Source organism: Schistocerca cancellata, chromosome 10 (assembly GCF_023864275.1).
Source record: "Schistocerca cancellata isolate TAMUIC-IGC-003103 chromosome 10, iqSchCanc2.1, whole genome shotgun sequence".
In the NCBI taxonomy this organism is placed as follows: Eukaryota; Metazoa; Arthropoda; class Insecta; order Orthoptera; family Acrididae; genus Schistocerca; species Schistocerca cancellata.
In genome coordinates, this window is record NC_064635.1 from 104,301,332 (window position 1) to 104,533,783 (window position 232,452).

A 232,452-nucleotide genomic window follows, 5' to 3' on the forward strand; every position below is an offset into this window, starting at 1 on the left:
ATACAAACGTCTCAAAAATGAGATCGACAGGAAGTGCAAAATGGCTAAGCAGGGATGGCTAGAGGACAAATGTAAGGATTAGAGGCTTGTCTCACTAGGGGTAAGATAGATACTGCCTACAGGAAAATTAAAGAGACCTTTGGAGAGAAGAGAACCACTTGTATGAATATCAAGAGCTCAGATGGCAACCCAGTTCTAAGCAAAGAAGGGAAGGCAGAAAGGTGGAAGGAGTATATAGAGGGTTTATACAAGGGCGATGTACTTGAGGACAATATTATGGAAATGGAAGAGGATGTAGATGAAGATGAAATGGGAGATACGATACTGCGTGAAGAGTTTGACAGAGCACTGAAAGACCTGAGTCGAAACAAGGCCCCGGGAGTAGACAACATTCCATTAGAACTACTGGCGGCCTTGGGAGAGCCAGTCCTGACAAAACTCTACCATCTGGTGAGCAAGATGTATGAGACAGGTGAAATACCCTCAGACTTCAAGAAGAATATAATAATTCCAATCCCAAAGAAAGCAGGTGTTGACAGATGTGAAAATTACCGAACTATCAGTTTAATAAGTCACAGCTGCAAAATACTAACGCGAATTCTTTACAGACGAATGGAAAAACTGGTAGAAGCGGACCTCGGGGAAGATCAGTTTGGATTCCGTAGAAATGTTGGAACACGTGAGGCAATACTAACCTTACGACTTATCTTAGAAGAAAGATTAAGAAAAGGCAAACCTATGTTTCTAGCATTTGTAGACTTAGAGAAAGCTTTTGACAATGTTGACTGGAATACTCTCTTTCACATTCTAAAGGTGGCAAGGGTAAAATACAGGGAGCGAAAGGCTATTTACAATTTGTACAGAAACCAGATGGCACTTATAAGAGTCGAGGGACATGAAAGGGGAGCAGTGGTTGGGAAAGGAGTGAGACAGGGGTGTAGCCTATCCCCGATGTTATTCAATCTGTATATTGAGCAAGCAGTAAAGGAAACATAAGAAAAATTCGGAGTAGGTATTAAAATTCATGGAGAAGAAGTAAAAACTTTGAGGTTCGCCGATGACATTGTAATTCTGTCAGAGACAGCAAAGGACTTGGAAGAACAGTTGAATGGAATGGACAGTGTCTTGAAAGGAGGATATAAGATGAACATCAACAAAAGTAAAACAAGGATAATGGAATGTAGTCGAATTAAGTCGGGTGATGCTGAGGGAATTAGATTAGGAAATGAGACACTTAAAGTAGTAAAGGAGTTTTGCTATTTAGGGAGTAAAATAACTGATGATGGTCGAAGTAGAGAGGATATAAAATGTAGACTGGCAATGGCAAGGAAATCGTTTCTGAAGAAGAGAAATATGTTAACATCGAGTATAGATTTAAGTGTCAGGAAGTCGTTTCTGAAAGTATTTGTATGGAGTGTAGCCATGTATGGAAGTGAAACATGGACGATAACTAGTATGGACAAGAAGAGAATAGAAGCTTTCGAAATGTGGTGCTACAGAAGAATGCTGAAGATAAGGTGGGTAGATCACGTAACTAATGAGGAGGTATTGAATAGGATTGGGGAGAAGAGAACTTTGTGGCACAACTTGACTAGAAGAAGGGATCGGTTGGTAGGACATGTTTTGAGGCATCAAGGAATCACAAATTTAGCATTGGAGGGCAGCGTGGAGGGTAAAAATCGTAGAGGGAGACCAAGAGATGAATACACTAAGCAGATTCAGAAGGATGTAGGTTGCAGTAGGTACTGGGAGATGAAGAATCTTGCACAAGATAGAGTAGCATGGAGAGCTGCATCAAACCAGTCTCAGGACTGAAGACCACAACAACAACAAGAGGACACCCTCCCCAGCTGGAGTGAAAAATATAGGAAGAGAATGTTTCAGAAAAATCAAGCAGGTGAGCAGAGACAACAAGAGTAATCAATGATGACTCACCCATATCCACAAAGAGCCAGTCAAGCCTACTTATGTTGTTGTGACAGCCGTATGTAAGAGACAGAAAAGCAAGCCATTGCTACCTAGTCGACTCGGCTCAGAGGTGAGCATGTTACCAGTTGACCAAGATAAGAATGCAACAACTGCCACATCCATTCATCATAAAGCAGCCAACAGAGTATCCATAATGACATGTGGAAATTGCGAAGTGGAAGTGGACGTGGACCTGGGCTTTGGCAAGAAGTGCAAGTGGAGATCAGCCATGGTAGAACCTGTATTAGATGCAGACTTCATAAGTCAGCAACAACTAGAGATAAATCTCAGCAAGGTGCAAATTAAAATGGATGAGGAAGTCCTAAGGGGTTCTGTAGTTTAAGGCGCCATGTAAAACACGAGAGATGAGATCAAAAAGTAAGGGGAATTTTCGCAGGATCTATACATCTTATTTTAGTTTTGCCTTGTTGGTACACATGTTCCTGATGCATGTGTGACGCCTCTGGCATAAAGTGACATATCTTTGGACTCGATCATTGTTGATTTATCTTTGTCTATGTTCTCTTGGCGCACTGTGTTTGTACCTGCCATGTTGTATTTGCTTACTTCTGTGCTAAATAAATGTGTATTAGGTGTCTTAAGTGTGTTATTACCGCACTATGACACGTAATACCCACAGTGGAGTCCCCAACATTATTGTTGTGTGTTCATGAATTATTTTGTGTTTCTTTTCATAATTAATGGACTTAGTGTGCCAGTCCACATTGTCTTCAGGACAATGGATCTACCAATGTCTTTCTGTGCTAGTACCTCACACCCTATTAACTGTGCTTGCATATTTACAAGTGTACCTAATGTGCATTTGGTTAAAAGTGAACAATTACCTTCGCCCAATCATGACAACGTCCACTTAACCTTAACTGGCACAACATGGCCACCGTCAAGTGCAACTATGCAGCAATGGCTGCTACATGGAGGGTGCACTCTGCTTAGTGACATTGTGAATGATATTCCAGTGAAGGACATTCTGGTTCATCCCTCAGCTACACAGTCTACTTCGGTTTGGTTTGATGTGCCGACTAAGTTCAAGAACTGTAATTCGGACATTCCAATGCACGGAGACTCACATTCTTATATGCCTACCATATTTACTCGAATCTAAGCCGCACTCGAATCTAAGCCGCACCTGAAAAATGAGACTCGAAATCAAGGAAAAAAAAAATTCCCGAATCTAAGCCGCGCCTGAAATTTGAGACTCGAAATTCAAGGGGAGAGAAAAGTTTTAGGCCACACCTCCAAATTGAAACAAAGTTGGTCCATTGTAATATGAGACACAATTTAGGTTGAATGAATGACAATACAGCTACAGTAGTTTGGTTCGAGTCGTAAGCTTAGCAGTTAAGCTTTACCACGTAGCCATTGCTATGCGTCAGGTGCTCCGTCCATATTTATACGGGTACCCTTCCTTTTTTACGTGCTTCGTCTGGTTTGAATCGATTGCCTATTTTGCTTTGATCTGATAAGTGCCGTTTTCTTTGTTATAGGTGTTTGCGTCACTCTTAAGCTGAAAATGCATTACTGCACTGTGTCATGCATTGTTTGTCGCATTCTGATAGTGCGTGTTTACTGCCTGTCGCGGCTCGCGGCATGGCTTGCTTTTGTGCGTGCTACCACCGCGTACAATTAAAACAAAAAAGAGAGGAATCGTCTCATTAGCAAAACAATGGCAAGAGACTGCTATTTGTTGTTACTTACACTGCTGCTTTCTTTGATAATGATCAACAAGAATCAAATAACAGACTGCGTATGATAGAACATGTTCTGAACGAGAGTTAGGCGAAAATTTTTTTCCGTTTGAAAATCTTTGCGGCCGCTTCTTTATTACATCAAATTCTGCACAGAAATTAGTCATCTTAGATTTAAAAATCTAGTCACTTGCCGTGCTTCATTTCAGACTGTATCATTATTAGGCATAAGAATAATACGAATATAAACATGACACGATACGTATATTCTTCCGCGTTTGCTGTTGTCTCACTCTAGTTTCGTAGTTTATTAGGCAGACAGGATTTAAATGAGATAGCAGCAAACACGAAAGAATACATGGCAAAATGTTTATATTCGTATTATTCTTATGGTGAAGAGAATACTGTATGTGATTCAAATTTCATCAGGTTCCTATTAGCAACCATCTCTTCTCACAGATAGGAAAAAATTTAGAACGTGGAGTTGGCCATATTGACAAACATCCCAAACAGTCTTGCCAGTCAGATTTTCGTAGTACACTGAAATTGTGCTACATTCAAAGATGAACAATACGGAATTTGTATTTACTTCGTTGGATAATGTATGAAAATGCCGTGGTCGAAACTCGCGGTGGAGAAAAAAAACTCGTCTTCCACTTTTTTTTTTTTAATTTATTCACTGACGCAGAGGATATGGCGCCAGTATTTATCTTTGTGCCTACAAAGCATGCCTGTGTCGTGCTACATATATTCGATGGCAGAAGTTAGTTGTGGCGGCACGTACCAACATTTTTCATAACTTCCGCTTGCTTTGCACTCGATTCTAAGCTGCAGGCGGTTTTTTGGATTACGAAAACCGGAAAGAAAGTGCGGCTTAGATTCGAGTAAATACGGTAACTCTGCAACACTCCACTCGAACGCCATCTCTGTGATTCCGGTTGCCTCGACTGGTTTCCATGTCCATCGCTCCATGGCCGCCAGTGGAGACTATCCACTACAATATTCATGACGAGCACCTCAACAACCTCACACATTTGCAGCTTTGGTGGCACCTTCGTGCATTAATTGATGATCAAGCACTACCAGACGCCGTGCTTTGGACTTTGTGGATGGTCAAACTGCCGTCAGACCCACAACTTCACCTGCTGTCTCACATCGCCGACCCTCTCGAGGTTCGCCTACGCGTGGCCGACCACGCGTGCGCTATCATTCATCACTGACACTGCCTGTCACGGACGACATCTCCATTGCCATCAGTTGGCATGCCTGCATCTTCGGTTCTGCGTTCTGCCGGCAGAGGCCAGAGCGCTGGCCTCAGCACCTCAGCGGCCTGTCAGGAGCTGCCACCTAGCAGCCTACAGGAGGTACTGCCTACAGCCTCCCGACAACAGCTGACCCTGCCTGAGCAGGTCCAAGCGGTCTCAAGCTCTGTGGTGCCTCTGACGTAAAGCACGGTTTCTTTGTGGACTCGATCGTCTTTGATTTATCTCTGTCTATGTTCTCTTGGCGTGCTACGTTTGTACTGCCATGTTGTATTCTGTTACTTCTGTGCTAAATAAATGTTTATTCGAAGTCTACAGTGTGTTATTACCACTCTACGACACATAATAGCCACATATATTTGCATTTTAAGCTGTTTTGAATATTTAGTTTATTTTTGAGAGTGTTGGAAAGGTTATATGTGTTTTCGACTACTCGGCGAATTTTTACTTTCGAAAAAGATGGATCAAAAAATTTACATTAAATTTTGCTTGAAAAATGGAATAAAGTACAACACTATATTCGAAGTGTTGACTGGCTTTTGGTGAAACTACTATGAGTAGGTTAACAGTTTACGAGTAGTATAACTATTTCAAACAAGTTGAGAATGAAGACCGGCCTGGACACCACAGCACGTAAATTTCTGGTGACAGTGTGGAAGAAGTGAAAATAATTGTTCTGCAAAATCGCCGAATTACCATTAGAGTGTCTGCCGATAATGTTAACAAACTCTTTAGTTAATGCCAACCAATTTTTTCATATGTTTTGGTCTTTAAATGTGTAGCAGTGAATTTGTTACGAAATAGTTGAAATACGACGAATAACGATGTCATGTATATATGTATATCACTCAGGACTTAGCTGACAACGATCCAGAACTTCTAAAGAAAGTTATAACGGGTGACAAAACATAAGCATACGCATATAATAACGAAACAGAGGCCCAACTGCAACTGCCTGAAAAGCCAAGACTGAAAAAATTCAATAAGTTCTATATTATCATTTTTTTCTTCGAGTGCAATGTGATAGTACATCATGCCTTATGATTGTACAGTCAATAACGAATACTGTCTGGAAGTTACATGTCATTTGCATGAAGCAATCGAAAGAAAATGAACAGAACTGTAGCAAACCCACCCGCGGAAGTTGTCACGATAATGCCCCTGCTCACATCACAGTGCTTATTCGTGATTTTTTTTTTGGCAAAAAAAAAAAAAAAAAGAACACGTTATGTCATCTCAGCCACTGCAACATGGCCCTCTGTGACTTTTTCTATTTCCAAGACTGAAGAGAACCACGAAAGGACGTCGTTTTGCGACCACTGATGAGATAAAAACAGAATTGCTGTAGTAGCTGAACACCATAACGAATAGTGAGTTCCAGAAGTGCTCCCAAGATGGAAAAAGCTCTCACAGAAGTGTATTATACCTGCGAGGGATTGCTTTGAAGTAGACAAAGGTGATGTTGATGAATAAATAAAGATTCTATAAGAAAAACAGAAAATCATGATACATTTTTATCATTCCTCGCACATCCATACTGCGGTTCAATTATGCAGGAGAACATACAAACAGGCAGCGAGTAAGTATGAAAAGTGTTGCATAACACAGTCCATCATATTAACATGTCACCTGCCCAGCCAGTCTTTCAGTAGCTGAGGACACTAGCACCTGATCGTTTCGATACAGCAAAATCAGAGTTTGAAGAGAAGTTGCAAGCAGGGAGTATACACAGTGCAGACAGCCAGTGGGCAACACCACTGCATCTGGTCAGGAAGAAAACTGGCACCTGGAGGTCCTGTGGAGATTGCCACACGTTAATGACACATATTATTACAGACTGCTATCCTGTACAGCATAAAAGGAATTTCACAAATTTACTGGTGGATGCCACAGTCTTTAGCGTGACAGGTTTTAAGAAAGCCTACAATCAGATACCAGCAGTGGAAGAAGACATACCCAAGATTGTGATGGTAGCTCCATTTGGTGTTTTTGAACATTTGTGTATGCCATTCAATTTTAAGAGCGCATGACAATCATTTGTAGATGAAGAATTGAGATAGCTCAATTTCTGCTTTGTGTATCTCTTTGATATTCTGGTATTTTTCAAGACAATGACACTGCATGAGGAACACCTCTGAACAGTGTTTGATAGGATAAGCAAATGCAGTACAACAGTAGAAGAACCAAAGTGTGCTCTGTGACAAAAGCTAGTGTCATTTCCCAGGCAACCAGTTTTGGCAGTAGGGATTTGTCTGTCAAAAGGCAAGATCACATCATTAAAGACATATCATGCTCAATGGATTATCAACAATTAAAAAGATTTCTGGGAGTCGTGAGCTTTTTGCTGTTGACATCTACTGTGAGCATCAGAAATTCAAGCACCACTGACAGCAACTCTGTCAAGTAACGAAGCAATGAGCCAAAGCTCTCTGCCATGGACACTGGAAATGCTATGAGCCTTCGGAATGGTAAAAACTATCCACCAAAAAACACTTTTCTTGGTCCATCAAGTTCATGATGCACTGAAAGCTTTGGTAGCCCTTGGGTATTTTCTCACATGAACTAATGGAGGATTAATCTATGTTGAGTGCATACGATAGGGAGTTATTAGTCATTTATGAAGCCATGCTACACTTTTGCCTATGCATCGAGGTTAGGCCTTTCATAATCTTTACAGACCATAAACCTATCACAGTTCCCTTTACCATAGTTCCCCATGACAGTTATCCCAGCTTGAGTTCATCCACCAGTTCGCCACAGACATAAGGCACATAAAAGGGGCAGAAATCTAGTAGCTGATTTCTTCTCACAAATCAAAGCTATCTCATGCACAGTTGATTACAAGCAATTCACCACAGCATGGGCTACTGATAGTTGCAGGAATATTAACAAAGTGTATCAACAGGGCTACAGCTGAAACAGATGCAGCTATTAGGGGCTAAAAATATGATTTGCTTTGATGTTTACAAAACCAGACTCGAGTCTCTTGTGCCAGAGAGGTTAAGCAAAGTGGTTTTTGATACTATTCATAACCTAGCCCACCCATATGCTTAGCATGTCAGCAATTTAAAGGTGGGCAGACATGTGCACAAGCTTGTGGGAGAGTTCCGGAGGTGACAAGCAGGTACAGTACATATAGATATTGTGGGTACACTGCCTTCATCAGAAGGCTGTCGCTACATCTTTTCTGCAATACACAGATACACTCAGTGGGCAGAGGCAGACCAATCAGCGACATATGGGCAGAGACAATAGCAAGAACTAACACGTATGTCATGTCATTTGTTGCACATTACTACAGATCAGGGGCGACTGTTTGAATCGACTCTATTCCTGGAGCTGTCCAAGTTATGTGTGTTCCTATGCTATCACACAACCAGCTACCACCTGGAAAATAACGGAATGATAGAGCACTGACACAGGACTCTGGAAATTATGCTTATGTACCACAAAGACTGTTGAACATCCGTTCTGCCACTGGTCTTATTGGTTCTCCACATTGCATGTAGGCTATATGTAGGGGTAGGGGTGCTGATGGTGGAAATGTGTATGGTGAGACGTTATGCCTACAACCAGAGTTGTTTTTTCAACAAGTACCGATGCTGACAGAGCTGCTATGTTTACTGCACTAATAAAGGCTCAGGTATCCAAGCTACACCCTTCACTGGCATCACGCCAATGGAGAACATAAGACTTTCTTAACCAGAGATCTGAAAACGTGCTCACATGTGGTGATAAAGATGGAAGCTGTGCACCCACCATTGCAAGCCCCATACTCAGGTCCATTCAAGTTTATAAAACGTGACAAACATGCAATACAGATACAATATAACACTGAAGCCACAAATTGTGTCACTAGAATAAATTAAGCCAGCATATCTGCTGATATTGGACACCACCATAGCTAGTGTAGAAAATGAGAAAGCCGCTACTGCGATGTCGAAGTAAAGCAGTGGACAGACTGGACAAGCAACCATGGCTCCGCATACAAAGTCAGAAGAAATGATGAAGTCACCAACAACGTATACTGGGGTGGGCTGACGGGTGTGGTACAAGTACTCGCTCATTCCGCTCTATGTGGGCTGTGTGGGAAGCACCGGCTCCAAAATAATGTGTATTTGGTTGGTATTTGGACAGCAGGCACATTAACAAATATTATTTACTCTTATAGTAGACTGAGTAGGTTTGACAGTTCCATGGTTTATCGCTGCTGAGTTGCTGTCAGTTAGTCATGCTTAACAAAACTACATTGAATTGGGAAGCGTTGCTTCACTGCTTCATCGTAGAGAGTAGCGGAAAATACTTACAAAAGCAACCCGTTCCCCCAGCGCCAGCTCTCTAAAAAATCTTTAACAAATTACCAGCCTCAGCATGGCCTATGTCTTGTAAATTATTAATTTTTTAAGGTGTAAGCTGTTGACAGAAAATCCATTTTTAATGTAGAAGAATTTTGTGAAAATATGTTAAAATTTGAAATGTATTATAAGTTTCTGGAATTGTTATGTAATTAAATGTATGACATTATGTATGGAAGATGAAGTCTATTCTGTTATATATATATATATATATATATATATATATATGATCAACGACAAATATGAACAATGTCCTCATGTGAGAACGTAAAACATAAAAATATTTAGATAGCTTAAAAATTGTTGTCTGAAGGTGCAGTGTATTTCAAGTTGAGTATTATGTATTCACATACATGCGCTCTTACAGTTTGATAGTCCAGTGACGTCACAGGACTCTTGTTTCCACAAGCAACTTCAATGGCGCCACTCAACTAGCGCCATTTTAGTTGCGTGTGTAATATACGATGTAGGAAATAGAAGTGGTATATCTTCGATTTAGTACCTGTGAGTTTGTATACAAAAACTGAATCGATTGTTTACATAGTGTTGTGTCACTTTGAAGCATTTGGTAATTGATACACATTATTGTGATGTGAAGGTTACCTTTTAATAAAGCAAGTCTGTGTTGGGACGTCGTGAAGATGGATAAGACGTCAGATAAGAAAGAAGATAGTTCTGTCAAGTTGAATTATGTCTGTAGGAACATTGTCGACTGCAAACAGGGAACGGTGAGAGCTGTGCGTTTCAATGGTAATGAAAATTCTTTATTGTATTAGTACACAACTATTGCAGTATAAGTGTGAAGTACCACTGAGTGGGATCAAGTGAAGCTACAGTTCTGTAGGAGGACTTGAATTTCTGGCTTTCAATGTCTGATGACGTTTGTGGGGCAATGGAGATATACTGACATTATGGGAAATGCCCTTTCTGTGTTGTAGTACCACTTTTCGTTCACGTAATATCTACTTCTGTAAAACTCTTATGTCTTTTCTGGGATTGGAATGTAACTTTAGTAGCTGATACAGTAGGTTCTGAAGGCATTGAATCTGAGCCTACAATATTCGAAGTCAAGACATTTACTAGAGAATCTGTTCACAAACATTAACCGTCTCTGAAGAAACAGCGACCATTGACTTCCAATCGGAATAATATGGAAGATAAAATTTATTAAAAACCTTTGATTATTTACATTTTACATTACATTTTTATTGCTCCTTTTGATCATTTGTTGTACAAGGTATACAGTATGATATTGGACAAGTCATTGTGATTTACAGTACATACTTTTAAATCATACAAGAATATTTACATTGATTTAGGGTTAACATTATCACAACTGAAGGTTCAGCTTCCATACATACATTATATTTAACCCAAGTCATTCAATGTTTTTTTTTTTTTTTTTTAGTATTTGGCAATAATTTTTTATGTTTCAAGATTTTCATCTATACTATAATAACATTTTTGCAATAAATATTTATGGACAGCAGTTTTAAATTTTGAAGTGTCTTTTATTGTTTTAATGTTTGTAGGTAGCTTATTGTATAGTCTGTTTCCTGTTTGCAGTGGTCCATTCTGTTTTAGTCTTGTGTGTGCATGTTGAACATGTATGGCCTGCTTTCTCCTTGTGTTATACAGGTGGTACTCTGGTTAGTTGACACAAGATTGTTGCTATTTTCTAAGATTATCCTTACAAATATGATTACTTGTAAAATGTACAGACATGTTAGTGGAAGGATATGTAGTTTCTTGAATAAGGGCTTGCATGAGCTTCTTGATGCAGTATTTTCTATGGCTATTACAATTCTCTTTTGGCATATAAAACAACTTTTGCCAGCAGATGCGTTTCCTCAAAAGATTATGCTGTATTGCAGTAAGGATTCTGCCTGGGCGCAGTAGGCTATACATCTTTTAGTGTCTCTTTCAGTGTGCAATCAGAAAGAATTTTGATAGTATAGCAAATGGTATTTAATTTATTTGTAATGTATTTTGTATGTTGGACCATCTTAGATCTTCTTGGATCCATATCCCAAGCGATTTTGTGTAGAGCTTACATTTTCTAGGGTTCTAGTAAACAACTCCATGTCTCATGCTAGTGTATATTTATTTTGCACTGTGTGTGTGTATGCATTGTAACTGTTTTTCTGTGTTTATTACTAAGTTGTTTCCAGAGAACCTGTCTGTAATGTGGGTGGTACAATTTTTAATCTCATGTAGTAATTTTTCTTTGGTCCTTCCTTTTATTATCACATTTGTGCGATCTGCAAATTTTATGTAATTATGGCATGGGCTAATTAGTTCCAACTCCTTTACAAAGAGTACAAACAGAACTGGTCCTAGAAAGGAGCCTTGTGGTACACCATACATGATGCTCTGCTTTTCTGAGCAGTAGGACTTTATCTTGTTCCCTTCTTGGAAAGTATGCTCAACTAATTTGTCTCTGTTTTGGAGATATGATTTTATCCATTCATAGGCTGGGCCCCTAATACCTACAGATTCAAGTTTCTGAAGCAAGAGGTTGTGATTGATAACATTGAATGCTTTAGAGAGGTCTAGAAATATGGCTGAGATATGTGCTATATTGTCTATTGCATTTAATGCTTCGTTTAGGAATGCAAAGATAGCTGTCTCAGTAGATTTATTGACTTGTCTTGGCTACGAGTGGAGCACATTTCTTCAAGATATAGTCAGGGATATTGTCAGTACCAACAGAGAATTTGGGCTTCAGTTCTTTGATTATATTAAGTATTTCCTTTTCATTGGTGGGCTATAGAAAAATAGATTTGTTATTTATAGTACATCTGGATTGATTTATAAGAGTACTCTGTAAATTTTGATTTAAGATCTGATCTCAAATGCTTGGGGATGTGCTACTAAATATGACCTTTGAGTGAGTGATAGCATACTATTTTTATTTATTGTTACTACAGATATCAGATGTTACCTAAACTGGTTACAGCTACGACCATCGTTTGTTGGAGAAAGGTTTCAGATAGGTCAAAGAGGGGCCTAACATGCATAATGTATAAACAATAAGCTAGATATCACATTTCATAAACATAATTTTTTGCTGCACGAAAAAAAAGACTGTCAAAAATGTGTACTTTGCTTGGGCTGAATTGTTATTGCGATATGGTGTAATTCTGGGGAAAGTCATCTGCCCACAAAACCTGTTTTAGGCATAATTTCCCAAAAGAAAGTAGCAGGAGCCATGGGAAGTACAACATCCATAAGCTCATGCAGAACTTCATATCCTTTGATTACTTTGCTTACACACCTTGCAAATAACAGTTATTATCAGGAAAATCTTAAAAAATAGCTGTGATCTTTTATCAACAAACCAAACAGATCATTCTTATGACACATGGAGATAACAGGAAAAATACAGCAGTGCTTGTGATGTCCCCCCCCCCCCCCCCCCACCCCTACGCGAATCAAAATGAGCCAAATGGTTAAAAGGATCAACACTGTACATTAGTGTACAGTACAAATATGCAGCCAGGTTATTATAACTGAACCACAATGTATGTGACACTGCAGGTGTATAAAAAGATACTGCTAGTGTACATGATGCAATTGTCATTTATTTTATTGTGACAAAAAATATGAACTGTTTGGAATGGCAATGATGGAATACTTTGCTGAGTTATGTGACTTTCTTCCTGTTAGATTTTGCACTGATCACAGGTTAGCAAACCAATTGCCACTTTTGTATTCAACAACAAAAAATTGTGTACGGGCTGCCTCTGCCAACTGTGTATCACTGAATGCAGAAATTAGTATGGGTACAGTAACAGCCCATGTGAATGCCTGAAGAAACGTTTTTATGACACATGGAGAAAACAGGACAGATATGTCAGATCAGTACACACACAGCCTGAGCCATTGCAATAGCAAACAAGCTTACAAAAACTACAGACCAATATCCTTGACATCTGTTTGCTGCAGAATTCTTGAACATATTGTGAGTTTCTAATATAATAAATTTCCTAAGACCGAAAAGCTCATGTCTACAAATCAGCACAGTTTTAGAAAGCATTGCTCCTGTGAAACCCAGCTTGCTCTTTTCTCACGTGATATACTGCGAACTATGGATGAAGGACAACAGGCAGAGTCCATATTTCTAGATTTTCAAAAAGCATTCAACACAGTACCCCATTGCAGACTGTTAACGAAGGTACATGCATACAAATAGGCTTCCATATACTTGACTGGCTCAAAGACACCTTAAGTAATAGAGTTAAGTATGTTGTCCTAAACGGCAACTGTTCATTGTAGGCAGGGTAATCAGGAGTGCCCCAGGAAAGTGTGATAGAACTGTTGCTATTTTCTGTATTCACAAATGATTTGGCGGACAGGGTGGGCAGCAATCTGCAGTTGTTTGTTCATGATGCTGTGGTGTACAGGAAAGTGTCAAAGATAAGTGACTCTACGTTGATAACCTAGACAAAATTTCCATTTGGTGTGATGAATGGCGAGTAGAAAAATGTAATTTGATGCATATAGGTAGGAAAATCCCCTGCTTGACACAGTCATGTTGTTTAAATACCTGGGCATAATGTTGTGAAGTGATATAAAATGGAATGAGGATGTGAAGATTGTGGTAGGGAAGCCGAATGTCGATTTCGGTTTATTGGCAGAATTTTAGGAAAGTGTAGTTCACCTGTAAAGGAAACTGCAAATAGGACACTAATGCAACCTATTCTTCAGTACTGCTCAAGTGTTTGGGACCCACACCAGGTCGGATTGAAAGAAGATGTTGAAGCAATTCAGAGGCGATCTGCTATTTTTGTTACTGGTAGGTTCAATCAGTATGCAAGTGTTACGCGTATGCTTCGGGAGCTCAAGTGGGAATCCCTGGAGGGAAGAAGACATTTTATCTTGCAGAGCACTACTGAAAAAGTTTAGAAAACCAGCCTTTGAAGCTGACTTCAGAACAATCCTACTGTCAACGACATGCATTTTGCATAGGTACTACGAAAGATATGAGAAATTAGGGCTCATACAGTCAATTTTCCCGTGCGCTATTTGCAAGTGGAACATGAAAGAAAATTACTAATTGTGGTGCAGGGCACCCTCCATCATGCACCGTACAGTGGTTTGCGGAGTATGTATGTAGATTTAGATGTACCTGACAACTTGAGAATTATGAAAGATAATTCAGAACTTAAAATAGCAATCTACAATTACTTTTTACTGTAGTATACATGAATGTTAAAAATCACTAAGATTGACGAATTGCAGTATGTATTGTTTGAGCAGTGGTTGTAGTAAACAATGCAAGCTATCAATATATTCTTCATGGTATAATGGTGTATGTTACGTAGATGGTATATACGATGTTTTGCTTGTAAATTTCATTTGTGGATGTTGTCCATGTGTGTTTACAATATATTGTTTAGTGCTTGTGGCATAGATCATGTTCCTTGCAAGACCTATTAAGGGGTATTAGAGATGTTGATCCATTGATGGGGCTGTAGTTTGGACTGTGTTATGTACTGGAACCATATAGGTCTCCTGGAGGTAGTGAGTTTACTGAAGATCACAGTACTGCCATCAGCACTGGATCAGTTTTTTATTTTCCTGCAGTCGACGTTGTTTGATCAGAATGATTTGCGGTGTAGCCAAAGGTCTTGGTTAGGTTGGAAAGTGATAGTTCGACGAGCAAGTGCTATGACAATTTTTTTCTTTTTTAATACCTTGTGTATTCCTTTGTTCATTCATGTACATGATGGAAACCTCATCTGGTAGTCTCAAGTTTTTATTATAATTGTATAATAATAATAATAATAATAACCTCATACATCTAAGCAGACATATTGTGCCAGAGCGACACAAACATCCGGCAGTAGACCCGATTATTCCAGATGTCACCATGAATCCTGCATGGCTGTTCATAAATCCATAAGAGTATGATGGGGTGGAGATCTCTTCTGAACAGCACATTGCAAGGCATCCCAGATATGCTCAATAATGTTCATGTCTGGGGAGTGTGGTGGCTAGTGAAAGTGTAAATTGAGAAGAGTGTCCCTGGAGCCACTACGTAGCAATTTCGGACTTGGGGCATTGCATTGCTCTGCTGGAATTTCCCATGCCCAACATCATTACAGAGCGCTTGAACAGTCCCCTGCTGACATGCAGGTTCCATGGATTCATGAGGTTGTCTCCATACTCATACACATCCACCCACTCAATACAATTTGAAACGAGACTCGTTCGACTAGGCAACATGTTTCCAGTCATCAACAGTCCAATGTTGATGTTAACAGGCCCAGGCAAGGCGTAAAGCTTTGTGTTGTGTAGTGATCCAGGGTACACGAGTGGGCCTTCAGCTCTGAAAGCCCATATGTTTCATTGAATGGTTCACTCGCTGACACTTGTTGATGGCCCAGCATTCAAATCTGCAGCAGTTTGTGGTAGGACTGCACTTCTGTCATGTGGGGTGATTCTCTGCAGTAGTCATTGGTCCTATTCTTTGCACAATCTTTTTCCAGGTGCAGCAAAGTCAGAGATTTGATAATTTACTGGATTCCTGATATTCACGGTACACTCGTGAAATGATCATAAAGGAAAATCCTCATTTCATTGCTACCTCAGAGATGCTCTACTCCATTGCTCATGCGCCAACTGCAACACCACATTCAAACTCATATAACTATTGATGACCTGTCATTGTAGCAGCAATAAGCAATCTAACAACTGTGGCAGGCATTTATTGTCTTATATAGGTGTTGCCAACTGCAGCGCCATATTCTGCCTGTTTACATTTCTCTATATTTGAATACGCATGCCTATACCAGTTTCTTTGGCACTTCAGTGTATATAAATAGTCTAATAGATAATGTCAAACTCTCCACGAAGCTGTTTGCTGAGAATACTTTTGTCTATTAGCAAGATTACAATGCCAGAAAACTGTAGCAAAATGCAGGCAGACCTGCAGAAGGTCAATGATTGTTGCAAGGAATGGCAATCGACCTAGAACTTAAGTTAATGTAACATACTGCACATAAATATGCGAAGTGACCCGTTACTGTTTGATTATGCTACTGATGATAAATTACTGAAAACAGTAACAACTGCAAAATACCTGGGAGTAACCTTCCAGTGTGACCTAAAGTGGAATGGCCACATACAACTGTACAAAAGAAAATGTCATGCTGAGGTTCATTGGAAATGTCTTATGGTAATGTAACTCATCCACAAAAGAAGTGGCTTACAAAACACTTATTTCACCAACACTTTAATTATTGTTCACCAATCTGTGAACCGTACCAGGTTGGATTAATAGAAGAAATAGAGAAGACCGAATGGAGAGTGGCACATTTCATCTCAGGACCATTCAGTAAGTGCAACAGCATTACAGAGGCATGTGGTGGCCCGGTGTAATGTTAAGCATTTTCGTGGACTTACTTGTTGAAGAATGCTGGTTCTGCTTTCTTGCAGCACCGATGTCTTCCGCTAGGAAGGGAAGTTTTCATGCTCTCTCTCTCTTCTTATTTGAAAAATACGCCACTCTTTGAATATTATTCAATGCACACGAACATATTTATTTTCACTTTGTACACAGAAACAACTAAACTTTATGACATAAGCCCACACATTACCGGGTGCCCAAGATCAGTTAATTACATATTTTTGAACACAATTAATACATAAGCTTTTATTGTGGCTGACTATCCATGTCCAGTCCATGTACTCTCAACAGCAGTTCAACGTCTACTAAACAGTCACTATCTCGAGTCACTCCATTTGTTTTTCAACAATACAAAGCTACATTACTCCTTGCTGCTGACCACGGAGCTTCCGGGCCGTACGTGTTTATTCTTGGCAGGTCGCGCTGAACACTTGCCAGCGCCGACGAATTTTCTCCCTTCCAGTTTCGCCTGCACAAACAATAAATGGGTGCAGTATCTCATGCTCGTCCTTACGCCCTGCTTTAAAATAACGCGTGTTCGAAATGGCTGGAACACAAGTGTCTCCAGACTTTCGTAAAATTCTGGGGGCACTACGTATCACTCCCCTTAGCTCAAACACTCGTTATTTTGCACACAACATATGTTTTAATTTTTTTTCCTTAACACTTATCTTGTTACTTTGTACTACATAAAAACATTAGGTACAAAAACTCTCTTCCATCTCCGTTATTTCATTAAGCTGTTGGTAATATCATTCATAGATATAGTAGTATGATAAACTAATAGTACAACAAGTATTAGCTATTTCCAATAGATTTATCTACTCTTGCTTCCAGGATTGAGCCAAAATAAATCCCTCCCCTTAGCCAGTTTCAAAGTTCAGATGTTATTCTGAGTCGAGTCTTTACTTTTTTTTTCTTTTTTTTTAAGTAGCTGTTGCAATGATAACCACCGGTTTTCTGGGTCTGAAAAAAATTAGTTGTACTGGGGCTTTTCTCTTTTTTCTCTCTCCTCGCACAGGACTCGTCTTTTCTATTTAAAAATTTTTAGAATTCAAATTTACCAGGAGAAACTTTCCAACCTCAGGTCACTATACCACCCTTCCCTTTGGGTTTCGATCTACGTAAGGGTTGATACTATGAAAACATCTTCCTCATCCTTGGGTAGGTACGCCCCTTCCATTTATACTAAACTATGGTACAGGTCAACCCCTTTTTGGTGCCCCTGCCCGCACGGTATAGGTCAGCCTCCTCTGGGTCTGCCTACCTGCCTCTCTTTCTCTCATTTCATCTGTATCGGGTGCGCCCTCCCTATTTTCTCTAACAATGATTCATATAGTCTTGCCTCTTTCGTACTCCTCTGCACACTATTTTATTTAAAATTTCTATCTACCTCTCCTTTCCTCCTCCTGAGCCCTTCAGCCTACCTGCTTAAATTCTTCGCTTGTTCATTGCTTACAGCTTACTTATATAGCCTTAATAACTAAATATGTTTCGTCCATGGTTGTAACTTTATTTCTTTTCTTCGGGCTATTCGGACTGCACTATCCTATTATTCATCAGAAACTTATTTGACTCGATACCTCTGGCTTAATATCTATTTCTTTTTATCTCCATTCATATTACTTTGTACTACTATAGCAACGAATACAGGTGGATATACACTTCGTCCCCCCTTGTTCCTTTAGCTTATTTGACTCGATACCTCTGGCTTGTAGTGAAGGCAGCAGAGGATAAAGTAGGTAAAAAGACGAGGGCTGTTAGAAATCCTTGGGTAACAGAAGAAATATTGAACTTAAATGACGAAAAGAGAAAATATAAAAATGCAGTAAATGAAGCAGGCGAAAAGGAATACAAACGCCTCAAAAATGAGATGGACAGGAAGTGCAAAATGACTAAGCAGGGATGACTAGAGGACAAATGTAAGGATGTAGAGGCTTGTCTCACCAGGGTTAAGATAGATACTGCCTACAGGAAAATTAGAGAGACCTTCGGAGAAAAGAGAACCACTTGTATGAATATCAAGAGCGTTGATGGAAACCACGTTATAAGCAAAGAAGGGAAAGCAGAAAGGTGGAAGGAGTATATAGAGGGTCTATACAAGGGCAATGTACTTGAGGACAATATTATGGAAATGGAAGAGCATGTAGATGAAGATGAAATGGGAGATATGATAGTGTGTGAAGAGTTTGACAGAGCACTGAAAGACCTGAGTCAAAACAAGGTCCCGGGAGTAGACAACATTCCATTAGAACTACTGACGGCCTTGGGAGAGCCAGTCCTGACAAAACTCTACCATCTGGTGAGCTAGATGTATGAGACAGGGGAAATACCCTCAGACTTCAAGAAGAATATAATAATTCCAATCCCAAAGAAAGCAGGTGTTGACAGATGTGAAAATTACCGAACTATCAGTTTAATAAGTCACGGCTGCAAAATACTAACGCAAATTCTTTATAGATGAATGGAAAAACTAGTAGAAGCTGACCTCGGGGAAGATCAGTTTGGATTCCATAGAAATATTGGAACACGTGAGGCAATACTGACCCTACAACTTATCTTAGAAACTAGGTTAAGGAAAGGCAAACCTACGTTTCTAGCATTTGTAGATTTAGAGAAAGCTTTTGACAATGTTGACTGGAATACTCTCTTTCAAATTCTGAAGGTGGCAGGGGTAAAATACAGGGAGCGAAAGGCTATGTACAATTTGTACAGAAACCAGAGGGCAGTTATAAGAGTCGAGGGGCATGAAAGGGAAGCAGTGGTTGGGAAGGGAGTGAGACAGGGTTGTAGCCTATCCCCGATGTTATTCAATCTGTATATTGAGCAAGCAGTAAAGGAAACAAAAGAAAAATTCGGAGTTGGTATTAAAATCCATGGAGAAGAGATAAAAACTTTGAGGTTCGCCGATTAGGTAATTCTGTCAGAGACAGCAAAGGACTTGGAAGAGCAGTTGAACGGAACGGATAGTGTCTTGAAAGGAGGATATAAGATGAACATCAACAAAAGCAAAACGAGGATAGTGGAATGTAATCGAATTAAGTCGGGCGATGCTGAGGGAATTAGATTAGGAAATGAGACGCTTAAAGTGGTAAAGCAGTTTTGCTATTTGGGGAGCAAAATAACTGATGATGGTCGAAGTAGAGAGGATATAAAATGTAGACTGGCAATGGCAAGGAAAGCATTTCTGAAGAAGAGAAATTTGTTAACATCGAGTATAGATTTAAGTGTCAGGAAGTCGTTTCTGAAAGTATTTGTATGGAGTGTAGCCATGTATGGAAGTGAAACATGGATGATAAATAGTTTAGACAAGAAGAGAATAGAAGCTTTTGAAATGTGGTTCTACAGAAGAATGCTGAAGATTAGATTGGTAGATCACATAACTAATGAGGAGGTATTGAATAGGATTGGGGAGAAGAGAAATTTGTGGCACAACTTGACTAGAAGAAGGGATCGGTTGGTAGGACATGTTCTGAGGCATCAAGGGATCACCAATTTAGTATTGGGGGGCAGCGTGGAGGGTAAAAATCGTAGAGGGAGACAAAGAGATGAATACACTAAGCAGATTCAGAAGGATGTAGGTTGCAGTAGTTACTGGGAGATGAAGCAGCTTGCACAGGATAGAGTAGCATGGAGAGCTGCATCAAACCAGTCTCAGGACTGAAGAGCACAACAACAATAACCTCTGGCTTAATATCTATTACTTTCAGATGTGCAACCGTCATTACTTAGCACATGTGCTCGAGCCCTTCCTGAGCACTACCTGCCCCCTTATCTGTGACAGTTGTTACATCTCCCTGTGTATTAGTTGTCTGTGTCTTTGTATTTAATTGTTTGAGTGTGGAAGTGTGATCGTGCGTCCTGATTCTTCGGTCTACTAAGGTTCTTAGTTGAAGATTTTTAGAAATCACGGAAAAGAGAAGGACTTCAGTGATAGAAGTATATGAATGTGGAGAGAGGGAAAGATAGATTGGTACTCTTAAGAGAAGTAAGAAAGGAAATAAAAGAATTGGTTGCTAAGATCGAAGAAAGAAAGAAGACAGCCCCAAAGACAGGAAACCCTTCCCATTTCCCTTCCCCAGGATCCCCACTTCGCCAGTACTTAAGTTAGAAGCCAGAGGAGGTATGATGTTCGGCGTCTCCTGCAGAACGGACATTCTCACCATCACCTGTGAAGTCCCCCGAGGAAAAGATCTTAGCAACTCCCGTGGAACAGCAAATGATGAAGAACCAGTCACACTTATTTGCGAGGGTTGTATGAAGGGCGTGGTGTGTAGGTCGTGTCTGTGCCTATGCTACCCACCCATTTCAAAATTAGATATAAACCCTCCCCAATCACATCACACTTTACAAAAAATATAAAACATTCTATAAAAATAGAAATTATATACACTATAATCAAATAGTTATTCAGGTAGTCACTTCCCTTTATATTTCATACGCATGTTCAGTTTATGTCATCTAGGTATCATTCTTCCTAAACAGTACCGTCATATTATATCTCCTGTTAGAATGTTACCCTGTTAGTTTTATCTCATGCTTAGAGGTTACTGTTTATTGTGACTCCTTAAATTAGTCATAATCGTGTAGTCATAATTGGTCTCTTTTAATACTACAAGATTTTAGGCAGGTGTACCAGTTTCTTTGGGTCTTCAGTGTAGATTTTTAACAGTAATGACCGTGAAAAATGGCCTGTATAGTTGAATGAGATAATTTCTTTTGGGGAATTTAGTTGTAGGCAAGGTTTTAATTTTTTGTTGCAGTTTTGGTAGTACAGGGCGTTTTATGCATGACTGTTATGAAATAAAAATGAATGTTATCTTAAATATTATGTATGAGGGCGGACCCAAAAATAACCAAACTTTCTGTAAAATATGTAGTTTATTTTAGGAAGCATCTTTTAAATTCATCCTCTGCATTACCTGTCAGTGCTGTTGTGACATGGCATTTTACGTTGGCAAAATACTTTCCTTGCAGGCCCCTTTTTATCACAGGGAACTGGAAGAAGTATGAGGGCATTAAATCTGGTGAATAGGGCACTTGTGTCAAGTACTTGTCTTCATTGAGAGCAAAAACTGACAAAGAGAGAGAGAGAGAGAGAGTTGTAGTTGTCTTGGTGCAGGAACCACTCACTGGAATTCCACAGACCCAGATGTTTTTGCACAAAACTTCTGACCAAGTGCTTAGAACAGCACCGCTCGCCACTAGTACATGATAGGGTTTTGACATGCATCGTACAGGAGACCCCCAGCACCCCTCCTCCTGTTTGAGTGAACGTTTGTCAGAGCGTTTGCACGATTTGCCATGTCGCACTCCCAGGTGGACAGCTGTTCAGGTCTGGTTGACGCAGCTCCCTGGTTGATCGTGCCAATAGTCATATGCTTGTCTCAAAGTTTAAGCTACACATGTCTCAGTGCAAGCTGCATTAAGGTAAAACTGTGAATGGTAATTAAATCAGTTGTGACTCTTTAGACCTACCCATGCTACTTTGATAAGTGTGGTAATTCTAGAGTTGGTACATGCAAACAGAGTCCCGACCAGAGATGGTAGGGACTCTCTTTATTCGATCAAAACCAGTCGATTGGCTTGTCCGGTCTGCTTGCCTCCGTGACTGTGAATAACTTTGGGCTGATTGCACAGTCCCTGTACCAGTAACGCATCTTTCAGATGTCTGGCTTATCAACTATCAATGGTAGGTTCAGTGCCTACCTTGGTTGTAATGGGGAATCAGGGTTCAATTCCGGAGAAGGTGCCCGAGAAGTGGCTACCACATCCAAGGAAGGCAGCAGGTGCCCAAATTACCCACTTCCGGCACAAGGAGGTGGTGATGAAAAATAGCGGTATGAGACTCATGCGAGGCCCCATAATTGAAATGAGTACACTGTGAATCCTTTGATGAGTTTCTATTGGAGGGCAAGTCAGGTGCCAGCAGCTGCATTAATTCCAGCTCTAATAGCGTGAATTCAAGTTGTTGTTGTTGTTGTGGTCTTCAGTCCTGAGACTGGTTTGATGCAGCTCTCCATGCTACTCTATCCTGTGCAAGCTTCTTCATCTCCCAGTATCTACTGCAACCTACATCCTTCTGAATCTGCTTAGTGTATTCATCTCTTGGTCTCCCTCTACGATTTTTACCCTCCACACTGCCCTCCAATGCTAAATTTGTGATCCCTTGATGCCTCAAAACATGTCCTACCAACCGATCCCTTCTTCTAGTCAAGTTGTGCCACAAACTTCTCTTCTCCCCAATCCTATTCAATACCTCCTCATTAGTTACGTGATCCACCTACCTTATCTTCAGCATTCTTCTGTAGCACCAAATTTCGAAAGCTTCTATTCTCTTCTTGTCCAAACTAGTTATCGTCCATGTTTCACTTCCATACATGGCTACACTCTATACAAATACTTTCAGAAACGGGGATTTGTGTCCCACGTTGTTGGTTCATTGCCCGTTGGTGTTTAACTAGCATGTATCGTGGGACATCCTGCCAGTGGGATGATCCAAAGGCATGCGGATGCCTTGTACGTGACCCGAGGCGGACCCCATTGAAAATCTAGCATGGTGCTCTTTATTGAGTGTTGAGATGGGCCAGCATATTTACTTTGAACAAATTAGGGTGGTTAAAGCAATGAGCCCAACTGAATACTGTGTGCATGGAATAATGAAACAGGGTCTTGGTTCTATTATACTGATTTTTGGAACCCAAAGTAATGATTTATAGGGACTGGCGGGGTCATTCGTATTGTGACGGTCAGCCTTTCCATAATCTCCAAATAAAATTGTTAGTTTACTGCTTGCCTTTGGGGTATAAATTCAGAGTGTATGATCACTTTCATGTAAGAGAGAGAGGGAGAGATATATCAGCATCAATTTACATTCAATTTCACTTGATGAGATTCTTTTGGACAAGGCAGACATGTGAGTTTCATGGACTTCCCTGTCATTTACTTCCTGTATCATGATTTTGCTGAAACAACTAGGATCACCTTCTAATGAGTCCTTCATTTCATGAAAAAGCTTAAATGCTCAAATCCCTTTGACCCCTGGTGGGAAGCTTGGACACGAACTTGGCTACCACTTTTCACATTACCAAATCAACATTCAGTATGTGCTGAATTGTGCTCCAGGATAACCCTGACAAGCCTTTAAGTTCATCGATCATTCTGCATTTATCTTCGCTGATGAGATTACAGATTTTGCTGAAGTGTTCTTCGATTCAAGCATTTGAATGAAAACTGGAAGAGTGCTGATCTCCAATGGCCATTTCCCCCTTTTTAATCAGAGAAAGCTACTTATAGACTTGAGTTTTACTAAGGGTGCTCTCTTTGTATGCTGTTCGTATCAATACAGTTTCCGCTGCGTATTTGCCGGGGGAAAAACAAAGCTTCACGATGAGACATTATTTGTGAGAGTCAATTATTTCTTCATATTGTGAATGCGCTGCAGACATACACAAAGAACTGCCACAAAAACCACACTTGCCATCGGGTGCCACCATTTGGCAGACTGACTCAGGAGAGGTCCTACAGCAGCTCCCAAGTGGTACTATGTGATACTATGAGTAGATCATGCAGATACTATGAGTAGATCATGCACAGTTTACAATTCTGGTTACTTTTGGGTCCTTCCTCATAATATTGAGCCATTGTTAACAATCATGTCTGCAGATTAAGTAGAAGTGCCGAATAGTTACTAAATATTGTGTTTTGGAACTTTTTCAGTTGATGGTTCCTACTGTTTGACATGTGGTGCAGATCGTACTTTAAAACTGTGGAACCCCCACAGGTCACTACTACTGAAGACATATTTGGGACACGGAGGGGAGGTCTATGACGCAGCTGGGTCTTGTGACAACAGGTATTGCTGTGCTGTAAATGACAGCTTAAAAATGTAGAAATAGGAATGTATGAATTGTTTGACTAACATATCTTTTAAACAGCAATGATATATCCAGGATGAAATTGTAGTACAACTGAATGTGCAGTGTCAGTGACTGAAACTTTTGATGACAAAAATTGTAGAAAAGTGCTGTGAGCTGCAACAAAATCATTGATTTACTCATTAATGTGATAAAATATGCAACAGGGTCATTCCATGGTAACTCACGTTACTAAGTGATGTTTATATTATAAGTTTTGGACAATTAACAGAAGGAAATGTTTCTATTAAATATTTTTTATACCTCAAAACATACTTTATACAGGATGCTCTATAAACCTATATCACAATAACTGTTACATTACTATATTTATAAAACCAAATCTTATAATTATTCTTGGTAACTTACGTTACATTTCTAAGAAATGGCTTTTGCATGTGATAAAGAAAATACAAAAGTCTGCTCTGGTTTATGTGAAAATTATTTGTAAGTTTTACACACAATACCAGAAGATCTTATAAGTATTTTAACAAAGTTCCAAACATTTAATCCTTAATAAAATAAATATTAAAACATAATGAACCACATAACTCACGTTACAACATATGGTAACTCACGTTACATTGTCACAGATCACAGTAAAACTTTAAAAAACCATGGGAATTTACAACACTTGGAGGGTTAACTTTCCTGACAATCTTGTCTTTAGTGTAGTATGTCTCATCTTTAATTTCAGGCCACTTCTAAAACTTCCCATCTTTCATCATAACATCAACTTTAAACTCACCATTTTCAATTTTAGTAACATTACCAGGAAAATATGAATTGTCATATTTTGCCACCACCCAGTCATCTACTTGTATATTTAGTGATTTTTCTGTTCTGTTAGTATTTTCCTCTGCAGGTGATAAAGTGGTGGGTCCTACAACTTCATTATTATAGAGTTCCAAGTGATGAATTTTAGAAATGTTCAAGAAAGGCTTGCAGTTCTTGATTAAGGCTGAGGGATGTAGTTTTTGCTTCTTTGGCTAAAGTCTTCTTCACCCATAACAACTGCTGTCACATTAGGAGAAGAATTCAACAATGCTTTTACAAAATCTGTTGCATTGTTTACAACATATTTCCTGCTTTACGCACGAGACCAAACTTGGCGTTTGACAGCCCCACCAGTTCCATGCACTGGTCCCTTCCCATGAGAAGTTGCAAAGTACTTCCATGTAATTCTTTTGGCATGACTCTTACATAGAACTTTTATAGCGTCTGCAATATATCTGTTTTGAAACTGGGAAGCAGGACCATCTGACCAGATTGAGATGATGATGTTTGGTTTGTGGGGCGCTCAACTGCGTGGTTATCAGCGCCCGTACAATTTCCCAACCTTTGCTCAGTCCAATTTCGCCACTTTCCTGGATGATGATGAAATGATGAGGACAACACAAACACCCAGTAATCTCGAGGCAGGTGAAAATCCCTGACCCCGCCGGGAATCAAACCCGGGACCCCGTGCTCGGGAAGCGAGAATGCTACCGCGAGACCACGAGCGGCGGACATCTGACCAGATTGTAACTTGCCTAATATGTTTTGGTAGTTCTTCAAGAAGTCTACCAACATAGGGAATGACAGTGCTTTTTGTGTGATCCAGATTATCAGCTACCAAAACGTAGGGGTGAGAAGTACCTGAATGCCAAATCATGGCAGTAAAAATACTAATTTGCTGCCAATGTGCACTTTGAATTTCATCTTGACTTACATATGTAAAATTTTCAGAAAAATCGATTTGCATCATGGCAGTTAGCATCGCAGAAGGCAGTGATTCTTTATCACTCTGATTGTTCTCTCTTAAAGTAGCAGTGCTCTAAAAATTTGGGTCCCATGGTAAGAATATGATCAATAAGATTCTGTAATGTACCTTCTTGCTCTACTTTCAAAATTCTGCCAACACTCTCCTGCCACACATACTTCACGCCCTCCTCTTTCACACCAGTACATAAATCAAGAAGTTTAGCTGCCAATAAATCTTTACATTTCATGCACTTTCCCAACCAACAATCGGCACATACAAAAAATTCTGGTCACTTACTGGTGTACTTAGGTATTTGAGATACTGTGCTACGAAGAGAGTTAATAGCACAGATGAGATTCATGTGATACCTGCAGAGACACACGTTGTGTGGAAGTTCATTGGCAAGCATGACATGTTTGGGGCTTAATTCTGCGAATTTACTTTTACCAATCACTTTGCCATTTTCTTCACAAAACATTGCATGGGTTTCTTTCAAAGGAAACATCAAGTGTCGTATTTGCAAATTACTCTTACATTTCTCATCTTTTACAGTCACAATGTCTTTGCTTCCAGGAACCTGTCTGCTAATGTCAACCCTTTCATAGAATTTGCTCACTGCACTTATTATTTCATCACTTATTTTTTGTTTAGAGAATCCTTCTACTTCTAAAGGTTCAACAAATGTATGATACAACCTTCTAATAACACATTTTTGTTTTTGGCTTTTCCCAATGAAGACCTATTTTTATATGGTGGAGAGGCAGAACTACTTGGTGTAGCTGAAAATGCTTCCTTTAGCCGCTTTCTGTACTTGGCAACTCTTTCTCTTTTCTCTAACATTCCGTTTCCTGTCTGCAGCAATCCTTTCTTGTTCTCTTTTACTCAAACATTTTTCCTGTTCCTGCTTCTTTTTCCTGAATTTCTTTCATAGTTTCCTTGTGTTTGATTTTATACTCTTCATATCTGCTTTCATATTTCAATTTCTGCTTTCTTCTTCGTCTTCTTCTTCTTCTTCTTCTCATTTTTTCAGCTGCACTTAAAGGCATTCTGCAAAAATTGCAGATTGTTGTAAAGTAGAAATAGCTATTCCCTGTGGGGTTTTATGTGGCATATGGAGATAAATATACGTTAAATATGTTGAAATATATTGTCAGCTGTGATGTATGTAATTCAGAACCAATCTGACTGCTCAACATTATAATTAATCCTACAAAAATTATGGTAACTCATGTTACATAAATAAAGGTAACTCACGTTATGTGAATTAAATATCCTATACCAGGAGAAGGCTTCCAGTAGGAAATTTATTTGACACCAAATTATCAGGTACACTTGTGTGAAGGATAGCATGACATATAAGTTTCTACACTTTAATGTATTTTGTGAAAATCATAAAAAAAATTGGTATTTGGTAACTCATGTTACACTTTTGGGTTAGGTTATATAAATGTTTTTGTATTTATCATGCATAAATAGTTTGCTTCTAAAAATATACCAAAAATAAGAAGAAGTTATGCATCTTAAAGTGATATATAAACCATAAAGATTTAATACAAAATTTCATGATTTTTTTCTTTCCTTGAAATTGATCAAATCTTCTACATAAACAAACTCAACAGTCTTCAAGACAATGGGTCCCACAAGTAAACAATAGGTTTTGAAGAGAAAAATCAATCTTGCCAACAAAATACAATGCCCAACCTACATATGTAACAAGGGAAAATATTCCCACAGAAAAATTAATTTTTTGAATGATTCCTCATTTACATGGAATGACCCAACAGCTCGTCAACTGGTTTAAATCCTTGTTAATTTGTTCCATTTTCTTTCCAGGGTATTTGTTATGTTTTTACTTGTATTGTAATTTATGTTCAGATTAAGGTCTTCCATTTATTGTTATTGATTTTTTTTCTGAATTGGGGCCTAACTGTACAATGCTATCAACAAAATCAAGGTGGTTGAGCTATGTTCCATTAACCCACTTTGCTTTTTTGTTTTCCCAGTTTGAGGAACTAAAATCTTCCTCTAGAGCTCCTGAGCATAGTTTTGTCTGGCTCTTCCTGTAATACTAGTGTTCCCACTATTCTGATGATGTCTAATGGAACCTGTGGCGTGGATGTTCTTCTGTATAGTAGCATAGAGGGAAACAGTGCATTGTTTTTCAAGTGCTGTCAGTAAAGATTTTCTTAAAAAGACTAAAAATTTGTGAACACCAGACAAGATGGTAATTCAAACTCATTGCTCTGCATGGACATCTAGATCTGTTTTTCGCAAGCTGCTCTGTGGTGTATGGTGGAGGGTACACCTGGTACCACAATCCGTTTTGCCCTTCTCTGTTCCATTCACAAATGGTGTCCAGAACGAAAACTGTCAATAAATTTGAGCTCTAATTTCTCTTATTTTCTTGTCATGGTCACTTTGCAAGATGTATACGAGATGAAGTAATATGTTGCCCAACTCATCTTTAATGTACGCTCTCAAAATTACAACAGCTATCTTTTCTGTGATACAATGTGCCTCACTTGTAATGACTACCACTGGAATTTGATGAGCACTGTTGTAACACACTCGAGCTTACTTATTGATTCTGTGATATAATATGCCACTACTCATTGGATCTTACCTATCTCTTCTGTTAATCCTACTTAGTAAGGGTTGAAGAATGATGATCAGTATTCAAGAATCAGTTGAACAATTGTTTTGTAAGCCACTTCTTTAGTGGACGAATTATGTATCCATAAGCTTCTTCCTAGGAATCTCTGTCAGGCACAAGATTTTCTTACAACTGGTTTTGTGTCGTCATTCCATTTAAGGTCACTCCAAAAAGTTACTACTCGTATTTTGCGGTTGTTAGTGTTTCCAGTGATTTTTCACCAATAATGTGCTCTAATAGCAATGAATGTCTTCACCTGTTTACACACAGTGTGTTACATTTATTTACATTCGTGGTCAGTTGTCAGCTGTCGAACACTGATACTCTACGGCTCTTTCTGCAACTCGCTACAATCTTCTAGCATTTCAGCCTTCCCATAAATAACAGTGTTGTTTGCAAAAATTCTTACAGTGCTTCCAACATTAACCACTAGATCATTTATGTGTATTTCAAACAGCAATGGCTCGGTAACACTCCCTTTGTCCCATTATAATCACATATTGTGTTACATCTCTTAGAAAGTTATGAATCCAGTCACAAATCTGGTCTGTTCTGTAATCAGCTGAATCATCTGGTAGTGAGCTAGAAATGTAGATCAAGGGACTTGGCTAAAGACATAAGCTTAAATTAAGCAATACATTCAGTATCTTATCAGATGCAGATAATATGGATAAAACAAATTAAGGAGTAAAGGCAACGATTCTCTTGCATATTGTAGTCAACTGGGACAATGTAACCATGTATGTGTGTGCTTGTAGCTCATATGCAAATGATTAGCATTTCAGGACAACCCTACAATGTTGGTAGATGTAACACCCACTGCACATGCACTGTCCACAGGTTCGTACTTGAAAAGACACAGAACGGGTAACAGCTGTCAGAGTGGAGGTACTGTCAGAGGTTGCACTCGATACGGACAGATGTATCTATAGAGGTATCTGAGAGGTGGCGAGCGACATTAAGGAAGCTAGCTTGATGAGTTAAGAAGGACCTGGTGAAGCGAATTTGGGCATAGCTGTTAAGATTGTAGAGGAAAGAGCAAAGTTTGTCCATGCCATGAGTCCAGATAATGAAAATGCCAACAGTGATTCTGAACCAGATGAGTGGTTTTCCGCGTAGATTGATTAGGAAAGATTCCTCCAGATGGCCTGTAAATAAATTGGCATAGTATGGTGCCATGCAAGTAATCAAGGCAGTACCACAAATTTATTTGTGGATTTGGTCTTCTTCCCCCCCCCCCTCCCCCCCCACCCCCCACCCCCACACCCAAATGCTCTCTCATATATATAATAGAGGGAAACATTCCACGTGGGAAAAATATATCTAAAAACAAAGATGATGTAACTTACCAAACGAAAGCGTTGGTATGTTGATAGAGACACTAACAAACACACACACAAAATTCAAGCTTTCGCAACCCACGGTTGCTTCATCAGGAAAGAGGGAAGGAGAGGGAGAGACACAAGCAGGCCTTTACATAAGTCTGCTTGTGTCTGTATATGTGCGGATGGATATGTGAGTGTGTGCGAGTGTATACCTGTCCCTTTTTCCCCCCTAAGGTAGGTCTTTCCGCTCCCGGGATTGGAATGACTCCTTACCCTCTCCCTTAAAACCCACATCCTTTTGTCTTTCCCTCTCCTTCCCTCTTTCTTGATGAAGCAACTGTGGGTTGCGAAAGCTTGAAATTTGTGTGTGTGTTTGTGTGTTTTTTATTGCCTCCTATCAACATACCAATACTTTCATATATGCCATATCTCATTGACCCCGTGACACTAGCACCCATGAGACTAGACCAGGGGCGGGCAGGAATCCTGCACGTGTGCGGTGCACTTGCACGCGTGCAGTTAACAGTCGTTCTGCGTGCACACAGGGGCAAGCTGGCCACCCGCTTATCTCCCCTCCCCACCATACCTTCTGACCGCTCCTTCCCCTGCAATGCGTTTTGTTTCCTAGCTTGCTTTATTGAATGAAGGAATAAGATTAGTAAGAGTGCTTGAAAGATATCATGGTTTGAAAGAGTACCTATTACCTACGATACGTTTTATTTAATTATCACAGGTGGAGTGGAACAAAATAAGGTTAGTAGGAGTGCTTGAAAGATGTCTTGTTTTGAAAGAGTACCTATTACCTATGATACGTTTTATTTAATTATCACAGGTGGAGTGGAACAAAATTTCTACATACAGGCAAACGCAAACAGTTACTTAAATTTTCATCACTGATGTTTCCTCTTAACCGACACTTACTAATTCAGCAAATGGTTTTCCAGCTCTCGCTATATTAAGTGTAATCTTATAACTTGCACGTACCGCTGGGCTATTATTGTTGTCGTCCTGAAAAATTGAAAACAGTGCTCCATAAAATGTTAAATCAGTTAGATGAGAGACATGACGAAAGGGGGTCGCAGATCTCTCGTGACCACAGCAACTATGACAGATTCATCTAGTATCGTCAGATCGCTCTTCTTAAGCTCAGTCAATTTCCCCATCCGCTCAGAATCCGACAATAAATTGTACTCGTCCTTGTGAAATTTGTTATAATGGCCTTCAATGCTAAACTTCCGCTGACCAGCGAGAATACTGCCACATATTAAACATTTCGAATTTTCACATTTTTGCACAAATAAAAAATGATTCTACCATTACTTTTTAAAAGATAGCAAATCTCCACTTCTCCGTTTCCTTGTTTCACTCTGCATTTTCCGGTTCTTGACATACAACATTCACTACGTAGTGGTCGCTACGCATCGACGTCCGCAGCTTAGCCTGGTACTACACTGCCGCAACCTGCCGGCTGTCGCCACTGCCCCATTCGACGATTGCACGCGAGCAGCACACATGCAACGCTGTGTGCTCATGAGTCGCGTGCAACGTTTGCCCGCCCCTGGACTAGACATATTGTTAGATCGGCCATGTAGGTTTGAACACCTACATCACGTACTGTGGGTGAGGAAATTGGCTTGTTAGCAGAATGACAAGTATCATCATGAACTGTGTGACAACCTCTGTTGCACTACAAATTATCAGCATGGTAACCATTGTGACTTCTCTTCTAACAACAGATGAGGCTGACATTGGTGTGGCCAACAGCACTGGCGACGGAGTGTCACCACATCATCCATGCAGACAAGTCCTGGTTCTACATTGAGCATCATGATGGACGTATCTGTGTGTGGAGGCTCCTGGGACAGAGATCAGCAAAACACAGCTTGCGAGCCACATACAGCTGTATGTTCCCGGAAGTGCGGCATCCGGACACTCGCATGCATTTCCAGTAAGATAAAGTGTCAGTGCGTATCACCGAGTCGTATCTCTGCCTCATGTACTGTAACAGAATTAAATTTTTATTCATTTAGTTTTGACATTGGTAACTTCGAAATGTCATTGCTGGATTTAAAAAGTAGAGAATTGTGGAAGCCAAGTTTGAACGTCTTTTTGCTGATATAGAAATACTGGAGAAAACCAAATGTGAACTTGGTTCACGGCACAAATGGTCTGCTTTTAAAGACCTGGAGAAGGCGGTATATTGATTTTTAATGTGACGAGTAGTATTCGCAGCTCATATAATCAGCTGGGAAAAAAAAAAAAAAAAAAAAAAAAAAAAAAAAAAAAAAAAAAAAAAAAAAAAAAAAAAAAAGAAAAAAAAAAAAAAAGTCTATATATTCATGTGAACAATCATTTTCAAGTATGAACCTCTTCAAGAGTAAATTGAGAAGTCATTTATTAGTGAGAATGTACAGTCATGCCAAAACTGAGAAGAATCATCATCATGTCCTCCTCGCCGTTTCCGGTGACAGCGACTCCGTCAATCATTTGGACCGTATTGTGGCGGGCTCGGATGCGGATTGCAAAACCAAGCTTTGCTTTGAAGATCTGGTTGCACGAAGTGCAATACAGTTGCCCAGTGGAGTTATACATATAGATGTAATTATGCTTGGGCTTTGATGTGCGGAGATTTTGTTTATTGTCCAGGTTTTTTAGGCGGATATGCTCGAATTGTTCAACACACTTGTGTACAGTTGAGCGCCACTCTCATTGGTGCAATGCACACTCCTCCAAACGTTTGCTCAGAATGCTGAGAGCTGTAAGTAGAACACCACTAGTCTTCTGTCACCCATGCGTATGATAGGGCCACTCCATCTCACTTGGTGTTTCATTAAGAGAGCTTCAATGCCAGGCAGTTTCACGCGACGCAAAATCTCCATTTTTGGAACACGGTCTTCCCATTTCATCTGGAGAACTGATCTCAGACAGCGAAGATGAAAGGTGTCTAGCCTCCTAATGTCAGCTTTATAACGGCACCAGGTTTCTGAGGTGTAGAGTAAGGTTGGTAATATTATTGCGTTGTAGACTGCAAGAATAACATACTATGAAAAGGACGGTTGCTAAGCACCATACAGTGGAGATGTTAAGTTGCAGATAGGCACAACAAAAAGACTGTCAAAGAAAGCTTTTGACCAAACAGGTCTTCATCAGAATAGACAACACACACACACACACACACACACACACACACACACACACACACACACGTAACTCATCCACTCATGACCACCCATGCCTGGGCCCGACTGCGAGCAGTAGCACATGATGGGAGAAACAAACTGGGTGGTGTGGATTTGGAGGAGGTTGGGGCTGGGAGGTGAGGGATAGCAGGGTAGGGGTGGGTGCAGTAAAGCGCTGCTTGCGGTAGCGTACAGGAACGAGGCGGGGAGAAGGTGGGCAGCTAAGTGCAGTTAGGGAGGTTAGGTGGAGGGCAAGGGAGGGGAGGGGGGGGGGGGGGTTACAGCGGAAAAGTAGAGAACAGGAAAAAGAATGCATAGGTGGAATAGAGGGGTGTGTGTAGTGCTCGAATGAAAACAGGGAAGAGGACAGGTGGATAAATGACTATGACTAATGGAGGTCGAGGCCAGGAGGGTCACAGGAATGCAGGATGTATTGTAGGGAGAGTTCCGACCTGCGCTGTTCAGAAAAACTGGTGTTGCTGGGAAAGATCCAGATGGCACAGGCTGCGAAGCAGTCATTGGAATGAAGAATGTCGTGTCGGGCACCATGCTCTATAACTGGGAGGTCCAGCTGTTTATTGGCCACAGTTTGTTGGTGGCCTTTCGTGTGGACAGAGAGCATGTTGCTTGTCATGCCCACATAGAATGCAGAATGGTGGTTGCAGTTTATCATATCATATCATATCAGATCAGATCATATGACTGGTTTCACACGTAACCTTGCCTTTGATGGGCGAGGTGATGCTTGTGACTGGACTGTAGTAGGTGGTGGTGGTGGGAGGATGTATGGGACAGATCTTGCATCTACATCTGTTATAGACATATCCAGGATGGAATGTAACAATATTATGAGAAGGAAAGTTGCTGCTCACCATATAGCGGAGATGCTGAGTCTCAGATAGACACAACAAAAAGACTCTCACAATTAAAGCTTTCGGCTTAAGGCCTTCATCAACAGTAGACCAATACAAACATACAAACACACACACACACACACACACACACACACACAAATGCAACTCACATACACAACTGCATTCTCAGGCAACTGAAACCACACTGCGAGCAGCAGCACCAGTGCACGATGGGAGTGGCGACTGGGTGGGGGTAAGGAGGCGGCTGGGACGGGGAGGAGAGGAGAGGAAATAAAAAGATTGGGTGTGCTGTTGGAATGATGGCAGTGTTGTGCTGGAATGGGAACAGAGAAGGGGCTGGTGGGTGAGTATTGAAGTTTGAGGCCAGGAGGGCTACAGAAATGTAGGATGTGTTGCAGGGAAAGTTCCCACCTGTGTAATTCAAAAAGCTGGTGTTGGTGGGAGGGATCCATATGGCACAGGCTGTGAAGCAGTCATTGAAATAAAGGATATTGTGTTTGGCAGTGTGTCCAGCAACTTGGTGGTCCACTTATTTCTTGGCCACAGTTTGTCAGTGACCATTCATGTGGACAGACAGCTTGTTGGTTGTCATGCCTACATAGAATGCAGCACAGTGGTTGTAGAACACATGACTGGTTTCACAGATAGTCCTGCCTTTGATCAGTTAGGTGATGTTAGTGACTGGACTGGAGTAGGTGGTGGTAGGAGGATGTATGGGACAAGTGTTGAAACTAGGTCTATTACAGGGGTATGAGCCATGAGGTAAGGGATTGGGAGCAGGTGTTGTGTAAGGATGGACAAGTATATTGTGTAGGATCGGTGGACAGTGGAATACCACTGTGGGAGGGGTAAGAAGAATAGTGAGCAGGACATTTCTCGTATCAGGGCATGACGAGAGGTAGTCGAAACCCTGACAGAGAATGTAATTCAGTCCTGGGTGGTACTGAGTTACAAGGGGAATGCCCCTCTGTGGCTGGACGGAGGGACTTTAGAAGGTGGTGGGAGACTGGAAAGACAAGGCACGGGAGATTTGCTTTTGTACAACCTTGGGAGGATAATTACAGTCTGTGAAGACTTCAGTGCGACCCTCAGTATATTTTGAGAGGGACTGCTCATCACTGCAGATGGCTAGGATGCGTACAGAAGGGACTTCTTGGTATGGAATGGGTGGCAGTTGTCGAAGTTGGGGTATTGCTGGTAGTTAGTAGGTTTGATACAGTTGGAGGTACTTATGTAGCCATTTCTGAAGCGGAGGTCAACATCTAGAAAGGTGGCTTTTTGGGTTGAGTAGGACCAGGTGACGCAAATGGGGAAGAAACTGTTGAGGTTGTGGAGGAATGTGGATAGGGTGTCCTCACCTTCGATCCAGATAGCAAAGATGTCCTTAATGACTCTGATGCTGATAGTGGTCCTGAAGTGCCTGAGAGGTTACATTTTTCATCATTTCCAAGACACACTCCTGTGGGTCAAACAAGCCTGTGATCGTTCATGCTGCTCTTCTATATATACATTGAGTCTTTGCTTCTCATCCCACCTGATAAGTGACCCCAACCCGTGGTTCTGGGCGACTTTCCCTAAATCTGTCCCTTTTCCTAGACCTCTGCAGTTCCTTTTCTTCACCCCTCTTCCGTCCCCTTCAACCCATCTGTCCGAAGAAGGAACCTCTGTCTCCAAAAGCTTGCCTAATTGTAACCTTCTTTTATGTGTGTGTTCTGCTGCTATTCAGTGAGTAGATTTTTTATCCATCCAATTAAATTATATATACATTCAATATCTCCCATTAGTTATTTCTTTTGAGTCCTACACACTTAAGCAATAATCAGAGATGAGCCACATGAGTGTTTTGCAGGGAGTTTCCTTTGTAGACTGACTACGTATTCCTGGTATGCTACCAATGTACTGAAGTCTGCTGTCTGATTTACGTACAAATTAGTCTGTGTAGTCATTGCATTTTATATGCCAACAGTCTTACACACTCATGTATTTGTATGAGTAAAATGATTCCAGTTGCTAGACCATTAATATACAACATGAACAGCAGGAATCTCAACTGACTTCCCTTGGACAGGATTGAAGTTACTTCTATGTCGCATTAGGCCATGGTCCAAGGCAGAATTCTCTGCCTAACAGTTTGATTTCCAATGCTGGAGACATCAGTGGAGTCTACAATGATTCAAAAAGCAGTTACAATCTCGAATAAGCCTAACAAGCTGAACTGTTTATACATATCCAACCAATGGCCTGTTCGTGATGTCATCTTAATGCTGTCTAAGATAGCAAATCTGCACCAACATGTGTCCTGGAGCCTGTAGGGGGAATAGTTGGTGCTGTTTGCATTGTTTAGCATTAAGGCCAACAACTTTTCTACTTTAAATCTTTCTTCTATTGTATTAAATCTGTTTTTTTCCTTTTGAATTTAATTGACCTATGTTCATCCTAGTATAGTAATGGTTGTATCTAATTCTTGGTAAAACAGTAGCATCAGAGAAGTGAATTTGGTGGTTCCCTGGTCCACTGCATACTTGTCTTGGGAGCTTGCATTGTGTGATTATTTCTATTTTTGTCAGTGACTCAACAATGAAGATAATTTGCTGTCCCCTTCTCTCAGTCAATCCTAAATTCAATCACATTTTTAATATCCTATATAATTATAATGATAAGTGTTGGTGTGATACTGAGTCAAATGCCATTTTCATACTGTCGAAGTAGTTATTCGGAATTCCCTCATTTTACTTGCAGTCAGCTGTGCTCTGGAGGTGGTGATCGCATCGTGGTGCTGTGGGACGTGGCAACAGGAAGGCCCCTCCGTCGTCTCCGTGGGCATGCAGGTCGCATCAACTGTATCCGCTTCAATGAGGAATCCAGTATCATCGTCTCTGGATCACAGGTAAGGAAATGTTGCAACTATGCCCTAGTGATAAGCTCCTTTTGAGAGTTACAGTGAAATTAATAGTTACCAACACACGATCTTAAAAATGTATAAGTTTCAGTAATAGTGGTTATCGTGGGTTGTAGTGGCCTTTAACTGAAGGCAGGTGCTGACAGGTGTATTACCAATGTATCAGTTGAATAACTTCGACCTACTGAATGTAGACTGGGATGTACGTGGATTCATTGCAGGTGGCACTGAAAGGCAGTCTTGTGAAGTACTTTTGAACACATTTATGAAAACAGTCTTGAGCAGCTAATTTGACAGCCTGCATGCAATGGAAATACGTTAGACTTTGTAGCTACAGGCGGGCCTGCCTTTATGATAGAGATATGGATGAGTGATCAGGATATCATCATAGTGACAATGGTTTCTAAAATTAATATATCCATCAAGAAGTCTAGGAAAGTACTTTTGCTGGAAAGGGCAGATAAACAGTTGTTAGCATTCCATTTAGATGATGAATGGACATCGTGTAGTTCCAATATGATGGATGTAGAGGAACTGTGTGAAAAGTTTGAACTGATTGTAATCATGCTGTGGAGAAATATGTGCTGAGTAAGTGGATTAATAATGGGAAAGACCCACTGTAGTTTATGTGGTGTCGCTGCCAGACACCACACTTGCTAGGTGGTAGCCTTTAAATCGGCTGCGGTTCGTTAGTATACGTTGGACCCGCGTGTCGCCATATCAGTGATTGCAGACCGAGCATCGCCACACGGCAGGTCTAGTCTAGAGAGACTCCCTAGCACTCGCCCCAGTTGTACAACCGACTTTGCTAGCGATGGTTCACTGACAAAATACGCTCTCATTTGCCGAGACGATAGTTAGCATAGCCTTCAGCTACGTCATTTGCTACGACCTAGCAAGGCGCCATTACCAGTTACTATTGAGATTATGAATAATTTACCGTCAAGAGCGATGTTCACCATTTATGGATTAATGTTAAGTATTCCACCAGCTACGTCCGTTTTTTGCTAAAGTCTAATTTCCTTGTCCTGTTCCAGACCTCACGCCAGCCTGCGTGAGCTAAAACGCGTGCCTTTCGGCTTCCTGTCATAACTGGTGTTGGCTCTCCTGCCAACCCACAACAGTTTAGTAACAAAATTTGGAGAATACTGAAGGAACAAAGATTGTTATTCTTTTGGTTCAAAAGAGGACTCCCAAATTTGTTCGTCTATAAGAAGACTGATGCGCGAGGAACAGAACAGCTAACACCATCAACCTTAGCAAAAGATCTGTCCGAGAACATGAGAAAGTTCTGGTCCTATGTAAAATTACTTAGCAGGTCAAATTCTTCTATTCTGTCACTCATTGACTAGTCTGGTGTGGCAATAAAAGACACAAAAAAGCAGAAATTCTAAAGTTCATGTTGAAAAAATCATTCAAACAGGAGAATTGCACAAACATACCATCATTTGAGAGTCACACAGACTCCCATATGTAGGACATGCTAATAGATATCCCTGGCATACAGTAGCAACTGAAGGAGTGGAAAAAAATAAGTCACCAGGAATAGTTTTTAAATCAGCTGGCAGGTTGTGTTTGTTTTATGGAGTCAAGTTGCTGGAGGGCAGCAGCTGTTTGTTTGTTGACAGTGATGTTGAGAATGATGATATCGATGACTCGTACGAGACTTTGTGCGTGAAGAACTGTACCACACTTCAAGTGACTGTTTCTCATTTGAGTTCATAAAAATGTTTGTTGAAACAAATGTTTACATTATTTGCGCAAAGAGTACATTTCAGAGGGTATAACACCAAAAACATTATAAAGTGTGAAAATAGTATGTAATAATTTATAATTATGGTTTTAGGATGCTGTTTTTCAATTATTGGAAGTAGAATAGTAGATTATTAGGACTAGCATACTTGTACACAGTTTGAAAAACCTAACATTCATTAAAAATATTAAGAGAAGAAAAATAAACATTCAAAGAAGCTGGAAATATGAAATCTAGGAGAAATAGTTTCAGTCTTTAATAAAAGGGTAGTAGTAACACAGGTAAATCTTGGCTAGTAATATTAATAAAAGATACTGAAAAACCACAAAAATAACTGGCACTCTAAGAAATAGAAATGTTTGCACAGCTGGAGTCAAAGTGTTTAACTCTGACTGTGTTTCATCCCTTTTTAACTCTGACTGTGTTTCATCCCTTTTTATCTTTCTATTCCTCTCAAGACACTTCACTTAGCATTAACACAACAGTCTGATGCAGGCTTGGTAATTTTCTTCACAGGACTGCACTGTGCGTTGCTGGGATATCCGTTGCCGACAGACACGTGATGCTGAGATGGTCTTGGCAGAATCCTCAGATGCTGTGACATCATTGTTCGTCACTGACCACGAGATAGTGACCGGATCACTGGACGGAAGGGTACGGCGGTACGATGTACGAGCTGGCGAACTCGTCACAGACTGTGTTGCCCGTGAGTTGAAGGAAAAAGTATTTAAGTGGCTCTTAATATGTTGGTATGTTGTTAACAGTGTTATACAACTCCACATTAGAAAATATGATTTCTTACATGCTTCTCTGCATCTATACTCTGCAGATGAGTGTTAACTGCATGATGGGATATTTCTCATTTTCTTTTTCTTCATGAATAAGAGTCAAATGCTTTGTGCCTGTCAAGAAATTTGCATCTACATGACTGTCTTCATCCATGGATTTCAGGATGTAAGAAAACCATAGTTTCACATGACCAATGTTTTTGGAATCCATATTGATTTGCATGGAAGTCATTCTGTTCAAGATACCTCATTACATTTCAGTCCAGGATATAAGATTCAGGAACAGATGTGTTGGATGCTTGTTTTGGCATCATTGCAGACAAATGTGACTTGTGCTTTTTTCCAAGAGCTGGACACAGTTACTTGTTTGTGGGATCTTCTATGATATATCATGTTTTAAAGAGGGGCCAGTTCAGCTTCAAATTCTGTGTAGATTCTTACAGTTATGCCATCAGAAACTGCAGATTTATTCAGTTTTACAGTGTGTTTCACTGCCCCTGACACTGTATCACTCATCTCCACAATAGTTCAAAAATTAAACTCCATGATCTCTTTTTTAAAGGAACATTTGAACAGGGTTCTGCATTCTACTTTTCTTTTTTTTACAACTTTACACCTTTCTTTTGCATCTATTACGCACTAGTCACTCTTTCTATGGAAGTTTCTTTATGGGTTTCATCCCATCATAAACTGTTCTACTAGGTACATATCTGTGAAGTGAAGTGCACAGGCAACTATTCTTTTAAACTTGAGCCACATTCCTTTTACATGCACCACTCCGGAGCTAAATGTTTCCAGTTCCTCATTCATGTATGACACTACTGCCTCTTTGCCCTGTTTACTGAATATGCAGATCTTTCAACTTGTTTAAGTTACCCTTTGTTCTTTGGTAATCATTGTTGCTACAACTGCCTCACGGTCAGCAATACCTGTTTCAGTGTGGATATCCCCCAAGAGAACAGATCCATTGTTACCATCACTAAAGAAATGACCCACCCCCCCTCCCCCAGGAAATACTATTAAAATCCCAGTGATCAGCTGCCAAAGCATTTGCAACCAAGTCCCAGCATTTGAAGCAGTGCTAGAAAGCAGTGGAGCTTACAGAATTCTGGCTAAAGCCTGAAACTGACAGCAATGAGAATTCTGGGGTGAAACAGTAAATACACTCCTGGAAATGGAAAAAAGAACACATTGACACCGGTGTGTCAGACCCACCATACTTGCTCCGGACACTGCGAGAGGGCTGTACAAGCAATGATCACACGCACGGCACAGCGGACACACCAGGAACCGCGGTGTTGGCCGTCGAATGGCGCTAGCTGCGCAGCATTTGTGCACCGCCGCCGTCAGTGTCAGCCAGTTTGCCGTGGCATATGGAGCTCCATCGCAGTCTTTAACACTGGTAGCATGCCGCGACAGCGTGGACGTGAACCGTATGTGCAGTTGACGGACTTTGAGCAAGGGCGTATAGTGGGCATGCGGGAGGCCGGGTGGACGTACCGCCAAATTGCTCAACACGTGGGGCGTGAGGTCTCCACAGTACATCGATGTTGTCGCCAATTGAAATAAGAACACCATGAATTCATTGTCCCAGGAAGGGGAAACTTTATTGACACATTCCTGGGGTCAGATACATCACATGATCACACTGACAGAACCACAGGCACATAGACACAGGCAACAGAGCATGCACAATGTCGGCACTAGTACAGTGTATATCCACCTTTCGCAGCAATGCAGGCTGCTATTCTCCCATGGAGACGATCGTAGAGATGCTGGATGTAGTCCTGTGGAACGGCTTGCCATGCCATTTCCACCTGGCGCCGCAGTTGGACCAGCGTTCGTGCTGGACGTGCAGACCGCGTGAGACGACGCTTCATCCAGTCCCAAACATGCTCAATGGGGGACAGATCCGGAGATCTTGCTGGCCAGGGTAGTTGACTTACACCTTCTAGAGCACGTTGGGTGGCACGGGATACATGCGGACGTGCATTGTCCTGTTGGAACAGCAAGTTCCCTTGCCGGTCTAGGAATGGTAGAACGATGGGTTCGATGACGGTTTGGATGTACCGTGCACTATTCAGTGTCCCCTCAACGGTCACCAGTGGTGTACGGCCAGTGTAGGAGATCGCTCCCCACACCATGATGCCGGGTGTTGGCCCTGTGTGCCTTGGTCGTATGCAGTCCTGATTGTGGTGCTCACCTGCACGGCGCCAAACACGCATACGACCATCATTGGCACCAAGGCAGAAGCGACTCTCATCGCTGAAGACGACACGTCTCCATTCGTCCCTCCATTCACGCCTGTCGCGACACCACTGGAGACGGGCTGCACGATGTTGGGGCGTGAGCAGAAGACGGCCTAACGGTGTGCGGGACCATAGCCCAGCTTCATGGAGACGGTTGCGAATGGTCCTCGCCGATACCCCAGGAGCAACAATGTCCCTAATTTGCTGGGAAGTGGTGGTGCGGTCCCCTACGGCACTGCGTAGGATCCTACGGTCTTGGCGTGCATCCGTGCAGTCCGGTCCCAGGTTGACGGGCACGTGCACCTTCCGCCGACCACTGGCGACAACATCGATGTACTGTGGAGACCTCACGCCCCACGTGTTGAGCAATTCGGCTGTACGTCCACCCGGCCTCCTGCATGCCCACTATACGCCCTCGCTCAAAGTCCGTCAACTGCACATATGGTTCACGTCCACGCTGTCGCGGCATGCTACCAGTGTTAAAGACAGCGATGGAGCTCCGTATGCCACGGCAAACTGGCTGACACTGACGGCGGCGGTGCACAAATGCTGCGCAGCTAGCGCCATTCGACGGCCAACACCACGGTGCTTGGTGTGTCCGCTGTGCCGTGCGTGTGATCATTGCTTGTACAGCCCTCTCGCAGTGTCCGGAGCAAGTACGGTGGGTCTGACACACCGGTGTCAATGTGTTCTTTTTTCCATTTCCAGCAGTGTATATAGCTAGCAATCCATTTCTTGTAATGAAACCACATGAGCGACAACTTCGTACTTGATGACTTGATGTGTGAGTGGACCACTGTGTGTCACATTTAACTGAAATTATCTTGAATTAGAAAACGCTGACACAGCTCCAGTTTGGAGCATATGAAAATATGGTGTACTCTGAAGATTTTGTTCTCATGTGTTCACCTAACCTCAACAACAGAAAGGTTTAAAAAAAGAGAGAAAGAGAGAGAGTGAGTTTTTGCAGACTGTCCATATACCATCTTAATAATTTGTTGCTGTAAATAAAACTAAGATGAAAACACAGACAGGATTTTCAGAACTCACAAAGCCAATAAGTAAGATTATGCATGTCTTATGTATGGGACACGACAATTCTGTTTCGCACCTCCATGTGCTCCTGCTCCAATATCAGTCCTAGAGTAATTTTGATCAGATTATAGAACAGATAGTTCAGAAGCCCACTCACAATGCAAACAAAAAGGGTACATCAAACTATCCTCCCTAATTCAAAGTTCAAGTAATAAAGACTGGTGGATCACAATACAGAAACTATATTAATAACACCTGATACCTATGGAGTGGGAAGTTTTATTTACATGCATTGTCATGGCAATAGGTTGACACAGCGGTATAAAAACAATGACAAGGACGGAACAGAACAACGAATACATGGAACTGACATTCAATTAGTACAAATTGTAATCTGAATCAAATTCCCAACCATGCCTTGGACATATGAAGAATGTGCTTAAGCACAGGAATCATTTTTGGTAAATGGTTATTTTCTCACCAAATTTTGTGACTCTTTGTGAAGGGGACGTACTCTATACGTTTTTAATGAGTGAGTTTGGGAGGATCAAAATATGTGACTTAAATGGCCATATATTTTGATTGCACTGATTTAGATGCTTAACATTTTTACACCACCATAGGACCACAGACCTCTGTATGTGACAAATTTCAACGTGATATGTCTACCCATTCCGGAGGAAAAAGGGTCACAATAATTGGACAGACAGACATAGAGAGTGATAGAAAGTAACAAAAAAATTTTTTTCTTCGTATGATATACTTACAAATTAATAGTTTCCAGATTTTTTCATTTGGTTGTACTGTGAAACCTTGCTTCTTGGTTGATATCATGATTCTAGGTCGATGGGAAGCGCCCTGTAGATTTGGATGAGGAAGTTTGTGAATATTGAGATGTGGGGCATAAATGGCAGAATGTTTTGCCTGTGTTGACTTATAAGCTTCACTTTTTACATCGCAAAGGGACCGTAGACCATAATATGTGATATAAATTTTAACTTAATACCTATATTTGTTCCTCAGAAAAGAGGTTCTGAACAATCAGACAGACGGGCAGACAATAAGATGGACAATAAAGTGATCCTATAAGTGATCCTTTTTTACTGGTTGTGGTACGGAACCCCAAAAACTGAGGAAGGCTACGCAGCATTCAAACTCTAGAAAATATTGATGCAGTATGGTGTTTATTTCAGCAGTTTCCTGAGAGATATGCTCAAAAAGACACAACAGCTCATCAGTTACCTGGCTGAAGTGTGCATCAAATTTTGCAACAGGGGTTGTGATTTCATCAAAACAAGATGGTTGTTGTTCCACAATTGTTTGAGCATGATTATGACAATCATGTGAGGTCATGTGCAAACATCCTAGAAAATGTACCTGTGGTCCTTTGTGGTGATTCGGCATATTTCTAAAAAATGGCTCTGAGCACTATGCGACTTAACTTCTGAGGTCATTTCTATTTATTGCGATTCATTAATCAGCAATGTTTCCGGTATTGGAATGGACGGAATGCTTCAAGAAAAACCACTACACAACGACCATGTTACTGTCTGGCACGAGCTTCCACTTACATGGATTTGTGAATAAACAGAACTGCTTTATCTGGGACAGTAAATCATTGCATGGTTGAAGAGAAGGAAATGCACCCACACTGAGTAACGGTTTGGTGTGGCTTTCAGATGGGTGGTATCATTAGCCTTTACTTTTTGAAGATGTGGCAGGACAAGCTGTGGCAGTTACTGGAAACCAATACTGTTTAATTATAACTGTTTGTGGACTCATTCCAGTGGAATACATGTTCAAGAGCTGCGGTTTCAGTAAGTTGCTGCCACTTGTCATCTGTGCAAAATTTTATATGAGATTATCTTAAATGGTTGGTGTGTGTCAGTAAACCCCAAACATCCCCAAGTTAAAAGAGAAAATTCGACATGATGTTGGCAAAATGCGAGTGGAGTGTTGGCAGGCACTCAAAGTGAATTTCATGGACAGATCTCTTGCATGCCACTGTGGAGGAGGAAGTCATATGACAAACACCATTTTCTATATCGACAGTGGGAATGTGTAATGAACATGTATATGTATTTTGTTAACATCTTTTGAAAAAAATAAATAAATAAAGTTCAGAATTTGATCTATCAAAATTGGTACAACCTTTAGAAGGACCATGTAGTAGCTTGATCTTAATCACAGTGACTAAACGAGAGGCTGAGGATAATTATGCCTTCTAGTAAAATATGAAGCTGATGCCTGGGTCATGGTTGCGACTAGAAACTGTAAAGCAGGTGACAATTTTAGTTGGAACAGACAGCACGAGGATAGGATTTCTTACTAAGCATCTCGGGATTGTAACTCTGCAGTCCCTGCACTTATACCCCTCATGGAATTTTATATGAATAATATGGAGTTACTCACAGTGAGCTGTCTCATTGAGTCAGTGAATGCAAAATGGGAAAACAATTTGTACTACTTTAACCATTGTACAGAGGGGTGCACCCTATTTTGTAAGTATCATTTTCAATAGGCTTCCAGCAGAACTGAAAAATTTAAGTGAGATGGTTCAGTGGATTTCCTTCCCTGCTCAGAGCTTCAGTGTCATTGACAGGAAGTTAAACCCCAATCTTCCTTGCGGCACAATCTTTTATTGTGCAGGAGTTCCTCACAGTAGTAAAGAATCTTGCAGTGAAGTAAGTAGTAGTATATATGTCCTTTTTCACTTCTGTGGTTGGTAGAAGTTTATTCGGTTATACAGTGTTCAAAAAAAAAAAGTAAAGTGCCCCAAAGGGGAAGAGCAAAAATAGAATATCACAGCTCGAGAAGCTGTGTGATGTTATTTCAGTTATAACAATATCGACTCAAATTTACAAAGGATCTGGGAGTATGAGCCCATTTATCATGGTGACGCAAGAGAAACTTTTGAATTGGAGTGGCACTGGACCTGTACTGCACTAAAGTAGGTATTAAGTGTGCTTATAATACGTCCTGGAACACTGTTTCATGTGCATCGATCAAAGGAATACATTGTCGTTGATTCGCAAAAGATTGCCCTATATTTACCACACGGCACTTTCAGCGATACTACTTAGGTTTGTTTAAGCAGCTGCCAGACTGCTACTTTCAAGCACTAAAAACAGGCCTTAGTGCTCATGCGCAGCTGTGATGTAAAAATCCTTGTTTGGTCGTTGCACTGCCTAAACGCTTCTCGTTCCATTTCTGGTTAGAATGCTGCACATAGTGGTGGGTAAACATCTGATTTTCTTACCTTACTATTAACAATGTAGTGTAAACGTGAAATAGCCAAACGCAGGGCTTGTCATAACTTCGAAATGACTGATAACGCGCTATGAACAAAACACAAGTCACATGAAATGTCCCCCCCCTCCCCCTTTCTAACTCAGACAGCTAGGCGCATGTGCAAATGGGGCACCTTGGCAGCACCAGAAAGATTTTTTTAGGTAGATTCTGGCTGCTTGCTCTCACTGCTTATACACCAAACAGCCACACTCCAACTAGCCAGAAGCGGACAGCGGCGCTGCTTATACGTAATTTCAGCTCTGCGCATGCACATCTAGCTGTCTGGCAGTTGCTTAAACGAACTTCTAGAAAATACTCATATATTACGACCAGACTGGCACGTCTGTCCAGCTGCAAAGCTGTTACAACAGAAATACAAAGAATTTTTTCTGCAATTATTTGCAAATCTCTCTCAGTAAAGTAGACTGATGTTCTTATACAAGGGGGCTTTTCCTTCCTCTTCGAGGAAAGCCTTATTGTTATCTCTCAAGAAAAATTAGCACCATCTCCCATAAAGAGTCTTGGCGCTGCATTTTCTTCACAATGTATTTCAATTGTGTATTTAAGGGGAGTGGCCTTTGGTTCTTTTAGATGAGTTTTCGTTCCATTTCTCTTCCAGACTAATTTGACATAACGTCTTTTCTTCCCATAATGAAATTTCATAGTTTTCCAAGAGCAGATTTATTTGTTTTTCTTCGTATGAAGAAGTTATTTTATTCATTTACATAAAGAAGTTATTTCTAAGTTCTTCGTTAAGAAGCTCATCTTCTACCACAATGAATAACTTAGAGTCTGGAAGATATCTCAGGACAGTTTCTCCTCTTGGGACTGTGTGTGTGTGTGTGTGTGTGTGTGTGTGTGTGTGTGTGTGTGTGTGTGTGTGTGTTGTCCCCATCATCATTTCATCATCAATGCACAAGTCACCGAAGTGGCTTCAAGTAAAAAGATCTCTACCAGGAAAATCCCCGCTGGTACTTCCATAAGCACTTTTCATTTGTGTTGCACCCCCCTCTACTCTGGATGTGTGCACTGATTCAGTTGGGATGACTATTACAAATCCATTGCATCCTCTCTTTAGGCAAGCTGGCCCACAGCTATTGTAACCCAAACATTCTATCGATAACAGATCTGGCAGTCTTACTGGCCACATGATTACCTCAAGATTACACAGACGGTTCACAAAGATATGTGCCATGTGTGGATGAGCATTGTCCTGTTGAAAAATGACACCACAATACTGTCTCACGAGGATGCAGGATGCCAGTGATGTACTGCTGTAGTGCCAGAGTTCCTGCGATTGCTGCCCAACATCGTACCTGGTGGCTCCCCATGCCGTGATGCCAGAAGTAGCACTGCTGCGCCTCTCTAAAAAATTAGAAAGAATGGGACCTCTGCCCGGATCAATGCCGTAATCCACAGCGACAGTCATCCGGCACGGCACAGAAATATATATTGGGAATCCGATATACTGATATTTAAAAAAATGTCATTATTGGCTCTTGATATATTGAAAAAGTATAGATATATTGGCAGAAAAAATATTGACGTACCTGCCTATAAAAGTATCGGCTGCACGTTGAAAGTATAGTGCCAGTTTTAGAGCTTGATATTTAAATACTGATTTATTATTAGATGTTCTGTAAATAAATAAACAAGCAAACAGCCCACCTATCCCCATTAGAGCAAGAATTGAAAGGAAAATGATGCACCTTCACACTTGGCGATAACCACTTTGCTAACAATGGTAACTGCATGTAAGTGGCACAGTAAAAGGTGTCTGACAGATCCATCGTTCGGTTTTGTCTCATACCAGATTTTTGTGGAACCCTTCAAGTTGACTTCCCTGTTTTTCCATTTCTGCAAACACCAATGACCTAGCAGTTGTCGTGTCAAAATTGCACGGTGGAGTTAAATGTTGCAGTTTCTGTCGGTAGCACTGAGCACAACAGCATTTACCCTCAGATGTCACCACATACTGCAACGACCAACCTTGTCATTTAGATTTTTGTTCATCATTTTCAACAACTGCTTTTGAAGAATGTCGACCTGAAGAAACAGCACAGTAGCTGCATTATACAGGGTGTTACAAACAGGTACGGCCAAACTTTCAGGAAACATTCCTCACACACAAAGAAAGAAAATATGTTATGTGGACATGTGTCCGGAAACGCTTACTTTCCATGTTAGAGTTCATTTATTACTTCTCTTCAAATCACATTAATCATGGAATGGAAACACACAGCAACAGAACGTACCAGCATGACTTCAAACACTTTGTTACAGGAAATGTTTAAAACGTCCTCCGTTAGCGAGGATACATGCATCCACCCTCCGTCGCATGGAATCCCTGATGCGCTGATGCATCCCTGGAGAATGGCGTATTGTATCACAGTCATTCACAATACGAGCACGAAGAGTCTCTACGTTTGGTACCGGAGTTGCGTAGACAAGAGCTTTCAAATGTCCCCAAAAAATGCAAGTCAAGAGGGTTGAGGTCAGGAGAGCATGGAGGCCACGGAATTGGTCCGCCTCTACCAATCCATCGGTCACCGAATCTGTTGTTGAGAAGTGTAACAACACTTCGACTGAAATGTGCAGGAGCTCCATCGTGCATAAACCACATGTTGTGTCATACTTGTAAAGACACATGTTGTAGCAGCACAGGTAGAGTATACCGTATGAAATCATGGCGGTGAATCGAGGAAGTACAGTACATACTGACGAAACTAAAATGAGCTCTAACATGGAAATTAAGCGTTTCCGGACACATGTCCACATAACATCTTTTCTTTATTTGTGTGTGAGGAATGTTTCCTGAAAGTTTGGCCGTACCTTTTTGTAAGACCCTGTATATACACTACATACAAAGTTTGCCAAGTTAATCCCATTCCTGATGTCCAGGCCGAGCTTCAGGGAATCCTCAGAACCTTAGGCCCCCTACAAAACCTTTCACCTGACTCCATCAACCTCCTGACCCCACCAACACCCCGCACCCATACCTTCTACCTACTTCCTAAAATTCACAAACCCAAACATCCCGCCCACCTCATAGTAGCTGGTTACCAAGCCCCCACAGAACGTATCTCTGCCTACATAGATCAACACCTTCAACCCATTACTTGCAGTGTCCCATCCTTCATCAAAGACACCAACCACTTACTCGAATGCCTGGAATCCTTACCCAATCTGTTACCCCCGGAAACCATCCTTGTAACCAGTGGTGCCACTTCCATATACACAAATATCGTGCACGTCCAGGGCCTCACTGCGATGGAGCACTTCCTTTCACGCCAATCACCTGCTACCCTACCTAAAACCTCTTTCCTCATTATCTTAGCCAGCTTCATCCTAACCCACAACTTCTTCACTTTTGAAGGCCAGACATACCAACAATGGTTACCAGGATGGCCCCCTCGTACGCCAAACTATTTATGGGTCGCTTAGAGTAAGCCTTCTTGGTTACCCAAGCCTGCCAACCCAAAGTTTGGTACAGATTTATTGATGACATCTTCATGATCTGGACTCACAGTGAAGAAGAACTCCAGAATTTCCTCTCCAACCTCCACTCCTTTGGTTCCATCAGATCCACCTGGTCCTACTCCAAATCCCATGCCACTTTCCTCGACGTTGACTTCCATCTGTCCAGTGGTCAGCTTCACACATCCGTCCACATCAAACCCACCAACAAACTACAGTACCTCCATTATGACAGCTGCCACCCATTCCATATCAAACGGTCCCTTCCCTACAGCTTAGGTCTTTGTGACAAACAAATCTGCTCCAGTCCCGAATCCCTGAACCATTACTCCAATAACCTAAAAGCAGCTTTCACATCCTGCAAGTACCCTCCCGACCAGGTACAGAAGCAAATAACCAGAGCCACTTCCTCATCCCCTCAAACCCAGAACCTCCCACAGAACCACCCCAAAAGTGCCCCACTTGTGACAGGATACTTTCCGGAACTGGATCAGACTCCAAATGTGCCTCTCCAGCAGGGATATGACTTCCTCAAATCCTGCCCTGAAATGAGATCCATCCTTAATGAAATCCTCCCCACTCCACCAAGGGTGTCTTTCCGCCGTCCACCTAACCTTCGTAACCTCTTGGTTCATCCCTATGAAATCCCCAAACCACTTTCCCTACCCTCTGGCTCCTACCCTTGTAACCGTCCCTGGTGTAAAACCTGCCCCATGCAACCTCCCACCACCACCTACTCCAGTCCTGTAACCAAGAAGGTGTACATGATCAAAGGCAGAGCCACGTATGAAAGCACCCACGTGATTTACCAACTGACATGCCTACACTATGAAGCCTTCTATGTGGGAATGACCAGCAACAAACTGTCCATTCGCATGAACGGACACAGGCAGACAGTGTTTGTTGGTAATGAGGATTACCCTGTGGCTAAACAGGCCATGGTGCACGGCCAGCACATTTTGGCACAGTGTTACACCATCCGGGTTATCTGAATACTTCCCACTGACACCAACCTATCATAACTCCAGAGATGGGAACTTGCCCTTCAGTATATTCTCTCTTCCCATTACCCACCAGGCCTCAACATCCACTAATTTCAAGTTGCCGTCCCTCGTACATTACCTGTCATTCAACAACATCTTTGCCTCCGTACTTCCGCCTCGACTGACATCTCTGCCCAACCTCTTTGCATTTACATATGTCTGGCTGTGTGTATATGTGTGCTGCTGGATATGTGTGTGTGTGTGTGTGTGTGTGTGTGTGTGTGTGTGTGTGTGTGTGTGTGAGTGTATACCTGTCCTTTTTTTCCCCTAAGGTAAGTCTTTCCGCACCCGGGATTGGAATGACTCCTTACCCTCTCCCTTAAAACCCACATCCTTTCGTCTTTCCCTCTCCTTCTCTCTTTCCTGATGAAGCAACCTTGGGTTGCGAAAGCTTGAAATTTGTGTGTGTGTTTGTGTGTCTATCTACCAGGGCTTTCTCGTTTGGTAAGTTACAGCGTCTTTTTTTTAAAAAAATGTGTCTGGTGTACTGTTTCTTCACATTGGAAATCTTGTTATTCCATTCACACCACCGTCCCCCAGTGCAATAAGTGTCCTTCTTTTGTGCCACTTAACTTGCTTCAGACAATCAAAGAGAAAAATTGGATATGATGAAAGCTCAGAAAGTAAAAAAGACCCCTTCACACGGTGAAAGTAAAATTATGTCCTACTACAATTTCAAAAGAACAACTTCAAATATTTTCCAAAAATTGCAAAAAAAAATAAATAATGTAAAATAAAAACATCAGTACTAGATATTGCCGTTTTGATATCGATATATCGGGGGAAAAATATCGCTGATAAAAATTGATATTTTTTTTGGAAAAAATATTGATACATCAATATTTTATCAACAGCCCTAGAACACAGTTATCATTTAGAGCACCCCTCCAAATGCAGCCATTTGTTTTGTGGTGTTTATGGCAACCTACACAAGGAACAGTAATTTCCCAGTCCAGCTGCTGCTAGTCTCCGATCAGTGATGCCAGATGGCACAGAGTGTTGCAGGGAGTGCCCTACTAGTTCTTGGATGACAGGAGCAAATGTGACGGGGTTACCATGTGCTTTGAGCACAATACAGCATTCCTCCTTTGTGGTAGTCGGATGTGTTTGACAGGAACTTTGACGACGAGTCTCACTGCCCTCACATTCCAGTGCAGCTTGGCACTGAGCCACTGTCATATCCGAATGCCCACAAATCTGGATATTGCACAGACAAATGGGAGGCCCAGAATGAGGCTCCTTTCAAAACTGTCAGGTGCTGTTAGTACTGTCTCACTCAGGATCACTCAGCATCGTATGCTTATATACCTTACCAACACTGGTAACAACACTAAATACAAACAGCATTAATGCACTCTGATGGCTGTTCTGCCTGTCATAGAGAATCACCTGCATACCCACCAATTGTGTGTATGTGTGCGAGTTATACTGATGTCTAGACATGTCTTGTGGGGGCTTCATCTTTCGGCAGGCAATGTATTTAATAGCTTCATTAAAATGAATATTCCAGAGTAAACATTTAGCAAACCATAAATTATTTGTAAGATAATATCTTTGTCTATATTCTCAATTCATTTGTCTTCTTCCTTATGGAGAAGTAGACGACAAACATAAATTTCACTTCTTGACCACCATTAGCATTCATCAGACCAAGAACCAGACCACAGACACCATTGTAATATTGAGAGAAAGGATTCATTTAATTGTGAGAGGAGACACACGAAATAAATGACACTAAGATGATCAAACAATAAAAGATAACCAGATTGGTGTAACGTGAAATTAATTGATTTGTATTTCTAAGTTTGTCCACAGTTAACCTTATCAATCTCTGTCTTGGTATTGAAGTTTTAGGATTCCCAACCTCACTAAGTGTTAAAAAAATATTTAAAGAAAAAAAAGATAAGATAAGAGGAAGTAAGAAAAAGAACTAAGGGGCATAATAACGGTATTTATTGTATATGCTGTTGTAAATCATTTTTGTGTTTTTATTTTATTTTGATGGTCTTCTTTTTGTGCTTTTTAAGTTGCTGTATCAGCTTCCTGTGAATATTGTACTGACTTTTTTGTGCCCTAGAGAACTGCTACCGGTGCATATGTGCTAGTGTCAAGTTTGAAAGCTTCTTGTGACTGAATCAAGTATTCTCATTGTTACAGAGCCGGTGACGTGTGTCAGTCAAACACGGGACGGACAGTGTGTCGTGGTGAGTGGCGCAGATTCTACGGTCAGGTTGCTGGACAGGGACACGGGGGAGCTTCTCGGAGAGTAAGTATTGTATCACAAGTGAACCGAATCAATTACAAAATGTAAGGTTTTGTGACTGGTAGTTTTTGTTTTTATGGAGAAATAGTTACTACTTGGTAAATTGGACTCGCATTCGGGAGGACGATGGTTCAATCCCGTCTCCGGCCATTCTGATTTAGGTTTTCCGTCATTTCCCTAAATTGTTTCAGGCAAATGCCGGGATGGTTCCTTTGAAAGGGCACGGTCGATTTCCTTCCCAATCCTTCCCTAACCCGAGCTTGCGCTCCGTCTCTAATGACCTCGTTGTCGACGGGACGTTAAACACTAACCGCCACCACCACCACTACTTGGTAAATGGTTGTGATCAGTTATCTTGATGAGTGATTCATTCCCATGTAACAACTTTTCAGTAACTGTTTATGGGTCATGAAGTCATTTGGGAATATTGCAAAGAGCTGATTGTTAGAAATGAGAGTAGTTTTTTGCTGTTACAAATTTCTACATTTTGGTGACCTATGGATGGGATTGATGGCATGCTTACGCTGTCTTATGACATCTGCACAACCAGGAAGAGATAGAGGCAAATCTTTTGGAAACATCGTACCAGCTTTTTGAAAGGACTAAATGGTGGTGATGACGATGACGATGACGATAATGATAATGATAATGATGAAGATGAAGATGATGACGATGACAATGACGACGACGTATCACAACACAACTTGTGGCTTAAAACTGTGATTAAGGGACTTGAAACGATAGGGAGCTTAGATCTAGGAGTGGTAAGTGCGGAAAAGAAAAAAGAAATACAAAGCTTTTAATAATATTTATTTGCCTCTACAGCATTTTAACATCAATAAAAAACAAGTCACAGGAGGTTTTATAACAGCCACTATAAAATCATAAATAATTCCAATCATGAATATGCCAACATTCACCAAATAATTTAAGCTTCTACATATGACTTTCAGGTATGATAAAGAGTAAGAGAATCAACATTAACAAGTTCACAAGTTTCAGAAAAATAAGTTACAAAAGAGCTAAATACAAATGGCTCATTGACATCAGACTGCCAACTTGAGCTAGCTCATACATCGCTTGGTCCTTTTAAATCTAATGTACATACAGAGTGTAAACATTAAAGTGGCATAACTGCAAATTACGCACCAGAAGATCTTACCAGGGTCTTACAACTTGAAATAAACCATACAAATTTGCATACCTCAGCACGGTAATCTTGAATTTAAAAACTTACCATAGCAGTTTAAGTGGAACAGATAATATGAAGCAACTGCCAATTTTAAAACATGAGCTATTACACAAAAGCACATAATGAAAAAAAAATATGCTTATAAATCGATAGACATAAGACTTACACCAAATAATCAGCATTAAAATACAATTTCTGTTTGCCTTTTTGCAGTAAGCTTAAAATAGCTTGGGATTAAAGTATTAATACTGAAAGCTGATCCAGCTAGAGGTCTACAACAACTGTTATTGTCACTGCCCACAGCTAAGCAACATTGTACATGAGATCCCCAACTGCATGTTGCTGAATGAACAAGAGATTTCAAGAATGTGAATGGCCCTTTAGTTACACGTAGCAAAAGTATTAAACTTTTCTTGGTATGTCTGTGTGTGGCTGTAAGTAAATGCCAGCAGCAAAGTGAGAAATGTGCTGACTCCGAAGATGCAAACCTGTGACCATGAAGGCAGAGGAAAACAAAAATTCTTCAACTGCATGTAAGCCCTGACACCAATGCCACGACAATAGAGGCAGCCAAAACGAGAAATGTGCTGTCTCTGAAGACGCAAGCCCACAGCGGTGAGGGTGGAGGGAGACAATAGTACTTCAAATGGCATATGTGCACTTTTTCCACAGCTATGAACAACATGATAAATCAGTCCTCTGTCCGTGGTGAGAGACCCCACTTAGTCTGTCAAGCAGCAGACAAACTTTCAGATTCTGAAGGAGCACACAAATCAGTTAAATGAACTCTGCAAGTGACTGCTCACACTGTCATGAAATACCGACCGACCCATCACTTGGAAACAGAAATCAGTCGTAACATGCACATGGCTCAGGATGGTTGAAAGAAAGATCAGTGTGGCAAGCCAAGATACGAGAATATAAGACAAGTCATCGATGATGCCAGGATGCCCTAGGTATGCTGGAATGGAGAGGATAGTTGGTAAAGAATGTATTGGAGAACTGCACCAGATCAATCTAAAGGTGGATGGCCGTAATGTCTGGAGGCTTACTCTGATGCTGTCTTGTGTAGTTTGTACTTCAGTCTTCGTAATATTGATCTTAAGACCATATGTGGAGTCCAGCTGGGGAGTGCCTTGTCTCCACAGCTGTTAATCATTGTGATGGATGTTGTTATGAGAAAGATATGAGAGAAATAGGGACCTGAATTGAAAACAATGTACTGTGTCATCCAAACAAGACACACCCAGGTCAAAAGCACTACAGAGACAATGATGCAAGCTGGTGCCAGTGCCATAGGTCCGCACCACTTGCCTAAGTGCCATGGCCGGTGCTGAGGATGAAGATATCGACTTGCCTCGGCCAATTGCCGACCGAATACAATCCCCCAATGACCTGACTATAAGAGGCAGAAGCCTACTCGGAAGATAGAAGAGCATCTTTTGCCCACTTGGTTATAGATCATTGTCCAGGGCTGACTTAGACAGGGAACGTCATATAGTGAGCTCCTAAAAGTGAACAGACAGTTTTTCTAAATTGCATTTGCTATGAACTGTGAAGTTTATGTATGATTATTTGCATTTAGCCATTGAGGATCTTTTTTGTGTAAACATGCAGTATTGCAGAGTTCATTATTCGACAAATCGCAAAGATAAGTAAAACTTTTTAACTCATTTGTGTGACTTTGTTACTAATTTGTTGGAGTGCTGTAGAACCTTCGTTCTCCTATGCTGTTACCTGACCCTGGGGCATAGCTGTGTAACAGTGGCAGAGAGAAACTGTCTTAGCAGTGTACTGCACCAGAAGCCATTTCACGAACTCACAAACTTTGCTGCTGTAACAACAGTGCCAGCTTGGCCTTCACAGCAGCAGTGACGAGGCCTTTACAAAACGGGTGACAAGGATTTGCAAAACTTTCATCTAGAGAAACCAGTTGAGTGCAATTCTCACTCTAAGAAGTTGAATAGATGTGGCAGAAATCTGTTTATTGCATAACTGAATATTCTATATAGCAAGAATGTAAGGCAGACAAGACACTTGTGTATTCCACATTTGATTTACAATCTGTCTTGCAAATACCTTCAAGTGAAATTAGTCAGATGTATAATCTGTACATACAGTTAGTCAGATGTGTAATCTGTACATACAGTTTTACTGTCTATGAATTTTCTGAGACAAATGATGCATTCTGCTATGCCTGGACTGAGCTAAGCTGAAAGAAGGATAGTTCAGAAATAGGCACTTGCATCATGAAGTATATTAAAGAGATTCAACCAGATGTAAAACATCTTTTATTCTTCTTGGCATCTGCGGGGTTCAGGACAGGAATCAAAATATAGCTGCAGTGTTCTTGTACTTGGTTATAAAGTTACAATTATCCACCGGGTTGTAAAGAAGTACATACATTTGGGAAAGGACATCCTTTAAATACAACACATATTGACTTACAAGATCTCCATCCTAAGATTCCTTCAATAATTGGAAAGAAAAAGAAGTGACTGATATAGTTGTGCAAAAAGTGAGGCAATCCTGAGGAATTTCATTCTTTGTATAAGTCTGTTCCTACTTCATCTGCGACCCATGACACAATTCTGAAACTGGTATAGAAGACAGCAGCAGCAGAAATGCAGGTGTATAAAGTACAGAGGAAAAAGTAAGTATTTAGGGGTCTTACAAAACGACAAGTTATAGTGATAGCAGCTATATGCTTTTGTAAAATATAAAACTACAAAATCAATTTTCTCAGAACTACTCCCTTTCTCAGGAAAATTCCAGGACAGGTTCTTTTATTTCTGAGTTTACAATACTAAAAAGGAATAAATGTTGTTTTTATGTTACATGGTATGTGTACACTTGTGAAATGATCCTGGTCATGTTTCTGCTGAAACTCATTGAGTGGCAGGGCTGTGCTTAGTTACACACTTTTTCAGTTCTTGGTGCATTAGTTACGTGACAATGGATGCTGATTGTGAGCAAAGAGTGAACATTAAGTACTGCATTAAGCTCAGGAAAACACCCCTAGTGAAATGTGGACAGTGATTAAACAAGCATATCCAGGTGAGGCATTTTCAAGAAGTCATGTTGTTGAGTGGTACAAAGGGTTTTGTGGAGGCAAAGATTCAGGGCAAGACGATCCCTGAGCTGATCGCCCATCTACAGCACATACCAATGCAAATGTGGAGTGTGTAAGGCAGTTATTCTAAGAATACCCTCATGTAACTGTGTGATGCAATATCAGAACAATTTAATTTGAATTGTGATGTATGTCAAGATTTTACGCAAAGATTTTGGGGTGCGGAACCTTAATGCAAAACTTGTCCATCACACACTAACAGATGAACAGAAAGAGGAAATGTGAAGAATTTCTGCTCAACTGCTGGGTAGATTCAGGTGTGATCCCACATTTCTGTCAAAGATGAGATGCTTGGGATGAAAGCTGGTGCTACCAGTATGACCCTTACAGGAATCATCAAAGTGCTAAATGGTGCAGCCCTGGATCAGCTGCCTTGAAAAAAAAGTTAAAGTGACAACCATCAAGAACAAAGACAATCTTGTCACATTCTTTGATAGTAAAGGATTAGTTCACCATGATTATGCTCCTCCAGATCGAACAGTGAACCAAACCCTTTACATCGAAGTCTTGAAACATTTGTGACAAGCAGTTCGATGTTGCTGCCCTGATTTGTGACAATCCCAATACTGTTTCTTACTGCATGACAATGTAAGATCCCATACTGCTTTATCTGTTACCGAGTATTTGGCGAGACACCCTATTATTGCCATTCCACATCTGCCGTATATGCCCGACCTCTCACCTTGCGAGTTTTTCTAGTGGAAATGCGACTGAAAGAGAAGCTAAATCCAATGGGCTGTGACAAATGAGCTTACAAGCTTCGCAGTTTAAAATTTCCCTGCTTGCTTCAAAGACCTCCAGAAACACTGGCAGCTGTGTATTGATAGTCAAGGGGACTACTTTGATAGGAGCTAGGATCACTACTTGGTAACTACAATTTTCTGTTTTTAAAAAACCTGTCCTGGAACTTTTCCTACAAAGGAAGCTTGCTTTTTTGCAGTAATCCCATGTTATGATCTTTGGAAGTACAAATGAAGTCCAAGGAAAATTGAATATTTGTGACAATCACTTTGAGATATTTGGTTTCCAATTCAATGAATCATAAACTGTGGCCACGGAAGTAAGCATACAAGAAGAAAATCCAGAATTGTAGTTGAGTGGAAGATCACTGAAGAAAGTGCAATATTTCCCATATGTGGGCAGTGTAATAGATTGCAGAAACTTAATTCAAAGGGAAGTTCTGAACTGTACATGTAAAGCTGCCCAGTTTTACTGTCAAGTAAAGTGTACACTTTAGGACCACCACATACCACACAAAGCAAAACTAACCATCTTCAGTACCTACTATCCTCTTATTGTGACCTACACACTGGAGACCTGTGATCTGACAGAGAGACACAGAATAACCAAATCCAAGCTACTGATATGTAGTTAAGAAGGATCTCGTGAAAGTGGTCTCCTTTGGGATGGGATCAATGAACAAGAGTTGTGCAGGGATAGAAAATGTTGGATGAGGCTAATCACCAGCACCTGGGAAACTGGAGCAGTGACCTGACATTGATGAATATTGTCACAGAAGAAGTTAAGTAGCACAGTCCCCGTGGTGTAGTGGTTATGATACTAGACTGTTGCATGGAGGGTTGTGAGTTCAAAACTCACCTGAACTGTAAAATTTTAATTTGTATATTCGGCTCGAGTACATTCTAGAAGTATCCACAACTGTCAAGAATCATTGTACTGGTATGTTCCGTAACTGTAGAAAGGATATAAAATGTAGACTGGCAATGGCAAGGAAAGCGTTTCTGAAGAAGAGAAATTTGTTAACATTGAGTATAGATTTAAGTGTCAGGAAGTCATTTCTGAAAGTATTTGTATGGAGTGTAGCCATGTATGGAAGTGAAACATGGACGGTAAATAGTTTGGACAAGAAGAGAATAGAAGCTTTCGAAATGTGGTGCTACAGAAGAATGCTGAAGATTAGATGGGTAGATCACAAAACTAATGAGGAAGTATTGAATAGGATTGGGGAGAAGAGAAGTTTGTGGCACAACTTGACCAGAAGAAGGGATCGGCTGGTAGGACATGTTCTGAGGCATCAAGGGATCACCAATTTAGTATTGGAGGGCAGCGTGGAGGGTAAAAATCGTAGGGGAAGACCAAGAAAAGAATACACTAAGCAGATTCAGAAGGATGTAGGTTGCAGTAGGTACTGGGAGATGAATAAGCTTGCACAGGATAGAGTAGCATGGAGAGCTGCATCAAACCAGTCTCAGGACTGAAGACCACAACAACAACAACATATATACCGTATGTGTTCCAGCTGGAAGCAGTTTGCTCCGCACCCCTGTATGTGCAAGTGCTGAATAAACCTTCGTTAAGTGAAGTTAGTGTTCATCATTCATCTAATTACACTTTCTTCTATGTGACAATATCATTAATGAAGACTAATTAATTTTGCCTCCAAAGTATTGTACATTTATGAGCAGAACAGACAAAAAAATTACTCTGCCGCAAGTGACATCACACTAATACTGTGTAACACTTCCACTTGCCTTCATAGCAGGGAATGCCACATCTGGCTGAAGCCATTATTGATGATTAGATCCCATAGAACATCCAAATTGTGCAGATGTTGATGACTACGGTTTAACCCTTTGATTGCCGTGGACGAGTGAACTTGTCATGGTGCGCTGCTCCCCTGGTGCTGAGGACATGTTTAAACATGGTCCTTAAGCACTATTGACATTTTCAGGCATCGCATTTCACCAGCCTCAATACTGCAGATGAGTTACTTCGATATATTTGAGAATAAAAAAGTTTCAAGTATTTATCATTCAAAATATGTGCCTTTTTGCATGCTACAATTTGCAAAAAATCTTATTTTGCCATTTATGAAATTGACAGTTGTTGTGACCAAATGATACCTGATGTGCAGGGACAGAAATGGGGTGTTGAGTGTGACCACCCAGCAGATATAAAAACCAATAACTCGAGAACAAAATGAGATATCATTCTGCTCTTAGTTTTGAACAAAATTTCGAATTTCACACACAGCAATGTGTGAGCTAAAATCAACCATACGCTAAGTTTACAAAATGCGTTTTTACCTCAACAAAGTCATTAAAAGTTCATGCAAAGGTTTACTTCATTTGATGCTACGAAAAGAAATTCAGTCCCTTATTGAGTGAAGATGTGCAAAAATTAAATTTTTCACTGAATAGTTTTCTTACAATTGGATGAGAAGTATTCCATAGCAGTCAAAATGCCATCTCTCGACAAAGTAGCAGAATTTAGTGAGCAGTACAGTGACAACAAAACAGCACTCAGCACAGGATACAGAGTGTGCATCTGTAGCAGTGAAAGAGTTAATCTGCTGTCCCCAAACCTTTTTTATAGGATTAGTAGGCCAGTGGAAGTGAGACAAACCTGAGTGTATGACAAACCGGGACCGAATGTATGCGGCCTGTGAACACAGCTGTAGTCGTTTTTGGAAGAGTGGAGTGTCCACAGCATAATCACGTTGACTTATAAGAAAGGACTACAATGGGTCACTGAGAATGTTGAAATAAACTTCCTGGTTCATGTCCACGGTAACATGAATGAGGTGGTCAAAATCACATTATGAGAAACAACACCAAAAGATCGCACAATCATCTCTGACCTGAGCTACACCCTCTGCACACTGCTCGCTAGAAGCATATTGAGCCATTGAGGCACTCGACACCTTGTGCGATTTGAAAAGAGGCAAAGTCACAACTCATTGCACAACTCTACATGCCACCAGTTTCTGTGTTATTATATGCATTGCAGCTTTAAGTGCCGCAAGTGTCAATTGTGAACTTGTCATGCTATACATTAGGACATTTTTACAAACTAGACATGTTAGACAGTTTGAATGGATAGTTTAACAAACCAGACAGTTTCATCGTAGTGCGGCCGTGGACACATCCGAACACGGTAGCTCTTTGATGCCATTTCATCACATCTCCATGTCAATCGCTCTTCCTGCGCTGTTTTCGTACAACCAAAAGGCACGTACACACCTCGTCACTGCCATGACTTATGTAACTGGTGGAAGGTCACTAGACTGCCAGGTACCAGTTGTACACCATCAAAGAACTTCAAAGTGACCAGTATACATTTTTAACTATTTCACTGCTACAGACCTGCTCTCTGCATTCTCTGCTGGGGGCAGCTTTTATTATGGGTGCTTGCCAAATGCTGCTACCTCTGCCAAGAGATGGTGTTCCAACTGCAGTGGAATATTTGATAATCTGATTTTAAAGAAATTATTAGGTAAAAAACATTGATTTTTGCACGTCTTATAGTCTGATATCTTTGCTTCATAAAGCACCAATTTTTTTTTCGTTATTTCTCATAGCTAATGTGCTGCATAAAATTAAGTGTACCATAACATGACTTTTTAAAAAAAATTGCTGAGGTAAAAACACATTGCGTAAACGTGGCATGTGGTTGATTTAAGCACTCACATTGCAGTGAAAGAAATGGAGATAAGATACCAAAATTTTATTTAAAGTTGAGAGCAGAACGGCATCTCAATTCATTTTCGAGTTATTAGGGTTTACATCTGACAGACAGTTGCACGTGACGCACCTAGTTCTGTCCATGTGGACTTGCTGGCTGCTCTGAAATACTTATCATCCAATTTTAAGAAAACTACTACAGGGAAAAAATTTGAATTTTGCACCTTTTACAGTTTGATATCTTTGCTCAATAGAGAACTGAATTTCTTTTCATTATATGCCGTAGTTACTGCGCTTAATCAAATCAAGTGAAATGTTATGCAACATTTTTACAGAGTTTCCAGAGGTAAAAACGTATTGCGTAAAGTTTGCAAATTGTTGATTTAGCTCGTAGATTTCAATGAATTTTTTAAAAAATTGAGAGTGGAAAGATATCTCATTTTGTTGTCAAGTTATTGGGTTTTATATCCAACCAACAGTTGCGTGTGAAACACCCATTTATGTTCTTGCGCATTGCAAATTAGTGGTCATAATAATCGTCCCACAGCTCCTGGGGAATTCTGTAGCAGGACGCATATACACGTTTACAGCAGCAAAGGGGTAAAGAAAGTGACTAATATTTCGCCCGGTTATCTTGTCTTCGACTATATTTTCACATTCACTGATCATGTGACACTATTCCACAATAAAATTGAAAAAAAAATTAATAAAGGAAGGAAAGGCAGTCACTCATCTATGAGGTGTGTCAATAAAGTAATGAGACTGATGTGAAAAAAATGTTGCTTACCGTTTTAATCAAGTGTAGTGTTGTTTCCTGCAAAGTAGTTTGGTTCTGATTGCACACACTTTTTCCAGCACTTACGCCATTGATGTTAACATTTCTGGAACTTATCTTCTTGGACATCTTGTGTTGTTTGAAAATGCTGTTCCTTGACTGCTGTTTTGACTCTTGGATGTTGTGTTGGCAGAAGAGCCAACACTGTGTTACTAGAGGAGGCCGAAATGCACGCATTTTAGCTCATGCAGGCTGGCATGAGGAGGGAAGGACTATACTGACGTGAGGTCTGGAACATGACATGGAATTAGAATTCAGAAAGTGGACATAATTAGTTCGATACTTAACTTTAATCCATTAATGATGAACGTTGCTCTTGATGGTACATGATTCACAATATTATCTGTTCAGAATACATTCATAGTAACTGAATATGGCGCCTTGCTAGGTCGTAGCAAATGACGTAGCTGAAGGGTATGCTAAACTGTCGTCTCTGCAAATGAGAGCGTATGTAGTCAGTGAACCATTGCTAGCAAAGTCGGCTGTACAACTGGGGCGAGTGCTAGGGAGTCTCTAGACTAGAGCTGCCGTGTGGCGGCGCACAGTCTGCAATCACTGATAGTGGCGACACGCGGGTCCGATGTATACTAATGGACCACAGCCGATTTAAAGGCTACCACGTAGCAAATGTGGTGTCTAGCGGTGACACCACATTGGAAATATAAAAAAGTCGCACTAAGCGATATCTGGTGAATAAGGTGGCTGTGGTTGTACTGAAATTTGTTATGAGGTTAAAAATAGCTGTACTGACAGAGCAGTATGGGATGGCGCATTATCGTGATGCAGAATCCAATTATCAGCAATGTTGGCACGGACACGATTAACTCTTTTACGAAGTCTTTCTAAAATTTCTGTGTAGTAATATTGGTTAACTGTTTGTCCAGGAGGCACCCACCTTTTATGAACAATTCCCTTGGAATCAAAGAAGCACACAAGCATGCATTTCACTTTTGACTTTGACATGCGAGCTTTTTTTGGTCTGGGTGAGCCCTTTGAGCACCATTGCGAACTTTGGCGTTTTGTCTCTGGATCGTACTGAAAAAACCGTGATATCACGGCTCAACAATTCTGGATTGATTTCCGTTTGCTCTAACAGATCTGCTGCCACATTTTTCTGTGTTTCTCGCTGTTGTGGTGTGAGATTTTTGGGGACCATTTTTGCACAAATCTTTCTCATACCAAGATCTTCATTTATTATTGGACGAACCGTTTCTCAATTGATGGTCAGTTCTTCTGCAATCATTTTCACGGATAGTCTTCAATCAGATCGTACGAGTTCATGCACCCTTGCCAAGTTGACATCCGTCTGTGAGGTTGATGGTCGTCATTGCGGTCTTCATCTTTAACATACGTTCTGCCTTTACTAAGCATTTTATGCCAACAAAAAACTTGAGCTTTTGACATAACCTCCTCTCCATAGCCTTCTGAAGCTTACCATAAGTTTTCATTGCGTTTTCACCCAATTTAACGCAAAAAGAAATGGCATACCGTTGCGCAATATTATGCGGTTCCATTTCCATAATGAGAGACACAAACACATGTTAACTTTTTACAGCACAACTCACGACTGAGCAGTTGCATTGATGTGTCACTTGGATTAGAAGCAGCTTATAGACCAAGGTCAAAGATATTGTGCCTATGCAAGCCTACAGGGTTGCCACATCAAGCAAAGAAAATCAGTCTCATTACTTTATTGTCGCACCTCGTATAACAGACCGATGTGGGGTACACCAGCACATGTAACTGAAAACAATATTTGCTAACTTTTGACTTTTAACACTGCTGTTGCTGCCACATCATGTGCTCATGACCACATTATGAATAAAGTTGCTCGATTTGTTGATGTATCAGTGTGGCTGCCGCAGCTGGGGTGATATGTATTTGTGTGTGTGTGTGTGTGTGTGTGTGTGTGTGTGTGTGTGAATGTGTCTACTTCCTACTAGAAAAAGAGCTAGAGCCTGAAAGCTAATGAACACAGTTTACTGTTATGTGTTCTTATGTGCCACACATCAGACTGCTATAGGCGAGTCATTGTGTTATCCTTATTTTACATGTATTCTATCCAGAATGTGACCTAACACTGAGGTCATAATTTTTTTTACCCGAAATTGATGTTTAGAATTTTTTAGCAGATGGGGAATTGGCGGGATACCATTGTGATAACTGTCTTTATATCTAAGGTGTGTAATGAGCCAGCCATGTATCATCACCAGTCACAGTAGAGCTCAGAAAATCCTCACCTTCCGTTTCAGGTTGCTCAAGAACTAGTGGGTCATGTTGATTTTTCTTGTGCTGCTTTGTCAGTTGTTATGGGACCCACTTTCCCCACGGTTTCCGGTATGCCATAGCTTCTCTGATAGTCTCATTTAAGAGAGTTCTGGACAGGTGTGGAAACATTGCAGCAATTTCATCCTCTGTCAATTGATAGTCTTTGGAAACAGTTTCCCCGAATTTTTGCACCAACTTATCAGTCAAAATGGAAGGTCTTCCACCCTTCTGTTCAGCATAAACATATGTTCATCCTCCACCAAATTGCTTACTTCACTTAAACACACTTATTCTGTTTATGACACCTTTGCTGTAAACCGTTTTGATTCAAGGAAAAAGTACGTGTTATTCCTTCTCCGAGGAGGGAGTGGATCATAGCAAGTGGCTCACACTTGTTGGGATTTCTTGCATCATTCACGCAATTGGACACATCAAGGTGAGTTTATGTACAACAGTGTTTCTGCAATTCTCATCCTGGTCAGGTGTTCCCCACTACCACTCAATGTTGCCGACTCTCAACAAACAAAAAATCACAGCTCATTATGGTCACGGTACACTTATGTTCTGAAAATGCCTAGTGTACTCATTTTGTTGCAGGTACCGTGGCCATGACGTGTCTGGCTTTACGACGGAAAGCTGTGTCGATAATACGGACCGCCACGTGCTGTCCGGGTCAGCCGACGGTCACGTCTACTGCTGGGACTTAGTGCGTGAGAAGCTAACGGAGACGCTGCTGCACGGAGAGGTGAAGGGCAGTGCGAGTGTCGTGTCTTCCCTGAGCCCACACCCACTGCGGTCTGGTCTGCTGTCAGCTGCCGGAGGCACGGTCAAGCTGTGGGGACAGGAAGAAAGCCCAGACGGTGCAGATGAGGCATGACCCGTTGCGAGGGTTCGTCACTTTTGGTTAAACTGGTTCCTGTTTTGAACTGATTCTGATTTATTACTACCTTGTACATAAGTGTTTAATATTTAACTGAGCACCTAGCATCAGGTTTCTCAGTGTCAAAATCAGTGGTGATGGTAGCACTGTACCTGTACAAAACCGAGTTCATTAATATTCAACTCTGAGATTACCAGTTAATAAAATAATTTCCACACATTAAAATACTAATGTTGATTTTGTGGAAATGACAAGAATATCCATTTATTGAAAGTGTGATGTACTGTGTGAGAACTATGATATGGCACATGGATTTCCCAGTTCTGTTCACTAGCAGTTGGGAGACTGTGCTTTAGCGATCTGCAGGTGTCCATTGTCAACTGTGCGGAGTACTATTAGCTGGTGTTAACTGCATTGTCTTTTTTTTGTGCTGAGCTGTGCTGCCACTGTCTGTATGTTGTTATACAATTTTTTTGTGATTTTTTGGAAAATGATTGAGTTAGTTGGTGGCCTATTGCTGGAGTTACCTCCTACTCAAGTATGGAAAAGGAAGCCATGTATCAGGAGCAGTTCTGGAAAATGGTGAAGTGCTGTGATGCTGAGAAAACTGAAAAGGAACTGTTACTTCTTACAGTCTTCCGTCAGAGAGATGACTTAAGACTTGCAAGAGTCTGCCTAGTGTTGCTATAATTTGCGAGTGTGCAGGAATCACCCAGATGTATCTGCAGGAATTCCTGGCAAGGGGCAGTTAATTTCAGTTGCAGTTCAATTAAAGAGTAATTTGAAACACCTCTGCATATGATCCTAATTACATTAAAATGCACCCTCTTGTTACTGGCACAGCACTTCTTATAGAAAGACAGATGTATGTAATGACTAGTAATACATTTTGACGTAAAAGGTAGTGCCCACTATGCATAAATTTCCTGCTGGTTCTTCGACAGAAAATGGAGTACCATCTCCCTTACCCAAGTGTTGGATTGAGAAAGGCTGAAAAAAAGATAACTTTGTTATTGGAACATTGAACACTAGCAACCCCAGTTGTTCGTGGAAATGAAAAACATTAGGAAGGCTGGCACAGAAATGTTTTATTTGGATGAATCCTAGATGAACAGTAACCCAATGTGTGGTTATTACTGTGTGGGGAAGCATCTCCAAAAGACTAATAGATGAAAGTGTGGATTCTAAAACAGGATTCATTAGACAAGCACAGCTAAAGTTTCCAAATCTACCCTGGAAGACTACCAAGGGCAGACGAATTCTGCTAATTTTGAAAAATAGTTGAACGAACTTGTGCCTCCAAATCTTCCTCCCCTGTCCATAATAATCATGAACAAAGCTCCTTATCACAACAGTCAAGCCAACAAACCACCCATGAAATATGATAGGAAACTACCGATAAGAGAAGAGAAAAATACAATATGATGAGAACACAACAAGCAAGTGCCACAAAGTAATTCATATGCTGCCATACAATTTTGTCTTAAATGCCATAGAGAACATTACAAGTGAAATGTTTTCTGCAAATCTTTTGAATCCTGCAGGTGGTTGCTTTCACGTTGTTACTGAGGAGCACTGCAAAAGTGTTGCACAAAGGCATAATAACTCAAGAAGGAGCACTGGAGGCACGGCGATGTAATGGATGTAGCCTTATTGTCAACATTGTCACTTCAGACACTAGTGACAAGTATGAGAACACATTTGTAGGCAAGAATAAAACTGTTAAGTGTACTGGAGCTTCAGAGAACTAGAGTTCTTCATTTTAGTTTTACAGGGTGTCTACGTGGACAAGAAAAATAAATTCCCGGATTTTTCCCGGATTTCCCAGTTAAAAACACAATTTCTCCCGGATGAAATTGCGTATAAAGCGGGTGAAAATACATCCGGGTTAAGTAACAGTATACTTTCCCTCGGAGCTATAAAATGTATCAGTCCTTTGAATCGTAAAGGTCTCATACCGGCGGAGGACGTCCCACCACTTTATGAAATCCTGGAAAAACAATGCGTTTGGAAAGTTGTTTGATGCGAGACAATTATTTTCGTATTGCAAAAGTATTTACACAAATTCCACAAATTACAGCACGGTAGCTTCCGAAACTCTAAAATAGAGATTGCGTTGAGCGATGCACTTTTGTCAGCCAGTCATAGCTCATGTCACGTGACCTCGCTAGCGAATGACGGCAGTTATTCGGAGCACGAGGCCTACGAGAAAGACAGGCCGCGGCGCCTACGAGAAAGACAGGCCGCGGCGCGTACGTTACGAAGTTACGCCGAGCTCGTTCAACTCAGCTAAGTGCGTTTCTACACCGGTTAACTCGTAAGCAGATGTGTATGTACGAACGAGAATTGCATCGTCTATTGACATCCACTGTTATTAGTCCTACAATGATAGGAAGTCCGTAGGCCTACTAACAGGCTCTAATTTGGCAATTAAAATTGTGCCAAAATGATCATCAGTTGTGTAGAAAAGTCGAAGTGCTCTGGCATGAAGAGACTTGTGACATTGCTCAGTAACACATTATGCACATTTTTTTGAAGGTCAATACACTTTTTGGCATCGATTGCATAATTTTTTATCTATGAAAGAACAACATTAAATATGAAAACTAACCTGAAGCTCGGTCTTTTTTTAGCGTGTGTTACATGTTAAGTCATATCAAATACAAATGTGCCAGTAAAATTTTAAATAGTGGCATAAATGACATCTTCTGGGCCCGACATTTTTCAAATAGCTGATCCTCAAAGTGTTACGTTTTGAATGAGAGTTATAAAGCCCTGTGATTTAAGAAATTCACTGCACATTCTCACACCTAACATAAATCATCTTGCATGGAAATTTACTTCGAAAGTAACGCATCTCAAGCCACTATTCGTAATATTTTCTGGTGATCTGTTAGAAATTTAAACAGTTGTGACGTCACGCACATCGAATGCACGTTAGTTGTTACGGATGTACTGCATAATCTTCGACCTAAAGCCTTTGACACTTTTCGGTGTCGGCAAACTGGTCTGAGCATTGTGTAAATAAATTACCCATTTTCTATCCAACTAAACTTTTATTTTGGTGTTATTCTCTGATTTATGTTCCATTGCTGCAGTATTATTCAGCAGTAGTGGACTAAAGTTCTTTGTCAGCGTATCTGATCTTACACGTCAAACCTACAAAACTAACTGAAATCTAAAACAATGAAAAATCCCGGAATTCTAAAAAATTCCCGGATTTGTCCCGGATGAAAAAATTCCCGGGTTTTTCCCGGATCTCCCGGATGTCCCGGGCCGTATACACCATGTTTTATTTCTTTGTTCATGTTTTAAGTTGCTAATGTTTTGTTAAAATGTGTGATATCTAGTAAATTTCAAAAAACAGTAAGTTGTTTTGATAGTTGTACTTCTATCTGTCACATTTATTTTGACAACTGATACATAATTTTCTTCAATTAATATCTTTCTTTAACATGTCAGTACAAACAATGAGCCCAGTTTCGATAACATGAAGGATTTAACTGATCATTACCTCTTGTGTATGTTGCTACTTTTGTGGCAGCTCAAAACACAAGTTTGTGCTGACATACTGCGTGCTTACGTTACATGAAGGCAGAGCTCGTTCCCCACCTGTCTCCACAGCAGACTCTGTGTGCTCTCCCTTCATCCCTGCTCACTACATGCCAAGTACAGTTCACGAGCAGTACACAGATGTAAGCCTCCACACAGAACACTACTGTAACCGCAGGAAAAAGCCATGTCTAATTACAGTCGTTCTCAGGCAGTACGATGGAAATAATACGTAAACATTAGGTGAGTTAAAATGTAAAGCTGGGCGCCGGGTGTGGCAGAGGGGTCATAAAGAAACAAGACCCAGCTGGATAGCCGAGGTGGAAGTCCCTAACTGTCGGGCAGCTGCGCATGGTAAGAAAGTAAAGTTATAAAGAGACAAAAGAAGTTCTGTGTAGGGGACCTGTGATAAGCAGTCGATTTGGAGTATCAACAGAGAGCACTTCTGGTTAGAGAGAGAAGCCTGGAAGCAGAGAGAGAAAGAAAGAGGGGTCTTGTTGTAGACAGCACTACGTCATGAGGAGCCAATGAAGGGCTCAGGACACAGTGGGTGGCCATATAGGGAGAGGCACCTCCATCCCTCCACCCAGCTTCTGAAGAAAAATAATGAAATCAATACTTAAACAATACCAAACAAGGACAAGTGCACTCGACGCTACGTCATGCCAAGCACTGGTGGGATCGAAGGGGGAAAGCTAACAAAACTTGGGAGCATGCCGCTCTGGGGCTCTCGAGGTTAGGCTCCCAGTAACGACAGTAATCAGTGTGGATTGCAGCGACTTGGGGTGAGGAACAGGCTGTAGACAGGCATCTGGAGATAGTCGCTGATGTGTGTTTAGGCAGTGGCCGCAGGACTCTGGTGTAGGGTGCTAGTGTGGGCAGCAGTGTCACTGAAGAGCTACTATCAGGCAGTCGGAATGGTAGTAGTTAGTCGCCGTCTATGTGAAAGACTTCCATTCCGTGGGTACAATCACCAACACAGTTAGGGTGATCTGTATTCTTTCTGAATAAACTAGAACTTGCGTAATCTTCAGAAGAGTTTATTTCCACCTACTTCCTAGCCTTGTACCTTCACACCAGGGATTTCAACATCTTAGCCGGATCAAAAGTCTCCCTCTCACTAAGGTCAACCGGCTAAAACCCTTTCACGAGCCGTGTTGCTCAGTTGCCAGCAAACCCCACGCTTGGGACGCAACATAAATAAAACTTTTGGTGCCAGGTGTGGGGTACCACAAAGGCACATAGACAGTTAGGAGGTACGAGTCAGTAGATTTTGCTACAGCGATTGTGGCAAACTGCAAGAAATTGTGGCAGCTTGCAACTTTCAGCATTAGTAGTTCCACTACGGTAGAGGCCAGAAATGTAGTCCTCACAGGTGCAGGGCAATGCAGGACAGTGGCAGCAAGATGCAGAGTGACGAGGCACAGGGGTGCCGAAGCAGGCAGTGGTTCGAGACCGAGGGTACGGGCCGAGCAGCGGCAGCCAAGGCGAGCGACGTGGTCAGCATAGCCCAGCAGAGCAGCGGTCGACGCATCACAGGTAGCTTTAAATTTTGAATATAGTTAAGTTGGTAAGATGCCCCAGACTAACGAAGTTCCGTCGTCCTCTAATAGCAGTAAAATGTCAGTTAAGGAAGCATTGTGTATTGTGTCGAAAGTGTTCAAAGGGAATAAAAGGGATCTCAGAGAATGTATTGAGAATGAGAATGTGGATGCGGCATTTGAGCTTGTAAAGCCGGAACAACCTGAAACATTATTGAAATTTGTTAAAGCAAAGATAACTGGTGAGACTAGATTGAGATTGCAAATGTGTGAATGCACGGGTACATGGCAGGAAGTGAAACGTGTTTTAGAAGAAAACTATGCGAGTAAGCATGCCATAGACTATTACACGTGCAAGATTTATCAAGCAAGACAGGGACAGAGAGAGCCAATTGCGATGTGGGAAAGTCGAATTGATAAGGTGCAGAGAGATTTTAGGGAGACAGTAAGCAGAGTCACGGCTAGAGATAATTTAAAAGGCACAATAGAACTTGTCGATTTGCTATGAAGAGCCCGCTTTATACAGTGTTTAAGCAGTGATAGAATCCAAACAATAGCAAGAAGTAGAGGTGATGAAATTACGCTGGCAGCAGCTGTGGAGTTAGCCCTGCCAGAGGAAAGCGCAATACTGTCCATGAAAGAGCGGGGACTAGCCCCGAGGGCAATCTTTAACCGTGGAAAGGAAACGGTGAAGAATGCAAGAGAGATTAAAGAATTGAAATGTTTCACATGCGGGTTGAGAGGTCATATTGCAAGTATGTGCAGAAAGAATAGGCCTGAGGGTAGAGTATGGGCAATGACGGGTAAAGAATTCACAAACTTTTGCTATGGGTGCAACAAGCTGTGGCGCACAGACACAGAATATTGGGTGAGGTTAAGGGAGGTTCATCCGCTAGATGTAAGAGACTTTAGAGGAAAACATAGAGAAACCAATGGAGGATTACGGGAGTGGAGATGTCCACTGATGTGTTGGCAAATGTGCCAACACCTTGTAGATAGAGGAGGCCGAAATGCACGCTATCTAACGCAGACGGGCGTGAATTCTGGAACAGGATAAGTAATTGAATGCTAATAAGAAAAGTACGTATCTAAGTTAATACTCAACTTTAATGCATCCTTGTGGTACATCGCTATTGACGATACAAATTAGACTCTCTCCAGATAGGGTTAATGGCGCCTTGCTAGGTTGTAGTCATGGACTTAACTGAAGGCTATTCTAACTGTCTCTCGGCAAATGAGAGAAAGGCTTCGTCAGTGTAGTCGCTAGCAAAGTCGTCGTACAACTGGGGCGAGTGCTAGTCCGCCTCTCTAGACCTGCCGTGTGGTGGCGTTCGGTCTGCGATTACTGACAGTGGCGACACGCGGGTCCGACATGTACTAATGGACCGCGGCCGATTTAAAGCTACCACCTAGCAAGTGTGGTGTCTGGCGGTGACACCACATCCACAATGTATTTTACCAAGGAACTGTGGAATCCCATGTACAAGGGTGAAAGACATAGCCTGCTTCAAGTGTAAGCGGCAGGGTCACTATGCTAAAGATTGTCATGAAGGGCCCTGGCATGCCTGGAGAAAAGGCAGAGTGCCAGTATGTAGTAAAACTGGCAAAGTGGTGCAGGGAAACTAAGAGGTGGCAGTTGGGCCTTGTTGCGATAGGTAAACCAACATTTAGGGTAATCGACTGTGAAACAGAGAATAATGTTTTAGTATTGTATTGCATGGAGTTAAAGAGATATTTGAAGTTATTGATAGACACAGGAGCACTGTTGTGTTTGCTCAAGAGAACAAGTATCCCAGTAAAAAGTGCACTTAGAATTAATGAAGCATAAAGCCTTCGACTAAAAGGCCAGTGAAGCCGTCAGTACAATAGGCACAGTACAGAAAAAGTAGGACAGAAATTACATGTGTATGGGAGACAACTAGATATTCCATGCGATGGATTGATAGGCAGAAATTTCTTGACAGAGCATAGAGTCAAGCTAGATTACACAGGATTCAGAAGTAGGCAGGGAAATAGGGCCCTGAGAGGAAGGAATAATGTTATTGAAGGTGGACAGAAATGTACCACGGAGAATCGAAAAAGAGATGATTATTCCAAGACAGGAGATTGCACAGGGGGTGCATGTACCTGAATCTTTAGCAAAAGTGTGAAAGTGTAAATGCATAGTGAGTGCATTGAACTTGTCAGAGGACGGAGTTCAGTTAGGAAATGTCAGGTTAGTGACGGAAGAATTAGAAAGACTCGTAAAAATATGCAAAGTAATAGGTAGCACGGCTGTTGTAGGAAAGTTGTGCTAGTGTGTTGCGAAAGCAATTAAGAGTGGATCACTTGCATGCTGAAGAGAAAGGTGCTCTAGTAGAGGTTTGCACGGAGTACAGAGATGTATTCCATCTACCAGGTGACAAATCGTCCCATACTTCCACAGTGAAATACAGAATACCAATTGCACATGAACAGATGAAGAGTTGACATAATTGTCAAAAGTAAGAGTGCCTGGAACACACTGTTACTATTGGTTCCTAAGAAGTTCAACGCCAGTGGCAAGCAGAAATGGAGAATGGTAATGGACTACAGACAATTAAATGACATCACTGTAGGCGATGCATTTTCACTACCGAATATCTTCGATATTCTGGACCAAGTAGGGCAAGCTAAGTACTTCTCAACGCTTGACCTCGCAAGCGGATACCATCAAATTTTGACGGACGAGAAGGACAGAGAGAAAACGGCATTCAGCTGAAATTATCAACATTACAAATATAGAATAATGCCAATGGGACTGAAGGGAGCCCCAGGATGTTTCCAGAGACTGATGAATACAGTCTTGGCGTGTTTGCAAGGTGTGAAATGTTTTGTGTATTTAGATGCCATATATGCTATGGGAAAAACCTACAGGAGCATAACGAAAAGCTCAGGGAAATATTTGACAAGTTGTGAGAGCACAGTTTGAAGCTGCAACCAGACAAATGTGAATTCCTGAGGAAGGAAGTAATCTTCCTAGGTCACTGTATTACTGACAAAGGAATATCACTGGATATGGCAAAGGTGGAGAAGGTGAAGTTCTTCCCACAACCGAGGACAACCAAAGAATTAAAAGGGTTTCTCAGGTTAATAGGTTATTACAGCTGTTTCATTGCAAACTTTAGCAAAATTGCAAAACCTCTCCACGAGCACTTAAAGAAAGGAGTGGATGGGGTGAATGACAGAACAATGCATTCGAGGAGCTGAAGGAGAAACTGATATACTCTCCACTACTTAAGTACCCTGATTTTACGAAACCGTTTATCATCACAACGATCGTGAGTAACGCAGCCTTGGGAGCCGTGTTATCGCAAGGAAAGAAGGTTGGTGAAGACGTGCCCATTGCATATGTGTCCAGAACTCTGAACAAGGCAGAACTAAACTATAGCACAACGGAGAAGGAATTGTTGGCTATAGTGTATGTGGTAAACCAGTTTATACCATATGTATATGGCCGAAAGTTTACTGTGATGATGGGCCATAAGCCACTAACGTGGGTATTTAGTGTCAAAAATCCGAGTTCAAGACTACTGAAGTGTAGACTGAAGCTCAAAGAATATGACTACGAGGTAATATACAAGCCAGGAAAGCTAAATAGTAATGCGGACGCACTAAGCAGAATAAGGTGTGAAGCAGAGGATGAGCTAGATGCGAAGCAGAATATGGAGACAGAGAAGATCTCTGTACCAGAAGCAAGTGGGGCACAAAAGTCCATAAACGTGCGGAAAGTGCAAGCGTCGGCTGAAATAGAACAGGAAATGGATAGCAAAGAGGAAATTAGTGCTGAGGAAAAGGAGAACATTAAGAGATGCATGATAATCCTTTGGGAGGGCATCAGGTAATGCACAGGACACTAAAAAGAATCAAGGCTTACAATCAGTGGCACGGGACGAAGCAGGATATTGAAAATTACGTTCGGAAATGTCCATCATGCAAAAGAATAAAAACACAGATGAAAACAAGGATGCCCTTAGAGATTATGAACACAGCAGAGACAGTATTTGAAAAAATGCGTGATGGATATAGTCGGTCCTCTAGATGTATCCAGTACAGGCAAAAGGTACATCTTAAAATTTCAGGACGATTTAAGTAAATTTACGTTAGCAATTCCAATTGAAAAACAAGACACCAAAACAGTAGCTGAAGCATTTGTGGAAAACATTGTATTAAGATATGGAATTCCATCAGTCTTGTTAACAGATCAGGGTTCAAATTTTCTGAGTGACGTTTTTAAAAGAGTGTGTAAATTGTTGAGGGTTAAGCATATACATAGTACAGCTTACGACCCAGAATCAAATGGTGCACTAGAAAGAAGTCATAGAACACTTGCAGAGTATCTCGGACACTTCGTAACAGGTGATCAAAATTCTTGGGACAAATGGGTGCTGTATGCAATTTTTGTGTTCAACACTACACCACAGATTACACACTATTCTAGCTATTATATGGAAGAAAGGTCAACACACCAGGAGTACTGCAGCAGGAAACACAACAGTAAGCTACTATTATGAATCGTATGTAAATAGGCTAAGAGCGAAAATGCAAGAAGCCCATAGAGTGGCTAGAAACTCGATTATGAGCAGTAAGAAAATCTGTAAAGGACAATAAGACATGAAGCAGAATCCAAAGTAATTCAAGGTAGGAGATCCCAAAGTGTTACTGCATGATGAGGCGGTGAGATGTGGTAGATCCCGGAAATTAGATTCGCAATGGAGAGGTCCATTTGAAGTATTGAAAGTGGAAGGTCCTAATGTAATAATAAAAATTAATAGAAATAAGGAAACAAAAGTACATGCCAATAGGTTGAAACCGTTCTTTTAAATTTCAGGTATGGCACTCAAGTGGAAAGTTGTGCAACTTATCATAGTGGTAGCCACATACAACATCACTGCATCAGAGTATGCAATGAACAATTTTCAAGTGACACAGTTTCCGAGCCCCTCAGGATTGTACTATGATAATGTAGGACAAGTAGAAATATATAGCACCGCATGGAGAACTGTTACGTATGTGAATCTAGATGCAATAACAGAGAGGTTTCAGAAGGCAGAAAGGTATGGTAGAACAGCGGTACAAAGGTGCCGAGGGACAGTAAAACAAATAAACATAGGATTAATAGAGTGTCGGATACTAGATCAACAAGTAACACATCACGTGGAAAAGATCACAGATCTGCAACGATTAGTACAACAGCTGACAAAACATGAAACTAGAAGGAAGAGAGGAGTATTCAACTTCATTGGACAAGTAAGAAAGATACTGTTCGGGACATTAGACAAAGCAGGTGCAGCACACTATAAAGAAAGAATAGACACTATGGAGAGAAATTCAGAAGGGTTACTGAGATTAACAAAGGAACATGTGGCAGTGGTAAGGGCCACTTTGGCAGGAGTGAACAGGACAGTGTGTACGTTAGAATCAAACGAACATGTTATAAAAAAAAAAACAGGCATGCGGTTCATGAGAGAATATGTGAAAGAAACAGACATGGGTTTTAAACGTGTAGCGTCCTTTGCCACAGTGACAGGGTATTACAATTAGCACCAGTGTTTGGCCAAATTGAGGAAGAATATGAACAAATGATAAAACACTATTGTAAATCCGCAATAGGGAATACTGCAGCCTCACATCATTAACCCAGTCCAGATTGTAAAATACTTAGTTTCCTGTTCCTCTAGCTGAATCCTCAGGTTACCTATTACTAAGAATAATTGATTTAGATGTTTTCATCTCGGGCAGCATATTAGGGTATGTAATTAACATTCCCTTGATAGATAATAATAATTTTAACCTGTCTAGAGTACTTCCATTATCTAGAGAGAGCCCAGAGATGAAAGGGAGATATGTGTACATACAGCCAGAAAAATAATTCTTACTAATAGGTGAATCCAAGCGGCAATACGCGAAATTTTCTGTGGACCAACTAAAATGCAAAGAACTAAGTAAGAATAAGTGACTGTGCAGACAGTCATTTGCCTTGCTATCAACATTTGACCACGAAGAGTGTGAAGCCAAGTTGGTGCAACTGGTGAGAGAAATTCCAGAAGATTGTGTACAAAAAGTGGTCACACTGAATCAGAGCCTTGGCTATACGTAGTTCCTAAGGAAGAAGGCCTAACAGTACTATGTGGAAAGGAACCACCAAAGGACCTAATAATGAAAGGGGTAGGCAAAATAAGTTTCTATAGTAAATGTAAGGGATATGGAACCAGTGTGTTCATACAAACAGACAGAGTAATTCACAATAATGTAACAAAGAAAGACATAATACCGCAGATTAATCTAGAGTTAGATTGTTGCATTGTAAATGAAGAAAAGCGATATGTCTCAATGTTAACATTAGATTTACCATTGGATCATGTAGTAACACAGTTGGACGATTGAAAAATTGCAGGAAAAAGATTGGATGATGTCCAGAGAATGGCAGAGATACAGGTGGAAGAATTGAAATATTCCCAGTATTTCACACAGTATTCCGTAACCACGTATGTGTCAGTAGCAATAATTATCCTTATATAATAACATGCTGTTGTAAACAATGCAGATGTTGCAAAGAGTGTTTTAGAAGCATATGGAAATATTTTGAAGATAATGATTGTTGTGGTAAAGTATGCATAAGAAACACCATTGTGAACCAGTACCCAGAAGCTAGAAGACAAAGTAATAAAGGGGCTAAAGATGTAGTAATTTATGAAAGGTGTGGAAAAGGTCAAGAAGAGGCAGTCTTGTCCAGAAATAGATGTTAAATAACAATAAATGATAAAAATATGTATACCAAAAGTGTAATTTAAAAAAAAGTTGTCTTATGAAATGTGTAATTTCACTGTATCAGTGTTTAATGTTCTTGCCCATGCTTAATGAAGTTGCATTTGGAATGTAATGTATGTATCAATGTTTAATGAAACTGTATTTTGATATAATTGTATGTATCAATGTTTAATAAAACTGTATTTTGATATAATTGTATGTATCTGTGTTTAATGAAAACTGGATGTTATCCACGTATAATGTAATTGTTTTTTACCTGAGGCTTAATGGACTTGAGTTTACCAAGTGTGTAATGAAAATATAACACGTCAAGTGCTGGTGTAACAAACGAATGTAAAATCTGTAAAGCATTTAATCAAAAGGAACATAAAAAAAGTCACAATTGACACTACTCTGAGGAGTAATGCCAATTTCCCTGGTGGGGAAGGTGTTGTAACTGCAGCAAAAAGCCAAGTCTATTACAGGCCTTCTCAGGCAGTATGACAGAAATAGTATGTAAACATTAGGTGAGTTAAAATGTAAAGCTAGACACTGGGCATGGCAGTGGGGTCACAAAGAATCACGACACAGCTGGATAGCTGAGGCAGGAGTCCAAACTAGTTGGGCAGCTGCGCGTGATAAGAAAGTAAACAGCTACCAAGTTGTAAAGAGACAAAGGAAGCTCTGTGTAGGGGCCCGTGATAAGCAGTCAATTAGTAGTATCAACAGAGAGCACTTCTGGTTACAGAGAGAAGTCTGGGAGTGGAGAGAGAAAGATAGGGGGCCCTTGGTGGGGACAGCACTATGTCATGAGGAAGGGCTCAGGACACAGTACGTGACCGTATAGGGAGGGGCACCTCTATCCCTCCACCCAGCTTCTGAAGGAAAATAATGTAATCAATACTTGAACAATACCAAACAAGGAATAGTGTACTCGATGCTACGTCATGCCAAGCACTGGTGGGGTCGAAGGGGGAAAGCTAACAAAACTCGGGACCACGCCGTTCCGGGGCTCGTCGTTAGGCTCCCGGTAACGACAGTAGTCAGTGTGGACGGCAGTGACTTGGACTGAGAAGCAGGCTGTAGGCAGGCATCCGGAGATAGTCGCCGATGAGCGTTTAGGCAGTGGCCGCAGGACTCTGGTGTAGGGTGCTAGTGAACCCACTTAGAGGGTGACAATTATTGAATGATCTAAAAAAAAAAAAAAAGTAAATTAGATACAATCTACGGTGTCCACACACTTGATTCAGCATGTAAACGTCACAGATATTCGGATTTTGGTTATGACATATTTGATATGCTTGCCATCATTTGCGATGATGCGCATACGAATAGTGAAATTCTTCATGATCCGCTGAAGTGTCGGAACATCGATGCAATCAATGACAACCTGAATAGCTGTTTTCAGCTCAGCAATGGTTTTGGGGCTATTGCTGTACACCTTGTCTTTAATATAGCCCCACAAAAGGAGTTGCATGTGTCCAGATCCGGAGAATATGACGACCAATCGAGGCGCATGCCAATGGCCTCTGGGTACCCCAGAGCTAGAATGCACTCCCCAAAGTGCTCCTCCACAACATCACACACTCTCCTGCATTGATGGGGTCAAGCTCCATCTTGCATGAACCACATCTTATCAAAACCAGGGTCACTTTGGATAATGGGGATGAAATCATCTTACAAAACTTCCACGTACCGCTCAGTAGTCACTTTGCTATCAAGGGATGTTGCACCAATTATTCTGTGACTGGACACTGCACACCACACAGTCACCCATTGAGGTTGAAGAGACTTCTCGATCATGAAATGTGGATTCTCAGTCCTCCAAATGCGCCAGTTTTGCTTATTGATGGACCCATCCAAATAAAAGTGGGCTTTATTGCTTAATCAAACCATATTCACATCAAAGTCCTGTTTGTTACTTCTGTGGCCAATACTGTTGGTGAAACACAACTGCTGTTGCATGGCCCTGGGGCTTTACGGCTGATGGGTTTGAATATTGTATGGAAAGAGATGCAGATCTTCAACAATCATTTGTCGCAGTATCTCCCGGTTGATTCCCACCTGTTGTGCAGCTCATCTGGTCAATTTCCTGGGGCTGGTTTGAAACACAGCGCCTGTCTTCTCTATGTTTCCATGCTTTTTCACCTCTTTCTGACAAATTACATTGCCAACACAGTCATCACGAACACTGCCAGTTCTCTCAAACTTGGGATCAAATTCTTGATTGTTAGCACACTTGGACAAGCTTTCTTCAGCTTGAATTTTTCTTAAGCTGCAGTTGGGCTTTTAGGTGCCTGCATAGTAGGCCTCTTGCGTGCATAGTAGGCCTCTACAAACGCTATAGGCTCATGCGTGCTGTACTGTGACATTTTAACATGCAAATGGCCGATAACAATAAGGCACATGCGCGCTAATTCCCATCATACTGTGCAGTTTGAATGTCGTAATGCAAACCGTTCAGAAGTTATGACGATTTTATTTCATATAGTTGAGTATTCGTCACCCTGTAGCAGTGTGACGTTGCACCCAGTCCTGGACGTGTGCACATATTTGGTTGGGAAAGGTGTGTTAAAGCCATTGTATCCTCTCCTGAAGTAAGGTGGCCCACAGCAGTCATAACCAGTCCTCGATATCCTGGATACTGGCACAGGGACGGAGTTGACGTCCGAGCTGATCGCCCACGTGTTCTACCAGGGTCAGATCTGAGGATCTCGCTGACCACAGGAATACCTCAGCATCACACAGGCAGTTCACAGAAGCACATTCCATATGTGAATGAGCATTGTACTGTCGCTAGATGGCACCACAAAACTGTCACATCAAAGGCAACATGTGAATTTGCAGGAAGCATGTGAGGTACCGTTGTGCCGTCAGAGCTCCCTCGATCACTACCGGGCACGACCTGATACTCGACGGCTCCCCACACCGTGATGCCAGGTGTAAAACCACCATCCCTCTCCGAAACATTGGAAGGATGGGACCCTTCCGCAGGTGTCCACTGGTCGTGGCACCTCTCCAAATGCATCCGTTTGTGTTGTGTTAGCAACAGCCTACATATAGGATAATACTTCCCTAGTCCGGCTCTTGCTAGTTTCTGACCAGTTGTGCAGGACAACACAGAATGTTGCAGGGAGTCCATTACTTTTTTTCAGATGGCAGACAGAGGTGCGAATGGTTCGCAGTGCGATCAGTGCACTATATGGCAATCATCCCTTGTGGTCAGATGTAGTTGTCTGGATCCTTGACATGGAGTACACCTGCTCTTACATTTCCATGAAGTCTGGATATTGCACGATTTGGCCAGCCAGCCAAATAGAGATCCACAGTAACAGCCCTTTCAGACTTATCTCAGGTGCTGATAATGCTGGGTCATACAAGTATACCACATCTTCACAGTAACCACTCGACATCCAATGCAGTACATGTCCCTTATATACTCTACCATGGTTCATAACAACACCAAACATGAATGACACTAAAGCGGTCAGGCGATCATTCTACTTGTTACAGGGCATTGCAGTTATTTACTGCTGATGTACATGTACAAAGTTACATAGGTGTCCGACTGTGTCTTATCAATGCATTACTTTTTTGTCAGCCAGAGTATCTGTTCTTTTAATTATCAGACTACAAATTGAATGGTTCAGAGTCTGATCCCCAGTTGGTCCAAAGAGTTTATTCTATTACTTATCACATCTTTCACCTCTAGCAATGATTTGTTAATATAAGAAATACAAAATCAAACAATGGAAACCCCAGGTAGTAATATCAACACTGTTGGAAAATACAGATTGCTACCAGCAAGAGAGAAATGTACACGATACATACACCCAAGGAAGCACACCCCATGCACACACAACCGCCAACTCTGGTCAGAATACATGTCTGAAGGAGCATTGCATCACAATCTAGAGCAGAGGCACTACAATACTATATTTATCTGCTGACACCGGGCAAGCAACTTTGAAGTAAAATGTCTCCCCTATATGCGATTATACATAGTGGATGTACAACTATAGGTTGTAGACACACCGTTGACAACATATAGATGTTTGGGTCTGGTTGTGATTCGTGCTCAGGCAGCCAAACAGTAAGGTGCACAATAAGTGGGAAATCCACGTTCGAGTCCCAGTCGGGCCCAAATTTTCATTGTCATATTTCCATTAGACACTCAATGGTAATTCATATTCGCAACTGTGAATACATTTCACATATAAAACTAAATATTCAAAACTGATGAAAATGAAAACATACATCAGGAAAAAAAAAAAAACGGACATTCAAAATTGGATGTATAAAGCCCACAAAACTAAAAAATTCCCATTACTCGTACCTCGTATAGACAGTTGTTTTTCGCTCACTTCATTTCTGAGTGGAATGGGAAAGGAAATGATGGGTGATGGTGCAAGAGAGCAACTGTCATGTACCATTCAGTGGCTTGCAGAGTATATATGTAGATGTACACAGCATGCTGCTGATGGAAGATGATATCTAATGTGCCACTACAGTCAACGATGAGTAGGTCAAGCCTCAGTGATCACCTAACCTCAAACCTCCAGATGTTTCTCTCTGGGGTCGCCTCACAAGTAAAGTGTACAGCACTGCCACTGATACAATTGAAGAACTGGAGCAACAAATTCTGCAGCCAAGTTGAGCTTTCAGAGAAGACTCGGGGGTGTTTGAATGAATTCATAACTCACTGCAGAGACAAGTGCATTGTTGCATCCAAATGTGAGGACGACACACAGAGCACATTAGCACGTACAAGTGTACAGTATATTCTAACTTGCTGAACTGGTACTATTCTTTGTGTTAAGGTTGGCCAATGATGAAATTTGAGTCTATTTAGATGGGGACATAAATGAAAAGTTTAAATTTCAAATAATTTGTACTAGACAGGACAGTGCTTCATACTGAAACCAGGAGCAGCTTGTAACCACACTTTCATAAGTATATCCCAGATGGCTTGTTTGGGGATCCACCCTTAATGGAAGGTTTCTGCTTCAATTATCCCACACTGTGACTCATTTCAGTTTTTCCTCAAATTGTGATGCACTTGGTAAATGTGGTGACTAATGTTAGCAATAGTCTTCTCAAATAAATGATGACTTTTCTCTACCATTCAATACTTAACTTTTGATAACTCTATACCATTCCCTCAAGTCTGAGGATACCATTATTCACAAACTATGCAGGCATCTGCTAAGTAACACCAATTTTTCCTAATACCTATGTAAAGTGAGAGTATCAGGAATAAAGTTTGCACAGCATGATGCAGTGCACAATAAGTTTACACCTTGTCATTTGTTCTGTTTTCAGACACGTACGTACAATTACATACTTCCAATATGCAATTTTTCCTTTTTAAAAAAGCATTCAGATTGCAAAATATGTGTTACGTGGAAACTAAGAGCTCTCCTCTTTTATTCTTATAAAGAATTATTATTGTATTTATTCTCTACATTAGATACATGGATTACCTCTTGTGCTCTCTCTGGACTTTTGCCATTTAACAAAACAGGCACAACATATTCGGGGGGGAGGTAGGGAGGGAGGGAGAGAGAGAGAGAGAGAGAGAGAGAGAGAGAGGTGTATGTTTGGCACTCCCATATAGTGGAGATGCTGAGTAACAGATAGACACAACAACAAGACTGTCACAATATAAGCTTTCAGCCAACAAGGTCATTGTTGAAAATAGAGTGGCAACTCAGTGTGGGGTAAGGAGGAGGCTGGGACGGGGAGGAAGAGGAATAGTAATGTAGGGGTGGGGAACAGGGAAGTGCTGTAGGGGAGCGCGCAAGGACTAGGTGCTGAAAGGGTAGAGACTAGGTGCAGTTCGGGGGTTAGACAGGGGAAGAGAAGAGGTGTGTGGGGAGGGGAGACTAGCGGAATAGGAGAGAAGTAAAAAGACTGGGTGCATTGGTGGGATGATTGCTGTAATCTGAACAGGGATGGGCAAGAAAAATGACTGACGAGGGTTGAGACCAGAAGGGTTACGAGGCTATATTGCAGGGAGCGTTCCCACCTGTGCAGTTCAGGAAAGCTGGTGTTGGTGGGAAGGATCCTATGGCACATACTGTGAAGCAGTCATTGAAATGAAGAATGTCATGTTGGGTAGCATGCTCAGCTACAGGGTGATCCACTTGTTTCTTGTCCACAGTTTGTCAGTGGCCATTCATGCGGGCAGACAGCTTGGTGGTTGTCATGCCCACGTAGAATACAGCACAGTGGTTGCAGCTTGTGGATCACATGACTGGTTTCATAGGTAGCCCTGCCTTAGATGGGATAGGTGCTGCTTGTGACCAGACTGGAGTAGGTGATGGTGGGAGGATGTACGGGACAGATCTTGCATCTACGTCTATTACAGGGGTATGAGCCATGAGGTAAGGGATTGGGAGCAGGGGTTGTGTAAGGATAGACGAGTATATTGTGTAGGTTCGGTAGATGGCGGAATACCACCGTGGGAGGGATAGTAGGCAGGACATTTCTCATTCAGGGGACAATGAGAGGTAGTCGAACCCCTGGCAGAGAATATAATTCAGTTACTACAGCCCTGAACAGTACTGAGTTACGAGGGGAATGCTCCTCTGTGGCTGGACGATGAGACTTTGGGAGGTTGTGAGGACTAGAAAGATAAGGAACGGGAGATTTGTTTTTGTACAAGGTTGGGAGGATCATTATGGTCTGTGAAGGCTTCAGTGAGACGATCAGTACATTTAGAGAGGAACCGTTCATCACTGCAGGGGTGACAAGCACAGGTGACTAAGCTGTATGGAAGGGAGTTTTGGTATGGTGTGGAGGTATTGCATGTGGTTAGTAGGTTTGATGCAGTCAGGGGTACTTATGTAGTCTGTGCTTGAGGTGGTGGCCAACATGTAGGAAGGTGGAGGATTCTGGGTGTTTAGGAAGGATTCCTCTAGATCGCCCAGGAATAGGTTGGTGCCTTGCGGGTGCCATAGCCGTACCCCAGATTTCTTTGTTGGTAATGCCTTTGAAGGAGAAGTAATTGTGGGTGAGGATATAGTTGGGTCATGGCAACTAGGAAGGAGGTTGTTGGTTTGGAAACCCTTGATCTTTGTGAAAGGTAGTGATCAACAGCTGTAAAGCCATAGGCATTAGGGATGTTAGTGTAAAGGGAGGTGGCATCATTAGTGACAAGCAGGGCAGTGTGTGGTAAAGTGACAGGAACTATGGGGTGGAGGAAATGGTTATCTTCTTTTATATAGGAAGGTAGGTTCCAGATAATACGCCGAAGGTGTTGGTGTACAATAGCAGAGATTCTCTCAATGGAGGCACAGAAACCGGCCACAATGGGGCATCCTGGGTGGTTTGGTTTGTGGGCTTTAGGAAGAAGGTAGAAGGTACAAATGTGGAGAGTGGTAGGGGTGAGCAGAGAGATGGACTCTGGGGAGAGGTACTAAGTTTTGACAAAATTTAAGGATACTCCATTTGATTTTGAACCACCTTTCACTGTTTTAAAATTCTTTATTAGCTGATTTTTTTTAGTAAGACGACTGATATTTTTTATTCCTAAACCTCTATCTCAAAAATGGCAAAATTTATATTTTCTGACAGTGAAAGTGGAATGTCATTTATGTATACCAGTAACAACAGACAACCCAAAAAATTGAATCCTGCAATATACTAATCTGATTGTCTCAAATTTCGAGCGCCTGTTGTTATGTGATCAATTTGGAAGTGATTTCTTTCTGGAGACTTGAAAGTGTGCGACACAAAGGGGGTGAAAAAACACCTGATCAGCTAAGTGGTGTCAAAAATGTTACATCATAGCACTCTGAGATGTAAATGAGAGCCCTCACTTATTATATCTTATACAAGGAAGGACAGTAATAAAAGAGCTGTATATTACTTTCATTGTAGCTTTATTCATCATATGAGCATATTCAGTAATCAAAAATATACCAATAAACCTGAGAGCTGTGGCACATAGAAAAATTGTATTTTGAGCAATTGTAAGCATACAGTGATGATATGTCACTGTAGCAAAAAAATATTATAGGAATCACTCATATTACAAATTTAAGCAAGAAATATAGACACTGCTCTTGAACTGATACCAGGCAGTATCAGATAACAAAATTTGTAATATATGGAGGAATGGCTCAGTACTTTGAAATGTTTTTCCTCTTTGGAGAATTATCTTTGTTTTTTAATTAACAGTACAGTGACCTGTGGCAGTTAACCACCACAATAGTAGTGCTTGTTGTATGCACTTAAAGGTAAAATCCTTTTTGCTGGCACTAAGGCACAGCAAGAGAGGGAAAGTTACTCATTCTAGAAAACAAATGCAGAGCAAGACAGGAATCTCTTCACTGGAAGTATGGTGTAGGCTGAGGTATAAGGACAGCAAAAAACACTGCAAAACACAAATTCACAAGAAGCCCAGTTTTACAATTTACAGCAGGGCATAAGCAATTAATATATAACAGGCTCGTCAAGCTTAACATTTTTATTGTTAATTGCAGAGATATACTATTCATTCCACTTCCCAGTTACATTAGATACGGTTGTACTTCTTCCAAACGAAGCGAGCCGGCAGCCCGGTAACTGTTACAGATAGTATCAACGGTGTGCTCTCAGTAGTCCTCATCCAGATCATCATCCTGTTGCTGCTGTTGCATTGTCGCCAATTGCACAGCAGCTTGGAAATGTTGCCATTGTGCCTGTTCGGCTGCTACCTGTTCTTCGCGTGCCTGTCAAAGGAAAGTTAGACTATTACTAAAGGCCAAACAGAGTTAAGCATTTTCTGCAAAAATGGTTATTGTTTGGGTTAACAGACTCTTAGAACACACACTGGGCAGCTTCAAATAGCATAAATTTATTCATTCACTCACCCACAAATTTCCGTAATTAGGGGTACTCCATTCCCAAAGGCATTTTATAATTACTGCCAGCCTCCCAGAGAGGAATCTGTGCAGTCCTCCTGATTGCACCTAAGTGACATCGTTGTTCGAAGTGTCTGCACATTATGTATCTGAGGCAGGATGTGGGAACCAGCCCAATGTTTAACGAGAATATGAAAACTGCCAAAAGCCTAATCCATACTGACCAGCACACTTGCCCCTTTCCTTAATTCTTACAAGCTGAGCACAGTTACACACTACGTGCCTGCATGCCGATGCAGCTCTCTTTCTTTGACAATACTCTTCAAACACTATTACTGAGACAACATTTACTCAGAGTATGTTGTGCGCAATTGCACATTTCACATGAACTAATGACACTACAATTTTGATGCTTTTAAAAAAAATAAATGTTTAATGTGAAACGCCTTTTTTTACACTCATCTCCTTTGAATAGGACGACTCACTTATTGTGACACTTTAAGAAAAAATTATTTATATGGAATTTAGTTTGCAGAGTCTGCTAGTGTTGAAGCCCAGTTGCATGTGACAAAAGCTGTAAAGGGTAAAAGTGCACTTCTGGTGTTCATGGCTGCTGTTGGCAACAACTCACTTGTTGAAAAATAGACAATGAATATAAAAACTTTTGAGTCAGTTGTCAGGAGACAGACAGAATGCTCAGTAATAATTTCCTATGGCTCATAAGTAAAGTTAACTGGTCTTTTGTCCTATCTAGTTAGAGTTTAACCACATTTTTGGAATTTACATCAAAATCAAAAATAATATAGAAAAACACAAATGTTCATCTCTGACTATACTACATGTCAATCTATTACAGCAATCTTATTTTTGTATTGAGATTGAGATTCATAAGCTTTGCCAACTTGCAAGCAAATTAGCACATTCAAACCTCCCCTAGGCCTTGGCTTACGCTAGAGATAAGTTTCAGCTCACCTATTCTCCTTCCATTCACATTTGTTGCCACATTCCAGTCTAATTCTCAGGCTTTGCTACTAACCATTGTGTCAGGACATCTATCTTTTATGAGTCACCAAAGAAATATGAAAATTAGTAGCCAATCTTAAAACTTATAATAACCACATCAGTGAAAGTTATTCCGGAGCTCTCCATATCAAAAATGAATATAATCAATTCCCATCTTCTTAAAAAAACTTAATTCTCACTAGGTACCATATACTATCACCAGATTGGCCATGACCAACATCAACGAATTACCAACATCAGCATGCAGTGCAAGGGTCTTTGACACAATCAGTGCACTGTAGCCACTGTGAAATTTTTACAAATTGGTATTTCTTTATACTGCTCATAACATAGCAGATACTGCTGCTCAATAACACTTTAATCTATAGTGTCAATAGGCTTTTCACTAACTACACTTTTGTTCTTTCTCTTCGTCTTCCTCCTCCTCCTCCTCCTCCTCCAGGGTGCATACTTTAATCCCACCCTGCTCACTATCATGCCACTATTGACTTATTCAAAATTAATATTTTTCTTTGGACAGTCCATCACCTTAACTGTCAGTCCTCTCTTCTCTTCACTATCTATAAATTTAATAACACTTGCAGAAAGCAGTGGTGGCTGCTGACAAAAACATCACTTTTCAAGTTCTGAATACCAGGAACTACTTTGAACTGAGAAGTGGCTGTATCTAGTCATTTTTTTTTTAAGCCCAAGACAGTATCACCTTCTTTAAGAGACTGAAAATTTACTAATGAAATGTTCAGATATTTTCTTACCTTTGCAAAAAGCTCCTGCTGTTGCCGCAACAGTTCCTCCTCCGGAATGCCGAGGTGCTCCAGGCGTGTGCTCTGACGCCGCCTCTTAGCTGCAACAGCCTTGCAGTCTTTCAGAACCTCCTCCGCTTCTGCCCTGTAGTCACCAAACCCCAGTCGATCCAGAGCTGGAAACGGTCAAAGTGCAAAACTATGAAGTCACCTATTGCAAGCTTTGTACTCACCAACTATATTGTCCAATATTTCTATAGGCGTTTTTCTTCACTATCTGGTTAACATGAGAAGTGGAAGGGTATTACAGAAGAAGATAAATTGCATATTGAAATTTGTTGATTTCGCCCTTTCTGAAGTTTAAGTCCATCAATAAATCAAACATTAACTGCAGGCATAAAGCTAGATTCCATTTTCCTTATTTCCAAAAGACGTTCAATGCTGTACTGCTTCTACATTCATGTATGGAGTGTGGGAAGAATGACTAACTGACTGCCATTGTGTGTGGAGTAATTATTCTAATCTTATCTTCACAATCCCTATGTGATCGATATGCAGGGGGTTGTACTGTATTCCTAGAATCATTATTTAAAGCTGGTTCTTGAAAGTTTCTTGGTAGACTTTCTCAGGATAGTTCACGTCTACATCTGTCTTCACAGGTCTGCAGTTTCTCCAATATCTCTGTACACTCTTCCATGGATTAAACAAATCTGTGACTATTCATGCTGCTCTTCTCTATATACGTCCAATATCCCCTGTTAGTCCTAGATCTGGAACTGCGCGCCGCAGAAGTTGAATTCCCACCAGACGTCATGGACGTCTAAGACCCCTAGAGGTATCTGCACCATCACGCCGTAAGCTGTGGCGGCGCGCGTGTCCTGGCCCGAATTTAGTGTGAGGGCGTCACAGTGGAACACGTGGTTCCAGCAGCCAATAGTGGCGCCCCTGATAGAGTATTTAAGCGCCTGCCTCTCGTTCAGCCAGCGAGTTTAATCGTTGTGTCAGTCTTCACACATCGCCTTGACAACAGACAGCGTGTTTAATGTTCTTTATTTTCATTACTAGTGGAAGTCTTGGATTCGTTTGGTTGTCTCTGTCACTCCATTGCTTCTTGCGTGTTGTTGTCGTAAGGTCTCTCTCCATTGTTGTTTCGTGTCCGTCCTTTCCGTTTGTTCACGGGCCGCTCTCCGATTGGTCCTGCAGCGTTTTCTTGGCCACCCCCGCAACTGGAATGGTTACGACACTATCTGGTACGGGTCCGCCTCACTTGAGTAGTAGTCTAGAACCGGTTGCATGAATGATTTGCAAGCAGTCCCTAGTCTTCTTTCCAAATTGATTGCATTCTACCAATAAACTGAAGTCTACCACCTGCTTTACCCACTGAATCTATGTGATCATTCCATTTCGTATCCCTACAAAGTGTCACACCCAAGTATTTGTACGAGTTGGTCAATTCCAGCAGTGATTCAGTGATATTACAGTTACAGGATACATTGTTTTTTTTTTCATTTTGTGAAGTGCACATTTTACATTTCTGAAAATCCAAAGGAAGTTGCCAATCTTCGCACCACTTTGAAATCTTATCAAGATCTGACTGAATACTTATGCAGCTTCTTTCAGTTATTACTTCATTATGAATAACTGCACCATCTGCAGAAAGCCTGATTTTATTATTAATATTGTCTGCAAGATCATTAATGTACAACATGAACAGCAAGGGTCCCAACACACTTCCCTGGGGCACACCGACTGTTACTTCTAGATGTGACAATGACTCTCCATCCAAGATAACATGCTGCATTCTCCCTGCCAAAAAGTCCTCAATCCAGTACAAATTTCAGCTGAGACTCCATATGATCATACTTTTGACAGTTAAGATGTGGTACTGAGTCAAACGCTTTTCAGAACTCAAGAAATATTCCATCTACTTGAGTGCCTTGATCCAAAGCTTTCAGTATGCGATGTGAAAAAAGTGCGTGTTGGGTTCCACATGATCGATGTTTTTGGTTGGCATTGAGCAGGTAATTCTGTTTAAGATAACTCGTTATGTTTGAGCTCAGAATATGTTCTAAGAGTCTACAACAAATTGATGTCAAGGATATTGGACGGTAATTTTGTGGATCAATTCTACTACCCTTCTTGTAGGGTGGTGTGACCTCTGCCTTTTTCTAATAACTGGGCACAGGTTTTTGTTTGAGGACTCTATGACAGATTATAGCTACAAGAGGGGCTAACTCATCCGGAAATTCTGTATAAAACCTGACAGATTCCATAGGGCCCTGGAGTTTTGTTCAATTTTAATGATTTCTGCTGTTTCTCAACACCACTGACATTAATACTTATGTTATTCATCTTTTCAGTGGTACGAGGACTAAACTGGGGCAATTCTCCTGAAGAAACACTTTAAAATGGAGTTACCAATTTCAGCTTTTGCTTTGCTACCCTCCATTCCTGTCTCATACACTTGGGACAGTGCACTAACTTTGGTGCCACTAACAGCCTTCACATACGACCAGAGTTTCTTTGGGTTCTGTGAAACATAACTTGACAATATTCTGCTATGGTAGACGTTGAAGGCATCACACATTGCTCTCTTGACAACCAAATGCTTTTCATTCAGGATTTCTCTATCTATAGCCCTACACTTTGTTTTACACCTATTAAGCAATAATCTCTGTTTCTTTAGAAGACTTTTTTTACAGTGACTGTATACCATGGAGGTTTCCTCCCATTATGAAATGTTCTACTGGATACATATCTATGCAGTGTGTGGTCAACTATTCTTTTAAATTTGAGCCAGAGTTCCCCTACGTGCTCCTGCCTAGTCCTGAAAGTTTCGAGTTCCTCACAGAGCTATGACACTACCGATTCTTTACTTAGTTTACTGAACATATGTAGCTTTCTGCTTGTTTTATTTGTCCTTTGTATTCTGGTAATCACTGAATGCTACAACAGCATCATGGTTACTGATACCAGTTTGGATGTGGACATCCCGAAAGAGATCACGTCTATTTGCTGCCATTAGATCCAATACATTTCCATCATGAGTGGCGTTCCTAAACTATCTGGGTGTCTTATCACACCCACCTCTAACTAAACTGTAATTTTCCCAGTTAATTGTTGGACAATTAAAGTCTCCACCAATGATTACAGTATCACTCATTTTGTGCTCACCCTTGATACTAAGTCTTGCCCAAACAATCTCACACAACTTCAATTTCTACCTTTCTTGTCTACTGGCACAAATACAGCATCTCCAGTTCCCATTTGGCTATCCTTTCGCTATACACTTATCTTTTCCCCAAAAATCTCACTGTTATCAATTTCAGGTTTCGACCAGGTTTCTGTACCTAGTATTATGTGAGCTTCACTGCTTTTGATGAACACTTCAAACTCTCACATTTTGTTGTGAATGCTTTGGCAATACCATTATTGTTTTAAAGTTGCATCTTTGAGAGGGATTTCTTTCAATCTTACACTGATACTTATGGGTTTGCTACAGCTATCATTATGTGGATTGGATGGAGAGTCGACTAATCTAAAAAAATGTTGTGTGTACCCCACGCACAGTCAGTGGTTGGGTTGTTTGGGGGAAGAGACCAAACAGCGAGGTCATCGATCTCATTGGATTAGGGAAGGACGGGGAAGGAAGTCGGCTGTGCCCATGCACAGTCAGCTACCTGAGTAGCAGCCTCTGATGTGTATTGCACAACTGACCCATTTAGTGGGACTCTACAGTTCTCAACCCTATGGTGCAAGTCCAGGAGGTCAAGTCTAACTTGTCACAGAACTTTTGAAGTCTCTAAGTCCGTCCACACAACTCAGAACCAAAGAGGCACAATCAGTTCTGGGGACAATGATGCAAACTGTGAACTTCATTGAAACTCCGTGTGGAAAGCTGGTATTCTCAACTTTCTCTGCTAGTTGCTGGAACGATCCAAGAATGACCTCACAGCCCAGATGATGGGCATCATTTGGGTCAATGTGTGCTACAATATGCAGTTGGTTGCATCCTGTTCCCTCAATGGCTGCTGGAATAACCTCTTGAACATGTTGAATGAGGCCCCCAAGCATACACACTGAGTGCACCTGGTGTCCTTTCCTGTCCCTTGCTGCCATTTTCCACCATTAGCCATATGTTTGAACTGCCAAATGATGAATAGACTCCTACAAGTTTGTGTTTGCCTCCTCCTGACACTGGACAAAACAGGTTAAGTGAGTTCCACTGCCTCAGTTTCAGTGAAAGACATTGTCAGCAGCTGACAGAGATTTGAAGATACAGAGTATCTTTGCAAATATGCAATTGGCTCGAGGAATATTTGAAAGAATCCAGTACATTATATTGGGTGGCGCCATTTTCCATAGACCTTTTTAAGTTCATAGTAACAGATTTGTTACTGACAGCCACTCATACCTTTGCAGACAAGCTGTATGCTGAAAAACAACATAAAAATATGCGAGAAATGTAAAGTAAACTGGGATAAAACAGTAAGCACATCTTCTTTTAAAGATTTAATTAATGATGTTGATTTTCACATTTTGGAAGAGATAAACCCTCTAAAGACAGCAGTATATAATTGAAATTAGCTTGGGGAATTAAATAAACACAAGTGCTTGCATCAAAGTTGACACACAATCCTGTATTATTTCACTCAGACAGAGTAATAAGGCCTCTAACATGCTCACTATACATAAACAATTTATCAGATAGAATCCGCAGCAGCATCCGATTCTGTGATATCACCCAACGATCGGGGTGCCACACCGTGGTCAGCAATGTGCATCAATACCTCACACATTAGTGATGAGTCACAGCAATCTGCAATAACGAAGGGTGGAGGCCACAGACAACAGGCCCCTCTCACAGCACAGCAGCACTTTCACATTGATGTTAGTAAAAAGTCAAGCATGGAAGCACTTTGCCCAATTCATGACCTCAGCTGAAGTAGTCAACATCATCAAGTAGAACTAAAGAGTTACTGAAGTCTCAGATAGACATGCACTTTTGTAAATTTTGAACTCTGTACTTCAAGAGATCAATTTGTTAACTAGTGCATCAAGCGATGCATGAATAGTCGATGACAGTTGTAAATTATCAAGCACTCCAGTGGCAAGAGATTGTATCAAGTTAAGTAATTCTTTTTATTCATTCATGTAATAAAGTGAACTAATATTGCATATGTTCAATCTCCCAGAGCAACCAAAGAACCATAGTTATGACTGGACAATTGTAGTTTCATATAATCACAAAAAGATCATTCGCTGACAGTGCAATTGTGTACAGAAAGTGTTATCATTCGATGATAAAATTTCCATTTGGTGAAAGAATGTAAAGCACTCCATACAGCTGTCTTTAAATATAGTTCTAAACTGATGTGACAAAAGTCACATATCTCCTAATATTGTGTCGGACTTCCTTTTGCCGAGTGTGGTGTAACAACTTGACATGACAAGAACTCAAGTTGTGGGAAGTCCCCTGCAGAAATATTGAGCCGTGCTGCCTTTATAGCTGACCATAATTGTGAAAGTGTTGCCAGTGCAGGAGTTTGTGCACAAACTGACTGCTTGATTCTGTCCTATAAATGTCTGATGGGTTTCATGTTGGGCAATCTGGATGGCCAAATCATTCACTCAAATTGTCCAGAATGCAAACTGTGGCTCAGTGACATGGTACGCTGTCATCCATTTGTCCATTTGTCGTCCATAAGAATTCCGTTGTTGTTTGGGAACATGAAGTACATGAATGGTGCAACTGGTCCCCGAGTAGCCGAACCTTTTCCAGTCAATGATTGTTTCAGCTGGACCAGAAGACCTAGTCCATTCCATGTAAACACAGCCCACACAATTATGGAACCACCGCCACAACCTTGCACAGTGCCTTGTTGACAATTTGGGTCTGTAGCTTCGTGGGGTCTGTGCTACATTAACCCTACCGTCAGCTCTTACCGACTGAAATTAGGGCTCATTCGACCTGGCTGTGGTTTTCCACTCATCTAGGGTACAACCAATAAGGTCACGAGACCAGGAAAGGCACTGCAGGTGACGTCATGCTGCTAGCAAAGGCACTTGCATCAGTTGTTTGCTGCTGTAGTCCATTAATGTCAAATTTCACTGTACTGTCCTAACAGATACGTTAGTTGTACCACCCACCACTACTTCACACTGTGTTGATTGTCTGTCAGCGCTGACAATCAACAAAAATGCTATTCCTCTGAATTGTTAAATAAAGGCCATTGGCCACTGCATTGTCCACAGTGAGACGTAACACCAGAAATTTGGTACCGTATTTACTTGAATCTAAGCCGCACCTGAAAAATGAGACAAAATCAAGAAAAAAAATTTTCCCGAATCTAAACCGCACCTGAAATTTGAGACTCGAAATTCAAGGGGGGAGAAAAGTTTTAGGCCACACCTCCAAATCGAAACAAAGTTGGTCCATTGTAATATGAGACACAATTTAGGTCGAATGAATGACGATACAGCTACAGTAGGTTCGAGTCGTAAGCTTAGCAGTTAAGCTTTACTAGGTAGCCATTGCTATGCGTCACGCGCTCCGTCTGTATTTATACGGGTACGTTTCCTTTTTTACGTGCTTCGTCTGGTTTGAATTGATTGCTTATTTTGCTTTGATCTGGTAAGTGCCGTTCTCTTTGTTATAGGTGTTTACGTCACTCTAAGCTGAAAATGCATTACTGTACTGTGTCATGAGTTGTTTGTCGCATTCTGATAGTGCGTGTTTATGGTCTGTCGCCGCTCGCGGCATGGCTTGCTTTTGTGTGCGCTAACACCGCTTACAATAAAAAAAAGAGAGGAATTGTCTCATTAGCAAAACAATGGCAAGAGACTGCTATTTGTTGTTACTTACACTGCTGCTTTCTTTGATAATGATTAACAGGAACCAAATAATAGACTGCTTTTGATAGAAGGCGTTCTGAACGAGAGTTTAGCGAAAATTTTTCTCCGTTTGAAAATCTTTGCAGACGCCTCTTTAGTACATTACATTCTGCACAGAAATTAGTCATCTTAGATTTAAAAACCGAGTCAATTGCCGTGCTTCATTTCTGACTGTATCACTATTAGGCATAAGAATAATACGAATATAAACATGACATGATATGTATATTCTTCCGCGTTTGCTGTTGTCTCACCCTAGTTTCATAGTTTATTAGGCAGACAGGATTTAAATGAGATAGCAGCAAACACGATAGAATACACGGCAAAATATTTATATTCGTATTATTCTTATGGCGAAGAGAATACTGTATGTGATTCACAATTCATATAAGTTCCTATAAGCAACCATCTCTTCTCACAGGTAGGAAAAAATTCAGAACGTAGGGTTGACCATATTGACAAATCATCACAGTCTTGCCAGTCGGATTTTCGTAGTACATTCAACATTGAAATGCTGCTACATTCGAAGATGAACAATACGGAATTTGTATTTACTTCGTGGATAATGTATAAAATGCAGTGATCGAAACTCGGGGCGGAGAAGAAGACTCGTCTTCCACCTTTTTTTTTTTTTTAATTTATTTACTGACGCGGAGGTTTTGGCACTAGTATTTATCTTTGTGCCGGCGAAGCATGCCTATGCAGCGCTACATATATTCGACGACGGAAATCAGTTGTGGCGGCACCTACCAACATTTTTCAGAACTTCCGCTTACTTTGCACTCGATTCTAAGCCGCAGGCGGTTTTTTGGATTACAAAAACTGGAAAAAAAGTGCGGCTTAGATTCGAGTAAATGCGGTATTCTTGGCATACTTCTGATGCTATTGATCTGAGAATATTTAAATCCCTAACAATTTCTGAAATGGAATGGCCTATGTGCTAGCTCCAACAACCATTCTGCATCCAACGTCTGTTAATTCCTGTCATGGGGCCATAATCATGATTGACACTTTTTCACATGAATCACCTGTGTACAAATGACAGCCCTGTCAATACACTGCCCTTTTATACCTCGTGTACGCGATACTACTGCCATCTGTGTACCTATCCCCTGACTTCTGTCACCTCAGGGTATGCAAGATAATGCCCAAAACAAAGAAAAAGAACCATACAGTATTAGTGGTGAAAATCTTCAGCAGGTCACATTGTATAAGTATTTAGGGGTAATGCTAAGAAGCAACGTGAAATGAGAAGACCACGTAAAATCACTATTGGGGTGGCAAATGGGAAACAAATTTTGACAAAATGGTTTTGGAAAAGGGTACTGCATCTGTAAAGGAAATGTCCTACAAGACACTAGAGCAGCTAGTTCTAGAGTTTTGATCCTGTGTTTGGGAGTCCTTATCAAGTAGGCACGACAACAGACATCAAGCAAATTCAAAGAAACAAGGACTGAACCAGACTTGCATAGTCTTTATGGAAGTTCGAGATAAATGCTCAGCAAATTTAAATGAGCAACTGTGGAAGAAAGATAAGCAACTTCCACAAAACAGTGCGAGGTAAATTTAGAGAACCAATATTTGAAGGAGACCGTGCAAGCATATGCTGCCACCACCGTGTTTCTTGTGTAGGGATGATGAGAATAAGAGAAGTTGGGGCATGTACAGAGGAATATTGACAATAATTTTCCTCTCATTCAGTTTGCAAATGCAACAAGACAGAAAAATCAGTAATACTGACATGATGTACTTTCCACCATGCGCAGTACAGTGGGTTGTGAAATATATGATCTATGTTGATGTGGCTTGCTACTGTTACTGAGGATTAATTTGCATGAAATTGAAGTAAACTATTTGGGTTTGGGCAGTAAAGATGACCCCAATCCAAAAGTTGGAGTGAGCACCAATGTATTTTGCCAGTCATGGTCCTGTTTGAGGTAGTCTTCCCCTGCCTTCATTACTTCTGCAGCAGATTACGCAGCTGGCACTTTTGCATCAAGCCTATTGGTAAATACTGCTGTTTGATACCAAAATATTATAAGGGGAAATGTAGTTTAAATCAGGATTTTGCACCAACACAGAGCACTGCCACAAATGGAAGATGTGGGAGTGTTACAAAAAAATCCTAAAATCAACCAAGGAGCAAATCCCAAACTTCTCGATTTGTATTCTGGCACTTTTGCATCAAGCCTATTGGTAAATACTGCTGTTTGATACCAAAATATTATGGTCATAGCTGCCAAAAATATGTAAGGGGATATACATAATGCAGAAAAGGGGAACTCAATATGTAAAATATAAGGTATACATCAGTTCATACAAATTGTATACACACAAAAAAATTCATTCCTTGTCTTCCAATATCTTTGAAAGAGGACCAGATAAAAATCTGAAAATTACACACTTAATAGACCTTTATGATATCGATCCAATTGGAAGTTATAAAAAAAAAATTATAAAAAATAAATTTACAAATACAAGTAAAAAACACACTTCTTTAAATCTGGAATATCTGGCCTAATGGAATAAAGTATATCAATTATAATTTAAACATGTGGAAAAACCATGAAATTAAAGTATCAAGTGCTTATTTGTTGAAACAATCCTCTGTAGAAAGTTTCAGCAGGCTAGCAGACAGCACCTGCGAGTCTGTATAGGCTCACAGACAAGCCTGTACAAGTCTTGTGTTGTCCTCCCCCTTCCACCAATCTGTTCACTCTGGCTCAGTTAACAATGAGCTCTTTAAGTGTGCAGTTTAACAACTGAGTCTCAGTGTTCTATTGGTGCTCTTATTAATCAAAATTGGCGTAAATGTGTATGGACTGTTTCCCAAAGACATTGCTTTAACTGACGATTACAGTGAAGAAAGTTTTATTTATTTTTTATTTATTTTTACCTATGAGTTCGCACAGAGAGGTTAACTCAACTTGCAAGTATCATAAAATTAAGTACTTAAAGAAAATTTATCACCTGTTTGGCCAGTCTTGCTTGGGCTCTTAAGAAACATAAGCCGCCTATGACAAAAGGTCTGAGAGGAATAACATTTCATCATTATTCTAAGATATTTGACATTAACAAAGAAAGGGATCATGATAATCCAGATAAAGAAACTATAAAAAAGTGGATTTAGCTTGTGAAATCCTATCTTTCTAGTAAAATGAGAAAACCAAGAGAAGGAAAAAAAAAAAAGACTTTTTGCACTGAATGCAAAAACTGAGAAAGTGGTAACTACTCTCACAAAGAATTTGGAAGTTTCATTTCAAAACAAAAGTTGCACTAGACCAGATTGAAGTTCTAATAATTCTCTGACCGAGTATGATGGTCTGATAGACAAGCTAAAAACTAAGTGCTGTATCTGAAACGAAGAATTTAATGTTAAGATTATCAGTTTACTACCAAATTCTTGGAGTCAAGCAAAAGTTAATGGTGAATTTAATGAGCCAGAACGTTTGGTTCAATTAACAAGGCAGTTAGTAAAAGAACAGGGAATTTTACTTGCATTACAAAAGAAAAATGCATCTAATTTCTTAGATGAAAACACAATTGAAAAAGTTATTAGGTTTTATTAAGATAACAACAACAGCTGTTTGATGTCTGCCAAAGAAGACGGTTTCTTTGAAAGAAAATGGTACTAAGGTTCAGAGACAAAAAAAGGTTAATACTGCGTAATTTAAATGAACTATTTACTGAATTCAAAAAAGAAAATCCTGGCATTAAAATTTGAACATGAAAATGTTGCGAGTTGAGACCGAAATGGTGTATTGTGGCAGGGGCGTCTGGCATCCATAATGTTTGCATTTGTTTGTATCACCAGGATGCAAAGTTGTTGATAGATGGGGCCAATCTTAGAGTTGACTATAAACACCTTTTGGAAAGTCTGGTTTTCAATACTGACAATTACAATTGTATGATTATTGGAAAATGTCAAGACAGTTTAGGCAAACAAGCTGTACTCAACATGTTGGAAGAATGAGAAGACAATGATTCAATGCCTAATGATACAAACATCGGATGACACAAGAATAATGAAAGTGGTGATAATTACAAAATCACAAGAAGAGTTTTTTTAAAGTGTTGGTAGCTAACCTCGAAAACCTGAAATTTATCATTTTATTGCCAAAGGTCATGGTAAATTTCTGAAAGATAAAAAAACGAATCTTGGCAGTTGATGAATGCTTAGGTCTTGCTGAATTTTCTGAAAAACTATTCCTTTGTTGTTCAAGATGAAGTACAAGGGCACCACTTGGTAAACAAACAGGCCACACAGTTTATCCATTTGTGATCTATTACAAAAATGATCACACATACACATCATGGTGCACAATGTGGTGATCCGATGGCAGGGTGCAGGTATGGTGAATGCCCGGTGAACATCATCTGCCAGTGTGTGTAGTGCCAACAGTAAAATATGGGGTGGTGGTATTACAGTGTAGTCATGTGTTTCATGGAGGGGGCTTGCACCCCTTGTTTTGCGTGGCACTATCACAGCACAAGCCTACATTAATGATTTAAGCACCTTCTTGCTTCCCACTGTCGAAGAGCAATTCGGAGACGGTAATTGCATCTTTCAACGTGATCGAGCACCTGTTTATAATGCACGGCCTGGGGCGGAGTGGTTACATGATAACAACATCCCTGTAATGGACTGGTCTGCACAGATTCCTGACCTGAATCCTACAGAACACCTTTGGGATGTTTCTGAACACCGACTTAATGCCAGACCTCACTGACCGACATCAATACCACTCCTCAGTGCAGCACGCATTGAAGAATGGGCTGCCATTCACCAAGGAATCTTCCAGCACCAGATTGAATGTGTGCCAGTGAGAGTGGAAGCTGTAATCAAAGCTAAGGGTGAGCCAACACCATACTGAATTCCAGCATTATCGATGGAGGGTCTCATGAACTTTTACATCATTTTCAGCCAGGTGTCCCGATACTTTTGATCACATAGTGTATGTTTAAATTTTGGAACCAATGCACTATATCGATTAGTCCACATACTGTATATATTAAGAAATGTATTTGTTATTCATATTGGTAATTTTTTTGTAACTTCCTATTGAATCTAAAAATTGAAATTTATACTGAAGTTTGAAATCAAAGGTCTATTAAGTGTGTAATTTTCAGATTTTTATCTGGTCCCCTAACGAAGATATTGCAGGCCAAAGAATAAAAAATTTAACAAATTCTTTTTTTAAAAAAAATAGGGTATCTTTTTTTTAGTGTAAGCTTCTCACCACTGATACTTTATAACTGTGTTATAACAAGTAATTATACTGTGTAGTGTAATAGCACAAAAATATTTAGGCTAAGAATTTACTCTTTATTTGTAAAAACACTGTTCAAAAACAGTTGTTTTTTAATTTGTGACCAATAACTTTTATCCATTAAAAAATATTAATGAATACATTCACTAGGTGGTAATGGTTTTCATATGTTGTTCAATGTGTACTGAACGAAATACTTCTTGTTTGAAAGGTCTGGGGCAACCATTACCAAGTAATTTAAAAAACCGCAGATACTTGTAAATGCTAAAGCACCCTAGCAGCTTAAAACAAAAAGGCTGCCGTTTCTAAATTTTTTTAAAAAAATATTTTTGTGTCTACTGAGTATGAGGAATGCACCCAGCAAATATCAATTTTTCTCAGATAGTCAAGCAACCAGTGCTGGATCACTTGGTATGGGTTGCTCCACACACATAAAAATACACAATACCATTCTAGTTTTCAAAACATGATAGGAACTTCAGTGAGTGAAGTTAGGGAAGATTAGAAAGGAAGAGCAGGCCATTATAGCCATAGAATGACAGCACAATACAGGTTTTGCACTGTATTCACAGACAGTTTAGATTAAACTTTAAATACTATATAGTTTTCGCAACCCCCCTGAATATCTCTTAAAACACTACAGCAAAATGCAGTATAACTCCACTTTTACAATCCCCTTATTAATGTTTTCCTGCCGTTTACAAGATTTTATTTATTGCTCCCAACAAATATGCTATGTCCACAATGTTAATTCGCACCCGATTTTGCATCAACAATTTATGGAAAATATTCATGGAGAAAAAACTGTTGTAAAACGATGCTCGCATGATGTTGGCCATCAAGTAGTGTTTACAAACATTGCATTGTTACGTTTCTTGGCACGAGGTGCTCTACACAGCATATTTGAACATGTAAATGGGTAAAAGTGAACAACTTGTGCCACATCTCTCGCCGCTGCCAAGCTCTACTCAGCCTGGTGGCTGATAGGAGTAATTACATTTCAACTAAAGATATCATGAGCAATCACAACTATTTCCAAACTGTCCCTACTTTGTATGCTCAGTTTTATGATTGTTTTAATAGTCATGACACCTCTGTTGAGCCATATTTAACGTATTTCATCATTTGGCCACCTCTAGCACTAGTTAACACTTTCACTCTCTTTCCATTGCTTAAATGTTTAAAGGTTTATTAGCAGTTATTTGTCATGGCTGGACAGACTGAGTCAATTTTACAATGACATAACCACATTGAAATTAATAAAAAATGGAATTTCACCTACGATACTAAAGTGTGTACTATAGAACATATTTAAGGACTAGATTACAATATACATTACAACAATAACAGAATCATGTAGTAAAGCAGCAGAATTGCAGCAGTTCTCATTGGCACCAAGTTGCAGTTCAGGTAGACACTGTTCTATCACCAGACAAGCATTTGTCTATATTGTACAAAGATTGTTCTTTTAGTGTGCACAAAATTTTACTCCTGAAGTGTTTGATTGGAAATGGCCGATTATCCTTAGGTAGAGCATTACATAATTTTAGGGACACCATTAGCAATTTGTTGGCGAAGAGTTCTCAGGCTTCCAGCCAGGTGGCGGGGTCTTCCAACTGTGACGTTTCGAAGAGTGACATACTCATCTTCTGGCGAAGTGCCGAGACTTTGCGGATGCCGGGCTCTTTATACCTGCGGTGTGCCCCCCACCACCTGGCCACGGGAGGCTGAGTCCAGAGGAGCCAGTGGGCGGGATGGAGGGGGAAGCGGGTGCGCTGTTCGTGTCTCCGTCAGAACATTCTGATCATGTCTCGTGAGCTGGACGGTTCTTGGTGCTTTCCTGGTGTATTGTGGCTAATGCTGGATTCCAGGCTGCGCTCAGTTGATAGCTTCGTCCCTGTTCACAAGATTCTTGTGGACCCGTATTTCTATTGATTCTTTAATGACGCTATCCCAATAGCTCCCGGCTCAGCACAGCCCACTGGTGTTTTCAAAATCAATTGGGATCGCGTCATTAAAGAATCAATAGAAATACGGGTCCACGAGAATCTTGTGAACAGGGACGAAAGCTATCAACTGAGCGTGGCCTGAAATCCAGCATTAGCCGCAATACGCCAGGAATGCACCAAGAAGTGTCCAGCTCATGAGACACGAACGGCGCACCCGCTTCCCCCTCCACCCCGCCCGCCGGCTCCTCTGGACCAGGTGGTGGGGGGCACACCGCAGGTATAAAGAGTCCAGCATCCGCAAAGTCTCGGCACTTCGCCAGAAGGGGATGAGTATGTCACTCGTCGAAACGTCGCAGTTTGAAGATACCGCCACCCGGCTGGAAGCCCGAGAACTCTTCGCCAGCTGTATACGCCGGGAAAGCATACTTTCACATTAGCAATTTGTTTTGCATCTTAGTTAAACATCATCTTGGTCCATCTATACTGTCTTTATAGTGAGTGCTGTGTAGATAAACTTCATTTCTATTTCTGTAGGTTTTATGATCTGTCTTTGTGTGAACAAAGCAGTTGAAAATATATTGGCTGAAAACAGCCAGAACTCCTAATGTGGAAAAAACTGATTTGCAATGGTCAGTCTTTTTGCTCGAGGTAATGATCCTCATAGCTTTTTAAAAAACCCACACTCTTATAGCCTGCAGAATGGTCCCACAGTAACAGCCTGTAGCTGATGTGACTGTGGAACATTGCATAGTATACTGTTAATAGCTACTGGCATGGTATAACACTTTTTAGTTTCCTCAAGAGGTATGGGACTTGTTAGAGTTTGGAACATATATGTTTAGTGTGCTGTTGCCAAGTTAACTTCGTATCAATGAAAAAACCCAGAAGCTTAACAGCTGCTATGTGACCCAGTGCTCGAGTAACACTTAGGATGCATATAATCCTCTGTGTTTTGTCTTCATTAATTTTCATTTTGTTCATGATGAACCTGACCTTGGCTTCACCAAATAGGACTTCTACTTGATGAACGGCTTGAAGTACATTTTCCCCTCTTGAGAACAAAGTTGTGTCATGTGAAAACTGCAAGGTGTGCCCCTTGGAGCCTACGTCATTAACGAAAATTAAGAACAGGGCCTATTACCGAACCCTATGGCACACCATGTTTTAACTTCTTTTCACCTGATTCGGCTTCTTACACTGATACAATCTGTCATCTGTTATTTAGGAAGGGAGTTTGTAGAACAGCTTCCCCAATACCATATGATTTCAGCTTCCTGAGCAGGGCCTTACTAAGGTCACAGAGCACCAATGTTATAGACCCCTTGTCTTCAAAACCCTGACATATATCTAACTAAGTCAAATACTGATGTTGTTGTTGACTCGCGCTTCCGAAAAATGTTATTTCTTTCAAAATAAACGCGCTTCCGAAAAATGTTATTTCTTTCAAAATAAGTTAACAGCTGATCTTTCATTATGGACTCCTTCACCATAGCTAGCATTGGTACTATAAATATAGGCCTGTATCTTGACACTTCATGTAGATTACCTTTTTTATTAACTAGTATTGTGTGTGCTCCTTTCAAGAAGCCTGAAAATTCCCTGGCATGTAGGCGTTTATTTATTATTACTGACAGTGGTTGAGCAATCTCGCAGACTATGGTTTTTAAAATGGTACAGGACATACCATAAGTAAGTATAGGACATACCGTAAATATCAGGGCTCCCTGAGTGTTTTTGGTCTTCTATCAATTTTATTGTGTTTTTGGATACACTCTCTTCCACATTACCATCCTGCATTTATTTTTAAATTTCACAGCAATTGCTGAATCTGCTCCGAAGTCAGGAATTTCACCTATTGTGCTTTCTTCTATGTCTATAAAATATTCATTAAATTCATCTGGACTGCATGAATTTTCCTCTTGCTCTATGTTAATTAATCAGATACCATGCTGCCTTGCAAGGATTGTGAGCTCCAATAAATCTGGCGCCAATTACGTATTTTTTCATGCTCAGCAAAATGTGTTACGAGAATTTATTTCTGTTGTCAAGTGCAGTATTTACGCAAACAAACAACATGAGTGATAGTTTCGGTGTGTGCAGTTTTCTATATAAATGAGGCAGCACAGTACCTGATAACCTCAAAATGACTACAGTGTAAGAGACACAGAACAACACATACTCCAACACCACACAGAACACTTATGTAAATATACACACTTGACAACAAGAAAAACTTCGAAATATGTCGTGCTTATAAAAACACGAAAAAATACATAAATGGGGCAGTGTCTAATTTTTTAAATAATGAATGGTAGCTGCAGGCTTTCCAAAAACAGAGATTATGGACTATGAAACTGAGTCAAACGTTTCTATTTCCCAGACAGTTATCAGTTCAGCAAGTCCCTGAGAAGTATTTTGATGCCTATTATGTACACCTATCATACACAGTGCGTGAAAAAGGGTATCCTATATGTAACTTTTATAGCTTAAAATGTTATTTTCCACATTTTACACTTTTTTAAAGTCTCTCGAGAGGTATAAAAGGGGGTTTCCACTGTAGGGGGGTTTATGGGCGCTCAACATCGAGGTCATCAGCGGTTTCCACTGTAGCTTGCTAAGCAAATGTCTTGTGATGTTAGCAATCTCACCTTGTAACACGTGCTCAGCATTGATGGTCTTCTTTTGTCGCTGATTACATATTTCGTTTGCTTCAGATGACAACAGGTGTATAAACTCACGGCAGCAATGTAAGATCAGTTCCCGGACCTCGTTTGCCACACGGACATTGGGCAGTATTTCCTTGATGATTTTATTGACGGATGCTCGAGGCAAGGTCAGCTCATCGTCCTCTGCCGAACCGAGTACTGATCCACAGGAGGCCATTTGTCACACTGAAACAGGGTTAAAGATACTTAGTCACACCTCTGTTAACAAAACAAACGGTTAGTGTTAAATAACTCATGAAATTACACAACAAAGCAGATATAAAGGGTGTTTCATAATCAATGTCATAAATGTACTCAGCCGAAAGTACACAATTCTAGAGGAAAAAAGTCTGTAAACATGAGTTCTAAAATGCATACCATCAGAACTACGAGCACCTTCTTCCAGAAGAAGAGACATGTTTCACAGTAGTGAACATGAAGACGTGTTCACAGTTATTAAGGTATGCATTTTAGAGCTCATGTTTACTATGACTCTCTTGCTTCCAGTATCTTGTGTTTTCAACTGTATGCATTTACTCCATTAATTATGATACACACTGTTTTCATACTGTAAAACTGTGAATAGAATGCTATGAGACCACAAAATCCTCTAGACAGGACATGCTGACTGCACAATGAATGTGTTCTGCACTGCAAAAACCACACGATGGGAGTATATTGTATATGGAATTAATGTGTTACTAAATGAGTGCATGATATGCAATGAAATAATTTATCTATTTCCCACCCTTTTTTTAGATTCGAGCTGTGTACCATTTAAGTAACAGACCCATATATATTTTTTCTTATTTTAGTATTACTATGTGTTTCAATTTATGTAGTATTACACATGTTACTTATCATACAAGTTTGTAGATTAGCCACTAATAATCTGCCTGATGTTATCTTTGTGATACAGGAAAGATCCTATCTTTGATGCAGTCTAATGGCAGAACCATCTTCACTGTTGCTTTTAGTAAGTGTGAGCAACAATTCTTACTTGGACGTACCGAGTCACTTTTGGCATTTTTCAAAATTGTTTATATAGTCTACACTTACTATCAAACTGTTGCACAGAACAAGATGAGTAGCACACAAAATGCAGAATGCTGAACTACCTTCTATGCACTTGCAAAGAATGTTTGTCCAGTACAAACACGCCTAAAGCACGAATGACGTTACTGTCTGGTTCTGGGAACACTCAACATCTAGGTTATTAGCTCCCATAAATCAATGACAAGTGAGGTTGGAAACTAACATAAGCCTTCATTTAAATTCATTAAAACAACACTAACAGTCATGCTACAAAATAATTTTCAACTGTGATTTTTATCCAACAACAAGATACATGTCTCAAATACTTAGGCTGGTTGACCACTAATAAAAGTAAAACTGGAGGAGCCAGCAACTGTAGAAAGTATTAAAAGCCTATAGATTCATGTTTTGTGTATCATACAAACACATACACTAACTCAGACAGCATCACCAAAAAACACAGGGTTCTTGATTAATGAAAGGTAAATATTTTAAAAGTAAAGTAAAAGTGTACTGAATGATTATAGTTTAAATAATGTTGGACTGAGAGTGTAAACATATGAGTAGTGATCAAGAATCTAAGAACTTACGATTTTCCAATGCATAGCATCAAGCATACCGAGATGAATTCTTTACAGACGAATGGAAAAACCTGTAGAAGCCAACCTTGGGCTAGGTCAGTTTGGATTTCGTAGAAATGTTGCAACATGTGAGGAAATAGTGACCCTATGACTTATCTTATGAGATAGATTAAGGAAAGACAAACCTACGTTTTGTAGACTCAGAGAAAGCTTTTGACGATGATGACAGGAATATTCTCTTTCAAATTCTAAAGGTGGCAGGGGTCAATACAGGGAATGAAAACCTATTTACAATTTGTACAGAAACCAGATGGCAGTTATAAGAGTCGAGGGCCATAAAAGGAAAGCAGTGGTTGGGAAGGGAGTGAGACAGGGTTGTAGCCTATCCCTGATGTTATTCAATCTGTATATTGAGCAAGCAGTAAAGGAAACAAAGGAAAAATTTGGAGTAGGGATTAAAATCCATGGAGAATAAATAAAAACTTTGAAGTTCGCCGATGACACTGTAATTCTGTCAGACAGCGAAAGACCTGGAAGAGCAGTTGGACAGAATGGACAGTGTCTTGAGAGGAGGATATAAGATGAATATCTCAAATGTAAAACGAGGATAATGGAATATAGTCGAATTAAATCAGGTGATGCTGAGGGAATTAGATTAGGAAATGAGTAGTAGACGAGTTTTGCTATTTAGGGAGCAAAATAACTGATGGTTGTCAAAGTAGAGAGGATATAAAATGCTGACTGGCAATTGCAAGAAAAGTGTTTCTGAAGAAGAGAAAATTTGTTAACATTGGGTATAGACGTAAGTTTCAGGAAGTCTTTTCTGAAAGTATTTGTACGGACTGTAGCCATGTATGAAAGTGAAACATGGACGATAAATAGTTTAGCTTCTGAAATTTGGTACTACAGAAGAATGCTCAAGATTGTATGGGTAAATCACATAACTAATGAGGAGGTACTGAACAGAACTGGGGAGAAGAGGAATTTGTGGCACAACTTGGACTAGAAGAGGGGATCAGTTGGTAGGACATGTTCTGAGGCATCAAGAAATCACCAAGTTAGTATTGGAGGGAAGCATGGAGGGTAAAAATCATAGAGGAAGACCAAGATTTGTTTTAGGGCACAAAAAAATGGGGTCATACGTGCCCAAGTCAAAACTAAAGAAGATGAGCACAGGTAGGAGTTAAACAACTAAACGTCAGTCCCAATGGACAGAATAGGAGACAGCTAAAAACAGGCACATGGAAAAAGGGATTAAAAAAATAAATAAATAAATAAATACAGAAATGGAGGTCCAAAACTAAAAATTAAATGGCCTTCGCCATATAGCTTCAGCAGAGCGGTGGACAGCTTGCGTGTCATTCACTAAAACAGCTGATAAATCAGATGGCAAACCCAAGCTGGAACATAAAAAAAAGAGGGGCATTGCAGCAGGAAGTGGCAGACAGTAAAAAGTTGGGTGCAATGTGTACAAAGTGGTGGGGTAGCACCACTTAGCAAATGACGATGGGTAAAAAGGCAATGCTCAATATGCAGCTGAGTGAGCAGTGTACAGCCAGGGTGTATACATGGACAAGGAAAAAAAATTCCCGGATTTTTCCCGGATTTCCCGGTTAAAAATACACTTTTTTTGCATCAATAAGTACGCTGTATATTTTCGTATCACGAAAGTATAAATTCGAATCCCACCAAACACAGCATGTTACTTTCCGAACCATGTAATCGAGATTACGATACGCTTTTGTGAGCGAGTCATTGCTCATGTCACGTGATCCCGCCAGCCGATGACAGCGGATATTCAGAGCGTAGGACACGTGATGTAGTCCGCTAATAGCAACATCACTGTTAAGTAGCGCGGATACACAAACAGGAAAAGTTAATGTTTTAAATTAATATACATAGTGTTGCTACAAGAAAAGCAAAGCTTTCACGTACAACATTGGTCTCTAAGGTTAATAAGCTGCAACAGAAGCTAAGCTTTCACATATAATGTTGATTTTTCTTGCCCATGTTACACTTTAAGATACATCACACAAATGTGCCAGTAAAATTTTTAGCCGAGTCCAGTGACTTGTTCTCAAAGTTTTCCACAAATAAATGAGCTACCGCAGAGGAGCGAGAGCTTCCCGTAGCACTACATCAATTTGCTCATAGTAACGACACGATTGTCTGATCTGGGCTCTAAATACTTCTAATCGCTCGTCATCAAACACTCTGTGATTTAAGGAATTCATCGCACATTCTCACACATAGTTCCACTTGCGAAAGAGGAAATTTGCTTTGAAAGTAACGTTTTTCAAACAGCCATTCGCAATAATTTCCCGCGACCTGTTAGAAATAGGTTCGTTTCAGCAGTCGTCAGAGAGTGCCAGGCAAGAGGCGCCACCGCGCTTTGGCAGCTACGATGACGCAGGAAGCCCGTATGTTCGTATGTGTAAAACATTAAAAGATCTTACGTTATGTCATAAAAGAAAAGAGGCCGAAATATCGTTGTCTAATGCTGCGTAAGTTGTCAATACAAATACTACCCATGACTGGTGTGGTGTCTCAAATCTGATTACGTTTATTTTGTCGCTGTCTGCTAGATAAAACAAAATAGGTCTTTCTAACACTGCAGAAATTGTAACACATACCAAATAAACGAGACTGTTTTTGCACAAATGGTCATTTTTATAACACGACAGAATATAATTCACGAAGACCAACATAAAATGCCTATTAGGCCTACTACAAGCAAATAATTTAATGTTAGAAAATAGTTTCACATTTCATTCATACGACCCAGTTTCTCGAGCATGAGATCGAAAAGTAGTAGTACGAGATTTTTACTTAAATTTGGAATCGTCATATTCTTCCCTAATTGGTGTGATGTCCCCGTTCCTCGTTCTAACAAACAATCTTGTCATGACTAACTTTGGAACTATTCCTGCCTTTGTCAAAATTTAGTCGCTGGTTAACTTCACTAACCCTGCCAGAATCACCGGTTTAGTTATCCCTGATTATTCTCTGGTTAGGCGTTGTTATGTTCGTACAAACCACTTTCCGCCCTACTTCCAGAATAGAAGTTAATCGGCTGCTAGAAGGGGGCTGTACAACTGGCCCTTACAAGTGGAGCGATCTGGCCAAAAATTTTCTGACAAAATTTCATTTTCTTGGATACACCGAGAAGATAATACGTAATCTTGAATGAGATTTTCACTCTGCAGCGGAGTGTGCGCTGATATGAAACTTCCTGGCAGATTAAAACTGTGTGCCCGACCGAGACTCGAACTCGGGACCTTTGCCTTTCGCGGGCAAGCGCTCTACCATCTGAGCTACCGAAGCGCGACTCACGCCCGGTCCTCACAGCTTTACTTCTGCCAGTATCTCGTCTCCTACCTTCCAAACTTTACAGAAGCTCTTGCAGAACTAGCACTCCTGAAAGAAAGGATATTGCGGAGACATGGCTTAGCCACAGCCTGGGGGATGTTTCCAGAATGAGATTTTCACTCTGCAGCGGAGTGTGCGCTGATATGAAACTTCCTGGCAGATTAAAACTGTGTTAATACGTAATCTTTCTTACCTGTTATTCCTGTTAGTCGTTTATTTCCACTCTGGTAGTCTGACTCTATGGATTTCGCTAGTAATTGTAGCACAGCTGATCATTCCAAGCCCAATCAACCACATAATCAGACAGCGGTTGGCGTTCACTCGTTCGGCTTTACTCTGCTCAGCTCGTATAACCCGGTCCCCTTTTGCTTGCAGGAAAGTTTATTTCTAGATGCGGCGAGGATTCCCCTGACAGACATCACGTACACTAGGCACACATTCAAAAATTAACTTATGATTCATTCAGAAATCAACTTACAGAGTGCGTTCAAAAACCAAGAGGGATGAGTTTCAAAATCATGAGTAATCGGTAGACCAACGTGCGCTGGATGCTAGGCTCTTTGTGAAACATGATTTTTTTCTTCTCAAGAATATGGATTTGGTGCCCCCTCCACCCCCGTAATTGTCATTCGGGTCAGATACATCGGATTGCCCCGCCACTCAACTGCGCATGCGCATGAGCCCACTCGTAACTCCTATAACGAATCTAGTTAAACCGTTGTGACGTCACTCTCATCGGAGACATTTTGTTGTTATAAAGCATTGCATAGTCTTCCTAACACCTTTGACACATTTTGTTGTCAGCAAACGTTTGTATGAGCACTGTGTTTTGTTGTTGTACATGGCACATTTCCTTTGCAATTTATGTTTTATTTTCATATTTTTTTCTCGTTCACGTTTTATTGTTGTAGTATTATTCTGCAGTAGCGGGATAGAGTAATATCCTTTGTTAGAGCATCGATTCTTACCAGTCAATATTGCAAAAATTGCAAACCTAAAATAATGAAAAATTGCAAACCTAAAATAATGAAAAATTCCCGGAATTCTAAAAAATTCCCGGGTTTTTCCCGGTTTTCTCCCGGATGAAAAAATTCCCGGGTTTTTCCCGGATCTCCCGATTGTCCCGGGTCGTATACACCCTGACAGCGCACATAGACTTTGGAGGGCACTGAATGAGTCTGAGCAAAGGACACAATTGGAAAGGCTGTGTCACCAGATGTATTCTGTGGAATCATCACAGGAGGCGGCATAGGATGGGTGGCCATGCATGGCAGACAAATGGCATGCATACCTGCTGTGGAGAAAGTCACAGCAGTAGGACAGTGGTAGTTCAGCAGCTTCAGCATACAGACTCTCAACCAGGCTGGTGTAAAAGGCGCCTGCGGCCGAACAGATGCCATGATGGTGCATAGTGTTGGACAGTGTAAGAGGGATGGGTGCATAGACGCATAAACAAAGCACCCATAGTCTAGTTTCGAACAGACAAGGGATCAGTACAAATGAAGGAGAGTGGTTCAATTGGCACCCCAGGAAGTAGCATTGAGGACACATAGGAGATTGAGGGATCAAAAACAGCAGGCTGTCAGGTAAGACACATGGGAGGACCAAGAGAGTTTCCTATCAAGCATGAGCCCCAGAAATTTCGTGGTTTCAACGAACGGAAGGGCAACAGACCCAAGATGTAGAGATGGTGGGAGAAACCATTTGTGCTGCCAGAAATTGATACAGATGGTTTTGTCAGGGGAAAAGCAAAAGCCATTGTCAACGCTCCAGGAGTAAAGACAATCAAGACAGCGCTGAAGATGCCACTCAGGTCTATGAGACAGGTCCGTGGAGAACTGTAATAGATGTCGAAATAAGTCTACAAAAAGAGAGCCGGAGATGCCCAGTGGGAGACAGGCAATTATAGGATTAATAGCAATAGCAAAGAGGACGATGCTCAGCACGGAACCCTGAGGCACACCATTTTCCTGGATAAATGGTGTCTGACAAGGCAGAAACTACACGCGCCGTGAAAACTCGGTCTTTTAAAACTGCCCAAAGAAAACAGGGCAGGCACCCACGGAAGCACCATGTGTAAAGAGTACAGAGGATACCAATTCTCCAGCAGGTGTCTTAGGCCGTCACCAAACCGAAAAACACGGCCCCAGTCTGGGATTTCTGCAGAAAACCATTCACGACATGGATGGACAAAATAACAAGATGGTCAACAGCAGAACGCTGCACTCTAAATCCACACTGTGCATTCATCAGTAAATTGCGAGCCTCGAGCCACCACACCAGCCGGGCATGAATCGTATGTTCAGTCACCTTGCAAATGCAGCTGGTAAGAGAGATCGAGTGGTAGCTAGAAGGAAGATTTTTGTCCTTACCGGGCTTAGGTATGGGTATGATGGAGGCTTCACACCAGTGTCCAGGAAATGTGACCACCACCCAGATGTGGTTGTACGTGTTAAGCAGAAAGTGCTTGCTCGCAAGAGAAAGGTGCTGCAACATCTGAATGAGGATGGTGTCTGGTCCTGGGGTGGAGGATCGGGATGAACTGAGAGCATGATCTAGCTCCCACATAGTAAAAAGGGCACTGTAGCACTCACGATTCGGAGAAGAGAGGGGTAACGCCCTCGCCTCCTCCACTCGTTTCGATGGAGGAAGGTAGTGCGATTGTGGGAAGAGCTCAAAACTTCCGCAAAATGGCAGCCCAAGGTGTTGGAGACAGCAATAGGGTCCATGATGACATCATCAGTGACTGTCAGGCTGGAAATTGGGGAATGGATCTTGGCTCCAGAGAGCTGTCGGAGGTTGGCAAACACGACAGAGCAAGGTGTGGAACTGTTAAACAAACTAGTGAATGAAATCCAGCTAGTTCTTTAGCTATACTGAAGAATGCGATGACACTTTGCACGCATCTGTTTATAATGAATGCGGTTTGCCAGTGTAGGGTGGTGGATAAAAACCCGGTGAGCACGTCTACGTGCGTGAATTGTGTCACAACATGCCTCAGTCCACTAAGGGACCAGGACATAATGTGGCAGAGAGGAAGTGCACGGAATGGAACATTCTGCAGCAGTAAGGTTAATGTTTTGTGAGATATTCAACCTGGTCATCACAACTGGGGAAATCTTTTTCTTCGAAGGACGCCAGGGAGCTGTCATTTTGTGTATGCGGATGGGCTAGGGGTCAGCAAACGGATAGCACACGGGAAATGGTCGCTCGAGTAGGTATCAGAAAGACTGAACCACTCAAGACGATGGGCAAGCTGGGCAGTGCAGAAGGATCGGTCCAAATGGCAAGAGGGTGCTCCAGTGTTAAGGTGGTTAAGAAGGTCAGCCAGGAGGGCACCTCTGTGACAGGTTCTGGGAGAGCCCCAAAGCAGATGATGTGCATTAAAGTCACCGAGTAGCAAAAAGGGGGAGGTAGCTGCCCAGTTAGTTGAAGGAAGTCTGCCAGGTGGGGAAGGAAAGGAAAGGTGAACTGCCACAGCTTGATGATTGATAGTCAGCGAGATGGGTTGACTATGCATGTCAATCTGTATGAGCAGCATAATGCCTCCACGAGAGGGAATGCCAACCTCAGGGGAAAGGTCAAAACGAATCAGTAAGAAAAGTGAAAGCTCAAAACGGTAATGAGGGTGCAATTTCGTTTCCTGAAGGCAGAGTACGAGGGGATGCTGTGATGTTAAAAGCAGCCATAATTCCTCTTTGTGGGACTAAAGGCCACAAACATTTCACTGGAGGAGAATCACGATGAAGAGACGTGGGGTGTCACCTTGGCGGCTGCAGGTGACAGCTGGGTAAGAGGCGCTAAAGCATCAGCTTGCTTGGGCGGTCGGTCTGTGGAGTCAAATGCCGAAAATGGTTGTTGGTGCGCAGCGGTGACACAGAGGCTGGCCGAGTAAAGGTATCACGTGCCAACACCATCGAAGAGGATCATTGAGGTGGCGAAGAAAAAGACCGTTTGCCTTTGGAGGACTTTTTCGAGCCTTTCCGGGTGTTGTTTGGCTGCGTGGACAGAGGAAGTCTTCACAGGAGTACTCCTCCTGTACTTTCCGACCAACCGGTTGTGTAGCTGGTGGTTTCACCCCTTGGGGGAGTGATCGACGGCTTGTTGCGCAGCATTGCCATGCTACCTTGACACTGGTCAGCTTCACGGCCTCAGAGCTGAATTGGAGGTTGCAAGTCTGCGTGGCTATGTCCTTCATGGATCAAGGGATAACAAGAACAGAACTGTAGGTACCAGACGTGAGAACATGGGGTTTGTGACTACCCACTAACTTGGGAGCAACTGGATAAGGCACCTTTTCCTTTACCCAGATCTGTTAAACAGCCCACACATCAAGATACACTGGACACTCCTGAGAGGAGGCGGCACGGCTGCCATTACAGTTGATACAGCGGGGAGGAGGAGAAGGACAATTGCGAGGAGGAGGACAATCGCCCTCAAGCGCATCCCTACCACAGGTGACACAAGTGGCTGGGTGTCAACAAGACGTTCTAGTGTGGTTAAAACAATTACACTGGTAGCAGCGCAGCAGGTTTGAAATGTATGGCCGGACGCTGATAATTTCATAGCCTGCTTTGAGCTTGGACACAAGCACCACTCTGTGAAATCGAAAAAGGAGAGTGCAGGTGGGCACTAAGGAGGAATCTACCTCTATCATTACACGATGAATCATTAGCCTCGTTGGGTTTACATTTTGTAGAAGTTGAGTGGGAAGATGATTGACTCATCGCAGAGGAAATCCCCAATGATTGCCAGTGTCTCCGATTGCATGCTCCTTACAACTGGAGGCCCCCTTCATAAGAGGGCGCACCCACCTTAGGTTATTTGTCACACCTCAGGTCACACATCCTGAACACCTGAAGGAGGGGCCAACCGGCAATTTGGGAAGGTTACAGCTTAGACAATCACCCCTCCCTGGGCCTGGCCTGTACCAGGGGGTATGTGCGAACCCTACCTGTCCGACATGGGGCTGGGAATTACACGTTACCCAATCAGCTGTTACGCGTCAGGCACGTGGGCCAGCCTTCAGGAGCCCACAAGGAGGAAGAAGAAAGAAAAGAGTATCCTCAAATGCTGAAGCGCAGGAACAAGAGGAGAAGGGAAACAAAGAAAGGAAAAGGGAGTGAAAAACAAAGGCGAGATTGTTCGCACATCTGCAACAGAATGCAGAACATTCCCAAGAATACCCTAGACATATTCCCCAAAGAAGGGAAAAAAAGAATAGCAAGAGGATAGACACGCAGCACAGAAGGGAAAAATTGCTGCAAAGGATGGGGCCCCATGGTAGCCAAGTACAAACCCCCCTAAGAGTGGCGAGTCAAAGGGGGAGGGGGACCAAGAGATGAATACACAAAGCAGATTCAAAAGGATGTTGTGTGCTGCAGTTACTTGGAGATGAAGAAGCTTGCACAGAACAGAGTAGCATGCAGAGCTGATCAAACCAGTCTCTGGACTGAAAACCACAACATAACAGCATCAAGCGTAAGAGGAGGAGAGAGAAGGGGGGGTGGTGATGCTAGGTTTGTGGGGCGTCAACAGTGCAGTCATCAGTGCCGTCATCAATGCCCATACAAAGTCCCAATTTTTACACAGTCCAATCCAGCCACTGTCACAAATGATGATGATGATGATAGGATGAGGACAACACAAACACCCAGCGCCTGGGCAGAGAAAATTCAAACCTGGCCGGGAACCGAACCCAGAACCCCACAATCCAGAGGCACCAATGCTAGCCACTAGACCATGAGCTGAAGGCGAGGGAAAGGTAGGGGAGGATGGGTATCAAACATCTAACAAAAACTGTTGCTCTTTTGAATCTCGCTATTAGTGTGTCATCCATACAGTAGAGAGTGACAACATACTGCCAAATTATGTAAAAGTTAACAACTCATAACCAAACTGTCATCTTCGATGGACCAAAGATCAGACAGTCGCCACAACAGAGGTTCCGGGGCGGGGGTCCAATATGTAACTTTGGCCCCAAATTACATTTTGCTTGTGTACGCAGTAAATAGTGATAAGAGATAATAATATATCAATAATGATCAAAGCAGACAATGATCTCACAAAAATATTTATTTTAATGATTGCAAAAGTTAATCCTTTTACTGTTAACAAATGTTTATAATGTAAGATAACAATTCAAACACTTATCTCTTGAGCAGAAAGTAAGTATGACTGCTGCTAATGAAAAACTAAGCACAGATTTCATGTAAAGATTTTAAAATCAAACACATTAGATGAAGGGCCTCTTTAACAAATATATCTTGGAGAAATATCTACTACAGAAAAACTTTTGAGCAAAGTAGTTAATAGCACTACCTTCAAATACAGAAACAAATTCATATCTTACAGAATGCCACTGTTAAACTGATGGATACTGACAGTTATTTCAGCAGGAGCAATACAAATAACCGAGTTACACAAAACTGAATTCAGTGTGCCTAAAGTCTGGTTTCAGGGTTCTCGGGTGTGCTTAAATGATGTTATAACAAATTTGGAAGAACTGATGGCAAAAAGAGGGAATTTATGGCGAAAATATCATTGAAATTTATAATTTGTACCAGACGGCAACCATTTCTTTCAGAATCTATGATTTAACTGATTTGGTAACATAATATCAGATAAGAAAGGAGATTTGGTTCAGCATCCTATTGACAACAAGGTAATCACAGGCTACAAATTCAGACTGAACAAAGATGGTGAAGGAAATCAACACTGTCCTTTTCTGACATCACAATTCAGTCATTTACCTTTAATAATTCAGAGAACTCACAGAAAACACAAATCTCTATGGATGATTGAAGATTTCAATGCGGCTCCATCACAATGTGAACTCAGTTCCTAACAACATTGCCAGCTCACTTTATTAAATCCTGGTATTTGAAGAGTTTTGGAAAACTGTTCATCTCTTCAAGATACACAAGAAAAAGAAAACCGATTATGAAAAAAAGCTAGTAAACAGAGTGGAATGAAGAGGTGAGAGGCATTTGAAGTTCAATTTTTTTTTCTGAATCTGATTGATGAAATACAAAAGCGATTATTCTTAATGCACACAGTACATTTGTACCTCATTTAAGAAGCGACTGTAAAAACAGTTCATCCCATCTCACTGCTGCGGTATTTCAGACTTATTCCATATAACTGCACTGTAAAACTGTTGGCGCTATGATAAGCAAACGACTCTGGATCTGATTTTTAATTGCAAAACCGTGGTTCTCTGGTAGCTGAAACAGACGGCAATAGCGCGCGTTCCCGGCCAGGTTTGGATTTTCTCTGCCCAGGCGCTGGGTGTTTGTGTTGTCCTCATCCTATCATCATCATCATCATTTGTGACAGTGGCTGGATTGGACTGTGTAAAAATTGGGACTTTGTATGGGCATTGATGACGGCACTAATGACTGCACTGTTGACGCCCCACAAACCTAGCATCACCACCCCCCCTTCTCTCTCCTCCTCTTGCGCGCGCGCACACACACACACACACACACACACTCACTCTTCTCTTAAACGCCCAGGATAATTTCCTATATGAACAGCAAATAATCTACGGGCTACTTCTGTTACAAGGTCTCGTGAAATTACTTGTACTAACTGTTTGCTAAAGAGATGGTGTAAAATATTGACTCATGTCGTAAATACCAAAACTGCCTAACTGTCAAGCAAATAAAGAAAAAAAGTACTACAACACAACATCGAGAATCACATTTAACACATGCATGTTAAAATCGCTGTGAGTGTTAAAAAACATGGGTCGTGTAACATCCACTTCTTGTAAGCACGCACAAAAAGTTGAGAACTCAAACAAAATAAATAAATCGCAGAAAGAAAAATTTTTCGGAAACCCTTTGAGCAACACTGCTGACATATGAGAGAAAGTATTATAAATGTCCAATAAAAGCTTCGTTTATATGTCTGAAACAGTAAATATTTGTAAGAAAACATTACCTGTTAATCCACTCTTCTCTAATATTACGTCACAAACACTAACACTCTTAACAGCTTGATTTGCTACAGTCTTTTATTTAAAATGTGTTAACTATCTATGATCATAGTGCTTTAATGTTGCGCATTGAGCTTCGGCCAAAGAGAATACTATGCACTGTACCAAAGATACGATGTATATAGCGTTGCGTTTATTTTCTGCTGTTTCAACACGTGCGTTTTGTTTATGGTGGTGTTGTATACGTTGTGAACGCGTTAAAAGTTATTTTTTCGTAGAGAAAATGCGACAGAATGAATCCCAGATGAAAGAGCAGAGGTAAAAGAAGCACGACAAACCTGGTAAGATTTTTGTAAGAAAAGATTTGTCAACTATTTCATTCGGTTGTCAGTAGTAAATATCATGTCTTGTCACATTTTTGCTGCAGGCGTAATGCAAATAACTTCACATGTGTAGTATATCCACCGACCTCTGTCATTCTTCGTGCATTTGCTTCGAGTACCAAAAAAACTAGAGCTCTTTTCACATTTGGACACATACATCATCCCAGATCTGAAATTTAGCGTGCTGTGTTTGTTTCTTGTACTATCGTATACAACTAACAGCTGCCAAGTATTCTTGCGATTGATATGACCAAATAAAAACCACTCCGACAGTCATGACCTCACGGTGCGCTTTTTTAATTTCTGTTACCAGCCTTGAAGTAACGAGGCAGTAATGAGTTCAGTGCCCTACTGACTTTTGTTAACTTTGCCATGCGATGGTTCCCAAGGGACTAACACACGAGATGAAATAACCATATTTTCGTAGAGAAGAGCCAAACAGAATTTCTATGAATGATAAATGTATAAATGGTTTATTTCTCCATAATAACTGTTACAGTCGTGGACATAGTTTGTTTATAAATATATGAAAATTAATAAGAGTTTAGAAATAAAGACAAATTTTACACAACAACATTAAAAATCTTTGAATGTGTATATGCATTTAGCAATTATAAGTTGCTTTAATTTTGTCTTAAATATGTTTCCGTTTAACAGTTTTCTAATATTTGGAAGTCAGTTACAAAAATGTCTTCTGGCAGAAAATGTACTACAACTGTTGCTTGTTTATTGCTAAATTTTATGTGGTAATCCTCTCTTGTTCTTGTATTATAATTATGGATTTTACAATTGATGATACTATGCTCCATATTTTCTTTTATGAGCAGTATAGTCCTGGGAACATACAGTGAATACACTGAACTAGCAGATTATATGTAATGAACTATTCTCTACAGGACTGACATTTACTAATATAGATATTATCCTAATTGATCTTTTCTGGGCTTTGAAAGTCCTATCCAAGTATACCATTGATGCCCCACCCTAAATCTCGATACCATTTAGTAGGTAGGAATGTATGATTCCAAAATAGATTTGTCTCAAGACAGGTGGTGCTATTATGCTAGAAACACGTTTTACTGGGTAGGTGTACAGGAGATGTTTTTACACATAGGCCTATAGCTGATTTGCTCCTTCCTTGTAAGATGTTCATCTACTATAATACCCAGGATTTTATCTTTATCAATTGTTTCAACTGATAGCTCTGGCTGAGTATCCACTTCTCTTGATTTAAAATTTAACAGAAACTCCATCAGAATTGTCTTGTCCTTATTTAGTTCAAATTCAAATGGCTCTGAGCACTATGGGACGTAACATCTGTGGTCATCAGTGCCCTAGATTAGAACTACTTAAACCTAACTAACCTAAGGACATCACACACATCCATGCCCGAGGCAGGATTCGAACCTGCGACCGTAGCAGTCGCACGGTTCCGGACTGAGCGCCTAGAACCGCTAGACCACCGCGGCCGGCCCTTATTTAGTGCCAGTTTGTTTTTGGTGAGATATTCTATGTTGTTGTTGTTGTTGTTGTTGTCTTCAGTTCTGAGACTGGTTTGATGCAGCTCTCCATGCTACTCTATCCTGTGCAAGCTTATTCATCTCCCAGTACCTACTGCAACCTACATCCTTCTGAATCTGCTTAGTGTATTCATCTCTTGGTCTCCCCCTACGATTTATACCCTCCACGCTGCCTTCCAATACTAAATTGGTGATCCCTTGATGCCTCAGAGCATGTCCTACCAACCGATCTTTTCTTCTGGTCAAGTTGTGCCAAAAACTTCTCTTCTCCCCAATCCTATTCAATACTTCCTCATTAGTTATGTGATCTACCCATCTGATCTTCAGCATTCTTCTGTAGCACCACATTTCGAAAGCTTCTATTCTCTTCTTGTCCAAACTATTTACCGTCCATGTTTCACTTCCATACATGGCTACACTCCATACAAATACTTTCAGAAATGACTTCCTGACATTTATATCTATACTCGATGTTAACAAATTTCTCTTCTTCAGAAACGCTTTCCTTGCCATTGCCAGTCTACATTTTATATCCTCTCTACTGCGACCATCATCAGTTATTTTGCTCCCCAAATAGCAAAACTCCTTTACTACTTTAAGTGTCTCATTTCCTAATCTAATACCCTCAGCATCACCCGACTTAATTCGACTAAATTCCATTATCCTCGTTTTGCTTTTGTTGATGTTCATCTTATAACCTCCCTTCAAAACACCATCCATTCCGTTCAACTGCTGTTCCAAGTCCTTTGCTGTCTCTGACAGAATTACAATGTCATCGGCGAACCTCAAAGTTTTTATTTCTTCTCCATGGATTTTAATACCTACTCCAAATTTTTCTTTTGTTTCCTTTACTGCTTGCTCAATATACAGATTGAATAACATTGGGGAGAGGCTACAACCCTGTCTCACTCCCTTCCCAACCGCTGCTTCCCTCTCATGCCCCTCGACTCTTATAACTGCCATCTGGTTTCTGTACAAATTGTAAATATCCTTTCGCTCCCTGTATTTTACCCCTGCCACCTTTAGAATTTGAAAGAGAGTATTCCAGTCAACATTGTCAAAAGCTTTCTCTAAGTCTACAAATGCTAGAAACGTAGGTTTGCCTTTCCTTAATCTTTCTTCTAAGATAAGTCGTAAGGTCAGTATTGCCTCACGTGTTCCAGTATTTCTACGGAATCCAAACTGATCTTCCCCGAGGTCGGCTTCTACTAGTTTTTCCATTCGTCTGTGAAGAATTCGTGTTAGTATTTTGCAGCTGTGGCTTATTAAACTGATTGTTCGGTAATTTTCACATCTGTCAACACCTGCTTTCTTTGGGATTGGAATGATTATATTCTTCTTGAAGTCTGAGGGTATTTCGCCTGTTTCATACATCTTGCTCACCAGATGGTAGAGTTTCATCAGGACTGGCTCTCCCAAGGCCGTCAGTAGTTCTACTGGAATGTTGTTTACTCCGGGGGCCTTGTTTCGACTCAGGTCTTTCAGTGCTCTGTCAAACTCTTCACGCAGTTTCGTATCTCCCATTTCATCTTCATCTACATCCTCTTCCATTTCCATAATATTGTCCTCAAGTACATCGCCCTTGTATAGACCCTCTATATACTCCTTCCACCTTTCTGCTTTCCCTTCTTTGCTTAGAACTGGGTTTCTATCTGAGCTCTTGATGTTCATACAAGTGGTTCTCTTATCTCCAAAGGTCTCTTTAATTTTCCTGTAGGCAGTATCTACCTTACCCCTAGTGAGATAAGTTTCTACATCCTTACATTTGTCCTCTAGCCATCCCTGCTTAGCCATTCTGCACTTCCTGTCAGTCTCATTTTTGAGACGTTTGTATTCCTTTTTGCCTGCTTCATTTACTGCATTTTTATATTTTCTCCTTTCATCAATTAAATTCAATATTTCTTCTGTTACCCAAGGATTTCTACTAGCCCTCGTCTTTTTACCTACTTGATCCTCTGCTGCCTTCACTACTTCATCCCTCAAAGCTACCCATTCTTCTTCTACTGTATTTCTTTCCCCCATTCCTGTCAGTTGTTCCCTTATGCTCTCCCTTGGTCATAACCAATAGATTGTGGTCAGAGTCCACATCTGCCCCTGGAAATGTCTTACAATTTAAAACCTGGTTCCTAAATCTCTGTTTTACCATTATATAATCTATCTGATACCTTTTAGTATCTCCGGGGTTCTTCCAGGTATACAACCTTCTATCATGATTCTTAAACCAAGTGTTAGCTATGATGAGGCTAATGTTCTCTGTATTATTTTGCGCTGCCAACTGATTTGTAGAGCCCCAGCTTGTGAAGGAGGTATTGTTGGCGTAATTTACAAGGTTTGAATTTTGTGTAATTGATATATCATTGATGTACTATACAATAAACAAAAAAGGACCAATGGTGCTTCCTTGAGGGACTCGACAGTTAACAATCTTATAAGATGATTTTACTGTTTGTGTATGTCCCCCATTTGTATGGTACAGCTTAACACACTGTCTCCTGTCAGCAAGGTAGATCTTAACAAATCTAATGCCACACCTCTGGCTCCATAAATTTCTAATTTATATAGAAGAATGGAATGATTGACAGAGTCAAAGGCCTTGGATAGGACTAATTAGGTGCCAATAACTTTGTTTTCATCATCAAGTTCATCCAATACCGTTTGTAAAAAATGTAGCTACAGCTGTTATTGTAGACCTGCCCTTCCTGAGAGCTTTTTAATGTACTTGCAGAAAAAATGATTCAAGTTGATCAAGGAGTAGCCTTTCCAACAACCTACTAAGTTCTGATGTTAATAAAATAGGCCCATTATTTTGTATATCTCTACTTATTCCTTTTTTATGCGCTGGTCATATTTCACAAACTTTTAACAAGTCAGGAAATGACCCCTGACGGGAAGAGCCATTTATTAAATGTTGTTGTGGCTCTATTAATTCATTACTGCAATCTCCCAGAAATTTGGCTCAGATGTCATCCCAGCCTGTCGATGTATTTGCTTTTAAGTTGCGAATGGTTTTCAGGATTGCCATTTCTCTAACATACCTCAGGAAGAATGAGTTATTTATCATTTGTGGTGGGTCATTCAAATTGTCCCTATGTGTATTACTAAATTGGTCTATGAATCTCTCACATACTTCCTTTGGGTCACTCAGAAAATTTTCATTGCCTCTTATTATGTTATTGCACACTGCAGTGTCGCTGCCCCAGCTTTCCTTGTTTATTATACTCCATGCTGTTTTGCTAACATTGCTGGATTGCCTCACTGCTCACCACTGTGGTCGAGCGGTTCTAGGTACTTCAGTCTGGAACCACGCGGCTGCTATGGTCGCAGGTTCGAATCCTGCCTCGGGCATAGACGTGTGTGATGTCCTTAGGTTAGTTAGGTTTAAGTAGTTCTAAGTCTAGGGGACTGATGACATCAGGTATTAAGTCCCATAGTGCTTAGAGCCATTTGAACCATTTTTTGCCTCTGTTCTGCATACATTTGTGCTTTTAATGTCTTAAGACCTTGTAGGTTTCTATACAGGGTTTGCATTTAAATTAGAAGTACTGCAGTTTGGTGTCTCTAAAAAGAATGTGTAGTCCTTCATATCTTCCTTTAATTTTAAAACACAGGGGCAAGTTTAAGATTCTTGAAACTGTCAGTTTTCCTTAGTTTTTTTTTTTTTACCACCGGGCACACATTATTAAGACAATGGCTTTATGTTATATAAAATTTGTCCCACTTTTCATTAATATCTTCTGTTTCATATAGGCCTACCTGATGCCAGTTTATGTAGGCCAGGGTTTCCTTTAACGTATCATAGTCTAGCTTTCTTTTATACACTGAAGCACTAAAGAAACTGGTACAGACATGTGTATTCAAATACAGAGATATGTGAACAGGCAGACTGCGGCATTGTGGTGGGCAGGTTATCAAGATTTAAGTGAGTTTGAAATTTGGTGTTATAGTCAGCGCATGAGCGATGGGACACAGCATCTCCGAGGTAGCGCCAAAGTGTGGATTTTTCCTGTCCATTTCACAAATATACCATGAATGTCAGGAATTCGGTAAAACATCAAATCTCCAACACCTCTGTGGCCGGAAAAATATTCTGCAAGATTGGGACCAATGACAACTGAAGAGAATCGTTCAGTGTGGCAGAAGTTCAACTGTTTCACAAATTGCTGCACATTTCAGTGCTGGGCCATCAACAAGTGTCAGTGTGTGAACCATTCAATGAAACATCATCGATATGGGCTTTAGGAGTCTAAGGCCCACTCGTATCTCTTTGATGACTGCACGACATAAAGCTTTATGCCTCGCCTAGCCCTTCAGCACCAACATTGGACTGTTGACGACTGGAAACATGTTGCCTTGTCAGACAAAGTTCGTTCCAATTTGTATCGAGCAGATAAACGTGTACGGGTCTGGAGACAACCATGGACCCTGCATGTCAGCAGGGGACTGTTCAAGGTTGTAGAGGCTTTGAAATGGTGTGGGGTGTGTACTGTTGGAGTGTTATGGGACCCCTGATACATCTAGATATGACTCTGTCAGGTGACACTTACGTAAGCACACTGTCTGATCACCTGCATCCATTCACGTCCATTGTGCATTCCGACAGACTTGGGCAATTCCAGCAGGACAACGTGACAACCCACACATCCAGAATTGTTATAGACTGGCTGGGTTTAAACACTTCTGCTGGCCACCAAACTCCCCAGACATGAGCATTATTGAGCATATCTAAGATGCCTTGCAACATGCTGTTCAGAAGAGATCTTCACCCCCTCATACTCTTACGAATTTATGGACGGCCCTGTAGGATTCATGGTGTCACTTCCCTCCAGCACTAGTCAAGTGCATGCCGCATCATGTTACGGCACTTCTGTGTGCTCACACGGGCCCTACACGATATTAGGCAGGTGTCCCATTTTTGTTAGCTCTTCAGTATAGGTAAATAGGTCCTATGAGATACTGTTTCTTTGTCTGTATGAAGCACTAGGACTAATGCGGAATGTGGCTCTCAACAATTCTAACTACAGGGTCTTCCTTGCTTAAGTTTGTAATAACATGGTCAATACATGTTTGATGAGAGTCACATGTTATTCTTTTTGGTGTCGAATTCACATGGGTCTAATTATAGGACTGTAACATATCACTGTATCTAAGATAATTTATACTATTAGTTGAGGAGCCAATGTTCACACCGCCTACTAGTATAGTCTATTTTTTATGAGAAGAGTTTATCAAAAAGTTTGTCTAAATGACAAAAGAATTCTTCTATATTACATATTACTGTTAGGGGATCTGTAGAGGCTAGCTATTATTAAACTGCTATTTCTGAGCTTTATTCTTATTGCAGCTATTTCAAAAACCATCTCACATCCAAATTTATCTTCCTAGTCTATTTTTTTGTGCTAGACATTATTTTTGATATAAATACCAATGCCACCACATTTATATTGTTTCCTACAATACATACTGACAGTTTTATAATTAGGCCCTACTTGAATTAATGCTACGCATTTCTTTAGTTTTGCACCCTAGTTCATTCACAAAATAATTATGAGAGCTACTACCACTTAGAAATTTGCCATTTTTTCAATTTTATTGGTAATATATTGGACATTTTGTGATATTCTTTTGAATTTACTCTCATTTATGATGATGTCAAGTACTTTGGCTTCACGTATGCATAGTGAAGAAGTTTCTGTAGAACTACTTTCACTTTTGAATGAACTGTTTTTGTATATAAGACTTTTCAGTTTGATCCTTTCTTTCATTATTTGATTTAATTTTTCACACAAATAATGTTTACAGCATAATCAAGTGCAATCCGTGGTTTGTCGCACTGGACTCGCATTCGAGAGGACGATGGTTCAATCCCTCATCCGGCCATCTGATTTAGGTTTTCCGTGATTTCCCTAAATCGCTTCAGGTAAATGCCGGGATGGTTCCCTTGAAAGGACTTGGCCGACTTCCTTCCCTAATCTGAAGAGACCAATGACCTCGCTGTTTGGTCTCCTCCACCAAATCAACCCAATCCCCAACCCCGTGGTTTGTGTGCTGACCTCCATCCGTCTTTCCTATGTCTAGAATTGAACAGTTTCCATAGTTTGAACGTAGTGCCTTAATTCCAATATGTGTTCTTCTAATTTCCTTGTTTATGCATGAGTTATAGGTCAGATTGTGCTGATGCGGGACAGTAGGGACAATCATGTTTTTCTGCTTATTTTCTTCAAGAAAATTCTTCAGAGCTTCAATACAGATATCACCTTCATTACTTCCCACATCATTCACACCACTTACGCAAACTATACAATCACTGCTATGCAGCATTTTACCTTTAAAGTCGGTATCTTGTATGATGCTTTTTGTTTTCGTTCCAGGTTTCACAACTCTGGTCACTTGTAGATGTTTGTTTGGGTTATTTAGGATTTCAGCTAGATTTCTTCTACATCTACATCCATACTTTGCAAGCCACCTGACGTGGTGTGGTGGAGGGTACCTTGAGTACCTCTATCAGTTCTCCCTTCTATTCCAGTCTCGTATTGTTCGTGGAAAGAAAGATTTTTGGTATGCCTCTGGGTGGGCTCTAATCTCTTATTTTTTCCTCATGGTCTCTTCGCAAGATATATGTACGAGACAGCAATATACTGCTTGACTCCTCGGTGAAGGCATGTTCTCGAAACTTCAACAAAAGCCCGTACCGAGCTACTGAGCGTCTCTCTTGCAGAGTCTTTCACTGTAGTTTATATATCATCTCCGCTATGCTTTCACGATTACTAAATGATCCTGTAACAAAGTGCTCTGCTCTCCTTTGGATCTTCTCTATGTCTTCTATCAACCCTATCTGGTGCAGATCCCACACCGGTGAGCAGTATTCAAGCAGTGGGTGAACAAGTGTACTGTAACCTACTTCCTTTGTTTTCGGATTGCTTTTCCTTAGGATTCTTCCAATGAATCTCAGTCTGGCATCTGGTTTACCGACGGTTAATTTTATATGGCCATTCCATTTTAAATCGCTCCTAATGCCTACTCCCAGATAATTTATGGAATTAACTGCTTCCAGTTGCTGACTTGCTATATTGTAGCTAAATGATATGGGATCTTTCTTTCTATGTATTCACAGCCCATTAAACTTGTCTACATTGAGATTCTGTTGCCATTCCCTGCACCATGTGTCAATTCGTAGCAGATCCTCCAGCATTTCAGTACAATTTTCCATTGTTACAACCTCTCGATTTATTACAGCATCATCTGCAAAAAGCCTCAGTGAACTTCTGATGTTATCCACAAGGTCATTTATATATACTGTGAATAGCAACGGTCCTACGACACTCCCCTGCGGCTCACCTGAAATCACTCTTACTTTGGAAGACTTCTCTCCATTGAGAATGACATGCTGCGTTCTGTTATCTAGGAACTCTTCAATCCAGTCACACAATTGGTCTGATAGCCCTTATGCTCTTACTTTGTTCATTAAACGTCTGTGGGGAACTGTATCAAACGCCTTGCGGAAGTCAAGAAACACGGCATCTACTTGGGAGCCCGTGTCTATGGCCCTCTGAGTCTCATGAATGAATAGCCCGAGGTGGGTTTCACATGATTGTCTTTTTCGAAAACCATGCTGATTCCTGCAGAAAAGTCATTATACCCGAACATAATATGTGTTCCAAAATTCTACAACTGATCGATGTTAGAGATATAGGTCTATAGTTCCACACATCTGTTCGATGTCCCTTCTTGAAAACGGGGATGACTTGTGCCCTTTTCCAATCTTTTGAAACGCTATGCTCTTCTAGAGATCTACAGTACACCGCTGCAAGAAGGGGGGCAAGTTCTTTCGCGTACTCTGTGTAAAATCAAACTGGTATCCCATCAGGTCCAGCGGCCTTTCCTCCTTTAAGCGATTTCAATTGTTTTTCTATCCCTCTCTCAGCTATTTCGATATCTACCATTTTGTCATCTGTGTGACAATCTAGAGAAGGAACTACAGTGCAGTCTTCCTCTGTGAAGCAGCTTTGGAAAAAGACATTTAGTATTTCGGTCTTTTGTCCATCATCCTCTGTTTCAGTCTAGTGGTCAAATAAAACCTAAAATCGACTATGACAACACGGAATGAGTTTCGAAAAAAAGAAAAAAAAGAAGGGAAAAAAATCAGTTTAGCTGCATCAGGACTTGCTTAGGAGCTATTTGTTCCATGCCAACAAATGCTATTTTAGCGGAAGTCGCAGAAATGCCCAATGCTTTCAACAAACAGCAGCAAATTCATCTTGTTTTTTTCTTTTTACTTCAAAAAAGCATTTTTCTGCAGGTTCACTTCTTTTCCCTGCTTTAGCAGGGCATGTTATTTACGTGAAAAGAACTTGAGGGGTCAGTAAATTTTTGATAGTTTACTTTTTTGTTGATTGAAATAATACAAAACTGTTTAAGTTTACACCTGAGACTGGATTTTGTGTGTACAAAAATTTTGCATGTGCTTCAGTACAACAACAACAACAACATGAAGCTCCCAGATCCATTGTGATGATAACGAAGACACTTCATAGGACGCTTCTCCGTGCTAGGTCACTTTATAAACTACGTTTTCACCTCACACCATATTTTACATATACAAGTAGGTAACTTAGAATCTCTGTAGCTCAGCAGTAGATGAAGATATCAAGAAAATTTCACAATTGTTTGACATTGGGATCGTAGAAAAACAGGGTTAGTCAAAATTGTGTTAACACTCAAATTAAAGTTTCAAGAACATACCTTCACCGAAGAGTCCAGCAGTATGTTGCTCCCTCCTACGTATATCTCGCGAAGAGACCATGAGGATAAAATCAGAGAGATTAGAGCCCACACAGAGGCATACCGACAATCCTTCTTTCCACGAACAATACGAGACTGGAATAGAAGGGAGAACCGATAGAGGTACTCAGGGTACCCTCCGCCACACACCGTCAGGTGGCTTGCGGAGTATGGATGTAGATGTAGAAATGACGGAAACAGTTTATTAACTTTACGTACTTCTATAGAGAAAATACATCGAATGTGGTAAATGATGTGCTGAAAGTGCTAAACACCTGTGAACTCAACCTGTTCGCCATCACATTCAGCACATAAAAACCAATGATTAACAGCAGCATTTAAAGCCTGTACACACATTTCACTTGGAATGGATGATATCACATCCCATGTATGGTCCTTAAGGTCATTGGTGTCATGAACTTCCGTACTGTAAGCATGCTCCATAACCAGAAATCACACGCTATTAAATCAGAGATTGTGGAGGCCAACACAGTAGTCCATTACAACCAATCTGTTGATCTAGGAATGTCGCATGAGATAGTCTCTAACAGTACCCCGCTTTGCCCTTCCAGAGGACACCGCCTAATAGTAGGCACCTTCAGTGCCAGGTGGGAGAGTTTGCATGCTTCATTGATGTCGAGAGTTGTGCCAGCAATAGTGTAGCTGTGGCAGGGTCACCCAAGCCGGATTGGTCTTGACTGAGGAGCCAGACGAAGTGTGTCCCACAACATAAGGCAGGGAGGGCTCTAGAGGCATAGTGAAGCCAGCTTCCCAAGAGGAGTAAACCTATTATAAATCCTGGTCCTCCTGACTGGGGGTTGGGCATGGACTGAATAACCTCATACTGTAGAGAGAGAGAGAGAGAGAGAGAGAGAGAGAGAGAGAGAGAATTATGGAAATTCAACAGAAGCCTCAGAAACTGGATGGAAAACATGTGTCATGACCCTGGCAAAGGAAAGGGATAAAGGATCTGGCAGTAGCATCTTGGAATGTGAGGACAATGCTTCAGCCTGGAAATATGGAAGAAATAGCCAATGCAATTTTAAAATTTAAGTATGATATCTTAGGGCTACAGGAAATAAGATGGCAAGGAAATTAGCCGATAGATAAACCTGTGTACTCATTGGTATATAGTGGACCAGAAGAAAGAACACGCCAATTCGGAAAATAGGGTTTATAATAACAAGAGAGGATTAGAATTTCAACCTGTAAATAAAAGGATGTGCAGACTCAAGCTAAGAGGTAAATTTAGGAATGTACCAACAGTAAACGCTTATGCAACAACAGAGGAAGAAGAGAATATAATAAAAGAACAGTTCTATGAAGATTTGGAAAAAGTATGCTGTGCAATACCTAAGTATGACCTAATGCTAGTATTAGGAAATTTTAATGCAAAAATAGGGAGGCATGAACATCAATATGGAGTTTCTGGAAAATATTCACTACACGAAGAAAGCGATGAGAATGGAGACTTACTATGCCACTTTGCAGCAAGGAATAATGTGATTATTAAAAGTACCTACTTCCCATATAAAAGGATCAATCTGAGTACTTGGAAGTCTGCAGTCAAATGGAGTAGTCAATCGGATTGACCATGTTAGAAATTGCACGCCACTCCATCTCAGTTACAGATGTATGGTGTGGCAGAGGACCAAACTGTGACTTAGACCACTTTGTGATAAAATTAGTCTTGCGAGAGAAATTGCCATTAACGAGTGAAAGAGGAAAAGAACAGGAGAACAGGGCAAGAATAAAGGTGCTAGAGAGAGAAACTAGAAATAATGTGGAACAGTATAAAGAATTAAGGAGAAGAGCTAACAGACTGTGCAAGAGAAAGAAAAGAAAGTGGACTGAGAAAAAATTTGACCTACAAGAGTTAAAGGAACAGAGTGAAATAAGAAAGTTCTGTAACACTGTTAGCAAAATAAAGAGCAGATCCCAGCCAGAAATAATGGCATGCTCCAGTAAAGATAGGAAAATGATAAGGGAGGAAGAATAGATACTGGGAAGATGTGCAGAGTATTTCAAAGGTACACTAAATACCAATCTAGAAGATGAAGAGACAGCTGCACAGGAGGAAAGAATGGAACTGGAAGTAGACAATGAGGCAAGAAAGCCAACACTACAAGACGTCTCCCAGGCTGTCCACAAGACAACAAACAATTGAGCTCCTGGGGAAGAGAGCATAATCCCTGAATTAATAAAAACTAGTGGAGAGGCTGTAATAAATGAGCTGCACACATCAGTATCAGATAGATGGGAGATGGAGACTAGGCCAGATAATTGTAAAACTGGAATAATAATCCCCACTTATAAAAAAGGGGATAGAACAGCATGCAAAAACTATAGAGGTATTACACTCCTAGGCATAACTTAAAAGATCTTCACAAGCATATCAAACGAAAGGAAGTGCACAGAAGACATACTGGGAGATTATCAGTGTGGTTTTCGACCAGACAGAGGAACAACTGATCAAATATTTGTGATAAGACAAATGATGGAAAAGTTCTATGAATATGATATACATCTGCATTTTCTATTCACTGACTTCAAACAGACCTTTGACAGCATAAACTATATAGAGTATTGAACGAAGTTGGCATATATGCTAAACCGAGAAAATAATCAGAATGACAATGACAGATACAAGAGCAAAAGTAAAGGTCTGTAGCAGAACAGGTGAAAGGTTTGACTTTAATAAAGGCTTGAACTGAGGTGATAATCTCTCCACTGCCATATTCAATATAGCCCTGAATAGTATAGTAAATAAAATCAACAAAAGAGGCACCATATTTATGAAAACTGTCCAGATATGTGCATTCGCTGACGACATTGCTGTAGTAGGAATAAATATCAGTGCACTCCAAGAAACAAATCGGACAGTGGAAACAGGAGCATTAAAAATTGGCCTCATAGTAAATGAAAACAAAACAAAATATATGGTAATGTCACAATATGAGGCCAGAAGAAGACCTAAACATCAGTGGGAAATTCTTCAAGGGAGTGTCCTCTCTTAGCTTCTTGGGAGCTCTATGAACAAATGATAACAGTATTGTAAAGGCTATAAGAGAAAGAATACAAGCAGGAAACAGGGCTTACTTTGCAAATGTGCAGCTTTTCAGAAATAGCCTTGTTACAAGACAAACAAAACTACTGAAGTATAACTCGCTAGTGCACACGGTTATCATGTATGGTCAGAGGTACGGACAATGACAGAACGTGATACAAATGCACTAAGAACATTCGAGCAGAAAAGGGAGGAAGAATGCTGGAGAATACACTACAGTGTCAAATTACAAGTATTAGTATGAGGTAGGCACATAGTAAAATTTGTGAAATCACAGTGAATACAATAGCTAGGACATGTGGAGAGAATGACAGAGGATAGCATTCCAAACAAAATGATGAAGGGTGCGATCCATTCAGCTAGGTAAAGAGGGAGACCTAGAAGAAGATGAATTGACAATATAATAGTGGATCTCACCATTACGGGAGTCCGAGGGTGGAAAAGAGTGACAGACAACCGAGAAATGTCGAGGAAAATCGTTGAAGGAGCCGAGGCTCACCAATGGCTGTAGTGCTACTGAAGAAGAAGAAGAAGAAAAGGACTCCCTTTTTCCCTTGGTGGAATGATGAGTGCCATGCAGTCCTTCAGGTCAGTCACACAGCTCTGCAATGGTTTAAGAGCCGACTTAACAGCGGAAAACCTCACAGCGTTTCAATTAGTGAGGGAAAAGGCTACTCGAGGCATCATCAAGGACAGCAAGAAAAGGTCATGGTAAATGTTCCTGGACTCTGTCAACCATGCCACCTGTTCTACTGCAGCATAGGAAGCCATCAGAAGGATTTACAGCAAAGGTGGTCGGTTACCTATAGCAGCATTGTTGGCTCAACTCCTGGAGACGTAGCACAGACAATGGCAGAGCGTTTTGAGCCAACTGCTGCCACTGCCAGCCAGGATCCAGCATTCCATCGTTACTGTGCCAACACGGAAAGGGGTGAGTTGGACTTCAGATATCTAACAATTCAGAGTCCCATAACTGCCCAGTCTCCATGTGGGAGCTGGATTCGGAACTGTCTGCAGCTCGTGATACTGCACTCGGGCATGACCGAATCCAAAACCGCATGCTTCGAAATTTGTCAGCATCAAAGGAAATTTTCCTGGAATGTTTTAATCTTATATGACAGATTGGCAACTTTCTCAACTCAATTTTGATACCTCTCCTCCAAACAGGAAACGACTGCACACATCCGAGTAGTCACTGGAGTGTTTTCTTAACGAGCTGTATAGGAAAGACCTTGGAGTGAATGGTTAACTGTCATGTGGGTTAGATATTAAAGACCAGGCAGCTCCTAATTTGCTCTCAGTATGGATTCAGGAGATTTTGCTCCACTGTTGACAACCTGACTTTGCTAGACACAACTATTCAGCAGGTTTTTTTATGCAAACAGCATTGTTTAGGTGTATTTTGTGATGTCAATAAGGCATGCAATACTACTTGGAGACGCCTTGTTCTAGGGCAGTCCACCAGTGGCACTTCCGTGTCCATCTCTCCATGTTTATTCAGTCCTTTTTATCAAAGCGCTTTTTTCGGTACCGAGTTGGTGACGTACTGTTGAATAGTTTTGAGTAGGAGAATCGTGTTAGTGAGAACAGAGTTTTAAATGTTACCCTCGTTGCCATAGCTGTAAAGAGTATCACATCTACTGTAAGGACTCCTGTAAGTGCTCCTTATTTGTGGACAATTTTGCAGTTTTCTGTTCTTCCTCCAGTATTGCAACAGCAACTAGTTAGTTCCAACTTACTTTGCAGAGGCTGGAGGAGTTGGCTGTGCAAGGACTGCTCTTACATTTTCTGCAGAAAAGTGTGTTTGTGTTCATTTTAACATTCTCATTGTATTTTTAGTTTACCTGACTTGAGTATGTGGAACACTGTCCTCCCTTTTAAAGACTCTGCACAGTTTTTGGGCCTCATATTTGACACCGAGCTATCGTGGTTGCCACACCTGGAGGCCTGACAGCACGGTCCCAGAAGGCATTAAACATTTTGAAGTGTCTTGGGAAGTGAGCAGTGGGGCTCATCTGCTCCAGTTTTATAGGGCATTTGTTTGATTGCACCTGGACTACGAGGGCGCAGTGTACGGATCACCGAGGCATTCGTACCTGAAAATTATGAGGTGCTTACAGGACCAGCCCCAAACTCAGTGTTTGTGCCAAGGCTGGTGAATTGCCACTTACCGTACGGTGGCAGCTCCTCATGTGGTGCGCTAGCTGTGTCTGCTCCTCACTATTCCCACTTCCCCAGCACACCAGTTGCTCGCCCAGCTACGGAATGCCTTTTTATGACTCATCCACAGGCAACGAGATCGTTTGGGATCCGTGCAAAATGTGTGTCGCGGTCCCTTTGTTGTGGGGCATGTGCAGGTTCAAAGCCATGGTTTTAACCAACTGCCATCCTGGTTACTTCAGAAGCCCAGAGTAATTTTGGATTTAGTGCAGTACAAGAGAGATTGCCCTCTTGCTTTTGTTTTTACTGTTATATTTTCTGGCATTTTAAATGAACACCACAACTATGTAGCTGTCTTCCTGGATGGGTCAAAACAGGGGTACTCCATTCGTTGCTTTATTGTTCCCCCAGACTGTTTCCTCAGGACCTGGTTGCCTCCCAAGTTCACTGTATTTGATTCCGAACTATCTGCAATCTTGAGGACTCTGGAGCAGATGAGATGTGCCACACATGATAAATTTTTCGTTGTTCTGACTCCCTCAGTGCCCTTCAGTCTCCTGTGCAATGCTTGTACCAAGTTGATAAAGTAGTTTAGGTTACCCAGGGCACCTTCCTCTGGCTACAGTGGCTGGGGAAGGAGGTGTCCTTGTGCTGGGTGCCAGGGCACACAGGTATTGCGAGGAACGAAAGGGCGGATGTAGCAGCCGAGGAGGCGTGTAGCGACCCTGAGCTATTTCAGTATGCCTTCCCTCTGCATGCAATCACCTCAGTCCTGAGGTACAGAGTCCTTTGTCAATGGAATGACAAGTGGCTGGAAGTGGCAGACAGTAAGCTCCGTCTTGTATAGCCCACAATGCAGCTGTGGCGTGCTTCCTCTCAGCTGTGTCACATGACAGGTCCTCCTTAATCGTTTCCGCGTAGGCCACTGCGCTACGATGCCTAGTTTCTTGCTCCCTCCAATGTGTAGCACAGGTACTATGCATCACATTTTATTTGACTGTGTTTTGTTTTCCGACCAGCAGACCGCAGTGCATTTTGACAGATCTGCCCTTAAATGTTCAAACGACTGTAGTTTGAGTTTTAAAGTTTTGTAAATTGTCCAGTATTTTTCCTGACAGTTTAGGGAGAGGGCTTTAATGTGTTAATAGGGTTAATGGCTCGCCCATGTTTTTGTAATTGGTCAGCCAGTTACATTTCCATGTTCCTTTCTTTTAGCTCCTTTGACATTTCACTTGTGTTTTAATCCCATATGTAGCTACTTTTACTCTTTTTCCGTTGTTTTAGTGCATGTGAGATAGTGACTGTGTGGTCAATTGGAGTGCATGAAATTTTTATCCACATACGTTTGTTTTAATGAGTGTAAGAGGACTGATAACCTCTCTGTTTAGTGCCCATAAGTTCCACCCCCCACCCCCCACCCTCCCACCACCCCCACACATTCTCTCTCTCTCTCTCTCTCTCTCTCTCTCTCTCTCTCTCTCTCTCTCTCTCTCTCTTTCTCTCAGTACAGGCGCATGCAGTGGAGCATCATCTTGTTGGAAATACCCTGCATGGCGGATTTCTAGTGGTGTTCATCGATGGTGTACTTCTGCAACATTTTTAAGTAGATGTCAGAAATTACTTTTCGTGTATCAAAAAATTGGAGTCAAATTACTCCAGCAATGGTCACAGCGCACCAAACATCCAATTTAGGAGAGTCACATTCATGCTTCCTAGTGACTCGTGGGTTTTTGGTGGCCCAGAAAATCGTGTTATATCGGTTCACAAAACTACTTGTGTGAAAAGTGGCTGCATTGCTGAATGTCATAACATTCAGAATATCTTGCTACATATTCTTCATTTTGGCTAAAACCTGATAGTACTCCACCCGCTTATGTTTCTGCACCAATGTTAAAGCTTGGGCAACTTGGATGTGGTATGGTCTCATCCCAAGGTTGTATTTCAATGTGTGTTACACTATTTCTTGAGGAATTCTTGTTTCTGAAGTGCATGCTTAACTTCATTTCGAAAGACTCTGCAACACGGCTTCCTGCGCAAGAGCAATATTTTGTTCACATGTGTGTGATCTTGGGGGTCCTGCATTGCCTCGATAGTTGTTAGCTACCGATCCGGTATCCACAAACTTCTTGTAGATGCAGTACACTGTTAAACGGCTTGGTGGCTCACATGCAAATTGCTGTCTATACTTTACACGGACAATAGTTGGCGAACCATACATTTCCATCAGGCTTGCTCCAGTGTCAGTCGTTCAGCTATTGTGTCAACTACAAACAGAAGAGATTGAAGCTATTACAATGATCAACTGTGCAACAACTAAAAATACAATACAGTACATGTTACAATACATTTCAATAAATTATTTCTGCTCTCTATATGTTATGTCCATTTCAATGTTAACATAATTTTGACTAACCCTGTACATCATCAATATTACAGCCATTTACTGTACATAGCTGTCTTTGAAGCCATGGCTTATTTTTGGTATGCAGAAACCATGTGTTTCAGCTTTTCTCAGGAATTGCCCATTAACTACCAAGGGAACCTCCCCATTGCACCCCCCTCAGATTTAGTTATAAGTTGGCACAGTGGATAGGCCTTGAAAAACTGAACACAGATCAATCGAGAAAACAAGAAGAAGTTGTGTGGAACTATGAAAAAAATTAGCAAAATATACAAACTGAGTGTCCATGCTCAAGATAGGACACATCAAGGAAGAAGGTATGAGCTCAGGAGCGCCGTGGTCCTGTGGTTAGCGTGAGCAGCTGCGGAACAAGAAGTCCTTGGTTCAACTCTTCCCTCGAGTGAAAAGTTTAAACTTTTATTTTCAGATAATTATCAAAGTTCAGGCACTTACACATAATCAACTTCGCTCTCCAAAATTCCTGGACATGTTCAGATTTGCTTGGACATATGCAGATTTGCTTGGACATATGCAGGATTTGACGGTCTACACACGAAAAAATTTGAAAACGTTAAAAACATATGTTTTGACAGAGCACAGGGAAAACTGTGTGACTGTGAAACTGTTGCATTCATTTTTTGCAGTTTATGTGACAAACTCTTATGTTTTCATCACTTTTTTGGGAGTGATCATCACATCCACAAGAAAACCTAAATCGGGCAAGGTAGAAGAATCTTTTTACCCATTTGCCAAGTGTACAAGTTAGGTGGGTCGACAACATATTCCTATCATGTGACGCACATACCGTCACCAGTATCGTATAGAATATATCAGACATGTTTTCCTGTGGAGGAATCGGTTGACCTATGAACTTGTGATCAAATGTTTTTGGTTCCCATTGGAGAGGCAAGCCCTTTCGTCTACTAATCGCACGGTTTTGCAGTGTGGTCGCAAAACACAGACACTAAACTTATTACAGTGAACAGAGACGTCAATGAACAAACGTACAGATCATAACTTTGCGAAAATAAAGAAAAAAAAACTTTTCACTTGAGGGGAGACTTGAACCAAGGACTTCTCGAAACACAACTGCTCCGCTAACCACGGGACCTTGGCGCTCCTGAGCTCAGACTCTCCATGATGTTGCCTATCATGCGCATGGACTACTCAGTTTGTATATTTTGCGTATTTTTTCATAGTTCCACACAACTTCTTCCTGTTTTCTCGATTGATCTGTGTTCAGTTTTTCAAAGCCTATCCACTATGCCAATTTATAACTAAATCTGAGAGGGGCGTGATGGGGAGGTTCCCTTGTAGGAGGTGCCTCCATAAGCCCATTAAAGCCCCTTAAAGTACACCATTGACAACAGCTAAAGCAAAAAGAACTAACAGATTTGTTCCATTTGCATTAGCTGGAGGATGCGTGACATTATAACTTTGACCCAGTAATGTGGTATAGCTACTATAAAACAATCATTTCTGTTGGGTATAAAATGCTTCCTTGCCCAAGGGCTATCCAGAACTCTTTACCCTACCTTTCTATCACCAATAGACACCGAGAGATGAGACTCGAAAAAAATCTCCTTTCTATGCACAGCATATTGGAACATGTTTTGTAGTGCATGTTGCTGCATGCTTGTACGTAAATAATAAACATAGTTGGTTACTGAAGTAATCTGGTGATACAAATCTGTGGAGATACTTGCTTTCATTTCACGTGTTTTCGTCTCTCACATATGCACACAAAAGTGCACAAACATTTTACAGTCAAACAATACTTTTCAAATTCATTTGCATATGCAGCTAGCTTATTACGTCACCAGTAATCTACATCACAAATAATATAAAACAAACAAATAATATCCAGGACTGGACTTCTCTCTCTAACTGTAATTCTCCAAACAATGGCCGTTAACTTTTCATCCATGTGTAGTGAACAAAGATGTGAACACAAAATGACACTAGAATTACTCTAAACACTCCGGAAATGGCACCACATATCAGAGGTGCCGGTAGCTTCCTGTAGAACCTGCACCTACAATCGCTCGCCCTCAAGAACAGTTAACCTTTCATTTATTAAGGTCTCTTTGATATGATATAAATTCATGGCACATGGCAATAATGGGTTAATTGTGTGCTGCCGGAGACAATAGCATAGACTAAATACCTAAGCTTAATGTGGCAAAGTGATACTAAATGGACAGAGCATGTAAGTTCTGTTAAAGGGGAGGCAAATGGTTGACTTTGGTTTGTTGGGAGAATTCTAGGACAGTACTGATCATCTATAAAGGAGACCTCATTCAGAACATTTGCGCACCCATTCTTGAATACTGCTTCAGTATTTGGGATCCCAGCCAGGACAGATTAAAGGAAGTCATCAAAGCAGTTTAGTATGTTCAGTCAACATATGAATAATGTGGAAAAGCTCCGTGAATTCAAATGGAAATCCCAGGAGGAACAGAGATGTTCTTTTTGCAAAAACACTGTTGAGAATCTTTAGAGAGCCAGTATTTGTACAGACTGTAGAACAGTCCTGCTGACTCCAACTTACATCTCATGTAAGGTCCACAAAGACAATGTAAGATCAGGAGCCGTACACAAGCACATAGGTAACTGTTTTTACCCTCGTTCCATTTGAGAATGAAGCAGGAAAGGGACTGACTAGTGGTAGTACAAGATACCCTGTGCCACATATCATATGGTCCCGCAAACTGTTGTTGTTGTTGTTGTTGTTGGTGGTGGTGGTGGTGGTGGTGGTGGTGGTGATGATGATGATGATGATGATGATGTGGAATGTGGATGTGACATATGATGTAAGACATGTGCCTGAGGTCTAGGGGAGGTGAGTGGTGACAGTTTGATTCCTAGTTGGTCGAGTGGTATCGATGCTAGTTTGTGCATCGCTAATGCGGAATTTGTTTATTTGACAGGAATTTGGCATGTGTACTCCAGCTTAAGTCTTGTCCATGTTCAGTCCAAGAATTTTGACTGTGTCAACTTCTTCCTTAGGTAGTGTTATGCTGTATAATAATACTGTATATATTTTGAGTGTTCAGTTTTGAAATGTACCACATGAGTCTTTGCAGTATTCAGCATCAATCCATTTATCACACTGTCCCAGGCTTTTACAATCACTTGAATTACAAGCAAGCAAAACTGACAGTTACATGCCACTGCAGATGCTGACTTGTGTAGTCTGTCTCAAAATCAAAGAATTCAGCCTGTGTATTATGTTTGTGCTCACAAAACTCTAAAAGAAGGTGGTTGATTGACAGGAAATTTTGACATAACACTGCATTCAAATATGTGTGTTTTTATATACCTAATTTGTCAATATGTGCAACATATAAATATATGTGTAATATATAAAGGGGAATCATCATTACCAAAACTATTGAAAAGTTCTTTACCAATTTACTCAAAATTTTTGTGTATGATAATCTAATGAGCATTCCGGAGGATGTAGGCTATATATTTTAATTCAAGTAATATATAGGGGATTGCCCTGTTGCCATTTGTTGGTTGACAGACAGTGCTATGGTTGTTGGTTCATACATACAAACATCCCTCGCCCCGTCACTGCCGCAATCCAATATGAACATGTGTCAAATAGTTCTTGCTGTTTGTCTCCACCTCACGTCGTAGGCAATCACACATTAGCTACGCTTTGGACCACACACGTCACTTGCGATTTAATCATACAGTAAGCATGGCGGCACAGTATTCGTTTGAAGAACAATGAGATATGGTTTTTGTTTATGGACTAGCATACGGTAATGCACATGGAGCAAAGCATTTGCGGTCACGCGTTGTCCAGAGCATCCAGCAACAGGGCAATCCCGTGGCCAGTCGGAGTGCGTGGCACCAAGTTTCCGTAGTTTAAAAATTGTGTATTGTCAACCTACACGACATTAGTAATTTTTGTTCCTACTGGCATCGGCTATCCAGGATTAAAATTTCATGACACAATTTTTCTCCACCCTGTATAATTAAATATTTAGTATATAAAGGGGAAATATTGTTACCAAAAATCTTGAAACGTTATTGAGAATCCTTCATTCTATGGTTATTGACAAAGTTACTTAAAATTTTGCGCCATACTCTAATGAACATTTGGATGGACATAGGCTGTATATTTTGAATGTATATAATGTGTAACTAATATTTAACAGAGAATTGTTAACAAAAATCTCAAAAAGTACTCTATCAATTAACTTCAAATTTTTTCACCATACTGTAATAAACATTTGGACACATATAGGCTACATATTTTTAATTGTGTAGTATATAAATATGTATAAAATATGTAATAGTGGAGCATTGTCAGCAAACAAGAAAGTTGTATTTATAACTTATTTGCTTATGATTAGAATACTATGATAGAATCTGAATTTGCAGTAACAGTAAATAAGGATCATGGTCAGAGAAAAGGGGGAGGAGGAAATGAATGGAGAGGTGGGGGGAAATGAACACAGAGAGGGGAAGGGATTAGATGGACAGAGAGAGGGGTCAGGAGACATAGAGAGACGGACGAGAATATGAGAGGGGGGAGGGAAAGGAGATGGTGATGGACACAGAGAGGGGAAAGGAGGAAGAGGTGGACAGTGACAGGGGAGGAGGAGATCATGATGCATATCTGCTTCCCATACATACTAGCAATTTTTCATTTACCAGACTGAGCCACAGCAATGCATAGCTGGATACAGAGTAGTTTATTATAACTTATTACAGCTTAAGTGAAAAAGTAAAGTTTATTGCGAAATTCTGAAGTTTAGACCTACAGGTTGCAATGACTTTCACGTTTCTCTCTGTAGGACCATGTTACACAGTAAAACATCATGGATCATGCTTCAGCGAAAGCTGGAAACCAGATGTTGCATCATTCGGCTGGCCACAGGCATATGAGAAAGGGTTAAATATTAAAGGATTGTATGATAACTTTGTAGGTGCATGTCGAAATGTGGTGGTCAAACATACTGTATTACAAAAAATCTGAGAGTTAGCTGGATTGTCACTAATCTTAATTCAAAGTAGTAGCTTCAAGACTTGGGAAATATGTTGCTTGCCTGACTGTTTCACTTTGGCTGCAGTCACAGTAGCACCGAAACAATTGCCAGACACCATTGCCAGGTTACACCTGATAACATTGGCTGACAGCTTTGTCACAGTGCACCTGATCTTTCGTCAGTTTTTCACTATTAAAAGAATGGCGAACATATGTGAATGAGATATATCTGGCCCTAGAACAGTGTCTACGCTCATGTCACGTAATTTGCGTAAATAACAAATTGCTAACTTACATATGCAATGATGGCGAATGATAGTGAGCTAGATGGGTCCCATAGGAGTTACATCAGGTGAATTTGGTCACTAAGACATTAACACGAATTTGCTATAATGCTCCTCAAACCATTGCAGCACAGTTCTGGCTTTAAGACACAGACATTATACTGCTGAAAGATGACATTGCCTTCAGGGAAGACATCAAGCACAAAGGGATGCCGGTGGCTCGCAGGTGTCAGCGTGTCTTCAGTTTACCATCACAGGTCCTATGCAAGTGCAATAGAATGTCTCCCATAGCATAATACTGCTCTCACCAGCCTGCGTCCATGGTGATCGGCGTGTTTTGAGCCACTGTTCACCTCAATTATGGCATTTATGGAGACGACCATCAACCTAGTGTAGCAAAAATGTTATTCGCCCAAAGAGCCAACATGTTTCCATTGATTGATGCTCGAATCTTGATTGTCCCGTGCCCATTGCAGTTTTTATTGACAATGTTAACATGTGAACATATGGGGGTAGCTTGCTGTGGGGCTCAATGTTAAACCATTTACGATGAACGGTGTGCTCTGAAACACTTGTGCGTCTGCCAGCTGTTCACTCATTCGGCAGAGCTGTCACAGATTGCCATTTATCCTACTTTACAGCACTGACAAGCCTCTGTACTCCATGTTCTGTGATGAGTCGTGGACCTCCAACCTGGTGGTAGTTTCACTGTCCCTCTATCTCTTTCCATAGATGCTCATGACAGTAGCACATGAACATTCAAACAGTTTCTCCATTTTCGAAATTCTTGTTCACAGTGTCTGCATAATAATTATCTGCCCTTTGCCAAAGTTGCTTATCTAAGTGGACTTCTCCATTTGCAATCCATATCTTCACTGCAGAGGATTAATGCATGGTGCGACAGCTGGCAGCTTTCCCTAAACGTAGATAAATGTAATATAATGCGCATACATAGGGGCAGAAATCCATTCCAGTACGATTATGCCATAGGTGGTAAATCATTGGAAGCGGTAACGACCGTAAAATACTTAGGAGTTACTATCCGGAGCGATCTGAAGTGGAATGATCACATAAAACAAATAGTGGGAAAAGCAGGCGCCAGGTTGAGATTCATAGGAAGAATTCTAAGAAAATGTGACTCATCGACGAAAGAAGTAGCTTACAAAACGCTTGTTCGTCCGATTCTTGAGTATTGCTCATCAGTATGGGACCCTTACCAGGTTGGATTAATAGAAGAGATAGACATGATCCAGCGAAAAGCAGCGCGATTCGTCATGGGGACATTTAGTCAGCGCGAGAGCGTTACGGAGATGCTGAACAAGCTCCAGTGGCGGACACTTCAAGAAAGGCGTTACGCAATATGGAGAGGTTTATTATCGAAATTACGAGAGAGCACATTCCGGGAAGAGATGGGCAACATATTACTACCGCCCACATATATCTCGCGTAATGATCACAACGAAAAGATCCGAGAAATTAGAGCAAATACGGAGACTTACAAGCAGTCGTTCTTCCCACGCACAATTCATGAATGGAACAGGGAAGGGGGGATCAGATAGTGGTACAATAAGTACCCTCCGCCACACACCGTAAGGTGGCTCGCGGAGTATAGATGTAGATGTAGATTCCCTGCCCGTTTCTGCTCTGCTTACATACACTACTGGCCATTAAAATTGCTACACCAAGAAGAAATGCAGGTGATAAACAGGTATTCATTGGACAAATATATTGTACTAGAACTGACATGTGATTACATTTTACGTAATTTGGGTGCATAGATCCTGAGAAACCAGTACCCAGAACAACCACCTCTGGCCGTAATATCGACCTTGATACACCTGGGCATTGAGTCAAACAGAGCTTGGATGGCATGTACAGGTACAGCTGCCCATGCAGCTTCAACACGACACCACAGTTCATCAAGAGTAGTGACTGGCGTATTGTGATGAGTCAGTTGCTGGGCCACCATTGACCAGACGTTTTCAGTTGGTGAGAGATCTGGAGAATGTGCTGGCCAGGGCAGCAGTCGAACATTTTCTGTGTCCAGAAAGGCCCATTCAGGACCTGCAACATGCAGTCGTGCATTATCCTCCAGAAATGTAGGGTTTCGCAGGGATCGAATGAAGGGTAGAGCCACGGGTCGTAACACATCTGAAATGTAACATCCACTGTTCAAAGTGACGTCAATGCAAATAAGAGGTGACCGAGACGTGTAACCAATGGCACCCCGTACCATCACGCTGGGTGATATGCCAGCATGGCGATGATGAATACACAATTCCAATGTGCGTTCACCGCGATGTCGCCAAACACGGATGCGACCATCACGATACTGTAAACAGAACCTGGATTCATCCGAAAAAATGACGTTTTTGCCATTTGTGCACCCAGGTTTGTCATTGGCTACATCATCGCAGGCGCTCCTGTCTGTGATGCAGAGTCAAGGGTAACCACAGCCATGGTCTCCGAGCTGATAGTCCATGCTGCTGCAAACATCATCGAACTGTTCATGCAGATGGTTGTTGTCTTGCAAACGTCCCCATCTGTTGACTCAGGGATCGAGACGTAGCTGCACCATCCGTTACAGCCGTGCGGATAAGATGCCTCTCATCTCGACTGCTAGTGATACGAGGCCGTAGGGATCCAGCATGGCATTCCGTATTACCCTTCTAAACCCACCAATTCCATATTGTACTAACAGTCATTGGATCTCGACCAACGCGAGCAGCAATGTCGCGATACGATAAACCGCAATCGCGATAGGCTACAATCCGACCTTTATCAAAGTCAGAAACGTGATGGTACGTATTTCTCCTCCTTACACAGTGCATCACAACAACGTTTCACCAGGCAACGTCGGTCAACTGCTGTTTGTGTATGAGAAATCGCTTGGAAACTTTCCTCGTGTCAGCAAGTTGTAGGTGTTGCTACTGGTGCCAACCTTGTGTGAATGCTCTGAAAAGCTGATTATTTGCATATCACAGCATCTTCTTCCTGCCGGTTAAATTTCGCGTCTGTAGCACGTCATCTTCATGGTGTAGCAATTTTGAGGGCCAGTAGTGTATTTTTGTTACTGCGTCATGTGCCTGCAGTGCCACCAGGCAGTATCCAGTTATGTGGTGGACAGTGGTCATAACATTTTGGTTTATCAGTGTGCATGTTAATTAAAATATATTTGATGTATTTTGTATTTAAATGACTTAGGTACTTGAACTGAATGAAAGAAAAATGAAAAAATAGTGACTGAAACGGGATTCAAATCATCAGTTACGTCTCAAGTGCTACTGATTCCCCACCCCTATCTTCAAGTATTTCATCCTCCATCAGCCAGGAATTGAACCCATGTCCCCTTTATGGTGAATGACAAATTTTACCTCAGTCAAGCTGCCTGTCAAAAAATAGATCTGACTTTGGGATATTAAAGATGCTCAGAAAAATTCAAAGTTGATTTTATTGAGAGTTGCATTGAACATCTTTGGAGTTTTCATATCTGGGTTCTGAACTTTACATGTCATAAACATAAAAAATTTAAAAAATCTGATACTGTGTGAGCTTCTCGTGAGATTGCTCATATGCTGGCGCACTGATTTGAAAAGATCGGTGATCTGTGGCCGCAGTCAGTCATTGGTGAAATCCACTGATGTTGGTCCCACTGTAACTGCAGCCTTAGTGACCTACATCAATAGGTGCCAGGTTATAAAAACAAATGAAAATGATTTGCAGGCAAGCTTTGTTGACAATCTGAAGAAACCAATCTCTTGGAGCATATATGTAATAATGCATAGCAACCATAGGTGAATAGATCATGTAAAAAAAACTTTTGCTGCCATATCATATATCAAAGTCCCTTAAAGAAGTGCAATTATGACTAATATTGATCCACGCTGAACTCACGTATTAGTAAGAGGTGCAGCCTTCATGGATGGCAATGTAGGCACTGAACTCTGGCATCCAGTCAATTGCACAGATAACAAGTATTGTCCTACGATATGTTATTCCACACCTGCTAGACCTGTACACATGCTTCTGTAATGATTGTTGGTAGGCGAGTCACTTTTCGTCCCATCACATCCCACATGTGCTCGATTAGAGACAATTCCAGAGATAGGGTTGGCCAGGGAATTTGCTGCACGTCTTACAGAGCACATTGAGTTTCACAGACAGTGTGTTCCTATTGGAACAGCACATCACCTTCATGTTGCAAGAATAGCAAAAGAACAGGTCTAACAAACATTTTACGTGTATTGATCACTGTTAGTGTTCCTTCCAGAAACAGCAAAGGTGAATGGGGGTTGTAGGTTATCCCACCCCAGACCTTAAGTGTCTCTTGGACGAATGCACTCTATGAGACAGTGCTCACCAAGTCTACATCGTATGTGCAAATGACTATCTCTTGCGTGCAGGCAGAATCTGCTGTCATTTCTGAAGACCACAGTGCACGATTCTGTTTTCCAAGGGATCCTCTGACAGTACCAGTCGAGCTGTGCACGTCAATGCTGTGGTGTGAGTGGAAGCCGGGCTAGAGTTATGCGTGCCCATAGTCCCACTAATAATAACCGGTTCGCAACAGTTCGTGTTGACGTGTCTGGGCTAACAAGACTTCTTATCTGTGTTATGATAGCTGTACAATCTGCCACAGCCAGGGAGGCATCTATGTTACGTGGAAGTTTAGAACCTCCTCTACAGGTGTGAGGATGTTCATGTGACCACTGATGCCAGCGTCATTGCACAACTGATGCAGCATGTCCAACTTGTGTGGCAGTTCTACAGAATGACCATCCTACTCAGAAGGCCACAGTTTGACCCCTTCAAACTCTGTTGACTGTAGGAAACACAAGTGCATCTCCATGGAATGATTGCCTGCTTGCTTCACATGTTTGCACCACACAGACTATTCTGCTCTGAGCATTCCCTGTTAAAGGGTAGACACAGATGGTGCTCTAGTTGCTATGCCGCTACACTATCTGTTGGCGGATGATGTTAAAATCATTATCTGTACATCTACTGTCTTCCTGGTGGCATATGCCATCATCGGATCAGAATTGACATCATCATTCCTGTTGTACTAATTTTTTGATGTACTAATTGTTTTCCCCGGCAGTGTATATTTTTCAAAGGTTCAAAGATATATACGGTTTCAGGTTGATGAGAGATTATTGCTGGTGCCTTAAAAATATTGCTGGTGCTTTAAAAATACTTTACAAGTGTTCAAATATAACCCTAAATTGAATTATTTGTTTTAGTTCAGAATTTCTGATCATTAATGCTCCCTAGAAAAGTATGGACAGTGTGGCTGCAGGGTTCCTTATAGTGTGGGGTCGTGTGCCACACGGATAAACCACCTCTGTGCTATACACTCTACATAATGACCCGTTTTCAGGAAATGGTATCCACTACTGCAACAGTGACACAGACGCGCAGGGCAGGCAGCCGGATCTTCGCTCCTGCCCGTGCCCTGGGGCTGGTCAGCAACCACGTGCCACACGCGCTGAGGTACATACGCTCCCGCAAGGAGCACCTGGTCGTGACGTGTATCGGGAAGGCGTTCCACACGTACGGGCTGTCCCACCTTGCCCTGCTCAGCACCAGCCCGCAGCACGCAGAGGACATATCCTGCCTTGCGGCCGACACCTACCACGTCTACACTGCGGCCGGCTCACAGGTAGGAAAACTGGATATTGGCTCCAGTTGATGTTTACGCCTTTATGGACTTATTGATTTAATATTAAAAAGCAAAACATTTCCTAATGTTCTGCAAAACTGCATGTATTTGGTCACGAACTAGCATTTGACTTCTTAGGCCATCTTAAGGTGACTAATGAATGTTGCAAACAGAAAGGGACATTGCTCATTGCTGGCCTAATTACGCTTGGCGCCACGTCCTTTGTTTGGGAAGGAAGAAGAGAAATACTCATCTACTGGTTCAAGGGTGTATGAGGATATCGTGGACTAGTTGCCAAGGAACTTTGGTTCATTGAAATAATGTGTACCGATTAATCATTTACGAAGTGTCATGTTGTTTCTTCGTGTGCTAGTGCTGTTTACTTCAATTTGTGTGTAGCTTAGTGTGAAACATGGCATTTTAACCATTGTTTTGCTAGTTGCCAATTATTGGAAGCAGAAAGGTCTTTTACTCTGTATCAGAATTGGAAAGTTTAGTGGTAATATTGGCATTTAAAAAGTTTGAATATTTTTTGTGGGGCAAAAGTACCGACGTATACTGTGACCATCAGTCACTGTAATTTCTTTTAACATGCTAACTATTGCACCGTAGATTAGCTATGTGGTGCCTATATTTACAGGAATTCAATTTCGAAATCATTTATATTAAAGGAAGTCAGAATGTTACTGCAGATGCCCTGTCTAGGCTAGGCTACCACAAGGTTCAGAGGAATTTGGTGAATTAACAGAGCAAGATGCAGAACTCAGAATGCAAGGTACAACACAACAGTCTGATTACCATAAGTTTTGTAAGCAAATGAAAATTATACAACAGCAAGATCACAGATAGAGTAAAGTCATGAAAAACCTTAAGCAAGGTGAAGGTGGAAAGGTAAGTAAATGGTATTAGGAGTACAAGGACATTTTGTTTCATAGGCAACATTAAAAATCTGATCGATATCGTGTGTGTATTCCTGAAGATTAAATCAACAAATTTATAAGACACATTCATGAAGTATGGGGACATTATGGAGTAGGCAAATATACTGAAAAAATTGCAACACTTTGTTATTTTCCAAATTTGAGAAGATGAGTCTTACAGGTATTAAGAAAGTGTGCAATATGTCAAAAATCAAAACAGTCCAATGTGTCAAAATATGCTGAGCTACAACCAATACTCACAAAAAACCCTCTAGATATTGTATCCCTGGACATAGCTGGTCCATATCCAAGAAGTAAAGGAGGAGCAAGATATGTAGTAGCACTATACGATATTTTCTCGAAACATATCAAAATGTATGCCATTAAAAATGCAACAGCCACAAATATCAGAAAGAGAATTGAGGTAGACTATTTGAGAAGAGTAGGTAAACCAAAGGGACTACTAACTGACAATGTTTCATACTTTGTTGGGCAAAAGTGGAAACAATTTATGACCTCACAGGGCATAAAGCACATGTTAGTAAGCCTTTTTCACCCAGAAGCAAGCCCCATTGAAGAAATCTTTAAAGTATTTAACCGGCTTATTAGGACGTACACCCTTGACAAACACACCTGATTGGTAGAATACGCAACTCCTTTCATGCAAGTTGTCAATAACCTTCCACATTCTTCAACAGGTTTCACACCTAATGAATTGATGTTCCGACAAATCAATGAGTGGGAGTTGCCCATACCAAAGGGACCCACTGCAGAAATGACACTATAAGACAAAATTTTGAAGGACAACGAGTACTCTTACGGATGCTAAATTGACAAAAATTGGCAAACTAAATAAAGGATACTAAATTGACAAAAATTGGAAAACAGAATGACGAAGCATGGTAACATTTATTTTTTATCACAATATAATTGTACATAGTGCACATAATTCAAAGTGTAACTTTTCTTCCGGAGTATATTTTAAGATAAAGTAATGTGTATAGGCATAAGTAATTCTTTTGATTTGTACACATAGGCATAAAATTAACAGCAATGAGAAGTAATACACTGCTTCATGCAAAGCAAAAGTATAAACAAAATTAGCTTATGGCTCAGCTGTCGCGTGCTCAACAATACTCGTTGATGGCAGGAGAGGAGACATTGACCTGTGCGCATGCGCGACAGGCTGGCAGAAAGTGCAACCAAAATAGGAATGCAATATCTACCTAACTTAAATACAAAATAATCGGAAATACTACACAAATACATCTACTGTCTAAGAACTAAGGAACCTATTGATATACGTACACAGAGATTTAATTAAATACTAAGCTATATACAACATAGCCTGAGGCTTAACTACGACCAGTTGTTGTTTTCCGGTGTCGTAGTGTGACTTAGTTCAATACCTGGAGAAATTTCAGTGAGTTGCACTGTGTGTGTACGTCGCCAATTTGTGTTCCTGTGCAGTTATTTTACTGTCCAAAGGTCAGCTGCGGTACAGCATAAGGCATGGCATTGTTGCCGCGTGTCGGCCACTGTTGCAGCTGACTGTTTCTATTCATATTCGGCATAGGGCCTTGTGATAGTGAATTTGCTTGCTTTTGGAAATTTCTTTTAAATCGTTTGTTTTTTTCCATTCCCGTTACCGTACTCATTACCTTTGGGTATGTAATTTTGCTGTCGTGCGTACCAACCTTGCTGTATATTTTAATCATGTTTTCCTGACTGATTTACATAACTATATTGCTGTTGTGCCTGATTTTCTGTTGCTCTGTGGGGTACAGATTAAGTTGATAGAATCGAGCACTGACAGAAAATGTTCAGTGTTGTGCGCAGGTGTTGTGACTAATTTTTCTGTAATGTGCGATGGTAAACGACTTTTCAAAAATTTTTACACCTCTGCCTGTGATATTGGTTTCGTCCAGTAGTGCGTCTTGGACTACCGTATTTGCCATTCAATGGTGCAGAGTTGAAAACCTCGCGTCTGAGTCTTTCTTGCATTGCTCAGACCAGTATTTGTTGAGGAAAGCTCGTTCAAATTGGATATAAGTGCTGCAACGTTCGGCCAATTCAGTTGGCCATAAAAGCACATCAGCTTGCATATATTGCACGACAAATCTGATTTTCTGTGCTTCCATCCAGTTGCGTGGAAATACATGACGAAAAGTAGTGATAAATAATATGGGATTCATTCTTTTACCTTCAGTAGTGAATGTAGGAAACTGTCGTTGTCTCAGCAAACCTTGATCTGCAAAAATAGTTGACACACTCGTGGCATTTTCAATTGTATTTATGTTGTTATTGTAGTTACCTGTAATTCTGGCTGGTAATTGTTCAGGTGTTGGGAGTTGTGGATATGTTTACATTTTGCAATCTACAACTGTCACTGGTACCTGCTGTGGGACTTGTGACAATTTGTGAATAGATACCAACAGATTGGGGTATGTTCACTGTAGCCTGTGTATTATTTACATGCATCTTTAGAGATCTGGTAATATTTTCTTCTAAAAGATTGCAGATCCTATTTTCCGCAGTTTGTAGGGTAATGTTTACCTTGTTCACGATATCTTCTTTCTCTCCTTCTTAGTGCATGCTGAGTCAACATCTAATGTTGCTACCCTTAATGTATCTCTTCTACAGCAAGAGGTACACCTTCACAGTGATTATTTAGTTTGTTAACGACAGTGGTTACCTTTTTCATGTTGAAACCAACTGGTTTTGTGTGGCTTCAATGTCTGTGTTTGTGATTTTCTTTATTTGTTGTTCTACTCAGTCGTGATGGTCATTAAAAGAATCTACCTTCTGTTTTACCTGCATAATGTTACTGTTAATCAGAAATTACTTCATGCTTTACTTGTATTTTCATATCATTCAATTTTTATCGATTTCAGTGCGAAAATTTTTGACTAAGTCATCGAATTTTTGTGAGACCGTGTCTTGCAAATCCTTGAATATTTGTTTTTGTTCTTGCTTCATTGCATTTAGATCTTGTGTAACAATGTTTTGTTGCTGTTTTACCATGTTCATATCTTGTGTGACAGTGTTGAGATTCTGTGTCAAACATTCATGGGTGGTATGTCGCTCTGGGAGGTGTGTGACATTGTCTCGTCAGTTGTAAACATTGTGTCTTCAAGGTTATTCTGATGTGGAGTGTCGCTGTCATTTTTCACTCCTGCGACACTCATCTCTGATCTGCATAAACCTTCTGCAGTAGGCATGCATGGCGCGTGAACTTCAATTGTTCGATCTTGTAATTCCTACACCATCTTGGCTGAGTGCGTTTCCGCTATCGCTATCAACGATGGGCATATATTTTTCGGCCATGTTATATGAATATGCAAAATATAGAAATTTCACAAAAATGTTAAAATTTCATATGCTAATTATTACACTTGATAATCGTATATTATAATGTGCAAACTATTGTGTCACAATTTATTATGTTTTACTGACAATGTGTATCACACTGAAAAATTCCTGTAAATTTTTCACCAATAAAATTCAAGGAAGGGAATAATAGGAAAAGTTTTTTATCTACATCAAAAGAGGCACTGCAAAGCGTAACCATGCAAGCAACTTGCATAGCCATCCTACCTTTGTTGTGCGGAACAAAACAGCGTACTTTGGAAAATTTTTACATAACCTGCGTCCAGTTCTTATACCTTCCAAAAAATTTCTCCTCAATTTTGCCTTTTTGCGTTATTTGCTCCCCGTCATGATTCATGCAAACAGAAAATACAGGCAATTGTTTTTTTTATAATTCATAATGATGACATAGAACTTTCTTACTATAACAGTAGTTAACAAACACTTCTCACGACCGATGTCCTGAAGTCCTTTCACATGGGTTGACAGTTGTAATGTGAAATAAATAAATAAATACTAAATATGATTGCATTACTAAAATGTCTGTGCTTATCTTAATTTTTCTTGGCGATTGGACTTCGCTGACAGTCTTAGAGAGGGTGTGTGTGTGTGTGTGTGTGTGTGTGTGTGTGTGTGTGTGTGTGTGTGTGTGTGTGTGTGTGTGTGTGTTTCTAGAACAAAAAACTGCACAAAAAGTCTCTTCATTTGTCTGTGCCTAACCACGCATTGATAATTAACAACTTTGCTAATGCTTCTCTTCAATAGATGTTTCATTTTGGTTTTATTCTTACATAAATATTAACTTTGTAGCATCCTGGGGGTCTTTCATCATGTATTTATACAACTTACACAGATATTATTATTACAGAAGATACAAAAATGTTACAGAGTGTTTGCAGAGGAAAATGTTGCACTTTGTCACATGCGAATAATTAAATTGGCCAAAAAGGCTAACATTCATAACGGACTGTAAGTGTTCACATTCTGCATCATGTTATGAATGTTCTTCTATTAAAAGATGATCAGCAAAGTTTCGATCTTTCTTCCACAATCTCCAGCTTCTCTCACATTCATGTAGTTATTGGTATTATAAAATGCAGGTCCGTAGTCTTGAGACTTTAATTTTTTTCCAAGGTTGTCTGAAATGTTGCCGATATATAGGATTGTGCACCAGGCTTTGTAACTACTGATAAATTTCTGTAGCCCATTGTACAAAATGGTTTACTCTTATGCACATTCTGTTTTCGTAGTACGTTGTCAATCTGGCTCAATCCAGCCATTGCAGGAAGTGATACGTTTGATGACCTGCTGTTCTGTTCGAAAGGCTGACACAGATAATGGAAAAGATATGAGGCAATGTGACATCGTGTGGGAAGTTGCCTATTTGTGGCCGTATGGTTGCTTTGGGATTACCGTATCTGTATCTATGTTTTCTTCATTAATTGATAAATAAGTGTCTTGTTGTTTTAATACCTATATGCCCAGCATTGTGTAAGAAGCAGAAAGCCAATGCATGACCAAATAAACATAGTTTTGCAGAACATTAAGAAGTTTTTTTCTGTCTTAATATAATGATCACGTTCTGCCCAGCAGCGACAGAAAATTCAGTTAACTTATGTATTTGTTTGTTTATTTATTTATTATTCACAATGACAGCGTATTATCGGAAAAGTTAACAAAGGCCATACAACTTGCATTATTGTGGATACTAAAAAAAATGTATATAGGAATTATTCTTGGTACTTTAAACATTATGAAAAAATAAAAATATTAATACTACAAAAATGCTAATATTACTACTACTTTCTACCACTATAAAATCACTATGAACCCCATAACCAATTACCCTACTAATACTGCTGTTGGTACTACAGATTTTGTTTTGCTTAGATTCATTTATTGGTGCGGTTGTTTCCACTACTTGATCCGCCCTCATACTACCATAGTCAATAGCCATATTCTGCTGGATTCCTTGGACATAAATCAGAACATCAGCAGCATTTCTGTTGTAACAAGTAATTCCACATTTCACTATAACATCTTAAGAACCATAGTTCTGTGATAATTTATACCAACACTATTGAAAGTCTAAAAACTATTTCATTCAGTAGTTGCTGACCTCAGTTACCTTCTCTCATTTTGCAAAGTATATTGTCTTGTGAGGGTGGCAGCATGCTGACATGTGGTTGGATGCCTTGTGAAGTTGTTGTTGGCCTTCCTGGATAATGCACAGTCACAAGGGAGAAACGAATGACTTCTTTCGGGAACACTGTGAGTGATTTTTTTAAAAATCTTCCAGTGTGTCAATGGAAGGCATATCCTTACTACAGCATTATTTTTATTTTGATCAGGTGCTATGTCTGAGAACAGGTGTACTTCTCTAACATTCTTCATTACATAGTTTTCAATGTAGTGGTACAGGAATTAAGAGATCTCATTTGCTTCCTTTTTTGCTTCACCATCCTGATACAAGTACGTCACGGAACGCCTGGACCTTATATCATAAATGCAGAAACAGTTAACCCACAGCTGACGTAAATAGAATGTTTCCTACACTGGGATGTTTGGCAGAGGCAAGTTTTGCATGAAGTCGAAAGCTAGTCCAACGATGTCATTCCTGCCCATACATTCTTGCTCATTTGTTCTAATGAATTGATAATATGTCCTGCTGCACCACTTGTGAATATCCAACTCAAGTTGTGCAGCTCTTTTACTACTTTCAGAGGTATGTGGACCTTTCAACTTAGCGGGAAGTTTCTTACATTTGCCACATACATCAATTTGGGTACGACCAATAGGAAAATTGTAATTTTCTCGAAAATGTTTCCTATAGAAGTCGTGTTCCGTATTTACTTCTGGATAATTCGTAAGGAACATATCGTGCATAGTTTTTGGATCCAAGGGTGCATCTAGGTATTTCATTTCCTTCCCAGCATAGTGAGTTTCTTTGAGTGGGAAAGATGTGATGTGGGTATCTATCATATTTATTACATTTTCCAAAATTTTTGTTGTGCTTGGATTTGGCCATGCATGGATTTTGCCCATGCGTGTCCTTTGGAACTTGACCTTCAATTAGCGACTGGCAAATAAGCACATTTCTGTGATATGCCATGAAGACTGAGAAAAGCACATTTGCAGACATGAATTCTTCTACCATAGACAGTGGCATGGTAAACAAAGGAATGTTGTTTCTTGATGCTGTCAATGTCACTGACAACTTTTCTTGGCCTTCTTATCAATATTTCACCTGTCACAATTAACCTTGTAGATAAATATCCTGACTATTTTTTTCCTTGTTTAAAAAGTTTGAAATTATCTTAATGTGATCATCCTCACTGATACATTGGAAACATTCCATTCGGCATCTGGAATTTATCAAACAATTGCAAAGCCTGTAGTGCATACTATGGAATTTATATTACAATAAACTTGTTGAATGGATAAATGTCAGTACTTGATTCTGTTCCTCTTATGCTCACTTTCATTTCGCTTTCATTTGGTAGATATTTTGAAAGATGCCATTCAATAACCTACAACAACAGTCACCAATAACCATGACACATCACGAAGTTGGCACCAAGTTAGTGTTCTGTTATGTTTTCTGTATCTGTGTCAGCATAACGTGCGTCTTGGTCTGTTTAATACATTTATGTAAAAAAGTGACTTAGTTCCTTTCTTAACCAACTGATTCAAATACAGATCAGTTTTGATCACAAGGATTCATTAAAAATTAATAATGAAGCATCCAAATGGTAACCGGTTTTGATTTTATCAGAAATGATTTTCAGACCACGTCCCATCAGATGGTGAAAGAGACAATGCCTAGAGCATTGGTAAGTGTTGGAGGACACCACTGGTGAAAATTTTCATTATTTTATTTTTGTTTGTTTTTATGTCATCACTTAAGACATAATTATTTGTGTTGCAGATATTTGCATGGCGGCGTGGTGCGGAACTCCAACATACCTACGGGCAGCCCGGTGGCCCAGATGTGAAGCTTTTGCTGCCATTCGGTCCACACCTGGTCGCGGTGGACAGCAGAGGAGTGCTGCGTGTGTGGGACATTAAGGCCGAGGATGTCTACACGGAGCTCAGCTTCGAATGCAGTTTGTTCGAGCCCTCTGCAATGGTGCACCCGAGCACGTACCTCAACAAGGTTTGATGGGTGTTTCCTTCTTGTGGCATGTCGATAATGTTACTATTAGTATAAAATGCTATTTTGACATGTTATCATGTCTTAGATGTTATGATATGTGTTCTTGTGAATAGCTGTGTGAGGGGACAGCTAAGCTAGCTGTGTATTTCACTCACTATGTTATCAATCTACTTCAGCTTCATCTGTTTTACAATTGGTTGCTTACTCATTCGTTTTGGTATTCTTATCGAGTCCTACATTTTATGACACGTTTTGAAAATGCTAATGAGATCTTCCTTTAGCTTTCTTTCTAGAATGTTTACAAGGAACTGGTTGTGTCTTTTTGTGTGACCTATCCACTTGTCTCATCCTTGTTGTATTCCTTAATATTCTTTCATTATCAGGTCTTCAAGAGCCTTCCTGGTTAGTTGTATCAGTCTCCTTTATACCGAACTGGCATCTACAGCACCTCAAAAGCTTCAAGAGATTTCATTTCTTTGTGAGACCTGACATAGTTTGTGGCACGTAAATCTGTAATACCTTCCAGTAAAGTGTTTGTCTTGGTCACAGTTGGATAACTGGTTTCAGTTGTGAAACAACTATCTTTAGATTGGTTTTTATTGTTCTGGTCTCCAGAGGACGACGACTTTGATGCTGTCCGTGCTAGTTATGATGTGTGAGCTCTTGATCTCTGCACAACTACCACAGCTTACATACCTCTGAACCTGCTTACTGTGTTCAAGTCTTTGTCTCCCTCTACAGTTTTGACCCCCACACTTTCCTCCGGTACCGAAATGATGATTCCTTGATGTCTCAGTGTGTGTCACAGGCCGGCTGGGGTGGCCGAGCGGTTCTAGGTGCTATAGTTTGGAACCGCACGACCGCTACGGTCGCAGGTTCGAATCCTGCCTCGGGCATGGATGTGTGTGATGACCTTAGGTTAGTTAGGTTTAAGTAGTTCTAAGTTCTAGGGGACTGATGACCTCAGTAGTTAAGTCCCATAGTGCTCAGAACCATTTGAACCATTTTGTGTCACACATCAACAAGTTCCTTCTTTTAGTTAAGTCGAGACACAAAAGTCTTTTCTTACCAATTCTAGTCAGTGCTTCTCATTGTTTACATGATCTACCTGTCTAACCCTCAGCGTTGTTCCATAGCACCACATGTCAAAAGCTTCTAATCTCTTCTTTTCTGAACTGTTTATTGTCCACATTTCACTTCCATACAAGGCTATACTACAGACAGATACCTTCAGAAAAGACAGCCTAACATTTAAGCCTATATTCGGTATTTGCAGATTTCTCTTTTTCAGGAATGCTTTTCTTGTTGTTACCAGTTTGCATTTTATATTCCTCCCTTCTTTCCCTTCTGTGCAGATAGCAAAACTCATCTACTGTGTTTAATGCCATATTACCTAGCCTAATTTCCTCAACATCACACGATTTATTTAGAGTTCTCTCCATTACCCTTGTTTTACTTTTGTTGATGTTCATCTTATAACCTCTTTTCAAGGCACTATCCATTCCGTTCTTCTGCTCTTTGAAGTCCTTTTGTGTGTCTGACAGAATTACAATGTCATCAGAAAACATACAAGGTCTTTATTTCATCTCTCTCAGCTGTGATTCCATTTACTAATTTCTCTTGGTTTCATTTACTACTAGGCCAATATACAGGTAGGATAACATCAAGGATGGGCTAGAGCCTTGTATCATTCTGAATAGTTCCCCAACTCAACAAAGTGGGGACACAGTTACAATATAAGTGCAGTAGAAGTTAAGTATAGAAAGTCTTCCATTTAAAATATACAGAAAAATTCGAATAACAAAATGCAGCATTTTTAAAATCCCAATAAAAAACACACTGTTAGAAAATTACATGAGAAGTGAGTCTTGTGCAGATGTTTATTACATAATGTAATAACTCTACTAGAAAGTGTACAGAAACAAGAATGACCCAAGTCTTGTAATAATTATTATGTGTAAATTCAAAACTGCTTCTCTGTTACCTTTGTCCTTCCTAAAGCCTCTCTCTCTCTCTCTCTCTCTCTCTCTCTCTCTCTCTCTCTCAGTGATCTAGATTGGTATGAAAATTTGCTTTAGTAGGTCATTTATTCAGATCACTGGTTTTGGGTAACTGTGTTGCCATCTTTGGATCTGGAAAAGTAGTGCATAAGATCTGAAGATGGCAACATAGTTTGCCAAAACCATGAATTTGAAGAAATGCTCTGCTAAAGTGATCTAGGCATTCTGAATATTGTTACTTCTGTTTTCACTCCCCATATGTTAATGATTATGGACGATGTAGTCTGATATGTACCTGTAGTTCTTGTGGACCTCCTTTTACACGTTATTTGATGTAATGTTATTAATATTTGTTTTGCAGATACTTCTGGGCAGCAGACAGGGACAGATGCAGCTGTGGAACATTCACAAAGGTGCACTGATACACACATTCAAAGGCTGGAGGTCCCCAGTGACTGTGCTCACCCAATCTCCAGCTGTCGACGTGGTGGCTGTCGGCTTGGAAGATGGCCGAATCGTCTTGCACAATCTGCGCTTTGATGAAAGCATTGCCACACTTGTGCAGGTAATTTGCTCTCACATGGACATATATGTGGAAGGGATATTCACAAAGTTCTTGCACTGATGAAGGAAAAATATTATTCAGGATATCAGTGTTTTAAATTATTTATTCCACAGTTCTCCTCTTTTCATAATGGCTTTCTCCAGACCATCCTATTTCAGTCCTACTGTTTCTTTTCCTTGTGCCTGAGTTTTAACATTAGCCCAGTATTTCCACATTCATTTCCTATGCTGCATGAAAGGAAAGCAGTGCTTGAGAAGGAAGTGAGACAGGATTTTAGCATATCCCCAGTACATACAAAAATTTGGCAGAGGAATTTAAGTTGAGGGAGAAGAAATAACTTTGAGATCTGATGATGACATTGTAATTCTGTCACAGACAGCAAAGGACCTAGAAGAGCAGTTGAATGGAATGGGCTGTATCTTGAGAGGTTATAAGATGAACATCAAGTAAAATAAAACAAGGATAATGGGAGTGTAGATGAATTAAATCAAGTGATGCTGAGGAAATTAGACCAGGAAATGAGACATTTGAAGTAGTAGATGAGTTTTGCTATTTGGGCGGCGAAATAACTGATGGTGGCTGAAGGAGAGGGAATATAAAATGTAGACAGACAATGGCAAGAAAAGCATTTCTGAAGAAAAGAAATTTGTTAACATTGAATATAAATTTGTTAGGAAGTCTTTTCTGAAGGTATTTGTCTGTAGTGTAGCCATATATGGAAGTGAAACATGGACAATAAATAGTTCAAACAAGAAGAGAGTAGAAGCTTGTGAAATTTGATACTGCAGAATAAGGCTAAAGATTAGATGCATAGATTGTTAACTGGTGAGGAGGTACTGAATAGCACTGGGGAGACAAGAAATTTGTGGCACAATTTGACAAAAGAAGGCGTCGGTTGATAGGACGCATTCTCAGACATCAAGGGATCATCAATTTAGTATTGGAGGGAAGTGATGGGGTGGGGTAAAAATCGAAGAGGAAGAGCAAGAGATGAACACAGTAAGCAAATTGCAGTAGTTATACTAGATGAAGGTAGAGTAACATGGAGAGCTGCATCAAACCGGTCTTTGGATTGAAGACCACAACACCACCACCACCACCACCACCACCACCACCAACACCACCACCCAACAACAACAACAACTACTACTACTACTACTACTACTACTACTACTACTATTCATTCAACACTTCAGCCAATGTTTTGCCAGTTTTTAGTGTTTGCTTTTCTTGAAAGCTGAGGTGCTGTTGGAGTTTATTCTTGAGCAAAATCCATTTATGGGTATCCTTCAGTGTCATCCCCACTTCTTGCAAGTCTTTTTCTTCCTCATTGAACTACACCTCCTATGTTTCCTTATTCACAAAGCAGAAAATCCAGCTGCTCGGTCTTTTAGAACTCATAAGGGTAATGTAGCCAAAGAAAACAATTCTCTTTGTATGACTGGATGAATGGTGTCTGTGATCTTACGTAGATGTGGATAGAGTTTGTGGTTGTATCGTCTCCCGCATTCACCTGGCTTGTTTAAAACTACACGAAAGTACTGATTTCGGTGATTACCAAGCTGAGATAAAGCAGTTCATCACGTATTTTTCAAAGGAAGTGAAATTGTTTGGCAGTCCTTCCTCAGTTTCACATGTTGATTTGCCATTGGCACTCCAGTTAGAAGTTATTGACTGGCAAAATTCAACTTGCTGAATGACTGGTTCTACAACACACTGAATTTGTCATGGTGATATCATTTAATACAGCAAAAAATATTTTTAAAGCTGCAAAAAAATGCCACACAGATCATTTGCATGTTTGGATCTGTATACTCTTGTGAGCAGCTTTTCTCTACAATGAAAAGAATAAAGACAAAGTAACAATCTTTTTTTCAGAATGCTACTCAACATTAATGCTGTAAACACTTTGATGCCTGATATATCCGTCATTGCTCTGAAAAGAAAATGTTAAATTTCGGAAGCCCTGTAAACATATTCACTTTCTTTTAAAATAGTTGTTTCTTATTTCCATAACTTCCTATTTGCCCTAGGTAGCACATTGCTACATAGTAGCAGCTAAGAATGTGAGGTTTGCAGTCGTGTAAGACTAGGGAGGCAGATTAAAAGACTCACTTTACCACCTGCTGTCCAGTGTGATTCTTCATGAGTGACAATGCTCTGTAGAGCAGGGAGTGCAACACAGAGCTCATGAGTTAAAACAGCGTGGGCTAGATAGTCAACTCCAGGATTTACAACACAGAAATCTGGGAAAATGCAGGATTTTTTTCAGCCAGGAAAAACCTGAGAATTTTTTAGAATACCAGAAATTTGTCATTGTTTTAGTTTTCAGATAAATTTTTGTAGGTCAGAACTGAAACTTTAACAAAGAATTTTACTTTGGTCCACTACTGCAGAATAATACTGCAGCGACAAAACATAAACAAGATAATAACACCAAAAGAAAGCTTTAGTTGTAAAGGAAATAAGCTGTTTACAAAAAGAAAACACAATGCACACACGAGTGTCTGCCGACAGCAAAATGTGTCAATGGCTCTAGGATGGATACTGCAATACTTTGTAACAACAAACTGCTTTCGACAAGCTTGACGTAACAACTGTTTGTATTTCTAACAAATTGTGGGTAAATATTGTGAATGGTGGTTTGAGAAATATTATTTTCAAAGTAAACTTTGTTTTATGCCCTGTTAATTTGTTATGTGTGAGAATGTGTGATGAACTTTTTCAATCGTGGAGTGTTTGACTCTAGTTCAAAACTTCGCACTTTGAGGACCAGCCTCTTTAAAAAAATTCAGGCTCAGAACACCAGCCATTTATACTATTCTTTAAAATTTATGTTTGATATATCTTAAAGGGTAACACACACTGAAAAAAAAAAAGAAATATTATACGTGGAAGCTTAGCTTTTCTTGTAGCTACACTGCATGTATACTATTTTAAACCGTTAATTTTTCCTATTTGTGGGGTTGCCCTACTCAACAGTGATGTTGCTGTTGGCTGACTACATCACGTGTCCTATGCTCTGAATGTCTGCTGTCATTTACTGGCAAAATTGCTTGACCAGACCTGTGATTGGCTGACAAAAGTGTATCACAGTTTCGATTTTTCTGCTTCAGAATCTACCATGCTGTATTTCGTGGAATTCATATTTGTACTTCCATAATATGAAAATATATTTGTACATATTGCCATGCATTAAAGATTTTTTCAAAATGTGTTGTTTTTTGCTAGGTTTCGTTTCCTGCAGTGTGGCAAAGTTCTACGTTGGTGTATGAAATCTTTACCGTTCAAAGGAGTGATAAGTTTTACAGCTCCACAAAAGTATATTGTCACTTAACAAGGAAAACAGCATTTTCATACAGGAAAAAGCATATTTTTAACCAAGAAAAATTCGGGAATTTTCATTTTTCATGTCCAATTAGTGTTTCTACATTCAAGCCTGAGTCCATTTTCAAAACCTTTGTCACCCATTCTTTTTGGCCAGTTGCGAATCACTTTCTCAAGTACATAATTGATAAGTAGAGGAGGAAGTCCCTATCCTTCCCTGGCTGTTGATGTGATTTCAAAAGCATCTGAAATCTCTCCCATTAACGTAAGTTGGAAGTGGCATTAGTAAGAACCTTCCAGTGGCTTGAGAGTTAAAACAATTTTCACACTCGGTTTGCCATGTAATCATTCTGTATTTAGTTTCATAATTGAAAAAAGCCTTTCACACATATGTGTTGATCTAAAAATGTTTTTCAGCCTCATTATGGAGATGTGGAAACTTTTCCCGAGGACATGACCAGTTTTATTATAAAAAAAACTTTTAAATGGGAATTACATTACATACCAATGAGTTCCTTCTCCACATGCACAGGGACACTTTCAACTGAAATGGCAAATTGTCTTGATAACACCTCGAAACAGATGTGTTATTGGCAGTGTCCTTGGAATTTTTAGAAAAATATCCTTGTAATTCTTTCAACGCCAGAATAAATTCTTCAAAATACTCATTTTCTTTAGTGTCAGTGAGCATAGGAAAATAGATAGTGAATTTGTCTCTTCCGCAACACAATTTTCACTTTAAATAGATCCCCATCAAATCAGAAATAAGTTGTTTCCCCTTGCAGTGTAGTACTGTTTACTTAGAATGCCAGGTTTGCAGTCTGTTCTGGATGTTTTAATTTTTGTTCCTGCTTTCCTTTTTCCTTCAGAAATTCAGCAGTAGTGGGTCTTAAATCAAAAAAATGTTCACTGATCCACCTTGACTTACGTTACGTACAATGCATCTGTAATGTCATGGTGCAGTTTTAATTGAACACAGAAAAGTGATGAAGCAAGATAGAAGTGTGAAACATGATGAAAATGAAAGAGAAACTCTCCAAGCATCCATGCCAGTTCAGTGCAATTTAATGTGGCTTCCATTTGTTGTGCTGCACACACCTAAATGATATTCTAGTCCCCCCCCACACACACACCTGTTGTAACAGTGTGAATGTGTCTCTCATTCTCTTTTAAATGATGATTAATGTGGTTGATATGTTTACTGTACACACGTTGCTTCACGTAACCCCAAAAGCAAAAGTCTAATGGTGTAAGGTCTGGGAATTCTGGTGGTCTTGACCTAAGACCTCCCAATTCTATCCACCACTGGGGAAAGTTTTATTCAAAAACTTGAGAATATCATTGATACGTGTTATGTACGAGTTCGTGGACTACAGAGTGGTTCGGCGACTGTCATCGTAGGAAAGCTGTCTGCAATCAGAAACGATTAGTGAACAAGTTAATACATTGAACAGAAGGTTTGTATAACTTATATTTTTCCAAGCGTAAGGAGACTCGTTACAGATAGTGCAGCAAGACTTAGAATCCAGCTTGTACAATAGCAACTAGGATGAGGCCCACTTTACCGAGCACAGACAAATGGTATTGTACCGATGGGGCCCCGAGTGCAAGTTGGCTGAGCAGCTGCTGCTGGCCATTCTGTATTGCTGGGCCAGAAGGTGCCCATAGTTGAGAGCCACTGGAGGTGTGGCTCAGTGGGTCCGCCATATCCCGCGTGACTGCTATTGGCATCGAATGGAAACTTGCCTTTCCGTTACTGACCCTGAAACGCTGTGAGGTGCTATCGGTACATGATGCCGCAGTGTAGTGTTGAGGAGTGCAGTTGTGTTGAAGAGTACACCTTCTGGAAATTGTGGCTCTGCATACAACATACAGTTGCAACATATTGAGGTAGTTGTTTGATGTCACAGTCTATTCTACAAAGAAAAATGAGGCTTTAACTAAATTGTGTGTCAGGGCACGTCACACATTCACCTTAGGGGTGCTGCGTTTGTACTCTATTTAGGCACGAGGATTTTCAGGAGCCCTTATTGTGACGTTATAACAGTTGACGTGACCACAGACGTGGAATGTTGCCTCGTCACTAAACACGACCTCCTTCATAAATCGTCTATCACAGTCAATCTCGATGAGCGTATCTTTAACAAACTCGGATTGTTTGGGTCTATCAATCAGTTTGATAGTGTTCAATAACTGCAATTCGTAACCCAAAAATTGGAGGTGTTCCCTTAAAACTTTATGAACTGTAGTCTGTTTTAGGCCTAATTCTCAATTGCACGCCAGTTGTTGAGGACTCCTCAGTTAGCTATCCTGTATGGCTTCTACAGCCCCACTCTTACCGAAGACCTATGAGATAGGGTTTTGTCCAACAAACTACCGGCATCCTTTAACTGCTTATCTCACCAATTGATGTTATTCCTATGTGGTGGTTGTTCATTGTACACGCACCAATTAGAATTTAGCAAGCCATAGAACACACTGCACTTTCCTTTGTACCGTCCACATCTTTTCTGAGATGCCCTGACCTGCTGTTGCCACATGATTCATTGTGTTGTGTCATCATCTATGTGTGCACACCAGTGAACATCGTACTACAGAAATTCTTTGTGATAGTGCCCTGTGTAAAGCAAGATTCAACCTTCCATTTTGTTTCTGTTAGCCACAATGAGCATTCGTAAATGCACCGTGTGGTGTGCGTACTGTAAGACCTTCGGTACACACACCATCAGATTATTTGACTTGTTGCTCTAACGAAGTAGGCGAGTATCAGCAATATGTCTCGTGGTCTTATCGTGGCATGTTTATCTTCTGCCGTTAGGTCAGACGATAGAAATGCCACTTGCACGCTTAGAGTAGCAGATTGATGGTGACCAAATTTAAACAGAACTTGATTAATTTTCACACACATTTATTAAAATAATAAAAATCATAAACCTTACTTAACTTGATTATGGATGCTATTTACAATTGACAGTCTGACGTTCCTTTGGTCTTGGTATGTTAATGTTATTCTCACATATCTCTGATACTTGACAAAGTGTCTATACCTTTCTCTTCATGGCTATGTACAGGAATATGATAATCTTATTAGGCGCAGACTGAAACTTGACTATAGACTAATGTAGACTGGTACAGACTGGTGCAGACTAATGCAGACTGGTACAGACTGACTAATCGGAGGTCTGTACACTCGTTATAATACCTCGCGCGTTCAGGTATCACTGCACGAGTGTGATCCGTGAGGAGAAAAGGTTCTACGTTAGCAGCAATCTCATTGGCTGCGTTACATATTAATATGTGGATCGGCAGAAGCAGAGTTTGATCCGTCTCTAAGACAGCACCATTTTGTAGTGCGGAGATGGACGAGCACTGCACCTGTGCTGTTGTGCTTAGCGGGCACGCTCTAGTGGGAAAGTTGTGTACCCGGAACTATGTACACAACACACCGTAAGTTTGCGGATGCACTGTATTTTGCAGAAATATGTTAAGTCTCCACATGCTCCAGTCAATGCATCGAAACCTGTTGCAGCTGACAGTATAATAATGCGTGTGACTTCAGAAAATGCACTATTTGTACTATCAGTTTCATCACATGCACCATACCATTGTCCGTGCTGCAAATTTAGCACAAAGTGCATCAAGATGCATAGAACAATGAATCTCATACAAATTGTCTGTCGATCATTGTAATTTTTGGTTCTTTCGCCATCAACTAAATCTTTATATTCTTTCTGCATGGTGTTGTAATGTTGTTCCATGGTAAATTTGCAGTAATGGTTGATTATTCAACTGCAAGATAGATATTGAGAATTCTCATCCTTCTCTTCTGTCATTCCTACTGGTTTATAAAGGTTTGATGGCCAGAATCCATGTTTTTGCGCAAACAGCTGCTGGACCTGTGAACTTCCTGTATACCACAAAAAATAGCTAGGGATAAACATTGTCGACACCACAATTTTGTCGAACTGAAGAAAGTAATGACAACTGAAAAGTGTTGCACCGCACTGCTAAACGAAATGATACACTATACCGAATATTTCTGGTAAGGACTGAGCAAAGCGAAGACCACATGGGTGCAGCACATTGTGCACATGGTGGAGTTTTGCATGCCTTGGCCAAACCTGCTGTAAAGAGAAGTAGTAATGGTTGGGCTGTGAGATAGGTGTGGATCCAAGAAAGGAGGAAGGGGAGGGGATATGAACCACCCTTCTCCCCTCCTCCAAGGAACATTTTACGTTTACTATACATGTTTATATTTTTACATAGAACAATTTCAAAGTTTCTCAGCTAATTTTTGTAAAACAAAGTAGTGTGGATGGTTACACTAAAAATGGTTGGGAATTCTAGAAATTTAGAAGCTATATTTAATACTGGATACTTTTCAGTGACTTGACAATGAGCTAGACTACATGGATGTGCTTGCAGCTCAACCGGTAACAGAAAACATTTAAATCAGGTGACCATATCTCCTGCCAACAAATAATCTGACACAGTAAGTCTACGGGAAGAACCAGCAGACCACGAAAAGTTGTGTGAAGCAAGACAGAATGGGAAAAATACTTAGTTCCCTAAATGGTTGTGGAACCAACTAGAAGAAACAGCGTTCTTATTTACACACTCAGGTAGCCATAGTCTGCAGACATTTGGTTGCAGTTGTAGAGCTAATCTAATACTGTTAATTATGAGTCCACAGTTTCATTTCCTATTACATAAATTGTGACATTATATACTGTCTGTCCAGTCACATTAATGTGACCACCTGTCAAAAGCCTGAATAACCACCTTAAGCAGTGCGAACCATTGTGAGGCACGCAGGAGGAGTGTCAGCGAGGTTCTGGAAGGCACCAACAGTGATGCGGAGTCATACTGAATCCGATGCCACGGTCGGTGGCACTAGGTTTTTCGGTTGAGGATACATGCTGCGAAGAGCCCAATCAGTTGGGTTTGAAATCAGGGAATTTGGTGGCCAGGTTGAGGATCCGTGCTGCGAACACCCCAATTGACTGGATTTAAATCCAGTGAGTTTGTTGGCCAGGGCAGTATGGTAAACTCATCCTGATGCTCTTCAAACTACACACATACATTGTGAGCTGTGTGACACTGCGTTAGCCTGGTGATAGATGCCATCGTGCTGCGCAGAAACAAACTGCGCTTAGGGGTGGACGTGGTCCCCAGGACGGGTGCATACTTGTGTTGATCTGTTGTATCTTGCAGAACAACAGTGTCACCCATTGGACAGGTATGTATGGTGTGAAATGCCCGAAAGCAAACATCCTGCAACAATCATTAGAAGAGTCCAGACTGGAGTAGGGAGTGTAATGTTCTGGGGAATGTGTTCACGGCATTCCCTGCGTAATCTTGTCGTTGTGGAAGGTACAGTGAATCAATGCGAGTATGCATCTATCCTCGAGACCATGTCCACCGATACATGCAGTTTGATTTTCATCGGCACAATGGCATCTACCAGTTGGACAATGCAACACGTCACACAGCTCACATTGCACATGCGTGGTTTGAAGAACACTGTGATGAGTTAATCCTATTCCCCTGGCCACCAAACTACCTGGATTTAAACCCAGTCAAGAGTCTGTGGGGCTGCGCTGTTTGAGGCATCGTGTAATGAACTGTGTGGCCCCTCCCGCTGGAGGATAGAGTCCTCCCACGAGCATGGGCATGGGTGTGGGTGTGTTGTTCTCAGCGTAAGTTAGTTTAAGTAGTGTGTAAGTCAAGGGACCGATTACCCAAGCAGTTTGGTCCCTTAGCGGAAAAAAAAGAAACAAGAATGAAAGAATCTGTGGGACCACCTCGATCGAGCTGTTCGTGCCGAGGATCCTCAACCGAGAAACCTAGTGCAGTTGGCCACGGCACTGGAGTTGGGATGGCTCTATGTCCCTGTTAATAGCCTCCAGAATCTCACTGAATCTCTTCCTGCATGCCTCGTGGCTTTCACGCTGCCAAAGGTCATTGTAGAGGCTTTTTATGGATGGTCGCATTAATGTGAGTGGAGAATGTATATTGTACTGTTATTATTATTAAAATCCTAGGCATTTGTTGAATGTTTAAAGTTTGAGTGCCAGAAAGTTATACTTGGAGTGAAGGGGAGAAGGTAGTTCCTACAAATGTTTAGTCTAAGTTTTCCTTTCTTGAGTAATACAGATTTCTCAAATTTAACACAGAAATACGTAAACAAGGATGGAAATTAATTTATTGTATTAAATTTTGAGAAAAGTGCCCAGAGAGATTTGTCTCGCTACAGTGACAAATTTTTTTTTTTTTTTTTTTTTTCCCTCTGCACAAAGGACTGGGGCCCCGTCACGGCAGTGGCCTTCCGCACCGACTCGAGCCCGGCGGCGCGGCCACTGATGCTGAGTGCGGCGCCCTCGGGCCACGTGGTGCTGTGGGACCTGGACAAGCGACGTGCCTGCGGTCAGCTGACGGGCGGGCACGCGGGCGCGGTGGTCGGCATGAGCTGCCTGCCGGGGGAGCCCGTGCTCGTCACAAACTCTGTGGACAACTCGCTCAAGGTGAGGCTGCGGCCGACCACAGCCCGCGAGTTCACGGGTGTGTGAGAACTCACTGTGGGTGCCTGTAAAATGGAAAGAGTCTGTAATGGGTGGCTGATCAGTTGACTATGATGTTGTGCAAGTCAGAAGGTGGCTGTGTGATGTATTCTGTACAGAGAGAGGTGGAGACATTTCGCAACATTGCCAGGGTACCCTCTGGCTCTATTTCAAGCCAAATGCTCCAGGTATCACCTGCAGTGGTAACTATCAGTGCACAGTGAGTGACACATTGTGTCAATGTTTCTGCTTCTGACACTCACCGGAAAAATTTGTAGGCTCGAAAAACTATCGCTGACACTTCTTAATGTAATACTTGTTGCGTCTTTTTATGCCACCCGTCGTCAATTCTAGACTGCCCTACCTTCAGCATATATAATTTGATATGAAAATCAACACCAAATGCTCTACGCCCGCACCAAAGCACACAATACAAACAGTTGCAGCAGAGTTGGTCGAAACATCATGTGGTATACTGTTACTTAACTGCACCTTGGTATTTCTCATCACCCCAAGGAGTCTCTGCCGTAAGTGCACACCACTGTGTTTGCTGACACCAACGCACATGCACGCACGCGTGCGCGTGCCCAATCCCAACTACAAACACATGCATTCTCTCTCTCTCTCTCTCTCTCTCTCTCTCTCTCTCTCTCACACACACACACACACACACACACACACACACACACACACACACACACACCTACTTTATCTGTTGACAATGTTGTGTAATTGCAAATCTGATGACTGTGCTGTGCTGCTACTCATTTCTAACTACCGTATTTACTCGAATCTAAGCTGCACCGGAAAAATGTGACTTGAAATGAAGGAAAAAAATATTTCCCAAATCTAAGCTGCACCTGAAATTTGAGATTCGTAATTCAAGGGGAAAGAAAAGTTTTGGACTGCACCTCCATATCGAAACAAAGTTGGTCCATTGTAACATGAGACACAATTTTGATCAAATGGATGAAGATACAGCTACAGTAGTTTGGTTCGAGTCATAAGCTTAGCAATTAAGCTTTACCAGGTAGCCATTGCTATGTGTCAGGAACTCCGTCCGTATTTCTACGGGTACCTTGCTCCTCGCCCCCAAGTGACTTTCATCTCTTTCTGGTAGGAAAATGTTTCCCCAATGATGCTAAGAAGCAGACTGAAGTGACTTCGTGGCTCCAGACATTGGTGACGGATTCCTGTGACGTGAGCATACAATTGATGATGCATCATTACAATAAATGCTGCAACAATGGTGGTGACTATGTTGAGAAGTAGCCAGTGAATCTATGTAAATATTCCAAAAAATATTTCTTAGTGATGTTTTCGTTTTCTTTATCAGTCATTGGAACTTACTTTCTGGGTGCACTTTGTAATACAATACACAAAATTCATTTTACTTTTTGGATACATCCCCTTCCTCGAGTCATGGTACATACAGCTGATTGTGCTGTGAACTCATCAGAGGCCATTCACTTCACACAGTTGATACAGAGCATCATATGATATTTCATCATTTTGAGTGGCCCAAAAGTATAATGACTTTGTCATTTTTGCTTTCCTCTACTTCCATTCAAGTAACTTTAATTGAGAGCCATTGTGGGAATGTACATATTTGTCTAACACAGTACTTTCATCTGCAAATTTTCCATTTTTTTTTTTCATTTCACAGGTGTGGCTGATGTCTGATGGTGATTCTGGAGAGCCTCCAAGATTGCTGCGGATGCGTGAGGGTCATTCGGGGACTCCAAACTGTGTTCGTTTCCACGGAACTGTTGACTCACGTAACTTGGTCACAGCAGGAAGCGATTCGACACTACGAATATTTTCTACAATCAATGAGACATTTAACAAGAGTCTCGGACGGGCATCGTATAATCGTAAGGTGAATGTTCGCTTATATTTGAGATTTGTTCTCTCGGTCATCAGTCTGAATACTGAACTCCTTTATGTCTTAAGATGTATCACCGATCCCTTGTTTAGTCAAATTATGCCATAAATTCCCTCCCTCCCCGATTCAGTTTGGTAACTGCTCATTAGTAATGTGATGTACCCATCTAATCTTCAGTATTCTTGTGCAACAAAACATTTGACTTTGGAAATTCAACTTAGTTTTGAAGCAGCTCAATGACTTCCAAGGTATAGTAAGTAAGTGGTTCACTTCATACTTATCTGATGTGAAGGAATGGGTGATACTAAGAGCAGCAGTCAAAAGAAAACCAAATACCCGCCACAATGGGCTGATGGAATGATTCCATTCAAAAGTAATCACCACATGCATTAAGACATTTGTCCCTCTAGGAGACAACAATCAGGTCCTGTTTTGTAGAATGCGGTTGGCTGCTGTCAGGTCCACAACCTCATCCCCTCTTGCAATCCCTTGTCCGACTGAAACTGATGTCCACGGGTGTCTTCCTTCAGGTCACCAAAGACGTGAAAATCAGATGGCGAAAGAGTCGGTCTGTGTGGAGGATGTTGCAGTGTATCACTATCAAATTGCATTCCTGGGTGTTCTGACTTTATGGCGCAGCACAGTTTCTGCAAAGTGTCTTTGTAGCGCTGAGCATTGATTGTGTTCCCACTCTTGAGGAACTCATTAGCAGAGGGACCATGCAGTCAAAAGAGGATGTCATCATGACCTTACCAGAACTTGCGTGAACAGATTTGGATTTCTTTGGTGGGAGAGATTTCCACTGTTGGCTTTTCCATCAGCCCTTGGGCTGTTGAAATGCTGTCAGATGGAATTCATTTGTTGCACAATAATGCGTGCCCCCATACTGCGAATCAGATAAAGGCTGCACTCCAACAATTTTGTTGGAAAACACTGCAGCCTGGATCCTTCACCATGTGGTTTTCACGCCTTTGGTGACCGAAGGAAAGATGTGCATGGATGTTAGGTTGAGTTGGATGAGGAAGTGTAAGAGAGGGTGCAGTTGTGGATCTATCAATGGCGAGCTGTGTTCTACGAAACTCATCTCCCTGTGGGATAAATATCTTAATGCATGTGGTGATTACTTTTGGATGGAACCATTCCCTGGTGCCACTGTCACATGTGTTCAGTTTTCATTTGGCTGCCTCATAAAGATAACTCTGACAACTCTCATGATTAAGCTTCTGAATGGGAACAAATTACTGCTGGGATTTTGCTGAGGCTGTTTATTGTCTCTTATATCTTGCATACTAGGTGCAATAGTTTTGTGATGGCTCAGTCTTTCTAAGATAATTCTGAGGTAATGTCATCTACTTCATGTGCCTTGTTTCGCTTTAAGGAATACCTTGAATCTGTACATTAATATTTTATAAAATGAGAGATTTACAATGATGAAAAATTGTGTGTACACTGACTGGCACAAAAAAATGCAACACTCAATAAATGATGTGTAATCATTCTGTAATTATCTATTTAATCAAAGTGAAGCACTTCAACCAATTTTCTGAGACGGAGTATGTTATTAGCATTGCTTTGCGAGCCAATAAAGAGGTGTTGATTGTTTGTTACACTAGCCTCAATTGTTGTTTCCTGCACAACATGGAAAACTCATCACTGAATGTGAGCGAATAATATTTTCTCACTCTTGTAGTGCTTATTGTTGTACCCTGAATTGTTCTCCTTTCATTCACATGTGTTTGTAGGCTCTTTCTGTGATTGTTGTAATCAGCTTTCTGAAATAATTATGCTGTATAGCTATGAACATGTTACAAAAGCTGTTGTTTTGGTGGAAAATGGCCGCACCGTGCATTACATTGGAGAAGTGTTGAGGACTGCACCTTCCATGATTTCTTGAACCATACAAAGGTAGAGGGAAGTTTGGAAGCTTTGCAAGGAAACCAGGAACAGTCCCGAGAAGAGAAACATTGGAGAAAGACGACCACTTCTTACAATGTCAAGTTCTCCACAACCCTCACAACACCGCTGTTAAAGCACGAAATCAACTCTACCTGGTTCGAGGGGTCAATGTTCATGAGAAAACCATTTGAAGAAGACTGCCTTTCCCTCCATTATTGGTTATGATTTTATGCTAATGCGTGACGCTGCACACCACATGTTGCGAGAATTGAGCAAGAGTTCTTGGATGAAACAGGGATTTGTGCTATGGGTTGGCGTGCTCGAGCCGTGTTGAGCTTGTTTGGGACCAGCTGGGGAGAAAAGCCTGTCAGCCTTATCTAGAGACCCTACAGGACATACGGAATGCCCTTCTAGAAGAATGGGTTATGATTCATCAACAGGACATTACCGCATTAATGAGGAGCATACCTGAAAGGTTGAATGCCGTCATTGGTGCAAGAGGTGGCAGGACACGTTTTTGAAAATGCGAACAGAGGTTTCCCAGATTGTCTATAAGGTCTGTGAAGTGAAGTGGGAAGTGTATAATGTCAAAACAGATGTGCATTATATTTATGAGCTTACTCAAAATTTCCTCAAAGTGTGCAACTCTGGCTTAATTTGTTAAATTTGTTTATAATTGTCTTTGTTTTTTCATTGTTGGACCCTTAGATGGGACCATACCGCAATATTCTGTCATAAGATAATGGATTAGTGTCATAAAAGTGTCATAAACTTAAAATAAATTTCAGTTTTTGTAAGAAGTTGAAGTGTTGCATTTTTTGTGCCTCTCAGTGTATTTGATATGCATCACTAATTGCCTTCTTTTCATTAACAAGACAGTTATTGACAACTTTTATTTCCGAAAATAAATGCCTAGTAATGAAATGGACACTCTTTTTTATTTGGTGTTGAATATCTTTCAAAATCTTTTTGTGGTCTATGCAAGTCAGTTATGCTTGTATGTAAAAGCTTTTGAGTTACCACTTTAAGTAAAGACTATTGTAATATCATAGTTTACTATTTGTCTCAATATTAGATCTGTTTGGCTTCAGGCTAAACCTGTATTTGAGATGATTAATTGTTGTACTTGTGGCTAATGCAGGAAACTTCAGATGTGTTCCTCTTGTGATCACCAACTTTAAGTATTGACTGTCTAGTACCTCCCGCCGCGGAAGTCGAACATGTGCCAGACCAAATGGACGTAGCCAGCCCATAGAGGGCTCCGCGTCCACGGCGGTTCTTCTGCAATGCGGCTCTCGCACAGCGAGGGCGCTACCGCCACACCACGTGCAGACCGCGGCCAATAGCTGCTCCCTCCTGTTTCGTATATAGGGATCCGCTCTGCCCTAGTCCAGTCAGTCTGGTACTCGCTCTGGATTGCGTCTCTATCTTGGCGGTACTGCGCTCTGGTCATTGCTTGTTGTTGATATTTGCCTGGATCTGGTTCTGAGTGAATTTACTGTTGGTGTTTGGTGTTGTGGTTTCTACAAGCCTCTGTTGTTTATCTCTTCCTCGTTGTGTCGCTCATAGTCGGTTGTTGTCGGTTGTTGTTGGTTGTCGTTGGTCTGTCGTCCGACTCGTCCTTGTGTTTGCCCGGTGGTGCATGCTCCACCACCGGCAGCTTCCCCACCTGGCAGCTCTGATCCGCAGCCAAGGCGTTCCGCGGTTGGTTTTGGTTACTACAGACTGGATGGTATTTAGCAAACTTGGAGATGCGTTCACAGTTAGAGCAGTATCCCTTTCAGGAAACAGTCAACCTGCCTATACCACGTGTGTGTTGTGACCCGTGATGTCATCATGAACCACTCATCAAAATCTGCTGCACGAAACATGTACTCCATAGCAATAATTACAGCTATTCTCATGAGATCACATACATTATCTTTGCCAACTCTTAACCAAACTTTCTCCTTCCAATCATACAAAGATCCTGACCTATGCTACAGATGAGTCTGTCATCACAACTGCATTCCAAAAACTAATATTGATGCAAAACAAATATTACCGGTGTTTTGTTCTCCATATGTTTGACCCTGTATGGTGTTAAACTCCATAACATCATTGTGTCACAGGTGGGAACTGATGTCTGGTAGTGGCCCATGAACCTATTCAGATTTTCAGTATTTGCAGCAGAAAAAAATGGTTATTTATTGGGCCTGGTTGAGGAAGAAATTGTGCTGATGTAATGCAGCATTCCCACTTTGTAACCATTTGAATACTACCACCCAGCACTATTTTCCCTGAATTCAGGTGGTAAGAACTCGCTCAATCCAGTCTTTTATTGCATGTTGCTGCTCTCCTGGATTTAACTTCTTTGAACACCTTCCTCCCCCTCTTCCGCCTTGGCCCTCCCAGTCATTCACATTAAGCCTAATTTACACAACAACACTAGGTTGCACGCAACTGTGCTGATAGCCACTGTGCATGTGCAGTGCACGTTTGTGGAACTCATTGGTGAAAGTGAACAGTTGTCACTTGTCACTTGTTCCAACTTTGGCAACACTAGTTGTATGTGTTTTGAGCTTATGTGTTACAGTGGTCTGCTGCTTCCTTCCTGTGATATCAGGTGGTGAAGTAAAGTCTGATCGAGAGCCAAGACTTCCTGTTACTTAATCTTGCTCATCTTATTACTTGAGCACCCTCACCAACCCTCCTGATTGAACTTCTTTCTTGAAGTGCTGCACTTACTGCTGGAAATTAAGAGTGCAAATCAAAAATCAACCTCTCAAAATTAATGCGAGACTTCTCACTAACAAGGACTCATATTGCACTCTTGTTTACAATAACTGTGTGCTACAAATTTGTTGCATTATGTGGAACGTCACAAAAATATTCGTAAGGACAAAGTCCAAAAATGTACTGTCTTCATTAACAGAGCTCAATTGAATTTATCTATGTAACAAGTTTTCTCTTGTCTCCAAGATGTCACTGGTATTGTCATGATGAATGTTCTTCTATGGCAGGCCCCATATCTTGAAGGCAGGAATTGACAACACGAAGTAAACCACCCAACCTTCAGGTATTGCGAATGTGGTACGATGTTTATCATTGTCCTGGCTTACAGATACACTGCACCCTTCCATCTTGTAATATGTGTGCATAAACAAAACATACATTCAAACAGCAGATTATTTAATACATTGCCAAAATAAACTTTTTATATTGGCAATCATCATTCATTGTTTTGAAAAATGCTTGTGCAACACAGAGAGATATATTACTCTACAGTTTGTCAGTAAACCGTAGACAAACTGAAAAATGAAGTGGGGAGCAGAGGTGATTGTTCACTCATTTGATATATGCGTAGGTAATTGTGGGATTTCAGTGATGCAGACTACAAAACAAGCAGCGATGTGTTGCTGCATGTGAGACCATCCTATGTGACCTGATTGTGGATTGGTTGACATTTGGAGTACATTTGGCAATTGTTAATTTTGGAGCACAATATAGGTACTGTAAAGACAAATATGAATACCCACTTGCCAAGACATGAAATGTGATTTTAAGATTGTTGCGGTAACAATGCTTCATGCATTGAAGTATCTTTCTTCCTTATTCCATTAGTAAATGTATTTAGAAGAAATGTGAACTGTTCTGGCAACATTCTGAGGCAACTGAACTAACTTTCAGCACTTCCACGATTTCATCAGCATGGTCACTGAGCAATGGACTGACATCTTTTCTTTATCCATTCACAAATCTGAACACGTCTCTTATTTCTTTTCTTACAGAGTGATGTTATGCAGACCAGCATTAAATCTACCGTAACTTGTGGAGCTGCCAAGACTTTCATTTCAGACACTAGTGTGGCAGTCACCAAACTGTAAAACTAAATTGTATCCTGGTGTTGCTGTATCCACAGTCATACACAAAACTCTTTTCACAAAATGAGTTGCACAACTTAATATTGTTCTACAAATTAGCCTCTACTTTCTTTGACAACATTTTGGTACTTACTCAGCTATCTATGAATTTTCTTCTTTCTTATCCATTTTTCCATCTATAGCCCCCTCCCCCCCCCCTCCCACCCTCATCCCCTTCCCTCTCTTTTCTGCTCAATACATTTTTCCTTATCACTCTGTCCTTCTACAGTCTCCATACTGAAGCTGGTGCAGTGGTTATGAATGTACACTCCTTGAATTCTACTCTCTCTCTCTCTCTCTCTCTCTCTCTCTCTCTCTCTCTCTCTCTCTCTCTCTACCCTCCCTCCCCCCTCTCCTTTCTCTCTCCCCCCCTCCCTCTACCCTCCCCCCTCTCCTCCTCCCCCTCCCCCTCTTCCCCCACCTTCATTTTTGTCTCCCCTCATTCCCACTATATCCTTTCATCCTGGGGATCAAGTGCCGTGCCCTTCCTTCCTAACCTTCCCCTCTTCTCTCACTGAGGAAGAATCTAACAGTACCAAAAGTGAGGAATAGTTTTTTTAATTGCTGTTGAGTTTGTCTTGCCAGTGCTTGTAGTGGTTCTTTTTACATGATGTATTTTGGTTTTTATTTGTTACGTGAAGTAGGAGTTAATATTATTCTGCCTACTTCACAACTGGAAAATTATTTACGTCAGTGACTCAGTTGTGGTACTTCTCGTAGTTAGTTTGCCCGTCACATTGTTTTTATATTAAAAGACACCACCAACACACAATTTGCAGATATATCACTGCTCAATTAATTATTTGATTTACTTTTGTGAAAATGCAATGCTGAGGAGATTCTCGCAACTTCCGTTAAGTGGGGATCAAAAAAATTTACTGAAGTCACTTTATTTAAATATGATTCAATACTGGAAAACTGATTACTTTTATTACTTCAGAGGAAGAACCAGTAATCAAGAGAAATCTCCTACATTTATAATTATTTGTAAAAAATTAGCAAATATTAAAATATTTATTATGACTTTGGGCCGTTATCATTTAGAACAATAGCGTTGACATCCGCACCAATGTTCCCCTATAAAATTTGTATAAATCATTAAAGTCATTCACTTCATGAATATAGGATCTGTTGCGGTAAAATATTAGTGACACTTTTAAGTAATATTTGATTAGATTTAGTCTAAATATTACATGAAACTTACAGGTTTTCATGCCTCGTCACAAAATGGCTTCTTTCATCACCAAGAAACAAAAGGGAAGTGTACGATCCTTTTTCTAAGGAACAGAGTAACAATAACAATTGTAGATCATATTAGTTGATTACATAGTCTTTTTGAATTTTCTGCGATAATATTTATTTCGTTACGACGTCAGTTTTGTTAAATTTGTGAAATTCTTCAATATTATTTTTTCACGTTATGTCACATGCTACTGGAACTTCACCCACTGAATTTAATCACTGACCAGCCATTTTGTCTCCTTATAGTTTCACAAACATAAAGGAAATTTGTTTTAAAAATTTTAACTGGCCAAAGCTTCAAACTGGTTTGAACTTTCAGAAAGAATGATGTAAACACCAATTTTAGTGAGTTAAATTGTGTGAAAGTAGAAGCAGATTAAACAAATGCTTTCCTAAATTAAACAATAAATGTTAATTAAATTTAATGTGTACACACATTGTTTTAAAAAGAAATGTGAATATTACAGTCTTACTATATGAATGAATATGCAGTGAAATTAAAAACTAGCTAGTATTTTAATTATTTCTTAGAAACATAAAGTAATTTTATATTATTCATTTGTATCAGAGTACTGATTAATATTGCAGGCATCTAAAAAACGGAAAGGAGGTATTGCTGAAGATCCACTGCTTATGCCCCCCATCACTAGTTTTGCGTCTGAAACCACGCGTGAAAAGGAGTGGGACGGAATCACAGCTGTGCACCTCGGAGTGCCCTTTGTCACTACCTGGTCGTATGACAAACTGAGAATGGGAGACCACAGGCTAATGCATGAAAGGTTTGTCAGAATGCTTGTTGTCTTCAATAGATACTATTCCCACCATAAATATGTATAAATCAAGTGAATGTTTTTATGTCTCCTGAAACCTGTGAGGAGGAGCTATGAAGCAACCATAAATATTTTTGTCACAATGTGCTGTGTTGTAATGTCAGTACTAGGATCATCCCAAAAGTTGTGAGCAACCCATTGTTATGAATATTAATTTTTATTATTTAGACACCCCTAGTACATTATGTTAGTCTAAAGACTTTCCTGTTACTTTTCAATATAGTCTCTCTCTCTCTCTCTCTCTCTCTCTCTCTCTCTCTCTCTCTCTTGCACACAATTTCCTCACAGATCTGCAAATCTGAAAAATCCCTTGTGGTAGAAATCCATTCCAGCTGCCAGTAAACATCAATGTACCACTGAATGGATCTCTTAGTTGCGGCTGATCCCGGTGGAGATTCGAGTCCTCCCTCAGGCATGGGGGTGTGTGTTTGTCTTTAGGATAATTTAGGTTAAGTAGTGTGTAAGCTTAGGGACTGATGACCTCAGCAGTTAAGTCCCATAAGATTTCACACACATTTGAACATTTTGATCTCCTAGTGTTGGTCTAGAAGTCCATTCCAGCTGCCAGTAAACATCCATGTACCTCTTAATGGATCTCTTAGTGTTGGTCTCACAACTATCGTTTCACATAATTGAAAAGATGTAGTTGAAGGATGACAACTGGGGACTTTAACTAGTATGTGGTAAACTTTTCCACCCAAAAGTCCCAATTTTCTGCACGGTGGCAACCAGAGTGCGTCAACACATTATCACACTGCAGAAAAATCTTCTTCCAAAGACACTTATTTGCAATGCACGACAGAGCTTCATAAGTGTCTGGAAGTGGCAGACAGGATCTATGATCTGTTTAGGTTAAAAAAAATCAACCAGAATTCAATTGTTTGGCCATAACCAGCCAATTACACTGTTCTTGCTTTCTATCTTAATGAGAAATCTAGATTGTGCCAATCTGGCAGCTTATCTAGGGTTCATAGTGATCAAACCAGATTCCATCACCTGTCACAGTTAACAAGAAAAATTCATCTCCACTTTTTAAAGTTGTGAAGAAGGCGTTAGGTGATGACTGTACTCAGAACTTTGTAGTCTTTGTGTGTATGGGGTCCAGTGGGTACAAATATTTTGATAAACCAAGCTTTGAATCATTTGCTACACTGCTCTGTGCCCTATGGCAAATTTTATTGCAATTTCATTCACAGTAACACATCTGCTTTCCCTATAAACTCTCTCTGTTGCATACCATGGGTGTACTTTAAGAACAAAAGGTGCAAGGCTCATCTCGTCATTTGGATGCATCTTTGTTTTTGAAGTGTTTTATCTGTCTCCTAACACTCCTGCTACCCACACACACACACACACACACACACACACACACACACACACATCAGTATGCACAATAAAGACAGATGAATTTCAGCAGCAGGATGCAATAAATGTGAGATTAGGTATAATTAAAAATGTTGGACATACACTGTAGGCCATTAAGATTGCAACAGCAGCAAGGATGGCAAATAATGAAATTTTACTTATTGTGCATGTACAGAGAAGATAGTGAGTGCGTGCGCAACCCCCCCCCCCCCCCCCCCCCCCCCCACATGTGTGCGAGAGGAATACTTTAGAAGAAGGCCTTTTGGCCAAAAGCTCAAATATATAATTGTCTTTTTATTTTACATGTGGCGACTCAACATCTACTATATGTGCTGAATAACAGTCGATCCGTTTCATAATGTTGTCAAAATAGGAAGACTACATAATTACGATGGTCATTCAAAAAGTAATGCAACACATTTTTGTCTGAAAGCAGGTTGTTTTTACTCACGATTCCACTAAACCATGTTATTCCCCAATCTTTGAACTAAAAAACCCTATTTTTGAGCATAATCTCCATTGAATGCGACACCCTTATGCCACCTTACTGCGAGGGTCTGTGTGCCCTCTTGATACCACTCTACTGGTGAGTGTCAGAGCCAACATCTTGCTGCATCAATAACATCCCCATTGTCCACGTACTTTCACAATCAGTCTTGTAATGTGCGGGCAATTTTGTACAGGTGGTCCTCTGTTGCTCTCTTTGGTCTTCTGTTAGGCGGAAAGGAACCCGGTGGGCACACCACCTTTGATTACTCGAACTGATGAACGAGTGTGTCAGCACTACCGACAGAGACATCAAGTTGTGTAGTGAGGTATTTGATTGTGAAGCGTCAGTCACCTCGAATTTGTGTGTTTGCAAGTTCCGACATTGCAGGAGTCGCAGCAGTGTGCAGCCGGTCGGCACATGGGAGATCTGACAGGTTTATGTGGCATTGTTGTGATGATGTCAGATGCCTTCCCCAACAACTCGCCGTGCTTTTTTCCACTGCCAGGTCTGCATAGACATTCTGCAGGTGTCTATAAATACTCTACGTGATCGGTAGTATCCGGACACCTGGCTGAAACTGACTTACAAGTTTGTGGCGCCCTCCGTCGGTAATGCTGGAATTCAATATGAGTGGCCCACCCTAAGCCGTGCTGACTGCTTCTATTCTCGTAAGCATGTGTTCAATCAGGTGCTGGAAGGTTTCTCGGGTAATAGCAGCCATTCTTCACAGAGTGCTGCGCTGAGAAGAGGTATCGATGTCGGTCAGTGAGGCCTGGCACGAAGTCGGCATTCCGAGACAACTCGAAGGTGTTCTGTAGCGTTCAGGTCAGGACTCTGTGCAGTCCAGTCCATTACAGGGATGTTATTGTCATGTAACCACCCCTCCACAGGCCGTGCATTATGAACAGGTGTTGGATCGTACTGAAAGATGCAGTGGCATCCCCAAATTGCTCTTCAACAGTGGGAAATGAGGAGGTGCTTAAAACATCCAACTAGGTGTGCACTGTGATAGTGCCACACCAAATAACAAGGAGTGCGAGGCCCCTCCATGAAAAATATGACCACACCGTAACACCGCCACCTCCGAATTTTACTATTGGCATTACACATGATGGCAGATGACATTCACTGGCCATACCCACACCCTGCCATCAGATCGCCACATTGTGTACCGTGATTCGTCACTCCACACAACAGTTTTTCCACTGTACAGTCGTCCAATGTTTACACTCCTTACACCATGCGAGGCATCGATTGGCGTTTACCAGCGTGATGTGTGGCTTATGAACAGCCGCTCGACCATGAAATCCGAGTTTTCTCACCTCCTGCCTAACTGTCATAGTACTTGCAGTGGATCCTGATGCAGTTTGGAATTCCTGTGTGATGGTCTGGATAGATGTCTGCCCATTACACATTACGACCCTCTTCAATTGTCAGCAGTCGCTGTCAGTCAACAGACGAGGTCACCCTGTATGCTTTTGTGCTGTACGTGTCCCTTCACGTTTCCACTTCACTACCTTATTGGAGACAGTGGAGCAAGGGATGTTTAGGAGTGTGTAAATCTTGTGTACAGATGTACGACACAAGTGACACCCAATCACCTGACCACATTCGAAGTCCGTGAGTTCCGCAGAGCGCCCCATTCTGCTCTCTCAAGATGTCTAATAACTACTGAGGTCGCTGATGTGGAGTACCTGGCAGTAGGTGGCAGCACAATGAACCTAATATGAAAAACCTATCTTTTTGGGGGTGTCCAGATACTTTTGATCACATAGTGTATCTGTGATGCTCTGCTTTTCTTCGAAAGCACCTCCATTACAGACAGTATTTGAAGGCTATGTATACCACCGCCACCTATCAGAACTTCATGGAACTATTGAGGATGAAGCGGGAATATTCCATGCTGTTCCACATTTTTCCAGCTGAAATTGGCAGGGGTGGGGGGTGTTGCATTACTTACTGAATGCCCCTCTTAAATCTGTGGAAATTTAAGGGTATGGAACACGTGAAATAAAGTAAACAGAGCTGCCGCCTCTCGTAGCAACACAGGCTCCATTGAAGCTGGCAATTGTTTCTAACTGAGCTTGGAAGAAAGATAAGAATGTGTCTTTCTGTGTTGCTTCAATTGTGTGCCAGATTATAAAGGCTGGCAAATGGTGGCATGCTAATCTCTCAGCAATTTGCAGCAAGCTGCTCTCAGTGGATGAGTGGTCTGGAGAAAATGATGGCAGGGGCAATAGTTGAACACCTTCTGTGTAGAATTATGTCAGGGCTTCACGTGCAACATGCAGTGTTGCATTAATATGTTGAAAGATAATATAGAAGAGACCTCGAAGATATGGCACAGCCACTGTCCTTAAAATCTCAGAAATGTCCAAATTACTGACAGTGTGAAATAGAGGTGATGGTGTTGTAACTCAATGGCACCACATACAGTCACACCAAGTACTGGGCCTATATGCCAATGATGAGAACAAATCTGGCAACATTTCTTCTCCCTAGAGTCTCCTCAGTTGTATGTGTCCTTTGTGACGCTATATGCAGAATTGGAATTCAGCTGAAAAGGTGGCATGGTGCTCTTACAGTGTTGTCGGATGCATTGTTTTGGCATTTCTCTCTCTGTCACAGTGTCAAGGAAAGCAGCGACAACAGTCACGTCAGGTAAAGTGAATCGGGAAGTGGCCTTGTTTACAGCAAGGCCAGGATCCACACGGCCAGTACATTAAGTCTGGAGCATCACACAGAGGAAACTGGAGAAGTCGGCCATGGCTGAACATTGCCTAGAAAATAGGCATAAATACTATTTGAGAAGGCAAGAGTTTTGGCTCAAGTACCATCGTACTGGGATTCTGTTACCAATGAAGCGGCTGCCATTAGAATAAACAGCAGCAATTTTAATAGAGACTCGGAGTACACACTTAGTAGGACACAGGAGCTCACTTTGGACATCGACCGAAAGGAAAGACGTAGGCTCGACACTTGTAGGGACAAGGGAGCACTACTTTCAAATGTGGCACCAGCCCCTCGCGTCATCTGATGTCACTCGGTCTGCTGGCAGGATGGAGCTAGGAGCTGCTCGACTTACCTTCCGTGCACGTGTTACTGTGGTAGATTTCAGTTACAGCCATACAGCCATTACATCTATGTAAACACAACACCATGCCAGGCCTAGTCAGTGATTTTAGCTCCTCATGACGGTCGCGGAGACAGCTATCAAAAACACAAATGTTGTATTAGAAGTGATTTGTCCTGTAAATTGAGTAGATTTTATTGAAAATGTAAAGACTCTGAGGACACATACGCTGCTTATTGTTACAACTGTTTGGGCACCCTTTATTGTGACATGTGTGTTTAATTTGATCTAAATATGTTGTCATATACCCCTACAATAGGGTGACCAAATTATTTTCGGTGGAAACCAGGACACATTCACCCGGGTGCCAATGGACACCTCATTCCACAGGTACCCAGGTTTCTTAATTTTAAATATGAATGTTTTGTTGACACATTTTGTTAACCCGATTATTATAACTAATAAGAGGATACAAAAGATTGATATAATCTAGATTATCTGTATAATTAATGACATTTAATAAACATATACAGTAATAAAGAAATGTATTATGATTTTACAAAATTTTACAGCTATTCAACTTTTAATCAGTTAATATTAACATGAGCTTTAATATTACTGAGCACTTGTAGATGGAATTGACTGTTCTTGGAGAAAAGGGTATTTTTCACTGCCTCCAGCCTTCGTGATCATGTCTTTGTTCTTTGAGACATAGTGATAAAACTCGGCACAATCCATTTTGTAGTTGTAAAGGATCTTTCATCAGTCCACTGGATATTCATGAACGAAAATATTCTTTCCACATTGGCACTATGGGCTGGGATTGCAAATAAATACCTTGCAATTATTACCAACTCAGAGTAATGCTGAAGACAGTCACAGCTTTTAAAAAAACTCACCCACTTCTCATGACATTCCAATGGTGCTTTTTTTTCATCATTCAACTTGTGAAGACTTTCTTCAACAACATTTGGCAGTATGCCAAACTGATCAAAGAGAATGGAATCATCAATTTCAATCTCTTTACTCTTCAAATAAGAAACTGTCTCTTCAACACTTTCTCATTTTGGCACTCTCTTCAGTAACATCCAATCAAACACCGGCGATGAGGGTAAATATGAGGCGCTCCACTTGCTGAAATATCCTACACAAGTGTCATAAAACTTGTTAACTTCTTCTTTAAAACACCTTTCCGCTGCGTCTGATACTTCTGCTCTTTTAAGGACAGATTTAACATTAAAAGAAATGAACTGCTGTTCTCTCCTCTTAGTAACAGTTTCCAGAGTATTTTTCAAAACATCATTTACCGCTATTACAGTTTTTGTGCTTCCCTCAATTTCCTATATCCCATGCTGCAAAGTGCTAAGCTGACTGTGAATGAACCATAAGTAGGCTTCACTTAAAGGGTTACTGAAAAACTGAACCAGTATTTTGGGGGCTTTTTGTCTTCATTTAGGTAAAAATCTTTGAACGGTTCAAACAGGCGGATTACTCTTTCAACTGATGGAAACAGTGATAAACAGCGAGTTTTCGAGTGACACATTACATTCATATATTCATTTCCCACATAATCACAGAACTCCTTAAGCCTATCTGTTCTAACAGTATATATGTAAAAGTGTGAGTATACCTTCATGACGATAGTTTCAACATCACAGCTTAAACTGTCAGCAGATGTCTGCACGCTATTGTGTAAAACATGTGCAGGGAACCCTATGCCTTCAATGTTTTCATGCAATGTTGCCTTTAATTTGGTAAATACGTTGAATTTGCCTTGTCTTTTTAAACCACCAAAGTTTGTGTTGGTGTTGTCTCCACAAAATGCCACACATTTATTTTTCTCAAGATCAAACATTTCGATAGTAGTCATACAAAATCTTGAAATTTCGTCAGATGTTTCATTAGGTAGGGAACTCACCTTCAAAAGTTTGGTCTGAATTCCCTGATTAAATATCGAAAAACTGAACAACAAACGGAAATATTTTAGTGGCCTTATGATTGCTGGCATCAGTGGATATACCGTAGAAAGAAGACTTTTTGATGTATTCAAGGCTTTCCTTTACACTCTGGGGAGCAATAACTCCTTTCACTAAGGCTGACACTTTAGTTCTTGCTGAACTAAACTTTTTTGCAATGGAAGAATCATCAAACATAATGCTGTCAAGTTTATTAGTACAATCACTAGATCTATAAGTTTGGTGATGTTTTACCGTGTGGTAGGCTAGTGTAAGCTCGGCTGCTCGAACTTTCATCTCTTCACTTGACTGACGTTTCACAAAATAATTTTGTAGAGTTTTACTGCAGCTCAGTGCACTGTATCTATTAATATGATTCTTTGACCTGATGTGATCAACTATGTCGGAACGTCCACCATGACTTATCCTAATAAAACAGTTACATACGGAACACTCGGCTTCGTAATCAAAATGACCTTTCTTAATGAAATTCCATTCCTTGGAATAATAGTCACTGAACTTGCAGGCACATTTCGGCATTGCGTTTCACAGTACTGCAGCAATAATACCACTAATATGAGAAAAAACTATTGCAGTTTGTCGGACAAAACATCAACTACTACACTGTTCTGACAATGAATGTGTGATTAAGTGGCGCGACAATCGGACGGTTTCATAACTCTGTTACAATAATACAACTTACTACTTGTTGGCCAAAGTACCACTCAAAGTAAATTATCGCCTGAGTGTATCAATACTGATACTGTGATTACTAGTATGGGACAATGGATGTTTTAGACAAATAAGCTAAAATATATTAATTTCTTGTGTTGTATTTCCTTTAATATAGCGAAATCCAAAAAATTTGAGAAAGTTTCACGAAATGTATTTAAAAGCTGAATTCCGGGACTTTTGAGCGTCCCGAAACAAATTTTTGGGACACCGGAACACAGGGATGAAAACCGGGACAATCCTGGTTTTCCGGGACGTTTGGTCACCCTACCCTACAATGAACTACCTGTCAGTAGAGTGACTGTATCCTAGTGGGTGTTGCATGTATTTCTGTTAGAAATTAATATTTCTCAATATATATAATAAATATAATAGAGGGAAACATTCCACGTGGGAAAATTAATTTCTAATATTAATTTCTAATTTCAATTTCTAATTTCAATTTGCCGCCGCTCATACCTCACCTGACTTTCATCTTTGCCTCTGTACTTCCGCCCCGACTGACATCTCTGCCCAAACTCTTTGCCTTTACAAATGTCTGCTTGTGTCTGTGTATATGCGGATGGATATGTGTGTGTGTGCGAGTGATACCTGTCCTTTTTTCCCCCTAAGGTAAGTCTTTCCGCTTCCGGGATTGGAATGACTCCTTACCCTCTCCCTTAAAACCCAAATCCTTTTGTCTTTCCCTCTCCTTCCCTCTTTCCTGACGAGGCAACCGTTGGTTGCGAAAGCTAGAATTTTGTGTGCATGTTTGTGTGTCTATCGACCTGCCAGCGCTTTTGTTTGGTAAGATATATAATAAATATGTTTTCTTCATATAAAATTCTTGAGCAGTAATGACTTCCACCCAATCATTTATTGAAACAGTATTATAGTGATTTTTGCTAACCTATAAAAGTAACTTGGTCAAAATATGTGAATAGGAAGAAGGGAGAGATGGTAACCTTGTGTTGTAACCAAATGTAAAAGTCATTTCTACTATTTTATTACCATAGAGAAATAGAAGATAGTATTCCAATAGCGATTTGTTCCAATACGTACATAAATAGCAAAAATCAATAACATTATTCCTATAAAAATGTTTAATGTTTCATCTTTATATTGTCCTTCACTTCCTGCTTATGCTTCAACAACCATATTTTCTCAATCTTCAAAACTCTTCCGTCGCTTCTTTTCCCAATTCTATCAAGAATGGAAAGATCAGTGTTTGTATCTACTGTAGTGTGTTGATTTTCCCGAAGAGTCGTACTAAATGTGGAGATGTTGTTTTCACATTTGTTTCTGCATTTCTTGTATCTTGTAGTATATTTTTATTCTATTTGTCCAATGTGGAACGTATCGCAGTCGCCCCATCTACTTTGTATATTTCGGAGGTTTGCCTGTTCTGTGTATTATCTCTGTTCCTAGTTTATTCTCTGTGCAGAAGCTAATTTTTATATCTGTAGATAAAAGCACTAATTTTTCAGTTGTTCACAGAGGCAAAAAAAGGATGCTGCGTAAGCATCTTGGAGGAAACAGAAACCTACACACATTTGGCAAAAAATACAAATAACATTATAAACAAATGAACAGAACTCGGAAATAAAAAGATATATTGAGAACTTTGATACAATTCTTATTGCTGAAAAAGAATTCAGAACAAAAGATGAGCCTAAATTTTACGTACAATATAAATCAATTTTCATCAAATAAAAATTTCAAAGCAGACTGTATCTCCGATATGCATATTGATACGATCTTCACACTCCGACAGATTCGGGGAAAAATGCTGCTTGGAGAAGGCCCTGTTGTTATGGCTTTTATCAACCTAAATAATACGTTTGACAGTCAGCAGGGAGATAGTGTGTCATCCAAAACTCTTGAACATGATTGGGACTTTTCATGATGCTGTGATATGTGGAGGAAGCATGTTGTATAATTTTCTTGTGCAAAGAGGAGTTTGTCAACGTTATATACTGGCCACCACCCTGTTTGTTATATTCTTCTCATTACTTTTCAAAGTTGCTTTTGGCAAAACAAACCTGGGCGTCCCTGTACATACCAGGGTTGACGAGAAATTTTACATCACTGCATTTCTCAGATCCTCACTGTAGTGAGGACTTATTTGTAAGTTACCTTTTATTCGCTGATGATGCAGCGTTCACAGCACATACTCAAGGCGACCTTCAAAGGCTTGTGGACAAATTTGCCACTGCATACAAGCTCTTCTCCATGTCTGCGAAGGTAAAGAAGACTGTGGTTATGGCACAAGGGGACACAGCTACACTTGCCATAAGATTGGATGGCTCCTTGTTGAATGTATTCGACAAATTCTGTTATCTTGGTTCACTAGTGTCAGATCTTTCTCCAGACAATAAAGTAAACACAAGAACTATCAAAATGACAAACACTTTCAGTATGCTCCACACAAGAGCATTTGACAAAAAAAAATCTTATGGTGACCACAGAAATGCACATCTATCAAGCATGCATGCTGAGCACTCTCTTGTATGGCACTGAGACCTGGACATTGTATGCCAGACAATAATGTAAGTTCAACATTTTGCATCCACAGTGCCTACATAACACTCTAGGCATTAACACGAAGGGATCAGGTGCCAAATGAGAGGGTCCCGAACACTGCGGATCTACCGAGTATAACTGCCACACTTGAGGAATGTTGCCTGTGGTGGACACTTACACCTCCTGGAGTCTCTGAAGTTACAATCGTGGCAGATAGTAAGATTTAGAACCTTTCCAAAGTCACGTTCTTGCACTATCAATGTCAGAGTGGAAATGTTTTTTCGAAAACTGATCCAAACACATACTAATTAAATAAATTTTAAGGCAAATATTGTGACAAACAGTATAATGATTTGTACAAAAAAAGTGTATTTATCTATTATTGGTTATGTAAAAAACTTAACAGGCAACCTTTGTGTTACCTGACAGTTTGTTTTGTTAGCTCAGATAGTTAATAATTTTTATACTGATAGTCAGTTGTGTAATTTTACTCATAGACAAATAGGTATGCAGGTCTGTTTACAATTGTGTTCCAGGTTTAACAATTTCAAGGGTGACCGATCTCTCTCTAATTCCTATGCGACGTGCGTGTGCATCACTCGCTGTGGCAACTTTGCAGTGGTCGGGATGAGTTCTGGCCACGTGGATTGTTTCAACATCCAGTCGGGTATCCACAGAGACACGTATGGAACCCCTACTGCTCACACGGGGGCCGTGAGGGGCGTCACTACTGACACCCTCAACCAGGTTACAGTCACTGTGGGTGCAGATAGCATGCTTCGATTTTGGCGGTTTAAGTGTAAAGGTGTGGTCTCGTAATGTAAAATCCATACTAAAGCCGTAAGTTAAAAAATTATTTGATTTTGTGTTAACCTTATTTTTCTAAAGTAACTTTGTTTACTTCTATCTGTTGCAATAAATTGCTAGCACTCCTGAAGAGGTTAAGATTGCACTATCCATCACCGTTGGCAGACCTTAAATATTACCCACATGCTTGACTTCATACTCCCAAATATCACATTATTAGAACCCTCAAAATGTGTTTATTTTTACACTTGCTAATATGAAGTTCTATGTAAAAATGGTGATGGTGAAACTTGTTTACCTGCATATTTCCACACACTAATGAGTTATGGTACCATCTTTTTAGAAAAATTGACATACACAGAGCATATTTTCAAAATGCAGAAATGTGTTTTAAGAATGAAGTTTGCTATTTGAAACTGAATGTTCAGTCTTTTAATAACTTGATGTCGTGACAAATGTTTCACAGTATATATTCGCTTATTACTGTCCTGTGTCATTTCTAGTATTTCTTTTTTTCTCTAAATACGGTACAAAGCGTGAATATAATACCAGGAGTAGAGACAATAGGGGCGTCGCTACTGACACCCTCAACCAGGTTACAGTCACTGTGGGTGCAGATAGCATGCTTCGATTTTGGCGGTTTAAGTGTAAAGGTGTGGTCTCGTAATGTAAAATCCATACTAAAGCCGTAAGTTAAAAAATTATTTGATTTTGTGTTAACCTTATTTTTCTAAAGTAACTTTGTTTACTTCTATCTGTTGCAATAAATTGCTAGCACTCCTGAAGAGGTTAAGATTGCACTATCCATCACCGTTGGCAGACCTTAAATATTACCCACATGCTTGACTTCATACTCCCAAATATCACATTATTAGAACCCTCAAAATGTGTTTATTTTTACACTTGCTAATATGAAGTTCTATGTAAAAATGGTGATGGTGAAACTTGTTTATCCTGCATATTTCCACACACTAATGAGTTATGGTACCATCTTTTTAGAAAAATTGACATACACAGAGCATATTTTCAAAATGCAGAAATGTGTTTTAAGAATGAAGTTTGCTATTTGAAACTGAATGTTCAGTCTTTTAATAACTTGATGTCGTGACAAATGTTTCACAGTATATATTCGCTTATTACTGTCCTGTGTCATTTCTAGTATTTCTTTTTTTCTCTAAATACGGTACAAAGCGTGAATATAATACCAGGAGTAGAGACAATAGGGGCGTCGCTACTGACACCCTCAACCAGGTTACAGTCACTGTGGGTGCAGATAGCATGCTTCGATTTTGGCGGTTTAAGTGTAAAGGTGTGGTCTCGTAATGTAAAATCCATACTAAAGCCGTAAGTTAAAAAATTATTTGATTTTGTGTTAACCTTATTTTTCTAAAGTAACTTTGTTTACTTCTATCTGTTGCAATAAATTGCTAGCACTCCTGAAGAGGTTAAGATTGCACTATCCATCACCGTTGGCAGACCTTAAATATTACCCACATGCTTGACTTCATACTCCCAAATATCACATTATTAGAACCCTCAAAATGTGTTTATTTTTACACTTGCTAATATGAAGTTCTATGTAAAAATGGTGATGGTGAAACTTGTTTATCCTGCATATTTCCACACACTAATGAGTTATGGTACCATCTTTTTAGAAAAATTGACATACACAGAGCATATTTTCAAAATGCAGAAATGTGTTTTAAGAATGAAGTTTGCTATTTGAAACTGAATGTTCAGTCTTTTAATAACTTGATGTCGTGACAAATGTTTCACAGTATATATTCGCTTATTACTGTCCTGTGTCATTTCTAGTATTTCTTTTTTTCTCTAAATACGGTACAAAGCGTGAATATAATACCAGGAGTAGAGACAATAGGGGCGTCGCTACTGACACCCTCAACCAGGTTACAGTCACTGTGGGTGCAGATAGCATGCTTCGATTTTGGCGGTTTAAGTGTAAAGGTGTGGTCTCGTAATGTAAAATCTGTTGTGGCGTACGTAGACAGCCACACCACTCGGAGGTAGCCGAAAGGCACGCTAACTAATGCAGACGGGCGTGAAGTCTGAAACAGGATAACTACCGAATGGTAGCAAGAAAAGTACGTAGTTGCTTTATACTTAACTTTTATTCTCTGATGAATACAGCGTTCTTCTTGAGACATTTATACTATAACTCTCAAAGTAGGTAAGGCTAATGGCGCCTTGCTAGGTCGTAGTCATGTGCTTAGCTGAAGGCTATTCTAACTGTCTCTCGGCAAATGAGAGGAAGGCTTCGTACGTCTAGTCGCTAGCAATGTCGTCCGTACAACTGGGCGAGTGCTAGTCCGTCTTTCTAGACCTGCCATGTGGTGGCGCTAGGACTGCAAGTACTGATGGCGGCGACACGCGGGTCCGACATGTACTAATGGACCGCGGCCGATTTAAGCTACCACCTAGCAAGTGTGGTGTCTGGCGGTGACACCACAAAATCCATACTAAAGCCATAAGTTAAAAAATTATTTGATTTTGTGTTAACCTTATTTTTCTAAAGTAACTTTGTTTACTTCTATCTGTTGCAATAAATTGCTAGCACTCCTGAAGAGGTTAAGATTGCACTATCCATCACCGTTGGCAGACCTTAAATATTACCCACATGCTTGACTTCATACTCCCAAATATCGCATTATTAGAACCCTCAAAATGTGTTTATTTTTACACTTGCTAATATGAAGTTCTATGTAAAAATGGTGATGGTGAAACGTGTTTACCTGCATATTTCCACACACTAATGAGTTATGGTACCATCTTTTTAGAAAAATTGACATACACAGAGCATATTTTCAAAATGCAGAAATGTGTTTTAAGAATGAAGTTTGCTATTTGAAACTGAATGTTCAGTCTTTTAATAACTTGATGTCGTGACAAATGTTTCACAATATATATTCGCTTATTACTGTCCTGTGTCATTTCTAGTATTTCTTTTTTTCTCTAAATACGGTACAAAGCGTGAATATAATACCAGGAGTAGAGACAATATTCACATAAACTTCTAGGTTTTAACGTGAGTCGGAGATAAGGATACACATTGAGGAAACCACCAGAATAAGTTAAATGCCTTGTTAGTAATGTAGTGAAGTTAGAGAACAAGCAATTTTCTATTTATAACTCCTCCTTTATTGGTTTGTATATTCACAGACATCCATGAAACTACATTCCACTTACTAACAGTATTACAAAAAGGATGGATTGCTACTTACCATAAAGAAGACGTGTTAATTTGCAGCCAGACACAGTGAAAAAACTATTACACATTTAGCTGTCGGTCAAAGCCTTCTTCAGAAAGGAAAATGCACACACATCCACACAAGCAAGCACACCTCACGCACACACGACCGCTATATCCGGCAGCTAGGACCTTAATGCAACTGTGACATTAAACAAAAGTAGCGATCTGTAAAGGGACGGGGTAGGGGGAAAATATGAGGGCTTGCTGAAGAGTAATGCCTCCAAATTTTTTATGTGAAGACTCTTAAAGCTTTTAAAATAAAAGAAATGTTGTTAACATTCAAAATCTGTATTCTTCGTGTCTACATATTTGCAACCTTCTGCCACTAGAAGGCTCATAATTGTTAGCTTGTAACCTGGTGGTATGTAACGTCACTATGTCTGTGTGTGCATAACAGCATGCTGAAATAAAGTTTTGAATATAAAGTGTTCGTTCCCACATCGAGCACCCTCTCCTTCAGCATGAAAATGCCAGGCCACGCATGAGTGCTGCAACATCTACAGCAGTCTGATGCATTGGGTTCACTGTCATCGATCTCCCCACCCCCAAGGCAGTCCCGACTTGACCCCATCCGATTTTCATCCATTTCCAAAACTTAACAAACGTGTTTGAGGACTTCACTTTATTAGTGATGAAACGGTGCAAGCAGAGGTAAGGTTGTGGCTCTGTCAACAAAGTTAAACATCCTAAAGTGATGCTATCAACAAAGTGGTCTCCTGTTGAGAGAAACATGTTAGTCACCAGGGTGACTATGTTGGGAAATAAATATGTGGGCATCAGTAGTGATGTAGGATGTTAATAAAGTTCATTTTATATAAAAATATCTAAGAGTTCTTACATAAAAATTTGAAGGCAGTACTTTTTAACATACCCTCGTACAAACAAAGGAAAACTCAGGATGGAATGAGAACAATATGAGTTAGAATATGTTGCTACTCACCATGTAGAGGAGGTACCAGCGGTCGATTAGTGGACAGGTACACCTAAATGGGTTGAGTATTGGATTTCATAAGAGATGTGGGGTGGGGAATTATAGCAGGGTAGGAGCAGGATGTTGGGGTATGCTGAGCATGGGTTTGTTTATAAGTTGAGACAGGGAAAGGACAGTGCAAGTAAGCATGAGGGGGGATTGGGGGAGGCATGTGGGAGTGGGGAAGGGCAGGTGGGGGTACTTACTAGCAAAGGATGAGGCCAGATGTGTTACAGTAGCAAAGGATACGTTAGTGGGTCAGTTTCTACCTGCACTATTCAGAAAAGATGCTGTTGATGGCAAGAAGCCTGATGGCAATGTTTGTGACAGGACTGGAGTAGGCAGTAGTGAGGCTGTGTTTGTGCAGATCTTGCACCTGGGTCTTGATGATGGATATGAGGCAATGTGTTGAGGGCAGGGGTGGAATGAGGATGGACAAGACTGTTGAATAGGTTGGGGGTGGGGGATGGGGGAGAAGGGGATAGATCGGGATCAGTGAACTGCCACTGTGAGAGGGGTGGGAAGGATGTTACTCATTTCATGCCATGATGAGCGATAGTTGCAGCCGTTGCGGAGAAAGTGATTCAGTTGCTCCAATACTATGTGGTACTAAGTCACAAGGGGGGCATTCTTTTGCGGGTAGTCAGTGGGCATAGGAGATCTATTTCTGGACAAGGTGTGGAAGATAAATTCAGTTTGCGAAGGTTACTGTAAAATACGTTAGTTACACTATTGTGATGTTAGTTCTCCAGTATAACACATTAAAGTAAGTTATATATGGTAATTTATTTCAGTGTGTTATGCAGGGTGTTACAAAAAGGTATGGCCAAACTTCCAGGAAACATTCCTCACACACAAAGAAAGAAAATATGTGATGTGGACATGTGTCCGGAAATGCTTACTTTCCATGTTAGAGCTCATTTTATTACTTCTCTTCAGATCACATTAATCATGGAATGGAAACACACAGCAACAGAACGTACCAGTGTGACTTCAAACACTTTGTTACAGGAAATGTTCAAAATGTCCTCCGTAAGCGAGGATACATGCATCCACCCTCCGTCGCATGGAATCCCTGATGCGCTGATGCAGCCCTGGAGAATGGCATATTGTATCACAGCTGTCCACAATACGAGCACGAAGAGTCTCTACATTTGGTACCGGAGTTGCGTAGACAAGAGCTTTCAAATGCCCCCATAAATGAAAGTCAAGAGGGTTGAGGTCAGGAGAGCGCGGAGGCCATGGAACTGGTCCCCCTCTACCAATCCGTCGATCACCGAATCTGTTGTTGAGAAGCGTACAAACACTTCGACTGAAATGTGCAGGAGCTCCATCGTGCATGAACCACATGTTGTGTCGTACTTGTAAAGGCACATGTTCTAGCAGCACAGGTAGAGTATCCTGTATGAAATCATGATAACGTGCTCCATTGAGCGTAGGTGGAAGAACATGGGGCCCAATCAAGACATCACCAACAATGCCTGCCCAAACGTTCACAGAAAATCTGTGTTGATGACATGATTGCACAATTGCGTGTGGATTCTCGTCAGCCCACACATGTTGACTGTGAAAATTTACAATTTGATCACGTTGGAATGAAGCCTCATCCGTAAAGAGAACATTTGCACTGAAATGAGGATTGACACATTGTTCGATGTACCATTTGCAGAAGTGTACCCGTGGAGGCCAATCAGCTGCTGATAGTGCCTGCACACACTGTACATGGTACAGAAACAACTGGTTCTCCCGTAGCACTCTCCATACAGTGATGTGGTCAGTGTTACCTTGTACAGCAGCAACTTCTCCGACACTGACATTAGGGTTATTGTCAACTGCACTATGAATTGCCTCATCCATTGCAGGTGTCCTCGTCATTCTAGGTCTTCCCCAGTCACGAGTCATAGGCTGCAATGTTCTGTGCTCCCTAAGACGCTGATCAATTGCTTCGTACGTCTTCCTGTCGGGACACCTTCGTTCTGGAAATCTGTCTCGATACAAACATACTGTGCCATGGCTATTGCCCCGTGCTAATCCATACATCAAATGGGCATCTGCCAACTCCGCATTTGTAAACATTGCACTGACTGCAAAACCACATTCGTGATGAACACTAACCTGTTGATGCTACGTACTGATGTGCTTGATTCTAGTACTGTAGAGCAATGAGTCGCATGTCAACACAAGCACCGAAGTCAACATTACCTTCCTTCAATTGGGCCAACTGGCGGTGAATCGAGGAAGTACAGTACATTCTGACAAAATTAAAATGAGCTCTAACAATGGAAATTAAGCTTTTTCGGACACATGTCCATATAACATCTTTTCTTTATTTGTGTGTGAGGAATGTTTCCTGAAAGTTTGACCGCACCTTTTTGTAACACCCTGTATATGCTGGTAGACACACAATGGCCGTGTTTTTTTTCCATTCACAAATAGATTTTATATCAGGTATAGTGGTGCCCAGACCTACAATGGTTGTATGAAACACTTTATTAAGGCGAAGCAGGATGACGCAGTGGTTAGCACACTGGATTCACATTTGGGAAGACATTGGTTCAAATGTGTGTCGGGCCATTCAGATTTAGATTCTCTGAGATTTCTGTAAATTGCTCTGGGCAAATACTGGAAGGGTTCCTTAGAAAGGGCACAGCCAATTTCCTTCCCCATCCTTGAAGCAATTTGAGCTTGTGCTCCCTGTCCTGTGACCTCAAAGGATGTTAAATCCTACTCTTCCTGCCTACCTTCGTATTAGAAATGCTGTCTCACTGCATTTCCATTCCAGTAATGTGTTGAACATAACATACTTCAATCATAACAATTTTTATTGTGCTATAGTTTGATAATGCTCACAGAGGCATAGCTAATTTCTAAATACTGAAATAAAGTGTTTATTTGAAAACAAAAGAAAAGTGTACACAGGAAAATAACTTCCTTTAAGAAATTTTCTGCTTTCTGAGGAATTTTACTGAAGATGAATGTGTTGGTATCAGGTACAAAGCCACTGTCGAAAGTGGACCTGGACGAGCGGCCACTGTTCCTGCGGACACATCACGAGTCGTCTCTGGTCGCCATTGCCCTGGAAGACTTTTCAGTGTCGGTGGCAGACACAGAGAGTCGCACAGTGGTACGGAAGCTGACCGGGCACCCGGGTGCACAGATCACAGACGCGGCTTTCAGTCCCGACTCGCGGTGGCTGGTTACTGCCGGCACAGACTGCCGTATCCGCACGTGGGACCTTCCTTCGGGAAAACTTGTTGATTCGTTTCAGGTAAGGATATGTGTGTCTTATGCACTGCACAAAATCTGGACTCTAAATTAAAAATAATGTATGAGGAAAAATAAATAAATGTGAGACATGCTTTTTAAATAAAAATCATTTTTGTGTCGGACAAGAGCAGGTACTTTTTTTAAAACAATTTTATTACTAGAAAAAGTTTATAAATTCGTCTAGTTTTTAACATAATTTCCACAAAAGAACAAAGAACGGACTTCTGAATTACAGTCTCTTAAAAATCTGTTGTGTCATTTTACTCTCTTTGGTGATCTTAAATTTTTCCTTTTTTGGTTTTTCTGCAACGTGAATCTCTCATGTTTTGCCCCCAGTGTCAATTCAGCTTAAAAATGTGACACCTTATTTACTGAGCTTCATGAGAATACGTAGGGGAAACAAGGAGTTTGTTGTCTGTACGAATTTCATAAAGAACACATTGTGAAACTTAAGGAAAGTCACTAGATAGCACAGCAACTTTCTGCAGCAAGTGATTAGTGAAGACGGATGGTCACCCACTTAAGATTTCATCATGAATATTAGTACAGCTGCCTTGAAATGTTCTAGCCCATTTTCTTATCATTCTATCATCCTTTGTGTATTTTTTTGTATAAACTTCATTGATGCACCAATGAGAAGCTATGTACAACAATTGCACATACGTCTGTGGGCATTGTTGAGATTCTGCAGCAACATGATCCACCCTGTATGAGCTTGGGGCAAGTTACCCAGGTACTAACCAAATTACTACTAACATAGGTGGTGTTCACATTGATGCTGTGTGAGTTGCTGCTATTGGGTAGGGGGAGTCACAAGGCGTGGCCTACTCATTAACAGGAAGAGAAAAGATGGACTAGCGGAACCGATAATTGAAAATATAAGGGAGCCACTGTCACCAGTGGCAAAATTCCTTTGATTACAGGTATTAGATAAGTTTTTTTAGGTTAAACTTCTCATTCAGACAGAATGTTTTAAAAGAGATCCAGATAAATAAAGGGTTCGAATAAAGATACCACGAGCAAGCACAACAATTTACAAACTGTCTCTACTGCACATATGCAGTTATGATTGTTGTTACACCTTTGTCAAACTATATTTAGCGCGTGTTGTCCTTCTGCCACTTGAAGTACTAGTTGACACCTTCACTCACTTTGCATTGCTGAAATGTTTTTGGTTTAAACACAGTGCAAATTTCGTATTTTTTCATGGTGAGCAAAATGTGTTTCAAGAATTTATTCTCACTGTGAAGTGCAGTATTCACATATGTATTTTTTTGTGATGTTACACAAACAATATGAGTGATAGTTTGCGTTTGTGTGGTTTTCTGCATAACTGAGGAAGTAAAGTACCTGATAACCTCAAAAAGGCGACTACAATGCAAGAGAGATGCAGAACAAAACAAATGAAAATGCCACACAACATACTTATGTAAATATTTGCACTTGACAATCTGAAAAAATTATTGAAAACTGTCAAGCCATGTGTGAAAAAAATTTGTAACTGGTACAGTGTTCCATTGTTTAAATAATGAATGACAGCTTCAGGCTTTCCGAAAATGTCAATTATGATGTATGAGATTGAGTCACATGCTTTTACTTTCAAGACAGTTACCATTTCCAGTTGCATCAACAAACCATTATTAGGTGATAAACAAGTCCCTGACAAGTATTTTGATGCCTATTATCTACATATATCATACACTAAGTGGGAAAATGCCGTATACGAACACTGACACATATCCGAGGGATTATTTGGCATTCGTGTCATTCCGATGTGCTTGCGGTAAATGTGAAAACGTGAACTATGGTGATCTTCTGAGCAAGTGTGTCCAAACAGGACCAAGGTGCTGTCATTCTTTTCTTGACCACTAAAGGACAAACACCAGTAGACATCGATCAGGGAATGAAGACTCTGTATGGGGCAGCATGTCTGTCGAAAACTGCTGTTGTGGACAAGGGGTGCTGCTGCTTCCTGATAACGCACACCTCATATTTCAAATGTAACGCAGAAGTTACATCAACTCAAGTGGTAGACACTCAAGTTCCCACCCTGTGGTCTTGATCTACTACAACATTTTGGTTACAATTCATAATATTGTAATGGCAAACTTTCATAATTTTCTGTGGCATATTTATGTATGACACATAGATCCACTTTATAATAAGATTAGACAGATGGTTGTATTCTGTCATGGTTATAGTTGTTCTACACTGCACTGATGTGTGCGTATTTCTCATTTAAACCATTATATGACTTGGGGTATTCCTTTTGGCATGATGTCATGTTTTCGTGCTATAGACATAGTGTTTACACCTTGTATTCACAGATAAGACTGTTCTTTCAAAGATGTATTCACAAAAAACACATTTCTTCCAAAGATGTATGAATATGTCTCAGTTCTGCATCTTTTGGATTCTGCAACATAGACTTTCAACCTATGCTGTTCATCTTTGGCCGCCAGTCAGCCAGTAACTGCCATAGTATATTTTCAGACCATGCTCACTTCACATGTAAGTACTGTATTGATGTTTATTCTGTGGCTAGTTTTTCTATGGCTGAAAGACATGTTTGCTACCTGTCTGCCATACATTTTGGTGATTTTGCACTTATCTACATTCTGCGACTCCCAGCTCAATGGACCTTGATGATGACTTCACTTAACAAATTCTAATTGTACCCAACATGTAAGTAGTATTACTTTGATAAATTTTAATCTGACGTTGGCATGGCATACTTATGTTAAATTTTGATCCTTCTCACTTTGTATGCTTGTGGGGAAAAAAAAAATCATTGTTGTACTTTATAATGGCTTAAGGTCAAAATCGCAATAGTAATATAAAGTAACAATACCGGAGAAGGAAAGTTGCTAATCACCATGTAGCGGAGATGCTGAGTCATGATAGGCACAACAAGAAGATTCACACAATTACAGCTTTCGGCCATTAAGGCCTTTGTCAGCAGTAGAAACACATGCGCACACGCACACACACACACACACACACACACACACACACACACACACACACACACTCACGCAAACGCAACTTGCACACACAACTGCAGTCTCAGAGAGCTGTAACTACACTGCGAGCAGCAGCACCAGTGCATGATGGGAGTGGCGACTGGGTGGGGGTAAGGAGGAGGCTGGGATAGGGAGGGGGATGGATAGTATGGTGGGAGTGGTGGACAGTGAAGTTTTGCACACTTCTCTGGTATTTTTATATTCCATCCTGGATTTTCCATTGTTTAATATAAAGTAAAGAAGTTTGTACAGTCAAATGGTGGAAATATCATTTAGACATTATTACATGACTGTGGCCCAAAAATATAAAAAGATTACTACATTCATATTTTTGCACTTAGGAAATAAATGGGATGTTTAGTTTATTGAGAAATGGCAAATAAGCATGAGCAAAGGTAAATGTGAACAAATGCTTCTATTATGCTGTTTATGGGTAGCCAATACACGCAAGTTCGCAGGTTCTCAAAGTACACATCAGGGGAGGGAGGGAGGGAGGGAGAGAGAGAGAGAGAGAGAGAGAGAGAGAGAGAGAGAGAGAAGTACACTAGACTCGCTGATCTGGCCCTCAGTAGTCCGGCCTCTTAGTAATGCAGTGCACATCCAAAACCACACACACAATGAATTATCGTGCGCAACAATGCTTAGTTAAATGATGCTATACTGTATTTGAAATTGTAGCTTTCTTTTCAGTTCGGATTCATGTCTCCTAAAAGGGAACACGTTAAGCTAGACCTAACCAAAAACTCGAAATTTTAGCTAAGTTAAATGGAGGTTCTTCACAGAAAGCCATTGTTGCTGAGTTCAGTGCTGGATAAGCAACTATGTATGACATCAAAAAGAAAGATGATGTTATTCGACAGTACTCAACACAAATGGGTAATAAGTTGGCAAAATGGAATGTTATGTGAAAGAGTGAGAATGAAGAACTTGATGTAGATGTTTATAGATGGTTCATACAACAACACAGTTAAAGGAATTCCAGTCAGTGGCCCAATTACAAAGGAGAAAACAGCTGCATTTAACAAACAACTTGGCGGTAGTAACTTGTTTGCAGCTAGTGAAAGATGGCTATCAAACTGGAGAAAACGATATGACATTCGGCAGCTGATAGTCACCAGGGAAAGTTGCTCAGCGAACGATAAGGATGCTGATGAGTTTGTAAGCAAGATACGGGCGATAATAGAAGAAGAAGATTTAAATGCTGATGCCTTGTATAATGCCGATGAAACAGGACCCTTTTTACAAGATGCTTCCTTCAAAAACATTAGCTGCCAAGAACGAGAAGGAAGCTTGTGGTTACAAGCAGCAGAAACAGCGCGTAACATTAATGGCGAGTTGTAATGCAAATGTGAGTCATAAACTACTACTAATGGTGATTGGAAAATCCCAACATCCACGTTGTTTTCAACACGCTGACATAAATACTCTACCAGAGCAGTATTGTGCTGAGAAGAAAGCGTGGATGGACAGACAAATATTCTCTCGGTGGTTCCATGAAATGTTTGTACCAGCTGCAAGAAAAGAGCTGAAGAAGAAAAAGTTTCCACTGGAAGCTATCCTTATAATTGACAATGCTCCCACTCATCCTTCAGATGTTTTTCTGAAGTCCAATGGTATACAAGCACTCTTTCTCCCACCCAAAGTGACAGCCCTAATTGAGCCCATGGACCAGGGAATTTTGGTATCAGTCAAACATTATTATCACCATTCACTTCTCGTCTCCTTGCTGCACGAAAGTGAAAATGACTCTATGAAGACTATGCTGAAGGTGTGGAAAGCAATTATCATACATGATGTTATTTTCCAGACAGCTGAAGCATTGGGATAAAGTGGAGAGTGCTACCATAATGAAGAGCTGGAGAAAATTGTGACCATCCACTGATGCAGAGTTGTATCCAGTAGTGAGTGAAGGCGATGAGCCAGTCAATTCGGAATTATCAATTAGAGTACTTTGTACACTGATATATTCCACAACCTTCCAGAAGGAGAAGAAATTGATGATGAAGACGTTACTAAATGGCTGAATGAGGGAAACTGTGATACAGACCAAATGTCTAACAGATGAAGAAATAATCAAAAGCATGCAAGAAAGTAATGATGAAAGTGATGAAGAAGAGGAAACAGGAGGAGAGAGCATGAAGATTTCTCACACTGGCAGTGCTGTAGCTACCGAGGTCTTCCTGGAGTACATTATGCAACAACCAGATAATGTTTGTAAAGTGGTTGCGTGATAAAGCATGCCACCATTGCATATCATCATTGCGACAGTTAAAAATTAGGTACATGTTTCATGGTTAGTGATATGACTGTATAATTATGTACAGTATATTGTACGCTCGAGGACTAAGTTTTCTTTGAAAATTAATGTATTTTTGGATTTGGTAAAGTATATGTTTTAAAATTGTATCCTTTGGTTTAATAAAGTACAGTACACTATATCCCCTGTGTTTTCAAAATAAATAAAAAACAAAATAAATGAATAAAATAAATTTCAGACTCAATAATCCAGCCCTTCCACTAATCCGACATCCATATGTGCTAGGAATGGCTGAATTAGTGAGAGTCTAGAGTCAATGGGGTATTGTCATGCACACAATTAAAGTATTTCATCATTTGTGTTTAATATACTTGTAAGAAAAGTATAAATGAGTGTTCATTGCTTTTCTTTCCTCTCCCAGACCGATTCAGCGTGCACATCTATCAGCTTCTCAGCTGTCGGCGACCTGCTGGCGACGACACACGTGGACTACATGGGTGTGTTTCTGTGGGCGAACAGAGCCCTCTTCAAGCACATCGCACTGCATCCTCTCGATCCACTGGAGGACAGTGAGGCAGAGGCTCTCGTCACATTGCCAGTTTCTGCCCCAGATGAAGGTGCAAATATCGGCACTGAAGATCTCGATGCACCTGACGGAGATGAAGATGGAGATGACACGGAGAGGCCGCAGTCTCCCGATCAGATATCAGAGGGCTTGGCCACTCTGTCTGGGGTCGCAGCTGTGCGCTGGCAGAATTTGCTTATGCTTGATGTGGTATGTGTCTTGCAAAATTGTTGTTCTGTTCTTGTTGTTCTCTTCCATCTGAAGACTGGTTTCATGCAGCCTCCACAATAGTAATGTTTCTGTATCTCTGCATAGCTACTGCAATCTACAAAGGCTGATCAACGAAGTCTGAGACTGATCCCCCCCCCCCCCTCCAGATGTTTATTACTTTTAAAAGTACTGCCCTCCAACTTGAATGCACTTTTTATAGCGTCTCTGCCAGTCCTGGAACATATGGCCCATGCCCCTTTGTGAGGTTCTTGAGAATCGACTAACTTTCTACATCTACATCCATACTCCGCAAGCCACCTGACGGTGTGTGGCGGAGGGTACCTTCAGTACCTCTATCGGTTCTCCCTTCTATTCCAGTCTCGTATTGTTCGTGGAAAGAAGGATTGTCGGTATGCCTCTGTGTGGGCTCTAATCTCTCTGATTTTATCCTCATGGTCTCTTCGCGAGATATACGTAGGAGGGAGCAATATACTGCTTGACTCTTCGGTGAAGGTATGTTCTCGAAACTTTGACAAAAGCCCGTACCGAGCTACTGAGCGTCTCTCCTGCAGAGTCTTCCACTGGAGTTTATCTATCATCTCCGTAACGCTTTCGCGATTACTAAATGACCCTGTAACGAAGCGCGCTGCTCTCCGTTGGATCTTCTCTATGTCTTGTATCAACCCTATCTGGTACGGATCCCACACTGCTGAGCAGTATTCAAGCAGTGGGCGAACAAGCGTACTGTAACCTACTTCCTTTGTTTTCGGATTGCATTTCCTTAGGATTCTTCCAATGAATCTCAGTCTGGCATCTGCTTTACCGACGATCAACATTATATGATCATTCCATTTTAAATCACTCCTAATGCGTACTCCCAGATAATTTATGGTATTAACTGCTTCCAGTTGCTGACCTGCTATTTTGTAGCTAAATGATAAAGGATCTATCTTTCTGTGTATTCGCAGCACATTACACTTGTCTACATTGAGATTCAGTTGCCATTCCCTGCACCATGCGTCAATTCGCTGCAGATCCTCCTGCATTTCAGTACAATTTTCCATTGTTACAACCTCTCGATACACCACAGCATCATCTGCAAAAAGCCTCAGTGAACTTCCGATGTTATCCACCAGGTCATTTATGTATATTGTGAATAGCAACGGTCCTATGACACTCCCCTGCGGCACACCTGAAATTACTCTTACTTCGGAAGACTTCTCTCCATTGAGAATAACATGCTGCGTCCTGTTATCTAGGAACTCCTCAATCCAATCACACAATTGGTCTGATAGTCCATATGCTCTTACTTTGTTCAATAAACGACTGTGGGGAACTGTATCGAACGCCTTGCGGAAGTCAAGAAACACGGCATCTACCTGTGAACCCGTGTCTATGGCCCTCTGAGTCTCGTGGACGAATAGCGCGAGCTGGGTTTCACATGACCGTCTTTTTCGAAACCCATGCTGATTCCTACAGAGTAGATTTCTAGTCTCCAGAAAAGTCATTATACTCGAACACAATACGTGTTCCAAAATTCTACAACTGATCGACGTTAGAGATATAGGTCTATAGTTCTGCACATCTGTTCGACGTCCCTTCTTGAAAACGGGGATGACCTGTGCCCTTTTCCAATCCTTTGGAACGCTACGCTCTTCTAGAGACCTACGGTACACCGCTGCAAGAAGGGGGGCAAGTTCCTTCGCGTACTCTGTGTAAAATTGAACTGGTATCCCATCAGGTCCAGAGGCCTTTCCTCTTTTGAGCGATTTTAATTGTTTCTCTATCCCTCTGTCGTCTATTTCGATATCTACCATTTTGTCATCTGTGCGACAATCTAGAGAAGGAACTACAGTGCAATCTTCCTCTGTGAAACAACTTTGGAAAAAGACATTTAGTATTTCGGCCTTTAGTCTGTCATCCTCTGTTTCAGTACCATTTTGGTCACAGAGTGTCTGGACATTTTGTTTTGATCCACCTACCGCTTTGACATAAGACCAAAATTTCTTAGGATTTTCTGCCAAGTCAGTACATAGAACTTTACTTTCGAATTCATTGAACGCCTCTCGCATAGCTCTCTTCACCCTACATTTCACTTCGCATAATTTTTGTTTGTCTGCAAGGCTTTGGCTATGTTTATGTTTGCTGTGAAGTTCCCTTTGCTTCCGCAGCAGTTTTCTAACTCGGTTGTTGAACCACGGTGGCTCTTTTCCATCTCTTACGATCTTGCTTGGCACATACTCATCTAATGCATATTGTACGATGGTTTTGAACTTTGTCCACTGATCCTCAACACTATCAGTACTTGAGACAAAACTTTTGTGTTGAGCCAACAGGTACTCTGAAATCTGCTTTTTGTCACTTTTTCTAAACAGAAAAATCTTCCTACCCTTTTTAATATTCCTATTTACGGCCGAAATCATCGATGCCGTAACCGCTTTATGATCGCTGATTCCCTGTTCTGCGTTAACTTTTTCAAATAGTTCGGGTCTGTTTGTCACCAGAAGGTCTAATATGTTATCGCCACGAGTCGGTTCTCTGTTTAACTGCTCAAGGTAGTTTTCAGATAAAGCACTTAAAAAAATTTCACTGGATTCTTTGTCCCTGCCACCCGTTATGAACTTCTGAGTCTCCCAGTCTATATCCGGCAAATTAAAATCTCCACCCAGAACTATAACATGGTGGGGAAATCTACTCGAAATATTTTCCAAATTATCCTTCAGGTGCTCAGCCACAACAGCTGCTGAGCCAGGGGGCCTATAGAGACATCCAATTACCATGTCTGAGCCTGCTTTAACCGCGACCTTCACCCAAATCATTTCACATTTCGGATCTCCGTCAATTTCCTTCGATACTATTGCACTTCTTACCACTATAAACACGCCTCCCCCTTCACTGTTCAACCTGTCTCTGCGGTATACATTCCAATCTGAGTTTAGGATTTCGTTACTGTTTACGTCTGGTTTCAGCCAACTTTCTGTCCCTAGTACTATATGGGCGTTGTGATCGTTTATTAATGAGAGCAGTTCTGGGACCTTTCTATAGACGCTCCTGCAGTTTACTATTAGCACATTAATATTGTTATTCCCTGTTGCATTTTGCCTACTCCTATCTTGCCGCGTCTCAAGAGGCGTCTTGTCGGGCCTAGGGAGGGGATTCTCTAACCTAAAAAACCCCCATGTGCACTCCACACGTACTCCGCTACCCTTGTAGCCGCTTCCGGCATGTAGTGCACGCCTGACCTATTCAGGGGGACCCTACATTTCTCCACCCGATAGCGGAGGTCGAGAAATTTGCACCCCAGATCTCCGCAGAATCGTCTGAGCCTCTGGTTTAAGCCTTCCATTCGGCTCCAAACCAGAGGACCACGATCGGTTCTGGGAACGATACTACAAATAGTTAGCTCTGATTCCACCCCGCGAGCGAGGCTTTCCGCCTTCACCAATTCCGCCAACCGCCTGTACGAACTGAGGATGACCTCTGAACCCAGACGGCAGGAGTCATTGGTGCCGACATGAGCAACAATTTGCAGTCGGGTGCACCCAGTGCTCTCTATCGCCGCCGGTAGGGCCTCCTCCACATCTCGGATGAGACCCCCCGGCAAGCAGACAGAGTGAACACTGGCCTTCTTCCCCGACCTTCTCGCTATTTCCCTAAGGGGCTCCATCACCCGCCTAACATTGGAGCTCCCAATAACTAATAAACCCCTCCCCCCGTGTGCCTGCTCGGACCTTGCTGAAGGTCCTTGAGCACTGCTTCAGAATTTTCAATTTCAATGCCCCAAAGCTTTGCTTTTAGTGACTAGAATAAGAAAAAATCACAGGGTACAAGATCAGGCTTATAAAGCAGATGTGGTACATAGGTAATGTTGAAATGAGCCAGAAACTGCAAGACTTGATTCACTACGTGAGGCCACAGATTGTCATGATGAAATTGCCAGCCAGTATGAGGAAGTTCTGTTTGTTTCCTTGCAGTGTGCTTCCTTAGTTTAGCCAATACTAACATGTGTGTGGTGGAGCAGTAGTGTGAGGGGGAACTGTGTGCTGATAAATCATTCCACGACAATCAAAAAATGTGATCACAATCACTTTTCCTGCAACTTTTACCATTTTTGGTGTTGGAAAACCATGCGGGTTCCACACTGTGCTGGCTTGTTTTCCTTGAGGATTGTAATGATGTAGTCATTACTCATCACCTGTGATAATCGATTCCAGAAATGCATTTCCTCCATCAGCAAAGAGATGGAGCCTCTCGTGGCTCGTCTACATTTGCACAGCCTTTTGTTCAGGAGTCAACAGACATGACACCCTACAGGCACAAACACAGGGCACATGAAGATGATCATGTATAATTGTAGACACTGCTATATGAAATTCTCAACACTTCACAGAGGCTACGTAATGTTATCTGCCATTCCTCACGGACAATCACAGCAGCTGTGTTGATGTGGACTTTAGTGATAGCACGAGCCAAAACACCAGGCCGACGTTGCTTTATACAGACATATTGACCTTCTTTGAAGTTCCTAAACTACCCAAACACTGTTGCACGGGGTAGTGCAGCTTTACTGTATGCTTGTTGCAGCTTTTTGTAAGTGTCAGTGGCTGTACGGTTTAAATGAACACAGTTGTACTGCTCCTTTTGCGACACCACCATTGTTTGGTGTGCGAAATGCAAAGAGCATCTTTAAAAACCTGCTCTTTTCAAATATTCGTGGCACAGATAGGTAACCATCACGGAAGCTACAGGATGAAATCTTTCTCAGTCTTTGTTGATCAGACTTCATACATCCATTTGGACCTGTTTACTGTAGTTAAGCCTGGGTACCACTTCACATCACTATTTCTACCCTCACCTTTCTCTCCATCACCTAATTGACTATTTCTTGATGCCTGAGGCTGTGTCTTGTGAAGTGAACCCTTTTTTTACTCGAGTTGTAGTATACATTTCTTTTTTTGCAAATTGATTCAGTACCATCTCGTTAGTTACCCAATCTGCCCACGTAATTTTCAACGTTCTCCTGTGGAACCACTTCATTTCTTGTCCAAATTCTTCAGTGTTGATATTTTGTTTCCATACAAGACTACATATCAGACAAGTGCTTTCAATTCACAGTTGCTACCTCTCGGTACTTCTAAGTACCGTCTCTTTTGATCCTTGTTTATTCCTGTTACACACACACACACACACACACACACACACACACACACACACACACACACACATTTCCCACATCCCAGACTTGCAGGTACATTTAAGTAGATATTTATCGTGGAAACACTTCACTGCCTTCTATGTCTTATTTGCTACTCAAAGTGTTGGTTTGCGTAAACATTGGTGACAGCTGAAGGTTTGCTTTGTAGAGAGCGTTTTTATTTTATTTACTGTCACACAGTTGTTAGCAATTTTTGTGTTTACTACCAAAGGTATAATGAAGGTTAGGTCCTCTTTTCTTCTCGTGCAACTCTTTTGTTAAATCTGTGCTTTTTGTGTAAGAAATAAGCAGAAAACTGTGTGGTACTGTAGAGTACCTTCTGGCCATATGTGCATTTTTTGTTTACTGCCACACAGGTGTGGTTTGTCACCTATGTTGATATTTTTTGCTGTTTTTTACTAGCTTTGTCAACCTAGATGCAGAAGACTTTTGGTCTTAGCACAGTTGTAATTATTTTGAGTGTTACGTCACAGAGAAGTACCACTTTTTGGGCATTGGCAATACTAACAGATGATAGAATTGTTAGAGCCCTTCTAAAATATTTGCCAGATGATAATGATGTTATGGAAGTAGGGAATGATGCAGACAAAAATACTGATTCAAATGATGCTAACAATCTGGCAGATACAGGTTTTGACAAGATTTTTGAAAAAAATTTAGGTTTTGATACAATTTTTGGTGGAGTTTTAATAGAATGTGTGCCAGTGGAATTTGAAATCAGTTTACCTGAAACTGCAGAGCGATCTGAAAAACAAGGGATGAATGACTGCTTACATGAAAACCATCGCAAAAGTAGAAAGATGTCTGAGACTAAAACTGACAGAAGGTGGAGGAAATGAAGATAACTCAGTTATTTTCTTCAACAGGAAAAACTCTGTCAACCAATACAATGCAATGAAATCTGTACAACATGGGTTATAAGCTGTGCTGTATTGCAGACATTCTGGCCTTCGATTTTTATGAAGGGGGAAGTGAAGCTTTGGAGAGGGAATTTGAAAATTGTGTGTGAGGGTAGTTTTGAGTTATTCAAAGAAATGTTGAGGAAAAAAACAGGAGACAAGATTTTGATAACTTTTTTATGTACTTTTTCCTGCCAGGAGGGCAAAAGTAGAGAAAATTGTGGATTTGTGCCATAGTGAGGTGTGAAAGGGAAAGTTTCCCAACAGCCCTTCACCTTCTAAGGAAATGAAAAGAGGTTAAAGAGGTTACTTTCATTGTAGGATCTCATTCTCTGGAATTGGGATTCTTTGTTGAAAGACAACAAAGTTGGGTGTCTAGCTTCCAGTTATCATGGAACAGAAATAATATTTGTCTTCAGAAAGCAGGAGAAAGCCATTAATGTCAACATTCAGTGCTTTTCTGTAATAAAGGACTACAGTTGTAATAAGAAATTTTTGAACCATGCTGGCTGACTTAGATCTGCTTATGGGCTGGGAAGAAGATCCAAAAGTATTTCTTAGTCCTTTAGTACTCTACTGTGAGCTGTACGAAAAGATTTCACTTATGGAGTTGGGTTGAAATGTTGCTCAGTGACCAACTAGACAGATGAATGCAAAGCATATCAGTCCAGGAGTTGCAAGGTAAGTTTTGAGAGAAAGCAAATTACATGAAACAAAAGGAAGAAATTAGTTCCACGAGATGTAAAATTAGGAAAGAAAGGTATTAATTTGGTCATTTTAGCTATCAACTAAAGAAGATGTGATGTATGCCCAAAAAGAAAGGGCAAACTCAAAATGTTTATTTTGCACAGTATTTCTCTGCTGCAATGAAAATAAATTTTTTTTGCCAATCTCCATCTACTAACTCTGTAATTACCTTCCTAATGTTCATTGATTTGTAGCTGTTGTGTATTCTAACACATTTGGATCTGTTAATTTAAAAAAAAAAAAAAAAAGTGCTGTACTGAGAACTGTTGCTTGGCAAGCCACTGGAAGGCCAGACGGTACTCGAAAGTACCACCCTTGTGAAATGCTAAAAATTAAAAAAATTGCTGTTCTTTTTTGTTACTGTTTACTGCTGTTATCCATGAAAAAATGGAAAGTTATATGTATTTGATAGTTCGACAACAAAGGGTTAAGACTTCCTGCCACACAATCTTATTCTTAATGTTAACAAATTTCTCTTTCTCAGAAACATTTATTGTTATTGCCAGCCTGTATTTTATATCCTTTCTGCTTTGGACATAATTTCACAGTCTAAATAACAAAACTTTCCTAGTATTTTGTGTCAACATTATTGTAAACTGTCGAAAGCGTAGTCCATAATTTACACACATCTTACTTCAGTTGCTTGCTTGTAATTTTCCTCAATCCTTAAGCACCTATTCCTGTTTTTTCCACAATTGAATTTAAATTTTATTTAACTGGAGGAAATAAAGCTGTGACAACTGATCGTGAATCATGTGTGGATAGCTTGTTGTGTAAGAGCATTGCCCGAAAGTGGCAAACGCTCTGTGTTTAACGAAATTTCAAATCAGTGCATACTCCACTGCAGAATGAAAATTCATTCTCGAAACTTTATTCTGTACACATTGCCCAACGCCAGTTCTTCCTTATCTGCGTCTTTCTGTAATTAAAGTGTGCACTCGAGGTTACGGCGATCGGACAAGTGAAAGAAGTCTATTACAACAGATATGGAGGCAGATGTTAAATCGAAATGTTTGCCTAAACCAAACTGTCTGAATGGGAAAATATATTTGATGATTGTTCTGTAATTATAAATGCCACTCAAATTAAACACTTTGGTATTTCACTTTTAGGAAGTAAACTGTCCCTCGTCAGTCCCTCTCAATCCCAAATCACTAGTCCAGCTTAGACATCCAAGTCAGTTTCCTAACTATTTCATATTTCACAGCATGAGTTGTCCATGACGTCTTTCAGTATTCAACTTACAAAGAAATTAGTTTGCCAAGTGCTACTAATGGTTGCCATAATGCATTGCTCAATGCCCATAACTCACAAGTGCTTAAAACTTGGGATTCTGCACACTTTTGCTTTACAGAATTTTTTCCCATGAAATCCAACCACGAGCATGACTCAAATGCTACTTCTTATCACTTTCAAACTCATTATATTTCAAATTAAACTTCTATTTCCCCTCGTGAGCCTTGTCTCGCCTGTCACCCTGACTGCCAACTATTGACTGCCTCACCCCGTCGTCTCAAAAGTGCACACAATCTACCTGGGATTCCCCAACTGCTGTCCAGAATATTGGAGCATGCCAGAAATATTGCAGCCCCCGGAAATGAGCTACCAATATCACTGTTTAGTGAGGGTATTGTTGGGATGTTGTAACTTGGTGTTCAGTTTAACCTAACCCAAACCTGCGGTAGGAGGAAGAGAGCTCCCTAGCATTGTTCTTTATAAGGTGGTAGTATGTGCTCGCTTGTAAACATCCATACATCCACATCGTCACATGATGACACTTGAATACAAATGTGGCAACGCTATGTAAAGCAATAAATATAATTTATTTTTGCCATATATGCATTGATCCATCCAGGTTGCCGTGCGCTGTTGCCATTTTTCGGGGTGCACTCAGCCTCGTGATGCCAATTGAGGAGCTGCTTGACCGAATAGTAGCGGCTTTGGCCAAGAATACCATCATAACGACCGGGAGAGCGGTGTGCTGACCGCACACCCCTCCTATCCGCATCCTCCACTGGGGATGACACAGCGGTCGGGTGGTCCCAGTAGGCCACTCGTGGCCTGAAGACGGAATGCATATATGCATTGGTAGTACTCAACTTGTGTGGTAGCTTCATGCATTCCACTTTACATGACACAACTGATAAGAACTGACTACCTAAAATGTTATACAGACTTTGCTGTCTCTGGCAATGTATAATCAAGTCTAAGTGACTGTATGTATGAGGACTATTTAATAACTAATGCAACATATTTTTTTCTTAAAGCAGGTTGATTTTATTCAGTATTCCAGTACACCAGATTATTCTGCACTCTTTTGGCTACAAAACCCTATTTTCAACATAATTTCCATTTTATGTGATGACCTTACACTGCCATACCACTATCAGTCGACATCGGAGCCAATGACTTGTCACATTAATAATCTCCGTATCATCCGTGTACTGCTCCTCGCAGAGTGCATCTTTCATTGGGATGGAAGTTGGAGTAGCAAGATCTGAGCTGTAGAGTGGATGAGGAATAACAGTCCGATGAAGTTTTGTGAGCTCCTGTCTGATGCACAGACTTGTGTGAGGCCTCGCATTGTCATGGAGAAGTTTGTTTACATTTTTGTGCTGAAGAACGTGCTGAAGTCATTTCTACAATTTCCTGAGGGTAGTGTAATGCACTTAGTGCACTTCAGAGTTGATCGTTGCACCGTGAGGGAAGACATCAAACAAAATAATCCCTTCAGAGTACTGGGAGACCATCGCCATGACTTTACTGGCAGAGGGTGCAGCTTTAAAATTTTTCTTTGGAAGAGAAGTGGTTTGGTGCCACTCCGTGGTTTACTGTTTTGTTTCTGATTGGAAATGGTGAACCCGTGTTTCATCACCTGTGATGATGTTGGACAAAACATTGTCACAGTCAGCCTTGTAACGTGTAATCAATTCTGTGCATGTGATTGCTCATTGTTCCTTATGGTCTTCTGTTACCCAACAAGAAATCCAGCTGGTAGATGGGCGTGTCAGCGCTACCAACAGAGGTGTCCAGTTGAGCAGCAAGGTTCTTTGATTGTGATCCGTCGGTCACCTCGAATGTGTTCGCATGTTCCGACGTAGCAGGAGTCACAGCTTTGCGCTAGTGGCCAGCATGCGGGAGATTGGACAGGTTTGCATGACATTGTTGCTGTGATGACGCACGCCTCGCCCGACAACTTGCCGTGCTTTTTATCTCTGCCAGGTCTCCGTAGACATTCGGCAAGTGCCTGTGATGCAATGCTCTGGCTTTCCACCGAAAGAAACTCGCTGACAGCTCTCTGTTTCGAACACACCTTCGTTATAGACTTCATTTTGAAGGGTACATATAGTGTCACTGCCTGTCAGAACTTCATGAAACTGTAGGTTCTAAAATGGGAATATTCTATGATGTCCCACAACAGATTCTGCATTTTTTTTCAACTGATTTTAGCCAAGGGAAAAAATGTATTGCATTACTTATTAAATGCCCCTCACACTCAGCATCTAATTCTTCCACTATCACTTCATAAATAGTGGCTATTACAATGGTAACTGATTATGTCTGTTAGTAGCTGTGTCTGGTGCTGGCAATCGCTGCATGGACGTAGATGGGCTGCAGAGACCTGTAGTTGATGATGCGTCTTGTTATGTCCACGTCTGGCAGAAAGATCTCTACCTGTGCTGTGCTGTGCTGTGAAGATGTGAAGTAGTCCTGATTGTCAGTGCTCCATGAGGCAGGTGAAAGCACTGTCGAAGGATGGATGTGATGAGTTGACGGACTCATAGTGGAAGTAGAATTTAATTCCGTAATGTGAGTGGCATCTGAAGGTTGCTGATCAGAACCAGAAGACATGTGGCATGTATTGTGAATGAATGGTAGTGCCCTCTCTTGGTATACTGTGTACCAACTGACTGTGTGGACAGCTGTATCAGTTACGGTTCCCTTACAACTTCCATAACGATTTCGAGATGCTGGGAGTTTTCGAACACAGGTTAATGCTGATCACCATCATCTATTTTTCAAATACCTTCAGTATTCTATGTTCTGGTGGCTTAGTGAGAGTGCTGCAAGTGGCCCACATTTTCAACTATCTCTCTCTCTCTCTCTCTCTCTCTCTCTCTCTCTCTCTCTCTCTCTCTCTCTCTCTCTCTCTCTCCCCCTCCCTCCCTCCCTCCCTCCCTCCCTCCCCCCCCCCCCCCCTCACCCCTCACCCCTCCCCCTTCCTTTCTCAAATTCCTCCCATTAGTGCTTCACATACTGTGACTAAACAGTTCTGTCCTGGAACTGCAGGAGTAAACAGTTACTAATTACAGAGGCATAAATTCTGTTGTTCACGAGAAACTTTATTACACTGTGCTGTGCAGTTGCACAGCATCTCTCTCTCTCATTTAAGGCAGCAGGTGAGGCACCCAATCCAGACCCCCTCCCTGTGTCATCATAGTATCTTGGACATTGTATTGGAGTCATCTTTCTATTTATTTGTTTCATTTCCATATGTGATTAATGCAAGTTGTAAATACACTTGTAACACAAGTTGTAATATTGAGTCTATGTTTGTTTGTAGATCCGCAAACGAAATAAACCGAGGGAGCCACCGAAAACCGTAAAGTCAGCTCCATTCTTCTTGCCCACTGTACCCTCATTGAGTGGTGAAGTCCAGTTTGACGTGGAATCAGAGAAGCAAACTGAAAAAGGTATGTTGTAGTTAATACTTGAGTAATTCTCTGTTGTAGCATCTCCTGCTTGTGTACAGCATCTTGGTTTTTATCAAACTTTGTCGAGACGTTCAGTACATACATCAACATCCACACTCTGCAAACAGTTCTGAAGTATCTGGCAGAGGGTACCCGCCACTGTACCAGTTTTAGGAAAGGAGAAAATATAAAAATGCAGTAAATGAAACAGGCAAAAAGGAATACAAACGTCTCAAAAACCAGATCGACAGGAAGTGCAAAATGGCTAAGCAGGGATGGGTAGAGGACGAATGTAAGGATGTAGAGACATAACTCACTAGGTGTAAGATAGATACTACCTACAGGGAAATTAAAGAGACCTTTGGAGAAAAGAGAACCACTTGTATGAATATCAAGAGCTCAGATGGAAACCCAGTTCTAAGCAAAGATGGGAAAGCAGAAAGGTGGAAGGAGTATATAGAGGGTCTGTACAAGGGCGATGTACTTGATGACAATATTATGGAAATGGAAGACGATGTAGAGGAAGATGAAATGGAAGATACAATACTGCGTGAAGAGTTTGACAGAGCACTGAAAGACCTAAGTCGAAACAAGGCCCCGGGTGTAGACAACATTCCAGTAGAACTACTGACAGCCTTGGGAGAGCCAGTCCTGACAAAACTCTACCATCTGGTGAGCAAGATGTATGAGACAGGCGAAATACCCTCAGACTTCAAGAAGAATATATTAATTCCAATCCCAAAGAAAGCAGGTATTGACAGATGTGAAAATTACCGAACTATCAGTTTAATAAGTCACAGCTGCAAAATACTAACACTGATTCTTTACAGACGAATGGAAGAACTGGTAGAAGCTGACCTCGGGGAAGATCAGTGTGGATTCCGTAGAAATATTGGAACACGTGAGGAAATATTGACCTTACAACTTACCTTAGAAGAAAGATTAAGGAAAGGCAAACCTACATTTCTAGCATTTGTAGACTTAGAGAAAGCTTTTGACAATGTTGACTGGAATACTCTCTTTCAAATTCTAAACGTGGCAGGGGTAAAATACAGGGAGTGAAAGGCTATTTACAATTTGTACAGAAACGAGATGGCAGTTATAAGAGTCGAGGGACGTGAAAGGGAAGCAGTTGTTGGAAAGGGAGTGAGACAGGGTTGTAGCCTGTCCCCGATGTTATTCAATCTGTGTATTGAGCAAGCAGTAAAGGAAAAAAAAGAGAAATTCGGAGTAGGTATTAAAATCCATGGAGAAGAAATAAAAACTTTGAGGTTCGCCGATGACATTGTAATTCTGTCAGAGACAGCAAAGGACTTGGAAGAGCAGTTGAACGGAATGGACAGTGTCTTGAAAGGAGGATACAAGATGAACATCAACAAAAGCAAAACGAGGATAATGGAATGTATTCGAATTAAGTCGGGTGATGCTGAGGGAATTAGATTAGGAAATGAGACCCTTAAAGTAGTAAAGGAGTTTTGCTATTTGGGGAGCAAAATAACTGATGATGGTCGAAGTAGAGAAGATAAAAAATGTAGACTGGCAATGGCAAGGAAAGCGTTTCTGAAGAAGATAAGTTTGTTAACATCAAGTATGGATTTAAGTGTCAGGAAGGCGTGTCTAGAAGTATTTGTAAGGAGTGTAGCCATGTATGGAAGTGAAACATGGACGATAAATAGTTTGGACGAGAAGAGAATAGAAGCTTCCGAAATGTGGTGATACAGAAGAATGTAAACCACTAGTCCACCTGAAGATGTATGCATTGTGGAAGAAAATGAGAAGTGACTGACACAAATCATTGTTTTAATTTGTATTTTACATTAATGTCAGTGACAGTTTCCAAATCAGAGTCCAAAATGATGAAATAAGGTTAACAATAACTTTGAATTCTTCATTTGTGTGGCCATAGCGTCCGTAGTTGCTTTACAGTTCCTGAGGGAATTTTTGTTCTGCCATTGCAACTACAAAAATGTGTGATTTTTTTTTTCCGCCAGACACGTTTCGCTTCTCAAGTTATTTACATTTTGATTTGCTTTTAGGTCAAAAAACAGTTCATCAAGAATATGTTAATTTGTGCTTACAGTGATTTTCACTTGATTTCTCGCTTACATTGGGAAATGCCATCTGCAAGCCCACTGTTGTTTTTCTGTGTTAGACACTGATAATTTTGGTCTAATTTTTAGTTGTTCTGCAGCAATATGCATTTCTTCTATTTTTCACAATGCACATAAGACATCCATAGTACTGCAGAACAAGTAAAAATTAGACCAAAATTATCAGTGTCTAAAGCAGAAAAACAACGGTGGGTTCGCAGATGGCATTTCCTGATGTAAACGAGAAATCGAGCGAAAATGGATGTAAATATGAATCAATGAATTCTTAATGAAATGGTTTTTGATCTAAAAGGAAATCAAAATGTAAACAGCTTAATTACAGACCATTGATGATACATTACCTCAATAAAGTGAAATGCGTCTGGTGAAAAAAAACACGCATTTATGTAGTTGCAATGACAAAACAGAAATACTCTCAAGAACAATAACTTCGATGTACGAGAAAAGTCCAGATATGACTTTTGTTGTTGGAATTTTATCACACGTTTCACATATATACTTTCTTTGTTCTGCTAGTATAAATGTAGGTTGAATCACTACCAGAATATAAATATCTGGGAATATTCAGCCAGAATTATTTAAGAAGAAGTAGTCACATGAGCTTAGTTGAAATGAAGACAAGTACTAGGATGGAGTATTATTCCAAGTATGCCATTAAAGATGATCTTCCCAAAACTTTTGAATGAACAATTCTAGGATATTGTTCAGCATTCTGGAACCCTTACATTGGTAGATTAATGGAAAAGATAGAAAAAATTCAAAGAAGAGCTGTGTTATTTTTTTGGTTTGTTTAATCAGCTCTGGAGCGTCATAGACATATCCCATGAACCCCAGTTCATGGCACTGCAAGATAGCTGTTGTGCATTACAGAAAGGCTTACTTGTAAATTTGTTTGAAGAAACCTATTAATCTGTTCCACATAATGTTTCACATTGTGCTAGAGATATTGAAATTGAAGAAACTCAGCCTTATATGAAGGCGTGTTTATTTCTCCTTGTTAATTTAAATGCGTCGTGTATTTCCTTAATTATTTATCACAGGTGTATTCAAGGTTTCTATTAAATAATATATGTACAGAAAATAACATTTTCACAATATTCAAACTTTCCGCCTCTGTAGCTGAGCTATCAGCAGATAATCTGGGTTATATTATCAGTACTGTCGGAAATCAGATTGTGGGGTAATTCGTCATTGAGAAAAAAGTGTTTCTTGCACAGAAGAGTGTGAAAACAACAGTAACAGTCATAGATATAGTTCTAGTAGTAGAGAACCGATTTACAGTATCCATCCTTAGTGTGGCACAGAAAGCAGTGAGACATTCATATAAATTTTGACCACTTACATAATTATGTAAAGAATTTAAAAGATAATAAAAATTAACTTAAAACAAAAATGGAAGTTGTATCAGCTTGACAACTCCTACTCAATAGAAGAATTTATGTAGATTTAGTAGTGTGTGTGTGTGTGTGTGTGTGTGTGTGTGTGTGTGTGTGTATGTGGAGGGGGGCGGGGGACCTGTAATGGAATAATATAAGTGGTCAGCATGTTGCCGCATTTCCCGTTGAGAAACATTTACGATCCATGGGACTTGCCAATATCTAATTCCCACTTTACTTTTAGCCTCAAAGCTTATATTCAGTACTGCTGTGTACTTCTCTGGTAGTGTTGGTGATAAACAGCTGTACGGCTATGTTTACAGGTGAAGTGATTGCCGTCTCTGCAGAAACAGTTCAGCGCAGCATCCTTGTGCTGCTCGTGCATTGCATTGAGTCAGCTCATACACGAAGTGCACACTGTAAACTCTTCATCAGAAAAACTATCTGTGCAGTTGTGTGTCACTGTTGATGGCAGCCAACACAGCCAGAAAACAAACCTGAACAGAACCGGGCAGTACTGAATGCAAGCTTGAGGATAGATAGTTAAGGTGGCATTACTGTCATCAACAGCAAGTACTGTGGGTGAATGGAGCAAGTTTGTTTGCATACAAGATACACAGCGAATGCCATCGACATTTTTGCTGTTGTGCAGATATTTTCAGTGCTCTACAGGTATGAATACAACTGCGGGTAACAAAACAAATGAATTGGAGTTACTCTGTAATGAAGCATCTCCAGACACCACATCCATTGTACCAAAATATCGCTAAACGACCTCTGAAAGTTTGTCGCTTGAGTTAAGGTTTGCCCTCTATACCTTTTAATTTTTGTTTGAATTTTTGCCACCAAACTATTTTGCCTACAGTAATACAAAATAAATTTTCAGGCAAAGAGCTCGACAGCAGTCGTGCCCTGGTACCGTCCAACCTGACGGTGTTTGGCAAACTGCTGAGGGATGCTGGAGAGGAGGGGGCGGATCCGACACCCGCCCTGGAGAAGCTGCGCCAGCTCGGCCCGGCCGCCCTCGAGGTGGAAGTGCTGTCCCTCGCACCTGAGGGTGGCGGATCGGTACGTATGCCAGCTGGTTCTCTCTCCTGATGTCTGAACGTGTGCCCTATCATCCTGCTCCTTCTTCTTCCCAGTGTTTTCCACATGTTCATCTCCTCCTTTTATCAGATCACTTAATTTTCAGTATCCTTCTGTAAGACCACTTCTGAAATGCTTAAAGTCTCTTCTTTTCTGGTTTTCCCACTGTCTGTGGTTCACATTGTAAGTTTATTGACCTTTTAATATGTTTCTTCAAAAGTCTTACTCTTCATTTAAGATGCAGGTGTTGGTTGTTGGTTGCTGGGAGCTTTCTGTGAACTTTAAATAATCAAGAGTGTGTACGTCGTGGGACAACCGGGAAAAACCCGGGAATTTTTTCATCCGGGAGAAAACTGGGGAAAACCTGGGAATTATTCGGAATTCCGGGAAATTTTCATGGTTTTAATTTTCAGTTAAATTTTTTAAATTTTGACTGGGGAGGTCTGATAGTCTAATAAAGAATAGTACTGTATCCCGTCACTGCAGAATAATACTGCAGCAATAAAACATAAACAAGAGAAAAATAGCAAATAAAACTTTAGTAGCAAAGGAAGTGCGCCATTTACAACAACAAAACACCGTGCATACACAAGCGTCTGCCAATGGCAAAATGTATCGAAGGCCTTAGGACGAAGACTATGATATACTTTGTAACAACAAACTGCTTCCGATGAGCGTGACATTACAACTGTCCATTTGAGCAGTTGCCAGCAGGCTTATGCGCGTGCGAAGTTCAGTCGCATATGAGCAATACCTTCTCCTGCTTCTCTGGCTGCTTGAAGCCACATGCTAACTGGAAAAAAATTTTCTAGCGTGCCCAAGCTACCAGATCCTTGTATGCGCAGAGCAGTCTGAGTTGTACTGGGGAGGGGGGATAGTCTCCATGTGACCCATGTTTATGTTCAGTGATTTTGCTGTTTCCTCTTCGTGTATAGCTCACACGTCAAATGTAAACAAAAAGGATTTCTGTGAACGGACACTCAAATGAGTTACAACACATTCACATAATTATGGTAGGCTGTTTTCAGATTGTATTTCATTTCCACGTTTTTGGCAGTCAAGCAGTAATCACCTGGCAGAACAATGAAGTTATTTTTGTCAGTGTGCTAAAGAAGTTTGGCTTTTATTGATCTTTTCTGCTGAGGCAGTTAATTTATGTGAAATGACTCGTTTCATTCCACAGTATAGGCCAGTTCCTCCTGTTCGCTAAATTTCAAGTGCATGTTTTCATCTTCTGGCACATATGGCATTTTGCCATAACACAGAACCAAACACAGGATAGTAACGGTACTCCAAGAAAATTTACATCCAGAAAACCACACTGAAAAGCTTAATATCAGGTTGGGGCCTAGTTCATTGTGGATCTAGACATATGAATGTGCACTTCAAGCTGTCTTATACAATTTAGTATGGTTTATGAATTTCTGATGCTCTTGGAGTATCCTCTGATGTCATGTTTCTTTTATGACTTAATGTAAGATATCTTAATGCTTTATACTTAGGAACATAACTGTCGTAGCTGTGCAAGTGCAGTAATGCCTGTTTTCTACCACTCTCTGACAATTGCTGAAATGGACCTGTTTTTTAGAGGTCTTAGGAAAATATTGCGAATGGTGGTTTGAAAAGCATTACTTTCAAAGTAAATTTCCTTTTACGTTACGTATGAGAATATGTGATGAATTTCTTAAAGCGCAGAGTGTTTGACTCTCATTTACGACTTAACATTTTGAGGACCAGCTACTTAGAAGAATTTCGAGCCTAGTAGACCAGACATTTATGTCACTATTTTAAATTTTACTGGCTTATTTGTGTGATGTATCTTACAATGTAACACGCGCAAAAAAAAAAAGACCAATATTACATGTGAAAGCTTAGCTTCTCTTGCAGCTTATTAATCTTTGAGATCTACACTCCTGGAAATGGAAAAAAGAACACATTGACACCGGTGTGTCAGACCCACCATACTTGCTCCGGACACTGCGAGAGGGCTGTACAAGCAATGATCACACGCACGGCACAGCTGACACACCAGGAACCGCGGTGTTGGCCGTCGAATGGCGCTAGCTGCGCAGCATTTGTGCACCGCCGCCGTCAGTGTCAGCCAGTTTGCCGTGGCATACGGAGCTCCATCGCAGTCTTTAACACTGGTAGCATGCCGCGACAGCGTGGACGTGAACCGTATGTGCAGTTGACGGACTTTGAGCGAGGGCGTATAGTGGGCATGCGGGAGGCCGGGTGGACGTACCGCCGAATTGCTCAACACGTGGGGCAGAGGGCTCCACAGTACATCGATGTTGTCGCCAGTGGTCGGCGGAAGGTGCACGTGCCCGTCGACCTGGGACCGGACCGCAGCGACGCATGGATGCACGCCAAGACCGTAGGATCCTACGCAGTGCCGTAGGGGACCGCACCGCCACTTCCCAGCAAATTAGGGACACTGTTGCTCCTGGGGTATCGGCGAGGACCATTCGCAACCGTCTCCATGAAGCTGGGCTACAGTCCCGCACACCGTTAGGCCGTCTTCCGCTCACGCCCCAACATCGTGCAGCCCGCCTCCAGTGGTGTCGCGACAGGCGTGAATGGAGGGACGAATGGAGACGTGTCGTCTTCAGCGATGAGAGTCGCTTCTGCCTTGGTGCCAGTGATGGTCGTATGCGTGTTTGGCGCCGTGCAGGTGAGCGCCACAATCAGGACTGCATACGACCGAGGCACACAGGGCCAACACCCGGCATCATGGTGTGGGGAGCGATCTCCTACACTGGCCGTACACCACTGGTGATCGTCGAGGGGACACTGAATAGTGCACGGTACATCCAAACCGTCATCGAACCCATCGTTCTACCATTCCTAGACCGGCAAGGGAACTTGCTGTTCCAACAGGACAATGCACGTCCGCATGTATCCCGTGCCACCCAACGTGCTCTAGAAGGTGTAAGTCAACTACCCTGGCCAGCAAGATCTCCGGATCTGTCCCCCATTGAGCATGTTTGGGACTGGATGAAGCGTCGTCTCACGCGGTCTGCACGTCCAGCACGAACGCTGGTCCAACTGAGGCGCCAGGTGGAAATGGCATGGCAAGCCGTTCCACAGGACTACATCCAGCATCTCTACGATCGTCTCCATGGGCGAATAGCAGCCTGCATTGCTGCGAAAGGTGGATATACACTGTACTAGTGCCGACATTGTGCATGCTCTGTTGCCTGTGGTTCTGTCAGTGTGATCATGTGATCATGTGATGTATCTGACCCCAGGAATGTGTCAATAAAGTTTCCCCTTCCTGGGACAATGAATTCACGGTGTTCTTATTTCAATTTCCAGGAGTGTATATTATAAGTGAAAGCTTAGCTTTTCTTGTAGTTATATGACATATATTAATTTAAACCATTAACTTTTCCTATTTCTGTGTTCACACTTCTTTTGAGTGATGTTGCTATTGGCTGACTACATCACGTGTCCTATCCTCTGAATATCTCCTGTCATTGGCTGGCGAGATCACATGACAGGAGCTATGATTGGCTCACAAAAGGGTGTCGCAGTCTCAGTTTCAATACTTCGGAAACCAACGTGCTGTGTTTGGTGAAATTTGAATTTACTTGTTTGTAATTACAAAAATATGCAATATATCCTAATACGAAAATATACAGCACACGTTTTTTTCTCTAAAGTCGCTGTGGTAAGTTCTACATGGATGATGTATAAAATGTTAACCATTCAAAGGATTGATAAGTTTTACAGCTCTGTGGTAAAGTATACTGTCATGTAATACGGAAAAATGCGTTTTCAACTGGGAAAAAGTGTATTTTTTTAAACTGGGAAATCTGGGAAAAAACCTGGGATTTTTTCCCCTTGTCCACGTATGCACTCTAATAATGTTTCAAAACACCATCAAAGTAGATATTAAAGTTTTTTACATTTACTTTCAACCTGCCCCAACAGTTGTACATGTGAGTACACAGCTTCCAGAATTTGGGGAGCCATACCAGTTCTGTATTGAATCTGCCCGACAGTTTCACGGCCCACGCTGGTGTGCCGGCCAACCTGGATGTGGTTTTTAGGCAGTTTCCCACAACTGACTTGGTGAATACTGAGTTGGTACCCATGTCCCACCTTACTTACACGATTCACAAACATTTCAAACCTGTTCTCCAACTTTCACATGGGATAATTCAAGGCACAGACAGATGAGGTACACATATACATCTCCTGAGAGAGAGGGAAGAGGGTGGGGATAGGAAGGGCACTTGGTCGCCCTCTACCACTCTAACACTGCCAAATTCAGACTTGAATACCAACTCTGTGAAGATAAGGGATAAAGCCAGGAAAAAGGAAGAAGAAAGATGTACATTTATTTTCACTGTCTGCACAATGCTCATCAGCTTTTATGTAATAAACTCACACTTATAATAATACAGATCAGTAAACTTGTAATGACTACAGTGAGTCTTAAGTTACATGAACAAGTGGCATTATTGTGTGTTTCATACTCCATAAGTGTTCAGTTAAAACCTCACGCAGGTGTAAAGAGCTTCCTCAATAGAGCAACCTTTTTGAAATCCAATCTGTGACTAACTAAGTATCCCACTACATCAGTCTTGTGTCATTTTCCTTCGAAGATAGAATAATCCCCTATTTCAGTATTGACAGGACACTATTACTTAAATTTCCTCTTCTGAACTAAGTATCATCTGGTAAAAATTATTAAATTTTTGAGTTATTTGTTACAGGTTTCCCTCATGGCCACATTTATAAAGCTCCTGACTGATGCCATGAGGAACGGCAAGGACTTTGAGTTGGCGCAGGCGCACTTCGCGCTCTTCCTGAAGCACCACGGTGACCGCGCAGCGTCCGAGCCGCGGCTGCGCACCCTGTTGCCGACTGCGGCGGAGGCGCAGGCAGCGGGCTGGCAGCGGCTGCAGGACCGCCTCATGGCATGCCTCGCTATTGTCTCCTTCTTCAGGACTTCGTAGACTGTGTGGGGAGCTGTGTGCTGAACTTTAGACTGTGCCCGCAAAGAGCTAGAGACTGTGTTTAAAGTAGTGTGCCTTCAGAGACACTCTTCACTGTGCCTTCAGTTGGATTGTACTGGTGTGTAACAGTTTGTAACAAGTTGTGATGATGTGGACCCCAGTTGGACCATTGTGTTTGTTTTGAATACCGTATGAGGTATTTAACTGAATATTGCGCAATGCTTGGTCGCATTATAAGTGGCAGGGATGTAGGTAGGGGGAGGGCATCAGAAGAGGGACATTACTAAACTTCTCTGCTATTACTACTGAAAGCTGATTTGTATTTATATTGAACTCCAGGTAGGAATGTCAGCAACATAGGAAAAGAAAGATTGCTACTTACTGTGAAGAAGACGTGATAAGTTGCAAACAGGCACAATTAAATTTTTCCCAGCACACACGTTCATGCTCATGCTCACCACACACACACACACACACACACACACACACACACACACACACACACACTTTAAGAGGATACTACAATTCCTGCTTGCTAATGAATGGAACTGGAACTGGTGCACTGTTGCAGAACTGTCAGGCAGCGGAAGTATTTAATATTTTATGTGATGATGTCTTCCATCTTGTGGTGTATTTTGTACACCGTTGTATCTGAAAATGAAATTTATATATAAAAACAAATTTTTTGTTAATATTTATTGTGTGATCATTCCTTTATGAAATTACAGGCTGTGAAGTGGTTTCACAAAATATACGTCACCGTTACAGTCTGCTTTCATTATCCTGAAACTCAATTAAATTCCTTGACACATAAAGAGCAGTGTTACAGGTAATGAGATGGATTAGTAAAAGTTTGTACGATGCACAATAATCAGGTAATACAAAGAAAGAATATAAAAGACTAATATTTTAGGAATATGTGTCATCTTGAGTTTGCTATAACTAGAAACATCTACTTACACCAGAAGATGCAGTATATGTGTGTGGATATATAATCAGGAATAATGGAGAAATACACACTAAGAAAAAGTAGAAGCAAGAGACACACCAAGAAAGAATTATCTATATGGGACGGAAATCTGTACATGTGATTACATGCACAGACAAATAAATGATTATAATTGCAGAAAAAATGGATGATTTGTTCCAGAGAAAGGGCTTCACAAATTGAGCAAGTCAATAATGTGTTGGTCCACCTCTGGTGGCTCTTGTGGAAGCAGTTATTCTGCTTGGCTTTGGTTGATAGAGTTATTGGCTGTTCTCCTGTTGGATATCATGCCAAGTTTGTTCCAAATGTTGCCTTAGATTGTCAAAATCCTGAGGTGGTGGGAGAGCCCTGCCCATAATGCTCCAAACAGTTCCACACAGTAAATGGAATAACACCATTAATAAATATAGACTTTGATCAGAAATCAGTAGCTAAGGTAGAATATTCAAAATTTCTATGTGTATGCATTGATGAGGGGTTGAACTGGAAAAAACACACCGAGGATCTGCTGGAACGTTTGAGTTCAGCTACTTATGCTATTAGGGTCAATGCAAATTTTGGCATTATACATCTCAGTAAATTAGCGTACCACACCTATTTTCATTCTCTGCTTCCGTATGGCATCATATTCTGGGGTAACTCATCATTGAGTAACAGTGTGTTCATTGCACAAAAGCGTGTAATCAGAATAATTGCTGGAGTTCATCCAAGATCATCCTGCAGACACTTATTTAAAGAGCTAGGGATATTCACTGTAGCCTCACAGTATATATATTATGTCTGCTTGTGTCTGTGTATATGCGGATGGATATGTGTGTGTGTGCGAGTGTATACCTGTCCTTTTTTCCCCCTAAGGTAAGTCTTTCCGCTCCCGTGACTGGAATGACTCCTTACCCTCTCCCTTAAAATCCACATCCTTTCGTCTTTCCCTCTCCTTCCCTCTTTCCTGATGAGGCAACAGTTTGTTGCGAAAGCTTGAATTTTGGTGTGTATGTTTGTGTTTGTTTGTGTGTCTGTCGACCTGCCAGCACTTTCATTTGGTAAGTCACATCATCTTTGTTTTTAGGTATATTTTTCCTTCGTGGAATGTTTCCTTCTATTATATATATATATATATATAAAGAAAGAAAGATGATGAGACTTACCAAACAAAAGCGCTGGCAGGTCGATATACACACAAACATACACACAAAATTCTAGCTTTCGCAACCAACGGTTGCCTCGTCAGGAAAGAGGGAAGGAGAAGGAAAGACAAAAGGATTTGGGTTTTAAGGGAGAGGGTAAGGAGTCATTCCAATCCCGGGAGCGGAAAGACTTACCTTAGGGGGAAAAAAGGACAGGTATACACTCGCACACACACACATATCCATCCGCATATACACAGACACAAGCAGACATTTGTAAAGGCAAAGAGTTTGGGCAGAGATGTCAGTCGGGGTGGAAGTACAGAGGCAAAGATGATGTTGAAAGACAGGTGAGGTATGAGCGGCGGCAAATTGAAATTAGAAATTAGCGGAGATTGAGGCCTGGCGGATAGTGAGAAGAGAGGATATGCTGAAGGGCAAGTTCTCATCTCCGGAGTTCTGACAGGTTGGTGTTAGTGGGAAGTATCCAGATAACCCGGACGGTGTAACACTGTGCCAAGATGTGCTGGCCGTGCACCAAGGCATGTTTAGCCACAGGGTGATCCTCATTACCAACAAACACTGTCTGCCTGTGTCCATTCATGCAAATGGACAGTTTGTTGCTGGTCATTCCCACATAGAACGCTTCACACTGTAGGCAGGTCAGTTGGTAAATCACGTGGGTGCTTTCACACGTGGCTCTGCCTTTGATCGTGTACACCTTCCGGGTTACAGGACTGGAATAGATGGTGGTGGGGGGGTGCATGGGACAGGTTTTACACCGGGGGCGGTTACAGGGGTAGAAGCCAGAGGGTAGGGAAGGTGGTTTGGGGATTTCATAGGGATGAACTAAGAGGTTACGAAGGTTAGGTGGACGGCGGAAAGACACTCTTGGTGGAGTGGGGAGGATTTCATGAAGGATGGATCTCATTTCAGGGCAGGATTTGAGGAAGTCGTACCCCTGCTGGAGAGCCACATTCAGAATCTGATCCAGTCCCGGAAATTATCCTGTCACAAGAGGGGCACTTTTGGGGTTCTTCTGTGGAAGGTTCCGGGTTTGAGGAGATGAGGAAGTGGCTCTGGTTATTTGCTTCTGTACCTGGTCGGGAAGGTAGTTACGGGATGCAAAAGCTGTTTCCAGGCTGTGGCTAAACATGCCTTGGTGCACGGCCAGCACATCTTGGCACAGTGTTACACCGTCCGGGTTATCTGGATACTTCCCACTAACACCAACCTGTCAGAACTCCGGAGATGAGAACTTGCCCTTCAGCATATCCTCTCTTCTCACTATCCGCCAGGCCTCAATCTCCGCTAATTTCTAATTTCAATTTGCCGCCGCTCATACCTCACCTGTCTTTCAACATCATCTTTGCCTCTGTACTTCCGCCCCGACTGACATCTCTGCCCAAACTCTTTGCCTTTACAAATGTCTGCTTGTGTCTGTGTATATGCGGATGGATATGTGTGTGTGTGCGAGTGTATACCTGTCCTTTTTTCCCCCTAAGGTAAGTCTTTCCGCTCCCGGGATTGGAATGACTCCTTACCCTCTCCCTTAAAACCCAAATCCTTTTGTCTTTCCCTCTTTTGTGTGTATGTTTGTGTTTGTTTGTGTGTATATCGACCTGCCAGCGCTTTTGTTTGGTAAGTCTCATCATCTTTCCTTTTAGATATATTTTTCCCATGTGGAATGTTTCCCTCTCTCTCTCTCTCTCTCTCTCTCTCTATATATATATATATATATATATGTATATATATATGCAACACTAGGAGAAAGGATGATCTTCACTACTCAAGGTTAAATCTAACTTTGGCTCGGAAAGGGGTAAATTATGCTGCCACAAAAGTCTTTGGTCACTTACCTAATAGCATCAAAAGTCTGACAGATGGCCATGTAGCATTTAAAAGGAAATTAATGGCAACTCGTTCTACTCATTAGATGAATTTTTGGATATGGTAGGTGGGTAATTTCCCCAACCACCACAAAAAAAATTTAAAAATATTAAGTGTCATGTAATATTTTGTGTAATGTAATATCTTGTATAGACACCTTTTATTAACCTGACACATTCCACATCATTACGATGTGTCGTATTCATGATCTATGGAACAAGTACTAATCTAATCAGTTGGGGAAAGATCTGGGAATATGGCTGGCCAAGGTATGTTTTGGCAAGCACGAAGACAAGCAGTAGAAACTCTTGCTGTGTGCAGGCGGGCGGGCATTTTCTTGCTGAAATGTAAAGCTAGCATGACTTGCCATGAAAGGCAACAAAATAGGGCAAAGAATACCACTTTGCCGTAAGGGTGCCACGGACGAAAACCAAAGGGATCTTGCTATGAAATGTAGTGGCATCCCAGGCCTTCACTGCTGGTTGTTGGGCTGTGTGGCAGGCAACAGTCAGGCTGGTATCCCACCGCTGTCCAGGGCACCTCTGGACATGTCATCGGGGCTCAATTCAATGTGGAACTCATCACTAAAAACAATTCTTCTTCAAGAATGAGATTTTCATTCTGCAGCGGAGTGTGCGCTGATATGAAACTTCCTGCCAGATTAAAACTGTGTGCCGGACCGAGACTCGAACTCAGGACCTTTGCTAGCTCTGCAAGGTTTGCAGGAGAGTTTCTGTTAAGTTTGGAAGGTAGGAGACGAGGTATTGGCAGAAGTAAAGCTGTGAAGATGGGGCGTGAGTAGTGCTTGGGTAGCTCAGTCGGTAGAGCACTTGCCCGCGAAAGGCAAAGGTCCCGAGTTCGAGTCTCGGTCCGGCACACAGTTTTAATCTGCCAGGAAGTTTCAATTCTTCTTCAGTCTGTGAGATTCCAGGTCTCACTGACCAATCTAGATGTGTCTGGAGATACCCCAGACACCAGTAGAATACCAACCTGATTGTCATCTGCCATACAACCCTTTGGAAATGTAATTCACCAGTTGGACAGAACTTGGCATTATATCCCTCAGGAGGACATCCAACAGTTCTATCAATCAATACCTTGCTGAATAACTGCTTACATATGGGCCAGAGGTGGGCCAGTGTGTTATTGAATTGCTCAATTTGTTAAGCTCTTTATCTTTAATAAATTGTCCAACCTTTCTGAAACTGTATTCGTCTGTTTATCTTCAGTATATCCATTGTGGATGACAAAGTGCGACTGTGATTTAAACTGTTGTTTATTTGGTAATAACTATGCAACCAGTCACTTTTTTATGATTTATTCAACCATGAACATGTTTTGGAGCCACTGTAGGCTCGTCTTCAGATGGAGGTGTTACATAAACATTATCTTGTGGACCAAGTATAGCTAGATGCAGTGCTTGTGTTGAGTGCACTGCCTTGTGATATTCACATCAGATTGCTTCTTATAACGTGCATTATTATGCTATGTACACAAATAAACACAGTATGTAACTACACTTGGTTTCACACTGGCTCACAAGTAAAACCAAGTGTAGCTACATACTATGTTTATTTGTGTACATAGCTTAATAAGCAGTTCATGATTTGCACAGAAAACCGATTCTAACCACTCACCGATGCAGCCGGCACAACTGAGACATCACACCAACCTAACACACTGACCAACTTGCCACAGACAACAAGAAGAAAACCAAGGATTGCGCTGAGCACAATACAATATGCAGGCTACAACTTGACACTAAACGTCGCGTTAAAAAAGCACACGGACGGCCCAATCGAGGCAATCCATATAGGAAAAACTATAAAGTACCACTTTGAGATGATCAAAGATGAGACTGCCTAGACTTCTTCAAGCACCACAATGTAAACAATATCACACACCAACCACAGAAAGAGCATCAACTTAAGGTGGTCATAAAAGGCCTTCGTGAAACAATGACGGAGGACAAAGTGGAGGAAGACATCAGACTGCTGAACTTCCAGCCTCAAGGAGTAGACCAGCACGAAAAAGAGGACAATGAAACAAATATCTACACCCCACGCATGTATTCTGCGCCACTCTAGAGAAGAAACCAGAAAATGAGGCAGTCTACCACGTCAGTTATATTCTCGACACGGAGGTGCCTGTTGAGTTGTACGAGAGCAAAGACGGCCCACTACAGTGCAAGAAATGCCAGAGCTTTTTCCACACTCTAAATTATTGTGAAATGCCAGCCAGGTGTGAGTGATGTGGAGGCGACCCCAGAGCGAGGGACTGCAAGTGACCAATAAATGCCACCCCCATCTATGTTAACTGCAACCAGTATGACTATCCATCATCATTTAGAGGGTGTGAAGAATTTCAAAAGACCGTCAGAGCACACCACCCACATACAAAAGTTCCAAATGACAGCACCAACAGCCAGAACAGCCAAACCAGAAATCAAGAAGGACCCTAATGCCCACACCAGCAGAAGCATGCTGAATGGGAAGAAGAACCTGTGCCTCCCTCCGGAAAAACGATTACACGACTTCCAGAAGCCAATCACGACAAGCGAGAAATACCAACCGACAAAACAGCGGACTGTCAGCCGTCTTAGACATTTCCAGTTCAATCAAAAACATGGGGGAACACTTCCAGTGGACCGACATCATTTCCATCGTCTCCTCAACTATCCACAATTGCATCAGACCTCACGTCCAAAATCATGGCAATATCGGAGGAGTGACAAATTTCTTTGTGCACCTCCCATGGAAATTAGGCCCACAAGAAGAACAATCCTCCTATTTAGCAACTGTGACACAGAAGGATTGGAGAATGAAAAGGGGCATCATCACTCAAAATAGACATACTATTCTTGGCAGAAACCCACTACTCCCCATTGAGACATTCAACTTACGAAACATGGTATGCCACCGTACAGACCGTACCAACCGATAGGGACGATGATCGACCATCTTCCGACAGTCGCATATCATGCACAACCCGGAAGCTGCAGAGGACATCCCTAAAGACCACAGCAGTAAGGCAAAGTCATCCTGGTAGCAGCATACCTCAGCCCAAGAGCAGTATTTGACGAGAATGATGTCGTACAAATTTTTGACAACCATGAAAGTGTATTAACACTTTGCCGTCCACACGTCTCGTACAAATTTATTGGCTTGGTGCCGGCATCACTAAGTCGGATTACTTTGCTTGTCACCTTTCTGTTGACGAGCTTCAAACACATTGACTTTTGCACGCTTTAATTTTCCAGTAATCCTCTATTTTGCCGTATTGTTCCACAAACTTGAATTTTCTTTTCAATTAACTTCTCTGCAGGTTCTACACTGTTATAATAATTATCCATGCAGAGGTGATGGCACTTTCCATCAGAAGGTCGCAATAGTTAAATCACTGTTTTTGCTAAAGGCTGTCCAGTGCCGGAATATATCTTGAATGAGTAAATGTATCCCGTACTCGAATCACACAACATCTGAATGAGTATGCCGTATTTCGCAATTTTTGATGGATTGTGAACTTTAAAATTTAACTGTCCATGCCATGGTATCATTCCTTCACCAATTGAGATGTTTTGACTTAGATTAAATGTTTCTTTAAACTTTTTGGAAAAATAATCAATTACGAATTGCACTTTGACAAGACGATTGACACTATCCAGTTTATTGTTGCTGTCGCAAAAATGTAAAAATGATAATATTTGTCTGAATCGGTTGCAGGCCATCGTTTTGCAAAATATCGGTGCATCTATCAATGGATTCATTGACCAATCATCATTGATCCTAGTTTTTCTTACAATTCCCATAATGATAGCAAGCCCAAACCACTTTCTAAGTTCGGGTCCCATAAAGTCGACAAATTTGGCATTTTTTCAATTCAGTATCCTTCTATTGCAATTTTGACTATAGTACTTTTTGGTTTTGTTTCTAATATATTCAAATAGATCATTCCCAATACATAATTGTACAATATCCTCGGTGCTCTGTGTATCTCTGGGAAATATGTTTGGACACGGGGATCCTTCAAATTTATTATTGGTCCTCGGTAAATCAAAGTCTGACCACTGTGCACTGTCTTCTTTGTCTGATTCAGCCGAATCAGTTGACAATCGTAGCGTTTACCAAATTCTTCTTGGATGTATTTGACTATCTTCCTACGATTCTGATTCACTTTCATTTTTTTGATATCCAATGTCTTCTTCCCAATCGGCCAATTCATCCAGAATGTCAGACAAGACGTCCACGCATTCATCGTAAATAATCCTATTGTCTCTTTCATCTGCCATGATGAAAGGGCACAAGTACTTATAAAAACAAAACACTTGCTGATGTGTGTAACTTATTGTTACCTAAACAAAACACCAACAGAATGCAAAAGATACTGATGTGCTGTCACTGGCCACTGCACGGTACTATGCTCACGACACCACTGTGGTGTCACCGGCATAGTGTTAATTGGTGGAGACGTGAATTCCGTGTTGCATCCTTTGCACGAAACACGGAATTCACGTCAAAACAACACTTGAAGAAATCATCTACATGACCTGGAAGGTCACCTAGGTGCAGTAATCGTGACCCCCACAAGATATACATATCCTAGTCAATCACTGACACTAACAGGGTGCACTAAACATTTTCATAACAAAAAACCTGGACCCGGACCTTTAACTGAGAACACTCGATGAATTAACTTCTGATCACCTCCTGATAGTTTGATATATAGGCAACCCGATCGAGCCACCACGAGGACCAAACGAGTGCACTCCAGCTCGGAAATAAAGAGGACTGGAAACTGATTAAAGACATCAG

General features: G+C 40.9%; 3 protein-coding genes across 3 annotated transcripts; 2 read left to right on the forward strand and 1 right to left on the reverse strand.

Moving 5' to 3' along the window:
* Positions 1-9,707: 9,707 nt before the first annotated feature.
* LOC126106806 (WD repeat domain-containing protein 83) lies at positions 9,708-67,686 on the forward strand. Its single transcript, XM_049913197.1, has 6 exons — positions 9,708-10,041; positions 24,425-24,560; positions 37,137-37,284; positions 39,566-39,755; positions 53,090-53,198; positions 65,645-67,686. The coding sequence occupies exons 1-6, from the start codon at positions 9,933-9,935 to the stop codon at positions 65,922-65,924; spliced, it is 972 nt and encodes a 323-aa protein (XP_049769154.1). The 5' UTR covers positions 9,708-9,932; the 3' UTR covers positions 65,925-67,686.
* A 17,971-nt stretch (positions 67,687-85,657) lies between these two features.
* LOC126106498 (protein Dr1) lies at positions 85,658-118,289 on the reverse strand. The gene is made up of 4 exons (XM_049912817.1): positions 118,154-118,289; positions 105,165-105,407; positions 88,416-88,579; positions 85,658-86,505 (listed from the first exon to the last, which is right to left on the reverse strand). Exons 2-4 carry the CDS (start codon positions 105,397-105,399, stop codon positions 86,389-86,391), a joined length of 516 nt encoding a protein of 171 aa, XP_049768774.1. The 5' UTR covers positions 105,400-105,407; positions 118,154-118,289; the 3' UTR covers positions 85,658-86,388.
* Positions 118,290-118,357: 68 nt separating this feature from the next.
* Positions 118,358-224,492, forward strand: LOC126106499 (WD repeat-containing protein 36). The gene is made up of 13 exons (XM_049912818.1): positions 118,358-118,489; positions 147,127-147,408; positions 155,626-155,853; positions 158,215-158,418; positions 168,045-168,269; positions 169,972-170,184; positions 177,819-178,009; positions 188,714-188,982; positions 196,213-196,490; positions 202,191-202,544; positions 213,970-214,099; positions 218,473-218,654; positions 223,397-224,492. The coding sequence occupies exons 2-13, from the start codon at positions 147,130-147,132 to the stop codon at positions 223,637-223,639; spliced, it is 2,796 nt and encodes a 931-aa protein (XP_049768775.1). The 5' UTR covers positions 118,358-118,489; positions 147,127-147,129; the 3' UTR covers positions 223,640-224,492.
* The last annotated feature ends 7,960 nt before the right edge of the window (positions 224,493-232,452 follow it).

Bases quoted from the DNA above. Each gene is read 5' to 3' on its own strand.
- LOC126106806 (XM_049913197.1), top strand. From the start codon at position 9,933: ATGGATAAGACGTCAGATAAGAAAGAAGATAGTTCTGTCAAGTTGAAT. The intron at 24,561-37,136 runs GTATTGCTGTGC...TTTTACTTGCAG, and splicing joins GCTGGGTCTTGTGACAACAG to TCAGCTGTGCTCTGGAGGTG. The intron at 39,756-53,089 runs GTGAGTTGAAGG...TCATTGTTACAG, and splicing joins CGTCACAGACTGTGTTGCCC to AGCCGGTGACGTGTGTCAGT.
- LOC126106498 (XM_049912817.1), bottom strand. From the start codon at position 105,399: ATGGCCTCCTGTGGATCAGTACTCGGTTCGGCAGAGGACGATGAGCTG. The intron at 88,580-105,164 runs GTGAGATTGCTA...GACCGTTTCCAG, and splicing joins TGCTGAGCACGTGTTACAAG to CTCTGGATCGACTGGGGTTT. The intron at 86,506-88,415 runs GTAAGAAAATAT...TTCCTTTGACAG, and splicing joins AGCAGGAGCTTTTTGCAAAG to GCACGCGAAGAACAGGTAGC.
- LOC126106499 (XM_049912818.1), top strand. From the start codon at position 147,130: ATGGTATCCACTACTGCAACAGTGACACAGACGCGCAGGGCAGGCAGC. The intron at 168,270-169,971 runs GTGAGGCTGCGG...TTCATTTCACAG, and splicing joins CTGTGGACAACTCGCTCAAG to GTGTGGCTGATGTCTGATGG. The intron at 202,545-213,969 runs GTATGTGTCTTG...GTTTGTTTGTAG, and splicing joins ATTTGCTTATGCTTGATGTG to ATCCGCAAACGAAATAAACC.